Genomic DNA, 274463 nt, shown 5'->3' with positions numbered 1-274463 from the left:
ATTCAAGCCTTGGGCTCACTCTGCAGATTTTACTCCTCACATGTACCTTCATTATCAAATTAACTATTCCCTGATGCCTCAGGATGTGTTCTACCAGTCTATCCCTAAATTTAATCAAGTTGTGCTAAAATATTTTTCTCCTCAATGTGATTCAGTACCTCTTCATTGGTTAACAAATGTACCCACCTAATCCTTAGCATTCTTGTGTAACATCATGTTTCAGGAGCTATTTATGATCCACATGGTATTTCCATATAATTTTACAGTTCACACAAATAATTTCTGAAAAGACTTCCTGCAATGGAAAGGAAAATAAATCTTAATGTAATGATCTTTCTCAGAAAAGGTGTTCTTGTCACTGCCAGTCCACATTTCATATTATCTTCACTTCTGCCGCTGCCAATTATTTTGCTCTGAAAAGACTTCCTGCAATGGAAAGGAAAATAAATCTTAATGTAACGATCTTTCTCAGAAAAGGTGTTCTTGTCACTGCCAGTCCACATTTCATATTATCTTCACTTCTGCCGCTGCCAATTATTTTGCTCCCCAAATAGAAAAACATAGTGTACAGGTGCTACTGGTAACATGTCATTCCCCAGTCAAAGCTGAGAGGGCATCAGAAGTGCCAAAGTGGAAAATTGTACTCAGGGTATATCATAATTAGTAGTGAAAACTGAAATGGGTTAAAATATATGATGATAGAAGCAAAAAGATTCCAGTCAATATGGGTCCACAAACAAGACACTTGTGAGATAATTGTGAATGTGTGTTTACAAGGCACTACTGAACTCAGTAACATATATATAAAAAATAAAAAACCCATTAAAACATTAATTTTTTTATCTCAAGGTATTCTTCAACACTGTATGGACAAGTTTTAATCAAGTGACATTTTAGTTTATTTTTGAAGACAGACATGTTTTCTATCATGCTTACATAGTTTGCCAAATTGTTGTATAGAAGGCATCCTGCTTTTTTTTCAGGCTCTTTGTCAGTTAATTTGAACAATTTCCTTCAACAAGATAATCATTTTTATTTCTTGTGATGTAGTTAACAATACATAATGATTACTTTTCACATAAATAATTCTTTCACAAATGAATAGTGATGCTACTGTTCCCCGAATTTATTTCTGCAGGACTCTCTAAGAGATAATTTTGATATGCATCTTACAGCCTTCTTTTGTAGCTTAAATACCCTTTGAATGTGCAAATTTGCAGAATCTCCCCAGACCAGGATACCATATGAAATTTGTGAATGAACTAGCCCACTGTACATTGTTAGCAGTGTTTGTGTGTTTATTGTCCTTGACATTTTTCTCATTAGAAATATATTTGAACTCACTTTATGATAAATATTATTTATATGCTTCTCCTATGTCAAGTACCACTGTTGCACCCCAAAATTTATAAGTTTCTGACTCTTCTAGAACCAAGTCTCCAAACTTGAGAGTAATATTGTTCAAGTTAGGTGATTTGTTTACATGTATTAGCACACATGTGGTTTTATTTATGTTTATAAAAAGATAATTTACTGTGAAACAATTGTTCCCATTTTCCATATTTAGAGAAGATTGCTGTTGTAAGTCATCTGTTGAAACACTATGTGTAACAAATGAAGTGTCATCTGCTTACATGGCAGAATTTCCATCTACTATTTTGGGCATATCATTCACATATAAAATAAAAAGTAGTGGGCCAAGTACTGATCCTTTAGGTACTCCATATTGAACTAATTCAGAATTTGAGTAGACATTTATAGTAGTATTGTTCACATTATGTTAATTTCTACACTGCTTTCCACAAATGATTTTATGATATTGGCTGCTTTCCCCCTTATACCACAACATTTAAGCCTTTCTAATAATATGTCATGGCATACTCAATCAAAGTAGTAGTAGTAGTAGTAGAAGGGTTTTGTGGGCGCACGACAGCAACACTCAATCAAAAGCTTTTGAAAGGTTAAGAAATAGGCCACAAACTTTTTTTTTAATTAGTCTAGTGCCTTATTGACACATGTTATGAATTCAGCTATTGCTTTGTTGGGGATATACTCTTCCTAAACCCATGCTGGGCATCAATTAAAGTATTGCGTTTTTCTATAAAATTTACCATTCTGTCTGTAATTACACATTCTGTTTTTCTAGGTAAGACAGATGTAATAGTTATAGGTTGGTAATTTCCTAGCTCTTATTTGCTGCCTCCTTTGAAAATAGGGATAAATTTACTCTTTTTTTTAAACCTGTTGGGAATATGCCTTCTTCCATGGTTAAGTTTGTGAGAAGATCAAAGGCTTTATCATCCACTGTAAGCAGAACTTAATTATGGTCTGATTAAAATTACTTGTTAGTCCTCATATGCCATCTTGATAGTGCTAGATAGTCTTCATGTGCTGGAGCTGGTTTCCTCCAATCAGAGCTCTCAGTGTCTCACCCAAACCATTCACCATTGCCAAACTACCACAACAATTGGTCAGTTCACTTTGATTCTGTATCTGGCATTCAGCAGACTTGATTCAGCATCACATATACTATTATAATAAACACAAAGATTGGCTTACATTAGATAAGTTTCATACGATGTTGTATGAAGCCAGATTTTTGAAGGCGGCAATTTCAACTTTGCAACTGTAGTATCAGAGTCATAAATATAACAGCTTCCCCAAAATTATGGCATAGTGTAATGGTTAGCATATCAACCTTGCATGTGGAAGGTCATGAGTTTGAATCTTACCAAAGGTAGCCATTTTTTTTCATTTCTAAGTCTAATCAAAAAGTTTGATTAATATTTTTATTCAATTAATTGGTTTAAATGTATTTTTGTTAATCTCTAATTCATTGTTGTGTTATTTTCATCATCTTATTTTTCTCCCTATCATTCTTGTTTCATTTGGAATCTGCAGTGTTGCTTATAATGTGCAACTAACTGCCAATGAGGACTGCTCATCTGTTGGTAACACGGCAGCTCGTGTACCTATTGTAAGAATAGTTTCAAGTTACCATAGATAGCAAGAATTATAGTGTACTTTTAATGCTAAAACTATTTTTGTTCTGTTTTGACTTTTGCTCATAGAGGTTAGCTTTAATCACTGTGAACAAGGTGATCATGGCTTTAGTACTGCCATAGGTTGTTGACTGCTGTTTTCTCAGATAACAGTTGAACATCATGATGTTGTGGTCAGCTTATGACATGAGTTTAAATTCAGAACTCCAGAATGCATCATCTGGTGCAGTTCAGTCTTACAGCTACTTCCAGCATTGCTATGTGTTATTCATTAACAGCATTTGTGAAATGAACTGCCATATGTGTGTGTCACTAACTGTGCAGTAGCTGGCAGCCAATCTGACAATACAATTTTGGCAAGTGACAGACATAAACTAGAATGAGATTTTCACTCTGCAGCAGTGTGTGCACTGATATGAAACTACCTGGCAGATTAAAACTGTGTGCCGGACCGAGACTCGAACTTGGGACCTTTGACTTTCGTAGGCAAGTGCTGCACCATCTGAGCTACCCAAGCACAACTCTCGATCCATACTCACAGCTTCAGTTCTGCCAGTACCTCATCTCCTACCTTCCAAATTTCACAGAAACTCTTCTGCGAACCTTGCAAAATAGCACTCCTGGAAGAAAGGATATGGTAGAGCACTTGATCGCGAAAGGCAAAGGTCCCGAATTTGAGTCTTGGTCCGGCACACAGTTTTAATCTGCCAGGAAGTTTCATATCAGTGCACAGTATGCTGCAGAGTGAAAATCTCATTCTGGAAACATCTGCCAGGCTGTGCCTAAGCCATGTCTCCGCAATATCCATTCTTCCAGGAGAGCTAGTTCTGCAAGGTTCGCAGAAGAGCTTCTGTGAAGTTTGGAAGGTAGGAGACAAATTATTGGCAGAATTGAAGCTGTGAGGATGGGTTGTGAGTAGTGCTTGGGTAGCTCAGATGGTAGAGCACTTGCCTGTGGAAGGCAAAAATCTCAAGTTTGAGTGTCAGTCCAGCACACAGCAGTCTGCCAGGAAGTTTCAGACATCAACTAACTTTAATTGGACTATGGGGATTGGAACTTTAATAGTGGCAACTATTTATTTACAGTTTGTACAAAATAGATACATGTTTCAAAGTTTTACTGACTTTCAAAGTAGTCACCAGCATTGTGTATAACCCGTTGCCAGTTATGTGGAAGTCATAGGATACCCTTAGCAGTGCCAGTTGTGTTGACTGTTTGAGCGGCGTGGTCCATTGCCTGACAAATTTGTAGCAGTTCTGAAGTGAATGCCGTGAAGTGTTGCCTTCAGTTTAGAAATTGAGTTGAAGTTAAAAGGGCTTCAGTCAGGGGAGTGCAGTAGGTGGTATAGCACTTAGCAGCCCCATCAGTCAAACAAATCAGTAACAGCTTGCACTGTACGTGCTTGAGCATTGTCCAGCAAAATAATGGTCAGGTTCTGCAGAAAGTGACATCACTTCTGTCTCTAAGCTGGTCGTAGGTTGGTTCCCAAAAATGAACATAGACCGCGACACTTGAACTGTCAACACAACTGGCACTGCTAAGAGTATCCTACGACTTCCATATTGCTGGCAATGGGTTGTACACAATGCTGGTGACTACTTTGAAAGTCAGTAAAACTTTGAAACACATATCTATTTTGTACGAGCTATAAGTAAATAGTTGCCACTATTGAAGTTCCAACCCTCGTATATTCTAGTAGATATACAATCTAGTCTCTTGGTATTTTTCGTTTTTAACTGGTGCATTTATTTTTTTATATTACAGTTCATTTTTTTTTAAGAAGAAATAATTTTTTTGTCTTATGAGGAGTACTTTGTATGCATTTTGCATCAGGAAAGCTTTGCTTTATTAGTTTGTCTACTACCTCAAAATAATGTCGCTTTAAAATACTACTGTTCCCACTGTTTTTCAGGTCTACACCTTCCTTCTTTTTCTTAGTGATATTTTTAGAAGCTATAATTCTGCTTATGTAGTTATTCAATCTGTATATTGAGCAAGCAGTAAAGGAAACAAAAGAAAAATTTGGAGTAAGAATTAAAATCCATGGAGAAGAAATAAAAACGTTGAGGTTTGCCAATGACATTGTAATTCTGGCAGAGACAGCAAAGGACCTGCAAGAGCAATTGAATGGAATGGACAGTGTTTTGAAAGGAGGATATAAGGTGAACATCAATAAAAGCAGAACGAGAATAATGGAATATAGTCAAATTAAATCAGGTGATGCTGAGGAAATGGAAAAAAGAACACATTGACACCGGTGTGTCAGACCCACCATACTTGCTCCGGACACTGCGAGAGGGCTGTACAAGCAATGATCACACGCACGGCACAGCGGACACACCAGGAACCGCGGTGTTGGCCGTCGAATGGCGCTAGCTGCGCAGCATTTGTGCACCGCCGCCGTCAGTGTCAGCCAGTTTGCCGTGGCATACGGAGCTCCATCGCAGTCTTTAACACTGGTAGCATGCCGCGACAGCGTGGACGTGAACCATATGTGCAGTTGACGGACTTTGAGCAAGGGCGTATAGTGGGCATGCGGGAGGCCGGGTGGACGTACCGCCGAATTGCTCAACACGTGGGGCGTGAGGTCTCCACAGTACATCGATGTTGTCGCCAGTGGTCGGCAGAAGGTGCACGTGCCCGTCGACCTGGGACCGGACCGCAGCGACGCATGGATGCACGCCAAGACCGTAGGATCCTACGCAGTGCTGTAGGGGACCGCTCCGCCATTTCCCAGCAAATTAGGGACACTGTTGCTCCTGGGGTATCGGCGAGGACTATTCACAACCGTCTCCATGAAGCTGGGCTACGGTCCCGCACACCGTTAGGCCGTCTTCCGCTCACGCCCCAACATCGTGCAGCCTGCCTCCAGTGGTGTCGCGACAGGCGTGAATGAAGGGACGAATGGAGACGTGTCGTCTTCAGCAATGAGAGTCGCTTCTGCCTTGGTGCCAATGATGGTCGTATGCGTGTTTGGCGCCGTGCAGGTGAGCGCCACAATCAGGACTGCATATGACCGAGGCACAAAGGGCCAACACCCGGCATCATGGTGTGGGGAGCGATCTCCTACACTGGCCGTACACTACTGGTGATCGTCGAGGGGACACTGAATAGTGCATGGTACATCCAAACCGTCATCGAACCCATCGTTCTACCATTCCTAGACCAGCAAGGGAACTTGCTGTTCCAACAGGACAATGCACGTCCGCATGTACCCCGTGCCACCCAACGTGCTCTAGAAGGTGTAAGTCAACTACCCTGGCCAGCAAGATCTCCGGATCTGTCCCCCATTGAGCATGTTTGGGACTGGATGAAGCATCGTCTCACGTGGTCTGCACGTCCAGCACGAATGCTGGTCCAACTGAGGCGCCAGGTGGAAATGGCATAGCAAGCCGTTCCACAGGACTACATCCAGCATCTCTACGATTGTCTCCATGGGAGAATAGCAGCCTGCATTGCTGCGAAAGGTGGATATACACTGTACTAGTGGCCTGTGGTTCTGTCAGTGTGATCATGTGATGTATCTGACCCCAGGAATGTGTCAATAAAGTTTCCCCTTCCTGGGACAATGAATTCACGGTGTTCTTATTTCAATTTCCAGGAGTGTAGATCAGGAAGTGAGACACTTAAAGTAGTAGATGAGTTTTGCTATTTTGGGAGAAAAATAATTGATGATGGTTGAAGTAGAGAGTATATAAAATGTAGACTGGCAATGGCAAGGAAAGAATTTCTGAAGAAGAGAAATATGTTAACATCAAGTATAGATTTAAGTGTCGGGAAGTCTTTTCTGGAAGTATTTGTATGGAGTGTAACCATGTATGGAAGTGAAACACGGACAATAAATAGTTTGGACAAGAAGAGAATAGAAGCATTTGAAATGTGGTGCTACAGAAGAATGCTGAAGATTAGATGGGTAGCTCACATAACTAATGAGGAGGTACTGAATAGAAATGGGGAGAAAAGGAATTTGTGGCACAACTTGACTAGAAGAAGGGATCAATTGGTAGGACACATTCTGATTCATCAAGGGATCACCAAGTTAATATCGGAGGGAAGCATTGAGGGTAAAAATCATAGAGGGAGACCAAAGGATGAATACACTAAACAGATTCAGAAGGATGTAGGTTGCAGTAGTTACTCAGAGATTAAGAAGCTTGCACAGGATAGAGTAGCATGGAGAACTGCATCAAACCAGTCTCTGGACTGAACACCACAACAACAACAGTAATTGGATTTGGTTTCTTTTATCAGTTGCTTATATAATCTCTTCTTGTCCCTATAGACATCACAGTTTGCTTGTGTTGGATTTATCTGAGGTTTCCCACACATAGTTTTTAGCAATTCTTTCTTTCTTTTTACATCTGCTGTGACCCAATTTTAATTGCACTTAACCTTGTATGCCTACATAGTAATGGGCATGCAGGTTCTATGTAATAGGAAAATGCTTTGTAGAATGATTCCCATCCGTTATTTACATTTACTGTTTGGTATAGGTCTATATTGCTTGTCTTTAGACTGCATTGATCTTTGAGCCTCCATAGGTTTGTTTGGCGAAACTCTTTAAAGATTTTTTCTGACTTTGTCATCTTATCTGATATTTCTATTAATATGCCATGGTAATCAGCAATGGCTGTGTTTATGAACTGAACCTTTTGTCTCTATTGTGGTGCATTGGTAATTACATGATGTCTCTCCATCTTTACTGTAACTTGTGGGACTATTTACTACTATATTTAGATCATAAGTGTTGATTAGATCATTGAAACTCCTTATATAACAGCTTACTTTCAGTGTGTTACATTTTCATCTACTTCCTCCTTCCTTTCTGTAGTAATTCATGTTTATATCTTTTGTATACCCCTACTTTATATTTCTTCCACCTTTCAGCCTTCGCTTTTTGCTTAGTGCTTGTTGCCCATCTGAGCTTTTGATATTCACACAACTGCTTCTCTTTTCTCCAAATGTTTCTTTAATTTTTGTATAGGTGACATCTTTCAGTGGAATCATTCTTTCCCATAGTCGTACGTACTTCTACAACTCTGCATTTCTCCTCTATCTTTCCCATTTTGAATTTCCTGTCAATCTCATTTTTAGACTTCTGTATACCCTGAAGTGCATCTTCATATTTTTATGGCGCAAAGACTGATACATAAAATTTCGGGCATGCAGCCACATAAATTCGACTTCTTCTTCTAATATTTTGGTTGAATACTGTCCAGCCATCTTCCGAGTGAGCCGATGTGACTGACGCTCCACCACGTGCTCCGTCCTTTTAAACCTGTGGACTGCATCATTGCGCATGTGGCAACAGGTACACTTGGTGCCAGAGACGTTGATTGGTGGCAAAAAGGTATGGCATATGCATGGAATTAGATCTATGGCTGCGCAGTTGATCCGTATGGTGATATCAATGTATGACTACGAGCTGCACTGTTGCAATGTCTTTGTGATTTTATTGCAGAAATTGCCAGATTCCATGATTTGTCCAAGATGAAGCTGCTATCTCTGTTAACTAAATTTGTTGCCAACCGAATTTCAATTGCTTCCTTCACTACTGAGTCCTATAAAGATGAAGTCAAGGCTAACATTTCGACTTTATCGTACACCATGGAGCGCCCAGTGTCAATAAAGTGCTCTGCATCTGCTGATTTATTAGGCTGTATGAGCCTGGTGTACCTGTGGTGCTCTGTGCGTCTCTCCTTGACAGTATGTGTCGTCTGTCTGATGTATGAACGGCACATTCACATGGGACCTTGTAGACTCCAGGCTTCCAAAGCATCAAATCATCTTTAACGGAAGCCAGGAGTGCTGCTGTCTATGGTGGAGGGTGAAAAATCACTTTCACTTTGTGCTTACTGAGGATCCATCCTATTTTTGATGACAGGCTTCCCACATAGGATGGAAGAGCCATTGATTTAAAACTTTCCATGTCTTCTTCTGCTTTTCTTACACCCACAGTTGGTTTTATTTGTAGTGCCTTACATATCTGCTGTGGACAGTACCTGTTGGCTTCAAAAACTTCTCACATGTAAAAGCTCGTCCTCCAGACTGCTCTCATCAGCAATGACGTGTGCTCTGTGCACTAGAGATCTAGTATACTCATCGTCTGCTAAGGATGGTGGCTGCTATTTGCACATAAATATAAATCCGTATGGGTCGGTTTTCGATATACTGCATGTTCCAAAGTGCCATCATCATTGCATTGTACCAACACATCCAAAACTGGAAGGCATCCATCTTTTTCGATTTACATCACAAACTGAATATGTCTCTGGATGGAATTCAGATGATCTTAGAATTCTTTTAACTTGTCTTCGCCATGGGGCCACACTACAAACGTGTCATCAACATACCTCCAAAACACTGTAGGCTTCAAGCTAGCATATTTCAGCGCCTTCTCCTCGAAGTCTTCCATAAAAAAGTTGGCCACCAAAGATGACAAAGGACTACCCATGGCGACACTGTCAGCCTGTTCATAAAATTCGTTATTGAATAAAAAAAATGGTGAGGTCAAAACATGTTCAAACAAAGCTGAAATCTCTATATCAAAAGTTTTTCCACTGAGGAACAATGTTTCAGAAAGAGGAACCTTTGCAAACAGTGACACTACATTGAAACTGATTAACACATCAGAAATCCTCAGTTTGAGTGATCTCAGTTTGCCAATGAAGTCCACAGAGTTATGTATGTGATGAGTGCATTTTCCCACCAGAGGCCTTAACAACGATGCTAAGTGTGTACCACAATCATAGGTTGCAGAGCCAGTGTTACTCACTATCGAATGCAGAGGAACACCATTCTTGTGGATCTTTGGAAGTCTATAAAGCCTTGAAGGCACTGCACCACTTGGTTTCAATCTTCACACAACTTCTGGTGGAAGGGGGGAAGCGTTCAGAAGCGAAGCAGTCTTCCTTACCACCTGGTTGCTCTGGTCTTTACTGATCTTCCAGTATGTGCTGTCACTCAGTAAACTGTTCAATTTATCATGATAGTCATCACACGGCATTAAAACAGTGGCGTTACCTTTGTCAGCTGAGATAACCACTGTCTCGGTATCCTAGCAAAGTTTACACAGTGCAGCCCTCTCTGCCAGAGATATGTTACTCCTTTGTGGGCGAGCCTTCATAACTGCTCGTCAAGGTTTGCATCTTATTTCTTCTGCTGATTTCATAGAAAGAGAACAAACAGCTATTTCAATGGCACTGATGAAAGCTGGTATTGGTAATACCTATGGCATGGCTCCAAAGTTCAGTCCTTTACTTGAAACCATCATCGTAGCGTCGTCCAAATCTTTATCTGTCATATTAATGATGGGGCATCGAAAAACAGTTTCTTGCTGTGCAGACGGCTCAAGCTGGCTGAAATTAGCCATCTGACTCAATTTGCGTACCTCACAAACTCAGTCTGACTTGGCCGACGTTATACCATCAATCCAGTTACATGAATTGTAGGGTAACTCCACAGATATCTTTAGATGCAGGTGGTATAGTTGTTCCCAAACCACATCAAATTTTCGGTGAGTAAAACAGATCCTTTTCTTAACAATAGCAGAGCCAGTTTTGCTTAAAATCTTATTCATGGCAGTCAACTTTACAAAATGTACTAACCTGGCAAAGATTGGAACTATGCTATGGTCACGGTATCTTAAGGAAAACCTTAAAGATCTCAGTAACTTCGCTCTCGAGTGTCTTAACTTACCAAATCTGCAAACACTCAAAACCATTCCCTCCCTAAAGAGGTACTTGATGTGCATCTTCATACTTTCGCCATGCAAAGACTGATCCACAAAATTTTCGGTGTGCAGCCACATAAATTCGACTTCTTCTTCTAACATTTCAGCTGAATACTGTCCAGACATCTTCACAGTGAGTCGAGGTGACTGACACTCCAGCACTTGCTCTGTCCTTTTAAACCCATGGACCACATCACTGTGCGTGTGGCCACAGATACATAAGGCGCCAGAGATGTTGATCAGCGGCAAAGAAGTATGAAATATGTACAGAATTAGATCTATGGCTGTGCAGTTGATCCACACAGTGATACCAACGTATCACTGCGAGCTGCACAGTCATGATTTTATTGCAGAAATTGCTGGATTCCATGATTTGTCCAAGCTGAAACTGCTATCTCTATTAATTAAATTCGTTGCCAACCAAATTTCAATTGCTTTCTTCACTACTGACTTCCTCTTCTTGGCAACCATGCCCCTAAGGGGACCAATAACGCGCGTAACATCAGAGCTCTCAATTATCAAAATCCCACCCTCTGTGAATGTCCAGATCTTGCAGGCTGAGAGGTTTCCTCTGAAACAGGACAGGTGACAGCATCTGTCGGAGTGACAATATCAGCCACAGACAGTGCCTGAAACTTGTTTGTCAGACTAACTGGGGAGGCCGTATGTGCAGCTGCCTGGGAAGTCTTTCACTGCCTGCTATGCCTTGGGGTGACCTCGCACTTAACCACTGGTGTGGGGTCAACCTCAGTGCGAGCAGTAATTGGGCTGGTCACCGGTGAGGACCAACTGTAGCATTCAGACATGCTAGACGTCAGTTGGATCCCCACGGCCATCCCACAGCAGTGGTGCCCATCCACTGCAGCCTCAAGCTGTGTAACCAAAGCCATCACAGTGTGGAGGTGAGAGCAAAGTGTCACCAGCTCGGCTCACATCCGCACACAACAATCACAGTCCCTGTCCATACAAAAGACCGTGGAAAACAAAACTATCTGGATAAACAAACTATCGGCACATGCTGTGGAACTCTACTGTAGACACTGAGCAAAATGCAGGACTGTGTCTAATAAATTAGGTTGGTATGCAGAGATTCAAAAACCTAACTACCAAAGTGAAACTAAATATTTCGCCCCTTATTAGGAACTTGTAATATGTCATAAAATTGGTTTACTTTCTGACACAAATGAAAATGCAAGAACTGTGGCTATTAGATATTAAATTAACATGCAGAAACTCAAGAAACTAAACTATTAAAGCACACAGATGAAATTATAAAATTCGCTCCAGGTTAGGAACTTTTAAAACTCACAAAATTGGTTACTTCCCTGTTTCTGCGTCTGTCTCAGCCGGCTGCTGCTGCCTGACTGCTCCTCAAGCCCCTGTAACATGATGCTGGCCTTACAACACAGACAGTTACCCTACTGGATGATCCATTACTGTTGGGGAAAAAAATTAGGGATGGTGGGATTCAAGTGGTCCACAATAATGCTTATACAGTCTATAGCTATCATGGTGCCTTTGATTACTACCATAGGCCCCCTGTAAGCCCAGGTGAATGTTCCCATAACATAATACTGCCCCCATAGGCCTGTGTCTGTGGCATGGTATGTTTTGAGCAGCCATTAACCTTAATAATGCCATATCTGGACACAGCCATTGACACTGTGTAACAAGAAATGAATTTCATCCAACCAGGTGACGTTTCCATTGACATGAGGTCCACTCTCAAAGATGTTGTGCCCACTACACTCATAACTGACAATATCATTTGGTTAACATGAGAGCATGTAGGGATCATTTGGTGTGGACTCTCATGTTCAACAGTGTGCACTGTACAGTGTGTATCAAATCACTTGTGACTGCACCAGCATCATATTCTATCATCAAATGTTTTACAGACCTATGCGTATCTTGCTTTCCAGAGCAGGCAAACCCCTGACCTCCATGTTCTGTAATGATGCATGGACATCTAATACCTTGTTGCTACTCGTGGTTCCATTGTTCTCCAACCATATTTCGTAGATGTTCACGACAATAGCTCACAACCAAGTATTGCGGTTTCCGAGATGCTCGTTCACAGGCGCCAAGCCAAAACAATCTGCCATTTCTCAAAGTCATGTATGTTAGTAGATTTCCCTATTTGTGGCCTGTATCATCATTAAAATGATTCTCTATTCACACCTGTTGCACTTATATACCTCCCTCACCATGTCAGGTGCTTACAGTGCCACCAGGAGGCACTCTATCCCTCAGTGGGCATTGATTATAATGTTTTGGTTCATCAGTATATGTCATGAGGACTTGCAGCTCTACCGTATTGTTTAATGATGGTGGAATCATCTTGGGAAAATATTCTGAACTTAAAATAGTTTTCCGTTCAGATCCCTGGTGGGGACTACGCAGGAGGGTGTCATCCTCAGGAAAAATAAAAGTCTTATTCCATATGTCTGAGCATGAAATGTTAGATCCATTAATCATGTAGGTAAGTTAGAGAATTTAAAAAGTGAAATGGACAAGAAGAAATTAAATATGGTGAGATTTAGTAAACTGTGGTGGCAGGAAGACCAAGACCTCTGGTCTGGTGGATGTAGGTTTATCAACATAAAAACAGATTTCGCAGGAGTAGGTAATAATAGGAAAACAGAAATGCAAGTGGGCCACTGTCAAAAGCATCATAATCACATTATAGTAGGCAAGTTAGACACAAAATAATACTACCAAAGTAGTACAATTTTATATGCCTACTAGCTCCATGAACGATAAAGAAATTGTTAAGAAGGTATAATGAGAAATTTTTCAGATCATTAAGGGAGGTGAAAATTTAATTGAATAAAAGACTGGAAATTGATAAGAGTGAGAGGAAAATAAGGAAAAACAATAAGAAACATGGACTGGGGGATGACTTGTGGACTGTGATCACATTTTATTGCATATAAGATGTAAATTAAAACTGAATAAGTTGCAGAAAAGTAGGGAATAAAGGATATGTTGCGCAATCCCAAAACATTGACTGCATGCCAGCCAGTACTGCAACCTGAAATGGCACTGAGAAGGTGCTGACCCACATGCCAATGGAAAGAGGGGGCAGCACTACACATCCAGGAAGACAGAGTTCAGCACTCCTGTAAATGTTGATTTAACTGGCTGTCCATTGTTGGTTGGCCCCAGTTTGGTTGCAGTCTTTGAGAGCATCTGTATGGAATAATAGGAAGACATTACTTAGCCTATGATCTGTGAGTAGTAATAGATTGTCAAAGTACTTATTTGTTAGAGGCACAGGAAGCACAGGATTCAAGATAAGTTTATCTCCTTTTTAGAAATAAAATGTTATATTAATCTTAAATTTTAATGTACAGATCATTTTGGATTTTTGCTACCAGCCATCGCAACTTCTCTCCTTCCTTGTTTGTGTCAGTGCTGACTCCTACAATAGGTGCCACAACATATGGCAACGAGAATTCCAGAGCAAATGCTGCCTTTGCTCTACACTGCTCCATCACATCATGTCACTAATATTTCTCTCTTTTCTTTGAGAGATGCATTGCTACTATTTGTGTCAGTTATAATTTGCTGTGGTGTTCCTCTCATTAAAATGGCCTCTTACCCTCCTCCAACACCACCTGCACCTATGCCTCCAGCTGCTGCTGGCTTTAATATAATGCAGTTTATTGAGTTTCAGAACCACCAAACGTCACAGTTGATGATGGCCATCCAGCAGCTCATTAATGTACAAGATGCTGCTGCATCAGCTCCACCACAGCAGCTGGCCACATCCACAGCTCCACATGTGTGCATTTTACCATTATGAGCATTCTATGAACAACAAGAGAAATGGAATGAGTACTACATTAAGTTCAACACTCGCTATGTTACACATCAACCGCAAGGTACTGTGAAACTTTCTTATTTCTTTCCAATGGCCAACACAAGAGTTTACTGCTTCACTCAGAAGTTATTCCTGACTAGTAGGCCAGAGTTGCCAGTTTTTGAAGATTTAGTTTCTGCCCTCACTAAGTATTACAGTGACCAGGTACAGGTTGTTGCACCTCATTACAAGATATTTTGATTGTGGAAAGAGCCTGAACAGACACACCATCAGTGGGTCCCTGAACTTCAGGGTTTGACACAACTGTGTCATTTTCAATGTAGCTGTGGACAGTACTATAGTGATGCAGTGATTCATGATGCCATTTCATACCGTGTGCCAGGCAGTAGGCTTTGTGAACAAATTCTTAAACATTCTGGTCCTATTTGAAACAAGTGTTACACTGCTCCTGTCTGCAATATGACAAAAAGTGACACACAGGTCTGGTCTTGTGACCAACTGCCATGTGCAAATAGTCCACCGCACTTCAGCCAGAATAAATAAGTGTCAGTGCATGTGTCTGCTGTGAAATCATGTCACCACTGCTTTTCCACACATAAAAGGCAATATTGTTAGTGAAAATCCAGGTTATGTACAGTCTCTGTGCTTGCAACATAAAAAGAACTCTACCCACGTTCACTCTCATAAGCTCAGAGCACCTTCTCATACAGTGCATGTAGGTTTTTCTAAACCTACTATGGTACTAGTAATGACCAAATTCAGGATGTGCCTTCAACCTGGCCAAGTGCTGTGTAACAACAGCCAAACAAACTGTTTGTGATCTTAGTCATTGCCAAATACTGTGTACAACTTCAGCTAGACACTGGCACTTGTGTTACATTGCTTAATCGTGCCACTTATGAACAGTTGGGCTTGCTACAGTTGACCAAATGTTGCATGCAACTCACTGAATATACTGATCAGAACATCCCAGTGCCTGGTACATATAGTTTGCCTGCCACATTCCAGTCTCACACCAGAAAAGTGACATTTGAAATTTTGTATTCGTGAGACTATGAAAATATTTTTGGGTTAGATTCTTTTGATTTGTTTGGTCTCCATATCCAGGACAATGTACTTTCTGTTTCTGCTTTAAATTGATCGAGTAGTTTCCTGATTTATTTTCTGGGTGACTTGGAAGAGCAAATAATTTTGTGGTGCATGTTACAATGGAGGACAATGTGTAACCTAAGTTTTTTCAGGTGCATCCCATCCCTCATGCACTTAGAGACAAATTTGCAAGTTAACTTAAAGGATGGCAAGACGATGATGTTATTGCTCCTACCCAGGCTAGTCAATGGGCTTTTCCCTTAGTAATCTTGTCCAAGTACTTTGGAAGACTTCATCTTTGTGTTGACTTTAAATCCACTGTGAATCCACAAATAATAATTGGTACTTATTCATTGCCTCACCCTGAAGAATTGATGGACAGGCTTGGTGCAGGCTGCTATTTTTTTTTTACTTATGTGATGTGTATTTGCAAATTGCACTAGATGAGGAGTCTCAGAAAGTGTTTGTGATCAACACACGTTTAGGGTTGTTGAAATTTTTGTGCTTAGCCTTTGGCAGCACTTCCACACCTGCCATATTCCAATGCTACTTACAGCAGCTTACTGTAACAGTTCCATTCTGTTCAAATTACTTGGACAATATTGTGATGTCAGGACATACAGCAGAGGAATGTATCAGTAACCTTTGTATGCTTTTTCAAGTGCTTTCAGCTGCAGGTTTAATATGTTCCCTGTCCTTTTCCAGTCTGATATTCAGTACTTAGGCTTTGTTCTTAGTAGCCAAGTTGTTCATCCACTTTGCTCACATTTCCTGGCCATCTGGGACCTCCCTTCCCCATGGAACACGACAAAATTGAAGTCAGTTCTCAGGAAGTTGACATATTATATTCAGTTTATACACAACAAAGCCCAGATCATGGCTTCATTGAATCATTTGCGCCAGAAGAATGTGCCTTTTGTTTGGACGAAACAGTGTCAGGATGCAGCCCAGAAACTTAAAAATGCCTTGTTGAGTGACAGATGCCCTGTTAATTTCAGTCATGCTAAGCTTGTGGTTTTGGCAGTGGATGCTTCTTCATACGGTATTAGAGCTGTGCTCTTGCACAGATTAGGTTCACAGGTCATGCTGATTCCTTTTGTTTCCAAGTTACTGAGAAAGACTCAATGTAACTATACTCAAATTAAGAAAAAAGCGCTTGCTATTATCTATGGTGTGACAAAGTTTCTCCATTATCTGTTTGGTCAGAAGTGTTACCTTGTGACAGACCATAAGCCACTTCAGTCATTGTTTCATGTGTCCAATCCTGTCCTGCCATGCACAGCTCAGACGCTACAAAATTGAGCTTTGTTGTTGTCACAGTATTAGTATCAAATATTGTACCAGCCCACAGTGAAGTATGCAAATGTTGACACCCTTTCTTGCCTTCCTGCTGGCTCTGAATTCAATGCTACTGGCACATCTTGTTGTCAGATCACTGTGCACAACTCTAAACTTTTACAGACTTTTTCATTGAACTATAGGAAAATTGCATAGACCACATAAGCAGATCCTGACTTGAACCTTTTGTTGCACTACATCCATACTGCTTGGCCCCGTTCAGTGAAAAGTATTCAGAATTCTTTTGTGCGCTGATATTTTGCTCATTGGCATAGCTTGTCTGTCCAGCATGGTATGATTTTATTGCAAAATGACTCTGGATAGTCCCGTGTGCTTATTCCAAAAGTGTTGTAAAAGATGTATTGTGATTTCTCCACCAAGAATATTGGGGAATTGTATGCACAAAACAGTTAGTGTGTTGGCACTGTACTTGGCCGAGCATCAAGGGCCACATTGAACATATTATGTCACAGTGCCTCACTTGCACTGAAAATCTATCAGCCCACCACAAACGTTTTCAGCTTGGACAAAGTCTCAATCACTGTGGTATTGAGTGCTGGTCCCTTTTGGAACACTTGTTGGCTTATTGTTGTTGACTTTTTTTTTTTTTTTTAGCAAATATCCATTTGAAGTGCTCATGAACTCGATTATGTCACATAGTACCATTCCGGATTTCATCTATTTTTTGCTTGAAAGGTTTGCTTGAAGTGTTGATTACAAACACAATATTGCAGTTTATGATACAGAACTTTGAGCAGCTTTGTACAGTCATTGATATCACCCTCCTTACCAGTGCTCGATTTCATCATTAGTCAAACAGAGAAACTGAACGATTTGTGTGTATGTTCAAGAGACAGATGAACAATCTGCATGCCTCCTACACATGGGAACAAGTGCTGCTGCTCTTCCTAGGAACATACCGCTCCCAGCACAGTGATGGTCCTTCGCTGGTAGAGCTTCTACATGGCTGGCACCACTACATGCTACTCCAGTTGCTGCACCCACTGCAGTGCACAGTGCTTCCCTCATTCTGTGAGTATCATTTTAGTTTTTGGTCACACCAGGTGCTGGGAGAGAGGAACAATTTTTCGAAATTTGGGCACCTGCATATATTTATTCAAAGTCCTGCTGGGTTTCTGCATCACCTGTCGACTGCCAGATTCTTCTGCAGATTTTCTGTCCCCAGTATGGATCCTACCGAGATCTGGCAGCCAGTGCATCTGCCCCTGGGTGCCTCTGTAGCACTGCCTGAGGAACCAATGGAGCTGGACCCATCGCCTTCACCGCTGCAGCAGCTCACTTTCCCAGCTCCCGTCCTGGCTCCCACCATGGACCCAGTGCCATTGTCATTGCTGCCCTCTCTGTTCTTCATTGCACTGGCTCAGGAAGAGGGTTGGTGCTATTTCAGAAGTTTTCCACTAAATTTTCCTTGGAGCATAGGACAGATGTCAGGGAATGGCCAGGGGCTTGTAACTGGTCCCAGTTGCAGTTCCCAGCTCCTCATGCCACCCAGCATTGCAAAACAGCATCAAGAAGGTTCTGACCCATGCACCTATGGAAAGGGCAGGCAGTACCACACACCCAGGAAGACAGAGTTCAGCACCCTTTGTCAACACTGATTTAGTCAGATGCCCATCACTGGTCAGCCCCAGTTCGGTCGCAGACTTTGAGAGTGCCAGTATGGAGTAATAGGAAGATGTTACTTAGCCTGCATGCTGTGAGTAGTAATAGATTGTCAAAGTAATTGTATATAGAAGACACAGGAAGCACAGGATTCAAGAGAAGTTATCTTCTTATTAGAAATAGAGAGTTATATGAATGTTAAAGTTTAAAGTACAGATCATTTTGGATTCCTACTACTGGCCATATAACTTCTCTCCTTCCTTGTTTGTGTTTATACTGACTCCCACAGTAGCCGACACAACATATGTGACCTGAAAAAGTTGAAAGAAGCCATGGGGAGGGGGGAGGCGGTCAGGAGTTTCAAAGGGTGCATTAGACAGCAATTGCCCGATTGACAGAGAGAAAAAATACAATAGAAGATGACTGTGTAATGGAGAGCTGAACTAGTGAAGGCAGCAGATGACAAAAATAGGCAAAATGACCAGACCCAGTAGAAATTCATGGATATGATACAAACTTTGCTTGATAAAAGGAGAAAATATAAAAATACAGCAAATCACTCAAGCATCAGGGTATACAGTTTCCTAAACATGAAATTGACAGAAAGTGCAAAATGGCAAAGCAGGAATGGCTAGAGGAGAAATGCAAAGATATAGAAGCATGCATGACTGTGGAAAGGTAGGTGCCGTCTGTGGGAGAATTAAATACACCTTTAAAGTAAAGAAAATGGGCCTGTATTTCTGTTAAGAGATCAGATGCAAGCCAGTACTAAGCAATGAAGCCTTATAGGTGGACGGAATATGTAGAACAGCTATATGAAAGAATCGAACTTGAAGACAATGTTATTCAAACGTGTGGTGTCACCGCCAGACACCACAGTTGCTAGGTGGTAGCCTTTAAATCGGCCGCGGTCCATTAGTATATGTCGGACCCACGTGTCGCCACTATCAGTGATTGCAGACCGAGCGCCGCCACACGGCAGGTCTAGAGAGACTTCCTAGCACTCGCCCCAGTTGTACAACCGACTTTGCTAGCGATGGTTCACTGACAAAACACGCTCTCATTTGCCGAGACGATAGTTAGCATAGCCTTCAGCTACGTCATTTGCTATGACCTAGCAAGGTGCCATGTTCAGTTACTATTGATATCGTGAATAATGTACAGTCAAGAGCGACATTCACCATTTATGGATTAAAGTTAAGTATTCCACCAGCTACGTCCGTTTTTTCTAAAGTCTAATTTCCTTGTCCTGTTCCAGACCTCACACCAGCCTGCGTGAGCTAAAACGCGTGCCATTCGGCTTCCTCTAGTAACCCGGTGTTGGCTCTCCTGCCAACCCACAACATTGGCGACGAGGATGGGAGTGTGCTTTTGAGTGTCAATGTGGACTCCCTTATTCAGATACTATGGTACGTGATGCAATTGCACAGAACGTTTCTGATGTTCGTATAAGGGAACAGATTTTGAAACTAGTCAATCCCTCCGTTCAACAAGTGATGGACATATTGGATCGGCAGGACACACTTGACTTTGCTCAGGAATCACTTGAAACTTCGCCACCCGTGTGTCAGGTTAACCGGCCCGCAGGGCGAGCTGCATGGAACAGTAAACAGCCTTCATGCCCGGCCGCACCACTGCCGCCAGGCTCTCAGCCACGTGTACCGCGCCGGCAAGCAAATGCAGTGCTAAAATCCTGCCCGCGGTGCGCTACTAGACATTCGCGTGAGAATTGCCCGTCACGCCAAGTTATTTGCTTTTTCTGTAATAAAAAAGGACATGTTCAGAGTGTTTGCCTGAAAAAGCTCTGATCGGCAACTCAAAATCATTCCGGGCCCTTTGCTTCATGCCGGAATCGGAATCGAACCAAGGATACTCAGGCTCGCGACACTTCGCCCATGGAAATTCATGTAGTTCATGCCACTCCGCCCAATGCCACTCTCTCTAACAGTGACTGTGTTCGTCCCACAAATAGTGTGCGTCGACATCGCAGGAACTCCAGTCAAGTCGCAAGTGATTTTGTACCAGTGTCAGTTCACGTTGCACGAGACAGTCGCAATAAACTTTTTGTGGACCTGGACATTAAGGGCAAAGTGATACCATTCCAGCTCGATACCGGTGCTGCAGTTTCACTGATCAATCAAGACACTTACAAACTGCTAGGCACACCTCCGTTGCGTGCCGCAAATGTTAAGTTAACTAGCTATTCAGCCCACAAGATCCCTGTGTTAGGTCAGTGCAGCCTTCTTGCAACATACAAGGGACAAACAAAACTTGTGTCATTTTACGTCCTTTGTTCTTCTTCTGCAGTGAACTTGTTTGGTTTCGATTTATTTCAGTTGTTTAACTTGTCTATAGTAAATCAGGTCCTATCAGTGAACCAGACTGTGCCTTCAGACAGTGTTTCTCGTCTATGTGAAGAATTTGCAGACATTTTTGCACCGCGCCTCGGTTGCGCTAAGAACTATAAAGCACATTTGGAACTGAAAGTAAACGCGCCGCAGAATTTGAAGCAGCTACAGAGTGTGCTGGGCAAAATTAACTATTATCATCGCTATGTTCCCCATGCATCTTCCATTTCAGCTCCGCTTCATCGCTTATGCCGTAAAGGTGTTCCGTTCGTCTGGACGACGGTATGCGAACGCGCCTTTCGCCAGTTGCAATCGGCGTTGCTTTCCAATACTTGCCTAACGCCATTCGATCCCCGGAAGCCGCTTTTGTTGATGGTGGATGCATCGGATTTCGAGATCGGTGCTGTGCTTGCGTAAAAAAAGGTTTTTCGCACGATCGCCCTATTGCCTTTGCGTCCAAATTGCTCTCGTCTGCACAAAGAAATTATTCACAGATCGAGAAAGAAGCATTGGCTCTCGTATTTGGTGTTACAAAGTTTCATGATTTCTTGTATGGTCGTCACTTTACCATCCTCACAGACCACAAACCTTTGACATCGCTTTTTCATCCGACCAAGCCTGTACCTCTACGTACAGCGCAGAAACTCATTCGCTGGTCTATTTTCCTCTCGCAGTACCGCTACGATATCTTGTATCGGTCCACTGCTAAGCACGGAAACGCCGATGCGTTGTCCCGTTTGCCTGTTGCTGAGGATAGAGCATTCGATTCCTACGAACTTGCTTGCATGTTCATTGATTCGGAAACCGATGACGTGGTCGAATCGTTTCCGATTGATTTTCGTCGCGTAGCTACAGCCACAGCTGCCGACCCTGTCCTTGCTACCGTTCTGCGTTTTGTTGCTACGCAATGACCCTTGTCAAAGTCACGGATCGGGGATCCGTTGGTTCGCCGACTTTTTGCTCACCAGGAGAGACTTTTTGTACAATGTGGTGTTTTGCTGTTGCGTTCTGATAATGATCAGTCCAGGGTCGTGGTCACACGTTCGTTACAGTCGTCTGTCTTACAGCTTCTCCACCAAGGATATTGGGGTATAGTGAGAACGAAACAACTTGCTCGTCAGCACTGTACTTGGTTCGGAATCGATGCTGCGATTACGAATATGCGCTCTTCTTGCATGGTGTGTGCCGAACAACAATCAGCACCACCGCGGAAATTCTTTGCATGGCCAAAAGCCACTTCCCCTTGGCAACGCTTACACATCGATTTTGCTGGTCCATTCTGGAATGCTCGATGGTTGGTTGTGGTAGATTCATTCAGTAATTTTCCTTTTGTTGTCCGGATGTCTTCCACGACGTCATCTGCCACCATCCCAGCGTTATCCGCTATCTTTTGCATTGAAGGTCTTCCGCAGACTATTGTTTCCGACAATGGCCCACAATTCATGTCCGCAAAATTTCAGTCATTCTGCAAGGCCAATGGTATTCTACATCTGACGTCCGCGCCGTTTTCGCCACAGTCAAACGGTGCCGCTGAACGATTGGTCAGGACTTTCAAGTCACAGATGTTGAAGTTGAAAGAGTCGCATTCTCGGGAGGACGCGTTATTGCTCTTTTCGTCCTCGTATCGCCCTCAGCCCCGAGATGGTCGCTTGCCGGCTGAGTTTCTCCATGGTCGCCCTCATCGCACCTTGATGTCTTTGCTACATCCGCCGCATCAGGTTCCTGTGCAGCGGCAGACACCTGCTTTTGCCCCCAGGCGACGTTGTCTACTGCCGCCACTATCGAGGTTCACGGCGTTGGCTCGAAGGGCGCATTCTTCGCTGCTTCGGCCGCGCTATGTATCTGGTTTTGGGGGTTTCTGGTGAGGTGCGTCGGCATCTCAATCAGCTGCGCCTCTGTCGTCGCACGGAATCTGCCGCTCCCCGTCTGCTTTCAGCGACGGTGCCGTCCGGTCAGCGCCCTGGGGACCATCTACTGGCTCGCCTCATCCCCAGGTGTTACCGACGCTGCCTTCCATTTTGCCCCATGGTGACGCGCCGCCGCCGCCGCCGCCGCCGCCGCCTGTTCTCCCGCCGGAGACGCCCGCAGTGGAAGCGTCACTGCAACCGCCGGGCGCCTCCCTGGGTCACGCGCCGCCGATCGCTTCCAGTGACCAGTTGTCCTCCGACATGGAACTCTTGCCCGCTCCGGACCATACGTCGTCTTCGCCCGTCGGGTGCCCCGGCCCGATGGAGGTCGACCCTTCGGCCCCTCCTGTCTCTCTGCGGGCGCATACACCGCATGTTGGCGTGCACCCTGGAGCAGGTTTTTAGGCGTTTCCTAGCTCCCCGCGGTCCGAATGGCAGGTTGCGGGTGGCACAGCCTCGCCTGTTGTTAGGCTCCCCACCTCGTCGCATACGTCAACGTGGGGTCCTCCCCACGGCGGGCGGAAGCCTTATGCCACAACCGTGCGCCGATTTGCGGGGGAGGAATGTGGTGTCACCGCCAGACACCACACTTGCTAGGTGGTAGCCTTTAAATCGGCCGCGGTCCGTTAGTATACGTCGGACCCACGTGTCGCCACTATCAGTGATTGCAGATCGAGCGCCGCCACACGGCAGGTCTAGAGAGACTTCCTAGCACTCGCCCCAGTTGTACAACCGACTTTGCTAGCGATGGTTCACTGACAAGATACGCTCTCATTTGCCGAGACGATAGTTAGCATAGCCTCCAGCTACGTCATTTGCTATGACCTAGCAAGGCGCCATGTTCAGTTACTATTGATATCGTGAATAATGTACAGTCAAGAGCGACGTTCACCATTTATGGATTAAAGTTAAGTATTCCACCAGCTACGTCCGTTTTTTCTAAAGTCTAATTTCCTTGTCCTGTTCCAGACCTCACGCCAGCCTGCGTCAGCTAAAACGCGTGCCTTTCGACTTCCTCTAGTAACCCGGTGTTGGCTCTCCTGCCAACCCACAACAAAAGGGAAGAGGAAGTAGATGAAAATCAGATAGGAGTTATGATACTGCGAGAAGAATCTGACAGCATGCTGGAAAACCCTAGTCAAAACAAGGCACATGTAGTAGGGAACATTCGATCAGCCTGTTTTAAATACAGTACTTGGGAGAATCAACCATTATAAAACTATTTCATCCAGTATGCAAGATATACGAGACAGGTGACATACTGTCAGACATCAAGAAGAATGTAGTAGGCAGGTGCTGACAGATGTGAATAATGCAGAACCATGAGTTTAATAAGCCATAATGTTAAAATAATGACACAGATTACATAAAGAGAAAGGAACACAGTCTATGAAATTCTTTAGGTAGTGAAGATAAAATAAAGGAGCGATAGAGCAGAAATCAGACTGCAGTTATATGTGCCAAATGGCATGAAAGGGAAGCAGTCATTGAGGAGTGATGATGATGATGTTAGACCTTAACTTTTCCCAGTGAATTGAATGTTCAAATAACTTACGGGTTTGCTGCTGGGTGACGTCGTTGACCACCACTGATATTTTGACAGGAGCACATCCTGCCATTCTCACCCGGCATCAAACCCGTAAGTTATTTCAGCTATTATTTTACAGGTTTGCTGCCATGTGACGTCATCGACCACCGCTGATATTTTGACAGGAACACACCCTGCCATTCTCAATGAATGGCAGGGTGTGCTCCTGTTGAAATATTGGCGGTGATCGACAACGTCACCTGGCAGCAAACCCATAAGTTATTTGAAGATGACGATGTTGATGATGATGTCTGGTTTGTGGGGCACTCAATTGAGAAGTGAGACAAGACTGTAGCTTACCCCCAATGTTATTCTATTTGTACACTGAGCAAGCAGGAAAAGAATCCAAAAAGAAATTTGAAAGAGAAATTAATGCTGAGGGAGAAAAATAAAAACTTTGAGATTTAAGACACAAAGGAAGGACTGTGAGTGGGTATTGATTAAAATCAGTGGGGAAAGTTGAAAATTTATGCTGGACTGGGAGTCGAACTGAGGTCTCCTGCTTACTGGGCAGATGCTCTGACAACAAAACTATCTGGATACAGCAGTCATTGCAACTGCATGGACTACCCTGGCACACCTCACTTCAGACCCAAATTCTCAACTTATCCGCACACTACTAATGTAGTGCCCCTTGCCCATTATCCTCCTTACTCACGGCACTTCTGCGATTCCTGTGAGAGTTCGAGCCTGATGTTGATCTCCTCTGAAGGGATCACTGGCCGTCTCACCTAAATTATATATATAACTTTGAGATTTGCCAATGACATTGTTATCCTGGCAGAGATGACAAATAATTTGGAAGATCAGCTGAACCTAATGGCTAGAGGAGAAATGCAAAGGGCCTAGAAAAGAGGTTGTAAGGTGAATACCAACAGAAATGAAACAAGGGTAATGGAACAGAATGTAGCTGAATTAAAACAGATGATGCTGATGGAATTAGCTTAGAAATGGGACAGTAAAAGTAGCAGATGAGTTTTTCTATTTTGGCAGCAAAATAACTGATGATGGCCAAAGTAGAGAGAATAGATAATGCAGTCTGACAACCCACAGGAAGCCAGCACATTAAATAGCACAACTATATATCTCTGTGCACGTGTGTGTTTTTACAACAGAATAACATCATCAACACTCTATGCCCCACAGCAAACCATGTATGTGTATGTTTGTTTCTGCATTGGCTTTGGCACTTAGTGTTGACATTTGGAGGAAGAATAATAATTTGTCAATATCTTGGCTGGGTTGGGACTCTGTTTCACAGTTGGATGGTAAGAAAAATAGCAAGCCACACCTGCTGATACCAGAAGTAAGAGCATATATACACTTGTACATTTACATACTGAATATGGTAAAATATGGAAAAATATAAAAAAGGAAAAATGTGAAAAAATTAGTAAAAATGTAAAAATAAATTTGAGAAAATCCAGATATGACATGATCATACAGGATATCTGTATTTGTACTTAGGATGTAGCCCAAACTTTTTGACATAAGCACTAGATCAAAGTACCTGGAGATATCATGGATATTTTCCTGAAAATATACAAGGAAGAGAGAACTACTATTATGAAAGCATCATCTGCTCCCAAATTGATTGAGAGTTCAGTACTAAAAAAGTTGAGAGACAGAGCTCACAGGCCCGTATGTGCTTTATTAGTGTCTAATTCGAGAGAGAGAGAGAGAGAGAGAGAGAAGATGACTTTGTTGTACTCCCACTACTTCTCTGTGCATGTGGTGACTTTATTTAATGTTATTTTATTCTGAATGCTGTGGTATTCTCCAACCAATGGTTGCAAGTCATATGTAGTGGGAACTGTAAAAATATTTGGATGCAATTTAAAGTGATACACATGAATCACAATTTCTGAAGCTGCTATAGATGAAACCATGAGAAGTTTTCTAATGAAAAGTTTGCTAATGGGGGATAAAAGGTCTCTGTGCATAACACAAATAGCCTGTATTTTATCTGCATGACTTAGATTAGCATCTGGTACTATTGCTCAGAGTTTGTTTAATTTTTAATACCATTTATCCTACATTAACCATTTTTATTGTTCGCTCTGGTGCTATCAATTGTGGGAAATTCACTCCATTTGACACATATACAACTGAATGCTTTGCAGGGGAGCGAATGGACAGTGGCGAGGGCTGGTCAAAGATGGCATCAGTGCAGATACTGCTTCATATCTGAGTGCCACATTGTGATATGCTACATCTCAGCTGAATCGCCATGGTCCAGGGTCATCTGATAGTTCCATGCAGCCAGAAACCTCCTGTCATCATCCTCTGTTTGACATTTTACCATTATATGTTATTACCCCGTGGAGGCCCGGGAAAAGAATAGGCCTCCGGTATGTTCTGCCAGTCGTAAAAGGCGACGAAAAGAACAAACCACTAATAGGGCTAACCCCCCTTTTAGTGTGATTACTTGGTTCAGGACAGAACTAAAGTAGCCTCGGACAAGTGCCGTCATGGTCGGGGACGACGCTTGAACCCTATGCCCGCCCACAATGGTAACGACACTGCTAGCCAACTGGAAAAGGATTTAAATCCAAATAGAGGTGTTTTGCAGGATATGCTTCCTGCAACCACCCTAGAAGGAAAACAAAGACATCGCCATGGTCCAGGGCCATCTGATAGTTCCATGCAGCCAGAAACCTCCTGTCATCATCCTCTGTTTGACATTTTACCATTATATGTTATTATTATTATTATTATTATTATTATTATTATTATTATTTAAATAACCAATTACCCACATGGAAGAAAGTAATCTGGTTGCCTTTAAAGTGAATTTCCTTCATTAGCCTGCATTTTCAGTAAAAAAGTCACATCCACCCTACCCTTGGCCCTGGGGTTCCACATCACAGCCATGCATGAAAGAGTGTAGTTACTTCCAAACTTGGAGGATATGACTTAAATGATACTGACTTGAGCTCATGTTGCATCTCATTACTGGACCCTTGCCCCACTTCATGGTCCTGGGGATGAGAAGATCGCTTGACTGGCAGAGTTGTCATCATGATCTTTACATTAGGTTTTTGCTGTTAGAGTGAATCATCATCATTAGTGAAAAACAGCATTTGCTGTTGGTGGGCACATTGCTATGCTAAGGTGCATACCAGTGTTTGTCCTATAGATTCATGATTACTGAGACTGACATGGAGTCTGAACCATCATCTTCCAGAGACTTAAAGTAAATACTGGTGACTTGTGGGGATTTGCACATATACCAGGTAAATAGTGCTGATAACTGGCTATAAAGCTACGTCCTATTTGCCTATAGTTTTAATTATTTGACCTGGGAATCAATTACATGAGCTACCAAACAGCAATGCTGATAGTCTGCAGTAGAACTATCTCTGGTTTGGATGAATGTCTATTCATCATAAGCAAACAGGTGTGGGATACAATACCTTCCCAGAGTCTATTTTGATGGTGTTGAGAATATGGAAAATTCTAGTGACTGTAAAACTGAGAATGCTATACATCACTAGATAGGCTGACTCTCCTGCTGGCAAAGATGTAGAACAAATTATACCTTCCTGACATGTAAAGGAGGCAATGTGTGAATGTGTGACAAGCAGATTTAGGCCATTACCTATTAAAGTTTTTGTATATGTAGTTCTAACATCGTTCTTCAATTTTGTCTGCTCAGATGTAATACTGTCTTAGGTGTTGTTGATCATGTGATCATGATGTCTTTTCTGGTTATGACTCCTAAAATTTAAATATGTTAGTGTCATATTTTTAATTGAATGTGCATATGTTGTGGAAGACTGTAATTTTAATGGATTGTTGGTAATGGCAGGATGCAGTACTGTACCATGTTACTATACTTAAAAGAACAATCGTGGCCCATACTGGTTTACAATACTATGCACTGCATGCCTATAGTTCTAATGTGCAAATCGATTACACAAAACTGCGATATTAGTATCTGCTTTGTACATGATTTAATCTTGAGTTACTCTGCCAGATAACTGAAATGATCTGACTGGGAAACATATTTCATTATGCAGTTGCAGCTGTAGCTGGCAAAAATATGGCATTCCCAGATGTTTTGCAGTTGTGCATTTTTTAATGTTGTCCAAACTCTATATGTTGCTTATAAGAGGATCCTATGATCATGAAGTCTCTTCCTAAATTTTTTTAGAATACACACATGAGTTCCAGTACAGCACTTGTGGCTGCCGCTTTGTGGTCACGAAGTAGGGCCGAGGCAGTTTCAGATAAGTTTTTACAGTCTGATGATAATTTATGGATTTGTAGTTTTAGCTTGATGATGTCCACTATGGACAAATGGTAGTTACTGTTATTCTGAAGAAGGTTGGGTTATCCCGACTGAAACCTAGGTAAATTCTAGGTAAACAGTGCAACTGAGGCTGTTGGTTACTAAAATTAAAATTAACACACACATACATTCCATGTGGAGTAACAGGTGTGCTACAGCATTTCCACAAGTAACAAAAAATTCACTGTTGTGAAGTGTGGGCAGCAACCTCATTACAAGATTTGCTTGTCGTTCTGAGACAGTGCCACTATGAAGTTTTTGCCCCGGTTCAAAAATATCGTAGATCTGTAACTGAGCTGATGACTTGATAAGTGGAAATAGTTCATGTTTTTCCTACAATGTGACTGTTGCTCAGTCCCATTTAAGCACATGGAGCATGTGTATATATACTACGTATCTATTTACAAGTCTTGTAGTGATGTCACACACTAATATTGCATGTGGTACGTGTCTTTTTTTTCTGCCTGGGAGCCCTGGCAGATCTCCTCCACAAGCTGTGTGCTTGCAGGATTAAATTTTGTCGCTAAACTTTTCCCAATGCCCAGCATGGTTCACGAGTAGGGGGAATGTTGTTGCAGTATGTCACTCCTGCCCACATCTGAAGGGAATTCCAGACTAACCTTACCAATGGGATGGTCATAGAAAGATTGGTGGCTCTCCTACTCAAATTTTTTACGTGTCTTCTAGCAATGTGACACACTCTCTAATAATTTAATAATTATGCGATAGATTATGTCATGTTATACGTCTTAATTCCACCTCGAAGCTCTGGTTGACTGAGAATGATACCACCCACGCATAATCGATAGGTTTTAAAGCTTGCCGCTTAAACTACTAGCAATGCTTATCCACAGAAGTCGTCCCACAGATTTCCATAGATCATTATGTTGGTGTCGGTGAGTTACGACTAGTTTATTTTGTTACGATTCCAGATTTCTTATTGGTACTTTGAGTGTCTGCCACCAGGTTGGTGACACTATGGAGATGATTACACATACATGTTATTTAAATAATGCAAAGTTCTCTACCATTCCTGCGGAGACCATCTGGTGTAGTGTTGGGACGTAATGTGTGGGTTTTTATCGTTCACAATCAAGGATTCGGTATCAGTCACTGCTGCTGGAGGAATTCCACACCATAGCAGCATCTCACATGACTCATTTAACCCGAATTATCTGGTGAAAGAAGAGGAGAGCGTCAGAATTCCTCATAATTTAGGTGTGTATTTGTAACAGTCTTTGATATTTACGCTGATGTGTTGGGCTCTGTTTGCCGTTATTATCATGAGTTGGAGATCTCTTGGCCAGAACTGATAAACACTGGAGTCCAAAATTAAAGCAACAAACTGCTATATCCCCGGCTTGTGTCTAATTCATGATATAATCATACAAACTTTCAACAGATGCTGTTACAGTCGTGTTCTGCACGGAAGATGGCAATCCGATCAATGGACAACCACGTCAGGAATGACGTCAGGGCACCTATCAAGCGGGGTAGTGTTTGTAGGATAGTCCTACATCCACAATTGCTGTGTACCCAGTCACACACGGTGCAGCATGGCACAGAGAAGATGCACACAAACTCTCTGCTGTGGAGGGCCATAGGAAGATTGGAAGCAAGAGAGTAGCAAACCGATGTGCCCCGATGGCTTAATGTGAATCGTTCTGTTGTTTCTTGGAAGAAGCGACAGTTTATAGAAACCGAAACTGTATCCCACAGACCAGCAAATGGCCAAACACGTGTGACATCAGAAAGAGTGGACCGTTATTTGACTGTAAGGGTACAATGGTACCACCTTAGTACTGCACTGCAACTGGCATCTGACCTCGCAGCATCCCCTACAGTGTACAAGAGGCTTCAGCAAAGTGGTCTTTATTGTTGGAGACCTGCTGTCTGTTTATCTCTGGCGTGTCTTTGCAGAAGGGAACGTCTAGAATAGGACCGTCAACATGTCATTTTGGTGATCCAATGGTGGAACAATGTTATTTTCACAGATAAGTCCCAATTTGGTCTGGAGAGTGATTCTCGACCGATTCGTATCTGGAGGGGATGCAGAACACAATTTCGGGACCCATACATTGTGGAAAGAGACCATTATCAAGGAGGATCACTAATGGTTTGGGCAGGGATTCTGTTGACTACTTGTACAGTCTGGAACCGCGTGACCGCTACGGTCACAGGTTCGAATCCTGCCTCGGGAATGGATGTGTGTGATGTCCTTAGGTTAGTTAGGTTTAAGTAGTTCTAAGTTCTAGGGGATTGATGACCTCAGCTGTTAAGTCCCATAGCGCTCAGAGCCATTTGAACCATTTTTTTTTGTTGACTACTCGAACAAGTCTCCATGAAATTGTACAGGTGAATGAGCAAGGTTTAACTGTTGTCAGGTACCATGAGGAGACCTTCAGATCTCATGCATGGTTGTTGCGAGGTGCTGTGGGCGCAGACTTCGTACTGATGGATGAAAATGCGCGACCTCATAGACCATGGGCGGTTGATGCTTTTTTAGAAATAAAAGATATTGTATGCATGGCGTGGCCTGCTCGCTCTCCTGATTTGAATACCATAATGCATGACTGGGATGCACTAGGGAGACGGGTTGACCACTCTTTGAAACTTGTGAGCAGCTCTGCAAGAAGAATGGGCGCTATTGCCTTATCATGAGATTTATGACATCATTTACAGCATGTCTCTTCGTTGTCAGGCCTGTATTGGTACCAGAGGTGGTCACATCCCATTCTGAGCATATTAACCAGTTGTCAGAACGAGTGTGTAAATCGGCTAAGTTGAAAAAAAACGAAGAACATTTTTGTATACCGTTTTGCATGTTGCAGTTGATTACATTCTATATTCTTTGCATTGTCTCTACTTTACTATCACCTGTTTGTACTGATTTGTGGCAGAATAAACGCAACCTTGCAAAATTTCCGTTTATGCTTTAATTTTGGACACCATTGAAGCAGCAGTGCATTTTGTACTAGCAACCAGGTCGGAGACAATTACACCAATCATAATGCAACTTTCCCAGTTATTGCTGAGACTGAGCAGTGTTCATAGCCATACATTTCATGTCAGTGTTTGAGGGGAGGGCTACCCTGCAGATGACTTAATTTCCGATTGAGTGGTTGCAGATACTGGTCAACTCTATCTCTAGGTGTATCTTTTGTAGCGCTGTGTTACACACACACACACACACACACACACACACACACACACAGACAGACACACAGTATCATTGGTTGGAAGCTATGGAATTTTGTTGTCACACAATCTAGTATTGTGGGGGTGGCGTAGCGGATGGTTTATCTATCGCAGCTTAGTATTTCTTGTACGTATGGAATCTGTGGTTGGAGTTCTGTAGTGCTTATAGAATTTATAATGACGTCTTTAATATGGCGTGACATCATTATTTCTACCAAGTGTTCGTTTCTAACACATAAACTATGAGGTCACACACAGTAGTAATGTAGTGGTGCATTAGCAATGATAAATTATTCAGGAACATGTGACATTGTGGTTGCCTGCGAGCATCATGACACGGACATAATGCTGGGAAGAGTGGGTTGGAGCTCTTATAATTGGATAAAATACGAAAAATATGGAAAAATATGTAAAAATGTGTAAAATACAGAAAAATTCGAAAATGGGAGAAAAATTCGAAAAATTGTGGATAAATACGTGGAAGTGTGGAAGAATGAGAGTACTTTCATACCTGCCTGAGTGTGGCTTCTGCCGGTGCCTCAAATGATTCATTGTTAAAGTGTTACTGACAAATAGATCTCAAGTGATGTGAATTAACAAATGCAACCTAATCGTCTTCCTGTGGTACCCAGCACCAGAGTGATCCCACCTGCTCAAGTGTCTCAGTTATGAAAGATGAACATTGGAGAATGTGTGCTTTAATGGAGGGGAGGGGATGGTGAGAGGGGAGGGGTTTGGACTTCCAAGTGCGACCTTGCTCAATTCCCAGTGGTTCCCCAGAAAGTGAGGGGAGTGGGGGAATGGGGTTTGACCAAGATGCACAAATGTGTAATCTGACACCACAAGTGTAACCTGACACTGGATGTGATAACATAGCTATCTGTTCCTGAACTGGCACTGATAACCTACAGGGTGTTTAAAAAATGACCGGTATATTTGAAACGGCAATAAAAACTAAACGAGCAGCGATAGAAATACACCGTTTGTTGCAATATGCTTGGGACAACAGTACATTTTCAGGCAGACAAACTTTCGAAATTACAGTAGTTACAATTTTCAACAACAGATGGCGCTGCGGTCTGGGAAACTCTATAGTACGATATTTTCCACATATCCACCATGCGTAGCAATAATATGGCGTAGTCTCTGAATGAAATTACCCGAAACCTTTGACAACGTGTCTGGCGGAATGGCTTCACATGCAGATGAGATGTACTGCTTCAGCTGTTCAATTGTTTCTGGATTCTGGCGGTACACCTGGTCTTTCAAGTGTCCCCACAGAAAGAAGTCACAGGGGTTCATGTCTGGCGAATAGGGAGGCCAATCCACGCCGCCTCCTGTATGTTTCGGATAGCCCAAAGCAATCACACGATCATCGAAATATTCATTCAGGAAATTAAAGACGTCGGCCGTGCGATGTGGCCGGGCACCGTCTTGCATAAACCACGAGGTGTTCGCAGTGTCGTCTAAGGCAGTTTGTACCGCCACAAATTCACGAAGAATATCCAGATAGCGTGATGCAGTAATCGTTTCGGATCTGAAAAATGGGCCAATGATTCCTTTGGAAGAAATGGCGGCCCAGAACAGTACTTTTTGGGGATGCAGGGACGATGGGACTGCAACATGGGGCTTTTTGGTTCCCCATATGCGCCAGTTTTGTTTATTGACGAAGCCGTCCAGGTAAAAATAAGCTTCGTCAGTAAACCAAATGCTGCCCACATGCATATCGCCGTCATCAATCCTGTGCACTATATCGTTAGCGAATGTCTCTCGTGCAGCAATGGTAGCGGCGCTGAGGGGTTGCCGCGTTTGAATTTTGTATGGATAGAGGTGTAAACTCTGGCGCATGAGACGATACGTGGACGTTGGCGTCATTTGGACCGCAGCTGCAACACGGCGAACGGAAACCCGAGGCCGCTGTTGGATCACCTGCTGCACTAGCTGTGCGTTGCCCTCTGTGGTTGCCCTACGCGGTCGCCCTACCTTTCCAGCACGTTCATCCGTCACGTTCCCAGTCCGTTGAAATTTTTCAAACAGATCCTTTATTGTATCGCTTTTCGGTCCTTTGGTTACATTAAACCTCCGTTGAAAACTTCGTCTTGTTGCAACAACACTGTGTTCTAGGCGGTGGAATTCCAACACCAGAAAAATCCTCTGTTCTAAGGAATAAACCATGTTGTCTACAGCACACTTGCACGTTGTGAACAGCACACGCTTACAGCAGAAAGACGACGTACAGAATGGCGCACCCACAGACTGCGTTGTCTTCTATATCTTTCACATCACTTGCAGCGCCATCTGTTGTTGAAAATTGTAACTACTGTAATTTCGAAAGTTTGTCCGCCTGAAAATGTACTGTTGTCCCAAGCATATTGCAACAAACGGTGTATTTCTATCGCTGCTCGTTTAGTTTTTATTGCCGTTTCAAATATACCGGTCATTTTTGAAACACCCTGTACTTACATCTATATCTACATAATTACTCAGCAATTTACAATTAAGCACTTGGCAGAGGGTTCAAGGTACCATCTTCAAGTTATTTCTCTACTGTTTCACAATAGAAAAGCATGCGGGGAAAAACGAACACTTAAATCATTCTGTGCGAGTTCTATTTCTCTTATTTTATTATGACGATAGTTTTTCCCCTATGAAGGCGGACAGCAACAAAATATTTTTGCATTCAAAGAAGAAAGTTGATCATTGAAATTTAATGGGAAGATTGTGGCGCAACAGAAAATGCCTTTGTTTTAATGATTGCCATCCCAATTTGTGTATCATATCCGTGCCACTCTCTCCCATATTTCGCAGTAATACAAAACGAGCTTGTCTCCTCTGAACTTTTTCAGTGTCCTCTGCCAATCCTATATGATGTGGATCCTACATCATACAGCAATTTTGCAGAAGAGGACGAACAAATGTAGTGTAAACAGGGTCTTTAGACGACCTGTTGAATTTTCTAAGTGTTCTGCCAATAAATTGCAGTTTTTGGTTCAAATTCCCCTCAACATTATCTATGTGAGACTTCCAATTTAAGTTATTTGTAATTGTAATCTGCAAGTATTTAACCGAGTTCATAGCCTTTATATTCGTGTGATTTATGGTGTAACCGAAATTTAGCAAATTTCTGTTAGTACTCAAGTGGATGACTTCATACTTTTCGTGATTTAGAGTCAATTGCCACTTCTCGCACTACGTCAAAATGGGTTTGGCCCCCGCCATCCTACTTTGTTTTTTATACTCTTAGTTACAATAGCTAGGATCTATACTAGTTTTTTCTTGTCATGCTCCTATTATTCCCAAAAAATTTTGATAGTAGAATTCGTTATCTGAGCACACATTACATAAATTTACACACGAATTTAAATTAATTTCCCCTGTAAAATCCATTTGGTCATATTACGCACTTCATTCTTTGGATTTTCTACATTAATTAATTTTGCTGGAAATGAAGTTTTTCAAAAATTATTATGTTTCAAAGCTTTCGATCTACAAGGCGTCCATAAAAATCTCGTGAGCTAATAAATAGATTCAGAAAAGTAGATTACCTCTCAACTGTAGACCAAGTTTTGCTCATTTGCAAGACATATTTATTTTAGCTCAAACGTAATTGATTCAGGAGATAATTAATTAAAGATTTCAACCACTCCAAACTTCCAGCTTGTATTGTGACCAAACAACTACAGATCTCTGGAATATGTTAACATAGTTCTGATGGGCTAAATTTTCTGAACCCAGCAACACCAATGACAAATATGTAATTGACGTAATTAAGAATTGCGTAACTTTTAATATCCAAAGTTTAATAATGAATATGGATGCCATACCTAAAAGTCGGGGGTTCCCATAGTGTAAGAAATAATTGGTTCTGTATATTTTAACAGCTACTACTGATATCGGTAATTTGATAAACAAAGTATGACACTCATTATTACATCTATTTAAAAAGGAAAAATTTGACGTATAGAAATTGCAGATAATGATCAAATAACCAGAATCACACAATATTCTAGTGCGCCTCTATATAAGGGTGAAACGTGCACAATTCCATAACTATGCTTCTAGTAAAAATTTGAGTTAAGTCTTGGTCAGGATTTAACTTGCCCCGGGATTTCAGCATATTCTACACTGTGTGCTCTAGTGTTATTGTTTGAACTAGCCACAGGATTGTGTGAGGATATGAGCAGTGACTATTAGAATCAGAGATAGACTTAATAAGTAGCATTCCTAAATATGCCACTGTACCTTAACGCACCATTATCATCATTCCGTGTGGCTTGTAGACAATTTGTTAATCTGCTATAGGAAAAATAATTTTGTGCGCCAGTTAATTCATGATTCTTATCCTTTTGGTGAACTCATGAAACATGGACGATAAACAGTTTAGACAAGAAGAGAATAGAAGCTTTTGATATGTGGTGCTACAGAAGAATGCTGAAGATTAGATGGGTAGATCACGCAACGAAAGAGGAGGTACTTCAAATGGTTCAAATGGCTCTGAGCACTATGGGACTTAACATCTAAGGTCATAAGTCCCCTAGAACTTAGAACTACTTAAACCTAACTAACCTAAGGACATCACACACATCCATGCCCGAGACAGGATTCGAACCTGCGACCGTAGCGGTCTCGCGGTTCGGGATTGAAGCGCCTAGAACCGCTCGGCCACCACGGCCGGCAGAGGAGGTACTAAATAGAATCGGGGAGAAGAGGAATTTGTGGCATAACTTGACTAGAAGAAGGGATCGACTTGTAGGACACGTTCTGAGACATCAAGGGATCACCAATTTAGTATTGGAGGGAAGCGTGGAGGGTAAAAATCGTAGAAGAAGACCTAGAGATGAACACACAAAGCAGATTCGGAAGGATGTAGGTTGCAGCATGTGGTATCCACCACTATTAAATCTCCTCAACGAGCAGCGGCGCGCACTATTACGCGTGACCGAGAAACACATCGTTGGTCGCACTTCTCCGTGCGCGGCCCGCTGCCAATATCACAGGCCGCCTTCTCTATCTCGCGCGCGCGCTTCAAACAACAGCGATTGGCCACCCTTAACATTCAGCGATTGGCTGCCCAGAATATACAGCGACCCCAGCCGCCGGCTCCATTAACTATTGAACCTTATTTAACGCCGATACTGACCTCTGCAAGCTAGTTCTCATCGTTCTGTGGTCTACTCCACAACTCGGCAGTGCTACGCTGCGGTGGACCTGCTGTTCAATGTTGATTTGGTTGCTCCTGGACTTAGAATCAGAATGCTGTACTGGAACTTGGACTTCAACGTTCACTAGTCTTAGTGTGCCAACGAACTTGTGATTTCCGCCGGAATTCTGCATTTCAGTTGCACTTCCTGGACATTGGTATAACAACCATCAATTTATATAACTTCCTGTTAAGTGCTCATCTACAACTTGGCGCTTGGTAACAGAATTATTTGTATAAACCATATAATGGTCAATAAACCATATAATGGTGCTATATTTATTGTGTTATGGTTATAGCACAATAAAATGGCGACGAGCCAGCAAGCATCTATCTACTCACCCAACTTATTCATTAGCAGGATGAGAACCAGAAGCTGCTACTGAACACCCTCCAACCACTTCTTCAAAGCTTACTGCAGACATGAGCAACACAGAAAGTGCCAGCTTTTCGTCCGCAGCTCGTGGTCGTGCGGTAGCGTTCTCGCTTCCCACGCCCGGGTTCCCGGGTTCGATTCCCGGCGCGGTCAGGGATTTTCTCTGCCTCGTGATGACTGGGTGTTGTGTGATGTCCTTAGGTTAGTTCGGTTTAAGTAGCTCTAAGTTCTAGGGGACTGATGACCATAGATGTTAAGTCCCATAGTGCTCAGAGGCATTTGAGCCATTTTTTTGAGCCAGCTTTTCCTCCCTTTGATGAGGCTTTAGAGGATTGGGAAGCCTACGAACCAAGATTACTGGAGCATTTTCCTGCATTCAAGGTAACCGACGCCAGCGTCATGAAATCTTTGTTGTTGTCTTGGTCAAAACCTGAGATTTACTGCTTATTGTGCAAATTGCCCCCCTTATCTAAGCTTTCAGTGCTCACCTTTTCAAATATTCGTTCGTTGCTGACTAAAATTACCAATTGCATACCAATGTTATTTCCTCCCGGGTAGCACTTTACCAGGTCAAGAAACAGCCAAACGAGACTCATAGACAATGGGCCACAGAGTTCCAAGGTTTAGGGCAAAAATGTCATTTTGTTACCCCTAAAAGTAAGGAGTCCTATGGAGAAGAAATGATCAGGGACAAGATTATGCAGGGTACTCCAGACAGAGATTTCCAGGACAAGACACTTCAACTCGAAGACCCATCATTAGACAAAGTTTTGGACTTAGCACAAAGCTTCAAAGTGACCCGAGCAGCAGGCAAGAAACTGGCGTCGTGGATCGACATAGGAGCCGTTAATGTAAACACATCCGAGCTAGCAGCCAGTGGCCACAGTAATGGCGATATGGACATAGCAACAGTACAGGTAGGACGCTGTACCATTATCCAACAACGTCCTCCATCCCACTCGAGCCAATGAAACCGGTCTTAAGTACCGAAACGATTGGAGTCACGTGTGGATTGTTATGAAAAAAATGGTTCAAATGGCTCTGAGCACAATGGGACTTAACTTCTGAGGTCATCAGTCCCCTAGAGCTTAGAAGTACTTAAACCTAACTAACCTAACGACTTCACACACATCCATGCCCGAGGCAAGATTCGAACCTGCGACCGTAGCAGCAGCGCGTTTCCAGACTGTAGCGCCTAGAACCGCTCGGCCATTCCGGCCGGCTGTTATGAAAAACATCAACGTGAAGACTGTCCTAACAGATGGGCCTATTGCCAAAACTGGTCTGCCAACGGCCATATAGCTTCTGTATGTCGTAAGTCCCATCAGGCATGACAGCCTCCTGCCCAGATGGATTTTCATCTGGCAGCCACTATAGACCGTCAATAGACCTCCAATAAGCTTTTCGTAGTAGTGCTAATTGCAGAGAAACCAGCTCAATTACAAGTAGACAGCGGGCTAACCAGGATAATTCTGAATTACGGTACGTATTTGAAACTTGGAGTACCTCCCTTGCAAGAAACAAAGAGGTGTCTAATGGCATGTAATAAACATACCATCCCAGTATGTTGACAAGTCGAACTGCCAACGACATATCATGTCACCCACCACATTATCTTCTCAGTCGTTAACAGTGATTCCGCTGAGAACTTGTTTGGACTTAACTCTTTTCTGAAATTGGGATTTTCAGTAGATGATTATGTGAATTTGGTATCCGAAGACGTTCTTTACTTGAAGCTAGGGATTATAAGGACCTGTTCACCCTGGAACTCGTCACTGCAAAGGATTTTCAGGCGCACATCGCACTGAAACATAATGCATGCATGGCCTCGGCACTTTCAAGCCTGCGCCATTTCATTAGCTCTCAGAGACCAAGTAAAGGAAGAACTGGATCGCCTAATTACAAATGGAGTTCTAGAACCTATTCCTTCTAGTCAATGGGCTACCGCATTAGTCATAGTGTGAAAGCCATCGGGGAATATCCGCCCGTGCGGTGATTTTAAAGTAACTGTGAACACTCAATCAGAGACTGAGACATATCTCATTCTGAAGCCGGAACAATTACTGTCAAAATTAGAAGGTGAAAACTTGTATAAAATAGATTTAGCGGATGCATACCTCCAACTTCCCCTTGTTGCACAACCTTAACAGTTTCTTACACTTAACACGACGCACGGCCTTTATCGTCTGAAACGCCTTATGTTTGGTCTAGCAAATGTCCCCGTCATTCTTCAACGGTTTTTGGAACAATTAATACTCATACTGGATGGATGCATCATTGTAACGGGTCTTAGATGGTATCATTGTAACACGGAGAACCGCGGAGGAGCACCTTCACAGTCTGATATCTTTATTTCGCATCTTATGGGAGAGTAGTCTAAAATGCAGAAAAGAAAAATGTTGTTTATCCAGCCTGAGATTGAGTACCTTGGACACATCATTTCCAGCTCTGGCATTCGTTCTCTGGATATACATGTCGAAGCCATAATCAAACTTCCCAGACCAACAACACTTGAGCAACTTCGTTCCTTTCTGAGGAAGATATCGTATTACCGAAAGTACTTACACGCAGCAGCAACAGAAACCGCACCCTTGTCCCAGTTATGCAAAAAAAGGGGTGCTTTTCCAGTGGACTCCAGCTTGTGAGCGCGCCTTCCACAACTTGAAATCTCAGTTGTTGATGGTCCTATGCCTTGCACGTTTTTATCCAACAAAGCAGGTAGTTATTGCAACAGATGCATCCGATTCAGGCGTTGGAGTGGTCCTGGCACACAAAGAGGCGGATAGCTCTGAGCACCCTGTGGCCTATGCATCGAAAACATTGAGTGACATCCAACGCAGGTACTCCCTAGTAGAAAAAGAAGCGCTGCCCATCATCTTTGCATTAAAGGAATGCCACGTTTTTGTTTATGGTACAAAGTTTCAACCCATCACAGACCATAAACTGCTGATCTCCTTATTCAGTCCAGCAACAAAGATTCCAGACAGGACGGCTCACCACCTCCAATGCTGGGCTTTATTTTTGGTGCGCTACCAGTATGAGATGCACTTCCGCAACATGACCGAGCATGCCAACACTGATGCCCTATCCCACCTTCTATGCGGACCCGACCCAGGGTTCGTCAAAGAATTCTGTGTTTTCACATCAATGAAGAAGCAGAAGCAACCATAGATTCTTATCCCATTACCAACTTCCAGGTCGCAGACACACTCAATAACGAAGAGGTGCTCCAAGAAGTTCAGAGTCACATACATCATGGATGGCATGATTGACAACCTCCCAAGACGTCTGTGTCATTCGGTTAGTTCTTTATTGCCCGTCATCAGCTCATGTTGATAGATGAAATAATTTTACTCATTTCCAACGAGGGATACCCACGAGTGGCCATTCCTTATTCTTTGTCAGCATGTCCTGCAACTATTGCACCAAGTTCACTTGGGGGTATCGCAAACTAAACTTCTGGCTCACAGGTTCACTTACTGGCCAGGCATGAACTAGAAGATTGAACGACTCGCTCAAACATGTCCATCTTGCCAAAGTCAGCAGGCTGCCCCATGACGTTTATTTGCTTCTTGGCCACCATGTGTTCGCCCTTAGGAGTGGGCACACATTGATTTTGCTGGGCCAGTGTTTAACAATATGTTCTAGATAGTGGATGATGATTACTCCCTGTTTCCCTACATTGTCCAATGCAATGCCACACCAACAACCACCATCGTAGCCCTAGAAAAAAATTTTGCTATTGACGGTCTTTCGAAAGTGCTCATAACTCAGAATGGTCCACAATTCCCTAGTGAGGAGTTTCGTTGTTTCTGTGCCCAGCATGACATTCACCACATTTAAATGCCCCCTTTCCATCCGTAATCTAATGGAGAAGCCAAGAGGATGGTCTGCACTTTCAAAACTCAGATGAAGAAATACTTCCAGGTTCACTGCACTGATGCATCACTAACTTTCTCGTTGAGCAGTTACAGGCCCACACCCATTGGAGACAAAAGCCCTGCAGAACTTCTCCATTGACGCAGCCCCAGACCCTATTGAGCCTGCCAACACCATTGCCAGCTCCACCACTGCCTGCTTCCAAGTTCCCTCCTGGGACCTTGGTGTGGGCGAAAGAATTTGACCGGCAACCAGCCTGGGCTCTGCGAACTATCATCCAACATTGGGGCCAGAAGGTCTTTAGGGTGCAGAATACAGACCAGGAGGTTGTGCGACATGCCAATCAACTTCGTCATGAACTAGTTTCCCAACAGTTTTTCCGTCCCCCTCTCTGCACCATCATTACCAGTCACCTACGCCACGCAACCCAGCCAGTGTGACACCAGACTTATACACGTCTTTTGCCCACAATCAGCTGACCAACACCACACTCCAACAAGAGCGGCTTATACCAGATGTCGCCCAGACCCAGAGGCTGCCCTTCCTGGCCTATGAGATGTTGCCCAGTCATCAACCACAAAGAATTCCGGATGAAGATGAAGAGATGCCGCTGGCTCCTCCTGCTTCACCTGCTCTGCTGTCGAGGTCCATACTATACAACCTTCACCCCCAGATGGGGCGTTTTCGTCCGTATGCTCCTGTGCCCCGACTCACCAATGCCGTTGAGGACTCAGAGGAGCACCCCATGGATGTGGCTATTATTCACAGCAGATCCCTCCTCAGTTCCCCAAGAAGGAAGAGATGTGGATCCACTACTGTTAAATCTCCGCAACGAGCATCGGCGTGCTCCATTACGCGCGGCTGAGAAATTCATCATTGGCTGCACTTCTCCGAGCGCAGCACGCTGCTAACATTGCATGCCACCTTCACGTGCGCCTCAAACCATAGCAATTGACCACCCATAATACTCAGCTATTGGCCCCCCAGAATATACAGTGACCCCCAGCCACCAGTTCCATTAACTATGGAGCCTTATTTAAACTGCTACTGACGCCTACAAGCCAGTTCTCATCGTTTTGGGGTGGTGGTTAGTGTTTAACGTCCCGTCGACAACGAGGTCATTAGAGACGGAGCGCAAGCTCGGGGTAGGGAAGGATTGGGAAGGAAATCGGCCGTGCCCTTTCAAAGGAACCATCCCGGCATTTGCCTGAAACGATTTAGGGAAATCACGGAAAACCTAAATCAGGATGGCCGGAGACGGGATTGAACCGTCGTCCTCCCGAATGCGAGTCCAGTGTGCTAACCACTGCGCCACCTCGCTCGGTACAGTCTCATCGTTTTGTGTCCTACTCGACAACACAGAAGTGCTGTGCTGTGACCTGATGTTCGATGTTGATTTGGCTGTGCTCTGATCTTAGAATCCGAATGCTATAGTGGAACTTAGACTGCAATGTTCACTAGGCTTAGTGTGTCAATGGACTTGTGATTTGCGCCGGAATTGCACTTCCTAGTCATTTGTGTAACCACCATCAATTTATATAATTTTCCATTAAGCGTTCAGATACAACTTGGCGCTCAGTAAGAGATTTATTTGTATCGGCGTTGTGTCAATAAACTGTGAAACGGTGCTATATTTATTGTGTTATTCCTGGCTATAACGCAATAATTACTCAGAGACAAAGAGGCTTGCGCAGGATAGAGTAGCAAGGAGAGCTCCAACAAACTAGTCTTTGGACTGAATACCACAACAACAACAACATCCTTTTGGTGGAATATAGTTTAAAGTTATCCATCAAACGTGAATACAAGGAGACCTGCATAAACATTTTTGATTTGTAATGAGGCCTGGTCTTTAGCGATAGGAATCAAACTCCACAAATTAATATGCAAAGTGATTTCGTGAGAATATTAGAAAAGAACTACTGGGCGTCTCTTTTTATTTATTAAGAGATACAATCCTATCACATTTTTTGCTGAAGGACCAGTAGCGCAGCTACCGAGACCCAACATTTACCTACAAGTAGATCCTCCTTGTACGCCTACATCTGGTGCCATGTTCAAGGAATAGTATCAGACTTGATATAGTGTTATGAACAAGTGAGTGATGAGAACATAATGTAAGGATGTGACTCGTAGTGGAATATTCATGGAAGCTTACATTAATCATTTATCGTGTAAGGAACGTTTTGCTAAGGTACCTTAGATGGGAACAAAACATTAAAGTGACTGTTAATGGGGTGTACACCCATATAGAGAACAAGAACGTGACTGAGTAAACTGTAGAGTGGTTGGTAAAAATTTTTCCAGGCAAGTGACTGTTTTTAAATATAACTGGACAGAACAACAGACGAGGACAACGGAAATTATAAATAACTGGGTCGGTCTATAGAAGAAGGAACGTTGGATACTCGAATGGCTGATTGGGCATCCATCTTGAAAACTGGACCAATCCCGTGTTTCGTGTGCTGCAGTAGGTGGCGTAGCAGATAATACCAGATAGTGCCAAATGGATCCGCAGGTGGCATCGCTAAACTCTTCAGGTAAATATATTTAAAGTTTGCAAATAATGGCAGCAGCTTGTTTAATTCATTGTTCCAGTTTAATTCTATAAAAATGGCTGATGAGAAAAAAACTGTCAGTGGTAAGAAAATTTTTGTTGATGATAAAGGCAATCGAGCCGATAGTGTAGTGGTTGTACCTAATGTTCTCATTAAGACAGAAATTTTAAATGATACTGAGGTAGATAATGAAAAAGTTTTGATGATGGTCAAATTTTTGAAGAAAATTCAGCCACTAATGGTAAAAATGTAAGTAATGTTGAAAGTAACTAAGAACCAATACAACCCTATAATGTGAAACAAGAAACTCTCAGAGACCACTTGTTGTTTGATAGAGTTCAAACAGAACAAAATGGTGGTATGCATCATAGCATGGCAAAACTAATAGCCATGCTTGATAGTTTAAATACAAAGATGAATAACCTGAAAGGAGAAATGAATTCAAACATGGATGAAATAAAAGAGGATGTTGGCAATATAAAGGAAGATCTGGGGGTTGTAAACGAAAATTTAGCCAAATTTGACCAAAGAACTGCTGAAGCAGAAAGTAATTGTGAGAGCCAGTTGAATGAGGCTCATATAGAAAAAGATTGTAAATTGGAGGAAATAGCCAATCATTGTGAAGCTGGCAAGGAAAATGTAAAAATATGTAATGATCCGTTGGAAGCGATAAATACTAATTGTCAGAAAGTTCATGGTGATATCAAAACTGATTGTGATAAAAATAAAGATGGTCTGAAAACACAGTTAGAACAGACAAAAGAAGCAGTGAATGGTTCAATTATAAATCTGGAAATTAAAGTAGAAAGCAAATGTACTACTTTATTTCAGGACGGTGTGTTGGGAGTTAATGAGATCATGGATACAGATTTACTTAAATTAAAAAATAAAGTGAATCAAAGCGTTGCTGGAAGTGATAACCTTTGTATCAGGTGTTTCATCTTTTATTAGTTGTCAAAAATTTAACAATTTTGAACCTTTTGACAATGTACATAGTTCCAATGGACTATATTAGAGAATTTGATGATTTACCCAAGGGATGGAGTGAAAGAGAGAAAATGTCTTTTGTAAGAGGTTTTATGAAAGAGGATGTTTATGGTTGGGCAGTAGAAGTAGCAAGTAAATGTTCTTCTTGGGAAGAATTCAGGAAGATCTTCCTAGAAGTATATTCGTCCAAAACAACAGAACATCTAGAGTGAATTTTGTGGTGGAGAAATATATGACCATAAGAGAGGCACAATAAAACTGTTTTGTCAATGCTGAATAAACAACCTCAAATATCTTGATCAGAATTTGGACAGTGAAAACATTGTCTTTGGGTTAGAAAGCAAACAGCCTCAGGAAATTTAAATAACTTTTCAACTCACGTGGGAAGAGTAGAAAGAGTTATACCTAATTCTGGGGAGTATGAACCCACTTCAGTAAGAGAGAATGGGAGTAGAAATAATTACCAAATGAATAGGATTGTTAGCTCAGATGACCAAAATAATCACATGGATAATTGGTGAAGTCATCGTAACAGATGAGGTAGGGATGAAGATAGACGCTCAGGTAACTTGAATGGAAGGAGAAGTGTTCACTAAAATCAGGATCAGGGAAACTGAGATTTCCAGCGGTTGAGGATCGAACTTGGGCAAAAGGATGCAAAGAGCCATGCAGTTTCAAATATAACACTGTTTATCTACCAAAAAGTAGTGGAATTAAGTATTTTTATAAGGATAAGGACAATATATTCCCTGACAATTATAAATATGGCCGGCCGCAGTGGCCAAGTGGTTCTAGGGGCTTCAGTCTGGAACCGCGCGATTGCTACGGTCACAGGTTCGAATCCTGTCTCGAGCATGGATATATGTGATGTGCTAAGGTTAGTTAGGTTAAGTAGTTCTAAGTTCTAGGGGACTGATGACTTCAGATGTTAAGTCCCATAGTGCTCAGAGTCATTTGAACCATTTATAAATATGGTAAGACAGCGGCTTGTACACCAGAAAGGAATTGGGAGGAATCAAATTATGTGCTAAATCAGTATGAAAATGAGTCACTAGAGGTAAATAACACAGAAGGAGTAAACAGCATTAGAGCAGAAACTAGTAACTCTTGTTTGTAATTAAATTGAGAAATTTCCAGTAGTAGTAGTAGTGGTAGTAGCCATAGTGCACAAAATTCATTTGAAAATTTGCTTGATTAAACGGGTGAAACTGAAAACTAAAATACTATTCCAATGTTACAAATCGAAAGCAATGGCAGTCAAGAGGAGATTCAGCAGCTCGAGTGGTCTCTCCTGTACCCGTTATATTAATGATCCCAAACGATTTTCCCATTGATTATAAGTAACTTCATGTCCCAATCAGGCAACGGCCTTGCCACAGTGCATACACCGGTTCGCGTCAGATCACCGAAGTTAAGCGCTGTCGGGCGTGCTCGGCACTTGGATGGGTGACCGTCTGGGCTGCAATGCACTGTTGCCATTTTTTGGGGTGCACTCAGCCTCGTGATACCAATTGAGGAGCTCCTCGACAGAATAGTAGCGACTCCAGTCAAAGAAAACCATCATAACGACCGGGAGAGTGGTGTGCTGACTACACGCCCCTCCTATCCGCATCTTCTGTGAGGATGACACGGCGGTCGGATGGTCCCGATGGGCCACTTGTGGCCTGAAGACGGAGTGCATTTTCCAATTGAGGTTTCATTTGCAGCAATAATAAACAAGGCTCAGGGACAGAGAGAGAGAGAGGGGGGGGGGGGGAGGGGAAGAAGAGATGGACAAAAAGGGGGAGTGGAAGTAAATGGACAGAGAGGGGGGAAGGAGGAAATGTACAAAGAGAGGGTTGAGGAGGAGGTGGAGAGAGACAGATTGGATGAAGGGGAGGTGAACAACGAGAGGGGGTAGGAGGAGGAGATGGACAGAAAGAGGGTGGAAGAAAATTATAACCTATATACAATTCCCATATACACTGAAGAGCCAGATAAACTGGTAAATCTGTCTAATATCGTGTAGAGGCCCCACAAGCACGCAGAAGTGCCGCAACACGACGTGGCATGGACTCGACTAGTATCTGAAGTGGTGCTGGAGGGAACTGACACCACGAATCCTGCAGGGTTGTCCATAAAACCGTAAGAGTACAAAGCACGTTGCAAGGCATCCCAGATATGCTCCATAATGTTCATGTCTGGGGAGTCTGGAGGCCAGCGGAAGCGTTCAAACTCAGAAAAGTGTTCCTGGAGCCACTCTTTAGCAATTCTGGTCATGTGGGGTGTCGCATTGCCTGCCGTAATTGTCCAAGTCAGTCGGAATGCACAATGGGCATGAAGGATGCAGGTGGTCAGACGGGATGCTTACATACGTGTCACCTGTCAGAGTCGTATCTAGATGTATCAGGAGTGCCATATCACCCCAACTGCACACGCTTCACACCATTACAGAGCCTCCACCAGCTTGAACAGTCTCCTGCTGACATTCAGGGTCCATAGATTCATGAGGTTGTCTCCATACCCGTTCTTGTCTTATATAGGCGTTGCCGACCGCAGCGCCGTATTCTGCTTGTTTACATATCTCTGTATTTGAATACGCATGCCTATAATAGATGCTTTGCACATCAGTGCATCTTATAGAAATTGAGAAGCATTGCCGGGTACGCTAGTACAGCTACTTGTGCGAGTTTTGAGATGAGCAATTGGTACAGGTTTCCTCTTCGTGGACCTTGAAGTCTGTTCGCATCGAATTGATGTGGTAGCTGAATTTCTTGCGAATGAAGCTGTGCTCTGCAACAACTATCCAACTAGGTCTCCGGAACACGTCTGGGATAGATCGAGGATACAACAGCAGCTTTTAAGCGACCACCAGGGGCTGCATGGCTTGCGCGGAGCTCTTTCTCTGGAATAGGGTCAAATCCCGAAATAACGCTTTAGCCACCCATAAGAAAGATGCCAGGTCACTGTTAAGCTTGTAAGACAGGTGTGAGTCATCGTATGTTATATTATTACAGAAAAATATCTTCTGAATATGTCACGTTTTTATACTTATGAGTTTTGGATACTGATGCATGTCAAATATGTTCTGATTAAGCTGTGCTACATTCTATAACCTTCGACGTCTCCTTTGGGGAAATGTGCTTTAACTTCTCAACTGTGCTCCACTTTTGGACAATATTGTATTGCTATAATTTAGTTGCAGTTGTCCGCCCCCGGTAGCTGAGTGGTAAAAAAAAAAAAAAAAAAAAAAGTGGTCAGTGAGACAGAATGTCAATCGTAAGGGCCCGGGTTCGATTCCCGGCTGAGACTTGCACCCGGCGAACGGTCAACCCAATGGGAGGTCCTAGTCACACGACATTTCCAGTTGCAGTTGTCACTTGTGCTGCTTATGCATATGGAAATTATAATATCACTCGACAAAATATTAGTCACAGTCTTAAGGGAGTATACTCGTTGCTATGAAGTGCTGTAGAAGGTGTAAGACTGGTACCATGCTGTCACATGCCGCTCCCCTCCCCTCCCCGTAAGTCATCGCAGTGAAGTGGCGTGTATGTGCCTGTCGGTTGTATGGAATCAGTGGAGTCAGTGCAGTAAAAACGATTGAGGTGGAGACGTGGCAGAATGGGAGAAAGAAAAAATCTTGTTTGGATGTACCCATTACCAAACCATGGATGAAGCTACCCAGTTTTCTAGTATATCAACGCCGTCTCTCAACCATGTCTACACCGAACGAGCTACCACTCAGCCATGTAACACGGCTTAACAACAGTGATCGTAAAAAGATCCTGATCGACAGGGATCTTCGGTGAATGTCACTCCTTGCCAATGACAAATGATACACTATCCAATCGAATGTATCTGGAAACCTGTTAGTTGATCTCTAATGGTGACACTTTTAATGAGGCATCTGAATGCCTGTGGAGGAAAGGTGGCCCGTTCTTCCTCCAGAGCCGAAACAAGATCTGCTGATGTCGAACGCTGCGGTCTGGAGCGAAGTCGACGTTGTAACTCATCTGAAAGGTGTTACATTGGTTTCAGGTCGGGATCCTGGGCAAGCCAAGGCATTTCAGTTATGCAATAAAATGAGGCTGAATATAAAAAAAGAAATGTCATGAATTTCAGTTTGAAGACGGAAAATGATACTGTTAAATTAAATGTTGATGGCACATCCATAAACTGCGTAACAAGCACAGAATTTCTGTGAATGAATATTAGTTCCCAGTTGAAGTGGTATCAATACACAAAGATACTTGCGAACAGAATGTTATCAGCAGAGTCCTGTTATCAGTGTGTAACAGCCAGTGTCTTTTAGTTACACGTGAGTAAGTCACCGATTCTTTAAATAATAGAACTCCCACGTATAAAACAGCTTCAGACATCAGATAACATTACAAATGAGTTACTGTGTTAAATATTTCACGACAATCATTTGAGCGAGAAAAAGTGTAGAAAAGTTTGGACATTATGTTTGGAGTTTGTTGGAAATCGCTAAGTGCTCTCGTTCTGAAATACTGGATGTAGATAGGATGAGTAAGCCGCGCACTCTGAGCTAAACTTTCTCAAGAAAATGGTTCAAATGGCTCTGAGCACTATGGGACTTAACTTCTGAGGTCATCAGTCACCTAGAACGTAGAACTACTTAAACCTAACTAACCTAAGGGCATCACACACATCCATGCCCGAAGCAGGATTCGAACCTGCGACCGTAGCGGTCGCGCGGTTCTAGACTGTAGCGCCTAGAACCACTCGACCACCACGGCCGGCACTATCTCAAGACATGAACGCACTTTCCAACTGTATTACCTGTATTACTACGTAAAACTTTTAACATCAGATTATACCTCTCACGAAGTAGATTATACAGCATTTTAAATTTTTAAATTTGGTCAATAATTATACGAAATATTGAAAAGCACGGAACACAGTATTCAAACTACGGTAAAGGGCCATAAGAATAATAAACAAAAATAGTAGTAGAACTCACTGTAAAGATTTGTTCAAAACACTGACGATTTTATGTGAACCATGTGAGTATTTGTACCAATCAGTTGTACACATAATAAAATAACATTGATTATTACTGCACAAATAGTAATGCCCATGTAACAAGAGCTAGATTAAGCTTACATTTACCAAAAAAGAATAAACATAAAACTCAGAATATCAATTTCTACCAAGAAATAAAACTGTACAATAAATGGCCCAGCCAGATTAGAGATTACTAAACAAACTAATTAAAAAAAATACAGTCAAGAAATTCCGCTTAAGGAATACATTCTGTGTCTATTCGTCATCGCCGATCAAGTCTAAATTTAGTGAATATGGAGGACTTGTCCAGAAATGTAAATGACAGAGTGCGAGCTCCAGATAGTCATGTGTTTAGAAAAAAATAGCAAATTTGGCGCGGGCCGGGCAGGAACGAGCCATTTACGTTAACGTAATTTCCAGACAAAAGTTGGTGCCGCAGGAGTACAGAATCGTAATCCGAAGGTCGTGAGTTCGAGTGTCTCAGCGAAAAGTTTTTTTTTTTAGTTTCAGTTTTTACGTTACTTACAATACAAATAAACTGAAACAATGCTCACTATATTAAATTTATTAATATTTTCATAAAAGGCGTAAAAAAGAAAGGCAAAGGAAATTTTGGGATTACAAATAAATCTCGAGGAAAGGATTGTAAGGCGTACATGAGAACTTCGTGCATAAAACTGTATACTTTCATTATTTTACAGTTGATGATTTACAAGTGCTGGGGCAATATTCTTCGTAAAAGCAGGAAAAGCAGTAATTTTCTCGGCACCTTGCACACGTTATAAACGCCGCATTTTTACATTTACACAGTTTTTGTACAAAAACAGACTTGGTTTACGTTTATAAAAGGTTCCCCCTCATCCTACAGTTTGGCAGTAAACCATTTGTAACGCATCATGTCGCCAAATAATGGCGCGGAAAGCTTGTAATGTACAGCGGAACATACGAGGGTAATCCCAAAAGTAAGGTCTCCTGTTTTTTTTATAAGTACAGAACTCTGTGTGGCAGTTGGTCGCACTGTTATGAACAGTGCTTCACGCGCAGTGTGTAAACATGCGCACGCCACGCTGAGGCGCTCAGTCTTGGCTTGGCAGCTGTTGAGAATGGAGCTACCGTTGGATGTTACCGCCAAGTGCGAATTGCGCGCAGTTATTCGGTTTTTGAACGCAAAGGGCACTGCGCCGACTGAAATCCATCGCCAATTGACGGAAGTGTATGGTGAGTCGTGCATGGATGTCAAAAATGTTCGTAAGTGGTGTAGAGAGTTTTCAGCTTCTCGGACCGACATTCACGACGAAAAAAGCAGCGGGAGTCCATCAATTTATGAGGAGACAGGGTTGAAGGTTGAGAAAAGCATGCGTGAAGATCGGCGGATCACCATGGATGATCTCTACGCGTTGGTTCCTGAGGTTTCCCGAAGCACCGCTCACAGAATTTAAACGGAAACATTGAACTACCGGAAGGTGTGCGCAAGATGGGTGCCACGCATGCTGACTGAGGATCACATGCGGCAACGAGTTGATGCTTCCCGCGCATTTTTTTTGCCGCCTTGTAGCCGAACAGGACAACTTTCTGGACTCAATTGTCAAGGATGACGAAACCTGGGCATACCACTTTACTCCTGAGACCAAGCAACAATCGCACCAATGGCGGCATCCTTCTTCGCCAAAGCCGCGGAGCTGGCGGCGAGCTGGTATGACATGGGCATACAAAAATTGCCACAGCGTCTACAAAAATGCATCGACAGAAATGGCGAATATGTTGAAAAACAGCTAAATGTTCAAGCTGTAAACTGATGTAAACCATTGTAGAAATAAACAGGTCTATGTACTTATAAAATAATAGGAGACCATACTTTTGGGATTACCCTCGTATTTTGGAGAAATCTTCTCGGACTGTGATGTTCTTTTCTCTCTCCATGAGATAAGTGAACTCATGAAAATCTTTGATCAAATTCTTTAGCGGAGGGTTGCACTAGCAGTGAGCATTTGGTAGGAATCAGTTTAATACTGCATGGTGGCAGTCGTTCATCTTGAAAAATCTCGTCTTATAATTGTGAATTTGCTTGTCCTCCCTCGAATCAATTAACAGAAGAAATTAGTTCCCTGCACATAGGATTTCATCATATCGAATACAATATATTTAGCATTATCTCGGCTTATTTGTCGTGTAAGCAACGTAAAACTCGTAAAAACTGAAAAAAACTTTCTGCATAGGGACTCAAATCCACGACCTTCGGATTACGCTTCTGTACTCTTTCCTCTACACCAACCGCTACCTGGAAACAGCGTTAACATAATTGGCTCATACCTCACCAGGGACGCCCCATAATGCAATTTTTTCTGAACGCTTGGCCATTTGGAGCTCCCCACTTCCGCGACTTTCATTTCTGGCCAAGTCCCGCGCATACGATAAATTTGGACGAAACCGGTGATGACGAGTAGGAGCGGGCCCCTTGTTAGATAACACAGACTAGGTCTTCGGTAAAAAATGTAACAAATACATATAATAACGATAATAGAACTATACAATTTCACGTAACACTGTAACGTCCCCTTAGAACAATTGTACACGACTGTGCTTAAACTGACATACAATATTATTTAGCGCAACGCAATCTGACTTTCAAAAATCCCTACAAAAGAATGGCCCTGACTAACATTAACCTATACCTTTCACAAATCACTTACCTCACAAAAATCTTCATTACTCGAACTACTGCAATACAGCGAGCGCCACTACTGCCAGCTAAATAAAAGATTCAAACTACGGAAGGCACTAACTACTGATAGGGATAGTTAGCAAATGAAAGATTTTAATAGAGAACAAACAATGTATTTACCTTAATAGTCATAATATATATAGCAGTTCATGACAAATTACAAAACTCCGCCATCTCTCCCCCCACATCCACCACTGCTGGCGGCTCACCTCCAACTGCACAACGCTACGCGCTGTTCACATCCAGCTGCCGCTGCCCAACGCTACAATGGCAGACAACAATGCAAACTAGCAACAGACTGCACACAGCACAGCCAGTGATTTTCATACCGAGCGCTACGTAACGTTGCCGATAAGAAAACATAAACAGCCTACTTACATAGCCCCCATGCTCCCCACAAAAAATTTTACAAATTGGTTTGGGCAGTGGCCAATACAGATTTGAAAAAAATTTTCATAATTACAGTAAGAAAAATATCAAATGCACACACTTATTGATAAAATGTTGGTCAAAAGCTAAAATTTTCTCACAGTCCATAAAGACAGTCCAGATTGTTCATCACTGTAAAATTGCAGTGTTTTTCTCAAAGTCTGAGCAGTAAAGGAAAATGCACACGGAAGTAGTGGATGTCCATGCAGTCTTGAAGAAGTAGTGTTGTCCTTCCAACGGAAAGACAGTGCTGACTCTTGACATGCTGACAGGTAATGGGCCACAACAGAGCAAACCCACCGCAGAGTCAGTCGAAGTTGATGAATGTTGGTAGGTAGGTCATCACAGAGTAGACCCACTGTAGTCCTGGTAGAGATTGTGGTATTGGTGGGCCACCAGAGGTGCAGACCCACTGCAGTCCTTGTAGAAATAATGGTACTGGTGAGTCAGCAAAGGTGTAGACCCACTGTAGTCCTTGTAGAAATAATGGTATTGGTGGGTCATCAAAGATGCAGACCCACTGTAGTCCTTGTAGAGATGGACTGCCAGCTAAATAAAAGATTCAAACTACGGAAGGCACTAACTACTGATAGGGATAGTTAGCAAATGAAAGATTTTAATAGAGAACAAACAATGTATTTACCTTAATAGTCATAATATATATAGCAGTTCATGACAAATTACAAAACTCCATCTCTCTCCCCACATCCACCACTGCTGGCGGCTCACCTCCAACTGCACAACGCTACGCGCTGTTCACATCCAGCTGCCGCTGCCCAACGCTACAATGGCAGACAACAATGCAAACTAGCAACAGACTGCACACAGCACAGCCAGTGATTTTCATACCGAGCGCTACGTAACGCTGCCGATAAGAAAACATAAACAGCCTACTTACAACACTTTCATACTGTGTTTTTTCCTTTTTTTCTCTTTACTGGAAAAATTTACTCCCAAAGCTTTGTGTTGTGTAATGCTAACACCTTATCCTTTTCTAGGCTCAATATTTCACTCGTTTTAGAGGGATGCTAACCCAGTTTTTCAAGCTAGCAGATGGGAAGGTACGGTACCCAAAATGAAAACTAGACGTCGTCGCTATGGTCCTGACATTAGCTCATGGTGTGTGTAGTGTTACATTATGAACCAGTGTGTGTATAACGTGTGCAGTGACGGAGTGAGACATGACTGAGCAACGCAGTAGTAGGCTTTTACACTATGAAATAACTCCTTTGTTAAAAAATATTTTACAATAAATCGAATGAGCTAGCACTCTTTTAAACAGACTGGCCTTGCATTAAAGAGGCTGGAGGTTGCTATCTTCTTCTGGCCATCATGATTTAGGTTTTATGTGGTTCCCATGAATTACTTCAGGCAAATGCCGGGATGGTTCCTACTAGAAGGCCAAGACCGATTACCTGTCCCATCCTTCTCAAACTAGTGCTTTATTTAAGGAAATGCCTGTTTATGTGAATCACGTTATCTTTGTTGTTCTTAGATTATAATACCAAGACATGTTGCAAGAACCTCTCACTCGTATTAAACCTCCAGAAAGGCCTCAGCTTAGCCAGTGATTCCGTAGATGGTGGTATAAGGGATGTACAGTATAACTGACCACGCATTCCCATCCGAGTTTTGCGACAATTAAGCCAGTCCGTCCTTGAACTGAGTTAGTGAGCCGCCGCGTAGGAATTCTTCCTACCTGTTATGTGGAGTTGCTATCGTAGTTTTATGGTCCCTTGCAGAGCCATAGCAGCGCCGTCGAATTCTGAAAGTGCAATACTACTGTCTATGTTTTACATAACAAAGCGTGAAGAAGTTTTCTTGTGTAAATAATTTTAACACTGGATGCCATTCTGTTACGTTTATTTAAGAAACGCCGTAAAATGAACTTGTTCACACTGATTATAACCTAACTGTTAATGGTACGAGAGCATGGTCTGCCGCGTGACCAGATCGAAAGGCATCCATCGACGTGCCTACTATGCCACTTGAGCGTATAATCGGTATAGTTCTTAAATAATCGTACATCTTCGGTTATGCCAAAGCTATTGATTTATTTATTAATATCAACTTTTCCTCGCATTTTAAAGTTACTGAAAGATAGTATTTATGATCTATAGACTCTTCCTAGTGTCTGAGTGGCAAAAGGCAACTTTTGCTAGCAAATATTTATGAATAACAACTACTTGATCCGCACCAGAATAAATGTGCTTTCCCTACGTATCTCTTTGTTGACATCACGAGCGATTTTTGCATCGGCACCTCAGCCCAGCCGGCCACTGGTGGCCGAGCGGTTCGAGGCGCTTCAGTCTGGAACCGCGCGACCGCTACGGTCGCAGGTTCGAATCCTGCCTCGCGCATGGATGTGTGTGATGTCCTTAGGTTAGTTAGGTTTAAGTAGTTCTAAGTTCTAGGGGACTTATGACCTGAGATGTTAAGTCCCATAGCGCTCAGAGCCATTTGAACCATTTGAACCTCAGCCCAATGGCTCTGAAAGTGCCAGATGGCCAACCGCCTCTGCTAGCCAGCGTGCGAGCCTACCACTCGCTCCTTACTCCATATGTACCGCAGCGCTGATACATTCACTTCATGTATGTGAAATAGCAAAACTGGAAAGAAAGAGAAATGCGCTCTTATCTGCAAATAAGAGGTACCTTACAATGTCCAATATCACCTGCAAGCGAGATACGTATGAACAAAACTACTAGTACTATTACTACTACTACTATTGTAAACAAACCATAGCCTCACAAATTCTGCTTTATGACAGACTGCATTGTCATGTTGATACAAACAGCCATCGTCCTTGAACTGTAGCTCTACACTACGCAGTACACAATGCAGTAAAAAGTGACCATATGCTTCCGAATTTAGGGCTTTTTAAAGCAAAATAAGGGAACTAAACGCTAACCAAAAAAACACACACCCAGACCGTAATACCACCTTCTTGTACTTCACTGTTGATATGACATATGATACCAGGTAACGATCTCCAGGTATTGGCCAAACCCAAACCCTTCCTTCGTATTGCCATGATATATAGCGTGACTCACCACTAAAAAATCACTCGTTTCCAGTCATCCACTGTTCAGCGGTGACGCTCTTTGCATCACCTCAAACGTCGATTAGCATTGGCTGCAGAAATGTGTGGCTTATGAGGAGCTGCTCGACAACTGTACACCTCCTTTTTTAAGTCCCTACGCACAGTCATTGTGCTCGCTGTACTGCTGGTAGCACGTTGAAATTCATAAGTGATTCATTCCACTAATATAATGTGATTTTTACAAGCACTCTACGCAATGTTTGAAGGTTCCTGTCCGCCAGTACGTGAAGTTTGGCTAGTCTTGGTTTAGCTGACGCTATTCATTCCTTCACGTGCCCACTTCACAATCACATCAGCAACAGTCAATTAGGGCAGCTTTAGAAGGGTTAAAATGTCATTGATAGATTTGTTACTGAGGTGACATCCACTGACGAGCCCGTGTTCGAACTCACTGAGCTTCCCTGATCGACCTATTCTGCTGTTACTGCTTCTATATTGACAAAACAATACTTCCAGCCTCCTTTTATACTGTCTGGTCTGTTTCTCGTGACATCTAGTGGTCAATCCGATATTACATACAGGTGTATGGATACTTTTGATCAGATAGTCTATGCACCAGCGGAGAAAAACTCCTATCGGAGTATGAAAGAGGTTAATATGCTGCCGGCCGGAGTAGCCAAGCGGTTCTAGGCGCTACAGCCTGGAACCGCGCGACCGCTACGGTCGCAGGTTCGAATCGTGCCTCGGGCATGGATGTGTGTGATGTCCTTAGGTTAGTTAGGTTTAAGTAGTTCTAAGTTCTAGGGGGCTGATGACCTCAGATGTTAAGTCCCATAGTGCTCAGAACCATTTGAACCTTTTTATATTGGTTAATATGCTCCTGTTTCAAAAGACTCTGACCTCAATCTACCTTCCTGAGCACCTTAAAAATTACTCCAAAAATTTTGACATGTGCACATATTCGCGCTCTTTTTAACGCTCAACTCACATGTCACTCCAACAAGCTCCTCTAACTGTAAGTCGTTCACACCAACTAGTCCATCGCTGTAATTCCCTCATACCCACCAATTTCCACTTGTCCATTCTCACTCGCTCATTCATCCCAGCTCATTGTCATTATCTCTTTGAGTCCCTCTAACTATTACTGTCTCCTATCTTACAGCCACAGTCTCAATCGTTCTGTCCTACAACTACAGTCTCCTCTCACTATCTCTTTATCCCTCTTGCTCTCTCTTACTGCTATTACCTGATTCATTCCTTTCCACTGCTGCTGTCTTTTTCTCGTAGTCATTGTCTCTGTCTTCATCGTTGTCATTTTCGTAGAGCCTCTCTCTCATTATGACTAGCTCTCACCTACTTCCACTTTCTTCTTCTCTTTATTCCTCTCCCAATAGCACTGTCTTCTTCACTCATTTCCGAGTACTGGTTTTTCAACGTCGACTATGTTCCACTGCCATTATGTCCCTCTCTTTTTCTCACACTGGCATGGTCTCCTTAGCTCTTTTTATACAACAACCACTGTCTATTGTCTTCCAGTATTTATTACTTTTCTGTCTCTTTCCAACTGCCACTGTCTCCTTCTCTCCCAGGATAAGAAAGCACGAAGATTTTCGCATGCTAATAATTTTGTGAAAATTTTAATGGTGCTGAGGAAGGTAGAATGAGGTAGCTGGTACAAAAAAATGGCTCTGAGTACTATGGGACTTAACATCGGAGGTCATCAGTCCCTAGAACTTAGAACTACTTAAACCTAACTAACCTAAAGACATCATACAAATCCATGCCCGAGGCAGGATTCGAACCTGCGACCGTAGGAGTCGCGCGGTTCCGGACTGAAGCGCCTAGAACTGCTCGGCCACCGCGGCCGGCTGTAGCTGATACCCCACTTTTCAGTCTGAGTCTTTTAAAACAGGGGTAATTAGTCTTTTTTGAACTCAGAAGGAGCATTTTTCTGCTGGTTTCCAGTAGGGTGTGTCACTCATATGAAAAGAGCTTCATGGGTCAGTAAAATTTCGATAGTTTACCTACCTGGAATTGAAATAAAGCAATATTAATTTTACACCGCAGACCTTATTTTACGCGCACAGAAATTTTGCATGTGCTTCATTCCTACAACAGTGGAGTGCCAAGAACCCTGTTGATGATAAACAAGACACTTCTCAGCATATTTCTCCGTGCTACGTCACTTTATAAACTACGTTTTTGCCTCACACCGGATAATATGTGCGTATTTTAGGTGTACAAGCAGGATAAATTTGAACCTCGGTATTTCGGAAACCGATAAAGATCTCAAGAAAACTGAAAACTATCAAGTCTGTTCGAGATTGGTATATTAGGAATATACCTTAGAAATTATAGCCATTTGCAGTGCATAGCCGTCTTGAAATTTGCGGCTCGGTTTTGGTACACAAAACTAGGTTTTTGGGATGTTTAGCCGGCCGTTGTGGCCGAGCGGTCCTAGGCGCTGTAGTCTGGAACGGCGCGACCGCTACGGTCGCAGGTTCGAATCCTTCCTCGGGCATGGATGTGTGTGATGTCCTTAGGTTAGTTAGGTTGAAGTAGTTCTAAGTTTTAGGGGACTGATAACCTCAGATGTTAAGTCTCATAGTGCTCAGAGCCATTTGAAGCATAGCTTTATGATCACTGATGCCATCCTCTACGTTAACTCTTTCGTGGTCTAAGACATTACTCTCAAAAGATAGCTCTCTATGTGCTCGAAGTAATTTTCAGACAAGACACAAAAACTACTGTCCCACGAACCTCACAAGTCCCTGGCACCAGATTTGATCGCATGACTCTCCCATTCTAGAGCTAAGAAATTGAAGTCTCCCTCTATCACTACAGCGTGATCAGAAAACTTATTCACGTTATTCTGAAAGGTCTCTCTGAAGCGCTCTTCCACTACTGCTCCTGCGCAGGTGGTCTATAAAAGCATCTGGTTATCACGTTTCACCCATCTTTGATGTGTAACTTCACCAGATTATTTCATTTTCTGTATCCGTAATAATCTCACTAGATATTATCGAATTCCTTAACGCAATTAATGCGGCGCCACTAGTGGATTCTAACCTATCGGTGTGGTGATCGTTGCTGCTTCTGGTTTCAACCACCTTTCTATTCCTATTACTATCTGGACATTATTGTCCAAGATAAGTGATACTAACTCTGGGACCTTATAATTGATGCTCCTGGAGTTTACTAATATCATAACTCTTTTATATTTCCAGCTTGTGAGGGCAAACGTTCTGTGCTAATAATGTGGCTAACAATAGTGCTCAGAGCCATTTGAACCATTTTCGGGATGGTTCTCGATAACAGACAACTGTTTTAGAGAGCGGAAAGATGATACTTCTAGATAAATGCCTAGGAAATATGCAGTTAAAATTTCAGCAATTTACTGCGGTTAAATATTACTTAGATTTCGAATCACACTGGCTTTTACGTGCGTATATTAAGTGTACATGTAGGGTAACTGAGCGTGTGTATCTCAGAAACTGATGAAAATATCAAGAAAATTTTCAAGATTATTCGAGATCGGGATCTTAGGATTATATCGTAGAAATTTCGATAGTTTACTTACCTGGAATTGAAATAAAGCAGTATTAATTTTACACCGCAGACCTTATTTTACGTGCAGTCGTTCTCCCCGCGAACTATACGCGACTGGAACAGGAAAGGGAGGTAATGACAGTGGCACGTAAACTGCCCTCCGCCACACACCGCTGAGTGGCTTGCGGAGTATAAATGTAGATGTAGGTGTAGGTGTAGACATTTCCTGGGCATAGCCGTTTTGGTAGCCAAAAACCATGCTTTACGATTTTTTAGGAACCGTCCAATAACTTAATGGTACCTCCATAAGCACGTTAAGGCCCACCATAGATCACGTATAATGCAACAAAGGAGGTGGCTTACAAAACACTCGTTCGACCTATACTTGAGTATTGCTCATCAGTGTGGGATCCGTACCAGGTCGGGTGACAGAGGAGATAGAGAAGATCCAAAGAAGAGCGACACGTTTCGTCACAGGGTTATTTGGCAAGCGTGATAGCGTTACGGAGATGTTTAGCAAACCCAAGTGGCTGACTCTGCAAGAGAGGCGCTCTGCATCGCGGTGTAGCTTGCTGTCCAGGTTTCGAGAGGGTGTGTTTCTGGATGAGGTATCGAATATATTGCTTCCCCCTACTCATACCTCCCGAGGAGATCACGAATGTAAAATTAGAGAGATTCAAGCGCGCACGGAGGCTTTCCGGCAGTCGTTCTTCTCGCGAACCGTACGCGACTGGAACAAGAAAGGGAGGTATGACAGTGGCACGTAAAGTGCCCTCCACCACAGACCGTTGAGTGGCTTGCGGAGTATAAATGTAGATGTAGATGTAGACATTTCCTGGGCATAGCCGTTTCGGTAGCCAAAAACCATGCTTTACGATTTTTTAGGAACCGTCCATTAACTTAATGGTGCCTCCATAAGCACGTTAAGGCCCACCATGGATCACGTATAATGCAAAAAGGACCAACCGATTTGATCGATCTGCCTAGGCTGGAGGAAGTGTGTAGTCTACAGTTGCAGGTTAACTTCATCGTTTACCTAGGTTTCTACGTTAGTAATACCGTCTACACGACGAGGCCCATTCAACGGGCTTAAAGCGAATTTGCTACAGCTTGTTTAATAGAAGTGACAAAACCTTATGGTTATGCATCAAGTTTTATAAAGTTGACTTAGGGCATGGCTTGTTTTAGGCAAACATTTAAATAATATTTTATGTTCTGAAGAAGACGTTATTACTAACGTTGAAACCTAGGTAAACGATAAGTTAACCTGCAACTGTAGGCTATATACTGTATTCTTATCTAAACAATATCAGTTGCTGTCACTGCATAACAATGTTAAAAAAAGTGTGTAGTCTTCAAAATTTGACCCTTTACTATAGGATAGTTACAGTAAGACGATTCCTCCGCTGGGTATACAAATGATCCGTAGCTCAAGGGCTGCCCGGAACACTTGACCCTATCTTTCTGTCACCAACAGAACCCGAGGTACGAGCCCCAGAAAAAGTCCAGTTTTTATACGCTGCGTTTTGGAAGATGTTAGGTAGCGCATGCCGTCGATTTGTCATTTATCAGCATCTGCGATTGTACCTGTCATTCGGCTGAGCCGCGAGCAGCTGGTAATGCGGTGACGTCTGTAGGAAGCAGCGGAAGGAGCGCCGAGGGCGCTGCGGAAGACGCACGGGCGGCGCATGTCAAGCAGAGGCAGCGGCGGGGGCCTCCTTAATAAAGACCGCGAGGTGGGGGGCGCGGCTCGCGGCAGGCGCTGGCAGTGCGGCCCCGGCGCGCGGCCCGCAGACATGGACGACTCCGCGCTGCTGCGCCTGCTCGCGGGTGAGTCACGCTACACGTGCTCCCACATTTCCTTCTCTCTCTCACCTTCTCACCGTGCCAAACCGTCTCGGACAAGGCTCTCATCGTGACGAAACGTCTGCATCGGCATCAGCGGTGAAGCGTTATTACTGTGTAAAGCGCTTCATCCGCAATAGACTGTCAAACCACTGTGTGTATCGTAAAATTACTCACCACAGCGTCATATATACAGGGTGTAACGGGTATTAGTGCACTTATTTTTGTATGTGGTACCTTTATACGTACACACATCAGTGTGCTGGTTGTTTAATCTCTGCGTGTAACTGTCTTCCCATAAACACAACACGAACTTTACGACCTGATGTTTTCTGCACGATCGTAACTGCACCACTAAGTGGACTGTGCCTGTCACTATAGACTAAACGTTTCGCGTCCACGCTTCAGCACCTGATCTACTGCCTAGGGGAAAATAAGAATTAATGGTTACCCTTGCCACATGACCGAGCGAGGTGGCGCAGTGGTTAGCACACTGGACTCGCATTCGGGAGGACGACGGTTCAATCCCGTCTCCAGCCATCCTGATTTAGGTTTTCCGTGATTTCCCTAAATCGTTTCGGGCAAATGCCGGGATGGTTCCTTTGAAAGGGCACGGCCGATTTCCTTCCCAATCCTTCCCTAACCCGAGCTTGCGCTCCGTCTCTAATGACCTCGTTGTCGACGGGACGTTAAACACTAACCACCACCACCACCACTTGCCACATGTGCTCGCAGATACTGACAACCTAAAAATATACTACTCCTAATAGCTACAATTATTAGTCTGCAAGTGAAGTAAATAGTGAAGTAGTGTTGTGCAGTACACATACCTCCTCACAGTTGAAATATCTGCACTTATACCCGTTACACCCATAGATATAATGTGTGTGTTTGTGTATGTGTAGGTTTTGTTTTTGGTTTCTTGGGAATCTGGCTACGGCCTGTTGTTTCTCTTCATCAGAAAGTTCTTTGTAACATATTTAGATTACTGAGTGTGTGTCTCTCGACACAACAGCGAAAGGGGATAGACTGTTTCTAAGGCTAATGATGAATTTGTTTTAGGCGACGCTCACTATCTACTGTTTTACTATAGACTGTGACCAGTTTCGAAAGTGAAACCCTCCAACGTCAGATGGCAATGTTCCTCCCTTGCCCACCGCCCCCTCTGCGACTCATATACAATTAACCCTAGATCACAAAACCCTCGTAAAATTTACGATTGCAGTCGTACCTGTTCGCGGTTCTCGCCAATCTAGTATTGTCAGTATAGGGGGTAAAACAGGGCATTTTGTACTTAGTTTTGCATGTGATGTACCACTGGAGACCTTATAGTTTTAAATAATTAGTACATAAACTATAAATTATGACTTTCTTTCTTTAAAATATGGAGTAGTGAAATTTACGATAGTTTTGAAACAGTGTAAATACCCCCCCCCTTTTTTTTTGTCCTAGACTTAAAATCCTATAAAGGAATGACTAGTGGTGTCAAACACTATCTTTTATGAAATAGTGCTGAATTATACAATATCAATTGCCTTAAAACAGAAGAAGAATGAAACCTTTAATAAAAAAGTCTATACACAAACATTGTTCTCATGGTAGTTAGCAGGTCCAGTAAACTCATGTTACGGTTGGAGAGCGAGGACTGTTTCCTGATGTAGAGATTCATCTCCGAGAAACGAAGTTAGTTTTTCCGCCGCTACATGCTCCATTGATTTCGTATGTGTTTGTGGTCGCTCATTTTTGCCCAAACCTTACGAGCCACATCGAAATCGAAACTCGGAACGGGGTGCTGTTGGTTCTGATGAGAAACGTGTAAATAGACATCTCTCATATATCGCAGGAATCTTCGACGTGTGTAGTTTCAAGACTATGGATACACTGTAAAATGTAGATGACCGGTCAAAATTTCGACTTCGAGCAGTATTGTTTCATGTTTAGTCGACGATCATTAATTTCTATGCTGATGCTTCAGTCCCTTGGATGTAACATTTACTTTAGGCCCTCTTCTCAGTGATCATATTAGGGAAAAATTATTGGCTACTTGAGAAACGTTTATAGATTTCACATATATAGGATAGACGCAAAAAATCAAATAATGAAGACGAATTATATTGCACTAACTAGTAATAGGGCTTGGGAGCTCAATAGTTACACGCCAGACAACATACGGAGTTCGATGTGCTGTTGATCATAGCATAGCATAGCATCCTGGATTTCCGGAAGGCTTTTGACACTACCACACAAGCGGCTCGTAGTGAAATTGCGTGCTTATGAAATATCATCTCAGTTACGTGACTGAATTTGCGATTTCCTGTCAAAGGTCACAGTTCGTAGTAATTGATGGAAAGTCATCGAGTAAATCAGAAGTGATTTCAGGCGTTTCTTATCTATATAAACGATTTGGGAGACAATCTGAGCAGCCGTCTTCGGTTGTTTGCAGATGACGCTGTCGTTTATCGACAAATAAAGTCATCAGAAGATCAAAACAAACTGCAAAACGATTTAGAAAAAAATATCTGAATGGTGCGAAAAGTGGCAGTTGTCCCTAAATAACGAAAAGTGTGAGGTCATCCACATGAGTGCTAAAAGGAACTCGTTAAACTTCGGTTACACGATAAATCAGTCAAATCTAAAAGCCGTAAATTCAACTAAATACCTAGGTATTACAATTACGAACAACTTAAATTTCCAAGCGCACATAGAAAATGTTGGGGGGAAGGCTAACCAAAGGCTGCCTTTTATTGGCAGGACACTAAGAAAATGTAACATACCTACTAAGGAGACTGCATACACTACGCTTGTCGGGCCTCTTTTAGAATACTGCTGCGCGGTGTGGGATCCTTACCAGATAGGACTGACGGAGTACATCGAAAAAGTTCAAAGAAAGGCAGCACGTTTTGTATTATCGCGAAATATGCGAGAGAGTGTGACAGAAATGATACAGGATTTGGACTGGAAATCATTAAAAGAAACGAGTTTTTCGTTGCGACGGAATCTTCTCACGAAATTCCAATCACCAACTTTCTCCTCCGATTGCGAAAATCCTGTATTTTGTTGACACCGACCTACATAGGGCGGAACGATCACCACGATAAAATAACGGAAATCAGAGCTCGTACGGAAAGAGATAGGTGTTCATTCTTTCCACCCGTTATACGAGATTGGAATAAGAGAGAATTGTGAAGGTGGTTCGATGAACCCTCTGCCAGGCACTTAAATGTGATTTGCAGAGTATCCATGTATATGTAGATAGCGCTTAACCCAACTTCCACTTAGGGCATTTTTTCTTTTGCACGTTAGGAATAATAGGTAACGCCCTCAGCCAAAAATAAGAAACGTTTTAATGTGTGTCGCATTAAGAATAATGCAGGGAAACATTGTGGTTACGAATATGAAGAATTTTTTATTTGTACCTATTAAGCACGGCGAAGCTAGCAGATTATATTAAGTAAAAGTAGTTCATATGGCCTTATAACCGATACTCTTTGTTAGAGTTTGTCCTCTTCGATCATCCCATACGTAAGTTAATTATCAGAGTGTAGTTACCGATGTCCGTTTCCTGTGTGATACAAACGGGCTACGACACTTGCAGGTGAAACACACAGTGTTTACGAATCGTCGTTGGGTTGTTGAGGGCAGCGGTCGGCGGTTGGGCCTGGGTGTGCTGCCAGGCAGCGCCCGTCGCCTCGCTTAATTAAGGAGACCGGCGCATGACGTATCCGACCCGTGCGCCGCGCGCCGCAGCTTCGGCCGAGAGCGTCTGTCGGCAGTCCGCAGCCGGCGCACGCCGCGGTCTCACGCAGCTCCACTGCCCGCCACGTACTCTGCTGCTCGCCCCGTTCCCCGCTACAACGCACGATATGTCCCCTCCTACTTTTGTTTATGAGAAACATCTGCAAGCCCGGAGTTCCTATCCGCTACTGTCACGACAAGGAAAATTTCAAAACAAGCTAGCGTCAAGTCGTCATCAAGGATTGGGTCTTTTCGTCCTCTCCGAAATCCGAATCCTTCAAAATTGGCCAAGCCATCTCTTCATTGGTCTTCCTTAACATCTTTTTCCTCTTTATTATCTATATGATAGGTTTAATGGTTCTTGCATCTGATATAAGGTATATACGTTCTATCCGTCTTACCTGACATTGCTTTATTGTATCAGTTATTTTTTACGTATTGAGTTCAACTCGGATATCATTTTTCTTTTTTTCCATTAAAGTATATCTAGACACGTATCTAAGGAATGTCGTTTCACACAATGTTCTGCGTATAGTTCCACGGAAATAATCAAACAGGTGTAACCTAATTTATATTTCATTATTTGCACCATATGTAATGTTGTACCCTGAATATTTAAATGTATTAACTTGCTCTGTGATTTGCTTGTCAGTTTCGAACTTAACTTGGGTGGGCAGGTGTCCTAAAAATGCCACTTTTTTTCCTTCAAACGGAGAAGTTGAGATTGTAATATCTGATTATTGTACCTAAACAAACAACAGTTTCTTGTAGGTCATTGTACTGGTTTTGGCAACAGAAAGAAGTTGTTTGGTACCTAAACCATAAACGGAAGGACCGTAGAATTGTTTCAAATTTCAGGTGCGAAAATATTAGACATTGAACTACGGAAGCACTGCCACCAGACTAAACAACATGTGATGTCGTCTTCACCACACTGCTCGGAGCTTGGAAATGGCCACATACTGTGCAGATAATTGGGACGATTATGTCGCAGGATGCTTTTCATGAGCTTGATATAGCACTATATGCCAGTTTTATTCAGTTTCGAAACGTGAGAAGATCACTGTCTATATTCGACACCACTCATGAAGTTAAACTAACCTCGTCCCTCCCGATTGTAGTTACAGAACATTATTACCTCACTGGTAACCAGCACTCAAAATATTTTAAAGTAGACCTTTGTGAGTTTGTTGGCGTGTCTTCTGGCAACGTCAAATCGCAATGTTTGATGTTTATGTAACGTTCTCTTGAGATTTGAAACCAAGCGAAGGATGGCAGTGGTTAAGACATAGGGCTCAAAGCGGGAGCAACCGGTTGAAATCTCCTTATGGCATTCCTGATTTAGATTTTCCGTGGTTTCATTAAATGACATCAAAGAAACGAAGGGAAATTAAGATTTAACGCCCCATCGACGTAGAGATCATTTGAGACCGAGCACAACGTGGTTCAAAATGGTTCAAATGGCTCTGAGCACTATGGGACTTAACATCTGTGGTCATCAGTCCCCTAGAACTTAGAACTACTTAAAACTAACTAACCTAAGGACATCACACACATCCATGCCCGAGGCAGTATTCGAACCTGCGACCGTAGCGGTCACGCGGTTCCAGACTGAAGCGCCTAGAACCGCACGGCCACACCGGCCGGCCAGCACAACGTGGAAATGGACAATAAGTGAAATGAACACATTGCCTTACAAAGGAACTAACCAGATGTTCGGTTTATTCTTAAGAAAACCAAGGAAAACCTTGATCTATACGGAAATTTTAACTTCGTTCCTTCCGAATACGAGTTGACTGCTGCCTTGAATACTACGCCACCTCTCGTCTTAGGCGAATGGCGAAATGGTTCTTTGATAACTACTTTAGGACAAACCCCAAAAACACATTGCCAGTATTCTTCCAGTATCCTACTAATGAAACGACGACAACCACTTTTTAAGCCTATATAATGGTTCCGTCTACTATCTACGCACATTGTTACTGAGAGATACATACGTGCGTGAGTGTAGAGCAATACTTATGTTTTCTACATGTAAATCTAGTTGTTCACTGGTCTAAAATAATTTCGAAGCCTTACAGGATATTGACACAATTTCATTAGGATAATTACACTGCTGAAAAAAATGCAACACCCACAAAGACTGTTTTCAGTGTCGCCAGGGTATAATACACTGAGGTAACAGAAGTGCTGGAGTAGCGATATGCACATATACAGGGAGCGCAGTATAGCGTACCAAGGTATAAAAGGGCAGTGCGCCGGCCGCTGTGGCCGAGCGGTTCTAGGCGCTTCAATCTAGAACCGCGCGACCGCTACGGTCGCAGGTTCGAATCCTGCTTCGGGCATGGATGTGTGTGATGTCCTTAGGTTAGTTAGGTTTAAGTAGTTCTAAGTTCTAAGGGACTGATGACCTCAGATGTTAAGTCCCATAGTGCTCAGAGCCATTTGAACCATTTCGAAAGGGCAGTGCGTTGGTGGGGCTGTCATTTAGGCCCAGGTGATTCATCCGAAAAGGGTTCCGACGTGATTATGGCCGCAGGGCCCGAAGTGGCAGACTTCGAACGTGGAATGGTATTTGGAGCAAGCTGTGTTGGGCATTCAGCTTCGGAAATCGTTTGGGAATTCAATATTCCGAGATCCTCTGTCCCAAGAGTGTGACGAGAATAACAAATTTCAGGCGTTACCTCTCACCGTGGACAACCCAGTGGCCGACGGCCTTCACTTCACCACCGAGAGCATCGGCCTTTGCGTAGAGTCGTCAGTGTTAACACACAAGCAATATTGCGTGAAATAACCACAGAAATCAACGTGGAACGTACGACCAACGTATCCGTTAGGACATTGCGGCGGAATCTGGTGTTAATGGACTATGGCAGCAGATGACCGACGCGAGTGCCTTTGTAACAGCACGACATCGCACCCAGCGTCTTTCCCGGGTTCGTAATTATATCGGTTCGATCCCAAACGACAGGAAAACCGGCGGCTGGTCAGAGTACTCATTTACTTGGTAAGAGCTGATGGCAGGGTCAGTGTGTGGCGCAGGCCCCACGAATCCATGGACCCAAGTTGTCAACAAGGTGCTGCGCAAGCCGATGGTGACTCCATAATGGTATGGGCTGTGTTTAAATGGAGTGGATTTGGTCCTCTGGTCCAACTGAACCTATCGTTGACTGGAAATAGTTATGTTCGGCTACTTGGAGACCATTTGCAGCCATTCATGGACTTAATGTTCCCAAACAATGATGGAACGTTTATGGATGACAATGTGCCACGTCACCGGGAAACAGTTGTTTGCGACTGATTTGAAGAACTTTCTTGACAGTTTCTCGGCCACCCAGATCTCTCGACATGAATCGCATCGAACATTTATGGGGCATAACCGAGAGGTCAGTTCTTGCACGAAATCCTGCACCGGCAACACTTTAGCACATTGACAGCTATAAAGGCAACATGGCTCAATATTTCTGTAGTGGCCTTTCAACGACTTTTTGAGTCCATGCCGCATAAAGTTGCTGCACGACGACGGGCAGGAGGTGGTCCGACAGGATGTTAGGAGGTATCCCATGACTTCTATCCGTCAGTTTATGTGGATGCTGAGGGGCTGTAGTGTTAGTGACGGATTTGTCACGATCATCGACGATCGGTCTGTCTGTGCACCCTCTGTGATGAAATGGTTCAAATGGTTCTGAGCACTATGGGACTTAACATCTGAGGTCATCAGTCTCCTAGAACTTGGAACCTCTTAAACTTAACTAACCTAAGGACATCACACACATCCATGCCCGAGGCAGGATTCGAACCTGCGACCGTAGCGATCGCGCAGTTCCAGACTGAAGCGCCTAGAACCGCTCGGTCACACCGGCCGGCTCCTCTGTGATGATTCCGCAGGCAACAACGGTACTGAGTTTAATGGTAAACAGCGTTTGCAACATTTTTTCTATAATACAACCATGCTCCACTGGAGAGTACATACCCCTGTTGAAGAGGTTCAACCATATGAAAGGGATCGCACTGCGGGCCTGCAGGATGCTGGATAGACGTATCGATGGACTGCTGTACATGTTGGGCACAGTGTATCAATGTGTGTCGTTGCATTCCAACACCTGTAGACCTGATTCTCGATGTCCACGTAGTGTAGATACACATCAAATCGACGCATTAGGCGAACAGCGGTCGGCGACTAAACGAAATCTGGGCACATCCTGTATCATCAAGAACCATTTGGAACCGCTTGATTGCAGCTTGAGGACATGTCTCTGGCGAAGCTGCCACTGACACCACGACGGCACCAAGCATGGCTACTCTGGTGTCGTGAAAGAGTTGACTGGACAGTGGAATGGCACGTCGTTGTCTTCAGTGACGAGAATAGGTTCTGTCTGTATGCCAGTGATGGACATAAAAGTGTATGGCGTAGAGCTGGTGAACATGTTTCAGAGTGTATTCGCCCACAACGCACAGGTACCATCTCAGGCTTCATGGTGTGGGGGACCATCAGGCACAACTCACAGTCACTTTAGGTGTTTCATCAGGGTAAAGTGTCCAGTGCTCATTCCAATGCATAGGTGCTCACCGTGCTACTGCCAGGTTTTTGGCAGGAAGTTGACGTACTTTTTCAGCGGGTCAGTGCACCTCCACATACGGCTGCTGCAACTCAACGTGCTCTTTGTGGTACACAAAAGCTGCTCTGGCTAGCAAGAGCACCAGATCTCTCACCAGCTGAACACGTATGGGAAATGCTGAAGCGGGAACTTACTCGTTCTCCAGGGCCTGTGAAAACCAAGATGCTTGCGGTAATCTACTGCAGAATGCCATTCGGCAACTTTATGATCGTTTCCATGGGGAAATACAAGCCAGCCTTGCCATATACTGGCTATTGGTGCGACCATTTGGACACACTTTATTGTGACATGAGTGTCTCATTAGGTCTGAATGTATCATATACTCCTACAGTGACGATCTGCCTGTCACCTCACTTGTAGATGAAACGTCCTTATCCCCTGAGGCGCGTCTTTGACTGAAATTATATACCCTCCGTCTGGTGGGACTGGTAGGCTGCTACACTGGAAGTACACATTTGACTATAGCTCTGGCGACGGAATCCAGCGGACTGAAAGATAAGAAATACTGATACACAATAGGCATTTTTGTAGCCAACGAGCACACAGATTTTGAGTGTAGAATTCAGGAGGTCGTTCTTTGCGAATTTTTCTCTAAATTTCATCTGACTATTTTCCATTCAAGACGCTGATAATTTAATTTTCAGTTTAACTTCGACTCCATACATGCATTGGGGAGCTGCTTGTCACATCACTTCTTATTTGTTCTAAAACTAGCGTAATGATCTGCCCGAGAATGAGGGATCTGGTTCATGTCGACGAATTCATGATGATCTTTGCAGGGGAACGATCGACCTCTCTACATGTGAACACATGAGCGAGGTGATGCTGTGGTTAAGGCATTAGACCGCATTCGAGGGGAGCGAAGTTCAGATACATTTTCAGAATTGTTTCCAGTGATTTTTAAATGTTTTCGCTATTTGAATTGGTACCGTGGTAGTAGGCCCGATGGCAGCAACCAAGTCACCGCTCTGCGTTTACAAATTGAAAAAGAATACAAAAGCACATTTTAAGACTAATGATAATGGCGGTGCTATCGAGGACGGTAACTGTACTTTAGGAATTTGTGTATGGAAATCATTGGAGAGGAAGGAACAGGCTGTTGAGGCATAGCAATTAGGAGATGACGATGAATTCATTTCGGCAAAATGAGCGTGGGTAGAACATTCGCTCGATTCGGAACTGGTTCAACACTAATGGAATGAGTGATCCCAAAATTTATTTCATTGTCTGAGAGAGCCAGGTGATTAAATCTGGGGAATGGAGAGTTTGAAAATGAGAGGCAGATGAGATATGCTGACTAAGGCACAACAACAGGATGGGTTCTGAAGGATGAGGGATATGATGGTGTGTGGGACTCAAGTCTACGGGAGACGTAGGACAGGCGAAGAAGCTCTAGCGTTTGAGGTGGTCTAGGAACTTTTTGAACTGATAAAAGATACAGATGCGAGAAGATAGTCCAATACAGAAGCGCAGTAGAGATAATTTGGAGTGAGAGTTAGAGCTTGGGAGGACTCGAGCTCGTTCACATGTGTGAGAGTGAAGCTCGTGAGGGTCTTGTGTATATGGATATGGATATTGCTCTCTCCTACGTATATCTCGCGAAGAGACCATGAGGATAAAATCAGAGAGATTAGAGCCCACACAGAGGCATACCGATAATCCTTCTTTCCACGAACAATACGAGACTGGAATAGAAGGGAGAACCGATAGAGGTACTCAAGGTACCCTCCGCCACACACCGTCAGGTGGCTTGCGGAGTATGGATGTAGATGTAGATGTAGATATGGATGATTGTTCGACCAGTTGTTAGTTTTAGGGCAATTTGGGGTTGCATTGATATCGTTAGTGGATAGGATCCCAAGTTACTTTTTGATCAATTATTAGTGCTAGGTATTTTAGTGCTTCCATTTAGTGGACTGCACCGTTTAAGACTCATAGGTAAGGTATGTAGGATGGAGTGCACAGGCTATTTTTCTATGTACCTGAGTTTTACCGAGGTTTTCAACTTTTCTGTAACTCTCAAGGCAAATAGAAAGAGCTTTCTTAGAAAGGCCACAGCTGATTTCTTATTGCTTCATTATTCAATCTGAGTTAGTGTCAAGTATATAAGGATCCTGTTGTCGATGGGACATTAAATACTAACAATAGGGTACGGCTAGCAGAACTAAGTCTGCCTTAAGTTCTTTTTCGCTGGTATCCAGCTAATGACACAGTAGATTCATTGACTGTTATCTGCGTCTACATCTACAGCTACACTGCGTTAGCGGCCCTACGTGTGTGACGGACGGTAGTTCTGGTACCACTATCTCATCCCCCCTTCCCTGTTCCATTCGGAAATGGTGCGTGGTGTCGGTAAACCTCAGTATCTGCTCTAATTTCTCGGATATTCTGGTTGTGGTTATTTCACGAGACGTATGCGGAAGGAAATAATTTGTTTCCCAACTCTTCCCAGAACATGATTTCTCGAAATTTCAGTAGTAAACCTCTCCGTGATACATAACGCCTCTCTTGTAGCGTATGCCACTCGGGTTTGATGAACAACTCCTTAACGGTCTCGCACCGACTAAACGACCCCGTGACGAAGCGAGTCGCTCTTCGTTGGATCTTGTCTATCTGCTCTATTAATCCAGTCTAGTGCGGGTTCCAGACTGATTAGCAATACTCAATAATCGGGCGATCAAATATTTTCCAAGCCACTTCTTTCTTGTGTAAGTTACAGTTTCTTAAGATTATTCTCATGCATCTCATCCTGGCATCTGCTTTTCTTTTTCATGTTGTCACTCTACTGTAGATCGCTCCGGATGGTTACTGCTACGTATTTTATGGCGGTTATTGTTTCCAGCGATTTGTCACAAATAGTGTAATTGTACATTAGTAAATTTCTTCTCCAGTTTATGCGCAAAATGTTACATTTCTTTACAGTTAGGGCAACCATTCATTAATCCTCTGCAGGTCTTCGTGCAGTTCACTACTTACAGACCACTGCATGATCTGAAAACAGCCTCGTGAAGTTTCCAACGTTATCCGATAGATTATTTATATTTTCATTGTAAACCGTAACAGCCTATCGCCCTTCTTTCGGGTACTCCTGCAATTACCTTTAGATCTGTCGATTTTGTTCCGTTAAAAGTAATCTGTTGAGTTATATCTATAAGAAAGTTTTGAATCCAGTCACAGATGTCCGGCATGCGATAAGCTCGTATTTTTTCACGAAACGAAGTGTGGAACTGTACCAGATACCTTTCTGAAGTCGTGGAACACCACCTCAACCTGAGCGCCGATATCTACAGCGCTCTGGAACTCTTGGAGGAACAGAGGGAGCTCAGTTTCGCAAGATCGGTATTTGCGGAGTACATGTTGATTATTATACAGGAGATTTTCGTATTCCAAAAACTTCATAATACTTGAGCACAAAACATTTTCAACAGTTTCATAACAAACTGACGTCTGAAATAAAGGCCTATAATTATGTGCGTCTATCCTACGACCCTTCTTGAAAATGGCAACGACATGGGCGTTTTTTTTTTTTAGTCGCTAGGTACCCTTCGTTGCTCCAGCGACCTACGATCAACTGCTGCTAGAAGGGAAGCATGTTCTTTTGCATAACCTCCGTAGAATCTAACAGGAATCTCAACCTGATGCAGATGACTTTCTACTACTTTTAGATTGAATTTGCTTTTTTATTCCGCTATCGATTGTATCAAGATTTGATATATCGGCGCCCCTGTGGTGATTGAAAGGAGGGACCGTATTACTAACTTCCGCGGGGAAACAATTTCTGAAGACCAGATTTAGTAATTCGCCCTTCTCTCTGTCGTCTTCCGTTTCGGTGCTGGTATAGTCGCTGAGTGACTGAATAGACGATCAGCTTACTGATTTTCCGTAAGACCAAAATTTCTTAAGGTTATTAGTCAGATCGGTTTCCTGAATTTTGCATTCACATTCATTGAAAGCTTCTCTCATTGCTCTCCTTACGCTCTTTTTGTCGCTTCGTTCAGCTTTTGTTTGTCACCTAGGTTTTGACTGGCTGGTTTGGGGAAGGAGACCAGACAGCGTGGTCATCGGTCTCATCGGATTAGGGAAGGAAGTCGGCCGTGCCCTTTCAGAGGAACCATCCCGGCATTTGCCTGGAGTGATGTAGGGAAATCACAGAAAACCTAAATCAGGATGGCCGGACGCGGGATTGAACCGTCGTCCTCCCGAATGCGAGTCCAGTGTCTACCTAGGTTTTGACTTTACTTAAATCTGTGATGAAGCTCTTTGCTTTCGTAGTAACTTTCTATTACGGCCATTAAATCACGGTTGGTCTTTCCTGTCTCTTAAAATATTGCTCAGAAAACACTTGTTTAAGGCATATTGAAAGATGGTTTTGAATTTTACTCATTTGTGCCACACGGAGTGCCCGCGCGGTTCGAGGCGTCCTGCACGGGCTGCGCGGCCACTCCCGCCGGAGGTTCGAGTCCTCCCTCGGACATAGGTGTGTCTGCTGTTCTTAGCATAAGTTAGTTTAAGTAGTGTGTAAGTCTAGGGACAGATGACCTCAGCAGTTTGGTCCCTTAGGCACACACATTTGATTTACACATTTGTGCTCCAAATCTTTGTCCTTAGAACTGAGTATTTGATGATGACCACTCATATACTCTGAAATTTGTTTCCTGTCACTCTTGCTAAACCAATGTTTTCCTAACTTTCTCAACATTCCTTATAACACTCGTAGTTGTTGATGCTATCATAGCTTTATGCCGGCCGTTGTGGCCGAGCGATTCTAGGCGCTTCAGTCTGGAACCGCGCGACCGCTACGGTCGCAGGTTCGAATCCTGCCTCGGGCATGGATGTGTGTGATGTCCTTAGGTTAGTTAGGTTTAAGTAGTTCTAAGTTCTAGGGGACTGAGGACCTCAGATGTTAAGTCCCATAGTGCTCAGAGCCATTTGAACCATTTGAACCAACGCTGGGTAGCTCCTGGTTCTTGTTATTAAGTTATGAGGAGGCAGCCATGCGGCCATTTCGCTTCGCACTTTCGCCGTCTGCCCAAAGACACGAGAACCCACCCCTGGCCTTAATCACCCTCGAGAGAAGACAGCGCGGCCTGAAACTGCGTATCGGAAGATGCAGTGACAACGCGATTTACAGCGGATTCCAACGATACCATTGGTGTTGCAGCTTTCGCCAGTGGTACCTCAGTGTCGTTGCAGCTTGGAGCAGTAGCCTGAAGCCTCTCGGCTGTGGCCAACGCAGCTTCCAGCTGTTTCCTAACAGCGGTCAATTCTCTTTGTGTTCGCACACATAAGCACAGTACCTGTCAGTTCCGTAGTGCTTAAAAACATGTAAAAATACAAAGTAGTCAAGACTAATTGAGAAAGAACAGAGACGTCAGAAAGACATAAAATTACATGACTGTAGATCTACTGAGGTTCGGATGCGTCATAAAAAAGAACAAGCTCTAAAATCTGCCCTACAAATTTCTGACTGCACGAAGTTCGCAAAACCCGTAAGCCCTTAAAACAAAAATAAATGACGCGCACATAGACATACGTTAACTTACACAAAAGCTAATACTAGAAAAAAAATACGCAAGCAATTACGAAAAGTGAACTCATCGTCATAAAAACAGCTGCACCTAAAAGGATGTGACCGATCCACTGCAAACTGGGTGATGTAAGTGATGTAAGCCAATGAGTACTTTTCCAGGTTCAGCTGCGCTGCCCGCATCTCGTGGTCGTGCGGTAGCGTTCTCGCTTCCCACGCCCGGGTTCCCGGGTTCGATTCCCGGCGGGGTCAGGGATTTTCTCTGCCTCGTGATGGCTGGGTGTTGTGTGCTGTCCTTAGGTTAGTTAGGTTTAAGTAGTTCTAAGTTCTAGGGGACTGATGACCATAGCTGTTAAGTCCCATAGTGCTCAGAGCCATTTGAACCATTTTTTTCAGCTGCGCTGTGAGGGAGCGTGAGTTGTGCCATGATATCGTGACCATCGGTTGATATTCGAAGACTATTCAGGAAGTAAACTCCGATCGATCGCGATAATGGAAACCACAGAGAAAATCAAAAATGTTTTATTTGCAACAGTTTGCTACACCTTCCAGCTACTTCTCTACGTAGTCGCTACTCCGACTTGGACATTTGTCGTAGCGATGTACCAACTTTCCAGTACCCTCGTCATAGAAAACAGTCGCCTATGCTTTCCGCCACTTCTCTACGTTGGCTTGCAGTTAGCTCTCTGTGCGCCAAAACGTTGTCTTCATGGCCAGTGGTTCATGTGAGCAGAGATGAACATGAGAGGGCGCCAAGTCCAGGCTGTATGGTGGGTGATCAAACACTACCCACCGAAAACGCTGCACGGGCGTCCTCATTGCCCCTGGAGTATGCGGCTGAGAATTGTTATGAAGAATGAAATGCATGACATATACGTTATCTGGGGCTGCATGAAATCGGACGAACCTCGCAACGGGCACCCATACTTGGAGAGAACTCTATTGTTCTAGGCATATTTACGTTCTCACTGTTTGCTCAGAACTGAAAACAGTGAAGTGACGCGGTCGTCAGGAATACTAGAGACATCTATGCAAAGCTTCAGCGGATTTTCACTGTCGTTTCCATTTCACGACCCATCGGACCTTACTTTCTGAATAGCCCTCGTAAGAAAGCCCCAAACGGCCGTGCTGACAAGTACGACAGCGGGTAGCGCTACTAGAGCTTCACCTCAACGTGCGCTATGCCCAGGCGACAGAAGTTTCCCAAGCTAGAAGAGTTTCAGAGGAACCGTATTGTGAGATAGCGGTGGGCTGTGTGGCCCAGTCGTATTGCCCGCCACACCGTCCGTACGGATACCACCATTGCCCATTGTTGGCGGCTACGAATATAGGAAAACATGCATGCACGACATGTAGGATCTGGACGTCTGATATACAGGGTGAGTCACTAACTATTGCCACCAAGAATAACTGCGAAAGCATGATTGTAGCTGCAAAGTTTGTGGGACAAATTTGCACGGGACAACGGGGGCGATAATATGACGTTGGTTTTTTGTTGCTAGGTGCGGTCGCTTCAGAAATATGAAGCTCAACTTTGTTTTTTTAGTGGGATGCTATAGTTTGTTACTTTTTTCTGATAGCGACTGTTGAGACGAATCCAATGATGGGTAACAGTAAGGTCTTTGAAGGTCAACGAAGATCAAAAAGGTGGCATGAACGTCCATTTACAGAAGGTGTTCGAAGTGATGACCATTGGTATCAATGCAGTGCTGCAATCTTCTCATCATGGATTGAGTGGTATTCCTTACTACTTCGGCACTTATCGAAGCACATGCTCTGACAATTCTCTCTCGTATATCGTGCAAAAAGTAAGTATTCGCCAAATACGGCGTATCCATCGAACGTGCCATTGACATATAAACACCATTAGACGGTTTCGCAATACAGCACTAATAGGAACGCTAAGGCTAGTATCGTCGAATTAGGCCTATGTGAATGATGTATTCCTTCGAAGAACAAGTCGATATGCTTCTCATTTACGGAGAATGCCAACGAAATTCGGTGAGATCTAGAGACTTATATGCTGAAAGATGTCCTCAACGTACTCACCCTACACGTTGTACATTTAAATGTGTGTATGATAAATTGAGAACAACTGGATCTTTAACGCATCGGAAACATATCCGGCAAAGGAAAGTTACTAATGAGGAAACGGAAATTGGTACTCCTGCCACTGTGATTCGACATCCTTTCGTTAGTTCGCGTGAAATTGTAAGGGAATCTGGTATTATTCAGAGTAGTGTTGTTCGTGTTCCGCATCGCCATAAATATCATCCTTATCATATCAGTCTCCACCAAGATTTAACTGGTACTGATTGTATGCGTCGCATTGAGTTCTGCCGATGGGCTTAACTTCAGATTTAGAGGGATGATACATTTATTAATTTGATTTTATTTACTGACGAGGCTACACTCACGAACCATGGAAATGTTAATTTGCATAACACGTATTATTGGGCAACTGGAAATCCATGTTGACTTCGGCAAGTTGCACACCAAAAACCGTGGTCGTTGACTGTATGGTGTGGGATTCTGGAGGACAGAAGCATAGGGCCATATTTTATCGAAAGATATCTTAATGGTAGGAAGTATAACACATTCCTGCAAGAAACACTAGGTCTGTTATTGGAAGAATTACCTTTAGGAACAAGGAACAGAATGTGGTATCAACGTGATGGGTGTCCGGCTGATGGCTAGAAATGAGTTGCAGAGATAATTCAAAAATCGTTGGATTGGGCACAGAGGAGATGTCGTGGCCGGTTCGTTCGCCAGACTTGACATCTCTGGATTTTTTCTCGTGGGGCTTCGTAAAAGACATTATTTATAAAGATGTTCCAACTACACCTGAAGATGTGTGTGAGGGAATAGTCAGAGCATGTGCTTCGATAAGTGCCGACGTGATAAAGAATACCTCTCAGTTCATGATAAGAAGATTGCAACACTGCACTGATACCAATGGTCATTGCTTCGAACACCTTCCGTAAATGGACGTTCATGCCACCTTTTTGATCTTCGTTAACCGTCAAAGACCTTACTGTTACGCATCAGTGGATTCGTCTCGATAGCCGCTATCAGAAAAAAGTGCCAAACTATAGCATCCCATTTGAAAAAACACAGTTGACTGTATTTCTGACGCGACCTCACCTAGCAACAAAAAACTAACGACATATTGTGGCTCCTGTTGTTCCATGCAACTTTTGTCCTACAAACTTTTCAGCTACTATCATACTTTCGGAGTTATTCTTGGTAGCAATAGTTAGACTCACCCTGTCGGTAACAATACGACGATTCAGTGAGATGTCCTGCCTTGTATAGAACATCCCATAAGTACAAATATCATTAGCAGGTGGTTGTATGGCGCAGGGCTCGCCGCATACCGACCGTCATGACGCATGCCACTCACACCCTGACAGTTAATTCCCCGCCCCGGGTAGACAGGTAGGACACGTACGTACCCCCTGGTAACGGCCAGGCCCAGGGAGGGGTGATTACCCGAGCTGATACCTTCCGAAAGTGCCGATTGGTCCCTCCGTCCGTTTCTCGGGAGGTGTGGCCTGAGGTGTGAACAATCACCTAAGGTGGGAATGCCCTCAGAGAGGGCACCCACAAGGGAGGAGCGCGCCATCGGAGACGCCGGTAATCATGGGGGATACTTCCGCAATGGTTTCCTCATCTTCTACTATGTCTGCTCACAAGCGTAAGTTCAATGAGTCTCAGCCATAGACAGTTCTTCCATCGCTGCCACAGTTCCTTGTTGTTTCTCGGTCTGACGAAGGTCACGACTTCTCCACGGTCAACCCTTTCATTATTCAGAAAGGTGTCGACGCAATTGCAGGTCCTGTAAAGTCTTGTTCCAGATTACGAAATGGCACCTTGTTGTTAGAAACAGTCAGTGCCCTCCAGGCACAAAAATTGCTGTGTACTTCACTGCTACACACCTTCCCTGTCCGGGTGGAAGCGCACCGCACTTTAAATTCCTCACGTGGGGTCGTTTACACACGCTCCCTCGACGGATTGTCCGACGAGGAAATTCAACACTACCTGTCTGACTAGGGCGTAACGGCTGTTCATAGAGTCATGAAGAGGGCTGCCACGAAAATCGTCCCAACCCGTACTGTCCTCTTAACATTTGACGGAGTTCAACTCCCATCGAACATAAAAGCGGGCTATGAGTTAATTTCCGTTCGCCCTTACATCCCAAACCCTACGCGTTGCTATCGGTGTCAGCGGTTCAATTATACCAGCCAGTCCTGTTCCAATCCGGCCAAATGCGTTACTTGTGGCAAGGATGCCCATGAGGGTGCTTGTCCACCTCCATCCCCTCGTTGCATCAACTGTATGGGTGACCACGCTGCTTCCTCTAGAGATTGCCCCATTTTTAAAGACGAAAAGCTCATTCAGGAAATCAGAGTGAAGGAAAAGGTGTCGACCTTTGATGCTCGAAAATTATTCGCCAGTCGAAAGCCCACTGTGCCTCAGACAGGTAAATACAGCACTGTCCTTGCCTCTCCTCTGCCAACAAAGGAGGCGGCCACGCAGACTTGTGATCTCACCTTTAGTGCCACGGTCGTCAGATCGGCCAGCGCAAAGATCGCCCGTTCAACCTCCCCACTTTCGCCTGCTCACTCTATGGCTCACCCTTCATCGGATTCTGCTAAATCTCGAGCCCAGAAGTCAGACACCCGGACATCCAAAAAAGAGCCTACTCGTGAAGATTTTTTACGTACCTCAACTTCACAACCATCGGTTCCTACTTCAACTAAACATCCTGTTTCCAAGAAGGCTAATAAGAAATCCAGTTCCTCTCCTTCTCCGCCACGGCGTGTCTCATCTACAGCACCACCTGGCGGTAGCCGCCCTCGGCCGTCTTCTGTGTCACCGAGGCGCACTGCTGGCGGCCGATCAACCGGCCGATCGCTGGTGGCAGGAGCTGCTCCTGAACAACCTATGGATCAGGATCTTCTGCCTTCAGCTGAATGCCGTTCCACGCTGTCGGTCGCAAGCTCTGAGCAGTCGTTGAGTTGAGGGCAACCTTGGTCACATTCTTCCATTTTCTGTGCACCCTATGTCCATTATCCATTGGAATATCCGCGGCATTCGAGCCAATCGGGATGAATTGTCGATCCTCTTACGATCCTATTCGCCGGTCATCTTCTGTCTTCAGGAAACAAAGCTGCGTCCCCACGACCGCTTTGTTTTCCCCCATTTTCAGTCAGTCCGATTTGATCTCCCCTCTGTTGAAGGCACTCCAGCACATGGAGGACTCATGATTCTTCTCCATGATACTCTCCATTATCACCCAATCCCCTTAAACACTTCCTTCCAAGCTGTCGCTGTCCGTCTTTCCCTTTCTCGATACACCTTCTCTCTTTGTACTGTATACATTCCATCGTCCACACCTATGGCACGAGCTGATCTCCTTCATCATCTTGGTCAGCTTCCACCCCCCTATTTGCTGGTTGGGGACTTCAATGCCCACCACCCGCTTTGGGGATCTCCACATCCTTGTCCGATTGGCTCACTATTGATAGGCGTCTTCCACCAAGCGGATCTTGTTTGCCTCAACACTGGGGACCCTACATTTTTCTCTGCCTCCACGACAAATTTCTCTCATTTGGACCTTTCGGTCGGTACTGTTCCGCTAGCTCGGCGCTTCGAATGGTTCGCCCTTGCTGATACACACTCGAGTGACCACTTTCCATGTGTCCTTCGATTGCAGCCACAGCTGCCATGTATGCGCCCGCGACACTGGAAGTTTGCCCAAGCCGATTGGACACTTTTTTTCGTCTCTAGCGACATTCGATGACCGTCACTTTCCTAGCGTCGACGAAGAGCTCATTCATATTACGGACGTTATCCTTACAGCTGCGGAACGTTCAATAACTCGCACCTCCGAATTGCCCCCCCCCCCCCCCCCCAGTTCCTTGGTGGAACGAGGCATGCCGTGCCGCAATACGTGAGCGGCGATGTGCTCTTCGCGTTTTCAGACACCATCCTACTTTGGGCAACTGTATCCGCTATAAGCAGTCCCGTGCGCGATGCCGTCGCGTCATCCGCGATAGCAAGAAGGCAAGCTGGGACTTCTTTACTAGCTCATTTAACACCTTCATTCCCTCCTCGTAAGTTTAGAGTCGGATTCGGCGGTCATCTGGCGCGCCTAGTTTCTCCCCGTTCTCTGGGCTCACCGTCGTGCATGATACGTTAGTGGACCCCGTCGCAATTTCTAACTCATTGGGTCAACACTTTGCTGAGGTTTCGAGCTCTTCAAATTACCCGCCAGCGTTCTCTCCTCTCAAAATCGCGAAAGCTACAACACTGTTTTCTCCATGCGGAACTCCAACATGCACTGTCTTCTTCTCGCTCTTCCGCCCCAGGACCGAATGGTATCCACATCCAAATGTTGCTGCATTTACCATACCATAGTCTGCTTTATCTCCTTCGCCTTTATAATCGAATTTGGGCCGACAGTACTTTTCCCAGACGATGGCGGGAAGCTATCGTCGTTCCTGTTCCAAAACCTGGAAAGGACAAACATCTCCCCTCTAGCTATCGCCCCATTTCTCTCACGAGTAGTGTATGTAAGAATTTGGAGCGTATGGCGAATTGCCGTTTAGCTTCGTGGCTGGAGTCCCGCAGTCTTTTAACACCTGCCTAATGCGGTTTCCGAAAGCATCGTTCTGCAGTTGACCATCTTGTTGCTCTCTCCACTTATATCATGAACAATTTTCTCCGGAAACGCCAAACAGTAGCAATATTTTTTGATCTGGAGAGAGCATACGATACCTGTTGGAGGACAGGCATCCTCCGCACACTGTTCTCTTGGGGCTTTCGAGGTCGGCTGCCCCTTTTTCTTCGTGAATTTATGACAGAGCGCACATTTAGAGTGCGGGTGAACACTACTCTCTCCCGTACTTTCTCCCAAGAAAACGGGGTACCCCAGGGCTCCGTGCTAAGTGTTGTACTGTTTGCCATTGCCATAAATCCAATTATGGATTGTCTCCTTCCTGATGTCTCGGGCTCTCTCTTTGTGGACGATTTTGCAATCTACTACAGCTCTCAACGGACCATCCTTCTTGAACGACGTCTTCGAGGATGTCTCGATCGCCTCCACTCTTGGAGCATCGAAACCGGCTTCCGCTTTTCTCCCAGTAAGACCGTTGATTTTTGGCGTCGTACGGAGTTTCTTCCCCCTTCCTTACATCTAGGACCTGTCAACCTTCCGTTTTCGGACATCGCTAAATTCTTGGGTCTTATGTTTGACAGAAAACTGTGCTGGTCCTCCCACGTTTCCTATCTTTCGGCTCGCTGTCTGCGATCCCTCAACACCCTCCGTGTCCTGAATGGTACCTCCTGGGGAGCGGACCGAGTGGTCCTTCTCCGCCTCTATCGCGCCTTAGTGCGCTCGAAATTGGACTATGGAAGCATAGTTTACTCCTCTGCTCGGCCTTTTATTCTTCGTCGTCTCGACTCTATCCACCACCGTGGATTACGTTTAGTGTCTGGAGCTTTTTACACCAGACCTGTGGAAAGCCTTTAAGCTGAGACTGCTGAACCTCCGCTGTCCAATCGGCGAGCTGTCCTTCTGAGTCGTTATGCTAGCCATCTGTCTTCCATGCCTGCTAATCCGGCCCATGACATTTTTTTCGACGCCTCCTTGGATTTAGGGTATGCAGACCGCCCTTCCTCCCTACTACCACCGGGAGTCCGCTTCCGTCAACTGCTCCATTCTCTTTCCTCAAACTTTCTTGACAACTTGGGGTACAGCACCGCCTTGGCTCCGGCCCCGGAACTGCCTGCTCCGTGACCTTTGTCAGTTTCCCAAGGATGGTACCCCTTCACTTGTTTACCGTCGGGCATTTGCTGCTCTATGTGCACAAATGAAGGAAGCCACATTTATTTACACTGATGGCTCAAAAACATCGTTTGGTGTAGTGAGTGCCTATATTGTTGGCGACACCCCACATCGATTTCGGCTTCCCGACGAGTGTTCGGCTTATACTGCGGAGCTTTACGCTGTTCTCCAGGCTCTCCGATACATCCGTCACCATCAGCGGATACAGTATGTTATCTGTTCAGACTCTCTCAGCTCTCTCCTCAGTCTCCAAGCTCTCTACCCTGTCCACCCTCTGGTCCACCGGATTCAGGACTGCCCCCACTTGCTCCACTTGGGGGGCGTCTCTGTGGCGTTACTCTGGATCCCAGGACACGTTGGTATCTGTGGAAATGAAGCGGCCGATATAGCGGCCAAGGCTGCAGTCTCTCTTCTTCAGCCAGCTATTCGCATGATTCCCTTCGCGGATCTACGGAGTGTTTTATGTCGTCGTGTTGCTTTTTTATGGCATGCACATTGGTGGACACTTCCCAATAATAAATTGCGAGACGTGAAAGCTCTTCCCTGTGCTTGGACCTCTTCCTCCCGAACGCGTCGTTGGGAGGAGGTAATTTTAACTAGACTCCGGATAGGGCACTGTCTTTTTAGCCATCGACATCTTTTAAGTGGCGATCCTCCCCCACTCTGTCCCCACTGCTCTCAGCTGTGGACGGTACGACACCTTTTACTAGAGTGCCCCTATTTTACTCCGTTACGCGCCCTTCTACAGCTGTCGCCTGATGTATCTTTCATTTTAGCAGATGACACGCGCTCAGCCGATCGCGTTCTCGAGTCTATTAGTGCCAGTGAGATGACGTCAGTCATTTGAAGCTCTTTTTGGGGACAACCAACCACCTTCTATAGTGGTTTTTTAAGCTTCTGTTTTTAGTTTCTCCAATTTTTTGAGTTTTGTTCCCATTGCTGCTGGTTTCCAGTTTCATTTTTTTACCTTTTCCTAAGTCACAGACCGGGCGCTAATGACCGTAGCAGTTTTGCGCCCTAAAACCCTAAAAAAAAAAATCCTGACAGTGTCGCGCCCGACTCGCCCGATGTCGCCGACGACGGACATAGACCTGCAGACTGGCAACGGGTCGTCTTTCGGACGAGTCTTGCGTCTGCCGCGGAGGCGAAAACCACCGGATCCGCGCCGGAATCGCAGTGGAGAGGGCCACGAAGCATGGTCTCCCACCACACATCCCGCCAACCTGGTGTGGTGGTGTGGAGAGCAATAACCAATGTTGCCTGTTCACCGTTAGTATTCCTACCGGGCTCTGTGACTGCTGCACGGTGCATGGCTTAGGTCTTACAACCGGTAGCTTTGTTGTTCATGAACGCCCACACCCATGCCCTATTTTAACAGGAAAATGCTCGTTCTCATACCGCTGCCACCTTCCGAGCGCGCCTTGCGACTGTGGATAATCTGACATGGCCAGCAGCATCGCCCAGCCTCTCCGTGATAGAGAATGCATGGGATGCCATGGAGCGTTTCGTCAGGGTTCAACCTTAACCCTCCGATCTATGAGTCTGCGCGCTCAGGTGCAAGCGGTAGTGGATAGAGAATCACAGGACTACATACGATACCTGTACAGCTCTATGCTGTGACGTCTAAACGCTTGTATTCACAACCATGGATGGCTCCCGACACTATACTAACATTTACATTTTGTGGCCGTATAGCGCAGTACATGTTGGTCCTTCATAGTTGAAAGTTACCTGCAACTTTCCTGGTGGGTGTAAACCCTTCACCATCTTGCTTCGTGCGGCGGCCCGTGTTCACCTTTGCCTTCATTCGCTTGCGAAGGACACTACTCCAGCCTTGTTCTATCGCCTTCAATTTCACGACCATCGCATGGAACTTCACGATAGTACCTTTGTGTACACTGATGGCTCTCGGACTGACCGTGGTGCCGGCTGTGCCTTCGTTATTGGCGGCGATGTTTTCCGGTATCGGCTTCCGGCACACTCCTCAGTATTTACAGCAGAGCTCTTCGCCCCGTATCATACCACGGAGTACATCAGGCGACACAGGCTTTTTTTCCATTGTGTCCTGTGGTCAGACTATCTCAGCGCCCTTAAACGTCTCTGTGCGCTGTACACCGCCCGTTACTTGGTGCAACGAGTCCAGGTAAACTGTCATTTGCTCAGTCTTGATGGAGCAACTGTGATGTTTATGTGGGTTCCTGGTCATGTCAGTCTGCCAGGAAACGAGGCTGCTGACGCTGCTGCCAAGGCTGCAGTCCTCGTACCTCAGCCCATTAGTTCCTATATTCCCTCCAATAATCTCTGTGTTTCGGTCTGTCAGGAGGTGGTGTCACTTTGGCATCGCCACTGGTCCGCCCTTCATAGAAATGAACTCCCGAATATTAAAGCTCTCCCAGCGGCTTGGACGACCTCCCCACGGCCCTTCCGCCGGGAGGAGGTCATTTTAGCTAGGTTGCGTATCGGGCACTGCCTTTTTAACCATCGCCACTTGTTAAATGGCGCTCTCCCACCACTTTGTGCACAGTGCGCCCAAGTTTTAACTGTCCGCCATTTCCTGACGGAATGCTCATTTTTTGAACCGTTTATGTTCCCACTTGGGTTTACCGTCTGAGTTATCGGGCGTTTTAGCGAACGTCGCGCGGGCTGTCGACCGCGTTTTACTTTTTATCTGTCGCTGCAATGTGACGAAGGCCATTCAATTTTTAGTTCTGGAAATCCGTTTCTCTATGGTGTATTTTATAGACCTTTCTCTACGTCCCTGTTTTTAGCTGTCTTCTCTTACGTCGATTGGGATTTTAACTCCTCTGTCTTCGTGTTCTATAGTTTTGACTTGGGTGCATGTGACCTCAGTTATTTTTGCGTCTTAAAACAAAAAAGTTGAAATTGTAATCATTCCATGTGTGTTCCACCATCCAACTGTCTGCCAACAATGATCACAAACGGCCTTGTCCTTCTGCGTGCAGTTTTGTTTGTGCCGAAAAGTGTAATTAAACGGTAGTCAACTCAGATAAGCCCACAGATAATATTCACTTCTTGACAGAGGCTCGTGAGAGAGCACTAAATCAGTTGCTCTGTTCAAACACAAACTGTTGTTGCAGCTGCTGCTGCTGGCACTTCCCTTGCCTGTGCCGCTGAATCTCTACTCTAGAGCATAACGTATTACGAGCCATTATGCCAGATTAACATAATATTTATGGAAAAATTAAAGTGAACGACCGTATCAAATGCAATGAAAATCTGAACCAGTAAAAGTCTAAAAACTTCAAACATATGTGAGCTTGTTTGAGAATTTTCTTAAATTTCCACCAATTTCTTGTGATATTATATCAATTACACGTAACTCATTTTCAAAGAATTTTATAACCGCTAGTTTAATCTTTCGACCACGAACCTTCCCTTTATACCGCCTGATGACACCGTATCGGGTCGTCCGCTGTATTTATTATCTCAGCAGCGCCTGTTTCAGGCCAAGACTGCTGCGGAATGTTTTATTTCTCTCCTGATTGAATCAGCTGTCGCCATTCGCTGCGGATGACAATTCAAATCCGAGGTCGCGGATCCCGAATGGGCAGAGGTCGGTGGACTTCCAGGGCGAAAACTTGTCATGCTACATGAAGGACAGTAACAGCAACATATGCAGAGACTGCCAGTGTGAGTGTTACGCAGCTTTAGGAACAAACTGAAATCCTTACTGGGCACCGAACAGACGCCGGTACTGCAATGTTGACACATATATAGAACGGTAGAAGGCTACTCGTAACTGCCTTACATACACTCAAATGGCACCAACCTGGAAGTCGAAAATCATTACGTTATTGTTACAATTATAACAAAATTATTAATTGACAGTGAACAATTATCAACAGATTTGCAAGATATGAATGTTTAACCAGAGCGTAATACATTCCAGCAAGCGGCTCCGAATCCTTCACGTTATGTCCCAAAGAAACTTCCTCATAAAATTGAGAAAATCTGTTTTTAGAGCAATCAGAGAGTACACTACACTCTCTCCCTCTCTCTCTCTCTCTCTCTCTCTCTCTCTCTCTCTCTCTCTCACACACACACACACATGACAAAGACGGTAACATTAAAGACATTTGGCATATACAGAGGCACGCCATATTTAACGAAAAATAGCGTTTGCGGGCAAGTCGCCGTAGTGAAGACTTGGTTGCTATCACAGTTCTCTCAATTGGAAAATTTAAATAAACTGACGACTGTACAGGGTGGTCCATAGGTGTGGAACAACCCTTGTAAAACAAAAAGAGCTGGACAAACAGGAATGGGGTGGGGGGAGGGGGGAGAGAGAAAGAGAGAGAGAGAGAGAGATGAGAGCGAAGAGGGTTGGGGGGGGGGGGGTCCTTAAGACACTATGAACAACATGGCGTCTATTCTCGTAACTGCCACCTTGGAGACAACTCGTAATTTTCATGAAGAAAGTGGATTACATGACATGAGACAGATAGAGAATTACACGAGAAAAACAATACTACAGTATTTTACTTACAGCTTCGCCAAGTTAAATAACGAAATTTTATATAACACGTTTGTTGCAGTGACCTCCTTCTAGAATAGCTTCATAACTATTCGTTTACAGGTAAAATGCCTCTTACGCGCTGCAGTGTTGACATATGTTACCTTTAATGTGAAAGGTATCGTCAGTGGTTGTTAGTTAACTGGACAGGTACTTTCGTGCTTTGCTCCAAATGACCACACATTGAAAGTAGTCCGTAGCTCGTGGTCGTGCGGTAGCGTTTTCGCTACCCACGCCCGGTTTCCCGGGTTCGATTCCCGGCGGAGTCAGGGATTTTCTCTGCCTCGTGATGACTGGGTGTTGTGTGATGTCCTTAGGTTAGTTAGGTTTAAGTAGTTCTAAGTTCTAGGGGACTGATGACCATAGATGTTAAGTCCCATAGGGCTCAGAGCCATTTGAACAATTTTGATTGAAAGTAGCACTTGAATTTCACTTGCTAATAGTTTCGGCGTATTAACGTCGATATTGTTTTCTTGCACCGTGTAACTTGAAAACTTCATCGACGATGTGACCACCAATTCATACGTTTGCAATAACTGTTGCAGCCGCGCGGAGTGGCCGCGTAGTTTAGGGCGCCATGTACGGACTGCTCGGCCTCTCCCGCCGGAGGTTCGAGTCCTCCCTCGGACTTGGGTGTGTGTGCGTTTTTCTTAGCATAAGTTTGTTTAAGTAGTGTGTAAGTCTAGGGACCGATGACCTTAGCAGTTTGGTCCCTTAGGAATTGACACACATTTGAACATTTAGAACTGTTGTAGTCTCTAATGCATATCTGCACTATATGACGGAGAGAATAATTAATGAAATCTATAAATTGTGGTGTTGCTGCAATAATAAGCAAAAATTATGAAGCCCAGTGACAAGTTGTAACTTAATTTCCAAGTTTCTTGGTTTCCAGCCGAGTTAGTTGTTTTCAATCAACAATATTTTGACAACGTCCCTGGCTGTCACCTCTCGGACAATGATGTCAATGTTGCTGTTCACTTGAACAGTTATGATTGACCCACACCAACAGCCATCTCATACGTCGATTTTGGGTTATTATTCATCTAAATCATTTGATTATGGTTGGGGTGAATTATTTGGTGGTCAAGGTTTATATAGACTATTTATTTATTTAATTGGTTATATACAAGGTTGATATGATTCTAATTTTAAGATTTATCTTTTAACTTTTATTTTTTGAATGTTTATTTTGGTGGTATTATTTTTCGTTTACTTAAATAGCTTATGATTATCGTTTTCTGACGCAGAAATAAACAGCCATATTACGTTGTTTACCAATATATCTCGGCGGGTGATTCTTTTTGTTACCTGGGAGGTATCTCTTCTTTTGCACACATTGGTGCCGTTTCTTTTCGTTGCTGAGTCAGGAACTAGAGAAATTTCGTGTTTTTAAATCTGAGTTATGTCTGATACATAGCGGCTAATCTGTCCATATATACAAATAGGAAGCAATAATTGCAGATTTGTACAGGCCGTCCTCCATCTGGCTGAAATGGTAAACCATGAGGGCTCGTCTCAGCGTGGTAAGTGGCCACTGGCGTAATTGCATATTCAATAATAAACGATGATAAAAACAACTATCTGCTACGGCGCAAGAACAACCTCGTAGTGTCGTTGCGGTACCGCAGTGTAGAGGTACTATTACCAGATGTAGACACTAGTTGAGAAGCTGCACTGTAACATACATATCGAAATAAGAACATGTATCGATGTTGAGTTGTAAGTGCATCTGTTTCTTGTAGTCCATATAACTTGGAATCTTCTCTTGATGCTGATGATGACAAAGTGACAAATGAAAAGCGTGAGGACCGGTCCCGACTGACAGAATCCTTCTGTATGGGATCACCAAGGGGCTATCGAGCTTAAGGCCCCTACCAACAGATGTCACCAGCAACAGTGTCGCATATGCTCACTTCATTAGACACGGTAAAGTGGTTCGGGAGTTAGGCCATGACTTTGGACCATAGTATGGTCGTTAGGAACTGAACACCCCCATCTGTTTTCGCTTGCTGGCGAAACAGTGACGTTGAAAATTTGCAATTGGTACTACATTAATGACCTCGGCCATGCAGCCAAGTCTTTCATTTCTGCTGGTCTATCTTTTTAATGTTTTAACAGATGTACGGCATTGTGTAGTTCACATTCTTAGCGTGTATGAAACTTTGTCACGTGCAAGAACGTGAAGCAACTTTTAAAATACAGGTACCTGAGATGATTCTACAAATGTCCCAAAAGGCATAATATATTTCCCTTTCACTATTATCTGCGTCTGACATGCTGCGCAGTTTTCTACTCACTCTGGATTTACACATTCCATATTCTGCTCTTGTTATGGTTCCAATTTCAGCCAATATTTCCGTTGTTTACTGTTAACTAATACACTTAATATACTGGACATAGTAGACAGAACAACTGTGTGAATTAAGTATACGATTTAACATATAATCGATGACGAGGTTATCAGGTATGGAGTACAAACTCGGAACAGACGAGGATGGGAAAACAGACTGACTGTGTACTTTTCAAAGAAACGTTCTGGGCATTCATCTTCATCGAACTGCATAAACTACAGAACTGACGTCTGATCGGGAAAAGCAGTTTAACAGTAGAAAATAATTGTGCATATCTCGCATCACCATAATCTAACACGACTTGTGTTATTATCAAACGAATTTATGGAAAAATGAAAGTCACTATGAGGCACCGCACGGTGTCATGATTTTAATTCTGGACATAAATATATAATCCGATAAAAGCTATTGGGACATGTAAATCGTCAAATTAAACGATTTCAAGCAGCCCAAGATCGTAAAATTTGTTACTGCACATTCTAAGACGGTACCGACTAAAACTAAACACTTTGCGACTTAATAATAATAATACCGGTTTTCAGAATGAATTTTCACCTTGCAGCTTAGTGTGCGCTGATATGAGACTTCGACAGATTACAATTTTGTGCCGGACCAGGGCAGGTTGGTTCAAATGGCTCTGAGCACTATGGGACTCAACTGCTGAGGTCATTAGTCCCCTAGAACTTAGAACTAGTTAAACCTAACTAACCTAAGGACATCACAAACATCCATGCCCGAGGCAGGATTCGAACCTGCGACCGTAGCGGTCTTGCGGTTCCAGACTGCAGCGCCTTTAACCACACGGCCACTTCGGCCGGCTGGACCAGGGCAGGGCTCGAACCTTTCTTCCAGAAGTGTTAGTCCAGCGAGATATGCAGGAGAGCTTCTATGAAGTATGGAAGGTAGGAGATGAGGTACTGACGGAAGTGAAGTTGTGAGGACGGGTTGTAACTCAAGCTTAAGCCGCCGGCTCACGGGCCGTGCTGTCGAACGTCAAAGTTGAGCGTGCTGAGTTAACGTGCTGCTGAACGATCAGCAACGATGCGACTTGTGCATACGGTACGTGGGCCCCAACGTGGTATAATCGATCGCAACCAACTCCGCGGCAGTTGTGGGATGTTCCTAGTTCGTAAATCACACTGTTTACTCAATGGGCGTGCGTAAAATTCCCACGTTAGCTCTATTAAAACGCACATTCCATTACAAAGAATGCGACACAATTTTGCAATAGTTCTTCACATAGGATAAACATTATTTTATCATTCCTACATTTTAGTAAAATCCCAAGGTTATTCTTACTTGATCACTGTTCCTACCCAGTAGCAGAATCTTCACAACATGTGAACTGCGAAACTTAAAAGAAAAAGGAAAAAAATATCTGTATACAAGTAGCGCGAGCTGACCTGTAGATTAATCCGACCGAACAAATTTATTCCTAAAAAAAAAAAAATAAAAAAACAAAAAAAAAACTCATATTTATGTAACATCAAATATTGCAGTATATACTTGCATGAAACTAATAATAAAGCATCAAACCCTAGTAAAAACGCAAACATTAGGATAAAAATATTTAATCATGGCACGACGCGAACCATCACCATATCACACATCTTGTTGTGATTTTTTTTTTTTTCATTTTGTTCGTTGTTCATCGTTGTGTTTGGTCGTTGCGGACGTCACATGACATCCGTTCAAGTTTGTTGTTGATCCTTTCACTCAGTTTTTTTTTTTTTTATTACAGAAGCCAACCAGCGCTCTGACCGAACACGCTGAGCTACCGTGCCGGCTGAATTAGTAACGCCATTCATTACGTTAAACAGACAGTACATCATCTGCTGTCAATGCTTTTATCTCGCCACTTGATAAAAGCTTTAATCGTAGCTATGTAACTAACTGAAGTTTAATTATAACATATTGTACCAATAACAATGTGTTTTTGGTGTATCCTCAATATGTCTGTCTTCAAATGGCATACTCTCATACTACTCAAGTTACAATAATTCTTTTACCATGAATATGATGTTCCTCATTATTTTATTGCTACGAATCATAAGTTAACAACAGGTTTTAGAGTGATTTTCAATTTTATGGTGCTCAGAAATGGCACATATACCCATGGACTTGAACTGAATGCCAATATGGCGCCTCACAGCTCTGTGCTGAAGGGAGATGGCGTGCATGTGACGTATGTGGCGTTGTGCCATCTGATTGGTTAACGCTCAGACGCAAGCTCAGAATATCTGACGGGCTAGATATTTCTCTGCACGTTCGGAAAGAACGCTATGACGTCAGAATGTCGGCACGCTCAACGTTCGGATGCACGGTGCGTGTGCCGACGGCTTTAGATATGTCAGTCAGTAGAACACTTGCCCTCGAAAGACAAAGGTCCCAGCTTCGGGTCCCGGTCCGGCACATAGTTTTAATTTACTAGGAAGTTTCGTTATGGATTTGATATGTCGGAGTCAGAGTATCACACTTATGGTCACAAAACTCCAGTAGGAAACAGCAAAACAAAACGTTTGTACATTACAAAATCTAAGTTATAAAATCCTTAAAGTCCTTGCATTCAATAGGACGGCGGTTCCAGGCATCCAGATGGGATTTTTCTGTGATATGCTTAAATCACTTAAGGCAAATGCCTGGATAGTACATTTGAAAGAGCCGGTCGTGGTGACCGAGCTGTTCTAGGCGCTTCAGTCCGGAACCGTGCACTGCTACGGTCGCAGGTTCGAATCCTGCCTCAGGGATAGATGTGTGTGATGTCCTTAGGTTAGTTAGGTTTAAGTAGTTCTAAGTTCTAAGAGACTGATGACCTCATATGTTAAGTCCCATAGTGTTCGCCGGCCGGAGTGGCCGTGCGGTTCTAGGGTCTACAGTCTGGAGCCGAGCGACCACTACGGTCGCAGGTTCGAATCCTGCCTCGGGCATGGATGTGTGTGATGTCCTTAGGTTAGTTAGGTTTAATTAGTTCTAAGTTCTAGGCGACTGATGACCTCAGAAGTTAAGTCGCATAGTGATCAGAGCCATTCCCGTAGTGTTCAGAGCCATTTGAACCAACCTTTGAAAGGGCACAACTGATTTTTTCCTCTTCTTGGGAGTTTAGTCTGTAAATATATTACTGATTTAGACACACACATCACATAACGACCATGACTATTACATTAAACAAACGCAGGTCAGTACAGAGACGTACCGACTATCGGTCTTTCAGCTCTCATTCGCAATTGTAATGAAATGGGTGCGATGGTAAGTATGTGCTCTCTGCCGGACATCCTACTTCAGCTTATGTGCAACTCTAGATGCAGTTATGTACGCGATGGCGACTTAGTAGAACTTCGCTACACGTGGTGTAAAATCCGCTCACCGACCGAGGTGGTGCAGTGGTTAACACACTGGACTCGCATTCGGGAGGACGACGGTTCAATCCCGCGTCCGGCAATTCTGGTTTAGGTTTTCCGTGATTTCCCTAAATCGTACCAGGCAAATGCCGGGATGGTTCCTTTCAAAGGGCACGGCCGACTTCCTTCCCCGTCCTTCCCTAATCCGATGAGACGGATGACTTCGCTGTTTGGTCTCTTCCCCCTAACAACCCAGCCCCAAAATCTGTCACTAATACATGCTTGCCTAGCCATTATCTCGAATCCCATCGTTATAAAGCACTTTGATTGGTATTCGTATACAGAGCGCCCAAACTTTCAGGGACAAAAATATACAAATGGCAAAGCATCCGAAACTGACTACTTTGAGATAAGGAAACAATAGTCAGAAAAATGTTGTTTCTGGCATAAACAATATGCACCTTCCAGTGACAACTTAGGTTCATAGCAAATGTTCAAAGTGACGAGCACGAATCTCAAAGTGTGTATTAAAATAGCGCATAAAGTTTTGCTGCACTCTCTCAAGTCGTCCATGAAGAAAGGAAGCTAGGACACTATCAATCCGTTTTTGTGTTTTCAATTTCTGCTTCGGTTTCATGCACCAACAACTTCGTGTAACCTCTTAGAAAAACTCATAGTAGTGATATCTGACCATCACGCTGGCCCGGGAGAAAACCTCTCCTTCCAGTCCAGTGATGAGGGTATCTGTTATTCAGGTACTCACAGAGATAGCTATCGAAGTTAGAAGGCGCACCGTCGTGTCGGAACTGCATCCTGTCGCGGACAGCAGGAAGTACAGTCTCCAACAACTGTGGCAGCACGTATCGAAGTAACATAAACTAACGTGCGTCGTCCAAACTTCGTGGCACCAAAATTATAGAAGTAAAATAAGCTAACATGCCTCGTTCAAATTGCATGCGGCAAAATTAGTTAGTTCTGTTACTTGATCTTCTGCAATTTCTGCCCTGAAGTTGGAAGAGAATCGTGACTGATGATCTGAGTTCGCTGTGGCACATAGTTTTCATGACTCCAGAGTGGCAGCTGTTGCAATTGGAAGTGACTTCATACGTGAATAATAACAACTTTAGGGCGTTTGTAACTGAAATAGTGCACAGGAGAACTGAACTTTTCTTCCTTTTTCTTGGTTCTTCACTGGTTCGGCATATTAAGTTATGGATTTGGCATTGTTAGTGGTAGAGGATGCTATTTTCTGTCGTCACTCCTTTCCCCCCTTGACGGAAGTTGTATACACCAACTGTCTGCGTCTAGTGTTATCCCATGTGAAAGTGTTCGAACGTTTTCGAGATATTTGTGTATCGTGTAACTGCGGTGGGACGTGGTTACCAGCCCCAGCCCTGTGTTCACGTAGTGGGATGTGGGAAACCGCCTAAAAATCACATCCAACATGGCCGGCACGCCGACCATACTCGTTATGCCGACGAGCGTATTCGATCCGGCGCCGGCGCGCCTCCCCGAATCCCGGAAGTGGGGTACCAACACACGTGGCTATCCGCGCAGGTAGCAGGGGAACTGAACCCCTGATTCAAATTCAAATTCATATGTCTCCATTGACTGCATACATTGTTATGACTGGGATGCAAATTGACGGGTGCATATCGATGAATCTCCGCCACATGATCTAACACCATCTGCTCATATGCTTCTACCTGCTCAGTACTTTGGCTAGAACCTTGGCCAAATATCTGTGGCTTGAACAATACAATTTCTCGTTAGTTTCCATCCATGGTCATAAATTTCTTCCTGTATGAATGCTGCCTATTGCGAAATTTTTGCTGTACACTTCTTCGACAGGTAAAACAATGCTTATGAGTAGTATAGGGGCGTGTGGTGATGCAGCTTGTTAAAACCAACAGTCGAAAGTACACCGTCAAACGGGACTTTTTCCTTGAATTTTTTAAGTCTTCTGACGATGATAGGCTATGTGAAAGAGTACCACTGCAATCTGAAGGAACCTCAATTTTTATTAAATATTTATGCTTCCGATGTTTACCACAACAAGATTAGCTTCAAAAACTTATGAGACTGAAAGTAAGAAGTCCTGCGACAGAAAACGTCCCAAGTACGGCGAAATCACCAAATATGTATCACTCTGTACCTGATGAATCGAAAGTGATTGGCCCGCATCTCGTGGTCGTGCGGTAGCGTTCTCGCTTCCCACGCCCGGGTTCCCGGGTTCGGTTCCCGGCGGGGTCAGGGATTTTCTCTGCCTCGTGATGGCTGGGTGTTGTGTGCTGTCCTTAGATTAGTTAGGTTTAAGTAGTTCTAAGTTCTAGGGGACTTATGACCACAGCAGTTGAGTCCCATAGTGCTCAGAGCCATTTGAACCATTTTTTTTTGAAAGTGATTGTTGTCCATCCACGGGAGCAGAAAATCTATAAATTGAAATGAAGTTAAATCTATGATTGTGAAGGCATTATACAGCTGAAATGTTAAGCACTACACGGGTTACCTCGGTTATACTTTCAAGATTTGCCTTCGTGTTGAATAGAACTATTTTCGCCTAACGTGTATAACAAAGATATAGATTTAACAATTTTGGCTATTTTACTTTTATTTGCAATTGGAATTGCTATTCAATCTACAGTAAAAATTGCCTGGCTAAACTGATAAGTAATTAGTTTTGTATTCTTTCTAACTTTCCTTCATACTGCATATCGTAAAACCAAACAAGTAAATCCACTTGGGACGTGACGACTTGAGTTCCTAGAGACCCAAAAACTGTTTGGATACATTGGCTGTACTCCATTTTTACTGAAGTCGGTACATAGAGCCATAGGGCAACAGGTTTTAAGTTTAGGTTCAGTGTGGGTACCGGTGAAGTCTTTGATGTACACTGTACCTGCGCATAATTTTATTACTTTATCTTGTTTTATTTTTTATTTTCATACAATTTTTTGTTGGTTTTTCTTATTTTGTTATTAAAAATAAATAAATATTACAAAATGTCTCGGTTACTGACTTTGACATACTATACAGAGTGGTCAGAAACAGTCAGAATAGCTTGTAAGGATATTATAGAGTAGATTATGCTGAGAAATAATTAAGAAAAAAATTGATACATTACGCCGTTTCTGAGTTATACCGTTGAAGTTAGCCAGTAAGGCCGTTGTGCGCCCAAAGTAAAGGGATCCACCAAGGGCTGTGTCGCTAACCGTGTCCTTCGTTTGATTACTAAAACCGGACATGAGACGGACATAAAAATAGGACATGAGACGATAGTAAGAATCTAATCCGAGCCAAAAGCTGAGCAGTCTCGTGCTCTGTCAAGTACGTATACGCTCTAAGAACCACTGACACTGATTGTATGTGGTGGGCCACTTGAATTTGCGCGCGCAACGGCCTGATTGACTAACTTAAAAGCTTATTAACTTGGAAACGGCCCAACGTATCGAAGTTTTTTCTTAGCAGTATTTTTTAGCACAATCTAACCTGCAACACCCTTACAATCTTTCAGACTGTTTCTGGCCACACTGTATAAAGAGAATGATGTGTTCATGCGATCTGTTGGGCCGATGTGGCCGAGCGGTTCTAGGCGCTTCAGTCCGGAACTGCGCATCTGCTACGGTCGCAGGTTCGAATCCTACCTCGGGAATGGTTATGTGTGATGTCCTTAGGTTAGTTACGTTTAAGTAGTTCTAAGTTCTAGGGGACTTGATGATGGTTCAAATGGCTCTGAGCACTATGGGACTCAACTGCTGTGGTCATAAGTCCCCTAGAACTTAGAACTACTTAAACCTAACTAACCTAAGGACAGCACACACATCCATGCCCGAGGCAGGATTCGAACCTGCGACCGTAGCGGGACTTGATGACCTCAGATGTTAAGTCCCATAGTGCTTAGAGCCATTTATACGATCTGTTGCAGGGTACTAGGGATCAGGTCATATTTGTCAACAGCCTCAATAAATGTTTAAAAATATGCATTCGTTCAAATTACCTGACAGTATTTTAAAAATGTACATTCGTCCAGAGCTCCCTGCAGCACATCGTACAGGATTATTCAGCTAAACTGTTTGCCTCAGATTTCTCCTGAATCGTATTTCTGCTTTCAGTTGCGAAAAAGTCCTCATTAAATGAAATATCGAACAATTTCATAGCTATTTGAATTACAGAGATATCAATATCGACTCGGCTTTTTCACGAGGAAGTATAGTAATTTCTGCTGCTAGTATCGTAGTTTTAAGAGAGGCTAATTCAACAATGATTCACTCTTAAGTCAGATTCCTAATTTCGGAGTAATTAGAATACATAGAACACAGGACTGATGTGTTTTGAACCTGAAACCGATTGCTGTCTTCTGCAAAAGCACAGAATTTATTTTCCAGCAAGATGGCGCAGCATCACATTGCCGTCGGAAGTAGTCGTGTATCTCCACAGGAATGTGCCGAGTTTGTATTGGACGTGGTGGAACAATATCCTTGACGCCACGACCACCTGATTTAGCCCTAATGGACTTCTGCATATGGGGTTACATTAAAGACAGTGTTTGTCTCACCGCTTCCGAGAAACATCAACGAACTGCGACAATGGAAAACACAAAGAGATCCACTTACATCAAGACTTGCTTGATAGCAATTAGCAGATGGAACGTCTGTTGTGTTATAAAAGACAGCCACATTGAACATTTGTAAATAAAACTTGAAGATATACTTCGTACAGTGCTGTATCAAACATTTATGTAAGTTATTTACCATTTACACAATTAAAGATTACTTTTGAAGTGTATGAGTAATTTATAAACAGCCTGTTTATAAACACGTGTAAAAATTTGTAAATTATGTCAATATTGTATTATATTGTATTTCTACTTCTAAAGTGATGTGTAATAAGTGATATATAATTGCCATACGATTAATAATAGTAATAATAATAATAATAATTTAGGAGGGCCGATAGCAAGAAATTGTGCGTTGCCTGTACCCGTTAAAATTTCTTCAATGAAGTAAGGACCAATCACGTAGTCTGAAATAATCTCGCACAAAATTACCACACTCCACTGCTTCTGATGAGCAACATGCTTCCTGTCTCAGCCAGTGCGAATCCTCAGCGACCCATATGTGAAATTTCTCACTTCAGATTTCCAAGATCTTGAAGTAAAAAGAATGGGTAAAAAGAAGTCTTCGAAGAAAGAACCTGTCCCCGTGATGTCGCAACAGAACCGAGCGACAGAATTCCATGGGTTTTCGGCAATTCTGCTGGTTAATCTTCTGATGAAGTGACACCTAATACAGATGGATGCTGATTGAACGCAAAATGCGAGCAACGCTGAGCTGATTTACGCCAGGGGCACTCGTAATTTCTCTGGAGTTAACATGTGAATTACGAGAAACCGCTGCCAGAACATCTATTTCCTTCGTTCTGCTCGTTTCAGCCTTGCTCCTCACCGTCTGCGTAATATTCCAGTGCGCTTCCAATAACAGCTTTTTTGAACATTCGCAAAATTGTCATTATTGTTGAGTGCCGTATGTCGAGATACTTTTTGCGTACAACTCAGCTGTTCTCTTCGTGTTCTTTCTGCGTAAAATAGCAGCATATCAGATTTCTCTTGGTTTGTTGAAGATATTTATTTTTTCAATCTAACCGGCCTTGACCCATGTGAACGACAGAAACAGAATGAAAGCTAAAAAAAAAAAATGTATATGGTCAAATGGCTTGCAGCACTGTGGAACTTAACTTCTAAGATCATCAGTCCCCTAGAACTTAGAATTAGAACTACTTAAACCTAACTAACCTAAGGACATCACACACATCCATGCCCGACCGAGGCAGGATTCGAAACTGCGACCGTAGCGGTCGCGCGGGTTCAGTCTGTAGCGCCTAGAACCAGTCGGCCACTTCGGCCGGCTGAAAGCTACATTTCCACTGTGTTTCTTTTACACCGATATTGCGGCGGTGGAACAATGTTCCCTCATTCTCCGAAGTGACAGTCCCAAACCTACGAACTTCAGAATAAGACAGCAATCGGTTTCACTTTTAACAGTTTAATCATAAATATTGTAATTATTCCGAAACTACTAATAGGCTTTTGAAGAGTGAAATGCAGTTGCATTTGTCTTGTTTAGAAATACGGTTTTAGCAGAAAAATTCTATAGTTCCATTTCAAAAAGCGAAATATCTGTCTAATTAATGTGCTAAGTTGTTTGGTGAGGAATAGGTTGCAATTTATCTGGGTAAAACCAGAATTAAGGCATCATAAAAAGGAAGGAAGATAATAAACTTTTAACGTCTCGTCGACAACGAGATCATTAGAGACGGAACACGAGTTCGGACTGTTTCGAAGATGCTGAAGAGAATTCGCCGTGGCCTTTCAAAGGAACCGTTGCAGCATTTGCCTGGAGCGAGTTAGAGAAATTGCGGAAAACCTAAATCAGAATGGTCGGACGCGGATTTAAACTGTCGTCCTCTCGAACGCAAGTCCAGTGTGCTAACCAACGTGCCACTTCTCATCGGCACGTTTTCTGAAAGTGTTACGGAAATACACCGCCTGAAAAAAAAGTGAAGCACCCAGAAGGCATAATCGGATGAGAATGTAACTTCGCGCACGTACCACCATCAACAGGTATGGAAATGATTAGCGTTGCAATTCTTTGTGATTGGTACAATGGTCGTCAGAGTACATTAGTGTTGTTCATGTTTAGTGTTACAAGGTCTGGTGGGGTATATACAGGGAAGGACCGTGAACAACGTCAGATGTAGAGTGATCACTGTGAAGCACAAGAGAAGCCGCGTATCCGTGTGAGACAGTGTTATCAGCGCCTGACAGACTGAAAGGGTTCTCATTGCAGGTATTCATTTTGTCGGCTAGTCGAACCGTGCAATATCCAGATGTTTGGGGCATTCCGATGTCACAGTGGCCCGATGCTGGACTGCATGTGAGCGAGACGAGGTGTTCTCGTATTCAAGGTTGTGGTCGACTAAGTCTTACGACCACAAGGGAGGATCGCCTTATTGCGCACCAAGCACATCATAACTACTTCACATCCGCGCCTGCGATCCGAGAACAAGTAATTGACTGAAACTTCCTGGCAGATTAAAACTGTGTGCCCGACCGAGACTCGAACTCGGGACGTTTGCCTTTCGCGGGCAAGTGCTCTACCATCTGAGCTACCCAAGCACGACTCACGCCCCGTCCTCACAGCTTTACTTCTGCCAGTATCTCGTCTCCTACCTTCCAAACTTTACAGAATCTCTCCAGCTAACCTGCAGAAGTAGCACTCGTGAAAGATTTCTGGGAACATCCCCCAGGCTGTGGCTAAGCCGTCTAAGCCATGTCTCCACAATATCCTTTCTTTCAGGAGTGCTAGTTCTGCAGGTTAGCTGGAGAGCTTCTGTAAAGTTGGGGAGGTAGGAGACGAGATACTGGCAGAAGTAAATCTGTGAGGACGGGGCGTGAGTCGTGCATGGGTAGCTCAGATGGTAGAGCACTTGCCCGCGAAAGGCGAAGGTCCCGAGTTCGAGTCTCGGTCCGGCACACAGTTTTAATCTGCCAGGAAGTTCCATATCAGCGCACACTCCGCTGCAGAGTGAACATCTCATTCTGGAAGTAATGGACTGTCTCCAACATGCTGTCTCTTTTTGTACCATTACTCGCGAACTACCAGCAACTGGACTAAGGAATTACTGCCCCATGAGTAGGTTGCCTTTAACAGCACAACATAAACGGCTGCATTTGGGGTGGTGTCGTGACCGGAAAGCATGGACTGCTGATGAATGGTGTCGCGCTTTGTTCAACAACGAATCGCGTTCCTGCCCCGTCCCGGATGACCATCGTCGGCGAGTATGGTGGCAACCTGGGGAGCGGTCCCATTCTTCCACTGTTTTAGAGAGTAAGGGTGGTGAGACCCCTGACTTCTTACCTTTCATGCAGTATTCAAGACTTCGAGGAACGTGCACTGGATTCGGCGACTTTGAAGCCAGCCTGTTTCTTCAGATGTGTTGATGGTACTTTTGTTATTTGGCCTCATGGTAGGGAGAATTTAAATGCCTTTTTAGAACATCTGAACTCGATCGTTTTACGATGAAGGTGGAAGAGAATGGTTGCCTCCCTTTCTTGACTTTTGGTTAGGAGCAAGGTTGATGAATCTTTGGGACATGCAGTTTACCGGAAACGTACTCACACTGACTCATATTTACAGGCTCAGCGTGAAGGGGTACTTCGTACCTTGGTACACAGGGCACCCGTCATTTCCGACACTGAGACTTTGCCAGCTGAGCTGGCCCATCTTGAGGCTACATTTCGTCAAAATGGTTATAGTGAAAGACAGATTAAACGTGCGTTGCGCTATCGACCAACTGTGCATCGGATGATTGATGATATTACTGAGTCGACACCTGCCTTACATAGGAAGCAATTCCAACAAGATCGATCATATTTTACGGAAATACGATGTGAAATGCGTTTTCTGACCTTCATCTAAAATTAGAGTACTTTAGTATTCTGTTAAGGATGATCTTGGTTTGCGTAAGGCGGGTGTATATCGCATTCCTGCTGTGGCGTGGCATATATCAGTCAAACTATCAGGACCGCGGAGGACCTATATATTGAGCATAAACGGCACACACGATTACAGCAGCCAAGTAGATCTGCTATTGCCGAACATTGTTTGGATACTGGTCACCCTATGCTATATAACAATACCGAGATATTGGCATGCACGTTCGGCTATCGAGTCAGTGTTATTAAGGAGGCTGTTGAGATTAAATTAGCGAACAACCTTGTAAACAGGGATGGAAGTTTTTGTTTGAACTCTGCCTGGAATTCTGCTCTCTCCCTTGTCAAAAAAACAGAGGGACAGAGTCAATGTTACCTCACTTGCTAGTTCGTAGTCTTTCATTATCGATACCTCTGACTATGGTCATCTTTGGTGGCACTAGTGTTCAGTGTCTGTGTGTTATCATCTCTGAAATGCTCCAAGAACCGAGGTTTTAAATTTGCCTGTGCATCGCCTGTCCGCTGCAGTTTGTGCCTTGAAAATGGCTGGGTGTACTCTCGCCGAAATGTCGGCGGTCGCTGTAAATATTACCTGGCTGAATTCCCGTAAGTTGTTTGAAAATTGTATACGCCAGGAGAAACTCAGATCTCACTTTGATGCAGTAGTAGCATGGTACCACTTTTCAACAAGACAATGTTGATTCACATGTGGCACGTGTGTCTATGAACTGTCTGTTTTATGGTGCTGAACTCCCGTGGCTGGCAAGATCCCCATATTGGTCTCAGACAGAACATGTGTGAGATCAGCTCGGACGTTAACTCCTTTGCGGTGCCACTATATCAAGGACAAATTACAACAGTTGTGGGTCAGCATGTCTCAGGAGAGGAGATAATGGCTCAGTGACACCCTTCCCAAGCGAAGCACTTCAAATGGTTGAAATGGCTCTAAGCACTATGGGACTTAACATCTGAGGTCATCAGTCCCCTAGACTTAGAACTACTTAAACCTAACTAACCTAAGGACATCACACACATCCATGCCCGAGCCAGGATTCGAACATGCGACCTCAGCAGCAGCAGCGCGGTTCCGGACTGAAGTTCCCACAACCGCTCGGCCACATTGGCTGGCCCAAGCGAGGCACTGCATGCAGCCAGGCCAGAATAGGTGCAATGTCATATTGATAAGTGGGCTCACACTGCGAAGTTCCTTGTAATTTTTATTCGATATTATAATCATTGAAATAACACCACATAGCCTCTCAACCCGTGAACTTTCGTTTCGTTTCCTCTTTTGGGTGCTTCATATTTTTTTGTCAGGCAGTGTTTCTGGCTGAACGATTTAGCCGAATCACCTTGTACCTTAGACGAAGATCAAGATCTTTTGCCGCATAATTCTTCATATTAAGCAACTGGTCTTGAACTGTAGGTAGTGATAAATAGGTACACACATCACGTAAGGTAGCGTCATCAACATCCATGCAGCATGCTGCCGTTTGTTATGAACCACAAACAGTTAACAAATCTGTGCCTCGCTTGTGTTGCTCATTCTAGAGCTCGTGTCGCCTGATTAATTCATTTACGACTACTGATTGCCTGTTTCAAAATCCTCAGTTTGAGGTCCCCTAGCATTTGTATAATTCTGATAGTTAAAGGCATAAGTTACTGTATTTACAAAAGTTCTGAGAGAGACTTCACCTCCATTCTTCGACGTATAGTGTCAAACGTCTATATGTATCACGTATGCGGCTGTGATGAATGTTAGTGCAGTATAGTTTTGTGTGTGACTTGTAATGCATCACGAAGGAATGAAAACACGGAAGAGGGTGGTATCTGGAGCTACCACACAGAACAATTTTGTTAAGCTTAACATCACCAGTCTACGGAAGACTCAGTATCAGTAGTGTTTATTCCCTCACTTCAGGCAAAGAAATGTGGGATCTAATGCGGGAAGTTGGCGCACTCTTATAATTAGGCATTATATACTACCACGACTCCTTACCTTTCTGACCAAATCCAGGATTTAACTTTCTCGGCGACTTCTGACGCAGTAAGGGCTGTTGCACACAAAACACTCTACTTCGCCACTGATTTAACATGTGTATTAATTAAAATAGATGGAATTTTTTTTAATTTTTTACCATTATTGTTTTAACAGAAATATTCGGTACGAAAAGTCTAGGATAACGAAAATGTGAATGACTTTAAACTAGAGCAAGTTATTCTGTTAACAAGTTGTCCGTCGCTTGTGATCTACTGGTTAGCGTAGCTGCATCTAGATCGCGATGTCGGCTTCGGTTCCAGGCCGGATAGGAGATTTTCTTCGCTCAGGTACTAATTGTTTAGGACTAATTATTTCATCTCATCTTCATTGACGTGCAAGTTGCCGAAGTGGCGTCAAATAGAGATTGCACCAGGCGGTCGAACAACCCTAGACCAGATCACCTGGCTGATAATGCCATACAATCATTCCACTTGTTAACAAGAACTGCACGTTTATTACAGTATAGACGGCGCCACGCCCAGTTATTTAGTCAACCATGTTCCTGTGCTATATGGAGCATGTCAGTTTTGCAGCTGTAGAAGCTCTAAGGTCGTCCGACTAATCAGAAGCACTACACCAGAATTAATAGGCAACCATGTGTTGCTTGAGATTATGACAGATGTTTAGAGATATAATTTGTTTATACAGCTCTCAGATGGCTAAAAGAGTTTTATGGGTAATGAGAGAATGGGCTCTGGATACTTCCAGGTGACAGCAGCAACGTTTGCATATGCAAAGCCGGCCAGTGTCGCCACGCGGTTAAAGGCTCTTCCGTCTGGAACCGCGCGACCGCTACGGTCGCAGGTTCGAATCCAGCCTCGGGCATGGATGTGTGTGATGTCCTTAGGTTAATTAGGTTTCAGTAGTTCTAAGTTCTAGGGGACTGATGAACTCAGATGTTAAGTCCCATAGTGCTCAGAGCCATTTGAACCCATTTTTGCATATGCAAATTTCGCTCTGTTCAAACGATACACATTTTTTTAGTGACTGGAACAATAGCGGGCACCATCCTGACGCCTTCCCCTTATATTTTTATAGGAACGTCTAAAATGGGAGTTTATGCATTCCATTCGTTCCTTCTAACTTCACCAGCAAAGAAAAACTAAACACCTATAAGTGCTTTCACAACAAATATGAACAAAAATACTGTAACAGTTACTATTTTGGTATATTAGAACAAATATGAACTGAGGAGCAATAACGGTTAGCCAGACACTAATAAAGGGGATTTGAATAACAAAATTTTTTCACAGAGAATTTTTCAGTTTGTTACCAAATAATTGGAGGTGAAATACGGGTAGTCGGGAAAAATTTTGATACATAATATTTCTTGGCCAATTAATTAATAACTGGGACAAACTCAAGAAAACCATGTATGCAGTATGTCGTAAAAATGCTTACAGTTAAGGCTTTTAAGAAAAGTCTTCTAATGTTATTCCTTTCTTCACTTCTAAAATCTCTTATTACAGTTACTGTTAGCAAGTATAAGTCAATTGGATGCCTTATATTTGTGTCTCGTGAATTTTCTAAGGTATCATAGTCACGTAGTAGTACTATTGTAGGATTTGGGCTCGGGGCAATAGCATTAAAGTAACAACTCCGACTGCAGGCAAATAAGCTGACATACAACTACCCAAGGACACACGATTTATCTCTTATCGGAATTGAGCGGTTTTGCTTACCTAATGACTCTGCTCCGGTAATACTTTAAAAGACAGCAAGTAACAAAGAAAAAGGCATGGTAGGACATTACAGATAGTAATGTAGGATAACTCTATCAGTTCCTAGTATTTTATGATATGTGCTCATTGTTTTGTTGAGGACATTCACCCAGTCTCCCACACTAACGTTTCAATCCATAAACCCATTACTTGCCAAAACTTTATTAGCTTATTTCTTGCACACATTTTTACATTAATATGATACCTTGAGTGAGAAATGAAAGAAAAAGCGATTTTAAAAAATTTCGGTATATTAGAACAAACATTTTAGACTGCCCCTTTTAAGGTACATTGACAAAAATCATCTTGTTTTATCTTAATTGGGTGGAATAATAACACACTCTGTCATCAGCTTCATTTTCACTTACTCCATGTTTTCCAGTTAAGGTAGAATTATGTAAAGGTTTTTTATAATTACCGCTACCAGTCACAAACTCCATAATGTCTTCAAATTCTAAGGTAGAATTGCTGCAACTGTTAGCCCACGTGGAATGTTTTCATCCTGTTGGAATCGTAAAATGTGAATGAGGGGAATGTCTCATACAATGTAAAGAAAGCAGATCTCACGAATGTAAATAGTATTTTTTTATATAAGAATGTATACGATAATAGAGCACATCAGCGAAAGATTGATAATATAACATGTCATTGTCCCATTATTGGGAGACACAAAATCAACTGATATTGCACTTACTTCAGGAAATATAAAATATACTGAATCTTACATGGACATTCGTATGTTCATAACACATACCCAGACAACTAAATCACAGTTTATTATTGCACAGGAGCTAGAATTAGAGACAGAGTGTAGCCTAGTGCGAAGACAGAAAATAGACAAATTAATTCCTTTCCTAAATAAACAGGAGAAAAATATTTGTTTCGAATTTGCAGGCTTTATAAGAGTCAATTCATCCTTCAGGTACAACAATCTAAGCTAAAAGTTTCATTGCTTAGGTAGAAATAAATAAATAAAATCCAGAAAGAGATTTTCACTCTGCAGCGGAGTGTGCGCTGATATGAAACTTAATAAATAAATAAATAAAATATTTGTGTGCCAAAAAAGGGACAATGGTAATTGAAGGGTTAACGGCAAATATACAGCAACATATACAGGCACATAAAGACACTTGTCCTTAATGTTGAGATCTTTAAACCATGGACAGAACTGTAATGGTAGTCTACACGTTCGTTCTTTTTTACCCAACCACCAGAAATGTGAAAATCTTATTGTAGCACTGATGCTGCAGTCGGAATTCTTGGAACTACTGTCAGACGACCAGTTCAACATCCATACACTTGGATACGTCATGGTTTTAGCTCAAAGATATTTAAGCTTCCGTCCTTCAGTCGAGATTTTTCACTGAGCGTCTTACACTGTTGGCGAACAGAAGAAAGGCAATCGAGACCTTAGCTCTACCGCAGATGGTGATTCCTGTTAAGAGTAGGATTGTGTTAGTTTAGTCTGTCTTAAGACTTCCACGAGAAAGAGATTGACTTATCCCGTCAACAGCTTTCACATGGCAGCTGTTACGTAGTATTTACCACGAAATATTCCTTCACCTCTATGTTTCCGGTAACTAACAAGTTTTCATAGCTTTTCCGGTAACTAACAAATTTCATTAGACTGGCAAATGAGTCTAGTAACTTTATACGACGATTAAATCTATCAATTTCGTCAAATTCATTTGTGTGACAGTTTCTACAATGTCAGCTAGTGTGGTTTTAACAGGAATGAGCATCTGACAATGGGCCTTCGGCCTTGGAAATAGTGTGACTAATAAATAAAATAGTGTCTGTAGAACGACGCTCTGCATAAAATGTCATAAATGACTGTTTGTTTAAAACTGTAGCACTACCGTAGGATCCACAAAGTGAGTGGAATTTGTAAATATTATAAGAGTAATAAATTATTGTGTGTACATAGTAATTAAACATCATTCTCTGAAAAAAATATTTGCTGCTGCAATCACATACTGTGATAGCGTGTACACAACTTTCACAGATTTTCCACAGTGTTAGTACCATAGACGAAAGGGCAGTCTTATAATTTTTGCTCCTTCATTCTTGATGATACGTAGATTTTTAAATAACGTTAATTTAGTCAAATAACGGATGTTACAATTAATTTCGTGGGCACATTGAAGTTCCGTCTCTTTACGTCCTTTCCCTGTTCCTCGTCCTGATGAACGGTGAGAGTTTTTTATTTTAACTCCACTGACTGGTTGACCATATTAATAATGAGTTTCTGAGCCTGGCACAATTATAAAAACCTTTTAAAGCAACATGTGATACATTTAATTCTTTTTGGGAATGCTATGTTGCATTTTAATGTTCAGAATTGGTTTTTAGACATAAGGGAGACATACACATATCCTTAGAATCATCAATATTAAATTGTCAAAAACACCAAAAACTAAATTTGGATTGGCAAAACAGGAATCTGTTAAAGTAAACTAATGTTAATTACTTGTTGAAGAAGCCGCAGTACTTGCCATGTCCATTATATATAAAATTACACTCATTCTAATGTTTTTGACTTTTGTATAATGAAATGTACACAAACAAATAAGTTAACTAGGTTTTACAACAATTTTATATCTAGATGGAGTAAAAAAATTAGGTATAAAGTGCATTTAATACTCAAATATTTCATTCTATGTACTGTATAAGTTTTGTTTTCAGATATCATTAAGAATATTTCAGGTGTTAAATTACAATCACTTACACAAGAAAATCATTGTTAATACATTCATATTCATTGGAAAATATAAGTGCGTTGTAGGTCATTCCATGGAACATGTATTCTTAAAGACCATAATCCTGATAGGTAATTTTGTCTTTAACATGAAACATTTTCGGTAGAATTTTATATATATATATATATATATATTATAAGACTTGTGTAAAATATCTTGCATTAACATTTAGAGCTATTGTGTGCTTGGTACTCTGATGCATGTGTGTAGACTTGTTCCAAAACAGAACTGGAAGGTATGACACCTACTACAAGCATTAAGAAATATGGAATAATAAAGAATTTTTTAGGCGCAACAGCTATTTGAAATCTGTTAAAAATAAAGAAAAAGAAATCCTAGTTCAGTTTCTGCTGCTGACACATTTGAATCACCCATGCATGAAATCCTCCTCAGACAGAACATTCACAGTTTTTCTTAAATTTCATCCAGATGTTAATATATTTATGCTCACCCTTGTTAAACCATACTAACTGCCGTTGTAATAACTGGCACACAAACGAATCTGACTACAGTGATGGATGTAAGCCTAGTAAGAAGTCAACAGACTCTAAGGAGTCAGTCTCCAAAGTGTTAATAGAAAGTCATGGTTTTTATTAAAATCATGAAATTGCGCAAACATGTCTTGGATGTTTTAGAAGTGTCAGTTTACTATGTTGAAATCTCTTCTTCCTTCTGACATCGCATAACCTCTTAAATAAATGAAAATATACATGATAAGAATATATACCATTTAATAAAAACATTTTTCATCAGTCCTGGGGAAAGTATTCATTGTATTCAGATCCATAAAGAGGGAAAAAACAATTGGAATATGTGTTATTTACTGTTCCATTGTATGATGCATGATAAGATCATACAGTTTTTCTGTAGTGCAGGTGAACTTCCATTTCTAATGGAATCATTCAATAGACAAATGTGAAAGTAGACATGGACATTATGACTTCAGAGACAGCTAAATTAATACACACAAGAGTAGAAATGGTCTACACAAGAGTTTCTTGAAGTGAGCTTTTGTTGTGTTTGAAAGGTAAAGTTCACAGTCAGTGTATATTTCTCGTTATAACTAATGACAGTGAGACATGGACTTTTAATGTGAAGACTATTCAAAAACCGAGGGTTTTTCTGTGGGTAAAAGAGAAATGTGTCTTTGGAATTATTAGGATTGACAAGAAAACAAACAGATTTGAAAGAAAACTGAACTAGAAACTGTAATTACAGCAATAATGAAAATGTAATGAGGATGGACATACAATATAGTAGGGTGCAGAAACTCTGATTGGTCTTTCTTTGCTTTTATGTACTGACCATGATTTAGGATTATCTTTAGATAAGTCAGTTCAGGAATTCTCTACTTATTTTGAAATACAGGGCGGGATCAATAAAAGTGGCCTAGAGAACAGAGTTTCAGGGTACAAAGAAACACAGCAGAGGAAAGGAAATACCGTACTAAACTGACGATAGCAGATGTTCAAGTGACCACCATTCATCTCTTGAAACTTTTGCGCCCTGATTATCAAGCTGCTAAAGACAGATCGAAGCTGGATTACCGGTATTGCTGCAGTCTCATCCGTAATGTTCTGTTGCAGTGCTTGAGGACTATGAGATGAGGGTTGCTGCGATATATCTTAGACTGAGGGCTCCCCACACAAAGTAATCGCACACTGACAGATCAGGTGACCTGGATGGCCAACTAGGGCTGTGACCAGACTGACCTCTGCCAACAACTCCGTCAGGCATGAAGATTGAGTAAATGTGCTCCAACAGCTGGCCGGCTGTATGGGTAGTTGCCCCATCCTGTCGGAAATAGCTGTAGGGCTTTTCCCTCCTCCGTCAATGCTGCCACAAATGGTAATCCAATCACATACAATCGTCAGGGCCACTTTTATTTGCCCCAGCCTGTACATGTTCTTTATGAGCTTCATGTTGAAAATTTCAACCCAGAACCTCCTTCTTTTACATAAGCAGACAACGAAATATTCGTTACATAGTTTTTTAATTTAAAAAACTACGTTTACTTCATATTAATAAGACACACAAAGCCATTGACTTTCAAATCAAACGTACAAAATCTGAAAAGAGTCGTTGGTGTCTCCTAGGTATTAAAAATAGAATTACATCACCTTATACAGTAAGTAATTTAATAAAATAATATGCAATCAATAAATTGTTATTCTTCTCTTTACCACAGAAAAATATGTAGGAGATACCATTTTGTTGTTATGAATAACGGTATTTTTCTTTCTGTGTGCCCGAAAAAGAATAGTTTTTACTAGTTCCTTAAAATAATTGTTTTGAGGTCTTTCTATTAAATGTGGTAGTGTGTTGAGAAGTGCATAAATGTTAATTTTTGATTATTTATTATGGGATTTTGACTTTTTCTCAAATAACTATTTTCGAATGAAAAAGTAAGCTTTTCAAAAGTCTGAAGCTATGAAACTTGTGTTTCCACTGGTGCAACAGTTGTAATAATCGAAACTTGATATTAAATTCATGTGCGTATATTGCATTTTAAGACTACCTGCATTTCTTTATATCACTCTACTAGAGTATACATTTTTTGCCATAGTGTGTGTGTTATGTCATGTCCATATTGTGGGATTTCTGGAGTAGAAAGAATGTTAAGTGTCTCGCCAGAGTTCCCATAACCAAAATCAGAACCATTGGCGTCCACTGAAAATTTTTATAAGCCAGTGTGACAGTCTCTGCCTCCATAAAGGAAGATTAGTTTGTTATTGCAGTTCATCGATGGTCTATTGGTGCAGCTGTAGAAGAGAGGGAGAGGAGTATAATGTTCTGTCACAGTCTAGACTGAGTGTAATCATCTGGCAGTACACAAGGCAACCCTCCATAATCTGCTGGGCACACTACAAACAAATTTTGCCTTTTATTTTAAAACTTCTTCTCATTGTCTAGAGGAAGCGTTAAAACATATAATTGTTGTAGACAGTAAAACTTTCTTTATATCTCCAGCAATTTAGGTGATCTATTTGAAATGTCTTAGTATGCGTAAAAAGACGAGGAAGGATAGAATTGATAAAGCGCAAAGAATGCCCCTAGTTGTATAAAGCATGGAATTCATTCTTGTTCAAATTTTTCTAGTGGGAAACATAGAATAATGTATAACTCTCCCGCTTTTGATAGGAAATTTTGATACCATGAACTTTTTTACTATGAGGTACAGTGTGGGGAAGCAAGCACTGTGGGTGCATAGCAATGGTGGGGAGCAAGTCAGATTGGGGCTTTCCCATTACTTGGTCCAATGCCAAGCTGGCTGCACCTCCCGTGTGCACTGGCAATCGAAGAACTGCTCTACGATCTGAAGTGAAATTCAGTATTTAAATAATGTCATAACACTTTTCCAGGCGACGTAAACGAATACCAGTGTTGCGTATTTTGAGTTTTGGAGTGATCCGCTGATTAGTTTTCTCAAAAACCCACATTTTATGGTTTTCGAAAGCACATAATATTCATGATAGCAAGTTGTACTTTTAGAATTAGGTTCATTTTTATATAAAAAGATGCTGTGGAGGAGTCATCTGTTTTAATTTTCGAGTTATTAAGCAAAAATTTAATTTTGTACTAAAAGTAGTAAAATCATGATAGATTAACTTGCCTTTAGAAATAAACTAGAATGGTGATACTACAGTACTATGTTTATAAGAAGTAATGATGGGCGTATTCCTGGTTAAAAGATAATTCGGTAATTTTACAGAGGTACAGATAGTGAAATGGACAATTCAGAGGTCACAGTCTACGCTCGGTTCCGATGTAAAAATTCTGCAAGTCGTAGTTTGAGTTATCTGATATATTTATATAACATACATATAGTATTGCTCACAGAGAAATTGATATACGTTTTAGTCTCCAGCTGATAATGATACGTGAGATTTTGTAGTCAGAAAGGTTACCATATGAGCACTGCTGCAGATACGTAAGGGCTCTAATTATGCATGCTCTGTTTGCTGTCCAGTCCAGAGCGACACCAAGTATATAAAAGTACTTCGAGATAGCGGTATATTCAGGTTACTCTATCGTCATCAGTCGCCTGTTGATGTATCTCGCTACGTTTCAGAATGTGCCATAGTCCTGTACATGAGGATGTTCGCAAAGCCTTGGGTGGCGCTGAAGACAATTCACTTTAGTGGTTTTCGATCGGATTGGTTATTTCTCATATTTTAAGAAAAATTGTGCGAGTGAACTTTCATGGTTAATAATTTTCTGGAAAGCCTATGTTTCGGTTTCAATGTTTCTATTTTGTGTACCTCACACAAAGTGTTGTAGAAAATCACTTGGCAAGTGGTGCCGCTTATTCACTACTTTGAAGGTGAGCAATTGACTATACTTACTTAAAAGGCAGAGCAATAATTAACAATACTTCGAATATTTTAAGTAGAAATCGTCTTTGAACTTTATGGAGTGCTAATTATGACAGGAAACTGTTAATGACTTACAAAACTATCAACTGTGTGTGCGAACTTTACTTGAATGTACTGATTTGTTACAAAACACTACACTTTCATTTGCTGTCGTAGTTCTTGACTCGTCTGAATTACACATAGAGAGTTGCAACATTTTATTTCAGTTTTTCCGAGCTGAGTTGTGAATTTGTAGACTGAATATTATAGGCAGCATGCTTTTATCGCTTTTTGGCTGTCCACACAAATAATTTTCAGGCTCTTGTAAGCATGTTCTCAGAGCCTTGAATGGCGCTGAAGTGGTATTCAAAAAATCGCACAACCAAACAACTTTCACCAAATTGAAATTTAACAGCTAAAGACAATAAACCATCTGAACAACAAAATAGGAAATTTGTTGTAACCTATCATCCCACAATAGGTGTAAATACATAATATACAATGGACCATTTGTCCATTATAAGTATCAAACAAGGCACAAATATTTCATATAATTAAAGACAATATCAGGATTATTTGTGCGAATAAACCTCCTGAACAGGTAGTGCAATTGTGGAAATATCTATAGGTCATAAGAACTGAACGCATTGTTCATCAGGAGCATTAAACAAAGAGAAAGCATTCAAAACAAAGGAACAAACGATATAATTAAATTTTATACAAAACATGTAAACATAGTGAATAATTTCAGATACGGTGCAAGAAAGAAATATAAGTAAATCCTTTGTCGTAATGAACTACACGAGCATTTGATAGTTTTTAACAAAGGTAATGCTGCGAAAACCAATTTGAGATTAGAGGAACATAATCAATGTGGAATGCACATATTTATGAGACAGTTTATTTGTTCTTTCCCTTAAAATACAATCAAGTACAACATAAATATTTCCAGCTGATATCACAAAAGATAAGTAAATGAAATTTGAATAAACTGCTACCATTTGGTTCACATACGTACAGAACAAAGAATTTGAATAAAATTGCAAAAAATAAGAACATCAGAAATATATGATGCTCCACAGTACTTGACTAGTGGACCTGATACTTATTAGGCTGTTAAACAACTTTTCTTGCCAGTAGATCCTTGAAAACTAGCCAAAAACTCACTGTGAAAATTTGTGGCTCCGGGGATAGATTCCCGTCCGGATTGGGGATTTTTCTCTGCCTGGGGACAGGGTGTTTGTGTTATTATCATCATCATCATCGTCATCGTCATCATCATTCGTAACAGTGGCTATATGGGATTGTGTAAAAACTGGACTGTATAAAAATTGGAACTATGTACAGGCGCTGATGACCGCGCAGTTGAGCGCCCAACAAACCAATCATCCTCATCATCTGTGACTCCGGCAGAACCCTCAAATATGATATTGCTACATGGTGTTTCCTGTTCGTCAAGGACTTACAAGACCATAGTCGATAGCAATGTTACCCAATATGGCTCAGAGAGAGAGAGAAAGAGAGAGAGAGAGAGAGAGAGAGAGAGAGAGACATGTGTCTAAACTCTTAAAGAATGCAAGAAGTAAATGATTAGACAATGAGACAGACTCCTTCAGTGTTTTACCTACAATGTAATCTGCAGACCAATCGAAGTGACATTTGTTATAAAGCACAATAAAATGAACATGTGAGGCAGTAGTAGGAAAGGCAAACAGAAAAGTTCTATTAATGCGTACTTTTGGCAGTTTCTTTTGTCATTTACTCTAACCATTTAAATTTTAAATTGCCCATTATTCATTACGTATGGTTACATGATACCAAAGACAGAAAAACAATTAATAAAATGTAAGCTATATATAATTGTGTGTGAGAAGTAGTTCGCATCGCAGTTGATTGACCAAGGCCAAATACACTACAAAATAAAACTAAAAAAATAATTCTGGCAGCTTATATAATATTTTGCAGGTCGAAAACGAAAAGATTTAAAGCGGCATAAAATAATTGCGGCACAACTCGTGGTATATTTCCAAAATCGATATCCACTCACATTAAATATATTATTAAAATTAATAGTTTTTTGAGCTACCAAATGTTGTACAATGTGAAATGAATATAGAAAAGATTGGATAATTTAGATGCTGTAGCTTCTTTTATCGTTAATTGGTTTGTTAGGTTTAGTAAAAGAGAAATGGAAGTTTGAGGCGAATCACGATTCAGAAAGGACAAAATATTACAATAAATCTCCAGAATGGCTTTAATAAGCAACAAATATAACTGCACATTTCAGAGAAAGCCTTGTGCTTATTGTACATAAAATTTCTTAGCTTCGTAGTAATAGGAAGAGACTGAATTGCGATCGGCTGAATATGAGAACTACATATTTACGTCAGACAGTACAGCTAAAATTCATTGTATAATATTTAGGCACACCCTCAAACTTCCCTATGCCGATTTACCTTACTGCTGTCTAGAGCAAGTGCTGTATATACTATTGTCCATTAAAATTGCTACACCACGAGGATGACGTGCTACAGACGCGAAATTTAACCGACAGGAAGCAGATGCTGCGATATGCAAATGATTAGCTTTTCAGAGCATTCACACAAGGTTGGCGCCGGTGGCGACACCTACAACGTGCTGACATGAGGGAAGTTTCCAACCGGTTCCTCATACACAAACAGCAATTGACCGGCGTTGCCTGGTGAAACGTTGTTTTGATGCCTCGTGTAAGGAGGAGGAATGCGTACCATCACGTTTCCGACTTTGATAAAGGTCGGATTGTAGCCTATTGCGATTGCGGTTTATCGTATCGCGACACTGCTGCTCGCGTTAGTCGAGATCCAATGACTGTTAGTAGAATATGGAATCGGTGGGTTCAGGAGGGTAATACGGAACGCCGTGCTGGATCCCAACGACCTCGTATCACAAGCAGTCGAGATGACATGCATCTTATCCGCATGGCTGTAACGGATCGTGCAGCCACGTCTCGATCCCTGAGTCAACAGATGGGGACGTTTGCAAGACAACAACCAGCTGAACGAACAGTTCGACGACGTTTGCAACAGCATGAACTATCAGCTCGGAGACCATGGCTGTGGTTACCCTTGACGCAGCGATGGTGTACTCAACGACGAACCTGGGTGCACGAATGGCAAAACGTCATTTTTTTCGGATGAATCCAGGTTCTGTTTACAGCATCATGATGGTCGCATCCATGTTTGGCGACATCGCGGTGAACGCACATTGGAAGCGCGTATTCGTCATTGCCATACTGGCGTATCACCCTGCGTGATGGTATGGGGTGCCATTGGTTACACGTCTCGGTCACCTCTTGTTCACATTGACGGCACTTTGAACAGTGGACGTTACATTTCAGGTGTGTTACGCCCCGTGGCTCTACCCTTCATTCGATCCCTGCAAAACCCCACATATCAGCAGGATAATGCACGACCGCATGTTGCAGGTCGTGTACGGGCCTTTCTGGATACAGAAAATGTTCGACTGCTGCCCTGGCCAGCACATACTCACCCGGCGTGATGGTATGGGGTGCCATTGGTTACACGTCTCGGTCACCTCTTGTTCACATTGACGGCACTTTGAACAGTGGACGTTACATTTCAGGTGTGTTACGACCCGTGGCTCTACCCTTCATTCGATCCCTGCAAAACCCCACATATCAGCAGGATAATGCACGACCGCATGTTGCAGGTCGTGTACGGGCCTTTCTGGATACAGAAAATGTTCGACTGCTGCCCTGGCCAGCACATACTCCAGATCCCTCACCAATTGAAAACGTCTGGTCAATGGTGGCGGAACAACTGGCTCGTCACAATACGCCAGTCACTACTCTTGATGAACTGTGGTATAGTGTTGAAGCTGCATGGGCAGCTATCCAAGCTCTGTTTGACTCAATGCCCAGGCGTATCAAGGCCGTTATTACGGCCAGAGGTGGTTGTTCTGGGTACTGAATTTTCAGGACCTATGCACCCAAATTGCGTGAAAATGTAATCACATGTCAGTTCTAGTATATTTGTCGAATAAATACCCGTTTATCATCTGCATTTCCTCTTGGTGTAGCAATTTTAACGGCCAGTAGTGTATATCACGGTATGATACTGAGGTGATCACGTTGGCTGTGGTCGAGTGATACTAATAGTGGAGATCACGATTATGTCGTAGAGGCAGTAGTTGCTTGAGATGAAAAAATTACTAAAATGTTTCTGTATGACATTTTGTAGATGAGTTCACTTGTAGCTACTTCATAGAAACAAAAACAAGATATATGGCGTTCCTGTGATTTTCCTTGCGCTTTGCTAAATTTATTCAATCTCAGAGAAGACGGAACATAGCCCTGTTTAGTTTGAACGATAAGTCGAGGCCCTATCGCGGAAGCCTCTCTTGGCTCTACCCTTCATTCGATCCCTGCAAAACCCCACATATCAGCAGGATAATGCACGACCGCATGTTGCAGGTCGTGTACGGGCCTTTCTGGATACAGAAAATGTTCGACTGCTGCCCTGGCCAGCACATACTCCAGATCCCTCACCAATTGAAAACGTCTGGTCAATGGTGGCGGAACAACTGGCTCGTCACAATACGCCAGTCACTACTCTTGATGAACTGTGGTATAGTGTTGAAGCTGCATGGGCAGCTATCCAAGCTCTGTTTGACTCAATGCCCAGGCGTATCAAGGCCGTTATTACGGCCAGAGGTGGTTGTTCTGGGTACTGAATTTTCAGGACCTATGCACCCAAATTGCGTGAAAATGTAATCACATGTCAGTTCTAGTATATTTGTCGAATAAATACCCGTTTATCATCTGCATTTCCTCTTGGTGTAGCAATTTTAACGGCCAGTAGTGTATATCACGGTATGATACTGAGGTGATCACGTTGGCTGTGGTCGAGTGATACTAATAGTGGAGATCACGATTATGTCGTAGAGGCAGTAGTTGCTTGAGATGAAAAAATTACTAAAATGTTTCTGTATGACATTTTGTAGATGAGTTCACTTGTAGCTACTTCATAGAAACAAAAACAAGATATATGGCGTTCCTGTGATTTTCCTTGCGCTTTGCTAAATTTATTCAATCTCAGAGAAGACGGAACATAGCCCTGTTTAGTTTGAACGATAAGTCGAGGCCCTATCGCGGAAGCCTCTCTTGGAAGGTAAATTGTATTTACAAATGGTTCAGATGGCTCTGAGCACCATGGGACTTAACTTCTGAGGTCATCAGTCCCCTTGTATTTACAGTCACCAATAGAGTTGGATTGAAACAGAACTTGTGAAACCCTGGTAAGCGGCAGAATTCCTATTAATTTCTATGTTGAAGATCTATATCTTCGTTACAGTCACCATTTACTAAACGTTTGTGGAGAAACTAGTCTTCCCAACTAACGTGAAGAAAGCAAGCAAGCAACAATAATTAAATGTGAGGGTAGCCCGGCCGAGGTGGCCGAGCGGTTCTAGGCGCTTCAGTCTGGAACCGCGCGACTGTTACGGTCGCAGGTTCTAATCCTGTCTCGGGCATGGATGTGTGTGATGTCCTTAGGTTAGTTAGGATTAAGTAGTTCTAAGTTCTAGGGGACTATTGACCTCAGATGTTAAGTCCCATAGTGCTCAGAGCCATCTGAACCATTTTTGTGAGGGTAGCTGCATACATCTAGAAAATTACAGGCTGCATGAAAAAGCTCAGTGCACCAATATAAGAGCTCTGCTTGAGAGAGAAGTCGTCGTCAGGTATGTGGTAAAAATGATTTGTAAGAAGTGTGACAGTCACAAGCATGCTGTCTGGTTCATATCAGTGAATGATGATTAGCAGTAGTAATTCACATGCTAGAATTAATCGCTGATATTAAAGCATGTCGTGCTTATATACCATCCAGTCTGAATTTACAAATATAGCTCTCAAAGTAATGACTGTAATATCTGCTTTCCAGCTTATTGCTTGTTGCATGTCCATTTGGTACAACCTATCTAATCATCAACTGTGTTGTTGTATCCAAGACAAGTTAAAACTGTGCGTTGGACTGTAACTTGAACCCAGACCTCCACCTTCCCCCGTCAGTGATCTAGCACCGTCCGAGCACACTTCGCAAACCGACTCAATGATTTAGTTTGCTATGATTCTCTCTGTAATTGCCATACTGCACAGAGAATTGTCTCATGGTGCTGTGGAATTAGCATATCTGAAAGAGAAGTGTATATAGAAAGTGAGAAGAGGAACCAACGATTAGTTGAAGCTTGGAGTCGGGCCTTGCCGGGGCCTCGGGTAGCGCAAGTCATAGCGCACTGTTCGCGAAAAGAAGGAACCTGAGTCAGCTTTAACTCACCACAGACGTTCATTACAGCGTATAGTCAACCGAAGTGAAAGAATGTTTTACGTCAGTCATATGAACGAGTATTCGTGGAATTAATCGTCGAGCGAGCAAGAAACGGTGCTCCAGGTGAACTCCCTTTTTTACAAAAGAGGTATGCAAGAATCTTTACAACTTTCCTCTCTGGACAATATACAGGGAGTTTCAAGAGGTACAGTAAATATTTTTGGAATTGACAGTACAGACTAATTCGAATAAAGCATTCTATTTAACATACATCCAGGTTTTATTGGTTACAAAGATACAGCTGTCTACAGAGAAGTTTTCATTTCATGTGTTCGTATTCCAGTTGTTACGTGTTATTTATAAGGTGTTTTTTTACTGAAGTTTTCAACTGTGATTGTAATTGTGATATGTTAGTCAATTTTTTGTGTCGTTTAAGCATGTAGTACGGATTTACAAATGCTAAGTGTGCTGATATGATATTTGCGTGCAGGTTATGTAATGGAAACGCTGCTGCTGCTTCTAAAGAACATGTTAGAAGATTTCCTAACTTCAGAGAAAGAGATTCAGTAATGCTTGCTCATGTTTTCACTAAACTGTGTGAGACCGGGGCAGTATCGAGCGGTCATATTTTACCTGAACATACAAAGGGACAGATTGTGGATGAAGAAGAAGACATTACTCGGTGGGTAGAAGGCAGTTATTCGACAAGCACGTGCAGAATCACTGTACGTATCGGTATCTTCTACCCTCATAATTTACAACGGACTTAACACGTCGAGGAGATGAAGATAAACAACTGGAATTTTGTTTTGGTTAACTGCAAATCGTCGAATAATAAATTTTAATGATAAAGTCACTTTCATTGGCGAGTATCAAAAGAAACTCGTAATCAACATCGTTGATACGATGGAAACGTATATACTTTAGTGGAGACACATCTTCAAGGAAGTGTCTCTGAAAATGTGTGGTGTGGTATGAAAGACAATGAGTTGATTGGGCCTGTTGATAACGACTCATCTTATATGGCCCTGTTACCTAAACTTTCTTGAAAACAAACTTTCTTGAAAACAAACTTTCGGCATTTTTGAAAGAATCTCATTTCGTTAAAAGGAAGGGTATGTTTTGTCCACCATGATGGGGCCACTGTAGGTTCTAATTGTCAGGTGACACATCATATAAACATAACAGTCCTTGGAAGATGGACCGGCAGGAATAGTAACCGTTCTTGGCTACCAAGGTCTCTGGACTTTATGCCTATAGATTTTTGCCTGTGGGGGTGGTTGAATGGTAAATTTTACAAAAAAAAAGTAGACACAAGAGAGATATTGATCGTTTGGATTGTGAATAGAGCTGCACTAGTATAGGAAGCCGAGATGGCCTCTATAGAGCTACACGTGGTGTTAAGAGGATTCAAAAAAGGATAGAGTCAGAGGCGTAATTCACGAAAATCAACTTTGAGCTCAATCATTTGCCTTTGATAAACACCTTCTGCAAGAATTATTTTGGGTTAGATTCTAACAACTGTATCAATGTAATCAATAAAAATTGTACGCATATATTATGAAAAGTTTTATTCGAATTAGTCTACACCTCGTAAAGTATGTACTATTCCTCCTTAGACACCCTGTTTGTGCATTTCGCTTCCACTTGATACGTGAGAGCTACAGCAATATAATGTAGTTGCTTGTCTCAAAAATACCGACTTTAGATGCTCATTTTACTAAGGTTTGAAGCTCCTCTTTTCGTTCTTCCGTGTTTGCGATTTAAAAACTGGGTTGTTTTGGAAATCAGCCTTATGCAAACACAGTTAGTTTGTTTTTATATTTATAACTAATTGTGTTTGCATAAGGCTGATTTCCAAAACAACCCACTGACTTTCGAATTAAAAACTAGCCGCTTAACGAGTCTGACCGTGCAACTTGCTTATAGCCATTGCGAAAGACAACTTTTACTGGTATGCATTATACTTTTACTGATATACATTGTAGGGTTTCAAATGAAAAATGACCTATATATACCAAATTATAAAGTTACGGTTGCCGCGCGAGGTAGCCGCACGGTTTTGGGCGTCTTGTTACGGTCAGCATGGCTTCCCCCGTCGGAGATTCGAGTCCTCCCTCCGGTGTGTGTGTGTGTGTAGTTCAAGTTAGATTAAGTAGTGCTTAAGCTTAGGGAGCGATGACCTCAGTAGTTTGGCCCCATAATATCTTACCACAAATTTCCAAAGTTACAGTCATGTATGACGCCCCCTTTATTTCTGTTACAAAAAACCAGTATTATTTCGGAAAGAACTGTGAAATGCGAACTATGCCACGCATCAAGAAATTCAAAAAACGAAATTCCGTGGTAACCAGTTCACAAACAAAGCAAGCCACACTGTTGAACGTAACCTATGTATCAGTTCTTCAGGAAAGAAACTCCCACATGATACGCTTCCTGGTGATTCAAATTTTTGTGTCAACAGTGACGCTGTTTGTAGTGGATTTGTTGTTGTTGATGTGGGCATCTTATCTTCTTTGATAAAGGAAGTGACGCGAGATGTATACAATGTGATGGTGTAGGCTGTCTGGAAATAACTGAACAACAAAGTAGCAGAAAGGATTTAGCGACAAAATTAGTTTTTCTGTGTAGATCCAGCAAGAAATCTACCTCGAAAATGACTTCGAACATTGTGCATAATTCATATGATGTGAATTTGAAGTTAGTGTATGCAATGCGTACAATAGGAAAAGGAAAAAAGACTGCTCAAACGTTTTCTGGTTTGATGGACTTCACTCCTCCTCCTCCCAGTAAGTTCAGCAAGTACATAAAAATACTTTCAGGTGCCTTGGTGGTTGTGTCTAAAGCATCTATGAAACGAGCAGAAACTGTAAATATTAGTGGAAGCAGGGACATTGCTGTTGCACTTGATGGGACATGGAAACGTCGAGGACATCGTTCCTTGAATGGTGTTGTAAGTGCTACTTCTCTGGAGAATGGAAAAGATGTTGATGTTGATTGCTTGTCTAAGTACTACCATCCCTGCCATGGTAACATTGAAGGACATATTGAACATCAGTGTTCTAAGAATTATGACGGTTACAGTGGAGGTATGGAGTGTGATTGGAGTTCTAAAAATATTTCAGAGGTCGGCGCCCGTTTATAACGTTAGATATACGAAGTACCTAGCCGATGGGGACTCTAAAGCTTTCAATAAGATTAATGAGTTCAGTTTTTATGGTGATACCTTGGTAACAAAACTGGAGTGTTGTGGACATGTGTAAAAGAGGATGGGTGCTAGGTTGAGGAAGCTACGAAGAGAAACGAAATCAAAATTACTATCTGATGGAAAATCTGTGTCTGGCCGAGGCAGATTGACAGAAACTGAAATAGACTTTCTTCAGAGTTATTATGGACTGGCCATTAGACGAACTGCACCTCTGTATGATGTTACAGCAATGAGGAAAGCTGTATGGGCCACCTACCTTCATAAGTTGTCAACAGATGACCATCCTGTTCACGGACTTTGCCCTAAAGGAGCAGATTCTTGGTGCGGTTACCAAAAAGCAAAAGAAGGTGGTCAAATATACCATCATAAGCATCCTCTTCCTGAGCCTGTTATGAATGAAATAAAACCAATTTTTAGAGATCTGAGTGACCCTGTTTTGCTTAGTAAATGTCTTCATGGGGGCACTCGGAATACAAATGAATGTTTCAAACATTTTATATTGGAAAGATTACCGAAGAATGTTTTAGTAGGACTAAATACATTAAAAGTTGGTGTACTGGATGCAGAGATATGTTTCAACGATGGAATGATAGGAAGGTTGGAAGTTATGAGAAATTTAGGCATAATAATATTGACGATCAATAGCTTGCATGTGACAGACAACAGGTGCATGTAGCTGAAAGATTCGCTCTTCCAGTTGCCAAAGAAGCAAGAAGTGCTAAAAGGAATGCCAAGAGGAAGCTTGAAGATAAGGAAATGCTGCAGGATGACGACTATGCTTCAGGAATTTTCTGAGGCACAGTTTAATTGGATTCACATCTTCATTCCCAGTTTCCCGCAAAATGTATTTTTCAGAACTGAGGTACAAATATTTCCTAAAACTTATAAATCATTGCTCTAATGTTTGTTCTGTAACTTGCAATAGTCCATACTTCAGTAGTAGACCTAAGCTTTATTGCAGAATCAACTAAATTATAGAAAAAAATAACAATTTTATTAGGAAAAAAATTATAAAAATTGAAATGTAAGATGTGATATATTTCTATCCTTGTAATATACATAATAATAAAAATTTGGTCTCCTTCAAATGTATAACACTATTAAATGGTACCTCAAATTGAGGAAGCATTTTGGAAAAAAAATTGAATCAATTACTCTGTAATTCTTTAATAACCCTAAGCAGGTTCAAAATCAAAGTACTTCTTATTTGTTTAGAAAGTGTGCTGCATTACCTGATATCAACAAAAAATCTGTAAAACATATACATTATAAGCAGTGCCTGAAAGAAGTAGGTGTTGAGTTTTACATAATAGTGAGCCGGAAAAAGTACCCTGCAGCCTTAACAGAGGGATACATGTGGAGAGGCCAGACAAATATGTGGATCCTGAGGTGGGGCAGCAGTCTGGACGATTGACTAATCTGGCTACGTAACATCAGCCAACATGGCGTTGCTGTGCTGGTCCTAAATGGTGCAAATGGCTCTAAGCACTATGGGTCTTAACATCTGAGGTCATCAGTCCCCTATACTTAGAACTAATTAAACCTAAGTAACCTAAGGACAGCACACATATCCATACCCGAGGCAGGGTTCAAACCGGCGACTGTAGCAGCAGCGCGGTTCCGGACTGAAGCGCGTAGAACCGCTCGGCTACAGCGGCCGGCCTGCTGGTCCTGAGAATGGCTGAAAGCAAGGGGAAACTGCAGCCGTTACTTTCGACAACGACTTGCAGATGTACTGCTTGGTTAAATGGTTTCATCATGTTGGGTAAAACATTCTGGAGGTAAAACAGTCCCCCATTCGGATCTTCAGGTGGGGGTCTATCCAGGTGAAGCGTAGGATGTTAGATTTCTTAATCGGGTAAGTAGGTTAGAAAATTTAAAAAGGAAAATGGACAGGTTGAAGTTAGATATAGTGGACATTAGTGAATTTCAGTGACAGGATGAACATGAGTTCTGGTCAGGTGAGTACGGGGCTATAATTACAAAATCAAATAGAGGATATGCACGATTAGGTCTAGTAGTGAATAAAAAAATAGGAATGTGGTTAAGCTACTACGAACAGTATAGTGAATGTTTTAACATAGCCAAGACAGGCATAAAGCAAACGCCAACCGTAATAGTACAAGTATATATGCTCCGCAGATAACGAGAAATTGGAAAAAATGTGCGATGAGACAAAGGAAATTATTCAGATAGTTAAAGGAGAAGAAAATTTAATTGTAATGGAGACTGGAAGTAGGTAGTAGGAAGATGAAGGTAAGGAAAAATAGTAGGAGAATATAGACTGAGTGAAAGGAATGAAAGAGGAAGCAGCCTGGTAGAATTTTGTAGAGCTTCATTTAATCATTGATAACATTTTGCTTAACAATTATGAAACACGGCTGTACACGTGAAGTGACCTGAAGACACTGGAAGCTTTCAGACTGATTACATAATGATAAGATAGACATTTCGGAACCAGATATTAAATTGTAAGACATTTCCAGGAGCAGATTTGGACTCCGACCACAATTTATTATTTATGAATTGTAAATTAAAACTGAAGAATTTAGGAAAAGGAAGGCCATCGAGGAGATCAGACCCCTCTAAGCTGAAAGAACCACAATTTGTTGAAAGTTTCAAAGGGAACATTAGGCAACAATTGACTGAAACAGTGGAAGGATTACAGTAGAAATGGAATGAGTAGACGTGAGAGATAAAATAGCGAGAGCAGCAGAGAAACAACAGGTAAAAAGACAGGGCCTAGAAGAAATCTTTGGATATCACAAAAGATACTAAATTTAACAGATGATAGGAGAAAATATATAAAAAAAGCAAATGAAGTAGGCGAAAGGGTATTCAAACGGCTAAAAAATGAGATTGACAGGAAGTGCGAAATGGCTAAGCAGGACTGTCCAGAGGACAAATGTAAGCCTATAAAAGCCTGTATAACTAAAGGAAAGATAAGTTACCACTTACAGAATAATTAAAGATATCTTTAGAGAAAAGAGAATAGCTCAGATGGAAAGCCAGTACTAAGCAAGGAAGGGAAAGTTTAAAGATGGAATGAATATATAGAGGAGCTATACAAGGGAAATTAACTTAAGGGCAATATTGTAGAAAGGGAAGAGGACATAGATGAAAGCGAAAGAAGAGATATCACACTGCAATAGGCGTTTTACAGAGCACTGAAATACCTAAGCCGAAACAGGGCCCCTGGAGTCGACGACATTCCCTCAGAACTGTTAACAGACATGACAAAACTATTCCACCTGGTGTGCTAGAAGTATGAATTTGGGGGGGGGGGGGGATAGCTTCAGAACGTCAAGAAGAATGTGATAATCCAATTTTCGAAGAAAGTGTGTACTGACAGTTTTGAATATTACCATCACTTTAATAAGTCACTGTTGTAATTCGTGACCAAATTATTTATAGAGGAATGGAAAAACTGGTAGAAGTTGACCTCGGGGAAGATCAGTTGGGTTCTGGAGAAATACTGACCCTACGACTTCTCTTAGAAAAATTAAAGGTAGGCAATCCTACATTTATAGCTTTTGTAGACTTAGAGAAAGTTTTGGAAAATGTTGACTGGAATACACTCTTTGAAATCCTGAAGGTAGCAGAAATAAAACACACGGTACGAAAGGTTATATACAAATTGCACAGCAACCAGATGGCAGTTGTGAGAGTCGGAATGAAAGGGAAATAGTGATTCAGACTGGAGTGAGAAATGTTTGTAGCATATGATGTTATTCAGACTGTACATTGAGCAAACAACACAGGAAACCAAAGAAAAATTCGGAGAGGGAGTTAATGTTCAGGGAGAATACATAAAACCTTTGAGGTTTGCCGATGACATTGTAATTAAATCGGAGACAGCAAATGACTTGAAAGTGCACTTGAACGGAATGGACAGTGTTTATAAGGCGTGCCTCAACAAAAGTAAAATAAGGATAATGGAATAGTCGAAGTAAATCAGGCGATGCCGAGGGAATTAGATTAGGAACGTGACAGCAGAAGTAGCGTAAGAGTTTTGCTATTTGGGTAGTAAAGTAACTGATGATGGCCAAAGTAGAGAGGATATAAAATGTAGACTGACAATTGCAAGAAAAGCGTTTCTGAAGAAAAGAAATTTGTTAACATCAAATATAAGTTTAAGAATTCGGAAGTCTTTTCTGAGCGCGTTTGTATGGGGTGTAGGCTTGAGCGGAAGTGAAAGTTGGACAGTAAGTGGTTCAGACAAAAGAGAATAGCTTTTTAAATGTAACGCTACTGAAAAATTTTTAAGACTAGATGTGTAGATACCGTAAGTAATGAGGAAGTACTGAACAGAACTGTGGAGACAAGAACTTGGTGGCACAACCTTACTAGAAGAAGGGTTGCGTTGATAGGACGCATCATTCTGAGACATCAAGGGATCACCAGTTTAGTACTAGAGTGAAGTGTGGGGCGTAAATGCTGTAGAGAGAGACCAAAGGACCAGTACAGTAAGCAGATTCAGACGGATGTAGGTTTCAGTAGCTATTCGCAGATGAAGAGGCTTGCACAGGCAGAGTAGCGTGGAGAGCTGCATAAAAAGTCCTCGAATTCAAGACCACAACAACAGCAACCACAACACATATTAACTATGTTCATGCAACATTTCGGCATAGTCGATTCAGCAGTTTAGGTGTAGTTGAGTAACACACACATAGGCACCACCTTTATTGTGTATAAGAGTAGATACTGAGTGCTGACCTGAAGGATTTAGCCATACGCGGATGAGTTAAAATCACTAAGGTTTCGAAGAAAGATTGTCACAAAGCTGCTTTTAAGTCATCACTGTCACCTAACATTTTTCTGTCTTTTCTTGAATATTATACGTCTTCTTTTCATCGACAAATTTTGTCTCCGACTTCTTTCGAAACGTCATGGTCAAACCATTCACCTACTGTTCGCCACGTAACGTCAGCTTCCCTGTCAAAACGGGCACTCAGTAATCACTCTCACAAACTTTTGAAGCAAATGGCGATCCCATCTGGAAACGTATTATTAAATGATTGAGAGTCAGTAATGAAATATAAGGCGAAATGATGCGTGAAGATTCATATATGGTTGGAAGTTCTTCTATCTCCCTATGCGCGGTCTGTGATACCAATGGGATTGAAACTGAATGACGCTCTTTATAAGTTCTCCCTGTCGCGCTTTTACTAGTACACTGCAAGGCCACTTAATAATGTACTCAAAATTGAAGTATAAATGTAGTCGCGGGCCGTGGGCGTGCTATCAAACACCAACACCTTGTGTAGCACACCTTAAGGTTGAACCTTCTGTAGCACACCTTAAGGTTGAACCTTGTGTAGCACACCTTACGGTTGAACCTTGTGTAGCACACTTTAAGGTTGAAGCATCTGCTAATGTGGTGGAACGTTTTTACTGTACTGGTCTGACCTGTGATGAAAACCTCTTCGTGACGCAGAGAACTTGCGTCTGGGTCACTGTGCAAAAAGTGCAATTGTAGTTTGCATCTTCTCAGTGATTCCAGTAACTAGATCATCATGTTGTCACTCATCTAACGGTGCTGAAGCGATACTGAATGCAATGGTGCAAACTTAGGTTTCTAGACTTTATCATTCAAGAGTCAATTTTTAAAGATAAATCTTTCTACACATTTGCATATGTAAACTGCTGCACTGAAAGTAGACATTTCTGAACTCAGTCAGCGCAATTTAGACTGTAGCTTTCACGGAAAACATGCATATCAGATATTAAGCTTCCCTTCACCAATTTGAAGACATAACAATTCCAGTATTGGTTAGATGGTTCTCATGGAATGAAAGAAGAGTGGAATGTAGGTCTTTAGTGCTGGGAAGGCAGCCAGATTGTGCAGTACAATGTGCAGCACGAGCCTTTATTTTTAGACAGTGTGTGGGGGCCAAAGGCCACGAGTAAAACTACGAACCGATGTCCCGTATCTAGAGGGATACCAACTGTTAATTTACCTTTACGTGTTTTGAAACGAGTGTTTTTGAATACCTGGTTGTATAGCATCTTTTGTCGCACAGCTTAGTTTTCGACGGGTGTCCACAACAGAGGCTTTTCGCGGGCACTCGAGCTCATGGTTACAGCTGTTCTTCAAGAGATGCTACCTATAAATTACAGTGTCTTTCTCGAGAATTTCAGGCATGAGAAAACAAGATGTAGCAGTCTCCATCGAGATACACGTTCCAATTATAATACACCGACGGCAAAAAACAGCAACACGCAAAAATAATGTAGAGTAATGAAATTTCGGAACTACATTTGTGTAGGTAAAATACAGGGTTATTACAAATGATTGAAGCGATTTCACAGCTCTACAATAACTTTATTATTTGAGATATTTTCACAATGCTTTGCACACACATACAAAAACTCAAAAAGTTTTTTTAGGCATTCACAAATGTTCAATATGTGCCCCTTGAGTGATTCTGCAGACATTAAGCCGATAATCAAGTTCCTCCCACACTCGGCGCAGCATGTCCCCATCAATGAGTTCGAAAGCATCGTTGATGCGAGCTCGCAGTTCTGGCACGTTTTTTGGTAGAGGAGGTTTAAACACTGAATCTTTCACATAACCCCACAGAAAGAAATCGCATGGGGTTAAGTCGGGAGAGCGTGGAGGCCATGACATGAATTGCTGATCATGATCTCCACCACGACCGATCCATCGGTTTTCCAGTCTCCTGTTTAAGAAATGCTGAACATCATGATGGAAGTGCGGTGGAGCACCATCCTGTTGAAAGATGAAGTCGGCGCTGTCGGTCTCCAGTTGTGGCATGAGCCAATTTTCCAGCATGTCCAGATACACGTGTCCTGTAACGTTTTTTTCCCAGAAGAAAAAGGGGCCGTAAACTTTAAACCGTGAGATTGCACAAAACATGTTAACTTTTGGCGAATTGCGAATTTGCTGCACGAATGCGTGAGGATTCTGTACCGCCCAGATTCGCACATTGCGTCTGTTCACTTCACCATTAAGAAAAAATGTTGCTTCATCACTGAAAACAAGTTTCGCACTGAACGCATCCTCTTCCATGAGCTGTTGCAACCGCGCCGAAAATTCAAAGCGTTTGACTTTGTCATCGGGTGTCAGGGCTTGTAGCAATTGTAAACGGTAGGGCTTCTGCTTTAGCCTTTTCCGTAAGATTTTCCAAATCATCGGCAGTGGTACGTTTAGCTCCCAGCTTGCTTTATTCGTCGACTTCCGCGGGCTACGCGTGAAACTTGCCCGCACGCGTTCAACCGTTTCTTCGCTCACTGCAGGCCGACCCGTTGATTTCCCCTTACAGAGGCATCCAGAAGCTTTAAACTGCGCATACCATCGCCGAATGGAGTAAGTAGTTGGTGGATCTTTGTTGAACTTCGTCCTGAAGTGTCGTTGCACTGTTATGACTGACTGATGTGAGTGCATTTCAAGCACGACATACGCTTTCTCGGCTCCTGTCACCATTTTGTCTCACTGCGCTCTCGAGCGCTCTGGCGGCAGAAACCTGAAGTGAGGCTTCAGCCGAACAAAACTTTATGAGTTTTTCTACGTATCTGTAGTGTGTCGTGACCATATGTCAATGAATGGAGCTGCAGTGAATTTATGAAATCGCTTCAATCATTTGTAATAGCCCTGTATATAAGTTATTAACAAATGCCTCAAATGGCTCTGAGCACTATGGGACTTAACATCTGAGGTCATCAGTCCCCTAGAACTTAGAACTACTTAAACCTAACTAACCTAAGGACATCACACACAGCCATGCCCGAGGCAGGATTCGTACCTGTGACCGTAGCGGTCGCGTGGTTCCAGACTGAAGCGCCTAGAACCGCTCGGCCACTACGGCCGGCGGTTATTAACATTGCAACATCACAGGTTAATATAAGCGCAAGATAAGCCATTGCAAATGTGAAATGCTGGTACATTAACAACCAGGGTAACCGCCAGAATGTTGAATGCAAGCATGCAAACATGCATCCATTGTGTTGTACATGTGCCGAATGTCAGTTTGCGGGATGGAGTTCCATGCCTGTTGCACTTGGCCGGTCAATACAGCGACGGTTATTGCTGTTTGTGGATAATGCTAGAGTTGTCCAATGATGTCCCATATGCGCTCGGCTGGTGGCAGATATGATTGAGCTGGCCAAGGCCACATGTCGTCACTCTGTAGAGCATGTTAGGTTAAAACAGCGGTATGTGGGAGAGTGTTATCGTGTTGGAAAACACCCCCTGGAATACTGTTCATAAACGGCGGCACAACAAGCCGAATCACCGGATTGACGTATAAATTTTCAGTTACGGTGCGTGGTATGACCACGAGAGTGATCCTGCTGACATACGCAATCGCATCCTAGATCATAACTCCAGATGTAAATCCAGTGGGTCTAGCACGCAGGCAGGTTGTTTGCAGGCCTCTTCCTAACCGACAGACGGCCATCATTGTTAACGAGACAGAAACAGCTTTCATCAGAAAACGCAACAGACCTCATCCCTGCCCTCCAATGAGCTCTCGCTTGACACCACTGAAGTCGCAAATGGCAGTGGTTTTGGGGTCCAGTGGAATGCACGCTACAGCACGTTTGGCGCAGAGCTGTCCTTGAAGTAACCGATATGTAACAGTTCATTGTGTCACTGTGGTCCCTTCTGATATTCGAATTGCTGCTGCAGATGCAGTACGATGTGCCAGAGCCATATGCCTAACACGATGGTCTTTCCTCTCGGTAGTGGCACATGGCCAGTCCGGGCTCAAATGGCTCTGTGCACTATGGGACTTAACATCGGAGGTCATCAGTCCCCTAGAACTACTTAAACCTAACAAACATAAGGACATCCCACACATCAATGCCCGAGGCAGGATTCGAACCTTCGACCATAGCGGTTGCGCGGTTCTAGACTGCGAGGCCTAGAACCGCTCGGGCACAACGGCCGGCCGGCCTGTCCGGAGCCCGGGCTTCTTGCGATCGTACATTCTCCTTACCACAGCTACCAGCAATCGTTTACGGTGGCTGCATTTCTGCCAAGTCTTTTTACAGTATCGCAGAAGGAACATCCAGCTTCTTGTAGCCCAGTTATTTCCTCGTTCAAACTCAGTAAGGTGTTAACAGCGTCCTTGTCGCCTTAAAGGCATTTTTGGCGAATATCAACTCACCAAGTCCAGTCTCAAAGGTAACTAACGCTTACGACCGTTACAGCGCGTATTTAATGCAAACCTGGTTTGCATCCTCATACTGGCGCTACCAGCGCCGCTATTATGCGACTGGCGCGAAATTTGAAGACATCATCTTTCAGATATAGAAACACCCCTACCAACTTTCGTTTAAATCGCACAGCTACTTCTCGGTGTTGCGATTTGCCGCTGTAACCGAGCAGTACGGCTACCTGTATCGCTGAGGCACGCAAGCCTCCCCACCAACGTCAAGGTCCATGGTTCATAGGGGGAGGATGGGAGAAATACGCAAAGAAAAACAAAAGTTTATTGACAGTAAACTCTAAAATGGTGAACATCGCGTGGTGTTAAATACAAAAAAATATGCACTTGCAGCTAACTAAGAAAACGAGAAGCCGGCCGTTGTTGCCGAGCGGTTCTAGGCGCTTCAGTCCGGAACCGCGCTGCTTCTACTGTCGCAGGTTCAAATCCTGCCTCGGGTATGGGTGTGTATGATGTCCTTAGGTTAGTTAGGTTTAAGTAGTTCTAAGTTCTAGGGGACTGATGACCTCAGATGTTAAGTCCGATAGTGCTTAGAACCATTTGAACCATTTTTGTTGCGTTTTTTCTTCTCCATTGTAAACAGGATGTTTGACAATCCCTATTGCATGCTTCTAATGGTTGTGGAGGACACTTAATAGATACAGTTTTAGTAAGGAACCCCTATACGGAAATGTCCCGTTTGGATGTGTGAGAAGACTGGGCCACCTTCAAATCTCGCGCTTCGCAGTACGCACACAGCGGAGACAATGAGCTCTCATCCGTGTGCTCTATAGGAGCCCATCTATGGGAAATGTACAGTGTGTTCGTCGTCGTATTCACTTATACTTGACAAAGGACACCCGCTTCAAAGTCGAGAGTTCGATTTATATACTTTGAATAACTCAGTCAGGCCTCCTAGTTGCGAACGTACTAGTTTCTCGCAGCCGTTGTTCTAGTCGGACGAAAATGGTATGTGATGGGACAATTACAAACAGAGACTGTCGCCCTCTTCTAAATTTGTATGCACCATGTGAAGTGGGAGATTTAAAAGTGATCAGGTACTTATTTAATATCCAAATATTATTTACTATATATACATCGCATCAGATCCAGGCGACAGAATTAGAGGCGTGTCCTGCAGTGCAGCTGGTTAATCTGCTGGTGAAGGGACATATAACACGGACGAAAGCTGTTTCCACGCAAAATACATACAACTCATGATGGTTTTATTCCTGAGGCATCCTCAGTTTCTTTGGAGCTAACATGTGGATAATGAGCAATAGCGCCTACAAACTTAGTGCGTACCACTCAGTTCTTCTCTTCGCGTTCCTTCTGCATTCTCCATAAAGAAGTAGCATATCTAGTTATCTTGGTTTACGAAAGACATTTATTTTTTCAAACTAACCGGCACCCGACACATGTGAACGACTCAGGGAGAATGAAAGCTACATTCTACGTTGTGTCTTTTATAGCGGTATCACGGCGGCGGAGCATTGGTTCCTACTCATCCGACGTGACGTATTTCCTTATCTATGTGTATCTACACTCCTGGAAATGGAAAAAAGAACACATTGACACCGGTGTGTCAGACCCACCATACTTGCTCCGGACACTGCGAGAGGGCTGTACAAGCAATGATCACACGCACGGCGCAGCGGACACACCAGGAACCGCGGTGTTGGCCGTCGAATGGCGCTAGCTGCGCAGCATTTGTGCACCGCCGCCGTCAGTGTCAGCCAGTTTGCCGTGGCATACGGAGCTCCATCGCAGTCTTTAACACTGGTAGCATGCCGCGACAGCGTGGACGTGAACCGTATGTGCAGTTGACGGACTTTGAGCGAGGGCGTATAGTGGGCATGCGGGAGGCCGGGTGGACGTACCGCCGAATTGCTCAACACGTGGGGCGTGAGGTCTCCACAGTACATCGATGTTGTCGCCAGTGGTCGGCGGAAGGTGCACGTGCCCGTCGACCTGGGACCGGACCGCAGCGACGCACGGATGCACGCCAAGACCGTAGGATCCTACGCAGTGCCGTAGGGGACCGCACCGCCACTTCCCAGCAAATTAGGGACACTGTTGCTCCTGGGGTATCGGCGAGGACCATTCGCAACCGTCTCCATGAAGCTGGGCTACGGTCCCGCACACCGTTAGGCTGTCTTCCGCTCACGCCCCAACATCGTGCAGCCCGCCTCCAGTGGTGTCGCGACAGGCGTGAATGGAGGGACGAATGGAGACGTGTCGTCTTCAGCGATGAGAGTCGCTTCTGCCTTGGTGCCAATGATGGTCGTATGCGTGTTTGGCGCCGTGCAGGTGAGCGCCACAATCAGGACTGCATACGACCGAGGCACACAGGGCCAACACCCGGCATCATGGTGTGGGGAGCGATCTCCTACACTGGCCGTACACCACTGGTGATCGTCGAGGGGACACTGAATAGTGCACGGTACATCCAAAGCGTCATCGAACCCATCGTTCTACCATTCCTAGACCGGCAAGGGAACTTGCTGTTCCAACAGGACAATGCACGTCCGCATGTATCCCGTGCCACCCAACGTGCTCTAGAAGGTGTAAGTCAACTAGCCTGGCCAGCAAGATCTCCGGATCTGTCCCCCATTGAGCATGTTTGGGACTGGATGAATCGTCGTCTCACGCGGTCTGCACGTCCAGCACGAACGCTGGTCCAACTGAGGCGCCAGGTGGAAATGGCATGGCAAGCCGTTCCACAGGACTACATCCAGCATCTCTACGATCGTCTCCATGGGAGAATAGCAGCCTGTATTGCTGCGAAAGGTGGATATACACTGTACTAGTGCCGACATTGTGCATGCTCTGTTGCCTGTGTCTATGTGCCTGTGGTTCTGTCAGTGTGATCATGTGATGTATCTGACCCCAGGAATGTGTCAATAAAGTTTCCCCTTCCTGGGACAATGAATTCTCGGTGTTCTTATTTCAATTTCCAGGAGTGTATATTGTAATTACTCCGAAACTATTGACTGGATTTTCAAGAATGAAACGCCGTTGAATTAATCTCTTTTATATCTAAGACATCAAGAGCAGAAATTACTACAGTTTTATTTGAAAAAGCGAATTATAGTTTGTGTAAGCAAGTGTGCGTGCGTGCGCGCGTGCCCGAGATCCAAAATTTGCGCACTAGGACGTGGAGTAACTTTTCATCTAACTTTCAGGGTAGGAGTGAAACTAATGAAAAGGAAATAATGCCGAAAATGAACGGAAAGTATGGAAGAGTATAGTGGACGGAAAGGAACATTGTAAACGTTGCAAAGCAAAGTACGTCTTTAAAAGAGGAATAATAAAACGATTATACTCTCATTTCTGTATTAGTATGAAATAATTCAACTTTTTTGTATAAGGTCTTTCGTGGTTACTGTAACTATTGAGAAGCCAGATATAATATCTCACAGTCTAAAATTAAAGAAAATGAAAGATAACAATTACACCAAGACCCGGAATCAAACCCCAGTGTTCGACCGCAAAACACTACCCACTGCACCTGCTGTGCAGCACAGCTACATCGGAGCAAATGAATGTATTTGTTGATAAAGAGAATGTAATGTTGCCAGATTTTTTATCAATAATATCCATGCGACGAAATTTTGTTACGAGCATTTTTAACTGTTAGTGTGCAAAGACCAAGAGGAAAATGAAAAATTACATCTCGTCGTGCGTCGGTGAAACATGTGAATAGCACTTGCACTGATTTGCTATGAGGTAAGAGGCTACCAGCTCGGCATTCGCTTGCATCTACGTCTACATATACCGATGAGTCAACATATTGTGACCACCTGGTTAATAGTAGATTTTCCACCTTTGGAAAACAATACAACAAGTTCTTGGTAGCTTGCTGGAGACAGGTGTCGTCGTGTCTACATACAGTCCGGGAAATTCCCCTAAATTACGGGCCGGTTATTTGTGGGCTTGGTGGAGTGTCCGGTTGCCTCAAACTGCTGTAATGCGTTTTTGGTCTTGTGTCTTGGACAGCTATCCTGCTGGAAAATGCCATCGCCGATGGGGAAGACATAAAGCATGAAGAGCTGCAGGTGGTCCGTAGTAATATTAACGTTGTCATGGTGCCCTCGACTACTACCACCGATTCCATGGAAGCGAAGTTGAATGTCCCCATATCAAGGTACTGCCCCACCGACCTGCTTCCGTTGCGTGGTGCATGTTTCGAGCAGCCGTTCACTTGGATGTGAGCGTATCCAGACACGACTATCGGCGTGGTGTGACAGGAAACGTGAGTCATCCGACAAGGCGACTCGTTTCCGCTGATCCATGGCCGAAACTCGATGATTCCGTGCCCACTGCTAGCGTAATTGACGATGTCGTTGAGTGAACATTGTAGCACTTAGGGGTCGTCTGCTCTGCAGTCCCATATTCAAGAATGTGCGCTGTATGGTGTATTACGGAACTCTTTCCCAGCACGAAAATCGTAGTCTGTCGTCAGATCTGCCACAGATCACCGCCTATCTTGCGTTACAGAGGGGGCAAGCCTTCAATCTCTACGTATCGTGATGAAACATGGATGTCGAACACCTTGTCGCCTACTCGCGATTTCACTGTTCTTCAACCACATTCCATAGACGCTCACAACTGTAGCACGCGAAGGACCGACCAGCTTCTCCGTCTCCGAGATGCTCGTTTCTCGGCGCTGGGCCATGACAGTCTATCCTTCATCGAAGCCGCTTTTTTCAATGGATTTCCCCACATGCAGCCTGCTGAGTCGCTGGAATGATTCCCCATTCGTCTCTGCTCCGCTTATACAAGGTGAACCAGAACTCCACCGGCAAACCTTCAGAGGTTGTTCAGCGATACCTTCTGAGTTCTTGGTGTAAAAGACTAACGGTCTTCAGCGGATCATTACAGAGTTACTGCATTTTGTATGGTTTCTAGCGCCAGTTTGCTTTGTTCCGTATTGCACTGAAAATAATGCTCAACAGTACAAATCTACATCTACATCTACATACATACTCCGCAGTCCACAATACGGTGTGTGGCGGAGGGTACCTCGTACCACAACTAGCATCTTCTCTCCCTTTTCCACTCCCAAACAGAACGAGGGAAAAATGACTGCCTATATGCCTCTGTACGAGCCCTAATCTCTCTTATCTTATCTTTGTGGTCTTACCGCGAAATATAAGTTAGTGGCAGTAAAATTGTACTGCAGTCAGCCTCAAATGCTGGTTCTCTAAATTTCCTCAGTAGCGATTCACGAAAAGAACGCCTCCTTTCCTCCAGAGACTCCCACCCGAGTTCCTGAAACATTTTCGTTAACACTCGCGTGATGATCAAACCTACCAGTAACAAATCTAGCAGCCCGCCTCTGAATTGCTTCTATGTCCTCCCTCAATCCGACCTGATAGGGATCCCAAACGCTCGAGCAGTACTCAAGAATAGGTCGTATTAGTGTTTTATAAGCGGTCTCCTTTACAGATGAACCACATCTTCCCAAAATTCTACCAATGAACCGAAGACGACTATCCGCCTTCCCCACAACTGCCATTACATGCTTGTCCCACTTCATATCGCTCTGCAAGGTTGCGCCCAGATATTTAATCGACGTGACTGTGTCAAGCGCTACACTACTAATGGAGTATTCAACATTACGGTATTCTTTTTCCTATCCATCTGCATTTATTTACATTTATCTATATTTAGAGTTAGCTGCCATTCTTTACACCAATCACAAATCCTGTCCAAGTCATCTTGTATCCTCCTACAGTCACTCAACGACGACACCTTCCCGTACACCACAGCATCATCAGCAAACAGGCGCACATTGCTATCCACCCTATCCAAAAGATCATTTATGTAGATAGAAAACAACAGCAGACCTACCACACTTCCCTGGGGCACTCCAGATGATACCCTCACCATCGAGGACAACGTACTGGGTTCTATTATTTAGGAAGTCTTCGAGCCACTCACATATTTGGGAACCAATTCCATATGCTCGTATCTTAGTTAGGACTCTGCAGTGGGGCACCGAGTCAAACGCTTTCCGGAAGTCAAGGAATATGGCATCCGTCTGATACCCTTCATCCATGGTTCGCAAGATATCATGTGAAAAAAGGGCGAGTTGCGTTTCGCAGGAGCGATGCTTTCTAAAGCCGTGCTGATGCATGACAGCAACTTCTCTGTCTCAAGGAAATTCATTATATTCGAACTGAGAATATGTTCGAGAATCCTGCAACAAACCGATGTTAAGGATTTTGATCTGTAATTTTGTGGATCCGTCCTTCTACCCTTCTTATATACAGGCGTCACCTGCGATTTTTTCCAGTCGCTCGGGACTTTACGTTGGGCAAGAGATTCGCGATAAATGCAAGCTAAGTAAGGAGCCAATGCAGTAGAGTACTCTCTGTAAAGCCGAATGGGAATCCCATCAGGACCTGGCGATTTGTTTATTTTTAACCCATTCAGCTGCGTCACAACCTCAGGAATGTCCGTCACTATGTGCTTCACACGGGAATCTGTACGAGACTCAAATGGCGGTATGTTTGTACGATCCTCCTGCGTGAAAGATTTCTCAAATGCTAAATTTAAAATTTTAGCTTTCGTTTTGCTGTCTTCCGTTGCCCGGCCAGACTGATCAGTGAGTGACTGTATGGAAGCCTTCGACCCGCTTACCGATTTTACGTAAGACCAGAATTTCCTTGGGTTTTCAGCAAGATATTTTGCTAAGGTATGACGGTGGTAGTGGTTTTATGCTTCGCGCATCGCTCTTTTTACAGCAGCACGAACCTCTACTAACTTTTGCCTGTCTTCATTCTCCCGATCTTTCTTGTACCGCGAGTGCAACTGTCTTTGCTTCCTGAGCATTCTCCGAATTGCGCTGTGAAACCACGGTGGGTCTTTTCCGTTCGTAACCCACTTTTTCGGAACATACTTGTCCAATGCGTGATTTACAATGTGTTTTAAATATGCCCATAATGCTCCCACATCCATCGTACCGGAAGTAAATGAAGTCGATTCATTTACTAGGTGGGATGCTAACAACTGCTTATCTGCTCTTTCTAGTAAGAACACTCTCCTAGCCTTCTTGACCGACTTTTTAACTTTTGTAACCATAGTCGTAATGACAACATCATGATCACTAATCCCTGTCTCAACACTGACACCGTCGATGAGGTCTGGTCTGTTCGTGGCTACCAGATCTAAAATATTTCCATTACGCGTTGGCTGTCGATTTAGCTGCTCAAGACAGTTTTCGCCGATATACACTGTGTCTTGTTTGGAAACCAACTTTTCCCCTTCACTTACGGTACATTGTTGACACTAATAATGTCCACTTCACTGCTATACTGCACTGTACTGTCACGGGTTGTTTTCCGGCGCCGGCCGCTGTGGCCGAGCGGTTCTAGACGCTTCAGTTTGGAACCACGCGACCGCTACGGTTGCAGGTTCGAATACTGCCTCGGGCATGGATGTGTGTGATGTCCTTAGGTTAGTTAGGTTTAAGTAGTTCTAAGTTCTAGGGGACTAATGACCTCAGATGTTAAGTCCCATAGTGCTCAGAGCTATGTGAACCATTTTTGTTTTCCGGCACTTTTAGTTGTATGTTAACAGCGATAAACAGCAGCATTGGTAAGATTACTGATGAAGAGCTGACCTCTTCGCACTTCGCGTATGGTTTCACTGAATGCAGAGGAAGACCGGCACAACGAAGCGTACTCTGAACTGTTTCCGCACTGGCGACGAGAGCCACATCATACAATATTGCAGTGTGTATATTGTTAAGAAGGATGTAATGTCAAGTTACTTTTCATTAGGAACGTGGGTGTAACCAACGACTTTGATATGACTTTCAAACGACAGCGCACAGCAATCAGTCGTCCTTTTCTTTCAGGTTATTGGGCAAATCTAGATTTCGGCTAGTGCCTAGCCGTTATTAATGTACTATTTCATGGTACCAATGCATGTCCTAGTACATCAGTCCCCTGGTGTTCGGGCTTCTGTCACAGTTCGTTCAAGACTTTTGAAACAGTTGAACCAGTGCCGCCTAACGAGACTAAAGAAGGAGCCGTTCAACTTGTAACTTTTCCATAAACTGTGCACTAGCAGGCTGCAAGTAATCTTCATTCATCTGTCTATAACATCTGCTGTACAGCATAGGGCGTCACACAAAACCAGACCTTAGAACCGTGGTACTCTCCTCTACCACCGATCGTCGAGGGTTATTAAAAAATGAGTTTGTAGAAAAAAAATACGGTTCCATACAGATATTGAAACATAAATTCGCTTGATGAATTATTGGTACGTTGGGAAATTTCAATGAAAATTAGTCGCAAAATATGAGAGGAATGTTGTTGTTGTGGTCTTCAATCCAGAGACTGGTTTGATGCAGCTCTCCATGCTACTCAATCCTGCGCAAGCTTCATCATCTCTAGGTACCTACAGCAACCGCCATCCTTCTGAATGTGCTTAGTGTATTCATCTCTTAGTCTCCCTCTACAATTTTTAGCCTCCACGCTTCCCTCCAATACTAAATTATTGATCCCTTGATGCCTCAGAACATGTCCTACCAACCGATCCCTTCTTCTAGTCAAGTTGTGCCACGAATTCCTCTTCTTCCCAGTTGTATTCAGTACCATCTTAGTTACGTGATCTACCCGTCCAATCTTCAGCATTCTACTGTAGCACCACATTTTGAAACCTTCTATTCTCTTCTTGTCTAAACTATTTATCGTCCATGTTTCACTTCCATACATGGCTACACTCCATACAAATTCTTTAAGAAAAGACTTCCCGGCACTTAAATCTATACTTGATGTTAACAAACTTCTCCTCTTCAGAAACGCTTTCCTTGCCATTGCCAGTCTACATTTTATATCCTCTCTACTTCGACGATTATCAGTTATTTTACTCTCCAAATAGCAAAACTAATTACAACTTTAAGTATCTCATTTCCTAGTCTAATTCCTCAGCATCACCTGATTTAATTCCACTACATTCCATTATCCTCGTTTTGCTTTTGTTGATGTTCATCTTATATCCTCCTTTAAAGGCACTGTCCATTCCGTTCAATTGCTCTTCCAGGTCCTTCGCTGTCTCTGACAGAATTACAATGGCATCGGAAAACCTCAAAGTTTTTATTTCTTCTTCATGGATTGTAATTCCTAGTCCAAATTTTTCTTTTGTTTCCCTTACTGCTTGCTCAATATATAGATTGAATAACATCGGGGATAGGCTACAACCCTGTATCACTCCCTTCCCAACCACTACTTCCCCTTCATGCCCCTCGACTCTTATAACTGCCATCTGATTTCTGTACAAATTGTAAACAGCCTTTCAAATGGTTCAGATGGCTCTGAGCACTATGGGACTTAACATCTGAGGTCATCAGTCCCCTAGAACTTAGAACTACTTAAAACTAACTAATCTAAGGACATCGCACACACCCATGCCCGAGGCAGGATTCGAACCTGCTACCGTAACAGCCGCGCGGTTCCGGAACCGCTCGGCCACCTCGGCCGGCAAACAGCCTTTCGCTTCCTGTATTTGACCCCTGCCATCTTCAGAATTTTGATGTGCTCACTTATGAAAATTGTCATTAATAACCCATCCCAATTCAAAAATAACAGCTAAGTGCATAGCTACAACACAGAAGAAGGGATGATTTTCACTATTGTGGATTAAATCTCACTTTAGCACAGAAAGGGGTGAATTATGTTCCCACAAAAATCTTTGGTCATTTGCCAAATAGTATTAAAAGTCTGACAGATAGCCAACCAACATTTAAAAGCAAATTAAAGGAATTTCTGAATGACAGCTCCTTTTACTCAATAGTTGAATTCTTAGATATGAAGCAGTAACTGAAAAAAAAATTAATTATTTTGTGCAAAGAAAACTTACGTTAAAGTGACACGTTCGACATCATTACGAAATGTCGTGTTCATGATCTATAGAATAAGGATTAATGTAACGTAATGTACTTAAAGAGAGTATTCCAGTCAACATTGTCAAAAGCTTTCTCGAAGTCTACTAATGCCAGAAATGTAGGTTTGCCTTTCCTTAATTTATCTTCTAAGATCAGTCGTAGAGTTAGTATTGCCTCACGTGTTTCAACATTTCTACGGAGTCCAAACTGATCTTCCCCAAGGTCGGCTTCTACCAGTTTTTCCACTCGTCTGTAGAGAATTCGTGTTAGTATTTTGCAGCCGTGACTTATTGAACTGATAGTTCGGTAATTTTCACACCTGTCAACACATGCTTTCTTTGGGATTGGAATTATTACGATCTTGTTGAATTCTGAGAGTACTTCGCCTGTTCCATACATCTTGCTCATCAGATGGTAGAGTTTTGTCAGGGCTGGCTCTCCCAAGGCTATCAGTAGTTGTAATGGAATGTTGTCCACTGTCGGGGCCTTGTTTCGACTGAGGTCTTTCAGTGCTGTGTCAAACTCTTCACGCAGTATCATATCTCCCATTTCATCTTCATCTACGTGTTCTTCCATCTCCACAATATTGCCCTCAAGTACATCGCCCTTGTATAGACCCTCTATATACTCCTTCCACCTTGCTGCTTTCCCTTCTTTGCTTAGTACTGGTTTTCCATCTGAGCTCTTGATATTCAAACAAGTGGTTCTCTTTTCTCCAAAGGTCTCCTTAAATTTCCTGTAGGCAGTATGTATCTTACTACTAGTGATCTATGCCTCTACATCCTTACATTTATCCTCTAGCCATTCCTGCTTAGCCATTTTACACTTTCTGTCGATCTCATTTTTGAGACGTTTATATTCCTTTTTGCCTGCTTCATTTACTGCGTTTTTATATTTTCTCCTTTCATCAATTAAATACAATATTTCTTCTGTTACCCTAGGATTTCTACTGGCCCCCGTCTTATTACCTACTTGATCCTCTGCTGCCTTCACTATTTCATCTCTCAAAGCTACCCATTCTTCTTCTACTGTATTTCCTTCCCCTGTTCTTGTCAGTCATTCCCTAATGCTCTCTGAAACACTCTACCACCTCTGGTTCTTTCAGTTTATCCAGGTCTCATCTTTTTAAATTCCCGCCTTTTTGCAGTTTCTGAAGTTTTAATCTACAATTCATAACCAATAGATTGTGATCAGAGTCACATCTGCCCCTGTTAATGTCTTACAGTTTAAAACCTGGTTCCTAAATCTCTGTCTTAAAATTATATAATCTATGTGAAACCTTCCAGTGTCTCCAGGCCTCTTCCACAACCTTCTTTCATGATTCTTAAACCGAGTGTTAGCTACGATTAAGTTATGCTCTGCAAAATTTTACCAGGTGGCTTCCTCTTTCATTCCTTACCCCCATTACATATTCACCTACTACGTTCCCTTCTCTTCATTTTCCTACTATCGAATTCCAGTCCCCCATGACTATTAAATTTTTGTCTCCCTTCATTATCTGAATAATTTCTTTTATCTCATCACACATTTCTTCACTCTCTTCGTCATCTGCGGAGGTAGATGGCATATATACTTGTACCACTGTGGTAGGCGTGGGCTTCGTGTCTATCTTGGCTGCACTGATGCGTTCACTATGCTGTTGGTAGTAGGTTACCCGCGCTCCTATTTTTTTATTCATTATTAAACTTACTCCTGCATTACCCCTATTTGATTTAGTATTTATAACCCTGTATTCAACTGACCAGAAGTCTTGTTCCTCCTGCCACCGAACTTCACTAATTCCCACTATATCTAACTTCAACCTATCCATTTCCCTTTTTAAATTTTCTAGCCTTCCTGTCCGGTTAAGGGATCTGATCCGCAGAACGCCAGTTTTGTTTTTCCCGATAACGATGTCCTCTTGAGTAATCCCCGCCCGGAGATCCGAGTGGGGGACTATTTTACCTCCGGAATATTTTACCCAGGAGGACGCCATCATCATTTAACCATACAGTAAAGTTGCATGCCCTCGGGAAAGGTTACGGCTTTAGTTTCCCCTCGCTTTCAGCCGTTCCTAGAACCAGCACAGTAAGGCCGTTTTGGTTTGTGTTAAAAGGGCAGAGCATCAATCATCCAGACTGTTGCCTCTGCAACTACTGAGAAGGCTGCTGCCCCTCTTCAGGAACCACACGTTTGTCTGGCCTCTCAACAGATACCCCTCCTTTGTGGTTGCACCTACGGTACGGCTATCTGTATCACTGAGGCACGCAAGCCTCCCCACCAACGGCAAGGTCCATGGTTCATCGGGGGAGGATGGGAGAAATACGCAAAGAAAAACAAAAGTTTAGTGACAATAAACGCTAAAATGGTGAACATCGCTTGGTGTTAAATACAAAAAATATATGCACTTGCAGCTAATTAAGAAAACGAAAACATTTCCTGTGTCATAAAGTTATTTGGCAGCCGGCCGGAGTGGCCGAGCGGTTATAGACGCTACAGTCTGGAACCGCGCGACAGCTGCGGTCGCAGGTTCGAATCCTGCCTCGGGCATGGATGTGTGTGATGTCTTTAAGTTAGTTAGGTTTAAGTCGTTCTAAGTTCTAGGGCACTGATGACCACAGCAGTTAAGTCCCATAGTGCTCAGAACCATTTGAACCATTTTTTTTTTTTGTTATCTGGTCGCTTTCGTCAACAAGGCAACACGTAAGCAGATCATAAGCTCCTTGTATTAAACCGCTAAGGAAACATCGTTACTTATTGGTACAGTTCAAATCCGCCATGGAAAGAGACGCTGAAGAAGCAAATCTTAGACACAGACTTAAAAATGCTGTCGTATCACTTGCAGGGCACCTAGTAGTCGTCCAGATTAGTGATCACCAGGGCCCCACAATCTAACCAAATGTCCCGTCTCTATGGCATCAGCTTCCTGGGCGCCGGCAGCAAGTGTGCTTGCAGCACTGACTGGGCAGCCACGCCGTGTGATAAGGCTGCATCCGTTTCCTGCACTCAAGATTTGCGCTGGCGGAGTTCCTCTTTCCTGTCCGCTGCTTTTCTCCTTTCCTTCATAAAACGGAATGCAGTTTCAGCAGTTTCGATGAAGACAGTCGACTTTTCTCTATTTCTTAAGGAATCTTTCTTTCTCACTCTCTGAGATAGAGTTGAATTCCAAATCTGACGCCGGCCGTCGTGGCCAAGCGGTTCTAGGCGCTTTAGTCCGAAACCGCGCTGCTGCTACGGTCACAGGTTCGAATCCTGCCTCGGGCATGGATGTGTGTGCTGTCCTTAGGTTAGTTAGGTTTAAGTAGTTCTAAGTCTAGGGGACTGATGACCTCAGGTGTTAAGTCCTATAGTGCTCAGAGCCATGTGTACCATTTCAACCGAATCTGACAGTCAGGATGAGACGAAGAACGGTAGATTCAATGGCCGTGATAAAGCGGAAAATCAAAGCAGCAAATGGAGTACTGTGACCGGCGTCAGTGGAGATAATATTCAAGCAGTCCGTGGAGATGTGAAAGGTGATAGCGGCATTACTGTTGCTCAGATTGCATCACAGATGGGGAAGCAGACAAACAAAAAGTGTTTGCATCAAGGGAACCCACAATCTCATATTGTTTTACGTAGACATGGACCAAGACACATTGAATACCGAACAATATCGGCAAGACGAGTTCCACTATTCTTACCAAGGGGCAAAAGGACGTATAGAAAGAAATACCAACGCTTCCAGACTCACTTTGGAGGAGGAGAGGCTTTTCTTGTCCTTATTGTGGCCTGAGACGAAATATGGATCCATCACTATATCCTAGAGAACAAGAGGACGAGTACTGAATGGAGAGAAGGGCTTAAATCAGAGCCTAAATGTGACTGTCAGTCGCGAAAGTAGTGGCAACTGTGTTCTGAGGCCCAAAAGGTGTAGTGCCCATTGAGTACATTCATGGGCGAAGGACGGTGAATGTAACCTATTACTGCAAACTCCTCGATGGTGCCAAGAGTGGTTATAGCAACAAACTGCGCTGGCAACCGATTTGCAATGTCCTCCTACTGTGAGACAACGTATGACTGCATACAGCAGTTCTGACTGGTGAAAAACTCATTAAACTACACTGGAAAACTCTTTAACATCTAGCATAGAGTCCACACTTGTATCGATGTGACAATTACGTGTTTGGTCAACTGGAGAAGGTACTAGGTAGTGAACGTTTTGAAGATGACGCTGCGGTCGAGTAGTAAGTGTGCAGTTGGCTACTAGGACAGTCAACTCCTTTTCTCCATGAAAGAATCACAACACTTCCTATCCGATGGAGTAAATGCATTTCTGTTGAAAGAAACTTTGTAAGAAATAAGGCACTCAAGTTGTTTTGATTTTTATCACCAGCAAAACTGTGTTACCATATATTTCGATTTGTATTTATATGACACTAGTATCAACTGAGCTACCCGGGCATACATCCCACACGAGTCAAAGTTCCTTTCTCCTTTCTGAAATTTCAAAACCACCCCTCCAGCCTCCATTTCACACATCCGCCGCTTACTTCGAGATCAGCATGTCTGCAGTTGGCGATATCCTCTATGTTTCTTTTCCTTTTCTACTATTATTTGTATTCAAGAGCCGTTTTTCAACTGTAGTTATCACAGATTCTCTAAAACGTTATCATCAGGTTCATCGGAATCCAGCCACAGGTCTTCCATCTGCCTCGGTGGGAAGGTGCACTTAATATGAAAGAAATTGCTAAAGAGTATGGTCGAGCGGTTCTAGGTGCTTCATTCCGGAATCATGCGGCTGCTACGGTCGCAGGTTCGAATCCTGCCTCGGGCATGGATGTTTATTGATGTCCTTATGTTAGTTATGTTTAAGTAGATCTAAGTCTAGGGGACTGATGACCTCAGATGTAAAGTCCCATAGTGCTAAGGGCCATTTGAACCAGTTTTGCTAAAGAATAGAAGTCCTGAAAATACTGATGCGAGTCAGATATTCACGAATTAGTTTATGGTGGAGATGCCAGGAGGCATTAGCCTACTAGAAGTTACTGCAGAATAATCTAGTCAGTAATACAGTGAAAAGAAGTGAAAGCTTTTCTTCAAACACACACCGAGTAAAAACTGAATAGAACATATACAGAGCTCAAGCCTAATTATTTACCTCTAACAGAATGACTTCCTTCATGCCAACCAGCATGGATTCCAAAGTTGTCGATCATGTGAAACCCGACTTGCACTTTCCTCACATGACGTACTGAAAGCAGTCAGGTAGATGCAGTATTTCTTGATTTCCGAAAAGCTTTTGACTCAGTGCCACACCTGCGTTTATTATGAAAAGTGCGATCGTATGGGGTCTCAAGTGAAATTTTGGTAGGGGGGACGTAGCAAGTTATTTGAGATGGAGAGTGGTCGGCAGATGTAAAAGTAACTTCGGATGTGCCCCAGGGAAGTGTATTAGGACCCGAGTTGTTCATGTTTTATATTAATGATCTTGCGGACAATATTAACAGTAACCTCAAATAAGGCAGTCATCTACAATCAAATAAGCTGCAAGATCAGTCGGATCTTGATAAGATCTCAAAGTGGCGCAAAGATTGGTAACTTGCTCCAAATGTTCAGAAATGCAAAACCGTGCACTTGACAAGAAGAAAAAAACGTGGTATCCTACGACTGTAATATGAGTGACAGCTGGAATCATACATATGCATGGGTGTAACAATTCGTAGGAATAAGAAATGGAACGATTAGTAGACTCAGTCGTAGGTAAAGCAGATGGCAGTCTGCAGCTCATTGATGGGATACTGAGGAAATGAAGTCTGCAATGAAGAACGTTTCGAAAAAAAGACTCTCGTGTAACCCAGCCTAGAATACTGGTAAAGTATGGGGACCCGTACCACATAGGACTAACAGGTGACACTGAAGGAATAATGGAAATGAAATGAGCGTTTGGTGTCATTGGCCGGGAGGCCCCTTGCGGGGCAGGTCCGGCCGCCTTGGTGCAGGTCTTATTACATTCGACGCCACATTGGGCGACCTGCGCGCCTGGGGATGAAATGATGATGAAGACAGCACAACACCCAGCCCCTGAGCGGAGAAAATCCCCGACTCAGCCGGCAATCCGTTACGCTGACAACTCCCACTCAGCTATCGGGGCGGACATTCAAGGTATACAGAGGAGGACAACACGATTGATCAGTTTTTTTTGTGACGGCTCCCAAATCCAAGATCCTCGGCGGTACTTTTGGGGCAGCCACCACAAATTGTATAAAGCGTGGGTAGTGACCAGGATGTAGCTATGTCTGTTGGCCGAAAAATAATTAATGACAAGAATTCCGCCAGCTAGAATGAAGAGATAACTTATTATTTCTGACGAAACGTGCACCAGCAATACAAGTCCAAGTAATATCCAAGTGTAATCCGTGTACTGAGCCTAGTCGAATACAATAGCAAATATCACACTGCAATGGCTCTGCTACAAACTCCACGAAAGGCTAGCAATAGACAATCGACAATAGACTGTCCGTCTCGGGGCAAGCGCTCCTCCTTATATGCAAAAGGCAGAGGGCGCTGCGGACCCGAGCTCAGCCATGGCGCATCCTCTTCCGTCGGCGGTAACGCCCTGAGACGACGACGGCCGCGACAGGAACTGTGGCCAGCGATGTCACGGTCAGGGCGCGCGTGCGCGGGTTGGTTGGTTGGGTCCGTGGATACAACAGTATTGTTTGACCCATGGGTAAGTGCCACGCAGATGCTGAAAGGACTGAACTGGTAGACGCTTGAAGATAACCACAAACCATCCCGTGAAAACATTCTTAACTTCAAGTGATAAATCTAAGAATATAGTACAAGGCTTTTGACACTGTACCAAACAAGCGGCTCGTAGTGAAATTCCGTGCTTATGAAATATCGTCTCAGTTATGTGACTGGATTTGGGATTTCCTGTCAGAGAGGTCACAGATCGTAATAACTGACGGAAAGTCATCGAGTAAAACAGAAGTGATTTCTGGTGTTACCCAAGGTAGTGTTATAGGACCTTTGCTCTTCCTTATCTATATAAACGATTTGGGAGACAATCTGAGCAGCCGTCTTCGGTTGTTTGCCGATGACGCTGTCGTTTATCGACTAATAAAGTCATCAGAAGATCAAAACAAACTGCAAAACGATTTAGAAAAGATATCTGAATGGTGCGAAAAGTGTGAGGTCATCCACATGAGTGCTAAAAGGAACTCGTTAAACTTCGGTTACACGATAAATCAGTCTAATCTAAAAGCCCTAAATTCAACTAAGTACCTAGGTATTACAATTACGAACAATTTAAATTGGAAGAAACACACAGAAAATGTTGTGGGGAAGGCTAACCAAAGACTGCGTTTTATTGGCAGGACACTTAGAAAATGTAATAGACCTACTATGGAGACTGCCTACACTACGCTTGTCCGTCCTCTTTTAGAATACTGCTGCGCTGTGTGGGATCCTTACCAGATAGGACTGGCGGAGTACATAGAAAAATTTCAAAGAAAGGCAGCACGTTTTGTACTATCGCGAAATATGGGAGAGAGTGTGACAGAAATGATACATGATTTGAGCTGGAAATCATTAAAAGAAAGGCGTTTTTCATTGCAACGGAATCTTCTCACGAAATTCCAATCACCAACTTTCTCCTCCGAATGCCAAAATATTTTGTTGTCACCGACCTACATAGGGGGGAAAGATCACCACGATAAAATAAGGAAAATCAGAGCTCGTACGGAAAGATATAGGTGTTCATTCTTTCCGCGCACTATACGAGATTGGAATAATAGAGAATTGTGAAGGTGGTTCGATGAACCCTCTGCCAGGCACATGAATGTGATTTGCAGAGTATCCATGTGGATGTAGATACAACGATCTACATATCGGCTTCCAGAGGGATCGCGAAGACAAGATTAGAGTAAATACAGCGCTGACAGACACGTTTAAGCAATCATTCTTCCTGTGCTCCATCCCGGAAAGGTAAAAAGTCCAAATAACTGGTAAATGGGACGTACCCCCCGTCATATACTCCACAGATGTCGTAGATGTAGAAATAGAAGAGAGAGAAGTCTCGCGGGTAGTGTTTATTACTGCCGGCCGGAGTGGCCGAGCGGTTAAAGGCGCTACAGTCTGGAACCGCACGACCGCTACGGTCGCAGGTTCGAATCCTGCCTCGGGCATGGATGTGTGTGATGTCCTTAGGTTAGTTAGGTTTAAGTAGTTCTAAGTTCTAGGGGACTTATGACCACAGCAGTTGAGTCCCATAGTGCTCAGAGCCATTTTTTTAGTGTTTATTACTAGTCCCTCTATGTCCAGCCTTTCAGTTCAGAGGGTTGAGATTCGGTTCGGTTTTAACTCACTCGTTTTCTTAATTATTGTCTGCATTATACTACTTGATATACTTACTTCGATTAAAGTGATGTGTCGTCATAAGTATAAAACCGGCTTGCGCTTTCGTTAAATTCCAGCCGATCACTAGTGCTACAGTAAACGTGTTTGCGATCTCAAGTCCGGCAGTTTACATAGACTACCAACACTGCAGGTAACATTACCTGTTCGAGAAGTTTTCTGTTTCTCGAGCAGTTGGTTACTCTGCATGTCATTGTTACAATGCAGCTAGTGTACAACATACACACACTTAAATCCAAAGTTCGCGGCCATTCTTCTGCAGTACTTTTATACTGAATTTTTTCCGTATATTAGATATCCACTGCCCGCATCTCGTGGTCGTGCGGTAGCGTTCTCGCTTCCCACGCCCGGGTTCCCGGGTTCGATTCCCGGCGGGGTCAGGGATTTTCTCTGCCTCGTGATGGCTGGGTGTTGTGTGCTGTCCTTAGGTTAGTTAGGTTTAAGTAGTTCTAAGTTCTAGGGGGCTGATGACCATAGATGTTAAGTCCCATAGTGCTCAGAACCATTTGAACCATTTTTTTAGATATCCACTGAGATGGCAAAAGTCATGGGATAAATCCTGATATCGTTTCGGACCTCTTTTTGCACGGCGTAATGCAACAACTCGATGTGGTATGGTCTCAACAAGTTGTTGTAAGTCCCCTGCAGAAATATTGAGACATGCTGCCTCTAAGACCGTGGTAGTGAATGAAGGAACTCTTACGATGGGCCTTAACACCTTTAATAAACAATCTACTCTAGGTATTACAATGTCCTCGACACATTTAAGACAAATAACACACTGGGGACTTAAGCCATATTCATCACTTTGACATCAACTCTTTGTACAGATTACAAGTGATATGCCCAAAGCTTCAAGTCTATGGTGTGTCCAAGTAGCAAATGGAGGGTGTGAGGCGCAAATTGGATTCTATGAAAAAGTACCCGTTACGCATAAATAAGGTCATGAACAACTGGCTAGATATACGAAGATCGTTCAATAAGTAATACCTCACATTTTTTAAAAAAAGGCAATAATATACATAGACAAACGTCATTGTTGGTGCTTCACATTTGATGTTTTTTCTGTGCACCGGTGAAGTTTCGAACCGTTCTGGCAGATGACAGCCGTAGTACAGCGTCAAAATGTCGTCTATATATGACTCACGTTTCAAGCAACGTGGTGTTATTGAATTCTTGTATGCAGAGAAAGGAACCGTGATGAACATCCATAAACATTTGTGTGCAATGTATGGCGATGCTGCAGTTGATAATACAGTCGGGCGATGGGCAAAGAAAGTTACAGCTTCAGGAAATGCAGAAACAGAACTCCATGATCAGCCACGCTCGGGACGTCCTGTTACAGCCACTGCTACAGACATGCCGAATCGTGCGGATGCCACTGTTCGTGCCAACCGGCGCATCACAACTCTACAATTGGCTCTACAGTTGTCGGTCAGCATTCGAAGTGCGTTTGCAATGATCGAGACTCTCGGATATTCGAAGACGTGCTCACGATGGGTTCCACGAATGCTCACAGCGTACCACAAGATTCATCTGAATTTTTGGAGCGTTTTGAGACCGACGAAGAGACTTTTGTCACGGATCGTTACGGGGGACGAAAGCTGGGTGCACCACTTTGAGCTGGAAACAAAAAGACAGTCCATGGAGTGGCATCATCCTCATTCACTACAAAAGAAGAAATTCAAGACAGCCTCCTCTGCCGGAAAAGTCATGGTGACAGCCTTCTGGGATTGTGATGGCGTCATTCTCGTGGATGTGATACCAAGAGGGTCAACCATCAATTCAAAGGCATGCGTGAAGACTCTGAATAAACTCAAGAACCGTTTCGGAGATGTTCGATCGGAAAAGAATCCAGCAAAAATTTTGATCCAACACGATAATGGTGGTTCATGGTGTGGGTTCCTGTAGTCATGTCCTAGTTCATGAACCACGGGAAACGTATGAGTGGCCAAGTAAGTGGTCCCGACAGTCGGGATACCAGTTACTTTGGAATAAGGCTGGGCATCTCGGACATATTCTGAGTCGTGGTCACCTTTGTGCTCATACGGCAAAGAGTACCAAATCCACCGGTTAGTCCCTCAACCGTTAGGGGTAAAACTCAATGGGACTCGGGGCAAGTAAGGCTAGCAACCTGCTTCCCTGGTACTTTAAATATGATGCTGGCAACAATCAGAGCAAAATGCCTCGGACCTTTGGAGGTGACGGAGTCCCACCTCTAACTGACAAACCAGGGACTCCTAAGATACGACTTGGCAAACAAATGGTAATGAGATGGGGAGCTATTAATATCAATGGGGGCTACTCTGGGAAGAAGGTAGAGCTGACAGAGGCTGCAAGTAAGATGGGGCTGGACGTTAGCTGTTAGTGACATTCGGGTAAGGGGTGAGAAAGAAGAGGAAGTGGGAGAATACAAGGTCTACCTGTCAGGAGTCGAAGCAGGAATAGCACAATGGGGTGTAGGGCTTTAAATCAGGAAAGAAATGGAACCCAGCGTAGTTGCAATAAGGTATGTAAACGAACGACTGATGTGGATAGATTTGACAGTGTCTAGCAAGAAAATTAGGATTGTGTCAGTATATTCGCATTGTGAAGGGACAGATCAAGATAAGATGGATAGTTTTTATGAGGCACTCAGTGATGTAGTTGTTAGAGTAAAGGACAAGGACAGTGTTCTGCTCATGGGTGATTTTAACGCCAGGATTGGAAATCGAACAGAAGGGTATGAAAAGGTTATGGGTAAATTTGGAGAGGATATGGAGGCCAACAGGAACGGGAAACAACTCTTGGATTTCTGTGCCAGTATGGGCTTAGTAATCACAAACTCCTTTTTTAAACATAAGAACATTCACCGGTATACTTGGGAAGGCAGGGGAACCAGATCTGTCATTGACTATATAATAACAAAAATGGTTCAAATGGCTCTGAGCACTATGGGACTTAACTTCTAAGGTCATCAGTCCCCTAGAACTTAGAACTACTTAAACCTAACTAACCTAAGGACATCACACACATCCATGCCCGAGGCAGGATTCGAACCTGCGACCGTCGCGGTCGCGCGGTTCCAGACTGTAGCGCCTTTAACCGCTTGGCCACCCCGGCCGGCTATATAATAACAGATCAGGAATTCAGGAAGGCTGTGAGGGACACACGTGTATTCAGGGGATTCTTTGATGACACTGATCATTATTTAATCTGTAGTGAAATTGGGATTGTGAGGCCGAAAGTGCAGGAGGTCAGGTCCATATGTAGGAGGATAAGAGTGGAGAAACTTCAGGATAAGGAAATCAGGCACAAGTACATAACAGCGATCTCAGAAAGGTACCAGTTAGTTGAATGTAGTCAATTACAGTCATTGGAAAAGCAATGGACAAGGTACAGGGAATCAGTACTAGAAGTGGCTAAAGAATGTCTTGGAACAGTAGTTTGTAAAAGTAGGATGAAGTAAACAGCTGTAAAAGGAAAAAGAAGGCGTATCAAAAATGGCTACATACCAGAACCCAGGTAGACAGAGAAAGTTATGTTGAAGAAAGAAACAAAGCCAAAAAGATAATTGCAGCATCGAAGAAGAAATCGTGGGAAGACTTTGGAAACAGGTTGGAGACTATGGGTCAAGCTGCTGGAAAACCATTCTGGAGTGTAATTAGCAGTCTTCGAAAGGGAGGTAAGAAGGAAATGACAAGTATTTTGGACAGGTCAGGAAAACTGCTGGTGAATCCTGTGGATGCCTTGGGCAGATGGAGGGAATATTTTGAAGAGTTGCTCAATGTAGGTGAAAATGCGATCAGTAATGTTTCAGATTTCGAGGTAGAATGGGATAGGAATGATGATGGAAATAGGATCACATTTGAGGAAGTGGAAAAAATGGTCAATAGATTGCAGTGCAATAAAGACGCTGGGGTGGATGAAATTAAGTCGGAACTCATCAAATACAGTGGAATGTCAGGTCTTAAATGGCTACACAGGATAATTGAAATGGCCTGGGAGTCGGGACAGGTTCCATCAGACTGGACAAAAGCAGTAATCACACCAATCTTTAAACATGGAAACAGAAAAGATTGTAACAACTACAGAGGTATCTCTTTAATCAGCGTTGTGGGTAACATCTTCGCAGGTATTGTTGAAAGGAAAGTGCGAGTATTAGTTGAGGACCAATTGGATGAAAATCAGTGTGGGTTTAGGCCTCTTAGAGGTTGTCAGGACCAGATCTTTAGCTTACGGCAAATAATGGAGAAGTGTTATGAGTGGAACAGGGAATTGTATCTATGCTTTATAGATCTAGAAAAGGCATATGACAGGGTTCCTAGGAGGAAGTTATTGTCTGTTCTACAAGATTATGGAATAGGAGGCAAACTTTTGCAAGCAATTAAAGGTCTTTACATGGATAGTCAGGCAGCAGTTAGAGTTGACGGTAAATTGAGTTCATGGTTCAGAGTAGTTTCAGGGGTAAGACAAGGCTGCAACCTGTCTCCACTGTTGTTCATATTATTTATGGATCATATGTTGAAAACAATAGAGTGGCTGGGTGAGATTAAGATATGTGAACACAAAATAAGCAGTCTTGCATATGCGGATGACTTAGTTGTGATGGCAGATTCGATTGAAAGTTTGCAAAGTAATATTTCAGAGCTAGACCAGAAATGTAAGGACTATGGTATGAAGATTAGCATCTCCAAAACGAAAGTAATGTCAGTGGGAAAGAAATATAAACGGATTGAGTGCCAAATAAGAGGAACAAAGTTAGAACAGGTGGACGGTCAAGTACTTAGGATTCATATTCTCACAGGATGGCAACATAGTGAAAGAACTGGAAGCGAGGTGTAGCAAAGCTAATGCAGTGAGCGCTCAGCTACGATCTACTCTCTTCTGCAAGAAGGAAGTCAGTACCAAGACTAAGTTATCTGTGCACCGTTCAATCTTTCGACCAACTTTGTTGCATGGGAGCGAAAGCTGGGTGGATTCAGGTTACCTTATCAACAAGGTTGAGGTTACGGATATGAAAGTAGCTAGGATGATTGCAGGTACTAGTAGATGGGAACAATGGCAGGAGGGTGTCCACAATGAGGAAATCAAAGAAAAACTGGGAATGAACTCTATAGATGTAGCAGTCAGGGCGAACAGGCTTAGATGGTGGGGTCATGTTACACGCATGGGAGAAGCAAGGTTACCCAAGAGACTCATGGATTCAGCAGTAGAGGGTAGGAGGAGTCGGGGCAGACCGAGGAGAAGGTACCTGGATTCGGTTAAGAATGATTTTGAAGTAATAGGTTTAACATCAGAAGAGGCACCAATGTTAGCACTGAGTAGGGGATCATGGAGAAACTGTATAAGGGGGGCTATGCTCCAGACTGAACGCTGAAAGGCATAATTAGTCTTAAATAATGATGATGATGATGATGACGATAATGGATGACCACACGTAAGTATGAGAACCCGGGAACATATCGCTAAATTAGGTTGGACATTATTGCCTCATCCACCCTACAGTCCAGAGCTGACACCCTCGGACTTCCATCTCTTTGCGCCTCTTAAAGATTCTTCTCCACGAGGAACACACTTTCAAGATGACGATAGTGTTAGTCATGCAGTGAAAACATGGCTATGCCTACAGGAAAAGAGCTTCTACCAGCAGTATGGGTAGCATCTGCGAATCTGATCACGGCTTGGTTGTGGATCACCGACGCATACGACACTACCTCTCCAAGGCCTTGCTTGCACTGGGTATCTCATGCAACAGCCTGTTAAGTATGTGCTTTACGTGCCTTGATTTGGAGACACTAGTGCCAACTGTAACCATCTAATCACAAGGGTTTCCGTCATCTGTTGAGGACAGACGGGAAGCAGTATGGCAGGCCGCATGACAAGTCAAAGGTGGACAGCAACTATTGAGCAAACATACCATCCACAGTCATCTCCTTGCCATAAGATGTAGAAACTACCGCCTCACATATTGGCAACTCCAAGAATGGTTGCGTCTACTGATGAGTCGCTTTATACACTCCTGGAAATTGAAATAAGAACACCGTGAATTCATTGTCCCAGGAAGGGGAAACTTTATTGACACATTCCTGGGGTCAGATACATCACATGATCACACTGACAGAACCACAGGCACATAGACACAGGCAACATAGCATGCACAATGTCGGCACTAGTACAGTGTATATCCACCTTTCGCAGCAACGCACGCTGCTATTCTCCCATGGAGACGATCGTAGAGATGCTGGATGTAGTCCTGTGGAACGGCTTGCCATGCCATTTCCACCTGGCGCCTCAGTTGGACCAGCGTTCGTGCTGGACGTGCAGACCGCGTGAGACGACGCTTCATCCAGTCCCAAACATGCTCAATGGGGGACAGATCCGGAGATCTTGCTGGCCAGGGTAGTTGACTTACACCTTCTAGAGCACGTTGGGTGGCACGGGATACATGCGGACGTGCATTGTCCTGTTGGAACAGCAAGTTCCCTTGCCGGTCTAGGAATGGTAGAACGATGGGTTCGATGACGGTTTGGATGTACCGTGCACTATTCAGTGTCCCCTCGACGATCACCAGTGGTGTACGGCCAGTGTAGGAGATCGCTCCCCACACCATGATGCCGGGTGTTGGCCCTGTGTGCCTCGGTCGTATGCAGTCCTGATTGTGGCGCTCACCTGCACGGCGCCAAACACGCATACGACCATCATTGGCACCAAGGCAGAAGCGACTCTCATCGCTGAAGACGACACGTCTCCATTCGTCCCTCCATTCACGCCTGTCGCGACACCACTTTAGGCGGGCTGCACGATGTTGGGGCGTAAGCGGAAGACGGCCTAACGGTGTGCGGGACCGTAGCCCAGCTTCATGGAGACGGTTGCGAATGGTCCTCGCCGATACCCCAGGAGCAACAGTGTCCCTAATTTGCTGGGAAGTGGCGGTGCGGTCCCCTACGGCACTGCGTAGGATCCTACGGTCTTGGCGTGCATCCGTGCGTCGCTTCGGTCCGGTCCCAGGTCGACGGGCACGTGCACCTTCCGCCGACCACTGGCGACAACATCGATGTACTGTGGAGACCTCACGCCCCACGTGTTGAGCAATTCGGCGGTACGTCCACCCGGCCTCCCGCATGCCCACTATACGCCCTCGCTCAAAGTCCGTCAACTGCACATACGGTTCACGTCCACGTTGTCGCAGCATGCTACCAGTGTTAAAGACTGCGATGGAGCTCTGTATGCCACGGCAAACTGGCTGACACTGACGGCGGCGGTGCACAAATGCTGCGCAGCTAGCGCCATTCGACGGCCAACACCGCGGTTCCTGGTGTGTCCGCTGTGCCGTGCGTGCGATCATTGCTTGTACAGCCCTCTCGCAGTGTCCGGAGCAAGTATGGTGGGTCTGACACACCGGTGTCAATGTGTTCTTTTTTCCATTTCCAGGAGGGTATGTCGGCGCACGTCCATGGCAGAGTCCCAATAAATCGAAAACCACTTCAGACAATGCATTATGTTTGTCAATGGGACACCTTTTAGGTAGGATGTGAAGTTATTCTCGTGTGTGCAGGTTTTTGGATGAATTACATCTGTCATCGTCTCTCGCCGGCAAACGATACAGTAACCTAATTATGACCGTATACCTCCGTTTTCTCACACACAGCAGCTTCTGGACAACCTGACTCTTCAGTTAGAAATACACCAGGCTACTGCTCCAAAATGGACTGAGAGCTACTCCACAGGCAAGGGGGCGCTTGTGTGACTACCCAGTTCCCCTGTCTTTAATCATCTTGAGTACATCTGGAACGTCATAGACGTGGAAGTGTGTGCTTTAACCCACCTCCGACCAGTCTGCGTCAATTGGTGGTATTTGATCAGTCATACATTTGGATGGCGTAGAGAAAAAAACTGGAAACTCACTGATGATGGTAAAATATCTACGAAACTTGTACGGGCGATGAACAAACAAAAAATTGTGTTTTGTTCAAGGCAGATTCTTCAAAACATATTTACTGTTAAATCAAACATGTACACAAATAGTGAGCTATCATAATATATCATCACCTCGAGATAAGTATCTCAACTCAATGCGTGGCACTGTCGTTAAATGATCAGTAAGCTCACTGGCGATGGTGGAAAATCGCAAAAACATGTCTCGGTGAAGAAACAACAAGAAACTGTGTTTATTTGAAGGCAGTATCTTTTCCTCTTCGAAGCTGTTTGTGTTTCGTTGAGTTATTCTCACGTCGCTTCGCAACTATTATCACTTCGGAACGAAGGCAGTGCTAGAGTTGCATCTGCCTCGGCAGCCTGTCCGCTGTCACTTGACTCTGACGTTCCCGGTTCGAGTTCTGCTGGTTTAAAAAGCAACTGGAGTTTTGGTGGTGGCGTAACGTTCCTTATCATCGCGCTTTTCGCAATGTCTTCTATTAAATTTCAAGCCTCTCCGCAGTGACACTTTTCATCGTGATCCATACGTCTGTCAAATGGAGAATTTAAACTTGGAGGTCACCTTGGTATCATTAAAGAAGAGCAGACTACGCGTGAGAACCGGGTTCAACCACCTCCCAACTACACTATGTGATCAAAAGTATCCGGACACCTGGCTGAAAATGACTTAAAAGTTCCTGGCATCCTCCATCGGTAATGATGAAACTCAATGCGGTGTTGGCCCACCCTTAGCCTTGATGACAGCTTCCACTGTCGCTGGCATACGTTCAATCAGGTGCTGGAAGGTTTCTTAGAGAATGGTGCCCATTCTTCACGGAGTGCTGCACTGAGGAGAGGTATAGATGTCGGCGAGCCAAAACATCCCAAAGGTCTTCTGTGGGATTCAGGTCAGGACTCTGTGCACGTCAGTCCATATTTTATTGTCGTGTAACCACAGGCCGTGCATGATGAACAGGTGCTCGATCGTGTTGAAACATGCGATCGCCATCCCCGAATTGCTCTTCATCAGTGAGAAGCAAGAAGGTGCTTAAAACTTCAATGTAGGCCTGTGCTGTGATAGTGCCACGCAAAACAACAAGGGGTGCAAGCCCCCTCCATGAAAAACACGACCACACCACACCATAACACCACAGCATCCGAATTGTACTGTTGGCACTACACACGCTGCCAGATGACGTTTACCGAGCATTCGCCATACCCACACCCTACCATAGGATCGCCACGTTGTGTACCGTTATTCGTCACTCCACACAACGTTTTTCCACTGTTCCACTGTTCAGTCGTCCAATGTTTACGCTCCTTACACCAAGCGAGACGTCGTTTGCCATTTACCGGCGTGATGTGTGGCTTATGAGCAGGCGCTCGACCATGAAATCCAAGTTTTCTCACCTCCTGCCTAACTGTCATAGTACTTGCAGTGGATCCTGATGCAGTTTGGAATTCCTGTGTGATGGTCTGGATAGATGCCTGTCTATTACACATAACGACCCTCTTCAACTGACAGCAGTCTCTGTCAGCCAAGAGACGAGGTCGGCCAGTACGCTTTTGTGCTATACGTGTCCCTTCACGTTTCCGCTTCACTATCACATCGGAAACAGTGGACCTACGAATATTTAAGAGTGTGGAAATCTCGCGTACAGACGTATGACACAAGTTACACTCAATTACCTGACCACGTTCCAAGTGCGTATGTTCCGCGGAGCGCCCCATTCTGCTCTCTCACGATGTATAATCACTACTGAGGCCGCTGATATGGAGTATCTAGCTGTAGATGGCAGCAAAATGCACCTAATATGAGAGACGTATGTTTCTGGGGGTGTCCGTATACTTTTGATCACATAGTGTATTTTCATCATACAATACAAACATGCCATCTACACGCAATAGATATAGTTAAGACACAATTTTCAAACATCGCTGGGAAAGATGCCAGTGTTCGCGGAGAAGTAACCCTTTCAGATTAGGCGACTGAACTTGCACCCCCTCTCCCCAGAAAGGGGGGGGGGGTAGGAGATGTTCGCCCCCCAACAGTGCCTTATTACTCCTTCCTTTCCTCGGCTGCATGCTGCTAGGTAACTGACTAATTATCTAATTCTCTAGCTTATGACTGACACAGTTTTGGAGAAATAGCCTGGTGTATTGTCTAACTGAAGAGACAGATCGCCCACGTTTTGCTGCACGCGACAAAGCTAATGCATATGATCATAAATCGGTTTACTGTACCGTTCGCCGGTGAGAGACGATGGCAGACATAACTCATGTAAAAACCTCCATACACGAAAATACCTCCACATCCTACGTAAAAGGTGCCCCATTGACAAATCGAATGCATTCTCTCAGTTCTTTTTCTACCTGCTCGGTCCAAAACGACCATTTCCGACACTGTTACCTACCCTATTATTGCGAGAGGCGGAACATTTTTATTGTTAAACACGAACGCAAATAGTGAGCTACCATAATATAGTAACAGCTTTAGATAAATATCTTAATTCCATGACTGGAATTTCAGTTAAAATAACGGTAAGCCCACCGAAGATGGTGAAACATCTCAGAAACGTTTCTCGGTGTACCCAGGAGCATTGTAGAATATGATCGTTTTGGGGGTCCAGTTGTTATGGTGTGGAGGGACATAATGCTGCATGGGCGACTGTCCTCCAAATCTTTGAACATTTGCACTCGCCAGTCAACGTTATTGTGACGCTGTATTCTTTCCCCATGTGCGTCTTTTCAGGCGTGCATTCGGCCCTGACTCTTTTTTATGGATAATGTTGCGCGACCGCATCGAGCGGTGTAGGTGTAGGTGTGTAACGTCTACGCTCGGGCGTACGTTAACTCTTTAAAGCCTATACTATGATAAGTTGACGGGCTTCACCTTATAAGAAAGGATTTTAGTAAATATGTTGACCGCGTGTACCTGAATGGAGGCAAAATCAGACTTACACCCATTCAGTAACAACAAGGATACGTCAAGCAAGTCCAAAGTGTAACTGCACGTTAGGACGGACAAGAAACATACACAGCAGATGCTACCAATTGTTAATAATACGGTCGCCAGCCTAGTTAGGCATAAACTGAGTTTCTTCCCTGTACAAGAGGAAGTACGTTCAAGCATAACAACACGTAGTAATACTGCATTATATGGTAAATTTTAGAACCAGAAAAATCTACTGAACTAAGAATCTCACTTTCTGTACTAATATGGACACACCATAAATACACAACAATACACTATAATGTTTACTACAACCTGCGTTTTGTCTTTTGATCGGACTGAAATCGGGCATAGGTTACCCTAGAAATAGCACTTTTGAAACACACATACAAAGTCAATTTTAAGAAGGGAAAACACTGATAAATTTAGGTTTTATATTGACTTTAACTTTGCTGGTCAAAGCAGTTCAGTACACTTCAGAATTCAAATGAATAGAAAAGAAAAAAAGGGGGGGGACCCTGAAACTATTATGATCACTGTAGTGAAAGTTTGATTATTGAGAGCATTAAGCATTCAAGATTTCCAAAATATGATTTACCGCTCTTTTTGTCTTATTTCCTGCTCATTTAACTACCGTTATTTTTGTCTCAATTTAAATAAACTTCATTACTAAACCAATTTCAACATTATCTTCCAACTTGGTCAGACCTATATTATTCGTCCAGTATTTCATTAACAACAAAGTTCTTTAAACATCATTCTAACATAGATAGGTCTGCAGGTAATTATTATTAACATAAACTTTAAATCTTCATCTTGGGACACTCGGATTGCACAACATGTGGAAAGGACCCTGTCTAGGTTAGTTATGAGGATAATTAATTGATAGGACAGTTCTGGTAAAATTTAAGTTGTTATTGAACAGTATGTAGCAAAAGTATCACTGGTCCACACGAATACAGTACTAAAAGTTTCAACCTGTTCGTATCGATGAGGCGGTCGGCAGGCGGCGAGATGGCGAGGCACAAAGCACACATGCAATTACAGCAATGGCTCTTGAAATATAGGCACTTCACTTCTTCATAGCGTCGCAATACTTTTCCATTTAGTGCCTATGGAATATTGCCATGCTGTATAGGCGTCGGAAACAGCACATCCGAGGCTCAACGAAATCACGTTTTCAAGGAGAGCCTCCTTGGTCCAGGAACGTGTTTCTTAGACCGAGGCCCAACTCCGACTACTACTGCTGAGCCCGTTATGCCGTACCGCACCCGTGTGCATTTTCCCGCGCTCGCCTGCCTCCACCTTTTACCGCTCCCCTACAGACAGGGTATTCACCAAAGGTTTTACATTCTACTTATCCTAATACATTGCCTACGTATGGACCAGGCATACAATTACAACTTTCACATCTTACAATATTTCCAACATTAGTTACACTTCACTTTGATTACAACATTGTTTGAAATTTGACATAAATATTAAAATTTACATCGAAAATTGTTTATAGCTTCTTCAACATAATGGCATGAAACAAAAAAGAAATGAAATCAGAACATCGATTATACTAATTTATTGAAATTCAGAAGAAAAAAAAATTATTACATATACAGTAGGATAACGTTAGTGTTGTTACAGGTGCTCTTGGAACAAGAGAACCTTCGGTGAATGGACTGGCCTGCCCGTTTCTCAGAGTTAAATCTCATCGATTGTGAGTGGCGTGTATTGGGAGGCAAATTGCAGCACGTTCACAACCACCAACGACCATTCAGCAGGTGTCAACCACTGGTGAAGGAAAGAAACGCCCTCCTACAAGGACTCCATACCAACCTTGTAACCAACATGCGAGCACGTAGTAGAGCATATGCTGCCGTTCGTGTTGATAACAGACCTTACTAAGATCCGTGCCCCACCTTCTGTAATGTCCATGTGACTGCGGTGTAATAACTGACTTTCACTCAAAGTGTCATTTCTGTTTGTCTTATTGCGTATTTCTTTGTTGCCTTCTGTACTATAATGTAGCAGCTGTTTCTGTGTATTGTCAAAGTTTCATCGAACTGTGTTATTTGCTAGTGACACGCCATGCGAGAGTTACTTTCGCCATTAAGGTTTGCACACCGGTGTAATAAGGTCTTAGTAGCTAAAATGAGTTAGCGATTGTTTTCCAGACTGTGTGTTTCAAACAGGACATCTGTCGCGTTCGAGTAGCAATGATGTGAAGCTATGTCGAAATGGAAATGAAGGAACGACAAAGCAGATAGTAGATAAAAATATGAGAGTGCAGTCACAGTTCCAGGAAGATTGTCTGCCGCTCCCTTATCAGCTCTGTTCACATGAGAGCACAATGTACTAGATAGTGCTCATGTGCCTGCAACTTCCATGTTTTTGCTTTGAAGTTCTCAATTTAACAATAAATTTTTTGAAAACATGACAGTATCTGACAACATGGCCATACAACCAGCTCATATTATTGGCATATTTACATTGAAGAGCCAAAGAAACTGATACACGTGCCTAATACCGTGCTGGAGGGAATTGGCACCATGAATCCTGCAGGGCTCTCCATAAATCGGTAAGAGTAAGAGGGGAAGGAGATCTCTTCTGAACAGCACACTGCAAGACATCCCCAATAATGTTCATGTCTGAGGCGTTTGGTGGCCAGCGGAAGTTTGTAAGCTCAGAAGAGTGTTCCTGGAGCCACTCTGTAGCAACTCTGAACGTGTGGGGTGTCTCATTGTCCTGCTGGAATTGCCCAAGTCCGCCGAAATGCACAATGGAGGTAAATGGATATGGAGGTGATCAAACAGGATGTTTACGTACGTGTCACCTGTCAGAGTCGTATCTAGACCTGTCAGGGAACCAGCTGCACATGTCCCACGACATTACAGAGCCTCCACCAGCTTGAACAGTCCTCTACTTACATACACGATCCATGGGTTCATGAGGTTGTCTCCATGCCCGTACACGTCCATTCCCTCGATACAATTTGAAACGAGACTCGTCCGACCAAGCAACATGTTTCCGCTCATCAACAGTTCAATATCAGTGTTGACGGGCCCAGGAGATGCGAAAAGCTTTGTGTCGTGCAGCCATCAAGGATACACGAGTAGGCCTTCGGCTCCGAAAGTCCATATCGATAATGTTTCGTTGAATGGTTCGCACGCTGACACTTGTTGATGGCCAAGCATTGAAATCTTCAGCGCTATGTGGAAGGGTTGCATTTCTGTCACGTTGAACGATTCTCTTCAGTCGTCATTAGTTCCGTTCTTGCAGAATCTTTTCTCGACCGCAGCGATGTCGGAGATTTGATGTTTTACCGAATTCCTGATAATCACGGTAGACTCGTGATATGGTCGTACGGGAAAATCTCCACTTCATCGCTACCTCGGAGATGCTGTGTCCTATCGCTCGTGCGCCGACTATAACACCACGCTAAAACTCACTTAAATGTTGAAAACCTGCCATGCTAGCAGCAGTAACAGGCGTTGCCGACCGCAGCGCCATATTCTGCCTGTTTATATATCTCTGTATTTCAATACGCATGCCTGTACCAGTTTCTTTGGCGCCTCATTGTAGTTGTGCTGTCTTATATTTTTCAGGGATAAAAATATAAGACATTTGCTGTGATTATTTACTGTACTGAAGAATAAAACCAGTAACGGCTGAGTTGAAACCCACATCCATGTCCGAGATGGAAATGGAATTTTCGGCCTCTATTTTACGAAACAGCGACGCTACTTCAGCGTCACGGAGGTTGGCGGTACCTACTTCTGTCCATTTTCGACTATTCTTTGCCCTACAGCATGTTACGATGTTTTGGCTGCATCACCAGGTCAATGCATGCTCTAGTTTTCCTTATCATTTCTTCGTTCTCATTGTATATTTCTTCTCAACATTGCGTTGAGATGATCACACAGATAAGCTTTAAGCTAGCTCTCACAAACAGTGTAGGAGATGTTTAACAGTGCAAGATCTTTCGACATGACGGGAAACCGTAATCTAAATAATGACAACGATTTCAACCGTGCTCCACCAGAACATAAATTCCATGTCTTAACGAGGTGCCACCTTGCTTGGCCCATACAGGGTTAGCCAGTCAGACCACTGCACGCCCAAACTCAAGACGCCCGCCAGATACAAGTAGTGTCAGTCGCTCTCATACTGTAGATGACAGCACAATACCACTTGAAGCATGATGTTTTAATTTATTACTTCTTTACTGCTACTGTATTTGCGACAGTTTTTTATACAGTGTTCACACCGCTGAATGTACCAGAAAAATTACATCATTGTACCAATCTTAATACAGGAGATATGAGGTCATAAACACTGAGATGCGTGCAAAAGCTATCACATCATGCAAGACGTTTAAATTTATTACTTCGTTGCTACTAACTCTATTGTGCGGTAGCGTTCTCGCTTCCCACGCCCGGGTTCCCGGGTTCGATTCCCGGCGGGGTCAGGAATTTTCTCTGCCTCGTGATGACTGGTTGTTGTGTGATGTCCTTAGGTTAGTTAGGTTTAAGTAGTTCTAGGTTCTAGGGGACTGATGACCATAGATGTTAAGTCCCATAGTGCTCAGAGCCATTTGAACCATTTTTACTAACTCTATTCACAAGATATTTTGGAGACAGTATCCATATATGTTGCTGATTGAAAGTACAAAAACTTAACACAGCTCAGGAGATATGACGTGAAATACTGACATGCGTGAGAAACTGAGACATCGGTGGTCTAGCGGTTTTAGGCGCGCAGTCCGGAACCGCGCGACTGCTACGGTCGCAGGTTCGAATCCTGCCTCGGGCATGGCTGTGTGTGATAACCTTAGGTTAGTTAGGTTTAAGTAGTTCTACGTTCTAGGGGACTGATGACCACAGTAGTTAAGTCCCATAGTGCTCAGAGCCATTTGAACCATTTTTGAACTGAGGCATCATGTACGACATTTTAATATATTGCTTTTTTATTACTAACTCTATTCACAATGCTTTTCGCAAACAGCAGGCACACATACCACTGCATGTACCTGGAAAATTTTATCATTGTACATCACATAGTTCAACAGATACATCATAAACATTGATCTGCTTGAAAATGAAACTGCAGGGCGAAATTCACTAGACGTACAGGTGAAATACGTATACAGATACGCGTGAAATACGTTAAATAAATATGAAATATATTTGACATGTGCGTATGCAGGCAAAGCCACGGGTAAAAAGCTTATCCTAAACCCCTGGAACTATTTGAGTCAAATTTGGTACGCGTATTATTTATAATCTGGAAAGAAATACTGTAAGGGGAAGAACCACCAGCCTCCTATCATGATGAGTGTGATAATGTGGAGAGAGAAGAGAAGGGAGGACGAGGAGAAGGGTAGACAGCGAGGGGAAGGAGGTGGAAGGCACAGATAAGAGGGGAGGAGGAGTACAGAGATAGGAGAGGGGGAAACGGAGAGAGAGGGTCGAGAGGAAGAGATGGACAGAGACAAGAAAGAGGAGAAGACGGACAGAGAGAGAGAGAAAGGGGGGGATACGAGATGAACACAGAAAGGAAATGGTAGGAGGTAAACAGGGAGAGGGGGGAGGAGATGGACAAAGATAGCTGGAGATTGACAAAGAGAGGAGGAGGAGGAGATAGAATTAGCGGGGGAAGGAGGAAGTTGGACAGAGGCGAAGGGTGCAGATGAACAGGGGGATGGAGCAGATTGACAGAGAGACGGGGCAGGAGGAGATAGACAGAGGGTGGGGGTGGAGATCGTGGATAGAAAGACGGTATGGTGGAAAATGGCTCTGAGCACTATGGGACTTAACATCTATGGTCATCAGTCCCCTAGAACTTAGAACTACTTAAACCTAACTAACCTAAAGACATCACACACATCCATGCCCGAGGCAGGATTCGAACCTGCGACCGTAGCAGTCGCGCGGCTCCGGACTGAGCGCCTAGAACCGCTAGACCACCGCGGCCGGCGGGTATGGTGGAGACAGATAGAGAGAAGCTGGAGGAGATAGACATAGGGAGGGAGAAGGAGGTGATGGACTAATAGATCATTGAAATAAATAAGTAACCAGAAGTGCCAGACACTCAGCCAGTAATATATGTTGTTGTATGTTGTATGGTAACCAGGGACCTAGAAACGACGGAGAGGCTCCGACCCCACCGCAGCCGCAGTGGTCCACAACCCCACGACGACTACCGCAGTCCACTTCACCCCTCCGCCGCCCCACATCGAACCCAGGGTTATTGTGCAGTTCGGCCCCCGGTGGACTCCCCAGGGAACATCTCACACCAGACGAGTGTAACCCCTATGTTTGCGTTGTAGAGTAATGGTGGTGTACGCTTACATGGAGAACTTGTTTGCGCAGCAATCGCCGACATAGTGTAGTTGAGGCGGAATAAGGGAAACCAGCCCGCATTCGCCGAGGCAGATGGAAAACCGCCTAAATACCATCCACAGACTGGTCGGCTCACCGGACTTCAACACAAGTCCGTCGGGCGGATTCGTGCCGGGGACCAGGCGCTCCTTCCCGCTCCGGAAAGCCGTGCGTTAGACCGCTCGGCTAACCGGGCGGGCCAGCCAGTAACATATAATAGAAGTAGAGAATAAAACTGAAAAAAAATGGAAATTTGTGGTAAGGTCTTATGGGACCAAACTGCTGAAGTCATCGGTCCTTAAGCCTACACACTACTTAAACTAACTTACACTGTGGGCAAAACACACACACACACACACACACACACACACACACATGTCCGAGGGAGGACTCGAACCGCCCCGACTGGGGGAGCCGCACGGACGGTGACAATTCGCCTCAGACCGTGCAGCTACCTCGCGCGGCCAATAAAACTGATAGTAACATCTAACAGGCAATATAAACTGTGCACTCACAGTAATGTGACGACCTGTCAAAAGCCTGAATAATCAGCTGCTGAACCGAAGACCGCTGCGAGACCTGTAGGAAGAGAGGCAATGATGTTCTGGAAGGTACCGACAGAAATGTGGAGCCATACCGATCCATTGCCGTGGGGAGTTGCACTAGGTTTCTCGCTTGAGGATCAATGGAGCGAACAGCCGATCTAGGTGGTCCCACAGATTCTCGATGCGGTTTATATCCGGGGAGTTCGGAGGTGAGGGTAGTACGGTAAACTCATCCTGAATCTCTTCGAACCATGCACGTATATTGCAAGCTGTGTGATACGTTGCATTGTCCAGCCGGTAGATGCCATGGTGCCGAGGAAAAACAAACTGCATGTAAGGTAGGACATGGTCCCCAAGGATATATGAATGCTTGTGTTGATCCATTATGCCTTCCAGAATAATGAGAACACCCGGGAAATGCCACGAAAATATTCCCCAGAGCATACTCGTAGTGCATGCATGGTGTTTGCTTTCAGACTTTTCACGCCGTACACGACAACGGCTATCTGTCAGATGCAGCATAAAATGTTACTCATCTAGAAATGCCACCTGTCGCCTCTCAGTGGACGTCCAGTTGCGTTACTGCCGTGCAAATTCCGCCCCTCGTCGCTGATGAACTGCAGTCAGCATGGGTGCATGAACAAAACGCTTGTTGCGGAGGCCCATATGCAGCAACGTTCGCTGAACGGTCGTTGAGAAGACACTGTTTTTAGCCCCTTGGGTCATCTGGTCGGACAGTTTCTCAACAGTTGCACGTATATTCACCCGTACACATCTCCGCGGCTGTCGTTCACCCTCGTTATCTAGGGTCCGTTGTGTATCATTGTTGCCTCAGCGCTGGTTTTGGATAGCGCCATTTCGCCATGCCTTGTATACTTCAACCACGGACGGCACGCGAACAGTTTACAAACTTAGCTGTTTCGGAAATGCTTCCACCTTTGTCTCGAAAGCCAATGATCATCTCATTTTGGACGTCAGACAATTATCTCTGTTTCCACATTCCGACAACTACTGCTTTGTTATCAGCGTGTCCCCGATACGCTTCATGTATCCTCCACTAGCGCTGTCACCTACCGTCTGTGAGTAGTTATTGCACGTTGATGTCGAGAACATAGGCGGTGATCATTTACTGTAATTGAACAGTGTATATTTACCGTCGTTTCTGTAAGTCGTACCAGGTGAATTACTGGAGAAAAGGAAGAAAATTTAGGGTTTAACATCTTATCAACTACATATCGTTGAAGGCGGTGCATAAGCTCAGATTGGATAAGGGTTGGGAAGGAGATTGGCAGTGTATTTTTCAAAGTAATTTCAGTAACTAGCCACTCCAACAATGTCGATGCAAACTTGGGGAGGGGGGGGGGTGGCGATGTTATTTGTGGGGCACGTAGTTCCGCTTTCAGCTGCCATGGCTCCAACGGTCGCAGTAAACACATCAAGTGGGGATGGTCCTTTACTGTAAATAAACTGCTCGGCCCGGAGGGTAGTGTGGCAGTTTCTATCTCGTCATTGAAGCATTCGTTACGGCGGTTATCGAATACAATTTTTCCATCGCTTTTCTGGTCCTGGATTTTGACTTGTATCTTAGTGAGTGGGTTGCTGTTAATGATGACTTTGTTCATCGGTGCTGATTTGAGCTCACGTTATTTACATTTTTAATTTTCGCCCTTTACTGCGTTTTCGGCCATATGTTTAGTGTCGATCTTCGTTTCACACGTTACGTGGTTTGTGGGTGTGACCTATCTACTTTGTTTTAGGCTACAGCACAAAAGCAGCCACCCCGCTATTCCGCGTAAGGGAAATCATGGAAAACATTAATCTGGGTAATAAGGACGGGGATTTGAATCTTGCTCCGCCGCAGCATGAATACCATGTCTTAACCAGAGTCCCATCTTGCTTGGCCTGTGTTTTACAGTATGCTGCCACAAGTAAACCTGCGGCCGACTCCAGTTCATATCCTTATGCAGCTCAGTTACTACTATGCCTGGACTGTCCTTTCTCCTTTATTGCCTTCCTTCCTATTGAGTTAAGAGAAAATCCAAGATAAATTCAGCTATAATGTCAATCGCCGGCCTGTCACTGAAATTATTTTTTATTTTTGTGAGTTTGAAACGGGCAGATGGTACTTAATTTTCCGATGGGCAGTATTACGACCCAGGCATCTCTTCGAGTTCCGAATTCTATTACAATCAAGGAATAAGTTTTCAACGTCGCAAATTAGCATGATAATAGTCCGCTGGCCAAAGTTTTTCCTTTAAAAAATATCTGAACAACATGTTTCTCGTTTATGACTATTGCAACTATTCTTGATATACTGATAATGATGGGTAAAACCAATAATCAGAGTTACTCACAATTTTGAATTGATATTACTTCAGTGTATAAAGCGCACATGGTCGAGGCAGGTTGGAGAAAATGGGTGCGTTGTGCGGTTATTCTCTAAACAGTTTCCTTTGCAGGTGAAGTATAGTTTCGCTGAATGTTACACGGAACCTGTTTTACGCAGTCTCTTATCTAAACGATAACGCCACTGAAGGTTCGAGGTGAGGCGATGTAGACGGACATGAACGTCCTTGTCACAAAACCGCCGTATTTTTCTTTCGTCTTACTGTGTAACCTAGCAGCTGCACTCTACAAATGAAATAATAAAACTGAAAATTGGTTCCATATAATGCACTGCGCAACATAAGTTTAAGAAGTTCCCACTAATTTTCTCTAACAATGATTCTTAGAGGCAGGAGCAGAATAGACGGAACAGTTTTCAAATTTTGTCTTGCGATGCTAGCTGAGTATTCTGTTATAACAGACCAATGGTCTCATCTAACTTATCACATAATACGATATTGCAGTGCCTGCGCTATTCTGATTACGATGCACGTCCAAAGGCATTGCAGTCTAAGCGAAGATTGCTTTCGTAAACGTCTAACGTAAGGGACAATGAGCAAGCGGCATTCCGGGACTTTTTGCTCGAGGGAAGCGTTACTCGCTCGCGGAAGGACTAGCAGCTTCCGGTGTGGAAACCACAGTGCGTTATCTGGGAGCGGCGGAAGGGGCAACCGGCCTCCGCCCAGAACTTCGGGGTCTTGTGCTTGTCAATTTCAGCCGCTCATTTTCCAATATCGCTAAATCCTGAAAATGTGCAAATAAAAACTGTAGGTGCCTCGTGTTTTCGTTTTCACTATAAAATTTCCTTGCAGCAGCTCTATTTAAAAAAGCTTTCATTTTCCGTACCATCATTCATTTCAGCTCAGTAAGGTCTGATAACTGAGGTCTTTATCGATTTAATGGGCATTTTCTTTCCATGCTTTGCCCTTACACCTCTCTCCTTCTCTCGTTCTCTTCTTCTCCTCTTTCCTCCTTTAATTATACCTTTTGTGGAATGCAATAGTCCGCAGTATTTAAGAATGTCACACGACCAGAAACCACGTCATATGGTCCGTTAGTAATGTGCTCATTAGCCCATGCAGAAATAAGACATTTAACAGTAATACTATATCTCATTGGCGACAGTTCCCTTCGACGTTCATATCACGCCTCCATTCATCACAGCAAGTTCAGATAAACATACAAATTAGTTGTTTCCAGTGTCTTCTGGAAATGTTGCATTAAGTGAAGAGATACCTTTTTGTAGATATCTGGTTCTAATTTATTCTACATACAGTAATTTTTCAAATCTTGTCCTTCCTTTACTTTTGAATACATTATGGGAGAGGCAGTGATCAATGTCTTATAAATATTTACTATTAAAACAGTCTTGATCACGATTTATTTATCAAGGTGACCGGTTTCGACCACTACTGTGGTCATCTTCAGACCATTGAGTAGGAACCTCTTTCCGTTGGAGAATCACTACTGTGATTTCCAACGGAAAGAGGTTCCTACTCAATGGTCTGAAGATGACCACAATAGTGGTCGAAACCGGTCAAATGGTTCAAATGGCTCTGAGCACTATGGGACTTAACAGCTATGGTCATCAGTCCCCTAGAACTTAGAACTACTTAAACCTAACTAACCTAAGGACACCACACAACACCCAGGCATCACGAGGCAGAGAAAATCCCTGACCCCGCAGGGAATCGAACCCGGGAACCCGGGCGGGGGAAGCGAGAACACTCGAAACCGGTCACCTTGATAAATAAATCGTGATCAAGACTGTTTTTAATAGTAAATATTTGTCCTTCCTTTGTTGCCGGCCTCGGTGGCCGAGCGGTTCTAGGCGCTACAGTCTGGAACCGAGCGACCGCTACGGTCGCAGGTACGATCCGGCCTCGGGCATGGATGTGTGTGATGTCTTTAGGTTATTTAGGTTTAAGTAGTTCTAAGTTCTAGGGGACTGATGACCTTACAAGTTAAGTCCCATAGTGCTCAGAGCCATCTGAACCTTCCTTTGTTTCCTCCTCTGAATTTTACAGTTGATCCCAACGCAGAACTGAGCCATTCTTCGTCCTATGTCTGTTCACGACAAGAATGCTAGATTTCTTCTTATTTAATGTTGAATTGCATTGCATGGTGACGACTGTGCTTTCCGCTCCACTCTGTATTTCTGTTAAGTCTTCATTTGCAGCAAGGATAACTAGGTACAAAACGGAACGTATCAATTCTTTGCACTCCTTTCGTTCAAGTCTTCCAAATTTCTGCTACTTCATTCTGAAATGTCCGTTATATGATGTGTATACATACGAAAAAACCCCTTCCCTGAGTGCTAGATTTTTATTTTCTTACGGGAGTTCACCGGAATTAATTATATCCATCTCGTCTTCAGAGGTTTTATTATTCTTCGGTTTTCTTCTGTCATCCATGCTTCTGTCAGTGTCTTGAACTGTTGGTCCCAGCTGTAACAAGGTGGACCCCTTAATTTTGTTTAACTCGGGATGCGTCTGCCTCTTGCTATGTAGCACAGAAATCTTGGTCTAACTTTATTACTCATCCTCGCTATGTTGAGGCTACAATATACACTCCTGGAAATTGAAATAAGAACACCGTGAATTCATTGTCCCAGGAAGGGGAAACTTTATTGACACATTCCTGGGGTCAGATACATCACATGATCACACTGACAGAACCACAGGCACATAGACACAGGCAACAGAGCATGCACAATGTCGGCACTAGTACAGTGTATATCCACCTTTCGCAGCAATGCAGGCTGCTATTCTCCCATGGAGACGATCGTAGAGATGCTGGATGTAGTCCTGTGGAACGGCTTGCCATGCCATTTCCACCTGGCGCCTCAGCTGGACCAGCGTTCGTGCTGGACGTGCAGACCGCGTGAGACGACGCTTCATCCAGTCCCAAACATGCTCAATGGGGGACAGATCCGGAGATCTTGCTGGCCAGGGTAGTTGACTTACACCTTCTAGAGCACGTTGGGTGGCACGGGATACATGCGGACGTGCATTGTCCTGTTGAAACAGCAAGTTCCCTTGCCGGTCTAGGAATGGTAGAACGATGGGTTCGATGACGGTTTGGATGTACCGTGCACTATTCAGTGTCCCCTCGACGATCACCAGTGGTGTACGGCCAGTGTAGGAGATCGCTCCCCACACCATGATGCCGGGTGTTGGCCCTGTGTGCCTCGGTCGTATGCAGTCCTGATTGTGGCGCTCACCTGCACGGCGCCAAACACGCATACGACCATCATTGGCACCAAGGCAGAAGCGACTCTCATCGCTGAAGACGACACGTCTCCATTCGTCCCTCCATTCACGCCTGTCGCGACACCACTGGAGGCGGGCTGCACGATGTTGGGGCGTGAGCGGAAGACGGCCTAACGGTGTGCGGGACCGTAGCCCAGCTTCATGGAGACGGTTGCGAATGGTCCTCGCCGATACCCCAGGAGCAGTAGTGTCCCTAATTTGCTGGGAAGTGGCGGTGCGGTCCCCTACGGCACTGCGTAGGATCCTACGGTCTTGGCGTGCATCCGTGCGTCGCTGCGGTCCGGTCCCAGGTCGACGGGCACGTGCACCTTCCGCCGACCACTGGCGACAACATCGATGTACTGTGGAGACCTCACGCCCCACGTGTTGAGCTATTCGGCGGTACGTCCACCCGGCCTCCCGCATGCCCACTATACGCCCTCGCTCAAAGTCCATCAACTGCACATACGGTTCACGTCCACGCTGTCGCGGCATGCTACCAGTGTTAAAGACTGCGATGGAGCTCCGTATGCCACGGCAAACTGGCTGACACTGACGGCGGCGGTGCACAAATGCTGCGCAGCTAGCGCCATTCGACGGCCAACACCGCGGTTCCTGGTGTGTCCGCTGTGCCGTGCGTGTGATCATTGCTTGTACAGCCCTCTCGCAGTGTCCGGAGCAAGTATGGTGGGTCTGACACACCGGTGTCAATGTGTTCTTTTTTCCATTTCCAGGAGTGTACTACACCCTAAATTGTCTGTCCAACTAAAATTTTATATGATGGAGAATGTATTTTTGATTAATCCCAAGGAAAGTGGGAAATGCCATTGCAGCGTCACACCACAATGCTGAACAAAAAAAAAAACAGAAAAAAGGTAATTCACGAAACTGGTTAATAGTGTCAAATGAAAGCTCCTCGTTGTCCATCGTCTCCAGAAAAAACGAGTCCTGACGTAGAGGTTAATGGGCTTATGAATAATGTATAAACATCAAGAGCAGTCGAAGGACTGTTATGGACAGGGGTAATAGCAGGAAACCACTATTCACAAGATGTCAAACTGTACAGTGATTGGACATACTCATACTCTGACAAAGACAAATATATCATCCTGTTATGTCACATCAGAGTTTATTACTATCCATAACTTACTCTCATTTATTCTAACAAAAATTTAAGACTTACGTGACATCATCTATCATTCATTTATCTCTGTTATTGATAGTTCATTTTTATTACATACCAAAATGCTCTTATCTGTTTCGCTGTATACTCTAAACATTACGTGCACAATAATCAACTTAAGGCCATTTTTAGTCAATGTAAATGAAACCAAAACCAGTAATTTGAAAATTCTGTACACTTCTTCGTTTCATCCCTTTCTCATCAAGATAGATCAATTACTTAAGGGATTTTAGTATAAACTTGTAGGATAGAAGGGAGTAAACTGCAGTGCAGAAAGCAAAGTAAAGGAAACAGATGAGCTACAGAATGAGATTTTCACTCTGCAGCGGAGTGTGCGCTGATATGAAACTTCCTGGCAGATTAAAACTGTGTGCCCGACCGAGACTCGAACTCGGGACCTTTGCCCGCGAAAGGCAAAGGTCCCGAGTTCGAGTCTCGGTCGGGCACACAGTTTTAATCTGCCAGGAAGTTTCATAACAGAGCTACAGTTTGTGGCCTTGTGCTTGAACATATTCAAATTATAGGTTTGGATCACGCAAAGTTTCTTTTCATGTAATATTTCTTGGACAAAGTTTGCATCTTGTATACGTCTTGCAATACACATCTTTTCAGATTTTTGAAATATTACATAATATGCATTCGTGTGAAGAACACCGTCTATTAAACGAAACTTTGCAAATATCAAAGAATCTTGAAATACAAAATTCATTTCTCAGTCAATACACATGTCCTCCTTAGGTGTAAATGCAATGCTTTTTTCTGGAACTTTTTTTTTTTTTTACTTTATGGCCTTCATGATCAATCTGCGCAAAATTTGTACCCTCCTGGTTCGAACAATTCATTCTATTCTAAAAATAATTTACAGAAATTCCCCAAGTACTGTGACTTTCATTAAAATACGTTATCCACAGTCGTCCTAATTTCCTCCCGTAACGTTCAGCTAGGTTAGGCATGTGATTAGAAACTGTTATCTACTTTCCAGGGTGAATCTTTCACCTTCTAGTTCCAAAACAGTGCACTTTCCAAAGTAAAGTGAAAGATTCATTCTGGAAACAGCCCCCAGACTGTGGCGAAGCCGTGTCACGTCGATATCCTTTCTTCCACGAGTGCTGATCTATAAGTAGAAAAGTTCTATGACTTTCAGGATGTCAGGATATAAATTGGGGAGGCATGTCATGAGCCGTGCATGGATGGTTAAGTTAGTAGTGCACTGAGAATGAAGGTTGATTTTTATATCCATCACACGACTGGCTATGCGCAGCCATTTTCTGTGGTCAAAGGAGTGTTGAGAAAGAGGTTTCTGATAGAAAAAAATTGCAAATATTTAGTATCGCACCAAACTTTTAATTACGCACACTGCTGGTAAAAGCATTGCCTATGAAAGACAGTGCTATGTATATTAAGTCCACCCCACGTTACTACTTTCCACCTTTCCATCCTTTTGAAACGTATTTTGACACATTGTTAGATAATATTACCGTTGTCGTCCGCGCCCGGTAGCTGAGTGGTCAGCGCGACAGAATGTCAATCCTAAGGGCCCGGGTTTGATTCCCGGATGGCTCGGAGATTTTCTCCTCTCAGGGACTGGGTGTTGTGTTGTCCCAATCATCATCATTTCCTCCCCATCGACGCGCAAGCCGCCGAAGTGGTGTTAAATCGAAAGACTTGCACCTGGCGAACGGTCTACCCGACGGGAGGCCCTAGTGACACGACATTTACATTACCGAGCCGGCACGGTAGCTCAGTGTGTTCGTTCAGATCTCTGCGTGCTCTCTGTAATAAAAAAAAACTGAGTCAAGGAATCAACGATCAACTTGAACGGATGTCTCGTGACGTCCGCCCAGACCAAACGCAACGAACTATAACGAACAAAATGAAAAAAAGAAAGTGGTCAGCGCGACAGAATGTCAATCCTAAGGGCCCGGGTTTGATTCCCGGCTGGGTCGGAGATTTCCTCCGCTCAGGGGCTGGGTGTTGTGTTGTCCTAATCATCATCATTTCATCCCTATCGACGCGCAAGTCGCCGAAGTGGCGGAAGTTCCATGCGGCTTTTCGCGGATGATGCTGTAGTATACAGAGAAGATGCGGCATTAGAAAATTGCACCGAAATGCAGGAAGATCTGCAGCGGATAAGCACTTGGTGCAGGGAGTGGCAACTGGCCCTTAACATAGACAAATGTAATGTATTGCGAATACATAGAAAGAAGGATCCTTTATTGTATGATTATATGATAGCAGAACAAACACTGGCAGCAGTTACTTCTGTAAAATATCTGGGAGTATGCGTACGGAACGATTTGAAGTGGAATGATCATATAAAATTAATTGTTGGTAAGGCGGGTACCAGGTTGAGATTCATTGGGAGAGTCCTTAGAAAATGTAGTCCATCAACAAAGGCGGTGGCTTACAAAATACTCGTTCGACCTATACTTGAGTATTGCGCATCAGTGTGGGATCCGTACCTGATCGGGCTGACGGAGGAGATAGAGAAGATCCAAAGAAGAGCGGCGCGTTTCGTCACAGGGTTATTTGGTAACCGTGATAGCGTTACGGAGATGTTTAACAAACTCAAGTGGCAGACTCTGCAAGAGAGGCGCTCTGCATCGCGGCGTAGCTTGCTCGCCAGGTTTCGAGAGGGTGCGTTTCTGGATGAGGTATCGAATATATTGCTTCCCCCTACTTATACCTCCCGAGGAGATCACGAATGTAAAATCAGAGAGGTTAGAGCGCGCACGTAGGCTTTCAGACAGTCGTTCTTCCCGCGAACCGTACGCGACTGGAACAGGAAAGGGAGGTAATGACAGTGGCACGTAAAGTGCCCTCCGCCACACACCGTTGGTTGGCTTGCGGAGTATAAATGTAGATGTAGAACTCGAAAGACCTACACCTGGCGAACGGTCTACCCGACGGGAGGCCGTAGCCACACGACCTTTACATGTTTTTACCCTTGTCTTCGAAGCTTTTAGAAAATTACCTTTGATCATCTTTCCATAGATTGATTTATCAGTTACATTTGTCAAAGGATGTAATTTAATAAATGACAGAAATAATTTTACTGATAACAAGATGTAACAGAAACATTTAGCATTTTTGTTAAGAATTCAAAATATCAACTACTACCACCTAAAATACATAATTTATAAAATTGATCTCACTGGTTTTGCTCTTAAGATTAGTAACCTTCGCTTTCTGAGATTTAAGAGATTTTTATCATTTATCTGTAAAGGCGTATTATTGAAGATGACTACTTCCAGCAAATTTTCCAACCAATGCTCCGTTTCACAGTGCCTTTAGCTTAACTGAATGAAACCATTAAGGTTTCTCAAATGTTTTCGTGATTAGCACATCTTTTAAGCATCATAAGACTCTTCATTTCTTCCAAACAATATCCCATTCAAAATGCTATGTTATTTTGGTAATTCTTTATCCCCTGTACCAGTAAACTAAAAAGTCAAAGAAGCAGCAAAAATATACTTAAACACATAGGTTTTCACTACAGAATCAAAGGATTGTTCCCAGTTTGTCGAAAGTAAAAAGAGCGTGTATACCCTTCCGTATTCTTTGTTTATAACATCCATATCTATAACATCCATAATAAATAATATATGTGCGTTGCGACATCCCACCCTCAAGGTAACGAAAAATGGGAAAGCTTTTGAGGACTTCAGGAAGGTGTATGGCTGTATTCGTTTGTAAAACTTCATGAAGCACCTGATCAAGATCGGAATATATTAGAAAGTTACTGTTCCCTCATTGATTATCATTTTCTAGAAGTGTATCTTGACTTGTAATGCTGATAACTTTTTACTAATGTAGAAAAGATAAGAAAATATAAGAAACATAGCAATAAAGTAAAGAAATTAAAATGCAATTTTCATCGTATCCACCGTGAATGATTTTATCAGTGGCAACATACTGGTTATTCTATGAACCATCAATATTAAACCAAACGTTATGTTGACGCGAGCGGGTTACACACATTCTGAAGAAAATATTGCATGTTCCTCAGCTATTTACGAACCTGATCGTTTCATATATGATTAAGTACATGTCTCACCGTTCCCTATTCCTCAAATACTTTCTCGGCTCCGCATAGTTCAAGGAAAATTTACGGCAACGGGTATAACTAGGTAGTCTGTGCCGCGAAAAATCTAGAAAAGTATCACAGTGTTTTAGCAGAAACAAGCCTCTCTGCAGGATCAAACTCGAGCAGAGAACAGCCTAGGAAACAGGTAAAAAATGGTTCAAATGGCTCTGACCACTATGGGACTTAACATCTGTGGTCATCAGTCCCCTAGAACTTAGAACTACTTAAACCTAACTAACCTAAGGACATCACACACATCCATGCCCGAGGCAGGATTCGAACCTGCGACCGTAGCGGTCACGCGGTTCCAGACTGAAGCGCCTAGAACCGCACGGCCATACCGGCCGGCGAAACAGGTAAACAGTTCGAGATTGTTGCAGTTCGAATGCAAAAGGAATTCTTCAGAGAAAGTGGTAACAGCATAATTTATCTCTTTTGGATATGTTAGACTATTGCGAGGGTTATCATAAATATAGAAACACTCGTCATTGCGAGAAATATTTTTTTCTGCTGGTCTCTCGTAATGACGTAGGCTAACGGAGCGCCATTAACCTGACAGGGCCGCGTTCTTGATAATCGCCTTCACCAGTCTGCCGAACGGCAGATGCGTCAACGACAGGTGGTCCTTCAACCTGTGGTATTGTTCTGCTAAACCGATATCACCGTATCTTGGACGATTTCCAGCGCTGCGTTCGGCCTTGATTTTAATGAACCTGTGCGCTGCCGACTGAATGTGCCGATCGTGTGTCTTTGTGTTTCCCAGCTTCATCGACGAATATTGGAAAATCTTTATTTACATTTTTGGCACTTTTTCGGTATCCAACTTTATGCGAATTCATCTAGAAATCAATTTATTTGGGCTCTACCCCATTTTATTTTTACCTTTTATTTCGTTAGAACTCACAGACCCGTCAAGATCGAAATTCCTTCACGGGAAACAATAATTTACTTTGAAGGTGCTGTGGAATCAATTGAGCGGGACATCATCTATGAAGCTAAGCTGACATTTACCTGATTTAATTGCAACAGCCTTGGTTCAAATGGCTCTGTGCACTATAGGACTCAACTTTCGAAGGTCATCAGTCCCCTAGAACTTAGAATTACTTAAGCCGAACTAATCTAAGGACAGTACACACATCCATGCCCGAGGCAGGATTCGAACCTGCGACCGTAGCGGTCGCGCGGTTCCAGAATGTAGCGCCTAGAACCGCTCAGCCACCCCGGCCGGCTGCAACAGGCCACCCGAGGTAGCCGTGCAGTCCAGGGCGCCTTGTCACGGTCCGTGCGGCTGTCCCCGTCGGAGGTTCGAATCCTCCTTCGGTCATGGGTGTGTGTATTGTCCATTGTGTAAGTCAGTTTAACTTAGATTAAGTAGTGTGTAGGCTCAGGGACCGATGACCTCAGCAGTTTGGTCCCATAAGACGTTACCACAAATTAAAAAAAAAAAAAATTGCAACAGAGTACACAACCGCGATAACTTCTTGAAAGAAATTAATTTCCTACATTGGCTGTAATTAATTTTCATTTTATTTTTATTTTCTGTACTACGACGTTTCGGCTCTGTAGCCATTTTCAGGCTAATTGGTTGACCCATTAATTAGATATGTTTCGGGTAACAGTTTTATAATTTTATGGGCAGTCCGTGATTGGTGTTAAAGTTCGACACGTTTATTTCACCAACAAACGCAGTTCTCGTAAGCTCGCTCCTCAAGTTACGATTCTCTCTTATACACTAAGCTGAGCAGCTTTATTTACTGGGAACGTACAATTCTAAAAACGTCGACTATAATTATGTACACTTAACTGGCAGGAATAAAACTTGTGATAGTTGACGTCTTGCGGCGTAATACTCATCCAACAAAAAAAATGGTTCAAATGGCTCTGAGCACTATGGGACTCAACTGCTGAGGTCATTAGTCCCCTAGAACTTAGAACTAGTTAAACCTAACTAACCTAAGGACATCACAATCATCCATGCCCGAGGCAGGGTTCGAACCTGCGACCGTAGCGGTCTTGCGGTTCCAGACTGCAGCGCCTTTAACCGCACGGCCACTTCGGCCGGCACTCATCCAACACTCGTCTTCTTTCTCTGCTGCAGCGTACGTGTACAGCGCGTTCACAGTGTATACATACCGGCGTGTTGTTCTCCGTCCTTCAAATATATGTTCTTGTGCGGGGCGTTATACGACGGCGAGCTGAATAGCAATAGCTCCGAATTTTTTATGCAAAAACTCTCAAGGCTTTTTAAATAAAACAAACGTTAATAATATTCTACATCTTTATTCTTCATGTCTACATATTTACAGCCTTCTACCGCTAGAGAGCTCCGAATTCTACTGTGTAACATGGCGGTGTCTAATGTATCTTGGTGGGTGAGGAATAGCGTGCTGTAATCGAGTTTCTAATTTGAAGAGTTAGTCCAAACATGGAGCACCCCCTCCTTCAGCATGACAATTCCAGATCACACTAGCGTTCCGATACCTGCAGTTATCGGACTCTTTGGGTTCCCTGTGATTTATCATCCTACATACAGTCCCGACTTGGCCCCATCCTACTTTCATCTGTTTCCAATTCTTAAATAACACCTCAGGGAACTTGCGAGCTAACATCCCAAAGATTTTCGGGCTCACATGAGGTTGCTGTCAGATTTTGCTCAACCTCGTATAGGGGTTGAACCGCACCTGTCGCATTACACGCCCTAAATTAGACACTTGGTTAAATTGTCTGCCTGATGGCAAGTTTGCGAAACTGTATTAAACATACAAAGTTAATACACTACTGGCCATTAAAATTTCTACACCAAGAAGAAATGCAGATGATAAACGGGTATTCATTGGACAAATATATTATACTAGAACTGATATGTGATTACATTTTCACGCAATTTGGGTGCATAGATCCTGAGAAATCAGTACCTAGAACAACAACCTCTGGCCGTAATAACGGCCTTGATACGCCTGGGCATTTAGTCAAACAGAGCTTGGATGGCGTGTACAGGTACAGCTGCCCATGCCGCTTCAACACGATACTACAGTTCATCAAGAGTAGTGACTGGCGTATTGTGACGAGCCAGTTGCTACGCCACCATTGACCAGACGTTTTCAATTGGTGAGAGATCTTGAGAATGTGCTGGCCAGGGCAGCAGTCGAACATTTTCTGTATCCAGAAAGGCCCGTACATGACCTGCAACATGCGGTCGCGCATTATCCTGCTGAATTGTAGGGTTTCGCAGGGATCGAATGAAGAGTAGAACCACGGGTCGTAACACATCTGAAATGTAACGTCCACTGTTCAAAGTGCCGTCAGTGCGAACAGGAGGTAACCGAGACGTGTAACCAATGGCACCCCATACCATCACGCCGGGTGATACGCCAGTATGGCCGTGACGAATACACGCTTCCAATGTGGATTCACCACGATGTCGCCAAACACGGATGCGACCATCATGATGCTGTAAACAGAACCTGGATTCATCCGAAAAAATGACGTTTTGCCACCCGGGTTCGTCGTTGAGTACACCATTGAAGGCGCTCCTGTCTGTGATGCAGCGTCAAGGGTAACCGCAGCCGTTGTCCCCGAGCTGATAGTCCATGCTGCTGCAAACGTCGTCGAACTGTTCGTGCAGACGGTTGTTGTCTTGCAAACGTCCCCATCTGTTGACTCAGGGATCGAGACGTGGCTGCACGATCCGTTACATCCATGGGGATAAGATGCCTGTCATCTCGACTTCTAGTGATTCGAGGCCGTTGGGATCCAGCACGGCGTTCCGTATTACCCTCCTGAACCCACCGATTCCATATTCTGCTAACAGTCATTGGATCTCGACCAACGCGAGCAGCAATGTCGCGATACGATAAACCGCAATCGCGATAGGCTACAATCCGACCTTTATCAAAGCCGGAAACGTGATGGTACGCATTTCTCCTCCTTGCACGAGGCATCACACCAGGCAACACCGGTCAACTGCTGTTTTTGTATGAGAAATCGGTTGGAAACTTTCCTCATGTCAGCACGTTGTAGGTGTCGCCACCGGCGCCAACCTTGTGTGAATGCTCTGAAAAGCTAATCATTTGCATATCACAGCATCTTCTTCCTGTCGGTTAAATTTCGCATCTGTAGCACGTCATCTTCGTGGTGGAGCAGTTTTAATGGCCAGTACTGTATAACATTAGTAACGGTAATAATAATATCCGAAACTAAATTAACGACTCATAAATGATGTAGGCCATACAGTTACGATTTGGTTAGAATAACGTTAATTCAGAAAGCAAACTAATAGCGAAAGTGGTCTTATTTAGAGTTACTGTTACACTAGAGCGCATATCCATTTGATACAGTTCGATCTTTCACAATCTCATCGCGAAATGCAAGTCCAGTACTCCACCTCATTATCTACGCGAAAGTTCACACTAGGCGCGCGCCTGCTCACCACTCAGAGACCACACAACCCGAAATTTTCTAAGTCGTTTCACTTCCTAGCTATCTAAAGACCGCTTGTCAACTTTCGCGTCTGCACGAGCACTGTCCCTTTGGTGTCTGGATCAGAACCGTCCACTTTGGTATCTCGAGCCGAACTCTGTCCGTCTCCGGCCGCGTCTCCCGCGTCCCGAACATCATCGCTCAACTGACTAGTGCAGTTCCCTTCCCTGAAGACGTCCATCTAATTGGTTACAGATTATTCTACATTATTTTACATTTTAACATATTTAAATAATTAATGCTTGACCACTTTCACTTTCTAAATAAAGTATCAATAATATCCATTACATAATAAACGTCAAATTCTTTTACATAAAACCAATACAATTTCCTCCTTAACTTTGAATTGCGCGACCAGTAGCCTTGCTCCAATCTGCTTTCTGGTAAGTAAATAAAGAACAAAGTAACCATTACGCACTAAACTTTACAACAAATATTCTACTACCTAATGATTCAATAAGGTGTCATCGTTCAATGTGGTTTGTGTGGAGGAAGTGATGATCTGATGCTTAACTGAACATACTGATAATTTAAATTTACTATATCTTTTAAACAGATAATGTTACAGAGTTGATATTTACAACGTTTGTCATTTTAATGATGTGCTTCTATATGAAATGTCGATCATTGAGATCGACCAAGGCGTTCAGATTTTAACATTCAGGTCTTTGTTACAAAACGAGTTGATTTCACTTTAACAATAAATCAAATGGCTCTGAGCACTATGCGACTTAACTTCTGAGGTCATCAGTCGCTTAGGACTTAGAACTAATCAAACTGAACTAACCTAAGGACATCACACACATCCATGCCCGCGGCAGGATTCGAACCTGCGACCGTAGCGATTGCTCGGTTCCAGACTGTAGCGCCTAGAACCGCACAGCCACTCCGGCCGACAACAGTAAATCCTAAACTATTATAGATATGGTCAATATTCAAGTTTTATTGGGACCACCATGAAAATTTAAGAAACATGGTAGATTAAAATTACTGTGGCTTAATTCCCTGTATTACTACAGAATTAAATAGTTTTCATAATGTTTCCCTTTATGGCCGGTCTTAGGTCAACCATATTTAACACTGCTACGTCTCCCTAGGCGCGAACAGCTCCTACGGGGTTTCACTATGACGTATGTTCTCGTCTGTCCCACTCGCAGACTACAGTGCTTAGGCCTGATCAGCCTTGCCTCATTCAGCACAATAGACATCTGTGCATTTCCCCATCTCGTGGCGAATCTGCGCTCTTAGTGGCGCACGATCCTGGACGACAGGATTCGTTTCATAATTCCTGGAAGGCTGTCTTTTTCGGCCATATACTTAAATAAGAGCGAAATGCTTGTTAACTCACAAGCTTCACAGTGATACTAATGAAGCAGCACAAACTGGGGTGAGTCTGTGGCTTCATCAACAGAGACAAACATTTTGCAGCGACGGTATCAACAAAACGGTCTCTCACTGAGAAAAATGTGTTCGTCGCCAGGACGACTGTGTTGAGAAGTAAGTATGTACACGTGAAGAATCACGATGTAGAGTGTTAGTAAGGTTTTTTTTATTTAAAATGCCTCAAGAGTTTTCACGTAAAAAATTTGGAGTCATTATTTTTCAGCACATCCGCTTATTTGGCGGTTGAGTTGGTTGTACCTGCGTCTGTCGGATGCTGGGATGTCGTTTGACGGCTGCGGCGTAAGTCCGAGTTGGCCGAATCCAATGTTCATGGCGTTTGCTTGGTGAAGGAGACTGTTGCTAAATTAAATTAGAATTACATTAATACCTTCAGATGCTGACGAGCGTTGATATATATACCAACGGGGACAGGTGAAAATGTGTGACCGGACCGGGACTGGAACCCGGTATCTCCTGCTTACATGATAGACGCTCTATCCATCTGAGCCACCGGGGGCACAGAGGATAGTGCGACTGCAGGGACTATCTCGCGTACGCCTCCGGCGAGACCCACATTCTCACCTTGTATGTCCACACACTACATTCGTAGCGTCCCACCCCAACACACTCATTAGTCGTGGAAGACATTCTCACCAAGTACCGTGAGAGTTGAGGGAATATGTGTGCATCCTCACAGAAGAAGGAGGTCATGGCCGGTATTGCCAGAACTATATACTTATATGCATATGGTGTCTGTTCTTTCGGACATGTCGGCTCTCCTTGTCCGAAAGAACAGACACCATATGCATATAAGAATACTGTTGCTAAAGGTTGATGCAGCCCTTCTTCAACATCTTCTATTAGCTCCTGATGTATAAGATCGACATTCATGGGCAAGGGCCGCAATCTTTTGGCTAATCAAATCGTGAACTGTCACGGCTTCCCTTCGGGTATGCTGGAGGTTGCTTTTATATCTGACGTTCTGCACCGTTAGTGTCGAGTATATCAACCCGGCATTATCCCAGTTTGGAACACGACGTGCTGAATTCTACTTGCTACGAAGCCCTTAACTCAGTCACAAAGCTGATGAGATATTCCATAAGCTAGTACTGTATTTAATAGCTGACGATGCTGAATCGCTTGTCATGTCCTTTCCTGTTACACTGGCGAATAAGCAAGGGAAATCGACTGTGTTAATGCCCCCATAGGAGCCCTAATTTCTCTTACGTTGCCTTTGTTGTTCTTACGTGAAATGTTTGTTGGCGGCAGTAGAATCGTTCTACAGTCAACTTCACAATTCTATGACAGATTGACGTCGATGCTACCGGTATGCAGTTATGTACCTCTGTCTAACGTCTCTCCTCGAAAATGGGAATTCCCTGCGCCAGTATCCAATCGACTGGAACGCTACATTGCTACAGCGTCCTGCGAGAAACTGCTGGTACAAGGAAGTATGTTCCTTTGTATAATCCGTACAAAAGATGGAAGAAAATTAGGAGTTATTGTCTCGACGCCGCTGCCGCCGCCGCCGTCGCCGCCGCCGCCGCTGCCGACGACGACGGCATTAACAACGGAGCAGAAGCTCGGATATGCGAGGAAAGGAAGGAAATCGATTTTTTACTTTCCAGGAACCATCCTGTCATTTGCGTAAGCGTGTTAGGTAAGCCACGGAAAGCTTTAATATGGGTGCCTGGACTGGGGTTTGAAAGGTTGAATATACCCATTTGGTAAAACATCGTGTACTGCTGCGTGAGGAAGTCCGTAATTGCCTACGACATATCCTATTCCGACAGGAATTGTCAGCCCTTTAAGGCCTTCTTAGGGCGACCTGTAACGTGATAATTGCCTGCGGGGAGACATCAGGACAATGAGGAGGGTGCTCTAGTGTGTCCGCTTGAGTTGGCGTAACATCTGCGTTACGACATTTGCGTTATGGGAATATGAGTTATCATGAAGCAGAAGCACCCCTTGTCGCGCACCTATTTCGCAAAAAAATGGCTCTGAGCACTATGGGACTTAACATCTGAGGTCATCAGTTCCCTAGAACTTAGAACTACTTAAACCTAACTAACCTAAGGACATCACACACATTCATGCCCGAGGCAGGATTCGAACCTGGGACCGTAGCGGTCGCGCGGTTCCAGACTGAAGCGCCTAGAACCGCTCGGCCACTGCGGCCGGCGCCATTTCGCAAACGTGGTTTTCGACAAACATGCTGCCCTATATTCATTTTTAATTCTCCTATGGATATCTACCTATGAGTGATCTGCAGCAGCCAAGAAAAAAATAAAGAAATAAAGCACGTTTATCCTATTTGGATGCATTTGATAATAAAGCCACCATAGTTCACGTTTCCGCATTTACCGCATGCAAGTTGGAAAGGCACGAATGCTACACTAATCCCTTGAGTAAATGTCGAGGCTTACATACCCACATCACTGTCGCGCTACGTTGCATCTACGCTCCAGCAAACGAAAACTTTTCGATCGCCTCTTATAGTTCTTTTGCAGAATAGCAGCGGGTTCCTTATCAGAAATCGCATTTGAATGATGATCGTTTTTGAGAACAAGGAATTACACCATTTCTACGAAGGAGAAACGTCTGCCAGCACGTGTCGGAATTCGATAGCAGCACTATCGTTGTTTATTGAAAATTCAGTTCGTTATGTCGCTCCTCGCATAGGTCGTAATCCCACGACTACGAATCTGAAATCGGTGAGTTCGGAGGACCATACTCATCTCCGTGCGGTATTTCAATGGTCCCACATGACAAGCGCCTTCGAGGCCAGAACTATTTTTTCGCTCGGCCGTGCGGGATCGTACTTCCACGTCATTAACCTAAAGTAAGGAAATGAAGTTGCTTTGCAGGAAGAGAGGCATCCATACGGCCAGTGCGACGGCGTCTGGAGTACCATGGACTATCGTTACATCGACCATTGTTACGACTTTCGTCTACACACAGACAGAAAAGGGTGTGCTGACAGTGATGCGCTCAGCGACAACACTGGATACAGGAATGGCACGCGTTATCTTTCCAGACGACTCTTGGTCTTGCGTACAGCACGCCATGGACGTATCCTCGTGTGGAAGCTCCGACGAGAGCGAAAGTTGCCAAATTACATTTCTCATCGTTATATGGGCGCAGCGCATGGCTTGATGGTATGGGGTGTCATTGGGTATATAACGAGGTCACCTCTGGTTTGCATAACCGGTTATTTTGACAGCAGACGTTACATTTCAGAGGTTTTATGGCCAGTGGGAGTGCCATTACTTTAAGCTCTCCGTGACTTTATCATCCTACAAGATAACGCAAGACCGCCTGTTTCCCATGCTGCGCTGCCCTACCTCGATACAGAGGGTGTTCTGTTGCTCTGTTCAACACGTTCTCCAGCTCTCCCACCTACTGAAAAACTTTAGTAATGAGTTACCCAGAAAATGGCACTAACTACCCGCCAGCCACTACGGTTGGAGAGTTCTGGCAGAGAGTTGAAGCAGTGTGGAATGACGTCATGTAAACTCATTTCGACTTGATGTCCAACTGGATCAGAGCCATTGTTTGTGTCGGAGTTGGCAGTTCTGTGTACTGAATTTCGCGCTCTGTACACCCTTAATCACCTTCAAACTTAATAATTAACTCCTCCTAATGTACCGCACACGTCCAACAACTAAAATTTGTTTTTTTCTGTACCTTATGGTGTTTTAATTTTCATAGCCAGCAGTATATTAGTGTAAACACAACCAGTAAAAACCACAGACAAGGCGTCAACGACCCGAACCAACTGAGTTCAAACTGGACACTATTATAAGAGTCCAGAAGGTAGGGAATAAAAAGCAGAAAGATTCCACAGAAGCGCGCTTATTCACATTTTCACTCATATTGTTGTCAAAGATGCATCAAATCCTATAATCGATAGGGATCACGGAGGTCTGAAACGTTTTTCATGAACCAATCCTTATACACTGTTGGCAGCTACTGCAGATGAACGCCGTTGGAGTTCAGGTATACATTTCAGAGGCCCTACATATTCAGACAACTGCCCAGAAGCCACTGGTCATATGAACGGATAAGCGGTGATAATTGGTATGTTTTTCCTTTTGAGCGTTGGAAGGAATACTGGAAAATCAGTATCTAATGTCTCTAACAACCTCGTTGTCGAAGACACACCAAAACCTAATCTTCTATACTTCTTTTCAGAGTTCACCGTCTTGTTGAAGGCGATATTATTAGATACAGAGAACACTGGACGAGAATAGAGTAGGAAATAAACTGCGAAATTTTCAAACGGACCATCCTGAAATTGGCTTGAAATCGTTACGGGAAACTGCGGAAATCGAAAATCAGATAGCCTTAATAGAATTTAAATCTTACTGTTCTTCAAACTCTTGATGGAGCTGTGGAAGGAAGTTTTATGGAGTCATTAATCGAGGTGTATGATGTAGCAGCACTCATACAGGTTCGTGTGGACGTGAAAGATGCGTGAGGAATGATATTCACCTGCGTTGTTGAGGGAACAATAAAACTCAGTGGGGGTATTATGATGCTCTGCAACTGAGTTTATGGTTTTGTCTCAGATCATTAGTTTCGCGCATGAGTGTAGTTGTTTATGAGATTATATCAGACAGTAGCACTGTCAGGACATGTTTTGGGCCCGCCCATATGTTGCCGTGGTTATTTCGAGTACGCTGCAGAAGTTTCGATGGGAAGCCCTTACATATCTTCCATACAGTCCCGATCTCTCCCCATGCGATTTACACATTTTTGGACCACTGAAGAAAGATAATCATAGGCGTTTATTTGCTTCGTACGAAAAGCTGCACGCCTGGGTTCAATCATGATTCCATAGGGACCGAAAACATTTTTCCATGACGAACTGCCCGCCTTGTCTCACAGATTAATAAACGTATTAACAGTTATGGCGATTACTTTTGAAATAATAAGCAGTTTACTATTTTTTCCATCTGTCTTATTTTCATTTGAGTGCCCCGAACTCTACGATGGTGATAAGTGCGTAGAAGAGTTTGTTACGCAATGACGGCGGGGGAGGGGGTGGCGGGGCGTGTGACCACAGTATATGATAACCCTAGTCATCCTTACATAGGTCTAACAAGACTTACTGCTTCGTCCACACTGTTAACCCAACGCTGGAGCAGTCCAACGGGTGTGGACCTGTTTCTGTCGATAGCTCGATGTCGGCTACTGTGGCCTGGACTGGAGGTGTGCCGTACGGAAGCGATATGAAACGGAACGAACTCGTAAGATCGCTAGTAGGAAAGGCGAATGGTAGACTTAGAATTATTGGTAGAATTTTAGGGAAGTTTAGCTCATCTACAAAAGAGACCGCGTATAGAAAACTAGTGCGACCCATTCGTGAGTACTGCCCGGGTGTTCGGGATCCCCAACAAGTGTGATTAAAGGAAGACGAAGTATTTGAGACGCGTGCTGCTAGATATGTTGTTATAGGTAGGTTCGACCAACGCGCGAGACGTACAGAAATGATTCGTCAACTCAAATCGGAATCCATGGAGGGAGGACGATGTTCTTTTCGCGAAACACCGTTGAGAAAATTTAGAGAACTAGCATTTGTGGGTGACAGCATAAAGATTCTGCTACCGCGAACATACATTTCGCATAAGGACCACGAAAATAAGATAAGAGAAATTAGGGCTCGTACGGTACGATATAGATAGTCGTTTTTCCCTTGCTCTATCTGGAGTAGAACAGGAAGGGGAATGACTAGTAGTGGTGCAAGGTAAAGTCTGCGGTGCATCATATGGTAAATCGCGGAGTTTGTGTGTAGATGTAGATCTCCGTCTGCCATTGTTGACATTTGGGAAATCGCATACAAACTGCGTGGATACACATTCCCTAGGAACCTATCCAGGCCCTCATTAATTCCATACCATGACGTTTAGGCGCTCTGATTACAAAACCAAACCATACTGAGCTCTCAAAGTCAGATGATGTCCAATATTCTCAAGCAAGTAAACTACGGCATAAAGTTTGTTTCATTGACATATATACAATTTGATTTGATTCACAAACTTTAGCATATGACGAAATAGGGAAACTTTTAAGGAATAAAGCTTCTTAAAAGTAATTGTGGCTGGTTGCATTCCCGTCAACAAGATCCAGACTGGATAAAGTAACACTAGTAAGCTGTTCTATATGCGGTTCAAACATTGTGTCAGCCAATGCAGCTATCACATTCTTCGTCTGTTATTCGTCTTCGTTTGAATTCTATTTCACGACAGTTTGTATTTTCTTAGTTTTATTTCTGTAGTTTGGATGAAAATTTAAACAGTACTATTAAAGTCTCTCATTTATTCCACGAAAGAACAATACTTAAATAACTTTTATCGCGATGAAAATTTTTGTCGTTCTACCTTCTCACTATCTTTTATTATTTTGCTACAGGTATTCTTATTGGTACAACTTAAATTTTCTAGCTACTAATTGACAGTGAATGTTGCCGTTCCAGGATCCTGTAACGGTAGTACAGCTATTTGGAAGAATAAGGGCAGTAGATGTTAGTTATTTCTGGTTATGTTGTCAGTTTTGCACAATAAGTGTTGGACTGTGAAACTAATGGTTCCGGGTTCAGTTTCGTCACAGTCCTTGTATCTCTTCTAACATTTACGTGTTTTTTCATTCCTGGTAGTACTTTCTGTATGGGAAAAGTTCTAAGTTATAAAGACGGTTTTCTATCATTTTATCTGTCAATCTACATACAGCTGGCGCGGTTACTAGTTAAACGACCAACCACGTTAAGAGGATCCTGGCTTATAAACCGTTGCGATTTTCAAATCAACATTTGTTGACGATTGTTTCCTTAATTTATTCACAAACTTCAGCAAATGCTGTGTACTAAATTTCGCGTGTCATTGCTGTTGCATACAGACTCGTCCTATAAATCAGGAAAAAAGTTGTAAAAAAAATGGCTCAAGAAAAGGTAATGCAGTTTACGGGAAAATGCTTTGTATTTTAGCCATAACTGTGCGGCAGAAAAGCATAATATGCACACCATCGCCGGCCGCGATGGCCGAGCGGTTCTAGGCGCTTCAGTCCGCAACCGCGCGGCTGCTACGGTCGCAGGTTTGAATCCTGCCTTGGGCATGGATGTGTGTGATGTCCTCAGGTTAGTTAGGTTTAAGTAGTTCTAAGTTCTAGGGGACTGATGACCTCATATGTTAAGCCACGTAGTGCTCAGAGCTATTTTCACACCATCGGTCACCTGAAAATGGTAAATACACTGCCTGACAAAAAATTGAAGCAATCGGAAGACATGGTCGCATATCTATGTATATTTGTACACGTACACACCATCGGCGGCGGGTCCATAAACGATTGGAGATGGAATCCGCTGTGACAGGTAGAACGGCCACCAGAGTGCATTAGTCTCGTCCGTGTTTAGCAATCTTTCCAGGCCTCATACGCGTGTGAGACAGCGTAATCGGTGAGTTTAAGAGATGACTATTGTGGATTTCTATTTCATCAGGTGGGAGAGTCGTGAAGTATTCAGGTTTGTGGGTCATTCGGATGTGACATTGGCCCTATGTTGGACTTCGTAGGAACGTATGGGTAGGCATACCCGTTGTCAGGGTTATGGTGGACCACGTCTGACCACCACAAGTGAGGATCGCCGCATTGCGCACCAGGCACTTCATAGCCCCTTCACATCTGCAACTGCCATCTAGGCACAAGTAATTAACTCCCTGCGACATTATGCGTCATCCCACATTGATCGAAGATTAGCAGCAGCCGGGTTAGGGAAGTACTGTCCCACGCAAAGGTTGCTGTTAACATCACACCACAGGAGGCTGCGGTTTGAGTGGTGTCGTGACCAGGAAGCATGAACTATTCATTAATGAATATCTTCATAGTCAGCTCCAAGCATTCACCGTGGGACACAAAGATACTGAGCATCTTTGGTTAGAATTTAGAGGTATTGCCCACCACGTGCTAGAGAAGTATGTGCCTAGCAAAAATATAGGGGAGGGAAATGATCCAACGTGGTCCAAAAAACATATTAGGAAGTTGCTGAGAAGGTAGAGAATTTTGCACAGTCGTTTCAAGCGTAGTCACTGCCCCACTGACAAACAGAAATTATGCGAAATGAAAGCAGCTGTCAGGTCAATGAGACATTCTTTTAACGACTTTGCAAGCAATATTTTATCTGCAGATTCTAAAAATAACCCCAAAAAGTTCTGGCCTTACGTAAAATCTATGAACGCTACAAATAATTCAATAGCTTCGCTTGCTGACAGTACGGGTAATGTAACGGATGATGATAAACAGAAGGCCGAAATTCTAAACATAGCTTCAAAAAACTCGTTTACGGTAGAGGACTGCAGCACCATTCCCCCTCTCAACTATGGAACAAACGCAAGGATGGCTGACATAGTGGTTAGTGTTTCTGGGATTGTAAAACAGTTAAGATCCTTAGACGCCAGGAAGACGTCTGGCCCAGACGGTATCCCCGTAAGATTAAATGTTGACTATGCTACAAATATAGCACCATTCTTATACATCAACTATCAGAGATCATTGGAACAGCGGAAAGTTCCACGGGACTGGAAGAAGGCCCAGGTCATAGCAATCTATAAAAAGGGTAGAAAAACGGATGCACATAATTAACGGCCAATTACACTGACGTCGAATTGTTGTAGAATCATGGAACATATTTTGTGTTCAGACACTATGACCTTTCTAGACTCTGAGAAGCTTATCTGCAGAACCCAGCAATCAGCACGGTTTTAGGAAACAGCGGTCATGCGAGACACAGCTGGCCCTCTTTGTGCATGATATACAACAGCCTCTAGATGCTGGCTTCCAGGTTGATGCCATATTTCTCGACTTTCGGAAGACGTTCGACTCAGCTCCGCATTGTCGCTTGCTCCAAAAAGTGCGTGCTTACGATCTATCCGATGATATATGCGGTTGGACAGAAAGTTTTCAAACAGACAAAGAGCAGTATGTCGACCTGAATGGGGTGACTTCAACAGAAACAAGCGTAACTTCAGGTGTGCCCCAGGGCAGCGTAATAGGTCCGCTGCTTTTTACGATTTATAAAACGATCTGGTTGATGGTATTGACAGCGGCATTAATCTGTTTGCCGATGATGCTGTAGTCTACAGGAAAATAGTATCACACGAAAGTTGTGAATAAATCAATGAGGATTTGCAGAAAATAAATAGTGGTGTAATGACTGGCAATTATCTCTCAATATTAGTAAGTATAACCTACTGCGTATAACAAGGCGACAATCCCCATTGATTTATGAGCACAAAATAAATGCCCGTTCTTTGGAAGCGGTAACATCCGTCAAGTATCTGGGTGTGACTATTCGAAATGATCTCAAATGGAATGATTAGATTACACAAGTAACGGACAAGGCGAACTCTAGATTGCGGTTTATTGGTAGAATCCTGAAGCGATGCAGTCCTTATACAAGGGAAATTGCTTACAATACGTTAGTTCATCCAGTCTTACAGTATTGTTCGTCTGCATGGGACACTTACCAGTTGGGTCTTATTCAAGAGATTGAGAAGGTCCGAAGGAGAGTGGCAAGATTCGCGACTGGCACATTTAGTCATCGCGAGGGCGTTACAAATCTCATTGAAAGTTTGAAATGGGACACACTTGCAGATAGACGACGCGCTAAACGGAAGGGGCTGATCACTAAATTCCGAAATCAGATTTTCGCCGACGATGTAGAGCCTATATTATTACCATCAACTTTCAAATCGCGCAATGATCACCATTCAAAGATAACGGAAATTAGAGCTCGTACTGTGGCGTTCAGACAGTCGTTTTTCCCTCGCACGATCCGCGATTGGAACAGGGGGGGAATATGACTTTAGCGCGAATTGTGCCCTCCGCCACACACCGATTGGTGGCTAGCGGAGTATATAGGTAAATGTAGAATGACATGCCACAGTGTTCAGGGATAACTCGCTGTTCTGCAGTAGCCCGGATGTCTATCGTCTGCGAGTATGATGGCGTTCTGGGGAGATATCTTACATTCCAGTGATTAGGAGAGGCACAGCGGTATTACTACTGGCGTCATGATGTGGGGGGGGGGGGGGGGAGGGGGGCGGCATCCAGTATGACTTCAAGTCACGGCTTGTAATGATTAAGGGAACTCTGACGGAACAACGGTACCTCATGGACATCCTGCATCTTCAAGCAACAGTATCGTGTTGCCATTTTTCAACAGGACAATGCTCGTCCACGCGTGTTATGCGTGTCTATGAACTATCTCTACGATGTTGAGATACAGTAAACGAAGATTTGTTTCCACAAGATGATAATGCTAAACCACAAGATTTTGTATGAATATTTTTGAAACCTTATACATCAGCGCTTTCTGGAGGCGAGTTGTTGCTCACAGTTTTCTTCCCCAAATACTATGTTCGGCGAGAACAGATTTACAGAAAGAAAGGCATTCGTTACCTGTAGATCTCACAAGCTCTAAAATTAACAGCACTATGCGTTAGCGAATGTGTTTTATCGATGCTCTCTTTAATCGCACTCTACATAACGGTACTTGCTTAACAGTGAATAGACATAATCTTTTCTTAACATTTTAAACATTTTGTAGTTTAGTATACATTAATTTTATCACGTTAGAATTAAAATTTGTTTATTTTTCATTACTTTTAGCTCTTGATTTTTATTTGAGGAATCCAATGTATTTGGAAAGATGTATCTGCTGCACTACTCCCATTCTGGGTTTACGGCCTGTCTACTACATAAGTTTAATCAAGCCACTATTACATTCAGAAATAACTGAAACATAGTTCGTGGAATATTCAGCCAAGTTCTCTTTCCATCGTCCATTAACGTGTTGAGATTTCTTGTGCGTTTTGACTGATGCGGCTTTTTAGATTTCATGCAATAAAACTATTCGTATTTTGCTCGTATTTGAATTTTTTATATCCTTCATATACACTCACGACAGCTCATAGTTTTTAAAGTATGCTGGTGACGGAAAGTAACAAAGACATAGCTAAGAACATAAATGTGAAAAATAATTTGCAAGCAAAGTAGATGAGGGATTTTTAGGAGTTGCCACAAATGCCTTCGATGTGATAAAAGACAGGGAAATTGTTCCTTTTGCAAGATAATTAAACGTGTATTATTTGCCGCAACGTAAGTCATCCTGCATTTACTATGAATTTTATTAAGTCACCCTCAAAGTGGCCGTATGTCCATACTTTCTTTGTGCTTCGTATTCTCATATAGTGATAAAGTAAGCAAAGCGACTGAAAGATTATAAAGTCACTTACATCTTTCAGTGTGTAAAAGCCAGGTCGTACGCATAAAAGTATCGTTTAAAATGTTCCATCGTTCAGCTGTTCAAACACTGTACGGAAGTGAAATAATGAGTTCCGAAGTCAGTCCTAAATTCCGTCTCATGCATACGGCATAAGTTCAGATACGGTAGGATTTATCAGAGGTCGTAGAACCAAACATTAAAAGGCTGCCGGCATGGCTAGCGTGGCAGTGTTGTTGTTCGTCAGCTGTGGAGATGTGGCGGCTCCCGGCTCCAGATTCCTCTGCCGCGATGCGGGAGGTGGCGCGCTATTTGGGGCTCCCAGCTTCTCAGAGCACTTCCCTGCTTACACGGATCGTCTATTTCATGTACCAGCCGTATTCATCTCTTTATTTCGTCTACCAGATTTTTAAAAAAATTGGGGCTTTTTCATTAATTAGGCTGCATCGGAGCTGGGAGCTGATACTGAATGAGACGGTGCAGTACAAAAATCACTACATGAGAGAGCTTAAGTTCCCATCCGGTGTTTCCAATTTAGGCTTCTTGTGGTTCCCAAACTACCTTCAGGTGAATGAAGGAATAGGGAGATGGTTTCTTAAAAAAAAAAAAAAAAAAAAAAAAAACACGATCGATTTTCTCCTGGACCACGTACAACCGAACTATTGTCCGTCTCTAATGACCTTGCAGACAATCGGGCGTTAACACTATCTTTTTTTCTTCTTCCAAGTGCTAGTACTATTCACGTAACGTTAAGAACCTCATACGAAATCTCAATTCATCTTTAAGAGTATAGAAATAACACCCTGTGACGCGAATCTAGCTCTGTGTTTAAGAATATGAACTCTACACTTTCTTTTCAGTGTTATGTACTGATGTAGATGGCTGAACACTCATGGTCACAGCGATAAAAATACTAGGTCCATTTGATTTCAGTTGCTACGGATGCGTGTGCAGATTTTCGTGGGCATTTCATATGACTAACGTTACATTCCTACATCATGTAATTGGCAAACTGGAGATTACGTAGAATACCTAGAACAGAACAGAAATATTTGTACGATGAGCACAACTTTCCGAGTCACATCGAAAACTAAAATACTCTAGTGGCCATTAAAATTGCGACACCACGAAGATGACGTGCTACAGGCGCGAAATTTAACCGACAGGAAGAAGATGCTGTGATTTGCAAATGATTGGCTTTTCAGAGTATTCACACAAGGCTGGCGCCGGTGGCGACACCTACAACGTGCTGACATGAGGAAAGTTTCCAACCGATTTCTCATACACAAACAGCAGTTGACCGGCGTTGCCTGGTGAAACGTTGTTGTGATGCCTTTTGTAAAGAGGAGAAATGCGTACCATCACGTTTCCGACTTTGATAAAGGTCGGATTTTAGCCTAACGCGATTGCGGTTTACCGTATCGCGACATTGCTGCTCGCGTTGGTCGAGATCCAATGACTGCTACAATCCACTGGACCTGACGGGATACCATTTCGATTCTACACAGAGTACGCGAAAGAACTTGCCCCCCTTCTAACAGCCGTGTACCGCAAGTCTCTAGAGGAACGGAAGGTTCCAAATGATTGGAAAAGAGCACAGGTAGTCCCAGTCTTCAAGAAGGGTCGTCGAGCAGATGCGCAAAACTATAGACCTATATCTCTGACGTCGATCTGTTGTAGAATTTTAGAACATGTTTTTTGCTCGAGTATCATGTCGTTTTTGGAAACCCAGAATCTACTATGTAGGAATCAACATGGATTCCGGAAACAGCGATCGTGTGAGACCCAACTCGCTTTATTTGTTCATGAGACCCATAAAATATTAGATACAGGCTCCCAGGTAGATGCTATTTTCCTTGACTTCCGGAAGGCGTTCGATACATTTCCGCACTGTCGCCTGATAAACAAAGTAAGAGCCTACGGAATATCAGACCAGCTGTGTGGCTGGATTGAAGAGTTTTTAGCAAACAGAACACAGCATGTTGTTATCAATGGAGATACGTCTACAGACGTTAAAGTAACCTCTGGCGTGCCACAGGGGAGTGTTATGGGACCATTGCTTTTCACAATATATATAAATGACCTATTAGATAGTGTCGGAAGTTCCATGCGGCTTTTCGCAGATGATGCTGTAATATACAGAGAAGTTGCAGCATTAGAAAATTGTAGTGAAATGAAGGAAGATCTGCAGCGGATAGGCACTTGGTGCAGGGAGTGGCAACTGACCCTTAACATAGACAAATGTAATGTATTGCGAATACATAGAAAGAAGGATCCTTTATTGTATGATTATATGATAGCAGAACAAACACTGGTAGCAGTTACTTCTGTAAAATATCTGGGAGTATGCGTGCGGAACGATTTGAAGTGGAATGATCATGTAAAATTAATTGTTGGTAAGGCGGGTACCAGGTTGAGATTCATTGGGAGAGTCCTTAGAAAATGTAGTCCATCAACGAAGGAGGTGGCTTACAAAATACTCGTTCGACCTATACTTGAGTATTGCGCATCAGTGTGGGATCCGTACCAGATCGGGTTGACGGAGGAGATAGAGAAGATCCAAAGAAGAGCGGCGCGTTTCGTCACAGGGTTATTTGGTAAGCGTGATAGCGTTACGGAGATGTTTAACAAACTCAAGTGGCAGACTCTGCAAGAGAGGCGCTCTGCATCGCGGTGTAGCTTGCTGTCTAGGTTTCGAGAGGGTGCGTTTCTGGATGAGGTATCGAATATATTGCTTCCCTCTACTTATACCTCCCGAGGAGATCACGAATGTAAAATTAGAGAGATTAGAGCGCGCACGGAAGCTTTCAGACAGTCGTTCTTCCCGCGAACCATACGCGACTGGAACAGGAAAGGGAGGTAATGACAATGGCACGCAAAGTGCCCTCCGCCACACACCGTTGGGTGGCTTGCGGAGTATAAATGTAGATGTAGATGTAGATGTAGACTGTTAGCAGAATATGGAATCGGTGGTTTCAGGAGGGTAATACGGAACACCGTGCTGGATGGCAACGGCCTCGTATCACTAGCAGTCGAGATGACAGGAATCTTATCCGCAAGGCTGCAATGGATCGTGCAGCCACGTCTCGATCCCTGAGTCAACATATGGGGACGTTTGCAAGACAACAACCATCTGCACGAACAGTTCGACGACATTTGCAGCAACATGGACTATCAGCTCGGAGACCATGGCTGCGGTTACCCTTCACGCTGCATCCCAGACAGGAGCGCCTGCGATGGTGTACTCAACGACGAACCTGGGTGCACGAATGGCAAAACGTCATTTTTTCGGATGAATCCAGGTTATGTTTACAGCATCATGATAGTCGCATCCGTGTTTGGCGACATCGCGGTGAACGCACATTGGAAGCGTGTATTCATCATCGCCATACTGGCGTATCATCCGGCGTGATGGTATGGGGTACCATTGGTTACACGTCTCGGTCACCTCTTGTTCGCATTGACGGCACTTTGAGCAGTGGACGTTACATTTGAGATGTGTTACGACCCGTGGCTCTATCATTCATTCGAACCATGCGAAACCCTACATTTCAGCAGCATAATGCGCGACTGCATGTTGCAGGTCCTGTACGGGCCTTTCTGGATACAGAAAATGTTCGACTGCTGTCCTGGCCAGCAAATTTTCCAGATCTCTCATCAACTGAAAACGTCTGGTCAATGGTGGCCGAGCAACTGGCTCGTCACAATACGCCAGTCACTACTCTTGATGAACTGTAGTATCGTGTTGAAGCTGCATGGCCAGCTGTACCTGTACACGCCATCCAAGCTCTGTTTGACTCAATGCCCAGGCGTATCAAGGCCGTTATTACGGCCAGAGGTTGTTGTTATGGGTACTGATTTCTCAGGATCTATGCACCCAAATTGCGCGAAAATGTAATCACATGTCAGTTGTAGTATAATATATTTGTCCAATGAGTACCCGTTTAACATCTGCATATCTTCTTGGTATAGCAATTTTAATGGGCAGTAGCGTATATAGATAAGAAGAGCGCCAGATATGCTACGCATCATCTGGAAGAAAACACATATCAAGAGACAAGCACATCACCGCTGTCTGCATTAGGTGCAATTTCCCGAGAAACGGTGCTACATTGAGCGTCAACTTCCATGAGAATACTGCATAATCATATTCAGTTGCTTATTTGCTGTCTCAAGACATGTCTTGTGTACACGTAATGTCATGCAATACATGCATTGTGCAGATGGTACTCTATGCGATATTGTATTTATTATTATATCTAATAATAGCAATCGCTCCAGGCAAATGCTGAGATGATTCCTTTGAAAGGGCACGGTCGATTTCCTCCCCATCCTTCATCCTTGACACAATCCGAATTTGTGCTCCGTCTCTAATGACCTCGATGTCGACGAGACGTTGAACCCAATCTTCCTTCCTTTTTCTAATAAAAGGTGAATTATAGGTAAAGCTTATGGCACAATCCTGCGATTGGGCTATTTATTTTTACAGTAGGTACCGTACAGTTTTTTCTTCGCCACAGAATTAGGAAGGTATTAGTGGTAAGCCCAGCACCCGGGCTGCCTTGAAAAATCGCCTCCTCTATCCGGGACTGAACCCAAAACCTGAAACCGGCCGGAGTGGCCGAGCGGTTAAAGGCGCTACAGTCTGGAACCGCACGACCGCTACGGCCGCAGGTTCGAATCCTGCCTCGGGCATGGATGTGTGTGATGTCCTTAGGTTAGTTAGGTTTAAGTAGTTCTAAGTTCTAGGGGACTTATGACCACAGCAGTTGAGTCCCATAGTGCTTAGAGCCATTTGAACCAAAACCTGCAGGGTCGGAGTCTAGTGCTCTACCCGCTAGACCAGCATGGTCATATATTGTACTAGAAACAATAATACAGAATAGCAATAAATAGAAAGCGGCTGTGTAATGCGTACACATTTTGTCGGTAAGGAATCATTTAATAGACCGTATCTTCTGGAAAGTAGTAATGAATATGGCAAACATAAAATAAAGCTTTGTCACCAGTGGAGTGTTCTCTACTACAAACTTTCCCTAAGAATTAAAACTGTGTTTCGATCTATAAGTAGAAATCTGTGGCGTTTTACAGACAATTTTGTGGGAAAAGCCGTTGTGTTGTGAGAGAGCCACTCTCCAGCACTCCGGACTGCTAGCGGTGTTTGTCCACCGAGGCATGCAGCAGAGCCTCTGTGGGGTATGCAGAAGCAGGCACAGTTGACGTAGTGAGCCGTGCTCGGATTACTCAATTTGTAGTGCGTTCTTGTCGAAGGGCAACTATCCAGGTACACATCCTGAGGCTGCACACGATTTTAATGTCTGGAAATCTTAGAATAAACAAACTTTGGGCGATCACATCCGCTGTGGCTGCAAAGACGCACGGACCGACCACAATGTATATTTGTGGTTGTGAATGGAATATTAGTTTCTTTCTAACCTTGATGAACTGTCATAGGTCGTCATAAGGTAGCTGCTGCTTGCTAATTTTGGCTATGTAATCATACAGACGCAATATTTTTCTAGTCGTTAATGCACTTTTCCTAAAAACTGAAGGCTCTTAAGGAAGATAGCGCGTTCTGTGAACACGGTGCAACCCTTTCCAGGTGATTGTGAAAGTAATAGAAACAAATATGTTTTGGAACACAGGATATATTTGAGATAATAACAGTGATCGTTGGGCCGTGCCATTGTTGACTGTCTTTACACGAACTGAAGTTCGTCTTCATTAAACTAGCACCGAGCGAGATCACCGAGGAAAGTGGCACAGTGGTCCGGGAATCAGTGATAAAAAGTGCAATTTTTTATATTACTTGGTGTTCCAATATGTTGTAATTGACGGTTCATCAAACAAAAGCTTAATAACAAAGAGATTGGATTCTGGGACATGCGACGCCAACTTACTTCAAAACATATCGTAAAATCTAATGTCCGAAAACTACCTAATACGAGGTAAAACTTTTTCTTTGTGGATTGGCAATATAAATTTTTGATAGAAAAAGTCAGAAAACTGTATACTACTCAAATAATATGCATAGTAATATCAATACTGCATTGTAAATATTAAAAAATAAACTTATTTTAATAATACACATCAGTTTATTGTCATAAGCATTTTGAACAATCAAACTTAAAAAGTGCTGTATAAATAAAAAACGAAGTCAGAGTGCTGATTGTCCGAATCCCAAAAAAATTGTTTTCAAATTTTTTAAATAATAATATTATGAGAAACGAAAAAAAAGACAAAGTTTCCAAAGAGTACACATTTTTGACGTCTTTGGAAGGTTGTTGACTGCGTTAGCGCCAGTTAGGTGCATGCCAACTTTTACTATCAACAATTTTATTGCGAGTAATGCGTGAAAATGTTTTAGCTGGTGTAAGATTGATTCCGAACATTAAATTCTGCTACACGTTAGAAAGTGCATGGGTATCACGTATCCCAGAACACAAACTTTTTGATCATAAGGTTTTGTTTGTTAAGTCGTCAATAACAACATATTAAAGTTCCAAGTAGTACAAAATAGAAACACTTTGTCAGGGGCCACAGGACTGCTAGCATACTATACTCGCATTCAGGACGAGGACGGTTCAAATCCGTCCACACAAATTTAGATTTTTTGCGATTTCCCTAATTCGTTTCAGGCAAATGCCAGGATAGTTCCTTTGAAAGAGCACTGACGATTTACTCCACCCCAACGCCCAAACCCCCCACCCCCGTCATTCAAACAATCAGAGCTTGTGCACCGACGTCGACGGCAGGTTAAATCCTATCCTCATTCCTTTCGAGCGAGGTGGCACAGTGGTAAGATATTGGACTCTAATTCGCGGAAGCCTGTTCAAATCACTGTCCTGCCATCCAAATTTAGGTTTTCCGTTATTTCCCTAAATTAATTAAGGAGAATAGCGCAGTGATTCATCTGAAAGGGAACTACCAATTTACTTCCCTATCCTTCTGTAATCAGATCTTGTGCACTGTCACTATCGACCCTGGACCCTACAGGACATTAAACCTGATCCTCGTTCCTCGTTCCTCCTTCCATTACTCTCTAGGTGGTATAATAACTGTTCACCTACACAAATAGTCCAGTAAAAATGATGGGATACGGAGATCTATTGCGACGTTCGACGAGGGCATGTAGTTGGAGAGCGTTTTTTTTTTTTTTTTAAATAAAACTAAGATTGCCATTGTGCTGGACGAGTCAAGCGAAACAGCGTTCAGCCTATGACACGATGTTACCGGCGAAGGTTACTAAAAATGAATCAGTTGAAGAAGCTGAGGAACCGAGGCTAGCTGGCGATCTCCAAACCTTTTATCACGACCGCGATGCAAAAATTTCTGAGTCCAACTATGACTGGAGGAGAGTGGTATGGTCTGTTATTCTTTTTCGTGTCCGTTACAGTGTGTCATATTTATGTAGACGTGATCTTGTAATCGTACAACCTATTTCCTAGGGTTAAAACAGATGGTGTAGGTCGTAGCTTCATGATAGTCTGTTGGTCCTATAAATACTTTTAATGGACTAATTAAGGAGTAATTACGGCTTAAATAGTTTTACAACAAATCTCCATGGATAAATTAAGCTTAATGTGAAACTATGTTTCTTCTCTAAAGACCTATTACGACTGTGGTATGTAGACATTTTACATGGCCAAGCGAATTGTATGGTGCATTTGATTTTGTTTGACAGGACCTTTGATAAATGAAAATATTATAATTCATCTAGCTAACTCTATTTAGGCTTTGTTTTACAAACGCATCAGTTAATATTGGTAAATGCCTTTGATATGGTTTACCTCAATATTACGTTACATAAACTATCCTCGTCCAAGGATATAATTCCAAGTAGACTGCAAAATCTACCTTCCAAATATATTGTGCCTAAAGTCACAGAACTACTTCTGTGATGATATGGACTCTGTTCGATCAAAATTATATAGAGCACACATAAAGAGAAGGTGTCCTAATAGCCATTTATTTATTGTTCTGTTAATTCAACCTATACGAGCTGTAGCCTCCTTAATCTTCAACTAACAAATAACGATATTTCCTGCCTATTCCGATTTTAGAGCCTTTACCCATCCCACAACATTCTGAATTCTTCCCCGAGCGTTCTTAGCGAGACCTAGTAGTGACGTTACCATAGCTCTCTGTGCTGTTCTTAGTTTTCTTTTGAAAAACTGTTTTAACATCCAAGTTTCATAGGCATTTGTTAGTTCGGGAAGAACTTACTTAGAAACTAACCTTCTACAAAAAAAATTGGTGTGTTGGACTTAAAAACTGCCGCGTTTCTTCCATATGCCTTCTAACCTAGTATTAATGTTACTAATAATTAGTAATTAATTATTAATTGTTAATGACAAGGCCGGCCGCAGTGGCCGTGCGGTTAAAGGCGCTGCAGTCTGGAACCGCAAGACCGCTACGGTCGCAGGTTCGAATCCTGCCTCGGGCATGGATGTTTGTGATGTCCTTAGGTTAGTTAGGTTTAACTAGTTCTAAGTTCTATGGGACTAATGACCTCAGCAGTTGAGTCCCATAGTGCTCAGAGCCATTTTGTTAATGACAGCAACCACAATTAATGTATATAAAGCGTCCTAACAATGGAATCAAAGATATTTTTGTAGTGTGCCCCGCAGTTGTATGATCGCAATTTTAATCATGTATTCACTTACTATAAACCTGTCACGTGGAATTGGAACAGCAGAAATTATCACTTTTAAAAAAACTCCTTCCACCGAAAGTCATATAATAGGTGCAATAAATCTGTATTAATGTTAAATTGTGCTTGCAATCAAGTAAATGCACTGTAAATATTTTTTGCGCATGTGACTCCGACGTCATAGTGTTGTATACCGTAACGTTTCGCTCACTAGAGACAGTGACCGAAAGACTGATTTACAGAACAACATGCCGAAGTGATCACGTACTGGATAAGATATATCGGAAGTGATAACGGCTGTGGAACCCAAAACGGACATTCAGGACTTTCACACGTACTCTTACGTTTAGTGGACGACCATGACAACATTAACTTGATTCCATGTGAAATAGCGCAAGAAATTAAAAAATCAACAATATGGGAACGAGTTTTTGGTGGTGAAATTTTTCATTTTTCCGCCATTTTGTTGCTGATATTTTCACTGCTATTTTGTTATAAGCCCTAGGATGATGACTATTCCAAATCGATATGGAAACGACAATTTCGTGGCAAAGGTCACCTATCCGTGTCTAACACCTACCATTTACCAGCGGTATCATCCATTTAGTTGCGGCAGAAAGTGAACTTTCGGCAAGTTACGCTGTTTAAATTACACTCGTTACCAGTTATGCGACCATCGCCATCTGTTCTGCGTCAAAGTACTGTAGCTTAAGTCAGCAGCTCTCCCACTCCCCTACACATGGAATCAATCAATGGTTTCTCTGTATTCCCTGTACCCGTCACGTACTATTTTCTATTAATGAATAAAAAACTACAAAAATAGCGAGAGTTCCATACATTTTCAGATAAAATCAGTTTTGGCCAAATAACAATTGACTCATGACAAAGAATTTGAAAATTTTGAAATATGCAGAATTAATGAAAAAGTTTGGTATTCGACAAATAACATCAATAAACAGTTTGGGTACCATGTGGAGCAATGCATCACGAGTAGTGATGTAAACACTGCTCTGGCAAAACGGCTCTCGGCGCAGCAAGAATATGGAGAGAACTAAAATAAACAACACTCTTCTAGACGGCGTCCCAAGGCTGCTCATTGGGTTTGTGGTCGGAAGATCAAGCTGGTCACCAAGTGAGATGAATTGTTTGTTTTTGAACTCCTCATTCCGCAAGACAAGTTCTGTTTAGTCGACCATTTTCGTCCTGAAGGATGGGACCGTTATTTCTTACACCGTGGGTAAGGGTATTGCTATGCATCAGGATGTCATCTCTACAGATCTGCGCAGTCACAGTAATGAGTCTTGTTTTTAAATGAAGTTGCATGAGTAGTACAAAAAATGTTCATCAAATATTTATTATTATTGCCATGTCTTAGGAACCGTGAAGCTTTTGCTGTCTTCAGATCTGGCACCGCAAAGTGCAGTTTGTCAACAGTTGTGTAAAACTCAGCTGTTGACAAACTCCGCTTTGGGGCGCCAGATCTGAAGATGATGTGCAACGCAGATTGAAACCGGTAATCGGTAAATAAAAAGTTGTGATCCCGACGGTGTTTGTGTATTTATTGTTCCTTAAATGTTAATACTAATCATGTATACGTATACTGTAAACTGATTCGTTCCATATCATTTCTATAAAATAATTGTTCAGAACATCCATAGAACATGTAGCTAACTAACTGACTAACTAGGTGTGAAGATCAATGAGTAGACCGAAGAATATACGAGATCAGACACAGTGCCTCATCTGAAGGAACCCCTTTCACGGTCTTTCTTGTTTTATAATGGGTTTCGGATTATCTCAGAATGTGAACAAGCCAGATGTTATTTTGCAAGGTAAACTGGCCTTCACCCGTGCGGATAACGGTACTAAATTGAGCAGCAGTCTACTGTTCAGTGCAAAAGCTTTCAGCTCTGATGGGCGGAGAAGTGTATACAGGTGGCAGGTCCCATCGCATGCATACAACATTCACGAAGCTTCGTATACACAGCACTCAATATTATCTTTCTGGTGGTTGTAGCGAGGTCAGATTGTGTTTGGGATGGGGTCGCAGTTCTATTCCTTCGAGTGTATCAGAAAAAAATATCGGTTGTCGGAGCGGCGACTTAGCACTTCGCTGTCCTTGTCTAAATATTCGAAGTCTCCAAACTTGTGTTCAGAAAGTGTTTGCACAGAATGTGAACAATAAAAAGATCATCATTTAACCAGCTGCGGCATGTATGGGGGTTTGACATGCCTCCAAATCAACGACGCCCCCCCCCCTCCCCCCACATCTAATTCTGTGCTCCAGAATGAACCGTACACCGAGAGTATATCGTGTACTGGTACTATTTTCGCTCCTTCGTATTCTGCGAATGGATGGCACGGTGGAAGAAATACTGTTGGTATCTGGGTGGGCTGTAGGCTGAAATGTCTCCAGTGTTATTGCCGCTATCATTACACGAGATATGTATTGGAGAAAATAATAAGTTGTTTGACTCTTGGACGTGTCTGCTACAAATACTGGTAGTAAAGATCTCCACTACCCGTTTCTTGTAGGGTCTCCCCCTGAAGTCTATTTAACCTTTATGTAATTATATCGCGTCGCCTGAACCAAGAACGAATGGCGCACGTCTTCTTTGAATCTTCAGTACTTCTTCCGTTAGCAGAACTTGGAAAGACTAACGAACAAGACTCTAGACACTGTCGAACAAGGATTTTGTAAGCAACGTCGTTCTGGACAGGATATCACTTGACTGTAATTCTTCCGCTATATCTCCACCGACAGACGTATTTAGCCGTTCTCCACAAATCACCCAGGATGGTAACCATAGTTGTTTTCCGGTTATTGCTGATCACAGTGACTGATAGCTGATAGTGCAGTGAAACAATATGTGCTCATCTTCCTACTTAACTGGATTGCATATCATTTTTTATATTTAGGAGCCAGGCAATGATACTGATCAGCTGAAAGTATCTTTGTTTATAGTAAGAAATTCTAACCACTACATCTCCCTGTACACAACAGCCTCAGTGATCAACAGTCGTGATCTGGCAGGTCCTAAACGTTAGAAGAATTTCATGGAAATGTGTAGTCTACCACCCATGCAGGAGGTAGGCCACAAAGCTCTCCATCTACTGATTCTAGACTGTTGCTCGCCAATATGAGACACTTAATAGGCAGAAGTAATAAAACAGGTAGCGAGAATAAATAGAAAAGCAGTGTTTTGTCAAGGCCTCAATCAGTATGCGTGGGCGTCCACAGCTCCCGGCCCAGTAGCTAGCTTTGCTGCCTCTGGATCACGAGGTCCGGGTTCGATTCCCGGCCGGGTTGGGGATGTTCTCTGCCCGAGTATCTGGGTGTTTCTGTTGTCCTCATCATTTTATCATCATCATTCGTCACAGTGGATAGATTGGACTGTGTAAAAATTGTACTGTGTAAAAATTGAGATTTTGTACGGGCGCTGATGACCGCACACTTGAACGCCCACAAACCAAACATCATCATCTGTATGCGAGGGAGTGTCACAGAGATGCTCATCCAACTCCAGTGGAAGAAACTGCATAAGAAATACGTATTACGCAGAGGTTGAGTACTTATAATCTGGGAACACACGGTCTAAGGAGAGTCGGGAAATATTCTAATTTGTCCCACATGCATATCATGATGTGACTATGGCGGAGAAATCAGAGAAACTCTAGTTCTCGCGAAGGATTATCGATTGTCGTTCTTTCAACGTATTATTGGGGAATGGCATAGGAAATGGGAAAAACGATATTTTTATGCAGAGTATCTCTCGCCTCACGCAGTAAGATACTATACAGAGTATAAATATACACTATGTGATCATGATCAGAAGTATCCGGACACATCTATGTAATGTGAAGGTGACCACAACACATCACGAGGGGGGGGGGAGGGGACCCGACGGTATAAAAGGAGGCAGGGACTACTGTGTTGTCAGTAGAGAAGCAGCAACAGCAGAAGGGTTCAAATGGCTCTGAGCACTATGGGACTTAACATCTGAGGTCATCAGTCCCCTAGAACTTATAACTACCTAAACCTAACTAACCTAAGTACCTCACACACATCCATGCCCGAGGCAGGATTCGAACCTGCGACCGTAGCAGTCGCGCGATTCCGGACTGAAGCGCCTAGAGCCGCTCGGCCACACCGGCCGGCTAACAGCAGAATGGGTCGGTTAGGAGAGCACAGTGGCTTCGAAAGTGGGCAAGTCACAGGATGTCACCTGAGTAAACAATCCATCAGGGACATTTCAAACATTCTAAAGTTGCCCATGTTGCCTGTGTGACGTGACTATGAAGTGCAAACGCGAGGGAACAATCACAGCTAAACCAATCCCGCGCACGTCATGTGAAGGACAAGGTTCGCCGAGCATTGCAGAGGGGGATTGTAAAAAGTCGCATGATATCAGTGGAAGGAGTCACCTGTGAGTTCCAAACTACTACCAGCAGTCAACATGGAACGAGTGCGGAGTTAAGAGAAAGGGGTACAATGGCTGTACAGCTCCTCATAAGCCACCAATTTCTGACGTCAGTGCTAAGACACGCTTGAGGCGGTTTAAAGAGCGACGTCACTGGACGGCGGGTGACTGGAAAAGAGTGATTTGAAGTGACAACTCACGCTATGCCCTGTGGCAATGTGATGGGAGGGTTTGGATTTGACGAATGCTTGGAGAACTGTACCTGCAATCATGTGTAGCGCCCACGGTGAAGTACACTCATGCTCATAAATTAAGGATAATTGCAGAACGTGGTACCACACAACGTGGCACTACACAAAACTGGCGCTGATAGCGTAGGCACATAGGGAACACACACGACACAGATCTGTAAGTCCACGGTACTGGTGATAAGTTGAAGAAGCCATCCTGAAACACATGTGCTACAAAACGCCACTGTTTCCTGCGCGTGCACCCCGACATCAATATGGGATATGATCACCATGCACATGTACACAGGCTGCACAACGGGTTGGCATACTCAGGATCAGGTGGTCGAGCAGCTGCTGGGGCATAGCCTCCCATTCTTGCACCAGTGCCTGTCGGAGCTCCTGAAATGTCCTAGGGGTTTGAAGACCTGCAGCGATACGTCGACCGAGAGCATCTCAGACGTGCTCGATGGGGTTTAGGTCTGGAGAACAGGCAGGCCACTCCATTCGCCTGATATCTTCTGTTTCAAGGTACTCCTCCACGATGGCAACTCGGTGGGGCCGTGCTTTATCATCCATAAAGACGAAGGTGGGACCCACTGCACCCCTGAAAAGGCGGACATACTGGAGCAACATGACGTCCCAATACACCTGGCCTGTTACAGTTCCTCTGTCAAAGACATACAGGGGTGTACGTGCACCAATCATAATCCCACCCCTCACCATTAAACCACCACCTCCATACAGGTCCCTTTCAAGGACATTAAGGGGTTGGTATCTGGTTCCTGGTTCACGCAAGACGAAAACCCGGCGAGAATCACTGTTCAGACTGTACCTGGACTCGTCCGTGAACATAATCTGGGACCACTGTTCCAAAGACCGTATGGCCCTGTACTGTGTTCTTGACACCAGGCTTTACGGGCTCTCTCTCCTGTGACCAGGGGTCAGTGGAATGCACCTGGGAAGTCTCCGGGCGAATAAACCATGTCTGTTCAGTCGTCTGTAGACTGTGTGTCTGGAGATAATACTGTTCCAGTGGCTGTGGTAAGGTCCCTAGCAAGGCTACCTCCAGTACTCCGTGACCGTCTGCGGGCACTGAAGGTGAGATATCGGTCTTCTTGTGGTGTTGTACACTGTGGACGTCCCGTACTGTAGCGCCTGAATACGTTTCCTGTCAGCTGGAATCGTTGCCATAATCTCGAGATCACACTTGAAATACGGGTTCTACCGTTCCAGAAGCAGGAAAATCGTAGAGGCACTTCAGATTTTTAGGAATTGCAGCACGTTTCTCCTTTGTTCCAATTCTGGCTGGCTTTACTTAAAAAATTCCTCGTTTGGTCACTACGTGAGTATTTGTATTTCAAAATACATATATGCAACACTCACGTTTTGTCTTGACTTTAGATTCTTCGTATTATTTAGGTAAGTTTCTTTCCGCAGGACGATAGGAATATACCTTATTAGAGAATCGATGCCGAAGCAGTGAAATGCACAACAAGTATTTCTCGAAATCGTCCTTAACATCAAACCAAGAACGAGTAGATTAACACATGTACATTTATTGTGGACATCTATCTGTTGTCCATGATGGCATAAGCCACAAGTGGTTTTGTGCTCTATAGAAGTGTAGTGTTCCTCTTGCTGCAATTGATAAAACAAACTTCTTCCGCTTAATGTTATCAAGGCTACTTCCTCTTGTATACAACAGCTGTTACTTGACACGAGACATACACGCTCCTCATAACTTATGTTAGCTTTTTAGAATGCCGTATTCCTACCCCAGTAACCCTCATTAGCGGCACTACGTACTAAAACGTCTGCTAATTTGTAATTTACTGTACTGTCTGAATGTCTGTGCACCCAAGCTCTTTCCACTGCTAACAGTGTACCATACATTTTGCTGTTTTTATCGTTGTCTTATTTAGGTCCCTTCAATATTTATTCCGTATGTTGGTTCTGACTATTACGGAAAACATAAAATATTGACACAATTATAATCTTAATCGTTACGCCTTGATTCCTATTTTTGTAAATCTACTTCACAGAAGTTATTAACTTCTGGACATTAACTTTTAAACCTACTTTTACTCATGTCGACCAGCCAACGATCGGCATGTTCCTTCTTTGTCCAAAGGTTGATACAAGCAGCCTAACAATCTGCCTTCATTGTCGTGTTAGACAGGGAACACCCCGGTTTGCGAGAGAGGCTGAATCTCGGCAGAATAGTCTGAACATAAGCGTGAGTGCTTCTAAACAGCAGAACCTGGTATCAAGACGACCAGTGTCCATGCTGATCACGTACTAACAGAGCCCTAACTCTCATACTCTCAAGAATTTTTTCCATGTGCCTTCCCAATAAAATCTTTGTTTTCACCTTCAGAATTGCTTATCACCCTGTAATTATAAAAGCTCAGTTTTACCAGATATCTTTGTTAGGAGATTTCTGCTATATGTTTTATTATAGTTAAGTGACAATCAGTTTTCTGCAAGCCACGAGCTTACGTTAACCGCAAATCCGTTTCCTAAATCAGTTACATTGAGTTTCATTTCTCTCACAACAACACTTCATCTGTGTCTTAAATAGATTCAGGTTTGCTTTTTACAGAGAACAACTTCGGCTTGCTAATTTTTAAGTGTGAAAGGAACTACTAGTAACATATTCCCGCTACTTCCATGATGTTGAAACTAACAACCTTCTACGCACAATCTCATGTTTTTATTAACTCAGAGAAGCTATCTGCAAGCAAAAAATGCCATCCTCGCAAATAATAAAGCGAATTTTTGTTAGTGTTTTTTCCCTGCAGCTAAGCTGCTAGCCTGGCGAAACTTACCTGTATACATGGTGGTCCATGGATAGTGACTGGGCCAAATATCTCACGAAATAAGCATCAAACGAAGAAACTACAAAGAACGAAACTCGTCTAGCTTGATGGGGGAAACCAGATGGAGCTATGGTTGGCCCGCTAGATGGCGCTGCCTTAGGGCCAAACGAATATCAACTGCGTTTTTAAAAAATAGGAATCCACATTTTTATTACATATTCGTGTAGTACGTAAAGTAATATGAATGTTTTAGTTGGACCACTTTTTTCGCTTTGTGATAGATGGCGTTGTAATAATCACAAACGTATAAGTACGTGGTATCACGTAACATTCCGCCCCTGTCTTCCCTTTTCCTCTCCCGCCCCATGTGTCTCCTGCCTCTTCGTGAACCCACGGTTGCCCCTCCTCTCTTCATCCCGCCGCTTTCCCAGCTGCCCCATGCTATCCCCTCCTTTTCCATCCTCTCTGACCTTTCCCTCGGCAGGTCCCACCTGGTAGTTTTATTCTTCGTCGTGTGTGCTCCAAGTGGGTTTTAAGTGTGTTGTTTCGGAGTGTTTTTAATACTGTGGCCAACTTTTAACCTGTGCATGCGCATCCAGTGTCTTCTCTGTGTTTTAAGAATCGCCAACTGTGTTTTTTAACTTTCTGGTGACTTTTTTAACTGTCCCCAATGAACGTCTATATGTCAGTGTATTTTTACCTCCATTTTCTCCCCTTACTCTGTTTTATGTTCCCCATTTTTATCTCCTTATGTATGTATTATTTTATTCTTGTTTTAGTTGTCATGTCACTCGGCTGAAGAGCGGCGGATTGTTCTGCTGACAGCCCTCCCCTGCCCATATGGGGCAGGGGAATGAAATCACAATAAAGAAAAAAAAAAAAACATTCCGCCAGTGCGGACGGTATTTGCTTCGTGGTACATTAACCGTGTTAAAATGAACCGTTTACCAATTGCGGTAAAGGTCGATATCGTGATCAAAATACCCAACTGGCGTGTGCTATTTATGCTGGTCGGTATCTTGGACGACATTATCCAAGTTTCCCGACCGCCGGATAGTTACGTTATTTAAGGAAACAGGAAGTGTTCAGCCACATGTGAAACGTCAACCACGACCTGCAGCAAATGATGATGTCCAAGTAGGTGTTTTTGCTGCTGTCGCGGCTAATCCGCACATCAGCAGCAGACAAATTGCGCGAGAATCGGGAATCTCAAACACGTCGGTGCTGAGAATGCTACATCAACATCGACTGCACTCGTACCATATTTCTATGCACCAGGAATTGCATGGCGACGACTTTGAACGTCGTGTACAGTTCTGCCACTGGGCACAAGAGAAATTACGGGACGATGACAGATTTTTTGCACGAGTTCTGTTTAGCGACGAAGCGTCATTCACCAACAGCGGTAACATAAACCGGCATAATATGCATTATTGGGCAACGGAAAATCCACGATGACTGCGACAAGTGGAACATTGCGACCTTGGCGGGTTAATGTATGGTGCGGCATTATGGGAAGAAGGATAATTGGCCCCCATTTTATTGATGGCAATCTAAATGGTGCAATGTATGCTGATTTCCTACGTAATGTTCTACCGATGTTACTACAAAATGTTTCACTGCGTGACAGAATGGCGATGTACTTCCAACATGATGGATGTCCGGCACATAGCTCGCGTGCGGTTGAAGCGGTATTGAATAGCATATTTCATGACAGGTATCTTGGTCATCGAAGCACCATACCATGGCCCGCACGTTCACCGGATCTGACATCCCCGGATTTTTTTCTGTGGGAAAGTTGAAGGATATTTGCTATCGTGATCCACCGACAACGCCTACAACATGCGTCAGCTCATTGTCAATGCATGTGCGAACATTACGGAAGGCGAACTACTCGCTGTTGAGAGGAATGTCGTTACACGTATTGCCAAATGCATTGAGTTTGACGGACATCATTTTGAGCATTTATTGCATTAATGTGGTATTTACAGGTAATAAAGCTGTAACAGCATGCGTTCTCAGAAATGATAAGTTCACAAAGGTACATGTATCACATTGGAACAACTGAAATAAAATGTTCAAACGTACCTACGTTCTGTATTTTAATTTAAAAAAACTACCTGTTACCAACTGTTCATCTAAAATTGTGAGCCATTTGTTTGTTCAAATGGCTCTGAGCACTATGGGACTTAACATCTATGGTCATCAGTCCCCTAGAACTTAGAACTACTTAAACCTAACTAACCTAAGGACAGCACACAACACCCAGCCATCACGAGGCAGAGAAAATCCCTGACACCGCCGGGAATCGAACCCGGGAACCCGGCCGTGGGAAGCGAGAACGCTACCGCACGAGCACTGTTTGTGACTATTACAGCGCCATCTATCACAAAGCGAAAAAATTGGTCCAACTAAAACATTCATATTTCTTTATGTACTACACGAATATGTAATAAAAAATGGGGGTTCCTATTTAAAAAAAACGCAGTTGATATCCGTTTGACCTATGGCAGCGCCACCTAGTGGGCCAACCATAGCGCCATCTTGTTTCCCCCTTCAAGCTAGACAAGTTTCGTTCCTTGTAGTTTTTTCGTTTTACGCTTATTTCGGGAGATATTTGGCCCGGTCACGATCAATGGACCACATTGGTGTGTCTGTTGGCTGACCACATATGATCGGTACAAAAAAATGGTTCAAATGGCTCTGAGCACTATGGGACTTAACATCTGTGGTCATCAGTCCCCTAGAACTTAGAACTACTTAAACCTAACTAACCTAAGGACATCACACACATCCATGCCCAAGGCAGGATTCGAACCTGCGATCGTAGCAGTCGCGCGGTTCCGGACTGAGCGCCTAGAACCGCGAGACCACTGATCGGTGCACTATGCAGTTGACCTTATAAAGCGTTAATGTGTGCAGCGCTGATCTCCATAAATGTACGTGAAGTTTCATCATACCATAGAACCCACGTGATATTTACTCTTCAGTGATTTAATAATTTATTAACTTTCTCCCACATTTTTCACTGGTTGTATGACGTAATAAAAATGGTTTTGAACAACAACTAGTCAATGTTCTTTATACTTGCCTATAGCAAAAAAATTGTTTAACTTGCCTACTATTGCAGAGATTGGAAATTAAATATCTCGTACAGTTTTGAAGGATCATTAACAATTTGATAGCATTAATTTCGTTTTGGGAGCTGTCTGTTTACAGTTTAGTCTGTCCTATAAAATTCCTTTCAGTTGTTCGCGGTAATGTCTGCGGGCAAATTCTTCAGCATATCTGTGAATTTCTTTTACATTATAACAAAGCGCCCATTTCTGCTTACATGAGATTGTGATGTCATTATTTATTCAAATTGGTTTTTTTATTAGAGCTGCGTTTCCGCTTGTTACTTTTAAGGAACCCTCAACTGTAAATATGACGGTTTGTATAAATGCGTTATATTTGTCATTCATGTTGTCTCTAGTGGTCACTTCTTGCCAAATGTGGCTACCGAGTTTGGTCTGAAGTTCTGCATTGTATCTGGAACCTTATTACTAAATCTAAGCTAAATATTTTCGTGTAATCCTTTCCGTATTAATAAATTGCGCCCAATTAAAATTTCGACACTATGAAGGTGGTTTATAACTAACGTAAAGTTCGTATGAACTTTATTACATGTTTGGATATGCAAATGAGTAGCATTTTTCCGCCACCGCACGAAGTAGGTAGAGGTAATACCATTACCTTATATGTGTAAGGAAAGGTTACGCAGCGGATTTCTCATTCAGGGATTGTGTTAGAATGTTCGTGAAAACGTCATGTTATTGCTCGGGTAAGGAGAAACGTGTACCAATACGTACAGGAATTCGACAGCGGGAGGATCATGGTCTCTCGACGCTGCGGTTTGTCTTTCCGCGACACTGCTGCTCACGTTTGTCGGGATCCTACGACTGTCGTGCAGATATTGTATCTGTGGGTTCAGTAGGGCCCTTCACCATTCCATGCAGGATCTCAACGGCCTCACGCGACTGATGACGATGTTGTTTGGTTTGCGCGGCGCGGTCGTCAGCGCCCATATAAAGTCCCAATTTTTACACAGTCCAGTTTTTACACAATCCAATCTAGCCACTGTCCCCGGGCAGACAAAATCCCCAACCCGGCCGGGAATCGAACCCGGGACCCCATTATCCAGAGGCAGCAACACTAGCCACTAGACCACAAGCTGCGGACTCCCCACGCGACTAACGCCCTACAGGACAGACATAGTTCTTTCGTCTGTACAGGATCGCCCAGCTACGTCGCACACATTCAGCCACGAAATGAGTTTGTTTGCAGTAAGAAAAATAGCTATATAGACAATCCGACGATGTCTTTAACACTACAGTCAGCACGGCAACCATTGTTGTAGCTTTCTTTGATGCGCACCAGAGAGAGAGGCGACCCGACACGTGTGCCCAATAATAACAGTGGACGCGGGAGTGGCACCGCTTCGTCTTTCATAAGTGTCTCGGTTCTGAGTACAGCATCAAGATGAATGTACCAGTGTGTGGAGGATCCGGAGAAAACGGTCGTTGCCAAATGGCGTTCGTCATCGTTATACGGTCACAGCTCCTGGCATGATGATTGGGGTGCCATTCGGTGCACAACACGAACGCCTCATGTTCATACAGCAGCTAATTAGGACAGTAGTCGTTCCATTTCTGGCGTGTCCATCTTCGACGTCTTCGCGAAGTTATCTTTCTATAAGATAACGGAAGACGACAGTTTCCCATACCATTCTAACCTACATCGGTACTGACGGTGATTTACTGGTGCCCTGCCTAGCTCGTTCTCCAGATCTCTCACCCACTGAAAATATTTGGTCGTCGGTTGCCGACAGACTGACCAGCCACTACGATTGGTGAAGCATGGAAGCATCGAATGACGTACCTGTATCTGTGCTCCAAGCTCAGTGGACTAGATGCCCATATGGATTAGCGCCAATGTCGCTGCCAGAGGTGGCAGCTCTAGTGTACAAAATACCACACCCTGTGTACCCACAGAACACCTACAAATTTAATAATGTATTCCACCAACTTGACTGTACACACACAATAAGAAAAATTTCGTTATTTTCGATCCTTTCAGGTGTAATTTTAATTGCCAACAGTGATATTTGTGCTTCATATTCTGAAACATCATATTTTCACCCAATGTGGCCTACACTCTCGAAAATAATTGTTAACTTTTCATCTGTACTCCAGTGGAAAAGTATGTTTTTGTTATTCATCTTCACCGATCGATTTATCCCTGTACACCTCAAAGGATTGTTCACTTTCAGCCCAAGGAGATAAATTCATCACACTATTACTCATAACATTCCATGGTATTTAGTATCTGATTTGGGCATATTTTTCCTGTAAATCTCTGTTACCCCCATTTCTTAACCCCATTTGCCTCCACAGTTTTCATCCGATTACATGGTTATGAGACTGATTTGCGTCAATCATGTTATTTTGATTTTCGGAGGATGAAGTCATTATAAGGGCTTAAAAAGGCTTACTACAACATTTCTCGTGTACACACATTGTGACACTAAAGATGATAGTTTGATTTATTTTTGAGTTCTTACGTTGTTCAACGATTCCTCTTCAGTCAGCAGAAGTTAAGTTTCAAACTAAAAATTTCGCCGACGAATGAAGATTGTCATGTTCCGAATGCTTTCCCAATATCCGTAGTACGATTTTCTCAATTACTGTGAAAGAGAAGCTTGACTGTGATGTCACCGTTACGTAGAGCATATCTGAGAGAACGACTGCCTTGTAGTAGCCAAATTTGACTCTGGTGGTAATGGATTTCATAGATAGAAAGTCGAGGTGATTGTGTAAGTTTCATGCAATTTTCATTCCTGAATTTTATGGCTTACTCTTTTGTCAGCGTTCACGATAATTTCACCTAAATATTCTAAGTGTTTTATCTGAATATTGATGCCATATGAGGGCATGAGAGATGCCAAGTATTCGTTGTTTTGTCCATTGTTCACTGAAGCGTGTGTAGCGTGTAGACCTTGTTGACGCTTATAACTATGAGCAAAAGATGTCCTAGAGGCTGTAGGAGCCTATAATTCAGCAATGTGGTTTGATTATAAAAATATAGTCAAGTAGTAAACAAACTGTATATAAGGCATACGTACTTGGGATCTAGTGCTTCAGTATTTCCAGTATGCCAAAGGTAAGCTTGACTTGTGAAGAATAGTCTCTAAGACATACCACACTTCAGATACTTCATCCAACTTTTCTTCAGCAGTTCATGTGTGACCGGAGGCCCATTTGACAATCTACATGTTTATTTGTGAAACAAGACACCTGTCCAGAAAACTGTAAAAGACCTTTGGTGTAGATCATCTACGATTTCGTATTGATATTAAGACGTCATCTTTAGGTTCCAAAAAAGTTGTCGCGTGTTTTAAAGAGGTGGTTATTATTTTGTGCTAGGATTTTTGATTCGTTTCTTATCAGATTAAATGCTAACATTATATGAAATTTGGAAATAAACAAGCAACAAATTCTTCGAAATACCTCATAAACTTCGCTTGATTTATTGGGCTAGAAGGGAATGAACAGATGAAAAGTAGCTACGCAGTAATAAAGTTTATTTTTATTAAGATAGCTAAAAATTTGTAAATTGTTACAGATGTCAACCATTTTTTGTCCGAGACGCTTGCAGAAGAAGAACTTTCAGCTGCAGCTGAGGAGGAAAAGGAATCTCTGATACGTGAGATAACAACACATCTTTCCCCACCAGCTCCACCAATGACACCACCACCATATTTGGACATGAACGGAGGCTCAAGGAGTAAGTGAAAACTAATTGTAGTAATCACACTTATGTGTTTCACTCGGATATGAAATAAGAATAAAGATATTTATTGAAAAATTTTTGTAGATAATGTGAAGCATAAACCATCACAGTGTACAATGGTGGAATTTATAACTAAACATTTCTAAGGTTATTTTTAAGACACGGCATCAAGAAAACGTTTACAAATATCTGGATGTGATGCTGTCTAGCAACATGTAATACGAGGTTGTGAAACTAATTTTAAAGCATAAATGAATTAGTAAGAAAAGTAAAGCGTTTCTTAGGTAGAAGATTGGTTTGAACAACACAGTGCCTTATAAGGCATGATCCTATTGAAGGGGATAGGCCCTCGTTTTTACTCTGCCCCTTGAACGGACTCACCCAACCTGTCATAGGAGAACCTATAGTTTAATGAGTACCGAGAACCGTGATGCAACTTGGCATTATTGACATTAAAAAAGTCGTTTACAAAGATGAATAACGGAAGCAGTGACAGAAAAATTCCTAGGATCGAGTGTAGATCGAGTCCGAGGTCTTTGGAGCCTGCCATTTACTTAGTTTTTTTCAGTTTACTTTTCATTTTTTTTAATGTCGAGTCTTTCATACACTATTGTACTCTCACCCTCCACTTACAATTTTAGAGTTTAGCGGCGTAGGCACTTAGCACATCTATTGCTGCCATTAATGGCTCTAGAATCGTTCCTCGGCGGAAAAAAATCTCTTAAAAATATTTTTGATACTTGGAAACAAATCTGAAGATGATCATCTTGCTTTCGCAGACTATAACCTTTAGATGAAAATTAAACTTTATTCTCTTAAAAATAGAATATCTTTCTACTTGTGAAATGAAAATTATTCGTCCTGTAAAACAAAAATTTGTTCTTTCTTTACCCTAAAATTCTTCTTTCTTTAAAACTTAAAAATTTTCCTACTCTGAAACTAGAATTCTTTTTTCATTAAATGTTACTTTCTTATCTTGTCTACTAATGACTTGAAGAATGTTACATTATGTACAAACAAAGCTTTAACTGAAGTTGATGTTTCTGCTCCAGGATATCGAAGAATTTTGTTTTGTTTAATACTTGTTCTCCTTATCACGTGAAACATATAAAATTGGCAAGGGGACCTACGTACTTGCCGTTACTATTTTGATTCAGGTTGACAGGGCGTGTAGAGCTCTTTTGTAAAGAGAAGGCGCCACTCTGAACTGTTTTCGAGAAAATCGAGTATCAAAGTTTTAAGAACGCGTATATATACTATTGTTTGTTGGCTAACAGACCAGGAGACTGTAGGCAAGTGATTAAGTGCTTAGTTACACAAGCGCAAGGTCTCTGAATCGAATCTCGCTGCTAGAACTTCCTTTTTTATTCTCACGTTACTCTAACAACAGATTTGTTATGACTGTCCTAATTAACAGTATTTAATGATTCACTTATCATTTGCATAATATTCATCCTGTAAAACAAGAAAACAAAATACTAGTATTTTTGTAAGGATATTGAAAATGAAAAACGATACGCGATCATTTTGAATCAAATCAGTATAGCCTTTTAATTGAGATTATTGTACCAACATTTGTGTCACTGCACGAATCAGAATGATACAGATAGGAGAAACATGTTAAACAATAATTATTGTGGCATACAGCACACGTAATGAACGCAGAGTTTTTGCATGAGCATGGTTTTTATCAATGTTTCTACTGAAAAAACAAACTTTACGTTCATAAACGGTTCTCGGTCATCACACAGTTTCGCGTCATATCACACATATATGATCATATTACCGAATATTGATGCAGATAAGTGATGGCTTACGACTGATTAAATTTTTATGCAGTCTTTTCTTGAAGCTCTCTATTGTGTTCGATTATGTACGAGCAATTTATTAGTCGCTTTATAAGGTTTTTGACCTGCCTGTAAAAATAAACGTCGCAGTGCTGCACCAACGGAGTATATTTTGGAGGAATTACTTTAATATTGCACGATGGCAGAGCTTCTCTATCTTGAAAAATTTCATCGTACAATACCGGGTTCTTTTGCCCTCCCCATGAATCATGGGTCAAAAGAAATTGTTCTTCTCTCACATATGACTTCAAGACGTCAATTAGAAATTTCCTGTGTAGTACTGTTGTGTGTTTGGCGAACTCTGATGATGTTATGATAACGTTTTTGTATTTATGTACGTACTCATCAGCTGCTTTTTCCATCCTTGGTCCAAATGAGCCAGTGGTCCCTTGCAAGAAAAAGAAAACAGTTGACAGAAGTTTTCCAGATAAGGTGGCAGCATATTTTGCAGTGTACAAATGTGTGACATTGTGCACATGCTTTCGCTGCAGAACCACCACCTTGTTCCGCGTTCGGCGAGAGTTCTGTCATAAGTTGATTGATATTTGCACCCTAGAACAAACATTACAAATTAGCATCGTATAGTCTATAAAAATATTGCAATTGACGTAAATGAATCAGGCACTGTTTGATCAGTGTTAATAACAAAATCCTAGTCGTATTTGGTGTGAGGGTTTGAGGCTGCATTTGGAAATTTGCTGCTGCATCAAGCACTTGCTGCAGTGAAGCTCTTTCCCTCTTGGATACAAATCTGATTATTTTTCTCTTACGAATCCGAGGTCTTGTTTTGAAGAGCGCGGCACACGAGTCAGAAGCTTGAAAATTTATATCGGGAAACTGGTTAGCAGCAACAGGAGCCCATTGCTGCAGACTTCTCGTTGTCACCTGCTGATTACATTCTCGAGCTTCTACGAAACGATCATAGGTCCAGAATCAATTGTTTTAAGTTGTTTATGCCTTGTTCCATCTTGTTTTATATGTTATTCCCATCTTTTCGAAAGTTTCATGCTTTTGAGGCGTGAAGCTCTCCTTCTACGAAGAGTGGCCAAACTCCATCCAGGATGCCTCTTACTAGATTGACGACCCTAATCTTGTAATACTGTGGAACGTAAACGCTGTCTATTTTTGACTGCTTCTCTTCGGTGTCGTAATCATCTGATGCAGATGAAGCAAGTCCCTCAGTTATTTCAAACACACCCTCGTCATCGATGTCTTGGTCGGTAATTAGTTCCTCTTGTACCAAGATTTGTTTCTCCTTCAGCATTTCGAAAATTCTGCGACATATTCAAAAATGGTTCAAATGGCTCTGAGCACTATGGGACTTAACATCTATGGTCATCAGTCCCCTAGAACTTAGAACTACATAAACTTAACTAACCTAAGGTTCAAATGGCTCTGAGCACTATGGGACTCAACTGCTGAGGTCATTAGTCCCCTAGAACTTAGAACTAGTTAAACCTAACTAACCTAAGGACATCACAAACATCCATGCCCGAGGCCGGATTCGAACCTGCGACCGTAGCGGTCTTGCGGCTCAAGACTGCAGCGCCTTTAACCGCACGGCCACTTCGGCCGGCTAACTAACCTAAGGACAGCACACAACACCCAGCCATCACGAGGCAGAGAAAATCCCTGACCCCGCCGGGAATCGAACCCGGGAACCCGGGCGTGGGAAGCGAGAACGCTACCGCACGACCACGAGATGCGGGCTCTGCGACATATTCCTTCCCCAATTTCCATGTGTTCTTGTGTTATTGCTGCAGAAGATTTCGAAGTGATAAGATTGTTTGGAGTATGAGCAGTTCACTGTGCACAAGCGTCGTTTTTAACCGTATTTTTGAAAGTTCACTGTAAAGCGATTCGGCTTCACAATCACGTTCACGATCTCTTGCTGTCGAAGTACCAGGCACATCACTACATTTACTCGAAACATCAGACATCTTGAAGCGTTGACATATAATTACCTCGGGGATTAACATAAGAATGAAGTATTCTTTGTGTTTGTAAGCGCCGTTCCCTTTCTCTCTCCACCAACCGAAAGTTTGTCTCTAAGCTGGTCGTAGGCTGTGTTCCAAAAATGAACAGCATAGAGACAGAAGTGATGACACTTTCTGCAGGACCTGACCATCATTTTGCAGGACAACGCTCAAGCACGTACAGTGCAAGCTGTTACTGATTTGTTTGACTGATGGGGCTGCTAAGTGCTATACCACCTACTGCACTCCCCTGACTTAAGCCCTCGTGAGTTCAACTCGATTTCTAAACTGAAGGAAACACTTCACGGCATTCACTTCAGAACTTCTACAAATTCGTCGGGCAATAGACTGCGCCGCTCGAACTGTCAACACAACTGGCACTGCCACATCGCTGGCAACGGGTTATACACAATGCTAGTGACTACTTTGAAGGTCAGTAAAACTTTGAAACACGTATCTATTTTTTACGAGCTGTAAATAAATAGTTGCCTCTATTTAAGTCCAAACCTCGTACTTGATTACAACAAACTTCCTTTCATATGCCTCTGATGTGAAGGGAACGTTATTTAACCTGTTTAGGAGAGACCGGAAGGCAGCAGTTTCATATTTAAACGGGCGGTTCGAAGCTACATTTAGAACTATATCATAGTAAACTCCTTTCTCTAAATGTCTAACTCGACCTTGCCGCCATTTAAGGTGATATTCAAGTCTAAATATGGCCAGGTCCCGTTAATCTGATATTGAGCACACAAAGAAATCTTTCTACGGAATGCATTAAGTTTGTTATGTAAATTATCACACTCTTTCTTGCTACCTCCCTAAAGAACAAAATTGTCATCAACATAACGTTTCCGACATATTACCTCAGTGGCCTCCTTCGGGTACTTCTTAAAAAATTCTTATTCGAAATGAGACATAAAAACATTCGCTAAAATGCAAGCTACGGGACAACCCATGGCCAGATCCTGCTGCTGCCTGTACAGTTGGCCACCAAATTTAAAATAAATTAAAACGTAGGATTAAAGTTTAAAAATTTACAATCTCCTTGATTCGTCCGATGGCCCGCCGCTAAGTCTGCTGAGGTTTTCAAGGGTGATGCAGCAACTGTACAAGTCTATCTTGAAAAATGAAGAAACCGCAGAACAGTTGCTTGGTTCACAATCTTTTATTATGTACACGATCGGTTTCGGAACTCTTGGACCTGTGTCGAACTCTTTGCGCATTTACGCCTAACAAGGTCAAAGGAGCCTTTTACAGACTATATAATTAGAACGTAAAGTTAGTGAACACTTGTACCAATATAAGATTAAAAAAACTGTTTTCGTCATGAAGTGATTTCTAATTATGTGAACACTATGTTTGTTAAAACCAATCGTCATACCCCTAAGTACGTCACATATTCTAAGACTGAATGTGTTAACGGTGAAATTAGAGCCGAGTATAAGAAGGAAATTTTGAATAGGGCTTTGTACCTGCCACACCTGAATTTAGCAAAGTTCGCAAGTGCTAACCAATTTGATAAAATGTACTGTCATATTCTCGAGGCCGTCGGTAACTATAAAGAGGTCATCACTTCTAGACGCCTGTCAAGACTGTCAAACTATGTAATAGGTCTAGGCCACATAGAGCCATGTCATGTGCTAAATGTGACTTAGAATTCCGCCCTAGATTTTTTTAGTAACTTATGGGACTTAAGTGCTAAGGTCATCAGTACCTAAGCTTACACACTACTTAACGTAAATTATCCTAAGGACAAACACACACACCTATGCCCGAGGGAGGACTCGAACCTCCGCCGGGACCAGCCGCACAGTCCATGACTGCAGCGCCTTAGATCGCTCGGCCAATCCCGCGCGGCCTAGATTTGTTAATAATACAGCTATTACTTCTAATGATGACTAGAGTAGTCTGTTAAACATGGGTTTATCATGTAATCTGTGAGAGAATATCTCTGAAGAACACGAATCTGTGATAATTGCTCATACAACAGAGGCTTTAGAGAGCGCTAACGTTCCAGTTTCTGTTAAAAATGAGGCATCTTTGCAAACAAATAGCATTTTAAAAGATAATAGGGATTTTAGAACTAACCGGAGCGGAGAATGGCAGATGTTGAAGTCACATGATAAAAGCTTACAGATAACGATGTCTTAGTCGTCTGTGCTGACATAGGTAAAACGGCTGTTGTTCTTTCTCAGCAGGAGCTTGTGGAAAAGTTGAGCTGTTTATTGTTACTGATGACATTGTTAAGTGCTGAGACCAGACAAAAACGTACTCGAATGACATCGGGAAATAGTATAAGAAACTATGATTTTTCCGAATGAGGAGCGGAAGAAACAAATATTAATGATGAAACCTAACGCACCTAGACTCGGGGTGACGACTAAGTTACATGAAGTTTACCATTCGGCGAAACCGACTGTTAACGCATGGGGTGGTTCAGGTTACAAACTTGAGAAATTTGTTGCGGGTTTTCTTAAAATAACATTTTTACTTCAGGGAGAGTAGAGTGAAAAAAAACAGGGAAGATCTAATTACAGTTCTTAAAATACCAACATACCACTAGGTACCCACATGTCTACCTTTGGCGTCAGAAATATGTATACTAATATACCTACAAATGAAACATGTAGCATCGTTCTTGAGAACCTAAGCAGATTTAGCGGCAGGTCATCGGACGAAATCAAGGGTGTTGTTAATATTTTAACTTTGATCCTACGTTTTAATTTATTTTAAATTTGGTGGCCGAGTGTACAGGCAGCAACAGAATCTGGCCATTGTCCCTCTAGCTTGCATTCCAGCGAATATTTTTATGTCTCATTTCGAGTATGAGTATTTTAAGAAATATCCGGAGGAGGCCGCTAACGTGGTATGCTGGAAACGCTGTCTTGATCACATTTTTGTTCTTTCTCTGTTCACCATCAGATTAACGGGACCTTGCCATTAGATTTGAAGATCACTTTAAATGGCGGCAAGGTAGGGTTTGACATATATAGAAAGGTGTCTACTGCTGATATAGTTCTGAATGTAGCTTCGAACCACCCATTTAAATATGAAACTGATGCCTTCCGGTCCCCCCTAAACAGGTTAAATAATGAAACTTCCTGGCAGATTAAAACTGTGTGCCGGACCGAGACTCGAACTCGGGACCTTTGCCTTTCGCGGGCAAGTGCTCTACCGACTGAGCTACCCAAGTACGACTCACGCCCCGTCCTCACAGCTTTACTTCTGCCAGTACCTCGTCTCCTACCTTCCAAACTTTACAGAAGCTCTCCTGTGAACCTTGCAGAACTAGCACTCCTGAAAGAAAGGATGTTGCGGAGACATGGCTTAGCCACAGCCTGGGGGATGTTTCTAGAATGAAATTTTCACTCTACAGCGGAGTGTGCGCTGATATGAAACTTCCTGGCAGATTAAAACTGTGTGCCGGACCGAGACTCGAACTCGGGACCTTTGCCTTTCTTTCAGGAGTGCTAGTTCTGCAAGGTTCGCAGGAGAGCTTCTGTAAAGTTTGGAAGGTAGGAGAGGAGGTACTGGCAGAAGTAAAGCTGTGAGGACGGGGCGTGAATCGTGCTTGGGTAGCTCAGTCGGTAGAGCACTTGCCCGCGAAAGGCAAAGGTCCCGAGTTCGAGTCTCGGTCCGGCACACAGTTTTAATCTGCCAGGAAGTTTCATATCAGCGCACACTCCGGTGTAGAGTGAAAATTTCATTCTAGGTAAAATAATTTTCCCCTAACATCAGAGGCATATGAAAGGGAGTTTGTTATAATCAAGTATACTGCCGCGCACAACTGGTACCCTAGGTCTATGATTGAGAAAATGAATGAGCGAAGCGGGGGAGAGCGTGGAAGGGAATCACTAAGGACCAGTTGCAGCTGTAGCGGCGCATCGAAAGCTTAGTACTAATTAATTGTTTGTGTATAGTGGTTTATTTAGGAACTTTAGTAGTCTTCAACCGGTGTTCTTGGTGTTTTCTGGTGAAATAATTTCAGAAGAACCTTTTGGGAACTGTTTGCAGCTTCGTTACTGTGTCATTAGACGTTTGATTCTCTTTCTGTATTAGTCTTTTGTTATATTCACATTTGTTGTTTATTAATACTGTTAATAATAGTAGTTACTTCCCTTGTAGAGTAAGTTTGTGATTATTGTAGTCAGGTTTTTAACATCTTCTTATTGTAGTAGCGGAACTTAGAAAAAGTAAAATTTTACCATGAGTGAGAAGTGTGGGCTTTGCCGTAGGTTCGTGAGTAGTGGATTGCGGTGTGAGACTTGTTCGAAGTATTTTCACTGGGGGGAATGCAGTGGGGAAGCCAGTGGGCATTCTGGTGAGATCCTCTCCTGGAACTGCAGGTTATGTAGCAAGAGTAAATTGACAGAGGAGCAGGAGCGTAAGATCTGTGCCCTTCAGGTGCAGTTGAAAAACGCACAGGAGGAGCTAGATAGGATGAGGAGGGAGAAGGGGGTTGGGGAATGGGAGCTGGCTGTTGGCAAGAGATCTGCTAGGAGAAGAAGATTTTCAGATAGTTTTACTATTGGTGTTTACAATAGATATGACCAACTGTCAGAGTCTAGTGGAGAGGAATCTCTAGTAGCTGTAGATGTAGGAAGTATGCAGCAGACCTCAGTAGTTACTGTGCCTAGAACAGTTGCAAAGTCGAAGAGGAAGAAGAAGGTTCTGCTGTTAGGTAGTTCTCATGGGAGAGGTGTAGGCCAGCAGTTGCAGGAAGTGCTGGGGAGTGAGTACCAGGTCACCAGCATTGTGAAGCCTAATGCAGGGTTGGCTCAGGTGACTGTTAACATAGGGGGGTTATGTAGGGATTTTACTAAAGAGGATCAGGTAGTGATTGTGGGTGGGGCTGGTAATAGTATTGATAGGGATGGGGAGTATAACATAGATGGTGACCTGGAAAAGATAGCAACTCAGACTGGCAACACGAATGTGCATTTCGTGGAACTGTTTCAGCGTCACGATCGACCTCATCTTAATACAGCCGTCAGGCGTAATAACATGAGACTTGGGGGTGCGCTGATGACAGAAAGCATGGGTCACATTTCAGTGGTGTCGGTGGAGTCTATCAGCAGGACGGGTTTCACTAGACACGGCCTGCACCTCAACAGGTATGGGAAGGGGAGGTTGGCAAAGCTTATAGGTGACAGCATAGGTGGGGTTGGTGGGATCACTCATGGGAAAATTCCTGCAGTAGTGGGTGTTAGAGCTGCACCTTTTTTAGATTGAAGTCAGCTGATAGGTGTTCCTGCCTAAGGGAAGTCTCTCTAACAAGGGAATCACTTTTAACAAAGCTTAGGTATCCGAGTAATGAGGGAATTAGTATATTTCATCAAAATATACAAGGTATTAGAGATAAAGTTAGTGAACTGCTTATAGATGTTGACTCTGAAATTATTGGTATATCTGAACACTTCTTAAATAAGGAGATAATTCAGAGGCTTCCTTTACCAGGATACAGGTTGGCTGGCTGCTTTTCGAGGAGCTCTTTGCGGTGTGGGGGAGTAGCCATGTATGTGAAAAACGGCATCGCATTTGAGTCAATTGATGTTTCAAAGTACTGCACTGAAAAGGTGTTTGAATGTTGTGCAGGTGTGGTTAAATTTAACGGAGCTAAACTTGTAACTGTTGTTATTTATAGATCCCCAGACTCCGATTTCACAACATTTTTGCTAAAGCTAGAGGAGGTTCTTGGTTCACTTTATAGGAAATACAAAAAGTTAGTTATATGTGGTGACTTCAATATTAATTGTATAAGTGATTGTGCAAGGAAGAGGATGCTGGTAGACCTCTTTAATTCATATAATCTTATGCAAACCGTATTCTTTCCAACGAGAGTGCAAGGGAACAGTAGAACAACCACAGACAACATTTTTGTTCATTCCTCATTACTAGAAGGGCATTCTGTTAGCAAAAAGGTGAATGGCCTTTCAGATCATGATGCGCAAATTTTAACTTTAAAAGATTTTTATGCTGCAACACGTGTTAAATATAGTAATCAGCTGTTCAGGAAAGCTGATCCAGTTGCTGTAGAGACCTTTGTAAACCTTATAAAGTAACAAGAGTGGCAAGATGTCAATAGCGCTGATACAGTAGACGATAAATATAATGCTTTTCTCAAGAATTTTCTCATGCTCTTTGAAAGTTTCTTTCCGTTAGAACGTTTAAAACAGGGTACTAGCACAAACAGGCAGCCTGGGTGGCTGACTAGAGGGATAAGAATATCTTGTAGAACAAAGTGGCAATTATATCAAAACGTTAGAAACAGTCAAAATCTAAATGCAGCAGCCAATTACAAACAGTATTGTAAGGTGCTTAAAATGTTATTAGGAAGGCAAAAAGTATGTGGTATGCAGATAGAATAGCTAAGTCTCAGGATTAAATTAAAACCATATGGTCAGTCGTAAAGGAAGTTGCTGGTCTGCAGAGACAGGTCGAGGATATAGAATCAGTGCGTAGTGGGAATGTCCGTGTTACTGATAAGTCGCATATATGTACAGTATTTAATAATCACTTTCTGAGTATAGCAGGTGAACTAAATAGAAACCTAGTCCCAACAGGGAATCATATAGCGCTCTTAGAAAAAAGTGTTCCGAGAGTGTTACCTTAAATGCTCCTCCATGATACTGACAAGAGGGAGATTGAGTTAATAATTAAATCACTAAAGACCAAGAACTCTCATTGATATGACGGGGTATCTAACAGAATACTAAAGTATTGTTCTATGTATGTTAGCCCAGTTCTCAGCCATATCTGTAACTTTTCCTTTAGGAGTGGTCGGTTTCCTGACCGATTAAAGTACTCGGTAGTGAAGCCACTTTATAAAAAGGGAGACATTGATAATGTTGACAATTTTAGACCTATTTCTACGCCATCGGTGTTTGCTAAAGTTATCGAGAAGGTTGTATATACAAGGTTACTGGAGCATTTAAATTCACATAATTTGCTGTCAAATGTTCAGTTTGGTTTTAGAAATGGTTTAACAACTGAAAATGCTATATTCTCTTTTCTCTGTGAGGTTTTGGACGGATTAAATAAAAGGTTGCGAACGCTAGGTGTTTTCTTTGATTTAACGAAGGCTTTTGACTGTGTTGACCACAAAATATTACTGCAGAAGTTGGACCATTATGGAGTAAGGGGAGTAGCTTACAATTGGTTCGCCTCTTACTTTAAGAACAGAAAGCAGAGGGTAACTCTCCCCAATATTGACAGTGGTAGTGATGTTCAGTCCCAATGGGGCACTGTTAAGTGGGGCGTTCCCCAAGGGTCGGTGCTGGGGCCACTGCTGTTTCTTATTTATATAAATGATATGCCTTCTAGTATTACAGGTGATTCAAAAATATTTCTGTTTTCTGATGACACCAGCTTGATAGTGAAGGATCTTGTGTGTAATATTGAAACAGTAACAAATAATGTAGTTCATGAAATAAGTTCGTGGCTTGTGGAAAATAATTTGATGCTAAATCACAGTAAGACTCAGTTTTTACAGTTTCTAACTCACAATTCAACAAGAACCGATATTTTGATCAGACAGAATGGGCATATTATAAGTGAGACGGAACAGTTCAAATTCCTAGGCGTTCTGATAGATAGTAAGCTGTTGTGGAAAGCCCATGTCCAGGATCTTGTTCAGAAGCTAAATGCTGCTTTATTTACCATTAGAACAGTATCTGAAATAAGTGACACTTCAACACGAAAAGTAGTCTATTTCGCATATTTTCATACGCTTATGTCGTATGGTATTATTTTTTGGGGTAATTCTTCTGATTCAAAAAGGGTATTTTTGGCTCAAAAACGGGCTGTTCGAGCTATATGTGGTGTAAGCTCGAGAACCTCTTGTCGACCCCTATTCAAAAATCTGGGAATTCTGACATTGCCCTCACAGTATATATTTTCTTTAATGTCGTTTGTTGTTAGCAATATTAGCCTATTCCCAAGAGTTAGCAGCTTTCACTCACTTAATACTAGGCAGAAATCAAATCTGCATGTAGAATGCACTTCCTTGACTCTTGTGCAGAAAGGAGTGCAGTATTCTGCTGCATCCATTTTCAATACGCTACCACAAGAACTCAAAAATCTTAGCAGTAGCCCAAACTCTTTTAAGTCTAAACTGAAGAGTTTCCTCATGGCTCACTCCTTCTATTTTGTGGAGGAGCTCCTGGAAGATCTAAAAAATTAAGCAAATTCCAGTGTTACATTGTTGATTGTCTTCATTTAAACTTACGACTTGTCACCTGAATATGTTTTTTTATATTTCATTTTATCTGTTTCTAATATCGTGTTATAATTTCATGTATTGACTCGTTCCATGACCATGGAGACTTCTCCTTAATTTGGTCCCACGGAACAATAAATAAATAAATAAATAAGGCAGTAGAGGAAAAGAACAAGTTTAAGTTTCCATATCATGTATACGTATCAGAGAGGACTGGAAAGAAACGGATTTCAGCCAACATAACTCCGGTATTTTCAGACCAAAAAATTTGTCCTGTAGATTAAAGAACCGTGAAATCTTCAAAAAGGATCCTTTGTCTTATTCCAAAGTATATCGTACTGCGATAAAAGCCAGTTGTGGAAGAGCAGATGCATTGGCCAGACAGGAGGAATTTTTATACGAGATTTAAAGAACATAAATATCTGGCCAATTCTAGGTCATATATGACAATTAATTTTATTGACGTTCAGCATCAGCTGCAGCAGTTGAGCGATAACGTAACTGTCTTACACACTGCAGAGAAAGGTCAGATACTCAGTGTTCTGGAAGAATCTGAGATCTTAAGAAGTCTTCATTTCCATCCTCCCCATACAATTACTAAACGAACAGACTTGTATCACAAAAATATTTTAGTAAGTTATGACATTATCTGGGAAGATTAAGGTGTCCTTATAACGTAACCCGTCTCCGGCCATCATGATTTAGGTTTTCCGTGATTTCCCTAAATCGCTTCAGGCAAATGCCGGGATGGTTCCTTTGAAAGGGCACGGCCGATTTCCTTCCCTCACCCGAGCGTGCTCTCCGTCTCTACTGACCTCGTTGTCGACTGGACGTTAAACACTAATCTCCTCCTCCTCCTTATAACGTAATACTTTTCCTTGTTTTTTAAATGAAGAGGTCCTCTTCCCTCATAATGTTGTGATGGCTCCATCACCTTTCTAGCATTAATTCCCGCTTTTCCAGTTCAAACAGTTTACTAATCTCATGTCTGTTTCGTACCGCGCCTGCGCTTGGGTTGTGTGCGGCTTCAGGAGTCACGGTTACTATTTACTGTTACATAGTTTTCCTGTTTGTGTTCCCGGCGCGCAGCACGGAAAAATGGTTGTTAGGGAAGTTTTTTAATTAATTGCACGAAATATGTGTTTCTCCTCCCCCTCCCCATTTGTATTGTAGTTTACATGTTTCATTATTTTGGTAACTTTTCGTGTCAGGTCGTGATTTCCGTTTTTTCGGATTTTCTTAGGTTCCTTTTACCCTTCTGGCACGGACCCTTTGGCTCTAGGACAAGATTGGGGTGAGGACGATCTCAGATATTTAAGTGATTTTATTTGTAAGTAACGTTCTGTTTTGGATTTTAATTTGTTGTAATTAAGAAATTTTAACGATATAGTTTCTTATCTGATATTTTAGACTTGAGGATCTCCTCTCATTCGGGTTTAGCAGACTATTTTTATTATTACAGTTTACACCAGATGATGGATCTTTAAGTGTTCCGCCGGCCGTGGTGGCCAAGCGGTTAAAGGCGCTACAGTCTGGAACCGCGCGGCCGCTACGGTCGCAGGTTCGAATCCTGCCTCGGGCATGGATGTGTGTGATGTCCTTAGGTTAGTTAGGTTTAAGTAGTTCTAAGTTCTAGGGGACTGATGACCTTAGAAGTTAAGTCCCATAGTGCTCAGAGCCATTTGAACCATTTTTTTTAAGTGTTCCTAAACCGGTCACGTACAAAATAAAAGATTGTGGATTAAGCAACTGTTCTGCAGTTTCTTCATTTTTCCAAATGGACTTGTACAGTTCCTGCTGCCCTATAAGAAGAACTCTGTGAGTGCATCCATCATTGGGCCAAACAGATGGAAGTCTAAGGGTGCGAGATGAAGAACAACAGTCCAACAAAGTTTTTCGGAATCCTTTCGGGTGCGCAGACTTACTTGAGGCCTTGCGTTGTTATGGAGAAGTTTGTTTGATTGTTTGTAGTGACCAACACGCTGAATTCATATCTTCAATTTCCTGAGGATGGCACAGCTGTGTGTAGCTGGACATTGCACCATGAGGGAGGACATCAAACAGAATAAACTCTTCACTGTTTCAGAAGACCGTTGCCATGAGCTTACCGGCTGAGGGTGCGGCTTTAATGTCTTCTTCGGAGAAAAGGTGGTGTGACGCTAATCCATGTGTTGCCGTTTTCTTTCCGGTTTGAAGTGATGAGCCCATGCTTCGTCGCCTATGTACGACAAAAAATTTTCACGGTTATGCCGGTAACGCGCCAATAATTCCGCACAGATGGTCCTTCGTTGCTCTTTATGGTTTTCTGTTAGGCGACTAGGAAGCCAGCGGGCACACAACTCTGAGTATCCCAACTGGTGGACGAGTGTGTGAACACTACGCCAACATAGACGTCCAGTTGAGCAGCTAGGTGTCTGATTGTGATCCGTCGATCACTTCGAATGAGACTGTCTTCACATTCCAACTTTGCAGGATTTACAGCTGAACGCGGAAGATCGGACTGGTTTGCGTGAACTTTTTTGCGATGATGACTGACGCATCGCCCAATGACTCATCGTTCTTTTGTTCACTGCCATGTCTACGTAGTCACTCTGCAAGCTCCTATGAATGTCTGCGACGCTCTGGTTTCCGTCGAAAGAAACTCAATGACAGCTCTGTGCTTGGAACTCATATTCGTTACAAACGCCATTTTGATGGCTGCGTATAGCGCTGCCAAGTTGGTGTCTTAATTCGGTCACCACAAACTATAAAAGTAGACCCGCTTACTGTCCAGTTCAACTCCAGGTGACTCTCCAGTTTTCGCTGCTGTCGTCGACGACGACGCGAGCATCCGCACTGGAAACTCTGAACTTTTAGTACAACATGAAGCTTTAATGCTTGGGAGTTTTACCTTCAATTTTCTAACTTGGTTTTATGTCTGGTTGTTAAGAATTGCTGGCTCTTCTGTGGTCGGGCCGTTTAGCCGCACTAAATACCGGCGGAGAAAGGATAATGAGCAAAGCTCTAACACCGCCAAGGTGACCGGCGCAGAAAAATAGTGCCAAAAAGCGACGCTCTCTGTACGCCAGACCGGTACTCTAGTGGCGTTCCGTCGCATACGCCTGCAATGCAGGCCACCCCCCAGACCTTGATGTGACGCTTGAAGCTCCCGTGTCTCGTAGATACAGAAAGATCAATAGCTTTTGCGTATAAAGCCTCCTTTGCAACCAAGTGAATATAACCGAACGTGGAAGAGCCAACGAAAATTCTGTCTAGTGTAAACGCTAGGCGTGTGTGCGCAAATGGAATTCGGTCGTACCCGGGTCGCATTCGCAGGTGTTCGCTTGCGATCCGTTGGTTGTCGGGTTTTTAGCGAACCATCAACCGAAGTCCGCGTCCTCTCCACTTCAGAGCCGGCAGTAGAGAAAGGTTTCGTCTACTATCTTGCCTGTTTTTGTGATTGTTGACATGCGTTGTGTGATCGATGAGTGGGCTGAAGAGAAAGTGACGTCCTCGATTAGAAGAATGCAGGTATCATACGTGCATCTGTGATCGAAGAGGTAGTTCAAATGCCGAAAGAGAAGAAATGCGATTGGTAGAAAATTGTCGAAACACACAAAATACCGACGGAGAAAGGATAATGAGCAAAGCTCTAACACCGCCAAGGTGACCGGCGCAGAAAAATAGTGCCAAAAAGGTGAGAGGTAATGCCTGAAATCTGGTATTCTCGGCACACCCTTGACACTGTGGGTTTCGGAATACTGAATTCCCTAACGATTACGAGACTGAATGTCCCATGTGTCTAGCTCCATCTCCCATTTCACGTTCCAAGTCTGTTAATTCCCGTGATAATTCTCATTATAATCAGATCGGAAACCTTTTCACATGAATCACCTGAGTACAAATGACAGCTCTGCCAATGCACTGCTCTTTCATACCTTGTGTACGCGATACTACCGCCATCTGTATGTGTGAATATCGCTATCCCATAACATTTCTCACCTCAGTGTGTGTTGCTTTTGCCAAGAATCCATTTTTGAAGAAAAATGGTGTCTGTGTCTGCAGATCACAAATACCGTATTGTGGAAAGCTTAGGAGTTTTATTTATTGAACCGGAATGCAGTAATTTCTTCAGTTGGAAACACCGAAATGAAACACTTCGTTGGCCGCGCGAGATTAGCCGACCGGTCTGAGGCGCTGCAGTCATGGACTGTGCGGTTGGTCCCGGCGGAGGTTCGAGTCCTCACTCGGGCATGGGTGTGTGTTTGTTTATCCTTAGAATAATTTAGGTTAAGTAATGTGTAAGCTCAGGGACTGATGACCTTAGCAGTTAAGCCCCATAAGATTTCACACACATTCATTCATTCAAACACTTCGTTGTCCCTTATTATGGACTTAAAACATGTGCAACTGCTGTACATTCCCAATAGGGGTCTCCACTGATTTAGTAGATCTATTTTCTGTGTTGGTGGGGTACAAGAAGCTGGATCATTTGAAGGTGAGAGCCCTCCCTGAGAGTCGCCTTCGGACTCTGAGTGTGAGGCAATTTGCGCCGCCTTTCCTGTGCTTTGAGTCACTGACACTGGAATGGGAAAATTTGTTCACTGTGCCTATTTTTAGTCATAAATGAATTACAGACATTGGCTGCAAATGGTCATTGATGTTAATCAATGGGGAAAGTTGAAAACATCTGACGGACGGGGATTCAAATCTCTCTCTCCTGCTTACGAGGCAGTTGCTCTGACCACTAAGCCATCCGCGCACGGGGGTCATCGCCACTGCACGGACTACCCTAGCACGTCTCCCGTCAGACCCAGATTCTCAACTTATCCACGAAGCATGGACCTTGGTATGATGGAGTGGCTTGCGTGTGTCAGCGGTAGAGAAATCCGCACCGCACCGAAGGAATATCAGTGGAAGAGCCAGTATTTGCAGAAAAAACAGTCTTAATGTTTGACCGATATGGGCTTATAGCATGTTGATATATGAATGGGTAAAAGCTAGGGAAAACTAAAGCTGTTACATTTCCCTAGGATATATCGTTTTCCTGTATGATTTAAAAGATGAGGGCACCCTCTTGGGTAACATATTCCATAGATAAAATATTCTCCCGTACTCAAGGAGGGCGCTGTCATTAGGAAAACAAAACCGCTGTTCTACAGGTCGTAGCGTGGGATGTTGACTCCCTTAATCGGGGAAGTAGAACATTGATATTGTGGGAATTAGTGAAATGCGGTGCAGGACGATCAAGGCCTATAGTCAAGTGAATAAAGGACTAGCAACACAAAATCAGTTAAGAGTAATGCAAGAGAAAGTCTAATAATTAATAATAAAATGGGGACGCAGGTGAGTTACAATGAACAGCGCAGTGAAAGCCATAGCTAAAACATTCATCACAGTAGTTAAAGTTTATGTACCTCCTAGTTCCACAGATGAAGGCATTGAAGAAGTGAGTGATATATAAAAGAAATTATGCGGACAGTTAAGAGAGACGAATGTTTATTTATGATGGGGGACTGGAATCTGATAACAGGAAAACGAAGAGAAGAAAAACTAGCAAGAGATCGTGGATTGGAGGAAGGAATGAGAAAAGAGGCCACCTGGTGTTTCTTGTTTTTTATGTGGTAACATCCTATGGGACCAAACTGCTGAGGGCATCCGTCACTGAGCTTACACACTACTTAATCTAACTTAAACTATCTCAACAAGCTGCCTCTTACACAGAGTATCTACAAAACAAACGAAAGCTTCTCTAGTACAAACCACTAGCTCTTTCTAATGAAAAATGAAGGAAGTAGGAGGTGATAATACTTAGCAGTATGAAACAAATTTCATTTAAATATTTTCGTGGCGTTCTTATATATTAATAACTCCTATGATACTCACAAACAACTGCTGCAAATTGGTAGAGCTCATAAGAAGTCACTTCCCTGCGGAACGACTGTGGGACATTCAACATACTTTTCTTTGTCCAAAAGCTACTACATTCCCAAAATGATTGAATATTGTCACGATTATTTTTCCCCAACCTTAACCTCACATGGAATCAAAATCATAATGACACATACTTAAAATTTTGACAATGTGAATTTTAACAATGTGAACAGAACAAAAAGTTGTGCATCTGTTCAAATTATTTACACTAGTTTCAATTTTAAGTTGACCAAAATTTTAACAGAACAGTCGTAGAGCTGACACATTTTGCATCCCCTTACTTAAAGCCTCATAAAACGATTAACTTTTTGTACTTTGAGCTCAAATTTTGCGCAGCTTAGTTTTATTCTATTAGGAATATCAATGCAAAACTACATTCAGCTTTGAGATGGTCGGGAACGGAATGGCCCTACATTTATATGATTATTCTGCAATCCTCACTTCAGTGTTTGACATTATAAACATTTTCTGACTACTTTACTACCATCCTGATCCCGAATGGCACTTGGGAAAAATGAACACCTACATCTTTCTGTGCCATCACTGATTTCTCTTAAGTTGACAGGTCATTTGTCTCTAGGTAGGTGAGAAGTAACAAAATAAATTCGCTGTTTACGGAGAAAGTTGCTGACTGAAGTATCATGAAAAGATCACACCGCAATGATAAACATGTTTATTTTAACTGCCTCTCCAACTCGCTTATCATATCCGTGAAATCCTCTCCCCTATTTCACGATAATGCAAAACGAGCTGTCTTTCTTTAAACTTTCTCAGTCCTGTATCGCAAGGCTCCCATACCGCACAGCAGTACTCCCGACCAAGACGGACAAGTGGGATGCAGTACAGGCATTCTCTATAGCGGATTTTTTGCATGTTATAAGTATTCTGTCAATAAAATGCAGTCCTTGTTTCACCTTTCCCACAAAATTTTCTACGCGATGGTTCCAATTTAAGTTGTTAATAATCGTAATCCCTACATAGTCAGCTGACTCGACTACCTTTAACCATGTGTGACTTCTCTTGTAACCAAAATTTAACGGAATTTTCGTTTAATATTTATGCAAAGGTTCTCGTACTTTGAACTGCCACGTTTCGCACCATACAACTATCTTGTAATTCGATTTGATCTTATGAAGTCTTTACTAGACTGTGAACGATGGCATCATCTGCAAGCAATTCAAACGGCTGTTCAAGTTGTCACAAGAAGGTTAGATAAGCACAGCAGAAGGGCTATCACATTACCTTTGGGACCCCCAGATATGACTTCGGCTTCACTAGAACATTTCACGTCAATGACTACAGACTGTGACCTTTCTGAGAGGAAATAAAGAAACCAGACGATACTTTTATCGCTTGTAACGGCGTGGTTTCTGTGTTCTGACTAAAAATATCCACCCACATTGCGGTGAATTTCTTCTTCTGCTGTCCAGTCCATTAGCACGACATGCTAGAAAATGTGTACCGTTCGTCGGCTGCAGAAAGCAATGGAGGAAGCTAGCAGCACTACACACCTCTAAAAGTTGCATCAAATGATTTCTAGTATCACGCTATCGAAACTATTAAAGAATAGATAGTTAATGAGTGAAAACTTCAATATATTGTTATTTGTTTGCTACAAAAACACCAACAAATCCGGGCTAGCTTGAAGTTACAATTTCGACTTATACATTCAATCAAAGTCACTCATAAAAGCCAGCTTGTTGTATCGAGCCCAACCTTTTACCGGAAAGATTAGAAACGGATTGTCTGGGACAGAAAGCTCGCTCCAATACTATCCAAGTCGACTTCTTAGAAAGCTCAGTTGCCGGCCACAGTTTGCATAACACGCCAACACGCCACACGGATTTTAGTTAGTTCAGAAGTCACAGTTTACAAGTAAAATTCGGAATTTCATCCATTTATCTTCAGCAGTCGTCCGTGTTCACTTTATGGCACTTCACAGTCACGTTTAAGGCATAATACCGCACAATATTCGCATCTATTCAGAGCCCGGAATACACCTATCCGAACATGATGAAGGCTGAGCTCCGAATTTGTCCTAGACTTCGCCAGGCAGTTCGTTACCCCACAAAATACGCGCGACTGCACTGTCCCCAGATTGGCTGATGTACATCATAGCGGATCCGATATCAGTACCAAAACGCGCGATCCCGCGTGTTTTACTAAGAACCAATCACAACATAATAGCTTTTATAAGCAGTACATTAAAAGAATAAACTTATAAAACCCACAAATATCAAAATAACTTCTTCGTATACTTGAATTATCGTAAATATTTTTTGCATTCTCAGTACTATAAACTGACTAGTTACACTTTAAAAATTTCATCTGAGAGTACTATTTTCTGTTTTGTACTGACAGAATTCTCACGCTATCATCTGCTCAGTTAATAGACATAACACTATTAATTTATTATATTACCCTGTACTCACACCATCATTCACACTAATAATTCAACATATTAAATCAACAACAATTAACAGAACACGTAATGTTCACAGAAGATACAATTTTGTTTCCAAAATAGAGGGTGAACACGAATAAAACGGAAAAACTGCAGGCACGGATTTCTGACTGGAAATGGAGGAAAAAGGTCCTATCAATATGTGTACGGAAATGCATCGTTGCCACGGTAGATGAATGAAAGTTCCTATGACCACGTGCCGTGTGTGTTCCCTTGTGTTGCAGGCTGTGTGATTGATGCAGCGTACTGTAAGCAGCAGAATGGTCCGGTATTCGTGTCGGGAACAAGCCAACTTAGTGTTTGCGTGCGGCGAAGCAGATGGAAACGGTCGATAAGTAGCACGGCTATACCGAAAACAGTGCCCTTACAGACACCAACCATATCACACAACATTTAAGGCCCTTTTTAGGCATTTGTGGGATCATAGGTCCTTTCAGACAGACGAACGTGCAGGGAGACGGCGGACTGTGCGTACACCATATTTGGAAGGCCGCGTTCTACAGAATGTTGAGACGAACGCTAGCACAAGTTCCATGCACATGGCCCGCCAACACAGTGTAAGCCAAAGTACGATCATGCGTATCCTGCATAACAACCGCTACTATCCCTGTCACCTGCAACGAGTGCAAGGATTATCAGCAGCAGATTTCGCTCTGCGAGAAGGATTTTGTCGATGGTTTTTGCACCAGACCATCGCAATTATGGGATTTCTGTATTCAGTCTTCTTTGCCGACGAAGCAAACTTTATCAGAACTGACATCACCAATCTGCATGATCGTCATCTTTGGGCTACAGACAATGCTCTGTGAATGGTTGAGGCGTCTTATCAGCATCTGTTCAGCATTAATGCGTTGGCAGGGATTCTTGCCGACCACGTACATGGATCAGTTATTATTCCACCTGAACTTTCTGTGGTATACTCTGTCTGGGCTGCTTGTGAATGTGACTGAGAGTACGACAGTTTATGTGGGTTCTGCATGACGGAGCTCCAATACATTTCCGCATTACATTTCGCCGACACCTCAACGTCATCTTTCCTGGGCGTTAGATAGGACATGGAGGTCCTGGAGCGTGGCCTGCTAGATCACCGGACATAAACCCTCTAGATTTTTTAGCCTTGGGGGCACCTGAAAAACGTTGTGTATGCTGAACCAGTTCCTGATGCACAGACCCTTCAACAGCGTGGTCACAACGCCTGTGATGCTATTCGGAGAGAGGCCAGAAAGAGAGCGGCACTCCATGATGTAACGTGTGAACGTGTGCATTGCATCCTACGGAGGCCATTCTGAATATCTGTTGTGACGTGGATAGGATGCAGCTCTGTACTGTATTCCACGACTATCTGTTGTCGTTGCACGCACACAGTCAATTTCCGGGCGTATGTTCATAGGACCTTCTTTCATCAATTTCCAGTGACGAATCCGTCCCTGCAGTTCGTCTATTTTATTAATGCTCACCCTGTGGACTGATTTGATTATGTATGGTATGTCCGTAAGATGCGGACACGTTTCGGCGCAGCTGTATCTATTAGGAAGTGCTGCAACGTAGTGCACGTATGTCATACTAGAACTACGAATCACGTATCTGCTCGCTACCACCCCATTTACATCTACATCGTTACTCTCCAATTCACCCTTAAGTGCCAGGCAGGGTGTTCATCGAACAATTTTCACACTACTTCTCTACCATTACACTCTAGAATGGCGCGTGGGAAATAGGAACACCTAAATCTTTTCGTTCGAGCTCTGATTTCTCTTATTTTATTACGATGATCATTTCTCCCTACGTAGGTGGGTGTCAACAAAATATTTTCGCATTCGGAAGAGAAAGTTGGTGATTGAAATTTCGTAAATAGATCTCGCCGCAAAGAAAACCGCCTTTGTTTCAGTGACTGCCACCCCAAATTGGTTAAAATGGCTCTGAGCACAATGGGACTCAACATCTGAGGTCATCAGTCCCCTAGAACTTAGAACTACTTAAACCTAAGGACATCACACATATCCATGCCCGAGGCAGGATTAGAACCTGCGAAGGTAGCGGTCGCGCGGTTCCAGACTGAAGCCCCTAGAACCGCCCGGCCCTTGCAGCCGGCCTGCCACCCCAACTCGCGCATCATATCTGTGACACACTCACCCCTATTACGCCATAACACGATACGAGCTGCCCTTCTTTGCACTTTTTCGATGTTCTCCGTCAATCCTACCCTGTATGGATCCCACAACGTGCAGCAATATTCCAGCAGAGGACGGACAAGTGTAATGTACGCTGTCTCTTTAGTGAGTTTGTCGCATCTTCTAACAAGGAAACCTCACCATCGGACCCCCCTCAGATTTCGTTATAAATTGGCACAGTGGACAGGCGTTGAAAAGCTGAACACAGATCACTCGAGAAAACAGGAAGAAGTTGTGTCGAACTATGAAAAAAATAAGCAAAATATACAAACTGAATAGTCCATGCGCAAGATAGGTAACATCAAAGATAATGGGAGGTCAGGAGCGCCGTGGTCCCGTGGTCAGCGTGAGCAGCTGCGGTACGAGAGGTCCTGGGTTCAAGTATTCCCTCGAGTGAAAGGTTTACTTTCTTTATTTTCGCAAAGTTATGATCTGTCCGTTCGTTCATCGACGTCTCTGTTCACTGTAATAAGTTTAGTGTTTGTGTTTTGCGACCGCACCGCAAAACCGTGCCATTAGTAGACGAAAGGACGTGCCTCTCCAAAGGAAAACACGTCTGATATGTTCTATACGACACTGGTGACGGTATGCACGTCTCATGACAGGAATATGTTTTTCTTTTTTTCCAAATCTCATTTTGTTCGCTTGTGTTCGTTGTATCTGCTCGGGGCGAACGTCGTAAGACATCCGTTTAAGTTCGTTGTTGATCGATTAACTCTTTTTTTTTTTTTCAGAGGGCAGCTAACCCTTAGGTTTTCTTGTGGATGTGATACTCACTCCCAAAATAGTGATGAAAACATAAGAGTTTGTCACATAAACTGCAACAAATGAATGCAACAGTTTCACAGTCGCACAGTTTTCCCTGTGTTCTGTCAAAACATATGTTTTTAACGTTTTCAAATTTTTCCGTGTGTAGACCGTCAAATCCTGCATATGTCCAAGCAAATCTGAACATGTCCTGGAATTTTGGAGAGCGAAGTTGGTTGTGTGTGAGTGCCTGAACTTTGATAATCGACACACGATCACGTAAACAATACTGCTCTGTGTACCTGTGCAGCTTCGCATAATAATTGTCTGAAAATAAAAAATTGAACTTTTCACTGTTTTTAAAAAAATCTCATTTTGTTTGCTTTTGTTCGTTGCATCTGCTCGGGGCGGACGTCGTAAGACATCCGTTTAAGTTCGTTGTTGACCGATTAGCTCAGTTTTTTTTATTACAGAGGACTGCTAACCCTCTGACCGAACTCACTCGAGGGAAGACTTGAACCCAGGACCTCTCGTTCCGCAGATGCTCACGCTAACCACGGAACCACGGCGCTCCTGAACTCACAGCTTCCTTGATGTTGCCTATCTTGCGCATGGACTATTCTGTATATTTTGCTTGTTTTTTTTTTTCATAGTTCGACACAACTTCTTCCTGTTTTCTCGAGTGATCTGTGTTCAGTTTTTCAAGGTCTATCCACTGTGCGAACTTATAACTAAATCTGAGGGGGGTGCGAGGGGGAGGTTCCCTTGTAAGTGTTCTGCCAACAAAGCGCAGTCTTTGTTTCGCCTTCCCCACAATATTAACTATGTGGTCTTTCCAATTTAAGTTGCTCGTAATTGTAATTCCTAGGTATTTAGTCGAATTGACAGCTCTTAGATTTGTGCGATTTATCGTATACCCAAAATTTATCGGATTTCTTTTAGTACCCATGTGGATGACGTCACACTTTTCTTTGTTTAGTGCTAATTGCCTCTTTTCGCACCATACAGAAATTCTCTTTAGATCATTTTGTAATTGGAATTGATCGTCTGATGATTTTACTAGACGGTAAATTAAATCGTCATCTGCAAACAATCTAACGGGGCTGCTCAGATTATCACCTATGATTTATGTACATCAGGCGCGGTACAAAGCGCTGCACGGAACGCTTTCATAATATGTGTTATTGCTGGGTCTGGCAGGTGGCGGGATGGCGGTGGAGGAGTACGTGGACTCCGATGCGACGGGCGCGCTGGAGGAGACCGCGTGTTACGAGGAGTTCCCCAGCGAGGTGGACGGCGGCGGCGGCGGCGGCGACTGCGGGCGCGTGAGCGGGCCGCTGGTGCGCTGGGAGCGCCGCTTCCTGCTGGGCCACGCGCAGCGCTGCTGGGCGTCGCTGGCCGGAGGCCGCCTGCTGCTCTACCCGGGCCGCGGCGCCGCCAGCGCCAAGCCCAGCCTCGCGCTCTGCCTGCGCGGCTACCGCGCGCGCCCCGCCTGCTCCAGCCTCGTGCGCGCCTCCAGGAAGCGGGACACTCACTTCGAGATCGTCTGTCCTGGCAAGAAGACTTACCAGGTGAATCTCTTCAGCTGTACACCCTTTCAGCTACATCCACACTGGCAAGCCAAATCATTATGACCACTGCCCATAGCGACGTTAGATGCCACGTGGTGGATTTGCGGGCACGTGACGCCGTAACAAAGTATGTAAACGGAACAGAAACTGACGGGGATCACCGTAGCGAAGATATGGACTGCAAATGGGGAAATCCGTTGATGTAAGCGACTTTGACAAAGGGGAGAGCTTGTGAACGAGTATCTAGAAAACGGCGAAGCTGGTCGAACGTTCACGTGCTACTGTCGCGAGCATGTACGGAAAGAGGTGGAAGAACAGTGGAACTACCACCAGGCACTAAATGATTGGACGTCCACGACTCCTCACAGAACGTGGGGTATGGAGGTTCAAAAAATGGTTCAAATGGCTCTGAGCACTATGGGACTTAACATATGAGGTCATCACTCCCCTAGAACTTAGAACTACTTAAACCTAACTAACCTAAGGACATCACAAACATCCATGCCCGAGGCAAGATTCGAACCTGCGACCGTAGCGGTCGCGCGGTTCCAGACTGAAGCGCCTAGAACTACTCGGTCACACTTGCCGGCGGGGTTTGGAGGCTTGTCTGCTCTGTAAAGTAGGATAGATGGTGATATGTGACATCACTGCCGAAAGAGCACAATGCTGGTGCACGCACAAGTGGTTCGGAGAACACTGCTCCTCGTATTTGAACATGGAGCTCCTCAGCAGACCACTACTACGTGTTCATACGTTGACCCAGCGACATTGTCAGTTAAGATAACAGTGGTCACTTGACCATTGGGATTCGATCGTCGATCAGTGGAAACTTGCCGGCTCTTTGGGTGCGTTTTTGGTAGGACGATGGCTGTCTCCGCAAACGACATAATGAAAGTGAACGGCGGCTCGAAACGTGCAGCGGGCCACGGACGCAGGCTAGTGATAGCAGTATTCTGCTGTGGGAGACATTCTCCTGCTTTTGCTTGGGATGTATGGTAGTAATCGAGACACGCTGACAGCTGCGTACCACCTTCATCCCTTGATGCTTGATGTCTTCCCCGACGGCGATGTCATCTTTCATCAGTATAATTGTCCGTGTCTCGGAGCCAGAACCGTGCTACAGTGGTTTGTGGAGCATTATAGTGAACTCACGTTGATGTCTCGGCGACCAAGTTCGCCTGATGTAAGTCCTATGTTACCCATCTGGGTCGCTATCGGGCGCCATCACCGCGTACGCGAACTAGCGGCCCATAATTTACTCGAATTCCGATCTGTGCGTAGACATCTAATGGAACATACCTCCGCAAAGCTACCAACAAGCTGACGGATCCCTGATACGCAAAATCAGTGATGTATGTCGCTCCAAAGACGTTGGGGTTGTTTTGGGGAAGGAGACCAGACAGCGAGGTCTCATCGGATTAGGGAGGGATGGGGAAGGAATACGGCCGTGCCCTTTGAAAGGAACCATCCCGGCATTTCCCTGGAGTGATGTAGGGAAATCACGGAAAACCTAAATCAGGACGGCCGGACGCGGGATTGAATCGTCGTCCTCCCGAATGCTCCAAAGACGGCAAACAAGCTATTAAGCAAGTGGTCATAATGTTTTGGCTCATCAGTGTATATCTACAGGGCTGGACTCAAGTATGGGAACGCCCTGATTAAACATACCGTGGCCAGTAACATTAATGTGACCACCTGTCCAAAACCTGAATAACCACCTTTTGCCGAGCAGACCGCTACGACACGTACAGAAGAGAGCCAATGAGCTACTGGGAGGTACCGACAGGGATGTTGAGCTCCGCCAAATCCAGGTTTCGCGGTTGATTATCCACAGTGCGAATTGATCGATCGAGGTAGTCCCGCAGATTCTTAACTGTATTTTAATCAGGGGAGTTCGGTAGCCAGGGAAGTACAGGAAAGTCATTCAGGTGCTTTTCGAACCACGCACGGATATTGCGAGTTGTGTGACACGCTACATTATCTTGCTGGTGAATTCCATTGTGCGAGAAAAAGCACAGTACATGAAGGGGTGAATATGGCGCCCAAGGATAGAGACATGTTTGTTTGATTCACTGAGCCTTCGAGAATGACGAGATCACCCAGAGAATGCCAGGTTCAAATGGTTCAAATGGCTCTGAGCACTATGGAATTTAACATCTGCGGTCATCAGTCCCCTAGAACTACTTAAACCTAACTAACCTAAGGACATCACATACATCCATGCCCGAGGCAGGATTCGAACCTGCGACCGTAGCGGTAGCGCGGTTCCAGACCGAAGCGCCTAGAACCGCTCGGCCACACCGGCCGGCAGAATGCCAGGAAAACAGACCATAACACTCCTTCCTCCGGCCTGAAACCTCCCGACGATTGTTGCAGAGTATTTGCTTCCAGGCATTTCACGCTATACACGCCAACGGCCATCTTTCTGATAGAGCATAAAACGTGATTCATCTGAGAAGACCACCTGTCGATACTCAGTAGACGCCCAGTTACAGTATTGTTGTCCAAATTCGTCGCTGAGTAACAGCAGTCAGTATGGGTGTGTGAATTAGACGACTGCTGAAGAGGCCTATACGCAGCAACGTTCACTGAACCCCCGCCGAGGGGACACTGTTGGTAGCCCCTTGGTTCATCTGGGCAGTCAGTTGTTGAACATTTGAACTTCTAGAATGAGACGAGATACTGGCAGAAGTAAAGCTGTGAGGACGGGGCGTGAGTCGTGCTTGGGTAGCTCAGTTGGTAGAGCACTTGCCTGCGAAAGGCAAAGGTCCCGAGTTCGAGTCTCGGTCCGGCACACAGTTTTAATCTGCCAGGAAGTTTTAGTTGAACTTCTGTTAGCCGGTACACATCTCTGCAGCCGTCGCTCACCCCTGTCATCTATAACCTCTGGCGTACCCTAATTGGCTGCTGAGAATTCTTCCGGGTTGTATGGCCGTGGTCCATGGAACTCTTCTATCCCTGACGGTTCGTTCAAGGCTGCGTTGGACACCTTCGGAGGAGTACCTCTGAACATGTCCAACGCAGCCTTAGACAAACGTCAGGGATAAGAGTTCCATGGACCACGGCTATACATCCCGGAAGAATTCTGAGCAGCTGAAATATCCGGTCGTGAAAGCCTTCATTGTACCCTAATTGCCTCGCCGCATGCTTTGGATAGCGCTGCTTTGCCATTCATAGTATACTTTAACCAGGGAAGCTCGCGAACAGTTTACAAACTTAGCCGTTTCAGTAATACGTCCATCCTCGGCACAAAAGCCATTAACCTCCCCCTTTGGACGTCAGATAAATCGCTCCATTTCAGCATTCCAACAACGACTGCACCATTTCCAGCCTCCGTTGACACGCTTTATATGCCCTCCACTGCTAGTGCTGCCACCTGATGTTTGTGAGTGGTTATTACACGTTGACGTCTAGCATAGGTGGTGGTCCTGTTAATGTGGCAAGACTGTGTAAATGCAGTTGTTAGCCAAGCCTGCAGGTTGCGCTGTTTTATTTGAGCACGAACGGCACGTGTAAAATATCCTCAATAAGTTGCAGCTGCAGTCAGAACAATGTTCTGTGTGGCGGTGAGCTCATTATGTCGCAGCTAAGTGGTTTCGAACGTGGACAAACTGTTGGTGCTCGTATGATGGGTGATTCCGTAGCCAAGGGAGCCGAAGTTGCTGTTTTAAGAGTCGCCATTTCGAAGATTTATATCGCATACAGGGAAAGCGGAAAAACATCATCCACGACGTCACAAAGCCGACGAGAATATGTATTGAATGATCGTGACCGGTTGTCATTGAAAAGGATTGTGACTAAAAATAAAAGGACGGCTTTTACAAGTCAATACGGAACTGACGGTCGCACTCGCGAACCCTGTCTGCACCAAAACAACACAGAGGGAGGTCAGTAAACAGGGAACTGTAGGGCAAGCTGGAATTCGAAAGCCACACGTCAGTGATGCAAATGCCCGTAACAGAAAAAAACATGATACCGAAGCAATGAAACCTGGACTATGGAGCATTGGAAGAAAGTCATTTTGTCAGATGAGCCTTGTTACATGCTGTTTCCAACTACTGGACGAGTTTACGACACAAGAGAGAACCATGGCGTGGGTTTGTTGATGGTTTGGGCAGCCATGTCATGGTATTCCGTGGACCCCATGGGTACTCCGCAAGGTCGCTTCACGCCAAGGATTATGTGACCATTTTGGCTGACCCATACCATGATACAATATTCGTTCCCCTATGGTGCTGATGGTTCTAAGAGGTCAGGACTGTTGTTCACACACCTAGCATCATCCAGGACTGGCTTTGTGAGCACGAGGATGAATTTTCGCATCTCTCCTGACCGCTACAGTCACCAGATCTCTATGTTGTTGAGCCTTTGTGGCGTACTTTGGAGACAAGTGTGCGCAACGCTATACACCTACATCATCGTTACCTGAATTTGCCACTATTTTGCAGGACGAATGGTGCAACATTTCCTTGAAAACCACACAGGACCTGCAGTCATCCATTCCGACATGAATCGAAGCTGTTGGAATGCTAAAGGTTTTACTGCACCTTATCAGGCATAAGATGTGTTATGTTTTTGGTGTTTTTATATTTTTGTCCACCCCGTGTATATCTACACTATCTGATCAAAATACAGGGGCATCCCAGATGTTGCGAGAGGTGGACCTGCCTGTATAAAAGGAAGCGGGAAGTGTTGTGTTGTCAGCAGAGAAGCAGTAATTACAGAGTGGGTCCGTCAGGAGAGTTCAATCATTTTCAGTATGAAGTAGTCATGGTTGTCATCTGAGTAACAACTCAATCTAAGACATTTCAGCCTTTCCAAAGTTGCCCAGGTCCACTGTTGGTAATGTCATTGTGAAGTGGAAACACAAAAGAACAACCACAGCTAAACTAAGACTGGCCAGGCATCACGTACTGTCAGACAGAATCGTCGAGCATTGCGACGTATGGTAGTTGTAAAAATTGCATTATTGGAAGGACTCACTCGTGAGATCAAAGTGCTGCAAGTAGTCCACCTAGCACAATGACTGTGCGTAGGGAGTTAAAAATAATGGGGTACAGTGTTCTAGCAGGTCCCTCTAAACCATAAATTTCTGTAGTCAGTTATAAGCAACGATTGATGTGTAGTAAAGATCGACGCCACTGGACGGTGAATGATTGGAATCGACTTATTTGGAGTGATGAATCACGCTATACCCTCAGGCAATCCCATGGAAGGGCCTGGATTTGCTGAATGCTCAGAGAATGTTAACTCTTCATCACGCGTAGTGCCAACAGCGGAGTACGGAGGGCGTGATGTTACGATGTGGAATAGAGGTTGTTTTCTTATTTGGGATGTGGTCTTCTTATTGAACTTAGTAAGTAGCTAAATGCGGATCGATATGAACACATTTTACAATGTTGTGTACTGCGTATAGTAGAGCAACAGATGATTGTAAGTATGATAACGTGTACTGTCAAAGCGCCATCGGCGGGACAATGACTTATGGTCGGTAACATTCTTGTAATGCACTGAGGTGAGAAAAGTCATGGGATACCTCCTAATATCGAGCCAGACGTCCATTTTCCGGCGTAGTGCAGCAGCTGAACATGGCATGGACTGAACATGTCGTTAGAAGCCCCCTGAAGAAATAATGAGACGTGCTGCCTCTACCGCCGTTAATAATTACGAAAGTGATGCCAGTGCATGCATTTATTCACGAACTGACCTCTCTATTATGTCCCATAAATGTTCGATGGAATGCATGCCGGGTGATCTGGGTGGCCAAATCATCTGCTCGAATTGTCCAGAATGTTCTGCAAATCAATTGCGAACAACTGTGGCCTGGTGGCATGGCGCATTCAGATGGTTCAAATGGCTCTGAGCACTATGGGACTTAACATCTGAGTTCATCAGTTCCCTAGAACTCAGCACTACTTAAAACTACCTAACTAACCTAAGGACATCACACACATCCATTCCCGAGGCAGGATTCGAACCTGCGACCGTAGCAGTCGCGCGGTTCCGGACTGAAGCGCCTAGAACCGCTCGGCTTCAACGGCTTGCATTGTTACAATGAAAATTCCGTGGTTGTTTTGGAACATGAAGTCAATGAATGTTTGAAAATGGTCTCAACGTAGTCGATCATAACTATTTGCAGTCAGTTATCAGTTCAGTTGGACCAGAGGTCCCAGTCCATTCCGTGTAAACACAACCCACACCGTTGTGGAGCCTCCACCAGCTTGACAACATCTGTCTGTTGACAACTTGGGTCCATGGCTTCGTGGGGTCTGCACCACACTCGAACCCTACCGTCACCTTTTCCCAACTGTTATTGGGACTCATGTGACCAGGCTACGGTTTTCCAGTTATCGAGAGTCCAACTGATATGGTCACGAGCCCAGGAGAGGTACTGCAGGTGATGTCGTGCTGTTAGAAACGGCACTCGTTTCGGTCTTCTGCTGCCATAGCCCATTAACGCCAAATTTCGCCGCACTGTCCCAACGGATATGCTCGTTGTTCTTCCCACATTGATCTCTGCGGTTATTGGACGCAGTATTGGTTGTTCGCTAGCACTGACAACTTTACGCAAAAACCGCTGCTCTCGTCGTTAAGTGAAGGCCGTTGACCACTGCATTGCCCATGGTGAGAGATAATGCCTGAAATGTGGTGTTCTTGGTACACTCCTGACACAGTGGATCTCGGAATACTGAATTTCCTAACGATTTCCTAAATGGAATGTCCCATGCGTCTAGTTCCAACTACCATTCCGCATTCAAGTCTGTTAACTCCCGTCGCGATGCTATGATTACGTCGGAGACCTCTTCACATGAATCACCTGAGTACAAATGACAGCTCTGCCAATGCACAGCCCTTTTATACCTTGTGTATGCGATTCTACCTCCATCTGTATATGTGTATATCACGATCCCATGACTTTTGTCACTTCATTGTAGACTGGCCTGCCCAGAGTCCCGATATGAACCCAGTGGCATACGTTTGGGATGAACTAGAACGTCTACTTCACTCCAAACCCTAGCTTCCAATATCACTAACTTCTCTGGTTTCGGCGCTTTAGGAAATATGGGCTGCCATTCCTCCATGGACATTCAGACAGCACATTGATAGTGTCTGTAGAGGAGTTCAAACCGTGATAAAGGCGAAGTCTGTAAACACCCGATATTAATGTCTACTAATACGTGTCCGGATACTTTGGATCAGATAGCATTTATTCGGTGGGCTGCTTGATGGTGAGTAGTTCATGTACCACTGTCTGGCCACCTCCCCCACCCCCTTCCCCCCTTTGTTTAGCACACTGGACTCTCATCCAGGAACACAACAGTTCAAACCCCCATCCTGCCAGCCAGATTTAGGTGTTCCGTGGTTTCCATAAACCTCCTAAGGCAAATGCCGAGATGGAGCTCAAAAGGGCACGGCTTATCTCTTCCCCATACTTCCCTAATCCCATTTGTGCTATGTCCTTAATGAGCTCGTCGCCGAAGTGATGTTAAAACTCAAATCCTCCTTCCTTCTTCTTCGTGTTACTTCCTCCCTTTCCTGTCCCAGTTGTGAAGTATTACTTCCTGGCTGCGCCTGTATTCTCTTCCCGTGGCGGTCGTCTACGCCAAGAGAGGTGTCTTGGGGTAGGAAGTGTCCTCCAAGATGGAGGTGATGGGGTGGTCCTTGCCTAATCCCCCTAAATGGGGCCTGCCGCGGTGGCCGAGCGGTTCTAGGCGCTTCAGTCCGGAACCGCGCGACTGCTACAGCCGCAGGTTCGAATCCTGCCTCAGGCATGGATGTGTGTGATGTTTTTAGGTTAGTTAGGTTTAAGTAGTTCTAAGTTCTAGGGGACTGATGACCTCAGATGTTAAGTCCCATAGTGCTCAGACCCATTTGGACCCTAAATGGGGTATGGAGGAGACCTAAGAGGCCAGCTGAAGGGCGAGTGACTTTCCAAGGATGGCTCTTGTTCCCCTGAACCTATTGAAGATGAGCTTTTGGAAAACCCAAGATGGGATGTTAAACCACTTTGAGGGGCACTTTTGGAGATCACGAGATTGGATAGTGGGCTGGAAATCCTCGTGGTATCACGTCGTTGACTATGGAGGGCGGAGATGGCGTGTTTATACTGTCGGTCATTTGTGATCTTTCATGATCAACAAAGTTAAATATGGAAATACTGCAGGAATAGTACGTGCATTCCTGTGTAAGAGTGTGGAATTCTATTTAGATCCTTCCCTGTTTTCTACGCGACTGCTGCCTTTTAGAAAGCGTGTAAGCAGCAGCAGACCCAGTTGCTTACTGTTACAAAATGGCTAATCAGGAATGGCTGGATGACAAATGTTAGGATATGGAACCATATTTAACTTACTACTTACGTACCGTCTATATGAAAATTAAAGAGGGCTTTGGAGAAAAGAGAAGCAGTTATACGACTACTAAGAGCTCAGCTGGAAAACCAGTACTAAGCAAAGAACGGAAACTTGGAAAGTTGAACGATTGTGTAGAGGAGCTATACAAGGGTAATGAAGTTGAAGGCAAGATTACAGAAGGGGAAGAGGACGTAAATGAACTTGAGGTGGGAGATATGATGACAGAGTACTGAAAGACCTACGCCGAAACAAGGCCCTTGGAGTAGACAAAATATCCTTTAGAACTGTTGATACCCTTGGGAGGGCCAACCATGACGAAACTATTCCACCTGGTGTGCAAGATATGTGAAACAGGGAAAATACCCTCAGACTTCAAGAAAAATATAATAATACCAATTAGACAGAAAGCACGAGCTGATGGGCGTGAATATTGCCAAATTATTTGATTAATGAGTCATAGCTACAAAATACAGACACAAATTATTTACAGCAGAATGAAAAAACTGATAGAAGCCGACCTCGGTGAAAATCAGTTTGGATTCCAGAGAAGTGTAGGAACACGGGAGGCAATAGTTACCCTACGACTTACCCTCGAAGATAGCTTAAAGAAAGGTAAACCTAAGTCTGTAACTTTTGTAGACTTATACAAAGCTTTTGAGAATGTTCAATAAAATACACTCTTTGAAATTCTGAAAGTATCATGGCTAAAATACAGGGATCAAAACGTTATATGCAACTTGCACAGCATCCAGATGGCAGTTATAAGAGTTGAAGGGCATGGAAGGGAAGCAGTGGTTCAGATGGGAGTGGGACAGGGTTGTAGCCTATCAACGATTTTATTAAATCTGTTCATTGAACAGGCAGCAAAGGAAACCAAGGAAAAATTTGGAGAATGAATTAAAGTTAAGGGAAAAGAAATAAAAACTTTGATGTTTGCCGATGCCATTGTAATTCTATCAGAGACAGCAAAGGACTTGGAAGAGCAGTTGATCGGAATGGGCATTGTCTTGAAAGGAGGATATGAGATGAACATTAACAAAAGTAAAACAAGAAAGCAAAACGAGGGTAACTGAATATACTCAAATTAAATCAGATGATGCTGAGGGAATTAGACTAGGAAATGAGACGCTAGAAGTGGTGGCTGAGTTTTGCTATTTGGGCAGTAAAATAGCTGATGACGGCCGAAATGGAGAAGATATAAAATGTAGACTGGCAATAGCAAGGAAACTGTTATGAAGAAGATAAATTTCTTAAAATTCAATATAAATTTAAGTGTTAGGAAGTCTTTTCTGAAGATATTTGCATGGAGTGAAGTCTTGCATGGAAGTGAAAAGTAGTCGATAAGCAGTTCAGAGAAGAAGAGAGTAGAAAATTTTGAAATGTGTTGCTACAGAAGAATGCTGAAGATTAGATGGGTAGGTATAGATCAGCAGGTATAGAACAGAACTGATGAGAAAAGAAATTTGGGGCACAACTTGACTAAAAGAAGGGATCGGTTCTGAGACATCAAGGGCTCAGCAATTTATCCGCGCAGGGAAGTGTGTGTGTGAGGGGGGGGGGGGGGGTAGGGTGAGGGGTTAAAATTTTAGAGTGTACACAAGGTATAAAAGGGCAGTGCGTTGGTGGAGCTCTCACTTGTACTAACGTGATTCATGTGTAAAGGTTTCTGACGTGCTCACTGTAGCACGACGAGAGTTAACAGAATTTGAACGCAGAATTATAGTTGGAGCTAGACGCATGGGACATACAATTTCCGAAATCGTTAGAGAAATCAATACTCAGAGACCCACAGTGTCAAGGGTGTGACGAAAATGCCAAATTTCAGGCATTACCTCTCACCGCGGACAACGCAGTGGCCAATGGCCTTCACCGAGAGCAGCGGCGTTTGCGTAGGGTTGTCAGAGCTAACAGACAAACAACTCTGCATGAAATAACTGCATAATTCAATGTGGGGTCTACGACAAACGTATCCGTTAGGACAGTGCAGCGAAATCCGGCGTTAATGGGCTATGGCATCAGACGACAGACGCGAGAGCCTTTGCTAACAGTACGTCATCTGCGGTGCGACGAATGGAAAACTATGTCTTGGTCAAGTGAGTGCCGATTTCAGTTGGTAAGAGCTGATAGTAGGGTTAGAATGCGGCACAGACCCCATGAAACCATGGACGCAAGTAGAGAAGATAACTATTATAAACGCGTGTGGGAACTGATACAAACATAGAAACTGAATGAAACTGTTCATAGATAGGTGCCTAAACAACAAAAGAAATTACGTGAAAGAAAGGATTTAACTACTTTTTGTATAGCTGTAATTTTTGCTGCTTTTTCATTTCTTGCACAAAGCGCATATATTTTGTTGTTAATTAAACAATCATCACGCAACCATCGTTTGCACACAACACATCGTAGCCAATCAGCTTCAGATAGAGTTTCAGGTTAAAGTTCCAGACATTCCACACATTTGTCTTGATTGAATTCCTCTGACTGATCACCGGAGTGAAGAACAATTTCCTGGTCGTTGTTATTAACTGATGATGACTCTTAATTCCAATCTTCTCTGTGCCTTCTTGGGAACTCCTGCACGTTTCATTGACAACCTCGATTCACTTCTCTGTGTTTTATGTGGAACTTTTGGCAGGACTCTTGTTATTTTTTTCCTTTCTCTCTTCTTTAATTTCCTGTTCGGCAATTTAAGCTGGATTCGTTATGTTAACAGCACTTCCTTTCCTTTATGAACCATATAGCTTTAAGTCTGAAGGAATAGCCCAGGTAGTTCTTATAGCCTTGGTTGGTGTTAATTGCACATTCTAACAGCACTTCCTTTCCTTTATGAACCATATAGCTTTAAGTCTGAAGGAATAGCCCAGGTAGTTCTTATAGCCTTGGTTGGTGTTAATTGCACATTCTAGCTGGTATTAGATACAGATAATGCAAATAAGGATTGATTTACTAACGACTCATTACCATAACTTAATGTGCTTGCACCTCACTAAGGAAAAATGGGAACAGGAACATGAGATGAGGAATCCACATTAGGAGAAAGTAATGACGTACTTGTACCTGTCTGCGTAAAAGAGGAAACAGAAACATGAGATGAGTACGATTTGACTGGAGAAGAATGATCAGAATGGATTTGGTCACAGGATGAAAGAGAAGCGGAATCTGGAATAGCGTCCATATTATGTCCATCGATACCTGCAGCTCCAAATGCTGAAACGCTATTACGTCATTCTGAACATTTTCAAATCAAGACCATACTGAATTCAATAATTCCCCAAAATGATATCTGGAAATACTGTTGATGCCTTTGTTCACCCTCATGAACTTCTGGCAAGCGTCTTTCCAATACGTCTTTAGTAGTTTGAAAGTAACATGGCCCATCCAGTGGCTGAAGATAATGTGTTGTATGACTCGGTAGGCAGGCTACACTGACGTGATCGTCTCTCGCTGCTTCTAGCGAATTGGCGCTGTTCACATGCGAAGCATGGCTCTCGAAGATGTTAAGAAACGGTTTAGTAACCAATCCACGAACAAGTCTACCTTAATGTAGGCTGAGTGAGGCCACATTTTGATAACTATCCCCGAAGGTGCCTTCCTTTGAAATTGTAGTTTGCTGTACACACGCATTCTTCATGCAGTACGGGGGTAAAAAATAGCCTTCTGCATTACAGCAAGTTATAAAAGTAACTCCCTCGGCTTTATTTGACAATGTTGCAACTTAAACAGCTTTTCTACTCTTACGAACAGTCACTTGTCCAGAAACATTGTTCATCTAGAGTCCAGTTTTACCAGCATTCCGTATGAACCCAGGTTTGTCAAGAAGATTATTTACCGTCAATACTTTGGTTATATGCAAAGTGATCAGATACTTCTTTCCTGCTCATGCGTTCTGCTCTTGGTAGAAACAACCTTCACTTTCTTATACAGGGCTCAGGGTTTCTTGTTAAAAAGGAACTATTCCCGTCATTTTCTCATCTCCATTAAATGTGGTTTTTAAACCTAATAGGTTCGCCATATTGTAGGCTATCTCCCTAACATCTCTTGATGGAGCAACTCCTGTAGTCTGGAGCTCAAGAATACGATTTACCACTCTTTTCTCGGCATCAGGTTCTAATTGTGATGGAGATCTGGGGCTTCCTTTACTGAAATGATTATTTTTTCTATTTTTAATTTATTAAAATTCTAGTACTTAGTTATCTCACGTATACTGAACTGCCCGTAATGAACGTTTTATTCACTACAGCGTTGACCGTGTTTCTCAAATCATCTTCACTCCAAGAAGCTCGATTCGTTATCCGATTATACGTATTTGGTATGATGTATTTTACCAACAAGCACAAAACAGGTGATTTAGACAAACTACACTACCCTGTAAGCGCTAAACTGCAGCACAATATAAATTGATACCCTTTTTAGGTTCGCGTGTTGTCTCCTACTGCCTTGATGAGTCGACTGTCCTAAGCGCTAGTGAGGAAGACGCATCTTGCCTTTCCGGTGTAAAAATGTCTCACAAATATTAAATATTCCACTTTCCATTACCATTAACCTATCTACCGCTTATATCATTCATGTTTCGTTAATTCCTTTGCACGCCAATTATATGACAATACTGCACTTAATTTGTGAAATTTCATTCGCCCCACCCAGCCAGTGAGAAAATCCCCTCCTATAACTTTGGAATATGCTCACAATTTCTACAGTATTTGCAGCACCCCTGTATTCTACAGATTCTAATTTGCTACTAACAGACTGGTGCTGCCACACACCGGCAAGAATGAAAACAGAAAGTGTCTCTTCTCTCCTACCCGCGTCAACTCTGCTAGCTTTACCCTACAGTCTGTGGGCTCTGAAAGTCTACAGGCCATACGATCACTATGTTAGACTACAGTTATGGAAATGGATCCTAGTACGATGCACTGACTGCAGGTTACAATCTGCATTTTATTTACGGATGAAGTGGGTTTCACCCAGAATGGGATGTCCGCAGCTCGTGGTCTAATGGCTAGCGTTGCTGCCTCTGGATCACAGGGACCCGGGTTCGCTTCCCGGCCAGGTTGGGGATTTTCTCTGCCTGGTGACTGGGTGGTTGTGTTTTCATCATCATCAATTGTGACTGTGGCCAGATTGACAGTGTAAAAAATTGAACTGTGTAAAAATTGGGAATTTGTACGGGCGCAGATGAGCTCCCCCCAAACCTAACATCATCATCACCCAGAATGAGATACTAAATTACCACAATGAACACGAATTCAAATGGTTCAAATGGCTCTAAGCACTATGGGACTTAGCATCTGAGGTTATCAGTCCCCTAGAACTTAGAACTACTTAAACCTAACTAACCTAAGGACATCACACACATCCATGCCCGAGGCAGGCTTCGAACCTGCGATCATAGCGGTCGCACGGCTCCAGGCTGAAGCGCCTAGAACTGCTCGGCCACAACAGCCTGCGAACACGAATTGTCAGATGTAAATTCTCGAGAGATCATGGTAACAAGGTAATAGGCTCACTTTAGTATTAATATATGCGCAGGAAGTATGGGTGATCAGGTGATTGGACCATACACTTTACTAGACAAAATTGCATTTGCTGTTCATTACCAATTTCTGCGTGACATGTTATCCACACTATTGGAGAACGTTAGTCTTGCAGAAAGAAAACGGATATGATTTGTTCATGGTGGGGCACCACCCCATTTTCTATTCCTCATATTAGATGCGACAACACTCAACGCAAATGTTTACTGAGCAAGAGATTGGTCGAGGAAGACCACCAGCATAGCTTCGCCGTTCACCTGATCATAATCCCTTGGATTTCTACTTGTGGCGAAATTTAAAGGCACTTTCATACTCCACACCTATCCATAATATGCACATGTTGCAAGAACATGTTTCCCATAGTTGTGGCCAAATCGTCTGAGCGCAGCTAGGTGTTTTCGATTAAGTTTGAATAAATGCGTCACTGATTTCATGCAACGTCAGATTTCTATGTAAGCTCAAGCTTTGAGAAGGTGGCTGAAATACGTATAAGAATGAATAGTAACCACATTGAACATCATCAGTAGTGTCAACAGGTAGATGGTAAACATAGGACAGAATGCCCCATATCTCGAGAAATATTTATTTTAGGACTTTGTTTCTAGTTTTGACCAGTACTGTATCCTGTAAGAAATTGGAAAACATTTTTGAATACCATGTATATAAAAATCTGTAGTTTATATGTTAACTGCCTAATCAATATATGGAGCTGTTCATGCTAAAGGATTTTACACACACACACGCACACACACACACACACACACACACACACAAATAATGATTTAATAGTTTTTGTTAATCACAGCAGAGATTAAGCAGAAGTTACATTTTCAGTATTATATTTTTCTTTTTCAGTGAAAGGAAATATAATAAGGAAAGAAACCGAAAAACACTGATTTAATTGACCTTCTTGACTTGACTTAATTCCTTTGGCCCCTATGGGGGCATAGGGCATCCAGGAGAACTCGCCATCCGTCTCTGTCTTTGGTCATTTGCCTCAATTCTGCCCAGGTCTTGCCAACTCTTTTTGCTTCCCCTTCCACTGTCCTCTTCCATGTGCCCCTTGGTCTTTCTCTCTTCCTTGTTCCCTGGGGATTCCATTCCAATGCTTTTTTGTCGATGGTTCCATCTGGTTTTCTCAAGGTGTGCCCCAACCAGCCCCACTTTCTCTCTCGTATCTGGTCTTCTATAGGTATCTGGTTTGTTATTCGCCAAAGCTCCTCATTACATATTTTTTCTGGCACCAGATATTCATGATGCGTCGAAGACATCTATTTATGAAGCTTTGTAACTGGGTTGTTATCTTTTTATCGATTTTCCAGCTTTCACTGGCGTACAGAAGGACAGCCTTCACATTTGTATTAAAAATACGGAGTTTTGTTTTGTATGTGATATTTCTATTTTTCCATATTGGATACAATTGTATGAAGGCAGCATTTGCCTTTTTAATGCGGTTTTTCACGTCATCTCCAGCTCCGCCATCTTCCGCCACTATACTACCCAGATACAGGAATGAGTTGACAGTCTCCACTCGCTGCTCACCTATTAACAGGGGCATCTCCATGTTACCTGAATTTACTCTCATTTCCTTTGTTTTGCCTGTATTTATCTTGAGGCCAGCAGTCTCTGCTTCTTCTTTCAGCAAGCTTAATTTAGCTTGCATATCAGTCAGCCTTGGAGCTAATAAAAGTATGTCGTCTGCAAAATCCAAATCCTCCAGACGTTCGTGGATCCCCCACTGGATTCCTCGTCTCCTGCCTGCTGTGACTCTTCTCATAACAGAGTCTAGAATGAGTAGAAAAAGTGTTGGTGACAAAATGCAACCCTGCCGGACTCCGGTTGTTACTTTTATGGGCTCTGTCATATTTCCCTTGTGGAGTATGCAGCATTCGTAGCCATCATATAGATCTTTTATGATGTTTAAGATCTTCTGTGGTATGCCATACTTCCGCAACACCTGCCAGAGCACTTTATGTTTCACGGAATCGAAGGCCTTTTGAAAATCAATGAATGCCAGGTACATGGTTGCTTGGAATTCTTTGCTTTGCTCTAAGATGATCCTAAGAGTGTTAATAAGATCAACACAGCTGTTGTGCCCTAAAACCGGCCTGTTCTTTACGCAGTCGCTTTTCAAGGGATTCTTTAATTCTGTTTAAAATAATTCTGGTGAGGACCTTACTGGGCACTGACAACAATGTAATACCACGCCAGTTGTTACAGTCTGACAAATTTCCCTTTTTTGGGAGCTTTACCACCAAGCCATTTTTCCACTCCTTTGGAGATTTCTCTTCAAGCCAAATATGCTTCAGCAAAGGATGGAGCATTTTAACAGTACTTTCAGTATCGGCTTTTAAGAGCTCCGGTGCTATGTTGTCTAGGCCTGGAGCCTTTGTATTTTTTAGTGTTTTCAAAACAATCCTAATTTCGTCCATTGTGGGGCACTGCAAATTTATATTTTGGTCTTCTTCGACTTCCTCTGGAACATCTCGTACTTGTTTCTCTTGGTTGTCTTCACAATTTAACAATTCCCTGAAGTGCTCCTCCCATCTCTGTAGCTGTGCCTGTTGAGTTGTAAGCATCACACCATTCTTGTTCTTAACTGGTCCTTCATGTCTGAAGTTCTTCATTGACAACCGTTTTGTAATGTTGTAGAGGTCTTTCATATTTCCTTGTCTTGCTGCCTCTTCTGCTAATTTTGCTTGCTCATCTATCCATTTCCTTTTATCTCGACGTAGCAATGTTTTCACTTTTTTGTTTGCCTCCATGTATTCTTTATGCGCTTCGCTCTTCTGCGCTCTTGTCTTGCAAAAATTTAACTTAAGTTTTAGTTCTTTCCTGTGGCTGATTTCATTCCACGTAGCATCGGAGATCCATTCTTTCCTTTGATGTGCCTTAAATCCTAGGATTTTTTCTCCCACATCTAAATAACAGTTCTTGATTTTTTGCCAGCATGTTTCAATTCCCTCTTCCATAAAGTTTTCTTCAGAGAGGGCCTGGAATCTGTTTTGTAGTTCAAGGGCAAATGTTTCTTTGATCTGTTGGTCTTTTAATCTTGCCACCTCTATTTTCTTGCACCTATGATTGAGCTTGGATCTATTTGCCACTATCTTCAGTCTGAATTCCGCCAAAACTAGGTGGTGGTCACTTCCAACGTCTGCCCCTCTTCTATTTCTGACATCTAACAGAGAGTGTCGGAACTTGCGACTTATGACTATGTGGTCTATTTGATTTTCGGTAACGTAGTCTGGAGAAACCCATGTTACCTTATGGCAGTTACGATGTGGAAACGATGTGCCTCCAATGACTAGGTCATGTTGAGCGCATGTATCTATCAACAGTTCACCATTTACATTCCTGATCCCCATGCCATGCACGCCCATGATATGTTCAAGCCCTTCATTTTCTGAACCAACTTTTGCGTTCAAGTCACCCATTAAAATTTTTATGTCCCTAGAATTTATCTGTCTAAGAACTCCGTTAAGCTCTGTATAAAATGCATCTTTTAATTCTCCTTCAACTATTTCAGTAGGTGCATAGCATTGAACTACAGTGACATATCGCACATTTGTTTTAAAGCGTGCGGTTATTATCCGTTCTGAGACTGGTTTCCACTCCAGTAAGCTCTTCTTGCTGCTTTTAGATAGTAAGAGCCCTACACCATTCTTGTGCATCGCGTCCTCACCGGTCTGACCCGCATACAGCAACACTCCACCATTTTGTGTTTGGAATTCCCCAGATTCTGGCCACCTTACTTCACTTAGTCCCAATATATCTAGTCGATAGTTCTCCATCTCTTTTTCAACTTGTCTTAGCCTTCCTGCCTCTCTCAACGTCCTTACATTCCAAAAACCGATACGGGTTTTCCTTTTCAGGCCAAAGGTCATATCCTTAAGATCCATCCGGCTGTTTCTCCTTTTAGTTTCTGTGATATGTGTTTTTTGGTGGTGCGGGTTATCAGCCCACAGCCCCCGAGTGTCCTGGTGGGGCTGCCACCTCATGGCCTGGACACCTGCCAAGGTTTTATTTCAGGGCCTTACCCCTTAGATAGCTTGTCTTCACCACGACTACAGAACGCTATCCATCCCTTCGCAGTAAGGCCTATGTGCATCAACGTCGTTCTGGTTTCCAAGGATCTTCCGTTGTCCACATTAGGGGATTGTGTCTGCTGCCACACAATCACAAGGAGGAAAAGGAAATGAAGGGAATGTATAGGATGGGACAGAACAGAATAGGATAGGACAGGACACTAGATGGGACGTTGTGAGACACACTTTGTCTGGATCCTCTATGGAGACCTGTCCGGCTTGGGAGGCCCTGCCGGTAGTTACACCACCGCCGGCATAGCCCTCCACTTCATTGGATTTTGGTAATCCTCATTTCGAGCAGTTATTGTGATATACGACATATGAGATCGTTAATACAGGCTTTGTGATTTTGTGTCAGCCATTTGAAACTGTATATCATTGTAAGAAATGAATGCAATGAACTAATATATAAAATAAACTGCAATGAGGCTGAAATGGGAAATTTTATTGCACCGACTGATGTGGCACATTGGTGAAGACACTGGCCTCGAATTTTGGAGGATGGCATTGCATATCCCTCTCCAGACTTGCAGATTTAAGTTTCCTATGTGTATATGCAACGTATCCTGGTTTTCATTACATTGTTCTGAATCAATTATTATGTAAATTTTCATGTGTACTATTTTAATCTTTCTCTTACGTGTTATAAAATTTGAACTTGAAAAATAATGTCTTGCAGCATTGTAGACCTATTTTATTGCTGATGTGCATATAACTGCTTAGAAGATAATATATTCACATATTCATGACCGTACATCTTGAATAGTTGTAGAAAAATATCCTCCATGTATCACAGGCTTAACAGTTAGTATTACTAATGAAATTATGAAAAAAGACTTTTGTGAGGTTTTAGTGAGTGCTTTTCTATGCATCAGTGTTTCAAGATACTTAATATTTTTGGTTCATTTCGCTCTCAAGAAATATGCAATAATTAAATTTTTATTGATTTGTGCGTTTTTTCGCGCTGTTTACAGTTCATTGCTCCAAGTGCCAAGGAAATGGAACAGTGGGTAACTGCGATATGCCTGGCTGGGGAGCAGGAGCAGTCTTCAGTTTCTCCACTCAGCGCTGACCAGGAGCTGTACGATGATGTAAATGCAAAGCCCGCAAATAACCACGAGCAAGAAGAAATCTATCACGTTATTTCAGACATCTCTGGTAGTGACAGTGTTACAGTCCCATCGAGGAAACCAGTGCCTTTACCAACATGTCGATCCCCTGAACAAAATTCAGTTTATGACGATGTCTCTTTCCGTTCGGAAGAATCGACATATTACAATCTTGTGGGCCAAGGCTTTAGAGACAGTGGTCCTTATGAAGAAGAGATTTATGATGATATTGGTAACTTTGAAAGAGTGGGAAGTGTGAGACCTTCTCCTACGAAAGAGACAAGTAAAGTGGAAAGTTCGAAAGCTTCTCCTACTAAGGAGACAAACAGTGGTAGCCAAATTCAACAACTGATACAGAAAATGGAAAAATCTTTCAGTAATAGGAAACTTCCATTAATGAAACAGCAAATTTTTCACCCGGTGAAGCTACCATCAGAGGGTGATACAGGCGGAGAGCTGTACGAACCTGTGGAACACATAGACAACCAGACCACTAGTCAATTTGCCCCGCAGTTACCTCCAAGATCTCATTCCGCCTATACTTAGCGAGGCCTCAGGCAAACTACCTGTGTATGAACACACAACATTTCAATAATACTTACCCTTCAAAACGGTGCCAAAAATTTATCTTATTCTCATATTTTTCACACGCTCCAAAATGCTCATTCAAACGGACTGGATATCTCCATGATTATATTTTCTAAGCCTCATGCTTGTCTGAAAATTTTAGAGTAATTATAATGTCCCATTCTTCCCTTACGAAGAAAACAGGATATAAATATTTAATATTGAGACAATAAGCCTTTATTTATGTGAAGTAGTATTAATGTGAACCGTTTTAAATCTTTTTTATGTAATTACTGTAAGTATTTTTTTCAAACTGAAAAACTATGTTTCTGTTTGTGATTTCTACAAATGTATCTGTAGAAGAACTGGAAAAATACTCTGTTTATGGAAACGTCATTACATAGTACCCAATATGTTTAAACGGAGGAATAATTTGGATTTTTCAGTTCATTTTTATTTTTGTAAGTATTGTCCATAGTTCGTTTGTAGTAATTTATTTTATTTACAAAGTTTTTGTGTTGTCCTAGATTAAGGATAAAGAAATGTACAATACAGGTTACATCACTGAGAAACTATTAAATATTTTTGTATCATAAAAGTGTGTAATGGTGTCTTTACAGTCCTCGTAATTACTTACTACTTCTGACACACAAAAGTTATCTGCAAAAGTCTGGAATTGTAGAGAACACTGACTATTAAGTTATTAATTTACAAGCGAAATAGCACCAGTCAATGCCGTGTAAAAAATTCCTGAGTCACATTTATAGCGTTTCTGTGTCTGTAGATGAATCTACACTGGTGTCCAAAATTAAAGCAATAAACCGAAATTTTGCAAGGTTGCGTGTGTTCATTTTGCCACAAAACATTATAATCAGGTAATAAAAAAGCAGAAATAATATAAGGAATTCAGAACGTAAATAACTGCAACATGCATAACGGCAGACAAAAATGCTCTTCTTTTTTTCCAACTTAACGGATTTACACAGACATTCCGACAACTGTTAATGCGCTCAATATGGGGCGTTACCATCTCTGGCAGCAATACAGGCCTGGCAAACGACGGGGCATGCTGTGAATAAAGTCATCAGTCTCATGTTGAGGCAATAACGCCCATTCTTCCTGCAGCACTGCTCGCAAGTCTTGGAGAGTGGTTGGTGGATCCTGACGTAGTGCAACCTGTGTCCCTAGTGCATCCGATGTACTCTCTGGGATTCGATTCGGGAGAGCGATCAGGCCGTGACATGAGTGCAATATCTTCAGTTTCCAAGAAAACGTCAACCACGTGTGCTCTGTGAGGTCGAGCATTATCGCCCAGCAATACGAAGTCTGGGCCCACAGCACCTGGCAACAACCGCACATGAGGTCCCAAGATCTCTTCACGATAACGTAACAGCAGTTAAACCTTGCCGACTTAACCGTACAATTTCGTGAAGAGTGGTCAACATAATCCCTGCCCACAACGTTAGGGATCATCCTCTCGATATCAGTCTCTTTCCACAACTGCTGGGTTCCGAAATCGTGTTCCACGTTCCCTCCAGATGCGAATCCGTCGAGAATCTCTGTCCAGACCAAATCGGGACTCATCTGAGAGAAGAACAGTGACTCACTGTTCGACCGTCCAGGTGACCTGTTTACAGCTCCACTCTGGACGTTCCCTTCTGTGAAGACGCGTCAGAGGTATACATACAGCAGGTCTCTGAAAATAAAGGCAACTCTGCCGAAGCCTCTGTACACCGTTTGCTTCACTACAACACGTTCAGTGGACGATGCTACGCGGTCAGATGCCAGTTGCCGTGCAGTTGTAAGGCGGTGCCGTCTTGCCCTTGCAGCCAAATAACGGTTCTATTTCTGATGTCCCACGCGGTCGGCCCCGCCCTGGTCTTCAGTATACAGTTTCGATCTCTATAAACTGTCGCCACATCCGTAAAATGACTCAACGATTCACATTAAGCCATCAGCCGACATCAGTCTGCGACTGTCCTGCTGCCATTCTTCCTATGGTACGCCATCGCAGAGAGCCTGGTAGGCGTCTTCTCTGTGCCATACTGCACCATGTGTGACTGTGTACAGCCGGCCGGAGTGGCCGAGCGGTTAAAGGCGCTACAGTCTGGAACCGCACGACCGCTACGGTCGCAGGTTCGAATCCTGCCTCGGGCATGGATGTGTGTGATGTCCTTAGGTTAGTTAGGTTTAAGTAGTTCTAAGTTCTAGGGGACTTATGACCACAGCAGTTGAGTCCCATAGCGCTCAGAGCCATTTTGACTGTGTACACAGCGATTGTGGATGTGGGACTACCTGGCAAACACTATCAAGGTTGATAAGTGCCCTGACGTCATCGTTGGCGTGGCTGCCCGTTGACCAGAATGCCATCTTCTGTGCAGAACACAATCACACTGACATATGTTGACAGTTTGAATGATTATATCGTGAATTAGACACAGGGCAGGGAAACAGTGGTTTTTTGCTTTAATTTTGGACACCAGCGTACATTCAAGATAACGTATTACATCCTGCCTTTAAAAAAAACTACCCTTCTGTCGCAACTCGGGTTAGATATTCAGTAGAAACATATTTTTTTCAGCGGGTGTCGGAGTGGTAATGAATCTAAAGAGTTACGAAAACCTAGAAACAAGATATCAACCTGGTTACCTTCCCTGTGACACTTAGGGTGTCATGTATGGAGAATACGAGTTATATTTTGCACAATCAGCTATTTCAGGATACACGCTGACTGCCACGGAAAAGACAAGATTGTTGTTCTAGTTAGGCCATTATGTTTGACATCAAAATATTTTCTACAGTGCTAATACAAATAGAGATGAGTGATACAAGACGATAGATCTGCGGCTCACTTTTTCTTCCTTTTTTGTGTGTTTGTGAGAGTTGTTCTCTTTCCAGTCGCTGGGAATAGAGCATCATTCAAAGACTCATCGGTAAATTTTGATTGAGAATGAAGCTATCCCGCTCAAAAATCCTGAACTGAAACTGACGTTGTCGAATTTTTGTGATTCCAGCAACACGGACAGCATTCATAATTGCATCACTCATCATTATAGTGTTAAGGCAAACTGACTGATGACAACATTCGATGATTCTGTTTTGTCAAGCTACGTCTGACACGAGAATTCAGCATTTCACCATTCGTTCTGCCACTGTTTATTTTGCTCCTGTGTCGTAAACACGTCTCTGGACACTATTGTTGTGCTACTGACAAGAGATAGTCTTTACATTTGATCAGAATTTGAGGATCCTGCGATTTTATATTGTTTTGATAATTGTTTTCTGTTATCTAAACATGTTTCGAGTTACCTTTACCTGCCCGTTGCTTCCTCAAGTGCTTTGCAGCCTACATGTTGCACATGGAGGCGGTGTTTCCTGAACAGTTACCTAATGTCGTTTGTACAGAGTACCAGGAGCAATCAATGTCTGCTCTCACTATTTGGTGTGTTAAGTATAGTTTGCTCTAGTGCTCGAACTTAAACCACACTTCTTCTACATGTTCATGACCTAAATGATATTATATTACATTATATTATTATCTTCCTGGCAGGTTTAAACTGTGTGCTAGATCGGGGTCCAATCCTAAACCGTTGCATTTTGCAGGCAACGGAGAAAGTATACAGACACGACTCACGACCATCCTCACAACATGTGTTTTCCAAACTACTCAGCAACTTTCGTTCACACGTTAATGCAAAAAAGGATAGGCAAAGGTTCGCGTTCGAGTCCATTTACAATACACGACTTGAATGTTACAAAAGATCCAAAAGGCGCAAAATCCACAGTAGAGTGGAAATTTAATTCTGGTAACAGCCCTCAGAACGTGGCTAAGCCATTTCTCTGCGACATCTTTTCTTCCAGGACTGGTAGCCCAGCAAAGTGTGCATGTGAACTGTAAGGCTTGCCAAGCAGGACACAATTATTGATAGAATTGAAGTTGTGGAGTCGGGTCGTCAGTAGTGACTGCTGCCTGGATGGCTCAGTCAGTGAAATGTAAGGGCCTTGGTTCGAGTCCCGATGTCGCATAGAGTTTGAACGTGTCAAGAAGTTCCACAATACAGCCCGCCGATGTGTGTAAGAATTATTCTGAAACTGTAACACCTGTTCTTTGTAGTTTTTGGAGAAAGGTTTCAGATTAGTTTCACAGCAAGTCTCCTTCTCGTCCTCTCCTTATAAAAATATATTTATTTTCAATCTAATGTGCGATGTACAATAATCTTCTTGAACTATCACAAAATGAATGGCGAATATTTGTGCTAGTGAACTTGAGTTTTCAGTTACCTCTTCAGATGAGTCAGATGAGATAAAACAAACGCGTCGCTTTCGCAGACATTTCATTTATTTCGAAACATATCTCCCTACTATCAACTTCAATATGTAAGTCCAACTGCACTTCAGAGATGCTTTAAAATCTGGTTGTTTTTTGTGAATACTTCTAAAGTTTACAACTAATGTTTTACTATTGTCACGAGTTGTGGACGTTCTCTAAGCTCTCTCCCAGTATTACATTATAAAAGTCTGTGTCTTGGTCACATACTAACTTATTTATATCTAAAAATTACAACAGCGACTCGTAGGCGTATAGTCAGTACGTAAATGAATACGCACCTAAATTTCGCTGCTGTAATTTTTAGATCTCATGATGCCAAATTTTAGGAACACTTATAATAATATAGTCAATAGCTGTCATCGCATGTTAGCTGAATTTTACGTCCGTTCTTGTTAGAACATTACAATGAATGAAAAGCGCTAGTAATGTCTGATGATGGCCTTGTAAGCCGAAAACCGAGTAAACACAATAAATTAATACTGTTGAACAAAAGCAAACTAGCGCTTTTCATTTATCATAGCTTTGGCAACATTTATGAAAAATATTAAAACAATTTGTGAGGTTCTATCACACTCGCTGAATTATGGTAGGTATCCGCAATGGGTATCGATCAGGCACTAAATAATTTTTTTTTAAATAAAAATTTTGTGTAACAACTGATCAATATCACACAAGTCCAGTGTTACACATGAATTAGGTTGGTGCAGAACTTCATAGCGTTTTTCCATAAGTTTAATAAATACAACAGATACACATAACACAGACTTTAGTCATCACTAATATGTTCTCCTTCACTATTTACAGCAATCTACCAATGCTTCGGTAACTTTTCGATTCCGCGACTGTAGAAATCACGTTGTTTTGATGCGAAGAGCAAGTCGAGCCATATTCGGAGTGTTTTTTCATCCAGAAAGGAAGTTTCTTAAAGGTTGTTCCAGGGAGAACAGTAAAGGTGAAAATCTGAGGGCACAAGATCAGGCGAATAAGGTGGGTGTGGAATGACTTTCCAACCCAACTCCTGTAGATTGTTTTTTTGTCGTCTAGCAGAATGCGGACGGGCGTTATCGTGGAGCAGGATCACTTTACGCAGTCTTCCTAGTCGTTGTTCTTGAACTATATCTGCAAGACGTTTCAGTTGTTCACAGTAAATGTCAGCAGTGATGTTTACACCTTGGGGAAGCAATTAGTAGTACACCAAACCGCCCTGTTCCACCAGATGCATAACATTATCTTTTACGGCTGCGCTCAGGTCTTTGTATGTGGAGTTGCCGCTTTGTTTGGTCTAACCACTCCTTATGTTAGCATAAAGGCACCATTTCTTGTCACCAGTAACGATACAGGATAGGAATGGTCGGTGTTGTTCCCAAGCCAGTTTATGACGAGAACGCAGGGATGGCCACCCTCTAATTTTTGTAATTTTGGTTTAAAGCATGCGGTACCCACACATATGATTTTTGAACCTCCCTCATTATATGAAAATGTTCACGATGGTGGAATGATCACAGTTCGTCACATTTGCCAGTCCTCCTGTACACTGATTTGGATCATTGTGCGTTTAAACGGTCTTCATCAAACCCCGAAGGTGTTCCTGAAGGTAGAGAGTTACGAGGGTGCGTCAAATGAAAACCTTAAATTTGTAATAACAAATCGAAATTTCGCGCTGTTATCCTGTTCGTTGGTACGCGTGCTACAAGCAGCGTGCAAAATGGCCTGTAGGTGGCAGCATAGTACAGATGCACACATACCGTCGCAGTATCAGTATAAAGGTGGCCGCCCCACTTGCGACTTGCACCAGGGAAGAACAGCGTTCTGTTATTCGGTTTTTGCGTAGTGAAGGTGTGAAACCTATTGAAATTCATCGACGAATGAAGGTTCAGTACGGTGATGCACGTCTGTCACAGCAGCAAGTCTACAAATGGAATAGGAAGTTCGCAAATGGTGTGACTTCAGTGGAAGATGCTCCTCGTCCAGGTCAGGCACAACGAGTTGTAACTACACAGAAAACTGCAGCAGTTGAAGCCATAGTGAAGGAAAACCGCCGAGTGACATTGAATGACATTACAGCATGTTTACAGATTAGTCATGGGTCAGCACACCACACTGTGCATGATGTGTTCCAGTTTCACAAAGTGTCTGGATGATGGGTGCCACGGCAGATGACTCCTGAAATGAGAGAACGACGTGTTGATGCTTGTGAAGAACTCCTTCACCACTTTGAACGAAAAGGTGATGACTTCCTTGCAAGAATCGTTACTGGGGACGAAACCTGGGTTCACTTCCACCAACCGGAAACGAAGAGAGCGAGTAAGGGATGGCGCCATTCCACATCACCAAAACCAAAGAAGTTTCGAACAGAACCATCAGCAGGGAAGGTTATGCTGACTCTCTTTTGGGACGAAAAGGGCGTCATTTTGGAGCATTACATGCCTAGAGGGATGACTGCCCCCAGTGCATCATACACAGATCTCCTAAAAAATCATCTACGGTCTGCAATGAAATCAAAGCGACGTGGATTGCTGTCAGCAGGTGTCCTTTTGCAACATGACACTGCAAGGCCCCACACTGCCCGTACAACAGTTGCAACAATCACAGACCTGCATTTTGAGTGTCTTCCTCATCCACCATACTCGCCAGATCTTGCCCCCAAGTGATTTCCATGTGTTTGGACCACTCAAAGACGCAATTGGAGGAAAGAGGGTTCCGTTCTGATGAAGAGTTACGCCACGCGGTGCATGGGTGTTTGCGCGGACGACCAAAAGAATTTTTTCTAAAGGTATTTATGCACTTTGTAAGCGCTGGAGGACTTACATTGAGCGTGGGGGAGATTACGTTGAGAAGTGATACAGATTTGTACCATTTCTGCACAATAAATAATATTTAAAAAAATATTTAAGGTTTTCATTTGACTCACCCTCGTACTAATGTCAAAACGACCCTCCTTAAAATGGAAAAACCATTTCCTTGTCGTTCTCTGTCCACTGCCATTTTCCCAGTACACGGTTCAAATGTTTCTGGCTGCCTCCGCTGCTGTCAACCCTCTATTGAACTTAAATAGAAGAGTATGTGAGAAATGTTTCGATTTCTCCACTTGGAACTCCGTTTTATAGCGCCTACAGCTACATTTATTATCTACAAATGACAATACGTAAACTAAAACAGCAACAGTGAACTACAAATAAAAATGACAATCGATAAATAAACCCATAGCAATCGGAATACCTAAAACAAAAACCCTACGAACTTTTGCACCAACCCAATAATTCAACGCTTTTGTATTACAACTACCAACTGCGTTCCACGACGCTGAATAAGAATTTACAAGCTAGAACCCATGCACTGACGAGCATTCGAAAGGGCAAACCACAATGCAGTTCACTTTTATGCAGACAAGTTACTCCTGCCGTCATTAAAAGCTGCCAGTTGTTCACCTCACAGAAATATAACAATAAAAATATGCAGTTGCAATTATGTGCAAGTCAATAATAAGGAAAACGATAATAAGAGTGTCAATAAGATACTCTAATATTCTTTATACTACTGCATGAATATGAGAGCTATTTACAATTACTTTACGTCGATGTCTCTCCCAATTTTTAAAATGTGGAAAATAGTTAATAAAGAATTAAAAGTACTGAAATTTACACTATGAAACGCAGAGCGTCAAATTTATAATTAAGACAAGTAGTCAACATTGTAACAAAGTCAGTTATTAGATATTTCAATAAGACACCTTTTCTGCATATGCTGCTGTAATTATAGAGCGTAGTACAAGTTAGGAATAACACACACTTACAGAAAGCCCATGTAGCATATTAATTTTCGAAAGACTATACGAGCACCTACTAATATTTGTCAACAAGAAAGGGGAGGAGAAAGGAATTCTGTTTCCTCATCATTCTGGTGCTACCAATGGGATGCCTCTTGACTGACTGGGGTTGAAAAATCCTTCACGTATATTGCTGTATGCCATCTGGTTTTGTCCTGCTGCTTCTTATGAGCTGTGTGAAAAGTAGTTAATTGACATCCAACTCCATTATTGGCTTCGGAGGCTCATTCTTGTGATAACGTTCCATGACAGTCAAAACTGTCACAATATATATAAATGACCTAGTAGATAGTGTCGGAAGTTCCATGCGGCTTTTCGCGGATGATGCTGTAGTATACAGAGAAGTTGCAGCATTAGAAAATTGTAGCGAAATGCAGGAAGATCTGCAGCGGATAGGCACTTGGAGCAGGGAGTGGCAACTGACCCTTAACATAGACAAATGTAATGTATTGCGAATACATAGAAAGAAGGATCCTTTATTGTATGATTATATGATAGCGGAACAAACACTGGTAGCAGTTACTTCTGTAAAATATCTGGGAGTATGCGTGCGGAACGATTTGAAGTGGAATGATCATATAAAATTAATTGTTGGTAAGGCGGGTACCAGGTTGAGATTCATTGGGAGAGTCCTTAGAAAATGTAGTCCATCAACAAAGGAGGTGGCTTACAAAACACTCGTTCGACCTATACTTGAGTATTGCTCATCAGTGTGGGATCCGTACCAGATCGGGTTGGCGGAGGAGATAGAGAAGATCCAAAGAAGAGCGGCGCGTTTCGTCACAGGGCTATTTGATAACCGTGATAGCGTTAAGGAGATGTTTAACAAACTCAAGTGGCAGACTCTGCGAGAGAGGCGCTCTGCATCGCGGTGTAGCTTGCTCGCCAGGTTTCGAGAGGGTGCGTTTCTGGATGAGGTATCGAATATATTGCTTCCCCCTACTTATACCTCCCGAGGAGATCACGAATGTAAAATTAGAGAGATTAGAGCGCGCACAGAGGCTTTCAGACAGTCGTTCTTCCCGCGAACCATACGCGACTGGAACAGGAAAGGGAGGTAATGACAGTGGCACGTAAAGTGCCCTCCGCCACACACTGTTGGGTGGCTTGCGGAGTATAAATGTAGATGTAGATGTAGATGAACTGTACGAAAGATGAGAAATATTAAAATTGTACGCAGTCTCTCATCGAACTTTAGCTGTTCTCGCCAGACCCATACATACAATTCAGACAGTGCATTTGTTCATCTCTGACTCATAATTTAATATGAATATTTTCATTCATACAGTTACGTTAGTAAGATAATGGAAGCTGGCAACTGTGGCCTTTCTCATGAACCCATTCCTTCCAGATATAAGTCCGCATTCTTTATTTCTGTGCTACGTCGTCTGACTTTTGATCGGCTCTTTTGTATAATTTTTCACTAGATATTCTGTTGATGTATAATGCCTCAGTACACATCGTACTTGCCATCGTGATCACGGACAGTAACGCAGAATTGCGAAGGTGGCTCGGATACTACATTTAGTCTTCACTACTTAGTTCCTGAAGTCAAATCTCCTTCCACTCCAGTCGTTTGTGATTTCAGAATTCTTGCCTCAAGATCAATTATTCCTCTACATATTGTTTAGCGGTCAATAACTATGAGGGCGTGCTGAAATGTACCGCCTGCGAATTGTTGTCAATGTGGGTTGAGATGTCATGCATATTACTCGGTCGACTTTCCCACTTCGCTGACGCAAGCTGCAATCCTCCGCCTCCAGAGGGCATCGAATTGTAGCGTATAACATGGCGATGTGTGACGTAACTATGTGGCTGTGTGAGGAATAGGGTGGTGTAATCGAGTTTCGAATTCGAAGAGGTAGTGCACACGTGGTGCAATCTCTCCTTCAGCATGACAATGCCAGACCACATGCGAGCATCTGCAACAATCCAACAACTTAGATTCACTGTCGTTGACCACTCTTCAAACAGTCCCAGCTTGGCACCATCCGATTTTTATCTGTTTCAAAAACATAAAAAACACCTTTGAAGACATCTCGTCGATAATGACGGACAGGTGCAAGCAGAGGTGAGGTTGTGGCACCGTCCACAAAGTCAAACATTCAACAGTGACGGTATCAACAAATTGGTCTCTCGTTGGGAGCAATGTGTTCGTCGCCAGGGTAACTTTGTTGAGAAATAAATATGTAGATATGCAGAATAAAGATGTAGCCCGTTAATAACGTTTATTTTATTTAAAAAGCTTTAAGAGTTTTCTCATAAAAAATTCGAAGGCATTACTATTCAGCACGACCTCGTGCATAAATTTCACTCATAAGCCCAGTAACACAAACGCTAGGCTTGTACTTCTATTAATAAGCTCAATAACCACTGTTATTTCATTGACTTGCTTTTATTTTACATTACTCTAACTGTTATTCGTTATTTAGTTAAACTGGTTCCAGGCAAAGACGATTTCACCAGATACAATTACAGTGCATAATGAAATACACTGATAAGCCAAAACATTTTGATCACTGCCCACCGCGGTTGGATGCCGCGTGGTGGCGTTGCGGCCACGTGACGAGGTAACAAAAGTATGTGAGCACGGACGGGGATCACTCTAGCGAAGATATGACCTGCAAATGGGGAAATCCATTGAAATAAGCGACTTTGACAAAGGGCAGATTATTATTACGCAGAGCCTTTGAACGAATATCTCGAAAACGGCGAAGCTGGTCGAATGTTCACGTGCTACGGTTGTGAGAACCAACGGAAAGAAGTAGAAGGACAGTGAAACTACCACTGGGCGCAGAGAACCTGGGGCTCGGAGGCTTGCCTACTCTATAAAGTAGGATAGATGGTGATTGCGGCATTCGTGCCGAAGGAGCACAATGTTGGTGCACGCACAAGTGTTTCGGAGCACACCGTTCATTGTAAATTATTGAACACGAAGCACCACAACAGAACACTACGTGGTAACAATATCGTCAGTTACAAATGCAGTGGGCACGGGACCATCGGAATTCTACCGTCGATCAATGGAAACGTGTACGCGCTTCGGGAGAATCACACTTTTGCCGCACTGGATACACGGTCGTCTCCACAAATGCTGTTATGGAGGTGAACGGCGGATCGAAACATGCAGCGCACCACG

General features: G+C 43.2%; 1 protein-coding gene and 1 pseudogene across 1 annotated transcript; both read left to right on the top strand.

The window, feature by feature from the left end:
* The first annotated feature begins 46305 nt into the window (after nucleotides 1-46305).
* Nucleotides 46306-46423, top strand: LOC126186002 (5S ribosomal RNA; annotated as a pseudogene).
* A 15022-nt stretch (nucleotides 46424-61445) lies between these two features.
* Nucleotides 61446-263732, top strand: LOC126184359 (src kinase-associated phosphoprotein 2-A-like). Its single transcript, XM_049926739.1, has 4 exons — nucleotides 61446-61528; nucleotides 218445-218606; nucleotides 243149-243519; nucleotides 262467-263732. The coding sequence occupies exons 1-4, from the start codon at nucleotides 61495-61497 to the stop codon at nucleotides 263145-263147; spliced, it is 1248 nt and encodes a 415-aa protein (XP_049782696.1). The 5' UTR covers nucleotides 61446-61494; the 3' UTR covers nucleotides 263148-263732.
* The last annotated feature ends 10731 nt before the right edge of the window (nucleotides 263733-274463 follow it).

Source organism: Schistocerca cancellata, chromosome 4 (assembly GCF_023864275.1).
Source record: "Schistocerca cancellata isolate TAMUIC-IGC-003103 chromosome 4, iqSchCanc2.1, whole genome shotgun sequence".
NCBI classification, from domain to species: domain Eukaryota; kingdom Metazoa; phylum Arthropoda; class Insecta; order Orthoptera; family Acrididae; genus Schistocerca; species Schistocerca cancellata.
Note: the sequence above shows the minus strand (reverse complement) of the source record. Positions and strands in the feature narration are given on the sequence as shown.

Coding starts and splice junctions, on each gene's coding strand:
- LOC126184359 (XM_049926739.1), top strand. CDS start 61,495: ATGGACGACTCCGCGCTGCTGCGCCTGCTCGCGG. Junction 218,607..243,148: donor CATGAACGGAGGCTCAAGGA/GTAAGTGAAAAC, acceptor TGGGTCTGGCAG/GTGGCGGGATGGCGGTGGAG. Junction 243,520..262,466: donor CTGGCAAGAAGACTTACCAG/GTGAATCTCTTC, acceptor CGCTGTTTACAG/TTCATTGCTCCAAGTGCCAA.